This window comes from Platalea leucorodia (assembly GCF_965183815.1).
Source record: "Platalea leucorodia genome assembly, chromosome: 17".
Classification (NCBI taxonomy): domain Eukaryota; kingdom Metazoa; phylum Chordata; class Aves; order Pelecaniformes; family Threskiornithidae; genus Platalea; species Platalea leucorodia.
Genome location: NC_138839.1, coordinates 9,309,586 through 9,596,573, shown reverse-complemented (window position 1 = coordinate 9,596,573; position 286,988 = coordinate 9,309,586). Strand labels below are relative to the sequence as shown.

General features: G+C 51.7%; 4 protein-coding genes across 6 annotated transcripts; all 4 read right to left on the bottom strand.

Moving 5' to 3' along the window:
* Positions 1-69,392: 69,392 nt before the first annotated feature.
* On the bottom strand, positions 69,393-200,860 carry EPHB2 (EPH receptor B2; the record flags this gene model as incomplete). 3 transcript variants are annotated; one of them, XM_082328833.1, is made up of 16 exons in its annotated part: positions 69,393-69,526; positions 72,562-72,717; positions 73,414-73,607; positions 77,530-77,679; positions 80,647-80,862; positions 81,559-81,806; positions 82,228-82,350; positions 84,801-84,916; positions 85,088-85,196; positions 85,859-86,021; positions 93,825-93,949; positions 115,827-116,162; positions 116,759-116,914; positions 157,756-158,440; positions 162,515-162,579; positions 200,776-200,860. In XM_082328833.1, the coding sequence occupies 16 exons, from the start codon at positions 200,858-200,860 to the stop codon at positions 69,418-69,420; spliced, it is 3,036 nt and encodes a 1,011-aa protein (XP_082184959.1). In that variant the 3' UTR covers positions 69,393-69,417. The 3 variants fall into 3 exon arrangements, with proteins under 3 accessions (XP_082184959.1, XP_082184960.1, XP_082184961.1); XM_082328834.1 differs by having other exon boundaries at positions 84,849-84,916; XM_082328835.1 differs by lacking the exon at positions 200,776-200,860 and having other exon boundaries at positions 84,849-84,961; positions 162,515-162,574.
* Positions 200,861-227,914: 27,054 nt separating this feature from the next.
* On the bottom strand, positions 227,915-229,731 carry C1QB (complement C1q B chain; the record flags this gene model as incomplete). The annotated part of the gene is made up of 2 exons (XM_082328837.1): positions 227,915-228,489; positions 229,572-229,731. The coding sequence occupies 2 exons, from the start codon at positions 229,729-229,731 to the stop codon at positions 227,915-227,917; spliced, it is 735 nt and encodes a 244-aa protein (XP_082184963.1).
* Positions 229,732-232,595: 2,864 nt separating this feature from the next.
* On the bottom strand, positions 232,596-234,042 carry C1QC (complement C1q C chain; the record flags this gene model as incomplete). Its single annotated transcript, XM_082328839.1, has 3 exons — positions 233,987-234,042; positions 233,388-233,575; positions 232,596-233,152 (listed from the first exon to the last, which is right to left on the bottom strand). Exons 1-3 carry the CDS (start codon positions 234,025-234,027, stop codon positions 232,596-232,598), a joined length of 786 nt encoding a protein of 261 aa, XP_082184965.1. The 5' UTR covers positions 234,028-234,042.
* A 1,985-nt stretch (positions 234,043-236,027) lies between these two features.
* On the bottom strand, positions 236,028-237,798 carry C1QA (complement C1q A chain; the record flags this gene model as incomplete). The annotated part of the gene is made up of 3 exons (XM_082328838.1): positions 237,700-237,798; positions 236,734-236,905; positions 236,028-236,596 (listed from the first exon to the last, which is right to left on the bottom strand). Exons 2-3 carry the CDS (start codon positions 236,894-236,896, stop codon positions 236,028-236,030), a joined length of 732 nt encoding a protein of 243 aa, XP_082184964.1. The 5' UTR covers positions 236,897-236,905; positions 237,700-237,798.
* Positions 237,799-286,988: the final 49,190 nt, after the last annotated feature.

Sequence of the window (286,988 nt, the reverse complement as noted above, 5' to 3'; positions counted from 1 at the left end):
GTGGAGGTCTATAACGGTGAAGTGCCAGTTTAGCCTGGAGATCAAAATCTCTCCATTTCTGGAGGTAAACAGAGAACAATGCTGGTCTTCATGTGTCACTGGGTGCCAGTGGACTTTCATCATGGCAGAGAGCAAGTGGAGTCACAGCAAAGGGCATGGCTTGAGCATCAGGGTATGGACACTGTGGGGGCAGCAGGACACCAGGGGAAGCAGGGGTAGGGATTGACTGTTGGACAAAATTAGGTCTGATGGTGGGTGAACACGAGGGCAGGGACACCTCACTGGGGAAAAAGAGCAAGATAAGGGCTGAGAATGAGCCCAGAGCTGGAGCAGTCTTGTAGTGTCAGGTGCTCAGTGAGCTGCATGGAGCATAAACAGAGTAAATCATGACCATGTGAATCAAAGAGGACAGACTTGTCTTTTTTCCCTGTGTTCTGATGTTAAATCTGCAGTCTTATTTTCAGCCTCCAGCAGACCTCTAGGAAAAGCAGGGCTGACATCCCACCTGAGATGAGACAGCCCTGAACAGCACTGCTGGGAAGCATCTCCATTTGGCTGTGGTCTTGGCTGTGGTCAATTCTGCTCCTACAGGAGCTAATACTCCAGTGGTAACTCTTTCCTTTGCTTTCCCAATAGACCAGGTGATGGTGACGGCTGAGAAGAATGGGGTCAAAGGGGAAGACCCCATGTAGTTTCTTCCAGATACCTGCACCTAGTTGTTTCCACATGACCTCATCACCCAAAACTCCTTTAGCAGCTAGCAGAGATCAAATAAGCAAATCCAGGGGAGCCCAGGGCACCATTTCCATGTTTTAAGGCAGACATCTGAGTGGTACCCTATGACTGGCCGTAGTACTTAATGGGATGGTCTCAAACTTAAAAATCTGTCTTAGCTGGTCCCAAGAAGAAAAGGAAGAGGGGCCTGTGGTTCTGCATGTCCCACAGTGCCTACCAGGAAGGGTGGCAAGTACCCCTGAGGACAGCAGTGGCAATGCCTTGAACTGTCAACTCCAGTTTTCACCTTTGGATTTGCCAGTCAAAAGCAACATAAGTGAAATTCCCAAAGAGGGGCTCCAACCTCTCATACTGCCCACTGTAGAGCACTGTTGAGGCTGGGATTCATGCAACTCTCATGCATTTCTCTGTTTTAGGAGTGGACTGGCCTGCAAAAGTCTGAACATTGAATGCTTGGCCTCAGCAAGCGCAGTCAATAAATCCTGAAAACACACGCTCTTCAGTGAACATGTAGGATTTCCAGCACAGGCAGCAACACAAGGAACCCTGGTTTAGCAGGTGTGGCAAAGAGGCAGGAGAGAGTCTCTGAGATGGGCAGATCTGGAGAGGACAGTTACGGCATCCAAAAAATTGAGTTCATCATGTCAGAAGCTGTCCCGGGCGAGGTACTAGGAGACCCAGTGCAGCTATTCTTGCACATGCGTGGCCACAGGAGGCTGAGCTGACTGAAAGGTGACCAAATAGCACTGTTGTTGGTGAAGGTAAAGCCAAACTAGTTGGCATGCAGAAGTGACCCTGTGGGAGAAGTGTTCTGTTCTGGACAGGCCAGAATCAGATGGTTTGGCCTGGAGACACTGGGAATGACAATGTCTGGGGCAGCAACTGGCAGTTAGAAGGGTTAACTGACATTTTTGTCACCCTCCAACATGCAGTGCTGAATTGCTCCTCTCATTGGGTTGAGGACCCCCCTTTACTTCTCCAGAGAAGTGTGGGAGCACCTTCAGCCATGATAGTTTATTTGAGACTGGAAGATATAAAACTGGGGTTGCCCAGGTGCATCTTGGTCTTTGAGTGTGCACAGAGGCATGACCTTGTGCCCAGGGAATTTGCTCTGGATCCCACCTTGTACATTGGTTCTCTGAGTACTACCATGGCATGTTTTCACCACAGGAGTTAGCTTCTGGCTACCCTGAGACACAACCTTCCTGCCTTGTTCAATTCGCTGGTCTCAGAAGAGGCATCTGCATTTTAATCTTTGTGGTTGAGAATAAATAAAGTCTGTAGCGACTGTGCGGGGCTAGTGTAGGGCAGCCCACCTCGGACTGGAAACAGGAGCAGGCTGCCAGGGGCAGAGGAATGACAGTGCCTTCAGCCGAGGTGGCCCCAATGCCAGATCAGACCATAAGAGCAGCTGTGCTGGGATAGTCCACCAGCTGTTTCTGAAATTGGGGCACTCCCAGATACCAACAGTTAGGCCAGGGGGCAGAGACAAAAGAGGCTGTAACAGGGACAATTTGAGTGGCTCCTGCCACTGAAAAAGAGAGGTCTCCTCTCCTCTTGCTCCTCTTCCTGCCTCCCCCACTCTTTCCTGACCCCAGTCCTTTTCCCCTCCCTTGCAGTAGCTCATGTGCTTGTCAACCTTTCTGCAAGGGGATTCAACTCACAAACCTACTCTAGGAGAGCCCAGCACCACTGACCTGTCTGCTGAGCACCTCTGGAGGAGTGGAAGGTAAAGCAAGACCTCCCCCTTGTGCTGAGCTGTCACATCACTGCATCTTTTAAAAATGCAGCCTTGGACAAACACTATAGATGTGAAATTATTAACAGAATAATCTTGCAGAATCTAGAGAAGAAAATTTCTTTTGCTTCAACAGGTAGGACAAACTTAGCCAGGTCCTGTAACAGCACGACAGAGACACTATGCCTCTTCTCCTGAGCAATGATTGGGTTTTCCCTGTTTTTTTCGTAGGATGAGAAGGTCACAGAGCCCTTCAAGCTGGAAGGGACCTTAGGAAGTCCAACCTACTACTAAATCCAGGGTCAGCTCTGAGGTCACACCAGGTTACTTATGGCTTTTTCCTGTGAGGTCTTGGAAACCCCCAAAGTCTTCTGGTCTTCTGACAACTGGTTTTGTATCAATATGGCTCTTCTGAGGTCTCCTTAAGTAAGATTAATTGCTGAAAGACCATCCTCCATTCCAGGATGGTCAAGCAGCATGACTGAGACCCTGAGATATCTCCCACAGCTCCCACAAAAACACGGGCAGGGAATTACTGCCACTTATGAACCAGCCTTGGCTACATTTGAGCTAGCCCCTAGGCTCCAGAGTAACCTTTTCTATTAATGAGATTATCCTGGTATTAGGCAAGTATGGTCTTTTCCATTTTGTTTATCATTTCCCTTGCCATTAGGCCATGGTATATGGGAAGGAAACAAGCCATGAACTTAGGAAGGCTGGAGGTGAAAGGGTTGTCAGTGAAGGAGAGCTTGGAATACCTTTAGAGCTTAAGCAGTTAAAAGCTGCCATTCCTGTCAGTGGGGCTAGACCTGTTTGCAGTATGCCTGTAGACTAGGTTCACAACCACTTCCTGATCTGTGCTCCTCTTCCACAGCCATAGGGGTTTGTTCCCAGGACCAACCAGCTCCACATGATGCATTCTGCATGTTAACCTTGTGCTGCTGTTGTGGAAGTCCTGCCTCATGCCAGCATCTCATGCAGCTCTGACATATGCCCAGGACAGCAATCTGGCTGTAGCTGTGGGCTTTGGCTGGGTGAATGTTTCTGCTCCATTGTGCATGCCACCCCGAAGGCCCAGGAGACAGGTCTTTGTTCCACCCAGCAAGCAGCCACTTCTGCCTTGGGGGAAGAGCAGATGCTGCAGACTGTTGCCCAGGGGTCATGGGTGGCACTTTCTGCAAAAGCAAATACATCATGACAAGGCAATCTATCTGCACTCTTTATTTATTTGGACTTCACTGCCCCATTCACTTCAAGTCCATGAGTTCCCACTGCTACCCTGCAGTCTGTCTTCAGATACCTACTTAGGAGACAAAAATATAGGGAAATACACTGTGCAGGACCTAGGTTAGTTTGTCCTTCATGTTGCATGTTGAAGCCAAAGAACATTTTCTTCTTTGGGTAATGCAAGAAAATGCAAGAAAATTTCTCTAATACTTAACACAGCTTCTGGCAGAGGCTTTACATTGGGCAGGTGGAAGTGTGAGACATTTAAAAAAAAATAATTTCTAAGGTCACAGTGCAGTGCTGTGCTCCTGTGCAGCCTGTCAGAAGGTCCCACTGACCAGGCTGGGCTGTCCTTGCACCTGCGACCTTTGTAGGGCTGTCTCCCCTCTACCAAGACAGTCATGGTGTTGATACCACATCCAAACCTACAGAAACAGCCTATGGAGTGTTAAGTTTAGCCTTAGTGTGACTCCTACTAATTTCTTGTGCTTCACCTGTCTAACAGCGAAAATGTGTTAACTTAAAACTGACCACACTAAGCTGTTTATTATTTGCATATGATAAAAATACTAATCACCAAGCAAACTGGGTACTGAGGAAATAGGAGCCCAGCCATGGGCTCAATGTGTATCGCAAAATGGCTTTAGCTCTTCCTCAGCAATGGTGGACAAGTCTTCACAGGTTTTCTGACAGCTTGGTACAAAGCTTAGAGCTGGGACTTACTACAAGGTCTGGCCTGGGATCACTGAGCCATAGAATGGTTTGAGTTGGGAGGCACCTTTAAAGATCTTCTAGTCCAACCCCCTTGCTGTGGACAGGGACATCTTTCACTAGATCAGGTTGCTCAAAGCCCCATCCAACCTGACCTTGAATACTTCCAGGATTTGGGCATTAACAGCTTCTCTGGGAAACTTGCTCCAGTGTCTCATACGTCATTTCCAGACTCGCTTGGCAGGATCAATATAGTTAACTGAGAACTTTGTCTCGGATCAGAGAGATATTCAGTCAGCAGGTTATAAAATGAAAGGAGCAGAGAATAAACTCAGAAGGTGAGCTGAGTTCCCTCAGATTAAGGAGGGGGGAAAAAAGGTGGGGGAAAAAAGGAAATAACATCTCAGAATATACTGGAGGAAAAAAGTCGAACAAAGGGTCTAAATGAAAGCTATGCAATTCTGAACAAAACCAAAACGAAGGTGAGGTGAAAGAATGGAATCATAGAATCATAGAATCATAGAATGTCCTGAGTTGGAAGGTATCCACAAGGACCATCGAGTCCAACTCCTGTCCCTGCATAGGACAACCCCAAAATTCACACCATATATCTGAGGGCGTTGTCCAAATGCTTCTTAAATGTTGTCAGGCTTGGTGCCGTGACTACCTCCCAGGGGAGCCTGTTCCAGTGCTCCACCACCCTCTGGGTGAAGAACCTTTTCCTAATGTCCCACCTAACCCTCCCCTGGCAGATCTTCCTGCCATTCCCTTGGGTTCTAGCATTGGTTGCCAGGGAGAAGAGATCAGCGCCTGCCCCTCCTCCTCCCTCGTGAGGAAGCTGTAGATGGTGATGAGGTCTCCCCTCAGTCTCCTCTCCTCCAGGCTGAACAGACCAAGTGACTTCAGCTGCTCCTCATATGGCTTCCCCTCTAAATCCTTCACCATCTTCGTGGTTCTTCTCTGGACACTCTCTAGTAGCTTCGTGTCTTTTTTGTACTGTGAGGCCCAGAACTGCACACAATACTCAAGATAGGACCCTTTGAAATTAAATAGAACATAGCTGATACAATAGGAACCCTCTTTCATCTAAAAATAGCTTTACCTGGATCATATATATGCAGTGGAATTGGATCTGGACTCAGCTTCCACTACGTGCCTTCTAGGCACATGTAAGGCATACGTAGATATTCAGGGCAAGAGAAGCAAGGCTTGTGGCTCTTGATTTGGACACTCACATGCATCTCTAAAGATGGGGCAGATTTAAAAATCATTTGGTCAAAGCCATGTGTGTGCCACTAGGAGAACTTGGCTGACGCCTTCTCTTCACATTCTTGCCTATGTGAGCTGGTGAGCAGCATCATGTGTCTGGTGACACAAGACTGTGCTTCATGCTGGTGCTACCGAATGCAGACATACACATACATGTTCCCATTGAAGCACAAAGCCTCTGCAGAACCTGGGTTTTTACCGTTCATTGTCCTGGTCCTACTAAGATTTGAGAGTGATTGGGCTTTTTGGGTCCATTGGGATTTTTGAAAATGATTGTCCATTAACTTGTGGCACAGGAATGTTATTGTGCTAAAGCTTTGAGACTTGGGAAATACAATCTTCAAAACAGACATTGCCATATGCCGAAAGTACAGTTTGCCTGTGGAAATATTCCCATTTGCAAATTCATAGGATAATTTGGGTTGGAAGGGACCTCAGGAGGTCTCTGCTCCACCCTCCTGCTCAAAGCAGGATCAACTATGAGGTCAGACAGGGCTTCTCAGGGCTTTTTCCAGTCAGGTCTCGAAAACCTCCAAGGACACCTCTTTCAATACTTGACTGCACACATAAAAACAGATGCACATTATTCCTTTATCTGTGGAGCTTTTAAATGCATGCCAATCTATTTAATAAAAAAATAGCCCTAAAAATGTGCTTACTATTTTATAGGCAACTATAAATACTAGTTTCTGACCTGTGCTACTTCCAGTCCCTTCTCCTACCCTAATATACAAAAATCTACAGGTGAGCATCACAAGAGGTAAGGAGAGGATGGTGAAAGGAATCAGGAAGATGTTCAGATGGCTGCTCAGTCTTCAAAGCTGGGTGTTGGTACTGACATACACTTTCCAAGCAGATGCGTCCTGGTGCAGTTATCAGTGTCTTCAGATGAGTTGCTTTACCCATTTTAGTACTTTGGTCTCCCAGAACAATTCATACAAAGCTGTTTCAACAAATCAGAAGGAACAAAAAACAAAACAAAACCCCACAATAAATTGCTATACTCCATTACAAGAAGGGGAGGGAATTTACTCCTACTGTTTGGATGTCACATGCAAGGACCACTGGTCTCAGGACATAAGGATGAAGCCCATAGTGATGAACACTCATAAATGTTTCATTCTGAGAGAATATTTAAAAGTAAGTGATCTGGAAAGAAAAGCAAAGAATAAACAACTATTAGCATTTCTTTATGTGGGTGTAAGGAATGATATTGACAAAGAGAAGAATTGAATCCTTAAATAGAGAGAGAGTCTAAAATACAGGAGAAACATGCATGTGAGGGTACAAACACAAACACTTCTGAACAGGTTTTGGAGAAGCCAAAATATAGAACATTTCTGTTCACACAGTGGTAAAATTATTGGAAGAAGGAGTTGTAACGACCAGCAAATTTAACTGTATGTGTTAATCTCCTGACTTGTTCCTCTGCCCTGTGTACCTGCCTTTCCCATGCTGTCAGTGGACAAAGCAAGGATATGCTGTTAATTCTGGAGTGAGAAAAGGGCAGCAGAAATATAACCTCAGCCTTTTCTGTGTAAATGCAGTCTATCAACCCCTGTCCCAGAGCTGTGGATCCTTGCTGTAATGTACTGCAACATTTATATTGTTGCTCACTTTTAACCTCCTTAGTCATATACAGTCACTAAGGCACAGAGACATTGGGTAACTTGCCAAGAGACTGATGGTATGTGCTGATTTTCATATAAATTTACATGAATTTGCATACATCTCCATCTCAGTTTGCATTCATCCCCTGTGATGCCATTAAGAACAAGTACAATATTGTCTAGTCTGAATGAGTCAAACTAGTTCTACTTCTCTCACATTTTCTCTTTTGCTGACTCATTTTTCAGCTACTAGTTGATTTATTTTTCTTCCTTTTCTATTGCATTTTTCACCTCCCTTCCACCCTTAGCTGCCATAGTGATCCATTCTTTTTTTACATTGTATGAATATTTTTATCAAAAATTATTCTATCAGTTGTTCACAAAGTAGGTAGTATCCCAAACTGTGGCATTGACTATCCAATTTACACAGCGCTGATTGTTCACAGACTAATTTTAATATGCTGCTTCATTTTTCATTTCCTTTCTGTATAAACAGGTTTCAAGTACGTGTCTGAAATTTGCTTGGTGAAAAGTTTCAGATAAGTAGAATTCCACACCAAAAAAAAAAAAAATCAAAGAAAAATGATCCTAATAGGTATTTGCTGTGCAAGTGAGAGAGCCGTATGCAAGACTGTAGACTGGGAATGTGCGTTCTGCATGGAGCAGTGTGGGTCTGGGGAAAAGCAGATGTTTTGGGAAATGTCTTAGAGGTCACTGTGGTACCTGACAGAGCAAGAGCTAATGCTATGTTGACATTTTTTCCTAATATCCTGCCTAGGTCTTTGTTGTCTCTGTGGCCTTTGTTTTATTGTTCAGTATCACCGAGAAGTGTTTAGCTTCATTCTCGTTGTAACTGCCCTTCAAGTATTTGCGGGCTGTGATTACCAGCGCCTCAGCATCCTCTTTGTCTGACAACACAAAACAGCTCCTTCTACCTATCCTCAGGCCATGTGTCTGAGACCTCTGACATCTCAGTCAACCTCTGCCAGACCTCCTCTGTCCTATCCTTCTTGTTCTGAGTGGAGGGAGGGGGCTTGGGGGATGGACAAACACAAAGTATTCAAGATGCAACACCAGAAGTGCCGAGTAGAGGAATATGAGAACTCCTCCCTGCTGGTCACAGTCCTAATGTCGCTCAGTTTGTGTTTTCCCTTATTTGCCATCAGAGTGCACTGTTGACTCATGTTCCATTTGTCCTCCTCCTGGGCCTTCTCAGCAGGGCCGATTGACTGCTTCCCAGCCTGCACTGATGCCCGGGGTTATCCTGCCCTGCGTACAGAGCTTGGCCTTCCTAGCTGCTGAACTTTGGGAGGTTCCTGTTGGCCCAGACCTGAAGTTGGGTAAGGTCCCTCTGGACTGAAGCTCTTCCATTCACCTGCCAGCTACTTCCTCATATTTAGTGTTGTCTACAAATTTGGTGAGGGTGCATGGAGTTCTCGTGCAGAAAGCATATGAAGATATTGAACTATATCAGTCCACTGCTTGACCCTGGGATACTTTGATTATTACTCGAAGTCAATCATACTTCAGGCTGATTGTACCCACTGATTACTGCCCTTTGATATGGGTGGCCCATTACTTCAGCCTTTAACTCAAGATTTATTTCATTATATTATCTCAGTGGTGTCCAGTCTTCCCTGAAATGAGTCTTCTGTTCTACCACCTTCATGCTACCTCCAGTGCCTCCCATCCCACTCACTCCACTTACCACCTCAGCTAACTCCTAAACTGTGGGATGCACCTCTTGGCTTGAGTCTGACTCTTCGCATTCTGGGATCACTGCCACATTGTTTGCAGCTCCGGGATTACTGCCTCTTCCCATGGTTTGTGATTGCTTGCCCTGGCAGGAGATGGGCTTGATAAGCATCCCCCATAGCCTTCCCTCCTATGACCCCCCAAGTACAGGCAGGCTTGGTGAGATGTGTGTTGCCCAGCCATTTTCTGGGGTGCATAGCTGAGGTTTGGGAAGTCTGAATGCATTCCCACGTGGATCTGTTTTCTCTGGCCAGGCATTTGCCATCTCAGCCCAGGGTAGCATGTGTCTTACACTGTGCCTGCACACTGATTCACATGCTTCAGGGAAAAGGCAGGAGCCTTTACAAAGATATCTGTGCATGGCCTATTTAGCTAATCATGATAAACAATAACAGGGAAAATCTACTTCAGTGACCAGGAAGGGACTATTTATAGTCAGTGGGACAGAGGTAAAGAGATGGTGATATTCTCAGACTTTCCCCTTTATGTAAGATTGTTGTCATGCTAAGAGACAGTCTTTCCCTGTTTTTAAGTCACAGGTGAAATACATGCTTATTTGTACATATACTCACTATTAGCTATAAAGCACAAATCTAATCAAGTACCTAAATTATATAATCGAACCCCGAAGAAAAACCTAAAGATTACTCCAAGCTTGGCATATAAATAGGTGCCAACAGAAAGAGGTGAGGCCCTCTAAGACAGGACTTCCTTCTGGTGCAGGGGACTTTGCACAGGGAGTTCTGCAAAAGGTGTCATTTGAGGAGCTCAGACTCCAGCAGAAGTCAAGTTATTCCATTGCCACAGAGGGAGGATGGATTGGAGATGATCCTGAAGGATGTAAAGCTGCAAGAGGATCTCTTTAGGCAACCTCCATGGAGGGGAGTGAGCAAGTGCATGTTGTCTGTGATTACAGAATGAGGAGGATATTCTTGAAGTTAAAATTCATTACTCTTACCCTCTTTCTTATGGGGTAAGCTCTAAACAAGGGGAACAGTGAGGTTTTACTGACAGTGCTAGCAAAGCACGTGTTACAGCCAGGACATGATGTTCAGGAAGCCCAGCATCAGCCACCTGTGTGATGAAGAAATTTCTCTGACTTTAATTAAACCAACCGAATTGAGAAAGAAAAGCAGAGAAATTTCTGTTAGCAGGTAAATACAGCTATACTTAACTATGCAAGCTTTAGCTGCAACCAATATTTAACAGATGTTTAGAGCTAGTTTTTCAAGCTATGTACCTTTTAATTACCAATTTGCTCAGCTGTTTTTAAAACTCTAGGAGGGCAAACTGTAAATGTGATCGCTATCTAAGAAAAAAACATTATTTATAGCCCTACTCACCCCTCGCAATCCATTCCTCCTCCTTGTTTGGAATCAGACTTTTTTTGGTTTAGGTCAGTTCACTGCCTTTTTACCTGTTTCGCCTGCAGAATTGCTAAGGTTATTCGGAATCTGGTGTCTTCCCTTGTGCTCACAGCAGGCAGTGTACCAAGAAGGGTCAAACAAGCCTGCAAGTGTGCAGGGAACGTGCCTAACTTTCATTACTGGTTATGGCACATAAGACAGAGAACCCAGCATGTCCTCTTTAAAGGAAAATTGTGTTCCCCTGCCTGCTTTAAGTGTGTCAGCAAACCGGTTGTGAAGGATGCAATTTACTTAGTCTTTCAAAAGCCTTTGTCAAAGTTCCTCACTAAAGCCACAGAGAACTGAAGACATCTCATGAAACTCAGTCATACGACAAACTCCAGCCAGCCAGGGGCTACAATCAGGGACTACCCTGACGTAGTGCTGCAGACTCACATGTGAACCTAGAAAATGAGAGCCTGCTCTTCAGATTGAGTGCTTTCTTCCAACTGCCACCATCCATGGTATCCATCCTGGCTTTGCTCACAGAATAATTGTACAAGTTGCCTTCAGGTAAGCGCAGGCTGATTAAAAGGACATGACTGTCAGCAGTAAAAGAGTGTTGCTTGCGCAAAGACCAACGGCTCAGGTGACGTCAGCAGAAAGCCTGTCCTCTGGCAGCTCTGGCAGCCATACACCACAATGTATGTGCTGTTTCTCCTCCTGTTATCCCAATAGACACCAGGTCCACAAGAGGCCCAAAACGAGGAAACACAGGCAATAGAAAGCAATCTTGCTTAAGTCTTACAGGGGGTGAAACAAGTGGAATACTAAAGCAAAAGATCACATTGCAATAAATGTTGACTCCTGGGTCAAAACTACTGTCCAAAAAACCCTTTTCCTCACCAGTCAAGAGCATCCAGGGAGGCATTGCAAGGACACAGTAGCTGACACACTTTGTCCTCCATGCTGCACACAAGTGATCTTGTTGAAACCACCTGGGCATACGCATGCTGGTGTTTGTAAATGTGCATGTGAGAATGCAGGTGGGCAGAATCAGCTTCCTTGGAAAGTTAAATTAAATCAAATCCTTTTCCTCTTCCTTACAATCTCTCACTGAGCTTTGGTACACTCACAACCTACAGTCAGTGTTGATCTCCTTCTTGGCTCTGCATTAGCTTGCAGGACAGAACCTTTCTTCTGCATTCCTGCAAAGCTATGATGCTCCTTGGGGCTAGTTTGCATGGCTGAATTGAGATATTTTCTCCATAAAGGGCTCTGTCCGTCTTCCCTGAATCACAGGGTGCTTGTTCCAGCTTGCATGCAAATCTCAAGAAAGATGTATTTCTGCAGATGTTTTCTGTGAAAAGCCAAGAGGTGAGCAGGCCCAGTGCCTCCCAAGGGGTTAGAAAAAGGCCAGACTGTCTAGTCTGAAGATAGCTGACAGCACAGGGCGAAGTACTATAGGGAAAAAATAAAGCCTCCTGCTTCCGAACTCCTGTTTGCCTTTCTGTGCCTGCAGACAGCAAGCAGCTGATGGGAAAGATGAGAGGCAAGGACTTGGAGAGCAGGGAGAGAGACAGAGGGCTTGGGCAGGGTTGGAGACCCTGCCAAAAATCTGTTTCTCCAGGCAGCAGGAAGGGAGCAGTTTAGGCCTGAGCAGGATGCATATTTTTCCATTATAAGGTGGCAGATTGTCAGAGGGCCAAACACCGTAAGTCACAGACCCAGTGGTATTTAATTGCATTTCCCAAAGTGCCTGCAGTGCTCATGTCCTCAGAGAGCTTGGTCTGCTTATCCCAAGTCACCTAGCACTTGGGGTTTACATGTGCCCTTACCACAAGCTGCACACACAGTGTCCATCACTGGAGAAGACCTGTTCTTGGGATTCAATGAGGGCTAACTGGGGTTGTAGGGATCCACACAACCACTCCATCTGCACCCTTGAACACATGTCTCTGGATACTGGGACTCTCATTCCTGCAAGATTCTGCATGTTCTGCCTTTGTTTTACTCATACAGAAAGGGCACGGGACCTGTTACCATGGTAAGAAAAGCCAGCAGAAGTGATATGGTTAAATTCCTGGTCAGACCCAGGTTTGGCTCCTGCTCTCCTCTACCTGCCTTCAGACCACCTCATGCTTCAAGGCCAGAGGGAACCAATGAGTCAATGTAGTTCAGCTTTGTACTAGTACAGACTACTGCATTTCACCCAAATGTCATGCCCAGAGGCTTCAGTTATGCCTCATCTTCTCCAGACAGCAAACTTCTGTGCACCACAGATGGTGAGGGGCAAAGACCAATGTGCAACCAACAGCCAGGCCTCATTACAGCAGAGCATAACTGAGAGACATTCCTGGCTGAACCCTGTGGCTGCATAGCAAGAGGTAGCCCATGAGGACATGGCAGGGAAAAGGCCTTCCTCAGATCAGCACTGATTACAAGGAAGTCCTTCCCTCCCTCCCTCGCTGTGGTAGCACTGGCTTATGGAGTAAGCCCAGAAGCCAGAACAAGGTACACGGTGCTCTGTGAATGAGAAGGAAGCTGCTGTCCAAAGCCCCAAACACACCCCTCACAGGGGATGGTAGTAGTTCAAGCAGCTGAGCCCCAGTTATCCCTTCAGACCTTCTGCCACTAAATCCTCCCATAGTTGTGTAAAGGATGCAGAGCACTGAGGAGGCTGGAGGAGATAATCAGAGACTGTCAGGCATTTTAGTTCTGGCTGCACCCCTGTGCAGTGAATGTTGCCGTGAATGTCTCCCCTCATGCTTCAGCACAAAGACACGCCTTTTCTCATTGCTGGGTAATGTTGTCTTTGGCATACAGCGATGGTTGACCATAGTTGGCCACCAGCTGCTGCCCCAGTTTACTGGGGAGCAAACAATGACATTTGTCTTCATGCTGAGCTTCACCACCGATGCAGGAAAGCGCCAGCTTTACCCTGTCATGTGGAGAACAGTGCTTTCATCTTGGCCTGAGGGAACTGGGAGCTGCATTTTCAGGACAGGTCAGAATACTCTGATAAAGGCCACTTCAGCCTTTCCCACTGACACAGATGCCCTTTAATGTGAAATACTTAACTCTTGCGTAACACTGCAGACCCAGCCAAGATGATCCTGCAAGAACCAGGGGAAGACAAAGAAAAAAAAAAGGGTGTAAATTAGTTTGTCTAAACAAGTTCCTATCACAAAATCCTGACCCTTCAATTCAGGACCAGTGAAAAAAATAAGATACGATTCCCTCCGGAGTAAAAACTGACATGGTAAGCTGCTGCAGCAGGGAGAACAAATCCCTTTAGGGTGGAAGGAGAATGGTCAATGATCAAAATTCAGCAGTTACCAAAGATGAGGAGACTCAGAACAATAACCTGCGATTCAGAACAGAGGCACATCTTATCACCCTGCCATCACTGCTGCCAGAGAGGGCTCGGCAGCAGAGAACAGAGGAGAAAAATCATTCCTACATACAACAATAAAGAGCTCTGTGCTGAGAAAGGAACTGCATTCATCCACACCATGGGCTTACCCCAAATGCTCCACTTGGACCAGCTGATTGCTCAGGTACAGGCTATTTGCTTCCTAACCAGCCCAGGGAAGGTGCTTGGAAACATTTGGACGTGTTCTCAATTACTTTTCAAGTAAGTCATTGAAGACCCTAGGTCAGCTCAAAACCTGTGTGAATTTTAACAGCACCACTAATGACATCAGTGGAGCTGCACTGATGTGCACCCGCAGAGCCTCCAGCGTTTGTTAGTGCCTCTGCTCCTCCTGACCCCTTTCGGGTTCATTGTAAAGCTATGTTGTCTTTCCGCAGGAATAGCTTTAGTTTGAGATACCCTTCCTCCTGTATAGGCCCTTTTTAACCTTTATTTAATCCTAAATACTCTTCCAGGCCTGACTCTGCTTCTTACATAGAGTCCATTTCACCCTGGTTGTATACCTGTCCTGCATGAACACTAATATTCATCACAGAGCTTAGAAGTGCCTTATGGCTTAATAAAATCTGTCTCAGTCAAGGGAAAAGATTTAGACAGCAGTCAGCTCACACGGCAGAGGAAACTGTTCCTCCAAAGCACCTAACAAACTCATCAAGTCATTTCCCATAGGAAACGAGTTCCAAATGCATGTTTGCAAGCAGTAGACTAAGACAAAAGTAGATCAATTTGTTGGATAAATTGCACACTGCAGACAGTAGGATGACATAATTCTGGGTTTTTTTCTTGTGACAGGCAAATTTAAGACCTAGGTTACCTTAGATCATATAAAATTATTTGTTAAGGAAATAAAGTTTTATCCTGGCTTACTGAGTCCTAAACAGCATGGAAAAGGGGAAGGATTCAGTATCAGATGTCTCAGAGCTGTAAGGAGTTAATATATTTAAAAGCACACTCTCTAAAAGGTACTCAGTAAGGATGTGTAAGGTACCTCACAAATAATTCAAAGTATATACAGAGCCTGAAGCTGCCCAACACATCCTTTTCCCCTGAGAAGCACTGGAGACAGTGAGGATGGAGGGGGTGGGGGAAGCGGTGGTCTCACAGGGAACATTATAGAGCTATGCTAGCTGAGAAGCAGAGATTTTGCCAGCACTAGACTTCAGCCCATATCCTTTGGTAGTTTGTAAAATGGTAATCAAAATTAGTGCTTACTGAAGCACCACTGCTTTCTGTGAGTGGAGAGACTGCTGAACCATCACACCACCCCGTGGTCCTTCTCATGGCACTCTATAAAGGTCCTGGCTCTGCTCGGCTGGTGCAGAGGCCAGTACTTCTCATAAATGATTTACTGTTCATTGATGAAGCTCAGGACCATACTGTATTTGTCACAGATTATTTCTTTGGTTTTACTTTTACAAGAAGTAAAAGGAATAGATTCACCTTGTTCACTCACAAAGGAGCACCAATGAATGGGGCTGGCACCTGAAATAAACAGTTAACAGCACAGTAACATGAACAGAAATGCAATAAATCCACAGAAGGTGAGTTTCATAAAACAGATTCCTTTTAATTGGTTCATGCAACTAATGCTCAATTTGATGAACCTGCCATTAACTCCTCAGTGTAACTGTGGTTGGCTGTGTTAACTCCTCGACTGGGACACACAATTCACCATGTGAGGGTAATAAGTCTCAGATCTGGTTCCCAAGTCATGTGCAAGAAATAAAGTCAAACTTCACAATAGCTTGTTTCCAGCCTTGCTGGCCCTCACATAATCAAAATGTAAGTTTAAGTCACTGCTAGAGGCATCACGAAAGGTCTGCATAAGTACTGCAAATCAGGCACTTAACAAATTTCCCTTGTGGATTCCTGCTCCTATTCTACCAGCGAAATCTTCTGTGTCTGCATTTCTCTGAGATACTTGCATGCGCAGCCCCTGCTACACACCCTTCCTCTAGAGGTATACTTGCAGGCCCGAGGGACTTTCAGGCCAAAATGCCTGAATAGGGGCATTTTACTGGAGAGATGTACCTTACAGCCTTCGCTGTCAGTGCCCCTGCTCGCTGCCCTGCTGCCAAGCCCGATTTCACAGTCACCAGCGCCAGCCCCCACTCAACGTGGCATTTTAGCAACTGAGTCACTAACAATGGCAGGGTCAGAAATGGTCACTGTAATTAACGTCTTTATTTTCCAACATGTTTCACTGTCAGGCATGCTCCTGAACTTTTGAACTTCCCTGTCATTGGACTGGGACTCCTGGGGATGCCTTTCTGCTACATTTTTATCCTGCTGTTAGTTCCACTTATCCCCATCACCTCGGTGCTAATGGATACCCAAAACCCACAGCTCGCAGCTTTGGGTGGTGAGATGGAAGCTCCGACCCTGATGTCACAGATTCCTGGAGCTGACTGTGATTGGATTGCTGTGCCTATGACTTCATATTACTGGGGCTACCCTCTGCTGTAGTACCTACAGATAAATGTTCAATCTAACACACTGTACTTCATCCATCAGTTCAAATAGCCCCATCACACAGATGGTAGAACTATCCCTGTGTACATCTGATGTTTCTAAACATGATTTTTCACTGCCAGGGACAAGGACTTCACACTTTTGACTGAACACTGGCACAGGTTGCCCAGAGAGGCTGTGGAGTCTCCATCCTTGGCGATATCCAAAAGTCATCTGGACCTGGTCCTGGGCAACAAGCGCTAGGTGGCCCTGCTTTAGCAGGGGGGGTTGGACCGAATGACCTCGAGATCCCTTCCAGCCTCAACCAGTCTGCGATTCTATGATTTTCTGATGGGTTCACTGAAGATTTGCCAGCCCAGCCCAATGTGCAGATGTGCTAGTTGAGACATCAGTAAGCCTGAATGGCCGACTGCAACATGTAATTAAACTGCAGAACTCATCATCACAGGGTGCCTTTGTTGCTGAAAGTTGTCATGCGTTCAAAAAACAATTAGATGGGTTAATAAAAGAAAAAATACCACTTCTGTTTTAAAAAAATCCGTAAGCTACAGATGCTGAGAGAGTACACTGAGGAAGTTTGAAGAATAGTTTTATTCTGTTCTTGCATCCACCCTAAGGCACCCACTACTAGTCTTGGTGGGAGTTGTGTCACCAGCTGGAGTGTTCCTGCAGGACAGCATGGTTGGAAGTCAAACTGAAGGGTATCTGCATATATCATTCATCTTAAAATTAAACTCCTCAGGAAAGGCTAGAAAGAAGAGATTACCTTCCAAGTCAAGACTTCAGCTCCAGCAGAGCAAGCTGAAAACTGCAGATTCTGTTGAGATAACCCAGCACTCCACTCCTTGCCTAGGGATCTTTTTTGGACACTTCTGTTCTTCGACCAGGTCTCATGCTTGGAGCACTGCTCAAGCAGGATGCTCTCAGTTCATCTCATCTGTGTTCTGGATCTTCCACCAACCCCTACTTTTTGAGGTTAGTTGCACAGAGTTGCATGCAAAAACACCCAGGAATTGAAGCCCTTACTGGAAAATTATATCTCTGCTGATTCAAGGTTTAAAGCAAGCATGAAGCAGTGCTTTCCCTTCATCCCACATCCAAAACAAGATAGGAAACACCAGAATTTGCATGATGGTTTAGAACAGTAAGAAATACATCCAGACAGTGGTCCAGAGGACGTGTCACCTGAATGGACAGTCAGACTATGGCCCCATCCAGGTCTGCATGGCATCTTGGGGTTCACCTATTTTGTATCAGGTGGAGTAACCTGCAGGTGACCTTCAGTCTAGCACTGAGGTGGAATCCAAGAGCCAGTGTCCCAGAAATGGCTTCAGCTGTCCCTGACCCATGACAGGAGAGGTGGTGGCCTTCCCCCATGTGGGAGCAGGACATCATGGGGGGTGTCACAGGTCATTGATTCCTGCAGTTTTCCCTATTCCTGGGATCACTCCCTTGCCACATAGCAGTGCAAGCTTCTGTGCTCACCTCCCTGTTCTTAGTCTACTGCATACTCTTCTGTTGCCCTCTATCCCTGCTTGTTTCACAGCTATGGCTGTGCCTGGAGACAGACCAGGATCAAGAGCTCTCCATGGGATCATCTGAGTTAAAAGCAGTGCCCAGCTTTGATGGTGGAGGTAGGGGGATGCCACTGTTTCCTGTTTGGCAGGTGCTGTCAGTATGGTTCGAAGAGTGAGGATGAACTTGTGGGGTCTGGGGGCCTGAGTCAGCAGTGGAAGGAAGAGGAGCAATGATGGGAGGTCATGAGGGTGAGTTGGTGCGAGGCACCAGGGTGTGCTGTATGGGAGTCAAGATCTGTCACTGTCTTCCAACCACTCCTGCCCTAGGGAGACTTTCCCTACCTCCACTCCTGTAAAGCACACGCTGCCACCCAAACTAATCCTCATAAGGCTCACAGATCCCTCATCTGCTGAAATAAACTGCCTCTAAGATTGCAATGAGATTAATCTGTGGCTGCCACAAGGCTCTCAGTTAATTTTGTATTAGGCTTGTGGAGACTGTCTTATCTATCTAACTGATACCTTCTCTCTGAGTGCTGGTTTCCTGCACTGTTAGCCTCTAGCAGAGTAAATGGTTAGTTTAGTCTTCAAAGATTCATAAGTGAGGACTCAAGCCAAGAAAAATGCTTTCCCAACTGGTCTTTGAGACATTTTGTCATGAACCCTTTGCTTGAAGGATTACATTTACTTTCTGGAAATGTTCCCACCTCTCATGTAGGTGAAGCTGTCACAAATTCCTGCTGTGATGTGTCAGAGCAAAGACTTCAGAGACTTTGTACATCTTCCCCAATTCTGTGCCCAGAGCTTATTGGAATAGTATGACCTAAAGCTGATGTATCATAATCACAGAATAACAGAATCACAGATCGGTTGAGGTTGGCAGGGACCTCTGGAGGTCATCTTGTCCAACCCCTCTGCTCAAGCAGGGCCACCTAGGGCTGGTTGCCCAGGACCATGTCCAGATGATTTTTGAATATCTCCAAGGAGGGAGACTCCACAACCTCTCTGGGCAACCTATTCCACTGCTCGGTAACCCTCACAGTGAAAAAATGTTTCCTGATGTTCAGACGGAGCCTCCTTGTTTCAGTTTTTGTCCATTGCCTCTTGTTCTGGCACTGGACATCACTGAGAAGAGCCTGGCTATGTCCTCTTTGCACCCTCCCTTCAGGGATTTATATACACTGATAAGTTTCCCCCAGAGGCCTTCTCTTCTCCAGGCTGAACAGTCCCAGCTTTCTCAGCCTTTCTTCACATGAGAGATGCTCTGGTTCCTTCATCATCTTCATGGCCCTTTATTATTTATTATTATCTCTCCAGCATGTCCACATCTCTTTTGGGTTTGTCTGTGAGTAGAGGGGCTGAGCTGATGTGAAGGATGGACAGTGCTCACCATGGGATATGAGAGTGACCTCTGTCATTCCTTCCACCTGCCACAGACCCCAGCCACGTGTTCCCTACCACAGCCGGCACTGGTTTCAAGGGACCTGGCCACCACCTTTCAGGGCCCCAGTGTTCACCCACAGTGGGTTTCTGCCATCTCACTGCATGCAATGCATCCTATTGAGCAATGCATCTTGCAAGCCTGCAGGGCTCTTTGATGAAACAGGAGCATTCTCAGCTGCTCCATTAGTGGCAGCTCCATCGTTAGCGGTGACAAGCAGCTTTTCCCTGGCTCTCGTGCACACCAGTAATCCCATCCTGCTTCCTGGACAGAAACTTATGGCATGAAGAGGGGAGCTGACTCCTGCAGCTCTCTGCTCCTCATGCACCTTGGTGTGCAGAGCAGCAGCTGCCATGCAGCAGCCTCTCCTCCAGCCCATCCTCCCCGCTTGCTCCAGGCCTCTGGCTGGATTGAAACACCTGGATTTCATGCAGCCAGTCTGACACTGAGTGTCAGCAAAACCATGTTTGGACCTGGCACCTTCATGTGATTTCAACAGTCAGAGACATAGCTTCAGTGTGACAAGTCCTGCTCTTCCCTTTCATCAGGACGTGCATGGGTCAGGACTGTTTCTCACTGCTCAGGTTTTTCAAAGGCTCTACATCAAAGCCAGCCCTTGGTTTCCTCTGTTTCTTTAATACATCCCACAATGGCCTTGTTAAATCACAGAAACCTTTTCAGCTTTTTTCCTTTCTTTTTCTTCTTTCTCCTCTTTTTTTATTTTTTTAATATTTTCATCTGGGGGGAATTTGATAAGGGAAATTAGTTGTTGGGGGAAGAAAATTTCTTCCATAACATTTCTTTAGTGTCTTGCTTATCAAAGCAATGGAAAAGAAGCACGAAGGAAAATGCAAGCAGATGGAAGAAATGCTTTCCTTTCCTTTTTTTTTTTCTTTTTTTTTTTTCTTTTTTTAATGCAGCTTTGGAGATGTACCTCTGATTTTCTCACTCTCCTGCTATTTGCTCCCACCTTCACTCTTCAAATCTGCAGCTGGGGAACTGGCCAGAATTGCCCCAGTCACCCATGGAATATCCCTTTCATTTTCCTTGCCTCAAACTCCCAGCTTACAGGCTCAGAGAAAACTGCTAAAACCAAAAATTTCCTGTATTTGTGCTAAGTTCCCTTGAGCCCACAAGAACCGGACACAGCTCTAAGAAGGCCAAGCTATCCTAGGGCTCACACTTCTGGTATGAAAAATATGAGTAATTTGGCCCAAACTGGGCATGTTGCGTTGCGTTAAGTCATCCGGGTGCCTGTCAATAAATCCTACCAGCTCCCACCCACCCATGGCAATCCAGCCGAGGACATCTTCTCCGGGGTACCACCTGCTTCCAGGCAGCTCTCTTCTGAATTTGCCATCCTTTTCCATTTGGCTTACCTCCTCTGAAGTGTCTTCCCTCCTGACATGAAACTGGAAGTTTTCTCCAGACTGCTACTACCACTGCACCTTATACCACCTTAAGTTTCCAGCCTAAACTTAGGTGGCCTGAGAATTCATTCCTATCTTTCCTTGAGCCACCATTATCCAATTACTTAAAACATCTCCTTCCCAGGTAGTCTGAGTCCCCCAGAATATTTCATGGAATCATAGAATTGTTTAGGTGGGAAAAGACCTTTAAGATCACCAAGTCCAACCGTTAACCCAGCACTGCCAAGTCCACCACTAAACCGTGTCCCTAAGCACCGCATCTACACGTCTTTTAAATACCTCCAGGGATGGGGACTCAACCACTTCCCTGGGCAGCCTGTGCCAGTGCTTGACAACTCTTTCGGTGAAGAAATTTTTCCTAATATCCAATCTAAACCTGCCCTGGCACAACTTGAGGCCCTTTCCTCTTGTCCTATCGCTCGTTACTTGGCAGAAGAGACTGACCCCCACCTCACTACAGCCTTCTTTCAGGTAGCTGTAGAGAGCAATAAGGTCTCCCCTCAGCCTCCTCTTCTCCAGGCTAAACAACCCCAGCTCCCTCAGCTGCTCCTCATAAGACTTGTGCTCCAGACCCTTCACCAGCTTTGTTGCCCTTCTCTGGACACGCTCCAGCACCTCCATGTCTGTCTTGTAGCGAGGGGCCCAAACCTGAACACAGTATTCGAGGTGCGGCCTCACCAGTGCCGAGTACAGGGGGATAATTGCTTCCCTAGTCCTGCTGACCACGTTATTTCTGATACAAGCCAGGATGCCATTGGCCTTCTTGGCCACCTGAGCACACTACTGGCTCAGATTCAGCTGGCTGTCGACAGATAGTGGTCCTATCTCCTCTAGACTGTCATTTTGCTTCTGAGCGAAGCATGTCTTCTAGTCTGCCTTCCTAACAGTCAGTCCTTCTCCTGTGATAGCCCTCCTAAAGGCATGTATCTTGGGTGGGACATGCAGTAGGTCTGCTGATGCACTGGATAGGTGTCCTCACCACACACCAATGTAGATCAAAAAAATAGATGGACATGCACCAAAGCTAACTCTTCCCCCTGTTCCCCAAATAGCAGCACATCCCCAGCCCAGACAGGGCTCTATTAGCAAGAGAACAGCTGGAGGGATGGGAGACATGCATTATTACCATCTCCTCAGCACTCCTGGTGCTGCATCTGGGGAACTGTGGACAGTTTGGGGGCAGTCCAGCACAAGGGGGATGTCAAGAAAGCCTGCAGAGTCCAGTGGAGGGTCACTAAAATACCCAAGGGTATTGAGTGTGTGGTGTATGAGGGAACTGGGTCTGTTTGGCCTGGCTGGGGAAGGATCTATAGCAAAGGTGTGGACAAAAATCTCGGGTCTTGGAGATTTTCAAAACTTGACTGGACAAGGCCATGAGCAATATGGTTTGACTTTGAAGTTAGCCCTGGGGAGGGATCAGGAGGATAGGTTGGAGGCCCCCAGAGGGCTTTTCCACCTTTCTGTGACACCATGAAGTTAAAATCCAAGGTGTAGGGCAGACTCCACTCATTAGCCCATGCAGATGCCATCTTCACAGCTCTTCTTCATAGCTGTTTCAGCTACATTCATCACCCAGATCATGCCTGACTGGAGGCGTAACACAATACTGCTTGAAATGTTTCTAGTTCATTACATGTATATGTCCCTGAGCTGGTAGGAAATGCTTTCTGTTACACGTTGTAAGGATTACACCAGTCTTTCATGGTCATTCCTCATACAAGTTCAGCCAAATGAAAGCACCAGGTGATCATCCTCTAGGAGCATGATTCCCATATTTCCTACAGGATGTGCAGTTTGTATTCCTCTCCTGAACAGCACCCAGCTGTTCCTGCCAAGGATGCCAATGCTGTACCAGCAGGAACTGCCATATCATGCAGGGACCACCCTTAGTTCTGCCTACACACCTTATCTCTGCCAGGGGCTCTGCCTGACCCTGTTTTCCTACCTGATAGAGGAGGCCATGCTGGGAAGTGCATCCATTTCTTCCTCTGGTAAAGGCAAGCCTTTATAGAAATGGAGTCCTAGAGAAGGAGCAGATGGAGCGAAGAGCGAAAGGTGTAAGGTGAGATGACAGGAATTCGCTGTCTTTCTGTGCCACATCAACATTAGAGAACTGTTTGTCATATCAGGTTTGGGTCTGCATGCATGAAGACAGCTACTGGGAGTTTAGGTCTGTGGAGTTATCGCGATGAATGGGGTCAAGGGGATCCTCAGCATAGTCTGTGTGAAGGGGCTGGGTTTAAATTCAGGAATATCTCTCCAAAGCAGTGAGACATTGCTGGATGTAGAGTGATTAGAGCAGAACAGTGTCCAGAAGCTTGCAGAGGATGGGGAGCGTGTTATTGCCTTTTCTGATCGTCCTGCCATCACAAACTGCCTCCAGCATGCAGGTGTTCTCATCTTCAGATACACAGCCTCTGGCTCTCCAAGTCCAGCCCCAGAGACTGGCCCGAATCCAGAATGGCTCTGTTTGCTCAAACATGCCCTTAAGCAATTGCTCAAAACTTGTCTTGGACTGGGATCAAGCACTGTGACAGTACATCCTAACCTTACATCTTATCACAGGTTAAACCGGTCCGGGCAGGAAAGATATCTTAGCATTAACAATCTGCTTCCCTTCCCCATTCAACCCCTACCATAAAATCTGACTTCTCTTGATAATCTTTTGGTATCAGAGAAGATCAAATGTTCTTAAATGTACACAAAGTATTTCAAAAGTGAGAATCTACTAGAGGAGGGTTCAGCAGGAATTCCCCAGCCCACCCAGACCTTCCCTTCTCCAGGTGAGAAATAAAGCACTGCTTCCCCAGTCCTGCCTTCGGCTGTTGTGGTCCCATATTTGTTGCCATTTCAAGGTACACTTATCCTATGTGTGCAGCTTGCAGTGTCCATGCAATTGTCAGCAAAGTGTTTCCGTAGCTTAGGCTGAGCCCTGCAGGTGCTGAGGCTGCCATGCACAGCATGGAACAAGGACAGGCACTTTCCCACCCAGCACCTCAGAGAAAGCCAGTTGTGTGGGGTAGGATTCACAGTAGCCACATGGTGAGTGTAGGGGTGGCACAGCCAGCCAGTTGTAAGCACAGACGTGTCTGAAATTTTTGCTTGCCTGGATTTATGACATCTCTCTGAAGCTAGGGCTCACAGATGCCAGGTTCTTCTGGGGTCAGCTCTGTGGCTCATTAAAGTTTAGCTGGAGATGGGGACAGCATCAGTGTCTTGTAGAAAAGCCTAATGGGCAGAACATGCTCCTGTGAAAAGCCACCAAAAAGGCTGCTTGTGATCCCCAAATCCAGAGCTACTCTTCCTCCAGACAGTGCCCCAGCTACTAGGAGGGTGCTCTGATGGCTGGGGGGGATGTAGCCAACCACTCTGCTGTGAAGGTGGCCACAGCATTCCCAGGAATGTAAATGACAAGTACAAAAGGAGAAGAGGAAAGATGTGGCCGGACTGTATAACCTTGACTTTAGGGATTCCAGCTAGGAACTAGGGGAAACTGAGGTTTCTTTGCTGCCCACTGGTTGTCAGGTGTCAAGTAAATACTGAGCAGAGTTAGAGACACAGGGACCAGAAGTCAGAACTAATCATGGGTCTGGCCAGCAGAGCTCCCTTGTAACTACTTTGTGGGCAGGCTGGGGAATTTGCAGTCCCACTATGCAGGATGAGCCATCACTGATACAGGGATGGGTGAAATATGGGTAAAAGCCAGCATGGCATGAAACCTTTCAGAAGCGGAAAGAAGAGGAAAGAGCAGTGGGCTGGCATCAGGATGGGAGGGTGGAGAGCCTGCCTAAGAGTGAAGCTCATGTATAATTCCCTTCTCCAAAGCTGGAAAACAGGCTTCAGCCTTGTCTCTCCCCTGCTGGTTAAGCAGACACAACCAGAGAGCAGAGGAGGCTCTCCTGCCCTCAGACATCTTCCTGGTGAGAGCGGTATCAAAAGCATGAGATTTTTGTAGGGCTCAAATAGCCTTTCCTATCAAAAAGGTTTCTGTGATTCTTTCCCAGCTAACTGAAAAGCCTTGCAGTAGCCCAAACATCACAGGAGGAGACAGAGGGAATGGCTGTGAGGACAGCACAGGGCAGCCCCATCTCTGAGATGCTTGGCTTAAATTGTTCCTCTCCCAGCACCAGTCTTCTTGCTAGCCGAAGCTACCGCTGCGGCTGAGCATGGGCCAGAGCATGTGTGCTCTGTGGCAGCCATATCAAGCACTTGCAAATTATCAAACATCTTCTGTGCTCCACCCGTCGTTCCCCATCAGATCCAGTTCCTCCTGCTGCCACAGGCAATGTGGACAACACATGCAGTGTGGGCAATACAGCAATATTTTATGCTATTGTTATGGTCACAGTGCCTCAGTTTCCCAATTTTTTGCATGCTGAGAAATAAATGGAGTAACATCCTTCTGCTCCAGAAGATAAAAATAAGTCATTGCTTGGCACACAGGACCCAAAGTCTCTTAACAAGGCATAATCAAAAATGGTGTTTGGCATTGGTACTGTGCTCCAAACCAGGGAACATAAATTCTCCCCTGCCTTTCTGTCACCTGCTATAGGTTCTGTGCAGTTTACATCCTTTCTATGGAGGCCTCCCATCTAAGCAAATATCAAATGAAGAGCAAACAGGAAATCTGATGAGATCTTTCCAGGCATGTTGGAGAAAAGAAGACATTTCTAACAGCACAAACTCTTCCTCCTTCCAGAATATCGCTGCCTTCCAGCGTGACTGCGTAAATCTCTGCCACTCACTCACTCTGTGACTGGCTTTTGAAACAGACCTCTGGAAATCTCCAGTGGGGAGATTTCATCATCATCATTAGGCAAACCAGAATTAGCCATAGGTAGGAGTGCTGGAGAGACATCTGACATGCTGGGATAGAGCAGAAGAACCCATAGTGCTGTCATTAATAGCTATTGTGAAAGGCTGGGGAATGGCTGGAAACAAATTTATTCACTGTTATCACTTACCATATCTCCTGAAAATTTGCCTGGCTAGGCATCTTGCCTGCTATTAAAACTCATTCTTTAGCCTTATGATGCCCTGTGATGCTTCTGTTGCGTGTAAGGAGCCAGGGACAGAACCTGGTAGTTGTGTACAAAAATGCCAGTCCCATAACCTGGCAGGAATTAGAGAACTGGGACAGTGTGGGCAATGGATCAGCCAGTGATGAAACAGACACCTACGAGCAGAGCAAAAGAATCCGTAAGGCAAAGTCCCTAGGAAGAAATCCCTGGGAAGGAAGGCAAATCAGGAGATTGAGCTAGAAAACTTAATGGCCTGGCCCAGAAAACAAGGGAAAAAAAGGAATAATTGGACATAAAAGAAGGAAGGCTCAAAGTAAGGAAAGCTAGCCACGTGCAGGGGATCAGAAATCCAGAGAAATCATGTTAGCTAGGGTCAGTATTTCACATACTCTCCTAATCACATCTGCCTAGATCTTTCAGCAGGAGCCCAGGCCAGAGCACTGAGAATTCAGCATTTCTGAGTATAGAGGACCCCAGGCTCTTGCCCAGGTTTGGCTTTGCAGCTCATTAGCTGTGCAGGGAGAGAAGGAAGTGGAGGATGGACAGGAGTCAGGGAGGTGAGAGCCCCTCTCTTGGAGATGATATGATGTGCACATCCATGTGGGGAGGAATTACCTTGGCCCAATAAGTGCAAGGTGTTTTCACACTTAATGCGTTTCCCCAAGGTCTCCAGCAAAGGTGTCAAGGTGAATATCAAGCAGACCTGAGAAGCCCCAGGAATTGGGCTAAGGAGGCAGTTGCCATGGTAACAGAGTGGCTTATGGTAGACGATATTAAATGATATGTCACATTCATAAACTCACTGCGCTGAGGCAGCGTCTCGGAGGAGCCATTAAAGCAAACCTAAGACGGAGCAGAGACTGAGCTGGGGCTGGGGCTGACCTCCTGCTGCCAGGCAGTGCCAGGTGTGCACACAGACACATGTGTTGCATCAGGGCACTCTGCAGAGCATGCACAGATTTCCTGCATGTGGGCATGGTTGTGCTTGTGGGTGTGCTTGCAGCCAGGAGGGACGCAGAGGGCTGGGCTGTTGCTGTTCCTGGGGTTTGGTTCCCTCTGGATGCACATGACAGCTGGTGTGCTAGAAAGCGCGTGCCCTGATATTTTGTACTTTGGCAGGGGAGTGCGATTCTCACACATAAACACAAGTGATGCCCTGAGCTGCAACCAGAGCTCTGCCACCAAATCACACTGTGCCTCGGGCAGGTCGCAGCATGAGCTAGCCTTTCGCATTTGGTGCATTCAAAACAGTACAAAAACTGTGATGAAGTCACCGAAGCATAATGATCTAATTTTAGCAGGCCGTGATTTCCTTCATATTGGGGCAGAGACAGACCCCTTATGCTCATTTTGTGAATGGCACCCAAATCTCAGGGATCAGAGTGATGGAGGATGTGGACTTCTAATAATTCCCATGGACCTTGTCCTTCCACTGTGGGAGACTGTCTATATACGATGCAAGGTCCCGTTGAAGGACCCTGCAGATGGCAAGGACCTAGTCTGTTTGACCTGGCTTCAGATATCATGGATAGGTCCGCATTCCAGCCAGAGCCTGGCCGTGTCTGGAGCAGAGCAGCATACATAGATGCACCAGGTTTGGATAAGGGTGCTGGTTTGAAGATGGTTGAACTCTTGCACAGGGGGAGCTTGTATAAGAATGACAAGGTCCTCTGTGCTTCTGGCTCTCATCATCTTTCTGTAAGTACAGAGTAGGCTCAGGGTTGGCCTTCATTTCCAAAAGCAAATGCCTCCAGCCCCATAAGACCTCACCTACTTGCAGGATTCAAGCAACTCTGCCCAGCCTCAGTTATCTCCCTCCCATGCACTCAATGGAAGCCAGTTTGAGCAAAACACATTTTTTTTAAAATCTGTTTATTAAAGACAAATTAAAGAGATTGCAGTTTCCCCCTAACTTTCTGTGTATGCAAGGCAAAAACCATGGAATTATTTTGCCTCAGCACTGTTTTCTGACCAGATTTGTTAAGTCAGCTAGCAGAGGGTTTCACTCTTGTTCATTCACTAGCTTAGTACAACACCAGTTTCCAGTGGCGATGGAGCAAATCCCTCACCTGTCTGAAGGGACTTGACCCACACAGCTTTAACACTGTGGACTACTCATGATTTTGTGGTGAGGGATTTCTCAAATTGAAGCTGTTCCCTTTAGGGCATGGTGACAATGTGAGAAGAACCCTGTATCTCACCAACTGAGGCATTGTATGCCAACAGTAAATGGAAAGAGCAAGAGAAACGTTCTCTCTGCCCCTGGTAGCAGACAGCCTGTGGTGGGATATTGGTTCAGAGGCTCAGGCAGAAGATGGATATGAACCGAAGCTTCCCACAGTCTGCACCACTGCTGCCTGAGCAGGGTTTTGGATGGCTTCTCTTTTCTTTCCTGGTTGGACAGTGTCTAAGTCTGATGGGAAAGAACCAACTGAGGGAGCAGGGAATGGTGCTGCTGACTGCGATGGTGCTTATTTCTGGGCAGAGGTGGCAACAGAGCTTCTGCAGAGATGAGAAAATTGTCTCATTACACCTGAAAGTTCACATTCGCCATTTTTATTTCATGTGGTATGGGGAGAGGTAGGGAAGTTCAAAAGCCAACAGATGGATCCAAACCACAACGTTATATTTTAAATTCATGTCATGACCTAGCTCAAGATTAACCTTTAGGATAAGACTTACTAAAGATAGCTGAGCAGTGGCATTTCTTTCTGTTAGCAGAAGGTGATACCTTAATGTACTTACAATGTTTACGTTTCTCCTTCTCTCCCAGAGGGATCAGGTGTTGAGCTCCCTGAAGCCAACACCCTGGTATTGTTGCTGGACACAGCCAGTGATCTAGGGTCACTCTGTACTTCAGCAGCAGCCCGGCACTGAACAAGTAAGCAGCCACACAACAGAGACATACATAGAGATCTTATGGCATATATTCAAATCCCAGCTTCCCTAGGCCTAAACTGGGAAGCTGGTGCTGCTGGGCTCAGGTCTGGACTATGCACAACATGTCTTGCTGTCACCCTATGGCATGGAACTGAGCCAAGATCATCCCAGAGATATGCTGCCCAGTCCCTGCTCTTTGGACTTTTTTTTTTTTTTTCCTTATCCAATAAATGTCAAATGTAAAATGCCTAAGCAATCAGAGCAAAAAAATCAGAGCACAGTTTTTCCAGCAGGTGCCACACAAGAGACTCCCTACCTGCTGGTTCCACACACCTGTGGGTTTTATGCTCCTTTTCCAGTTTCAAAATAGACACAGTGAGTGAGGGTGGTGGTGGGAGGTACTTCTGTTCTCCCTTCCACAAATAATTGCAGTTATACCTACAGATTTCAGTTGGGATGTAGGATGCAGTCTTTTGTTTCTATGGCAGGTGCTCTCATTGCGGGATACAACACAGCCGTAAGTGTTTTATAAGAAGAGAGAGGTCTAAGCGTCTAAACAGAGGAATAAGTTTCATGCTCCAAATCCCAATTTCACAAGTTACCTAAGTGCTGCTCTTGGATAGACACATGAACTCATGTGGAAGAAACTCCACACAACCTGTGTCATTGTTGTCTCCAATGTAGGGCCATGGACATTCCCGTGCTTAGCATCACCATTGTCACAAATCCTGGTCTCTGATCCTATTTTTTCAATATTCACTCTAGTGTATGCAGATCCCCCAAACTCAGCATTATAAATTCCATTCCTGGAACTGGACTATTACTCCTCATGTTTGGCAGTGCTGCACACCACAGACCTAGAGTCCATCAAGAATTTAGCCAGAAGAACATTGTCATGATGAGGGAGGAGTATGGAGTAAGAAGGTTGATGGATGGTTCTAGTACTAGAAAATCTAAACAGTTTTAGACTGGACTTGGGAAAAATTGTGAACTGGGCTAAACCCAGTGAACCTAACAGCACCTTTATGTTTCTTTGTGCCCACAAAACAGCATTGCAGAAGCATACAAAGGAACTTTTTTTCCCACTCCAATCCCAAGTCACTGTTTCGAAAGACATAATCTCTTTCAATAAGTGTCTGAACTGCTATTTGAGGCAAGGTTTTGGTGGCACAGGGGGATGCAGGGATGGACACTGTGGGAAAGGTCAGGGGCTGCCCTGTGCTGGACACAGCAACGGACCCACTGTAGGCCAAAGCTGAGCCAATAAGATAAGTGTGTGGTGCCTCTGTGAAAACATATTTAAGAAAGGGCAGAAAATGTTGGATGGAGAGAGTAGGAGAACAAAAATTGTGAGAAACAACAGAGGGAACATTAGGATCAGAGGAGGAGGTGCTCCATGGCAGAGCAGGTGTTCCCTGCAGCCTCTGGAGGACCTGCACTGGAGCAGATGGATGTTCCTGTCAGGAACTACAGGCTGTGGAGGACCCACACTGGAGAAGAGGAAAAGAATGAGAAGAAAGGAGCCACTATGTACTGACTGCAACCCCATCCTGCGCTGCCTGTTTTGCTAATGAAGGGGTTGGGTGTAACCTTTGGTGGGGGGCGGACAGGTGCTTGGAGTGAAGTCAGCCCTGGGACTACCGGATATGTAAGTTTGCCTATATCAAAAAATGCTTTGGTAAAAGCCAAACGTTATATCCTCCTTTCTGCTAGTGTCTGCTCATCATTACATCATTACCACTCCAACCTGTGTTTCACCCAGCTGTAATGCCAGACTTGGCTTCAGATCTCTGGTCCTAGAGCTGAGCCACATATACGTCCAGCAGAAACTCTTACACATTCTTCATTGGAGAATTAAACTTTGAAATGTCAACTAGGTTTAAATCTAATGTTATTTAGATTTTAGTAATATCACATGCTGTAGATTTTTCTACTACCTAGGATATCCATTCAAAATCAGTTCTGTATTAGATACACACAATTCTCTTTACCAACAAAAAAGTAATCTCATATACAATACAGTGTTCATTAACCTGTTTTCCCCAAATATGCAACAAAACATAGACACATGCACACTTACTTCTTGCATCATTATTTCTCAGTGAAGCAATACCCATCTCATATTGGATCTCTGTCATTATTAGAATTTTTGTTTCTAATGTACTTGAAAAACTTCTTAACTCTATCGGTTGGAACTGTGGATTTTTCTCTGCTGATCTTAACTCCCTTTAGCAATTTTCTGTTCTCTTAAACGTCTGCTTTTCAGAGATTGTTAGGTATCCTGCCTTTCCTACTGTTATTTACAGCTTTTCCTTTTTCAATAGTTCAGCCCTAGTCAACTGGGAGGTGGGGAGTCAAGCAGCAGGAGCTACTGTTGCTGAAAAGAAAAGATGGGCCCCGAGGAAAGAGGAATGTGGGACAGACAGATGGGTCAAGATGAAGGGGGGGGGGGTTGGCTAGGATACCTTGAGGGTCTGGGAAGAGAAGAAATGGATGGGTGCCTAAGAGATGAGATTGCTCTAGGCAGCATCACAGCCTACGTACTGAAGAACTGCGACAAGCAGTTTAGAAACGTGAGTGATTGGTGGTCTCCCATTGGTCTGCAGCTGTGCTCCATAGCTCTTCTGGCCACGTCAGAATCTCAGCAGTTTACGATGTAAAAGTGACATGTTGCCACTTCACTGATCAAGGCAACACTGTCCAGCCGTAGGGAAGGGAGGCAAGACACAGGGAAGAACCAGAGGGAATGGAGAAAGCTGCTCAGTCCTGTATACACACAAGGAGCAATAAAATCTGCACTGAACACAAAGAGAGAAGACAGGAAGAAAGAAAGCACTCATCAAAATGAGAAATATCGAACGGTTAAAGAACATAAAGTGAAGGACAAGTGTCATGATGTGGTATGACAGGGTCTAGGAGAAAGCACAGGTCCTGCAATGGTGTCCTTCCCACTCCCCAAAACTAATTCAAATCGAGAAGAATGAATGCTTCCAGCTGATGAAAGAATGAGGTGGGGGACTGCTGTACAACCCCCTTGTCCCCACTGTGTTTCTGGAGCACATTTCCTTTCTCTGCCTGACAGAGGAATCTTCTTTGGAGCCCACGGCAGAACATGAAAAGCCAGAGCAGCCATGTGCATAACTTTATGCAAAATGTAGAAGACATCCCTGTAGTTCCTAGAGCTCCAATCCACCATGTTCCCCCAGTGAAAGATATTTTTTATGCTCTAAGGCCACTGGCTGTCTTCTCCCCTAATGTCCTCCTTGTTCAGCTCCTCCTCCTGCATAGCTCCCCTTCCTTGGTGGACCTGGCTGATCTCTTTGGTGATGTTGTACCCATAATGTGATATAAAGGCAATATGCCCCTTACCTTTTTCCACCACTGGCTGCTACCACAGTCTGCAATTTTCCCTACAAGAGATTATGAGAGGAAGACTGACATCCATGCCTGGCAGAGGGAGTGGTGAGCCCCTGATCTAGCAAAGCAGCCTGTCGTAGACAGACATCTCTGGCCAGGAAATCCTGCTTGGAAAGTGCTACATGTGAAACCGAGCCAGAAACTGCAATTTGCAACCAAAAGCTGTGGGTTGGAAGTTGTTTTAGCTGAACATGCTGACCGTTGTGCTAGGTCTGGCACAGCTCCACACACAGCGAGTTATGCAAATAATACCTTAAGCTACTTTTTTCATGTTTGCAGACTGTTTGTACATAGCTATAAGCATAAAAATATTTGAATGCAAAGGCAAAAGTATAATTTTGTTCACATAAGGTCTGGGTGCTTCGCATATTGCTCCAATCTCCTTTCTTAAGTAGGGGAGGCATTATAAATTACAGAAGCCAGCAAATGCACAGGACAGGAATCCTTCCAGATGGGAAAACTGCACACAGAAAGCCACATCCCAAACACTGACTAGTTGGGTGATCCCAAACACTGACTAGCTGGGTGTACAGTGGGTTAGGTCTACCTGGGGTTTTTTTGGTAATTTAGTCCCACAAGCCCTGTGCATTTTCAAAAGTATAACTAGGAAGAGACATCTGCTAACAAAAGCTGCAGCTGGAGATAAAGAGGGGAAGAAGAACTTATAAAAGACAGTCACCCAGTCTACAGGAAGAATAATACAAAAAGTAATTGTACTTTGCAAGCAGAAGCCCGGGTTCTGTTTGTTTTTTTTTTTTTTGGGGTGGGGGGAGCTTTGTGTTGCTTGTTTTGTTGGTGTTTTGTTTTTTTTTTCAGAACACAAGATTATGGCCTTGAAAGAAATTGAAATCATTAAAAACAAAGCTATGCAGGTGTTAGAGGAGTTAGCTAACCAGGGCCAAAAGATATTTCTGCACAGGTTTTACAGGAGTTCCTGAGGCTGGTTTTTTAATGTCTTCAATGGACTTTCCATCAGTCCTTATATCTGTACTAACAGCAATTACCAAGAAGATTAGAAAGTTGCCCATTGGTGTCAGGAACACTAGTCCCTGAGAAACAGTCTAATTAAGAATCAAATAATACAGCATTTAGATAAACGCAGTGTAGCTTGATTGGGTCAAACCATCACAGCTTCTGAAGGGAAAAGTATGCCTTGTTAACCTGAAAAAGTTAATAAAATCGGAGAGCAAAGTGACCTAAGTGCATGTAATTTACTTGGATTTTTGAAACACTTTTTATAACCTTCCTCATAAAAGACTGTTAAGGAAAATAAATAGGTATAGGATAAAGGAAAATGATTCATTGGATTAATAACCGATTTCATTAAAAGATACAAAAAAAAGAAATGTAATAGAAGTTTTTTCCCTAGAGTAGCAGAGGTAAGAAAAGGGTTTTCTCAGGGAGACAGTGTTGTTTTTTATAGCCTTTAATTAAATATTAAAAAATATTTTAATTATGTTGTCAATGCAAAACATACATTTAAAATATAGGAAATACCAGACTTTCAGCTCTTTCTTGTGACAGGACTCTGAACTGTCCATAACTTTCAGATGGATTTTCTTGATCATCTTCCATAAATAGCCAAAGAAACTGCTTTTAAACACAAAAATCTGCCAGATCTTACCTGAAAAAAACTACAAGAACAAGGAGGACTTTTTTTTCCAGTCTGCCCTCCGGATCCAGCACCCTGCTGATATTCTGGGCTGCAATATCTCTGTTCAGTCACTATTTCATGGAATCATAGCATCATAGAATCATTTAGGTTGTAAAAGACCTCTACAATTATCAAGTCCAACTGTTAACATAACACTGCCAACTCCACCACTAAACCATGTCCCTAAGCACCACATCTACACATTTTTTAAATACCTTCAGGGATGGAGACTCAACCGCTTCCCTGGGCAGCCTGTGCCAATGTTTGACAACTCTTTCGGTGAAGAAATTTTTCTTAATATCCAATCTAAACCTCTCCTGGAGCAACTTGAGGCCATTTCCACTTCTTCTATTGCTTGCTACTCGGCAAAAGAGACCAACCCCCACCTCACTACAACGTCCTTTCAGGCAGTTGTAGAGAGCAATAAGGTCTCCCCTCAGCCTCCTTGTCTCCAGGCTGAACAACCCCAGCTCCCTCAGCCACTCCTCATAAGACTTGTGCTCCAGACCCTTCACCAGCTTTGTTGCCCTTCTCTGGACACGCTCCAGCACCTCCATGTCTGTCTTGTAGTGAGGGGCCCAAACCTGAACACAGGATTTGAGGTGCGGCCTCACCAGTGCCGAGTGCAGGGGGATGATCACTGCCCTAGTCCTGATGGCCACACTATTTCTGATACAAGCCAGGATGCCATTGGCCTTCTTGGCCACCTGGGAACACTGCCAGCTGGCTGTTGATCAACACCCCCAGGTCCTCTTCCACCAGGCAGCTCTTCAGTCACTCCTCCCCAAGCCTGTAGCGTTGCATGGGGTTGTTGTGCCCCAAGTGCAGGACCCAGCACTGAGCCTTGTTGAACCTCATACAGTTGGCCTTGGCCCATCGATCCAGCCTGTCCAGATCCCTCTGTAGGGCCTTCCTACCCTCCAGCAGATCGACACTCCTGCCCAATTTGGTGTCATCTGCAAACTTAGGGTGCACTCAATCACTTCATCCACATCATTGATATTAATTGATATTGACATTGATATTAAACAGACCTGGCCCCAGTACTGAGCCCTGGGGAACACCACTTGAGACTGGCCACCAGCTGGGTTTGACTCCATTCACCACAACTCTATGGACTCAGCCATCCAGCCAGTGTTTTACCCAGTGAAGAGTACGCCTGTCCAAGCCATGAGCAGCCAGTTTCTCCAGGAGAATGCTGTGGGAAACAGTGTCAAAGGCTTTACTAAAGTCCGGGTAGACAACATCCACAGCCTTTCCCTCATCCACTAAATGGGTCACCTTGTCATAAAAGGAGATCAGGTTAGTGAAGGAGGACCTCCCTTTCATAAGCCTGTGCTGACTGGGCCTGATCACCATGGTTGTCCTGTACGTGCTGCATGATGGCACTCAAGATGATGTGTTCCATAATCTTGCCCGGCACCAAGGTCAGACTGACAGGCCTGTAGTTCTCCAGATCCTCCTTCTGGCCCTTCTTGTAGATGGATGTCACATTTGCTAACTTCCAGTCAACTGGGACCTCCCCGGTTAGCCATGACTGCTGATAGATGATTGAAAGTGTCTTGGTGAGCTCTTCCACCAGCTCCCTCAGTGCCCTTGGGTGGATCCCATCTGGCCCCACAGACTTGTGTGTGTCTAAATGGTGTAGCAGTTCACTAACCATTTCCCTTTGGATTATGGGGGCTTTCTTCTGCTCCGGGTCCCTGTCTTCCAGCTCAGGGAGCTGGGTACCCCAAGAACAACTGGTCTGACTATTAAAGACCAAGGCAAAGAAGGCATTAAGTACCTCAGCGTTTTCCTCATCTGTTGTCACTATGTTTCTCCCCTATCCAATAAAGGATGGAGATTCTCCTTAGCCCTCCTTTTGTTGCCAATGTATTTATAGAAACATTTTTTATTATCTTTTACAGGAGTAGCTGTTATAAGTTCTAGCTGGGCTTTGGCCCTTCTAAGTTTGTCCCTGCATAACCTCACAACATCTTTGTAGTCCTCCTGAGTTGCCTGCCCCTTCTTCCAAAGGTCATAAACTCTCCTTTTTTTCCTGAGTTCCAGCCAAAGCTCTCTGTTCAGCCAGGCCAATCTTCTCCCCCGCCAGCTCATCTTCCGGCACATGGGCACAGCCTGCTCCTGCGCCTTTAAGATTTCCTTCTTCAAAAATGCCCAGCGTTCCTGGACTCCTCTGCCCTTCAGTACTGCCTCCCAAGGGACTCTGTCAACCAGTGTCCTAATCAGGCCAAAGTCTGCCCTCCAGAAGTCCAAGGCAGCAGCTCTGCTGACCCTGCTCCTTACTTCTCCAAGAATTGAAAACTCTACCATTTCATGATTTCTATGCCCAAGATGGCCTCCAGCCATCACGTCACCCACAAGTCCTTCTCTGTTTGCAAACAAGAAGTCCAGCGGGTGCCTTCCCTAGTTGGCTCCCTCACCAGCTCTGTCAGAAAGTTCTCTCTTCCACACACTCCAGGAACCTCCTAGACTGTTTCCTCTCTGCTTTGTTGTATTTCCAGCAGATATCTGCTAAGTTGAAGTCCCCCATGAGAACAAGGGCTAGTGATTGTGAGACTTCTTCCAGCTGCTTATAGAATATTTCGTCTGCCTCTTTATCCTGGTTGGGTGGTCTGTAACAGACTCCCACCATGATATTTGCCTTGTTGGCCTTCCCCCTGATTCTTACCCATAAACACTCAATGCTATTGTCACCATTGTCAAGTTCTAGACAATCAAAACATTCCCTAATATAATTTCTGATGTTTCCTTGCCTGCCACATGCCTTGTTCACATGCTTGCCACACTGACCATAGTCTCTTGTGATTCAGGCCAGTATCAATGCTGCCATATCATGTCTCTCCTCCTCAAAGCTCCAGGAGGACTTCACCAGTATACCAGCCTCTGAGATGTCCATAACCCCTCTGGAGGAAAGATGACTTGGAGGAGAAATGCTCCTTGGAGTCTGACATCTCAGACAGCTGGAAGGGAGGCTTATGAAGAAGTTAGTCATTGTGAGAGCATCCAAGGCTGAAGCGTGAGCTAAGGTCAGATGTGTTTGTTATATTGATTCTGAGGGTTTCACACAGGTATCGTGATGCATAGATGGTCACCACAGGCTGCAAAAATCTTCATGGCAGAGATTCAAGTGTACCACCAGTCGTTTTTTGGATGGTCAGTTAGGTCTTGCTACCCACTCTCAGCAAACCACCAACATTGGGCCTGTGACAGAAATCCCATGTGGTCCAGTTCTGGACCCAGAACTGATTTATGTGCGTGTATATGAGGCATTGCTCTATATACTCCCCAGAGCATTGAGAAACTGTCCCAACAGCTTGGAGCACCAACTGCCTGAGGCACGAAAGTGCCATTGGTGGTGGCAATGGTGCAATAGTGACCCAGGCCCTGAGGGAGGCAGCAACATTTGTGATATTTGCAGGAACAAATCCCCCTTCTGTCTATAGGAGGACACTTGTGCAAAGGGGCAGGAATAGGAGATACTTCACGCAGTCACATAATCTTCTGTTTTCTCAAAATCTATGTCATTTCAACCCACCAGGACCCACGGGGAAGCAAACTCTGGCCAGGCACCAACGTTTATCATATATGTTGCTTTTTTTTTTCCCAAGAATTCATTAAGTTGCACAATACCTGTCTGAATGGGGCACATGAAATAAATCAGTCACATTAGGCTCATCATTTGCCATAAAAGATGCCGTACTTCAACATGTCCCCATCTCTAGTGAAGGTAAAAGAAAACACTCATGTACAAGCTCCTCAGTGAATCCTGCTTTTCTTCATGAGTGTCTAGGCTGCAGATAATTACAAATGTCTTCTTTCCTCTGAATTTTCTGTTAGCTTAAGTGAACTGCATGAAATTGCAGTGCTGAGGACATTCGGTTTTTGTGTGTCGTACAGCTTTTTTAAAGCATGAAATCATGGACAGTCCTCATTCCCCAGAGCTACATGAAATGTGGTCACGTTGCTAAGTCATTCTCTTATGACATGGACTTTGTAATTGCCTGCTTGTGCTGTTTTCCTGTAGGAACCTTTGCCATGCTGAGCACACGATGAGCGATACTCAATTAAAAAATCTGAGTTGTCTCACCAGAGAGACTGTTGAGGGCCCCAGTTTTTTGCTTGAAATTAGCAAAGGATTGGAAAACAAGCTGCACAACTCATGGAGGCTACTCAGAAGATGTGAAATCCTTGCCCGTCTCTGACACTGCCCCAGGTGCGTCACCCTGGGCTATTTTATGCAGCTAAATCTAGCTCAGTGTTTTTACTTCAAGTCTCACATCTGAAATTCATCGGGGACTTCAGCCTGGCACACAGCATAACTGATACAAGATACATCACAATATTAGACAATAAAGAGGACAGACTAGCAACTTTCTGAGAAGCCCTCAGGAGAAGTAATACAATTGCAGAACCAAAAACATTCCAAATTAAGCTTAAATTGAGAGGAAACCCAAAGAACAGAGCAATCTGGAAACCAATAATCAGGGAATGCAGCCTCCTGAAGGTGGTAGATTTTCATGTTCTCCTTGTATTGGGCAGTTTGTGATCTGACCTTATTGTTGATCCAGACACAGCTTTGACATTGAGCATCTTGCTTTGCCACTGCATTTAGGCCCTGCTTTTCTCATGTATGGTAAATGTTCTGCTCTTGTGGGATGGACCTAGGAGACATATGCGTTGTGTCTCATGATGCTTGGATAGCAGCTAACTAGGCAGCATTATGGGGCTACAACCTGTGAAACGATGAAAGGTCTCAGAACTTTCTGCACAGGGCAATGGATGCCTGCCATCATGTTTCTAATGAAGAAACATGAAGGAGGGATTTTGCTAGACTGCTAGTGACAGTGAAGGAAGCCACAGCTGACATATCGGACTGATTAAAACGTTATTTTTCTCAGGGCATGGCTAATGGTGTAGAGCTAGAGTAGTTTGACTACTGTAATTATACTCACTATCATTGTTATTTGTTTGTAGGATGGTAACGCCTAGGGGTCCCGCTGGAGCCTGGAACCATGTTGTGCTGGATGCTGCATGGACACATATCAAAAGCAATTTGAGAGATAGCAATATAAATGGATGAGACAGAGAGTGGGAGGAGAAACAAAAGCACAGAGATAAGAAGAGTTTCCTGTAGATCGTTTAGGCTATCAGCCATGAGTTGAAGTCATCCAGGCCTCCAGTGGTCTGCCCACCCAGCTGGGTGAATGGAAAACATCCCAGCTTTGAAAAAATGGTGTTTCTCCTAATTCTTTGATCACAATTCTGACATTTTAGGGTTTACATCTTTTTTCCTAGTTATGACTGGAAAAGGTGAACATTTTTTTATATCCATTCTATATCAAAATATCATTTTCATTGTCACGTTTCTGTTTTTTCGACACCATTCACAATGACTTCTACCCTACACTGGAAGCAAAAATGTAACATACCATGAAATTGCAAAAATCACAGAAGACTTCAGAGCTTTTGTAGAAAACTAGGGAAAATCCACCCCTGTTCCAAGCAAGAAGAGTCATAAAAGACAAAAACTCTCTAATTTTATACTATGTTATAAAGCCAGACAATTGGGGTTTAGGATATGCAAGCTGCCTTTCAGGGATGATGGCTGCTTTCCAGAAAGGTAAATGGGCAGAACAATGCCCCATCACTTGAGACGATGACCAGCTATATGGACTGAGAAGATATTGGACTACCAGCACAAGAGACAAGGCCAAAAAGCTAAACCAATACCCAATGTCTATTAAAAGTGACAGAGACTCGACACTCGGTGACAATGTGAGAAAGACCAAACTGTCAAACAAACTTTGAGATGCTCGTGTACAGGACCCAAAACTGTTAGGGCATGTGGAAGGGTGAAACAGAGGCATGAAAGTCACACAGGTACTGAGAAACCTCAGGGATGCTGGAAACCAGTGCAGATGGATGGAATGAGGTGGTGCTTTGTACTAGCAAGAAGTAGAGGGTAGAGAAATGAAATGTTATGGCAGGAGCAGAAGAGTGTTTTGGTGCAAACCACTGCCAGGAGGGATGGCTGGAGAGAGAAGGAAAGTCTCACGAGCCTCCTCTGTGCCCCCAGCTCCAGCCTAATCATGATTAGTCTCTGTACAGTTATCAAATGCATAAGCATTAATGGGAATTATGGGAGACTTTAATATCTCAAAAATGGATTGAAAGATAATTACCGCTTATGTTGGCTCAGATATTTTAGGTGATGGATTTCTTCACAAAAGTAAGTATAAGACTCTTTTAGACCTAGCTCCTGTATGGGTTTAAATGTAGTAAAATTTGAATAAAGTGCGATCATGAGCTGACTTTTCTCACTTTGAATTTCAAAATGGACAAAAGTAGGTCTAGAATGAAGGTTTGGAAGCTTAGAAAGGCGAACTTTGAAATCTGAGGAAATGAATTATTGAGTCTGACTAAGCAGCTCTGGGGTCTGTGTGCAGAGACGGCATAGGTACTTAAAATTCAAAATTCAAAAGGGAGTGAGAGCAATGAGAAGAGGTATGTTTGAGAGGTTACCAACTGCAAAAAGAAAGTAAGAATGACTGAAAACCTACCTCACATAGGAAATTAAAATTAATAATAGTAAATGGTACTTAAGCCACAGAAACCAAGGGGAACAAAGAGAAAATTAGGACAGTTGCACACTTGAGGCAAAAATAGATCGAAAGTTACTTATTGCTAAGACTGAAAATCTTATTGTTTCCTGCAGTTAACAGCAGCAACAATGTGATATCAAGGGCATTAAAAGGACTCCCAGTGTAAACGAGGGTAGGGCACTAGGCATGACATCACCTGAGGTGAAGCCACTATCTAGCCTGATTCAAGTGAAAAAAGAAAAGCTGATTTCTACCTAGACCATTAACAGCATTGGCACACCGAACGACAAATCAAATAGGGACGATGTATAACAATTATGCAAATCAGGGATAGTCCCCATAATGGGAAGGTAACAAATATAACACTTCTGTCCAGAAGAGGGTGAAGAATGATCCAGACAAGTGTAGGCCTGTTAGTTTGACATCAAAGTTTTGGAACAAGAATAGATAAAACCAGGGAAGCGGGGAGAAATATATAAATTACAAGATGGTTTACCAAAGCTAAATTGTTTCAGGATAATTTAGCAGCAATTCTTGGTAGGACCAGTGCTTTCTTACACAAGAGACATACATGAACTAAGTCCATCTCACTTTCTGTGAGCTTCTGATAAATTAGCCATGGATTTGGGCTCTGGAGCTGAAAGTGAATAAAGGGAGTCTGCAGCTGTTCACACTGAAGAGGTAATTACCAGAAAAGGAGACGTTACCTATGGTGATGCTCAGAAACAGTTCTGAAACCACTGCTGCGACAGAGGCATAGATTTGTGGAGAAATGCAGGCTGGAAGGGACCTCTGGAGGTCCAAGCTCCTCCTTAGAACAGAGCTGACTTCAAAGTTAGATCTGTTCAGTATGGGCATGGTGGCCAAAGACTAAAAATTAGGTATGAGCTTCACAATTTGCAGGTGACACAAAACTGGGAAGCACTACCAAGCCTGACAGAAGAATTGGATAATCTGTTGACTGAATGGTTCAGATGAGGAGATGTTTGATAACACAAAGCAGAGTCATGTCCTTAGAGATTCTCAACAAAGGTTGCCTTTCTTCATGCTTGCTATAAAACAGGGGTCCAGGAGTTCATAAATAAAAATGCATGAACTCTTAGGGTGAAGGGAGGGTGGAAACGTTTTACGTGCTTATAGGATGCATGCGGCTAGCTATTTTTTCCACTATGAATACAATGGATGGGCCAGCCCTGACACTCATTTGAGACACGTTGCACAGTTCTGCCACTTGTGTTCATAATTACTTGAGGACGAAACTTTCATGTGACAGAAGGAATGTATTTCATGTGTAAATATCAAGCACAAACAGGAACTGAGTAAGCTGGGAGATAGGTCTGTAATGATGGCTGAAGGTGGCTCATGAGCAAGTTTGAACTGGAAATTAGTAGAAACTTTCCATTTCAAGAGTAAAGTGCACCATGTGTACCAAGTCAGCATTCACCTAAAAACCAGTGGCCAACTCATTGCATCCCACACAGGCAAGCAGAGGACAAGTGATAACAGTGGCAAACATGTTGGGGTCGAGAGTCACAGAGAAGTGCCTAACTCTCCCAGCACCTGCAGGTGCTCTGGCAGACAAGACCAGAATAACATCCTGTTAGTCGAGTACATGGATGTTCTTGTACCAGAGTCTTCATTACTGTGGCTAAAACATCTTTATAAGTTCCTCTTTTAGGGAACCTGGCAGTAAACCTGAAATCAGTGTGTCTTGTGGAGTATAGATGGTTTGGTTGCCCCATCCACCTGCATCCTTCTGCCCCATCTGCATTGTGTGGAAAAATTAGCGGCTTTTTTATGTAGAAGAGTCCTGTGGCTAAGTAGTCATCTGTGATACACATGATGCAAAGTTTCAGCCAGGGAAGCAGAGCTATTGGTGTAGCTGCTGACAGAGATGGTATAAAAAATATTGGTATTGATACTAGAGCACTTCCTGAAGCTTTAAAAATCCACCATCCCAATAAAACTACTACTGGACCTGTTATGCTCAACCCATAGGCCTGCAGAAATGCATTCCCACCTTCAGTTACATTTAGTGTCACAAAGCAGGAGCAAAGGTTTGAGTGAAAATGCTCACAATAATAGACAGGTATTTTATCTACTAGAAAGAGGTAAAGTGTGTCATTATGAAGTCTTTAATGTAAAAAATGCTTTACATAGAGGTAAACTGGTAAAAATGGGACAATTATTTTTTAAAATACTAAGATTATGAAATGCTTTCCATTTCCTGGATCCAACAAATGTTCCTTGTTCTACACAATCTATCAGATTGTAAGGAAGATTTCTTCTAAAGCTAATAAAACCATTTTTGAAATATTCACTCTTTGCTCATTTGCATTTGCTTACAGAAAATTGTGTCTACTGTAAAGACAGCAAAGTGGTAATTATTTAAATTAGTTTGATAGATGTTTAGTAATGCTTTGATTAAAATATCAATTTTAGATACCAGTAAGTTTGTGAAAAGTAGAGTGTTTAAATGATAATGATTTTTTTTCAAGAAGAAGTTTCATTTTGCACAAATGATTTTGAATGAAAAGCCCTTTTCATGTAAAAATTTCAGATGCTCACTCAAACAATGGAGCCCGTGCAGAACTGAGGTCAATATGGTGACCCAAATGCATCAGTATAAGATAGAAAAGGGGCACATCTCTATCAGATGAAATATGGATGAATCCACCTCCACAAGAGAACAGTTTTATTATGTGGGTGATGCCCAAGTAGCTCCAACTTGCCTGGAAAATTGTCCTGTAGGACTGACAAAACTGTGGTCAGGAATGAAGCTGAAGGTCATTGGCAAAAGGCAATGCCAACGTAACAAATCCATATGAACAACCAAGCTCAAAGCCAGCCCCGGGGTTCCTCATTTCAGTCTACAAGGTAGCAATCAGTCCCGGAATCATAGGAAAGGAATTTGTAGGGTTCCCTAGTCCATTGCTCCACTTCTACACATGAGAAATTACACATTTATCACTCCTGATAAAAATTCGTCTAATCTGTACTTCAGAATATTTCATGGTCTCCCTGGTGACTCTGACCTAAATCTTGTAATGAAAATTAAAGCCAGTAGTTTCTAGCCTATTCGTAATGGATACGGAAGCAAGGCTATTCCTCATTCTTTTCATATGTCCCCTAAATCAGCTCTTCCTCCGGACAAGCATCTCAAAATGTAGTTCTCTAAACTGGCAACAGTACTACTCAAAATCTTCTTTCTCAAAATGTAGTTCTCTAAACTGGCAACAGTACTGCCACTATGACCCTGCCTGTTCTGAGTACAATAAAATGATTACTGCACATGCTTAAAGAATGGCAAATATATATATAAATATGCATTTTTTTTCTTCTATTTTCTCTTTCAACAGCAATGTGTTATGCCTGACTCATGCTCACCTTGTGACCCATTATTGCCTCCCAGGTCCTTTTCTATAGTATTATTGCCAAGCTAGACTTTTCCTGCCCAACACTTGCTGGAATATTTATTCTTACCTGGAAGGAACAGCATGTTGCATTGGTGTGTATCAAACTCTACTGAATTTCTTCAGTGCATTTCTCCATATTGTCAGGATTATGCTGAATTTTAAGCTTTTGTCCTTATGACTGTCCACCCTCAAATGGAGTGGACAGAGGAAGAAGATACAGTGAAATTTGTCAGATAAAAATATCAGCAGCAGGAAATCCTTATTTGCAAGATGTGAGGCTTTGGTGGGAGTTGTGAACTGCAAATATTAAAATGGGCATCCAGAGGTAGATTTGGTCTTCAGGTCAAAATGATAAGATTTGTAGTTCAGGAATGTTGTGAATGACTAACCATGACTAACCCACTCCTTCTACCTAGCAATTACTTTAATGTAGGGAGGACATGAGATGCATTACCTATTTCAACATTAGCGGTCAACTTGGAAAATATATATTAGATGTGGGACTGGCCAGAAAAACAGGATTTCTATCTTTTCTCACTAAAACTGTGCTTCTGAGACAATAAATTTCTGTGAGATCAGCAACAGTAAAGGTGACGTAGGCATCTGCTTCACTAATGAGCAACATCCCAGGCTCTGTACCACCATCATGAACCCAGGCAGGAGTGCACCACATCTTCGCTGTAGATTTAGTGTATCAAGCCTCATATCCTTAAAAAAACAAAACAAAAATCCAAAATGAATATATTTTGAGCTCAGTAAAAGCATTTTTGCTAACAAGACTTCATTTAACTAGCAAAGCTGTGAGCAGGGCTGACCTGCTATGAGAAACTCCTGTTTGGCTCTCGCTGTGCCGATACTTGCTATTAGGTAGGAACACATGGGAAGTGAAGCAAACCCACAGCCAAGCCGCCATAATCGCTGGGAACTGTCTGAAAAATATTCTTTGCTGAATTTCATTTCCTCATCTTTTTCTCAGGAAATCACTCACACCAATTTTCAAGTGAGGGCTGAATAATTGTCCACTGTTTGATCCTCAGCAACCAGTACGTTCAGTATTTCTTTCATGGCACAACTGAAAGTAAACTTGTTGCATGCAGTTTGCACCAAATAATAATATAACTGGAGGAACACAGAGGAATAGATGGATGCCAAAATGAAAATAATTCAGCAAAGGCAGGAACAGCAGAGGCATGTCTTCTCAGCAAAGCCATTCACATTGTCACGAGCTCATCTCTAACCATTAGAAATTTCTCTGCCAGAGGCCTGTCCCAGCAGCTCATATCTACACGGGCCCAAATACAGCAGTGTGAAATGCCAGTGCTATACTCTCATTGCAAATGGCATCATGGAAAGCAATAAGAGAATAATCACTAGTGGGTGTCTTAGAGAACAATTGCCTCTGAGGATTTTTTTCTAGTGAACATTGCACACCCCAAAAAGATCTGCATAGATACTCATATGACTAAATGCATAGTCTTTTTTATTTTCGTTGTTGTTTGAAAGAGGCAAACAGGTTTTAATGGGCTCATTATCACAGCTAAGGAGAGGAAAGAAGGTACAGCTGCTAATGTTGGAACAGACAGCATATCTCATCTTGACCTTCAACCCCCTCGACCCCTCCACCCTCTGTCCCTGGAAAAATCCCGGCCCCATCGTGCCATGGTGTGAATCAGCACCTTTCTCTGGAGCTCTCCAATTAAGATTCAGCAGTGCTTGGAGAGCAGCAGTCGGCCCACACTGGACTAATTAATTTCTCCTGCCTGAGTAATTACAGTCCAGAGGTGACCATGAAAGCCAAGCAAATCAATTTGTGTTTTACTGAGATCCTCATCAGTCACGGAGCACTAACCAAGAAGAAAAAAAATGACCAGAGATAGAGCTGGCCCCTGAACAACAAGCAACAAAGGTTGCTCTAAAACTGCTAAATTTCTATGCTGGAGATAGCAAACACAGTTCACAATTTTATTTTTTTTTTGGCCCAATCAGTCAGTTGCCACAGTCACCTTCTTGAAAACTTAAACTTCATCTCCTTCACTGGCACTCACATCCCATGCAACTGATTCATATTCTAGCCAAAAACACTTCAAAGCTCAGTTTACAAAGATGAGCACGATCATTTTGCAAATGTCTCAGCAAGTGCTGGGAGTGACTTTCCCACTTTCCAAACAGAGTCAATCTGCTGCTCTGCTGAACCAGTGCATTGCTGTCAGCAGCTCAACCTATTTTCCAGGAAAAACTTTCCCAAATGTGCCAGGGATCCAAGCAGACAGCTGTCTCCACATACCACTTGTTGATACACTCATGAAATGTCTCTCTCAGCCTTAACAGAGAGCATCCCAGAGAAATATTGTCTCCTGAAATCCAAAGTTTTCTTCCTTCCCCATCTAATTTTTTCATGGAGTTCATGCAATCCTAGGTGAAGAAGCAAGAGCTTTTGGTTGGTGGTATGATGGAGAAGATCAAGTTTTTCCTACAGGGCAAACAACTGGGACATGTGCTTCCAAAGAAGTGGGTGCAAGGATTTGTGGAGAGGAGCTGTCTCACTTGGAAGGGGGGATGGATCTCACTGTGGAAGTGCTATGACATTGTGCCCAGCTAGAAGTGATTCTTCTGCCCAAGTCAAACCAGGCAGAGCAATCCAATGGGGTCCATGTGTCCCAGAGTCACTAATAAGCATGCATTCAATCTGAGTTTTGGTGGCTAATTGTGGTGAGGACAATCCTGCTAGCATCATGTGTTTGAGCTTTCCTGAAGTCTGTCTCAGCATGGAGTCAAGGAGGGACACCAGCTTAGGTAGGGTGAGTCACTGTAGAAGTCAGATGTTCCAGCTCTTCTCCAAGAGATGCAGCACCAGAAAACATAGAAGCAACATCCTACATACCACCTTTTTTATCCTGAAACACGTGGATACCAACAGCTGCAGACTGTCCACTGGACATTCTTCCAAAAAGATTCATATTAGGGGGAGCCATGAAGACTCCTGAGGAGCACAGGGTCTCTGACCTATCACACATGTGCCCATACTTCAGCCTACAACCTGTGCCAGAACCCAGTGCAACCCTAGAGTACAGAAAGGATTATGAGGGTAGTCTAAGGCACATCACAAAGAGCACAAATATAGAGGAGAGTGCAGGGAGCCACTCTTTGCACTGGAGAAGATGTGGGTCTACCGGGCTGCAGAGATGTTCTTTGTCTTTCCAGGAAGAACTGTGAGCTGAGAGGAACTGAGATGTAGCCCACACAGCATTCATGTTGCTGTGATGTTAGTGTCCCTGAATGAATGTTACTGTCACTGAATGAGGGTTTGTTTGCACATGCTACGACCTGGAAGTTCTTGTAGAAATTTAGAAACGTGTTGCCTCTAAGCAATCGCGCTGTCAGTTCATGTGCAGACAAGAATACTCACAGTAGGGAGAATGAGTTAAACTACCACAAGGAAGCTGTTGACTTCCCAGTCAGAACACCTGTGACAGAAAGATGTGGGTGACATTGTAGACAGCTGAATAAAAGTCACTATTTCCAGTGCAGCTGCTAAGGCATATTTACCCTGGGTCTGGAGTGTACTGCTAGTACGTTAAAGAAGATCTGATTGGAAAAATGGGTCACAGGCTGCAGAGACAGAAAGGTTAGAGAAACTACCAGGTCTGGATATCTGAGTAGGATTTCATCATCTGGGTAGTTAGAAAGAGGAGTGCAAAAGAGAAGATATGATGAAATGGTAAATTGGGCAAAAATGTGGCATTATTGAGTCTTCAGGGACAAAGAGGTGGTCAATAGAATAGGAGTCAAACTGTTAGAACTGAGTGGTAGGACAAGGAGATGCTTTGTCACACCAGCTCTTGGTATCCCTATCTGTGAGCAGTCAAGGGAAGCTTTTTATGGTCAAATAAAAGTCTTTGGCTGTCATAGGGGTAATGTGACTCCCCACCTGCAGTGCAATTAAATGAGCTGCCACAGAGCTGCACTTCTCTTGATGTCCAAACTGAATCACCTAATCAGCAATTTTTGTCTATTGCCCCTTGTTATATTGCGTAACACTCAGAATTTGGGCTCCATCCTCTTTGTAACTGCCTTCAAGTAGCTGCAGCTACTATTACATCCTCCTTCAAGTCCCTCTTCACCTAGATAACCCAACCCAACTCTCTTTATGCCTGCTTGTGGGCCTGGAACATGGGGTCTGACCGTTTTTGTCACCATCTGCTGGCCTTTCTCCTCTTTCTCCATATCCCTCTTGGAGCAGGAGAGAACGTCCCTGAAACTGGCCACAATAAGTCATGTTTATCCTCACCAGCACTGACCAGAGAGGAAACTACTTTCCCTTAATCTGCTTGCCACAATCCTCCTAATGTTTCCCAGGACATGATTTGCCTTACCTGCAATGAGAGAAAGCTCTTGGCAGACATTCAACCTCGCATCCACAATTTCCTCCAGCAGGACCTGCGACTTTTCAACAAGACTGGAAGCATCCAGTGCTGTCAGACAAGGGATCTGGGCTGATTCAGAATGACTCTGGGATTTTTCGGTGCATGGATAGACTGCACCTCACTAAACCCTTCGCTTTAAAATATATGTATATGCATATGAACACATGCATGTCTGTATACATACACATGAGCATGTGTGCACACGTCTGTGATGGTATGGGGATAAGTCTCACTCCCAGCTGCGTGCTGCAAGGGCAGATGGATGTCTCTATAAGTTAGTTCAAGGCTTTGCGACTCTTCAGAAGGATGCACTAGCCACATGTTTTATTTGAACAGGAAGCTGAGTGGCTTTGGCGCTCTTGTGCACCCAGCACAATGCAATTGCTGCCAAGAGCTTTCCAGGATGCTCCCTCCATGTACACAATCCTGCTGCCATCCATTTCAGTCAGGACTCATAAAAAGTCAGTGGCAGGGGCCTCAAAGCCAGGATCAGCCAGGAGGAGAACAGGATGGAGTGAGAAGAGCACTTCTGCCCCACCATTGACCTCCACATTTCCTTGTTCAACAGGTGCTCCACGCTGGGACAATGTTCCCCTGACAGATACCACTGGTTGAAAACACAGTGCTACACCCTGAACACGGACTGATTCATGGAGAAAATGCCATTCTCTGCTGAGGAGCCTGCTGAGGTTTGTTTGACGTTTCTGCCCCTGAGGTCCCATAACCGTGCTAAGGAAAGGCTGTGTGATGATCAAGGTGGCCATCAGTGGTTCTCTGCCCAGTAGCTGAGCAACCTGATGCTCCATTTAAGTCCATGGCCCATCATCCAGAGAAGCCATTTACTATAAAAAGCTGTTCTTATTAACTATAGTGAAGTTGGTGTTTGGGGTTTTTGGTTTTTTTTTTTTTTTCCTCCCATGCACGGAATCTGGTTAGGTTTTTCTTGGCCACCCAAAATGATGGCCCTTTTCCAGAATGGACTTTTCTTGCCAACACATTTATTTTTAGATTTAATTGCCTTTCACATTCCTCCAGATGAGCATGCATTGAAGAAACATTTCATTTGGAAAGGCCCGAGCCCTGAGTTCAGCAAGAATTTGTGGAGAGGGATGAAATTGTTGGGATTTTTTGCTTTGCTCTTTCACCATGTTTCCTTCCCATCATTCCCTTGCTGTCAAGTGAAAGACCTTGGGTTTTTGACTCTACCAACCTCAGCGAAGCGGAGACTGAAGGTACCCTGAGGCGCAATTACCGCAATGACTGGCACGCCAAGAGCTTTTTGTCCTTCAGTGTAAGCAGCTCACAGCATGGCAAACCCACTCCATTGGGTCGCAGAGGTTAATAAAAACACAACAAATAATTTATCAACATGGTGGTTTGAAAGCCAATGTTGGTGAGAATTACCAAATCTACATCCCAGAGTAATTATCTTTTACTACAAGATAAAACCCTCCCCAAAATTCTCCCGCCCCTCGCGCAATGGCGCCAAGAAGATGATTTCTCTTGACGCGCTGAACTTTTGAACCCAATGAAAAAATCTTTTTTTTAGTTACACAAGAGAGTCATCGAAAGTTCATTGCCCTTTCTCACATTTGCACCACCAAAGGGACATAAGGAAAAACATCAAGTGTAATATCCGTCAATGTTAGTGAGGCATTCAGAATACATCACCGATGCATAAATAACCCAAATGAAACTCTGGTGGCAGGAGGAGGTTCTGGAAGAACGGAGATACACAACAATATTTAATTATAAATTGCATCAAAATGATTGACTTTACTCATCAAAAGACTTCTCACAATCATTCCTTTAGTTACGATGTGAGTCTGAAATCCTGGGTGCCCCCATCCAAAAATTCTGGATTTTTCTTGGTTCACTGGCTACTTTTTCCTGCCAAAGCTCATAAAAATCCAGACACCAATTTACTTAACACGAGGGGTGTGAAATCCCCACTTAGGGAAGGCGAAGTTAATTGGAAAAGAAAAAAAATCATAAATCCAGGCCACTGAGCAGTTTGAATTGGCAATCTCTCCTGTGACCTAGATTTGTTGTGGTTTTATTTTCCTGAAATATTTTTCCCAACACAAGTTGGATGGAAAAATCTTTCCACTGGAATCACCAAGCATTGGCTTTTCCTATCCTTTAAACAGAGCAGCGGGTGGGTACGCTTTCTGTAAGGCAAATGCTGATGCAAAAAGCCTTCTGATAGGACTAGCAGAAGAAAGCAGGCATCCAGCTTGCACAGGTAGTCCGTCTCATGGGAACCCAGGGCTGCCGAGCAGCTGCCTTTACCAATGCTTATGCAAATAAAATCCTCTGGAGCACCTTTGTTTCTGTTAGCAGAAATTTCATCAGGGATCACCCACAATATGTGCTATGAAGAAGGTCTGGCTACACAGTCACAAAGTTGCTTTTTGGTGAGAGACTCTCTGAAGACTCTCAGACGAAAATGCTGTAGCGATATGGCCCATAAGGACATAGACACCCCAGCCTGGTAGAGATCCCAGTTACCAGAGGCAACGCCAGTGAGGCTGAAGAAAGCAGAGGGGGATGTAGACCATGAATTGGTCTTGCACTAAGGAAGAGATGATCCTGACAGCCTCAAGTCAAAATGGACGGTGAGAGATGTTAATTTGAAGAAAAATAAACTTTTCCTAGTCTGTAATCCCTAGAAAGGCTCTTATATTCCTTTCTAACATATGTCCATTAATTAATGAGAGTAAGGCACTGTCACATGAAACTCAAAGAAAGCTTAACTTACTGCATCCCCTCCTTTTTGTACCATTACTTTGACTGTTTGGTGAGCGATCCCTTCACTACTTCTATTTACTCACTGCATAATATTGCCAATCAATAGCTTCTACTCTTGCCGGTGAAGACGCACATTTCCTCTTTGTAATTCAACTTTCCTCACGTTAACCTGTGTGGAAATACAGGTGGAGAGGAAAGAGACTGTCACAGCTGGTGAAAGCACCCATTGGTGCTAACGTACACCTTGTTGTCAGACCCAACTCTAAGTGTTGTCAACTTAGGGGAATAGAAAAGACAACATGACTGTGGAAATCTTACCCACCAGGTACGAATGTTCCACTCTCGGTGAGTCACAAGCATTTCTGTGGCTTTCAGTGGGACAGTATCTGTAAAGGAGGAGGGGAATAGCTACTGGCATTATTGCCTGCAGGAGCATCAACGTGTTGATTTGAGGATGGGATCAGAAATAATGTTGGGTCATTGAGAGATTCTCTGTAGCCTGAGCATTGCGTCAGTAATCCTAGACCAGGCAGCTATTACAATAAGCTGCTGTGGGAGAAGGGCAAAGAGCATGTTCATGAAATCAGCCTGTGATACACAGCTGACATTCAGAGAATCGTAATAATAATAGATGATGAAAAAGAGGGAATTATAAGAGGATACAAATACAGGAGAAAGAAAACTGGGGCTCAGTGTGGAAAACTGTAAATTATTTGAGAATTATTTGACAGATATTCAACAAGCAAGGTAAGCAACTGGAGATGCTGTACTTAAAGAGTCTGAAATAGGGATATATGGCACATGAATAAACTTAATATTGGTGTATGGTATAAAGAGCAAGGGTGACAAAGATAGCTTAAAGCATTATGCCTGATCGAAAGTGGCAAAACAATTGAGCAGGAGATTTCCAAGAGAGGAAAGTCAGTTCCTTTCTGAGCGATACAGAATGAGACAGCTTTTTTTGGTGTTTTGCAAAGTTGCGGAGTTGAAGTCAGGGAGGAAACAAAGCCAGAGCAGTATCTCCTCCAGCCACTGATTCAGCAGGAAAGAAGAGGAGAAAATGTTTACAAATAATTATTTTCTATCTTCAGGTAGTTTAGACATCTTTTGTTTATTGAAAACCAAGTGCAAATGCAAACTTTCTTTCCATGTACCAGTGAAACGAATGAAGTTTACAACTTTCCAGTGAAAGAAATTAATTATTGATTAATCTTCCTTCTCTTCCCCCGCCCCCCGATAAATATTGAAAAAGAAATTTCAACCGGTACAAAAGGGTTTTTCAATCTTGCTTCATCCTCCCATTTTCACGCCACTAGGCTGTGCTGTCCATGTGTATTTATTGTCATGGTACAGCTCACTGAGACTTGCTGGTTGCTACCAGGGTTCTGAGCATGTTTTCTCTGTAATAATCCATTGCAATTTCCTAAAACATACCTGGATTTCTGATGTTTTCTCTATAAATTCACATTGCTTTTTTTCTAATTGCAATTTTATCCTTTGTATTCCTCCAATAGTCACTCACAATTGCAAGCTGTTGGGTGTACGTTTACTGAGTGCTAATCGCCAGTGGAACTGAACAACTATATATACACATACATGCACCAGCATACACATATACGTATATGTGTATATTCGTTGCTAATAACAAATGTGCAAAGAAGGAAGAGCTCAGGAAGGATGGAAATGAGTAAAAAATCATGTTGTGTTTGGCATATCTTTTCAAACAGAAAGAATGGGAATTTTTTTTTGACGTCCAAACATTTCTCCTTAGACCCTTGCATAGAGAATCATCTGCCTGAACAGTCAGACTGTTTACTTGTGACATTTTCAAAATGAAACAATCCTACCTTTGGTTCAGAATAACATCTGTAAATGTTTACCTTCATAAGACAAAAAGGAGAAACGACACTTGGAGAGTTTGTGAAACCAAAGAGGAAGCAAACCCTGTCATTTCCAGTCTCATGAAATTCCTCAGGGCTTATTTGTGTGTGTGTGTGGTTTTATTTAATGAAAACAACAAAACACAACAAAAATCATTTCCTTTTGATTTGAGCATACTGCTCTTTTTCCTTGGTTTGGTAAATTAACAATTGATTATTCAGCTTCCGCTGTAAGACTACTGACACTGCATTTATTTACCTCTCCGCAAATCTTCCCATTCAGAGCATTCACAGCTCCATAACTTCTCATGAATAATGTACTAACTAGCATAAATGTGACACTTTCATATATGTGTCCTGAGCTGATTAATCGAGACCCACAGCATCCTATGATCTATGTTATCTCATCCTGGCAGTTTATATATATTAGATAGACCTGAAATACACTTTTAATTGATTTTTATCAACATATCCAAAGAGCTGCAGTTTGATTTTTTACTGTGCTTGTAGTCAGCCTGGATCTTCACTTAAGTTACGCTGCATTTCGCACTTTGACGAATTTCTCCATTAAATCACAACAAAGAACCTAATGGATATATTAAAATGTTAAACAAAATATGGCATAAAGGAATAAGATCAAAATGCAAAACCACACTGCTTAAAGTCTTATTAAAATAGATGTATGTCAACAATGACAAGAAGAAGTTTGATACACCACAAAAAAAATTAATAATCCAGTACTCCGAACTGGCAAACAGCTTGGATATGAATTAAAAAAAAAATCCAAATTCACCACTAATTATCAGTGAAAGTTTGGAAAGAAGGTGAGTATAACACTATAATTCTTCATTTGAGTCTTGCTAAAGAAAGAAAGATATTTGTCTTCTTCTGAAGGCCTGTGACAAAGGAAGTTGAAACCTCAAAGGCTCTGGTTGGACGTTAGGAAAAGCTCCTTTCCCAGGAGGGTGGTGCAGCCCTGGCACAGACTGTCAGGGAGGTGGGGGATATCTGCCACTTGGGTTTCCAAAACTCATCTAGACAAAGCCACGGTTGCCCTGATCTAATGTGGGGACAGTTCTGCTGTGACTGGGAGGTTGGACCAGAGGTTCCTTCCACGATCCCCACTGAGATCTCTAAATAACAGGATGACTTGGAAGATGAGGGGACAGCAGAGCAAAGATCCACCTCACTTGCTGGATGGCTTTCCACTGAGGCTTCTTCTGCTTATCTGTCACCCCAGGCAGCCCAAGAACCTGCGCATGGCAAGACACATTTTCTGGCATAGTCTCATCATTGCTGTATGCACAGAAAGCACCACTTCAGGGTCCTTTTAGTATTCCCCCAGAAATACACTCAGGCAACCTTGGGCTGCTTGATAGCGTCCTTGATGGGGGAACTGCTCCTTTGAGTCCAGCATCAGCTCAGTCCTTGGTCCCCATTCCTATTCCAGTGTTTCTCAGGATACTGTGATGCCTGGGAACATATGGGAATCTGCATTGCAAATGTGCCTGGAAAGACCTGAAGAGTCAAAGCTTTCATCATGTTCTGCTACGAAAAGTGCATCGGAAAGGAGTTACAGATCCTAAAGCTGTTGCAGGACGTAAAATAGAAAACACAAGTGTGCACTAGATCCTGTTCTTGAGCAGATGAATGCAAAACCATAGCAGTGAAAAAGGGTGAGCTCTCAGTGGAACTGGCCCAAAAACGAGCTAGGCTGCTCATTGTATTTGGTTTGGCTACTAAATGTCCTGACAACAGTTATATAAAGGATAAAAAAGCCTTGATGAGAACAACCAAGGGCATCACTTATTTCTCTTGCTGGCAGAGGTATGAACAAAGCTGGTAAGCACAAGATAAACAAAGTGGGGCAGACCCAGAGGTAAGTGGTGAAAGCATAAAAATATGAGGCAAAAATGTGTCAAAACCATGAAAAGCAAATAAAGAAATATAGAAGAGGGGTGATAAATATGCAAAGGAGGAACAGTGCAGACAATAGATAAAATGCCTTAAGAAAAATGCCTCACAATGGGCTTGTATCTAATAATCATAGGAAGATCTGCAAGAGTCTGCAGACCAGAAAAAGCCAAGGAAAGAAAGCACGATACCTGGGATACAAGCAGTGGCTCAAAATATCAGATTTTATACATTTATGACACTAGCACATTCCAAAACGACAGAATTTTTTTTTAAAGCTCTGACTAGCACCAGATAAGGGGAAAACCTGGCAGAGGCACACAAACAAACAGGAAATTGAATGGGAAGTAGACATCAATGCTTCTGCGAATGAGCAAAGCTACAAAGACTTCCACGGCATTGTGCCAAGGGAGAAAGCAAACCCAGAGCTGAGCAAAGAGAAATGAAAATTTCATGCAGGCTCTAAGGCAGTGTAAGACACGAACATACTAGAAAGGATATTCATCGGCCAAAGAACACAGGAATCATTGCTTTCAGCAGTAAATTAAAGGAATCCTGACATGAAATCAGAGAGAATTAATCCATACAAAACCACAGGAGTGAAACGAGTAAGCAAACATAAAATATTCAGAGCAGACAGTATGATGCATCTACTAGCAAGAGAGAAATCCTTTCTGATAACCCGGTACAGCAGATATTATTGCAGCTTCAGAGCTAGCAGTTTCAACGTGTGCTGAGCTTGAGACACAACTGACCTCCTACGCGCTTTCTTTTGCACAGAGAAGACACAACTCTGAATGAGACTTGACCTGACAGAAATTGATATTGCAGAAAGCATCAACCACGTAAGTTGTGGCATGGATGTAAGGGGGTCCTGAGCAGCCCTCAAAGTACCATGTCTGTGGTCTTTTCAGAGAACCATGCCTCAGACTATCACAAATATGAACACACGCTGAGGGTTTGTTACTAGCATTCCAGATGAAAGCAGACAGATCACCAGATCCTGATGTCTGGGAAGAGAAACTCGGTTGGGACCACAGGGAAACCATTCTGAAGTTGATGACTGTCCTTCAAGGTGGACTTGATTAGGAAAGGTAAAACCAACTCCACAAATGGGTCCCTGGCCATCATGCTTCATACTTGGTGGAGAAGCTGCAAGCCTTCCTTCCAACTGAGTCTGGAGGGAATTTAAAGCTGTGCATCCCGTGACTCTGCTTTACCTCGTATGAAGGCATTTAGCATACGAATAGGTGGTGCTGTCATCCTGCTCCAGAAGCATGCAGACAAAGGGAGGTCAGGCAAGTAGACGGGGTTTGAGCTGTGCTGCAGCTCCTGTGCAGTCCAGCAAATCACAGAGATATCTGCATCTCCTAGGGCAGAATTGTAGGTGCTTAAATGATTATGCACAGTTTTAGAGATCGTGATTTAGCCATCTGGGGCCTGATCTCATGTGTGGGTCTCAACCAGATGGCATCTGCAGGGAGAGCTGAGACACAGAGATAGATCTCCCTCTAATGTCACTCTTTACGTCTCTGTACTTTTGGAAATTGCAACCCTACACACCCATGATAGATTCTGATTACACAGCAGTTTCCCATCAGTGTTTTTCCACTGATGCCCACTGAGTTATGCCTGACTTGCATCAGTGTGATGGGAGAGAAATCTAAACCACTCAGCAATCACTAGTGTGTCTCCATGGAGTGTAGCAGAGAAGCTTTCAGGGAGATTTTGGGCTGTTGTTTGCTTACCAGCTGGCTTTCAAAGCAGCAAGCAGACCAGTTATTTGGGGAATGGATGACAGAGGACAGAAACAGCATTATGCTGTAGACTTCCCTTCCTGGCTCAGGAAAGGAAAAGGTTGCAGCTTGGGAAGATCAAGTTTTTACATGAGACCTATACAGCTGAGATTCCTTCTTAATGGTTTGCTCTCAAAGCAAGGAAGCAAGCTGGAAGCAGTCCAGGTAAGACCAGTTTCATATTTGGACAGCAGCATCATTCCCCTCCCCAGTGTTCCCCTATAGTGTCGGATATTTTGCCTGTTGCTATATGAAAGACACATTGCTCTTATTTATTGCCAGCTTCAAGTACAAATGTTCCACCTCCCAGCATATTCTGCAAAATGGCACCTCTGTCATGTTTGTCAAGGGGTTATCGGCTCAGGAGCTTCCCTTAATTGTTTGCAGGTGCTTCATATGTGCAATGCAGATGGAAGAACCCAGGTGACCAGGGCCTCGCAGCATTGGACGTTACAAAGTTATTTTGGGAGAATGGGTGACCTGATGCAGAAAGTAGGGCTGGGAGGAGAAATGGAGTGCTGAGAGGGCTCATGGTACAAGAATCAGTCATGGGAGACCCAGGAGGAGAATGTCTGGCCCTGACTAATGCACCAACCTGGCACTAATATTGCTGAAAATGTGGCTTACTTGGGAAGAACTTCAGGTGTGCCCAAAGAGCTTCTTGGGAGCTGATGCTGGCCCCATCATTTGTTCATTTCCAACAGAGATCAGGTCTTGCCCCAGATGGAGACAACACTCTTCCCTAGTAAACTGAAGTGGCCAGTGGGGTGGGAGGTGAGCTTTCCATACAGCAAAGACAGTTAATGCCTTTGCTGCCTTGCCAAGACCCTCCTCTGTGCTCGTTCTGCATGTGGGCCGAGGGTCGGTGTTGGGGTGGACGAGCATCAGCTGCACCCGCTTCCCTATGGGTCAGAACTACTTGGTCCCTCTCAGGGATCATGTTTTTTTTCAGTCCTCCTTTTCCTGTGGCTTGTCCCCCTTGCTGCTCATCAGTCCCAGGCTCTTGGGAAGAGTTGTCACTGCAGGAAACAAGGCTCTCTTACCCAAGCAGCTTTAGGGGCTTTCCAGGACCCCATGAAACAGGGGCAAACTTATGCCTTGTTTGGCTACTTCCAGATTTGTAGTGCCAGAAGGAATGATGCTGATTAACAAGCCAAATAAAAGACTTGCTAGGTTCATCGTTTTCAGTCTGATGTTTTCCATCAGTATTTCTCGTTGACAGGACATTTCAGAACTGTCGTGCATTGATCATGTGCAGAGATTGGAGTTGTCAGGTTCAGGTTTCAACCCAAAGATTCAGATGTACATCCAGCTCCCACTTCCTAAATACAGAAGTGTCTTATGTCTACAGAAATATTTACCTCAGTAACAAACACGCAAACCTAAGCTTCTCCTGAAAAATGCATGCAGAAATTTCTTTTTGCTTTGGAAAGGAAGCAGGAGGGTGACAGAATCAGACATCATAGATCTGTGATTATGAACTAAATTATCGATGTTCTTATTATGAGTCAAACACTTTATTGCGGCTGAATGTTAGATTATGACAGCTAATGGTCTATACAGTCTATTTGCTATATTATTTATATCAATCATCCAAACTACACCTAGTTCTCTCAATGTGCATGACTTCAAGGGTTGAAAGATTACTGCAGAGAAGAATTTGTGGATAGTAATTAAAATAAAAGCATTGAGTTCATTTCCATAGAACTTGATCCTTTCACTGATTTACAATGATCATTTACATATGTGATTTTCCTTGGTTTTTTTGCATGCAGGGTTGTCAAGGGAGCAAGATTCTCATGAAAAGAGCTATGATTTACTTCCAACATGGGGTTCAAGCTGGGAGGTAGTTGCTTAGACACTGAATTGCCTTGAGTTTCCTCCTCCTGTTTACGACTGTTTGTCAAGGCATTGGGCAGTTGAAATGTCATAGGACTAAGAGATCCCCTCTTGCTCCATGAATAATGAAGACCAAGCAAAATCATCACTGAAGTCATAAGTTCAAATACTCAAACATGGGCACATATAAATTTGTAGCATCTTTTTAACTAAAGAACAAGGTAATGACAAACTAAGTGTTCTTCTGGATAATTTATAAGTGGAGCAAATGGCTACATTTGTCAATTAATTATTCAGACTAAATGGCTTAAGCAGGGTAACAGTGGTATCTGTTTATCTTGAAGTCATTTCTGAGGCACTAAACAAGTTCTGGGCATGTTTTCCTCTCTCTAAGAGATCAATATCCCTCCTGTTTTTCTACCATAGTATTTACACCTGAGCAGGATTATTGGGAAGGGCGAAAGTTGGACAAAGCACCTAGAAAAGAAAGCCACAAGCAAATGCTTCAAACTTTACAATTCACATTTATTTTGAAAAAATGTTTTGTTAAAAATACTCCTACAAAGGCATTGGAGCAGCGGGTTTCTGTTTCCTTTATAAATACATCTGATTTATTTCTTTCTTTATTTTTCTCAGTAACATCGAAAGACATCTGATGAAGCCAGGGGAAGCCCTGGTCTGAATGGAAGACACATCCCTGTGTAACAAGGACCTGCACACTATCTCCCCATTCACAATTAAAAAAATACAAATACTGTCATGAAAATTGTTGCATTGTCCACAGGGCCACGGCCAACATACAGGATGATGGAGAGTAGGGAACCAGGGTTGGGGACGCCCCTGGAGCCCAGCTGATGTGTCCTTGGACTAGTGTTAGGGGGATGACAAGATATAGCATTGACTAGACACACTTGTCTTTGGGCAGTTGAAGAATACACATAACTTCCCCATCCTATACTGCCAGCTCCTTCCAAAGCTGTGACAAGGAGGTCAGAGCCCAGCAAAATCTCCTCTCCCTACAAACCTTCCCTACGACATAGGCAGCTCCTCCACAAATCTTCCAGCGAAGGCTGACAGCTTCATACCTTGTCACGCTGGAGAAGCCATATGAGCAAACCACAGTAATCCCATGCCCTGACAGGGAAGTGGATTTGTTGCCACAGTGCTCAACCACCCTCTCCCCTGCTGCATTACTGCCACCTCCCCGTCACACCTTTCAGCCCTCAGTTTAAGGCTTCCTTCCCTCCAGGACCTTCTTGCTTTCTCCCTTGCCTTACTGACCTGGGCTTTAGTCTCTAAGCTGGGACAGATCCTCCCTGCAAGGACTCTTAAAATGGAAACACGGAGAGCTATGTTGGCTCCTCAGTTCCTCAGAAGCCCATTGATACGTGGCATCTGGGGGTGCAGAGGGCAGTTTGACTCTCTGTGCCCAGCTCACCCAGAACGGAGGTCTTTGAGCTCCTAGTTGCAACTCACCTGTGTCCTATTCCCCACCACCTCTCAGGCCATAGCTTGGCTGAGTGAGTGGGGATCACAGCTGTACTTGGGGCAGTGCTTCGAATCACCAGGCTCAGTCCTCCTGCAGGAACTGCTGCTGCTTGGCTCTGGCTTCAACCGCTTGAACACTCACAAAACTTAAATTGGGCCTCAGAGCACACCCTGGGTAGATTGACTTCACAGTCCATCCAAAACAGACTGCATGGCAGGGAGTGACACAAGGCTAGCAAAGCCTTTCCAAAGCAGACCTGGGAATAGAAATCATGTCCTCAGACTGATGGGCTCATTTACCTGTGGGTAAGAGGCAGGGTTGGACCCTTTTCCCTGAACTATTCCATGGGAACATTGACTAAGGATCCTGACACACCTGCCCAGGGCTCATACAACTTTCTACTTCTTTATCCAGGAAGATCTGGGATGCAAGGTGGCTGATGTTTCCAGGAAGGAAGACAGATAGGCAGAGAGGGGAATTTTTCATGGGAAGAAATGTAGATAAAAACAGGTTCCCTGCAGAGAGGTGCTGAGCCAGCTCCAAGGAAGGGAATCCTTGGCGATGGCCCAAACCTAAACAAACAATGCAGCTGTCGTATACTGAGGAAGGGACAGAGGGCAAAGAAACAATGTGGAGAAGAGACAGCTGATGATGGAGGGCAAGCAATAAAAAAGAAAAGGGTGCAAGGGTCACAGGCTGAAAAGTGGATGGAGAAGTCACTGGAGGAGGGCATCCAACAGGACACCCCCCGATGCAGGGGTCTATGCTTGGATCCACAAGTGAAGGAACAGATGCCAACTCCCAGTCCCTAATTTCTCCCCCTCCAGCTCCAGCAGGATGGCAAGAAGCATGCTGTGATGTGTGGTCTTGGTTCAGGAGGGCCATTATGAAGAGGGGAGAAGTGAAGCCAGGACCTCAGCAGGAGAATCTGGATAATCTAGAAGAAGGACCACAGCCTGGCACACTGGAGATGTGTGCACCAGGGATTGCTCTCCTTGCAGCAGGAGTACACGTGACGGCACCCATGAACTGCAGTTGTCTGAGATCCCAAGCTCATGTTTAGTCTCTTCAACTCCCTCACCCTCCAGGGAGTCTTTCCTTCTACGCCTGCTCAAGCCAGGTTTTTCGCTGCCCAGACCTTCTCACTGTTTGATGGGACAGAGGTGACCAAACGTTGTATCCCTTCCCTGCTCTCCTACAGCTTACAAGGGTCTGCAGGGGGCCAGGACTACTCAGGACCCCTTCTGCTCCAGAAAGGCCCTTCTCCCACATTCCTGGGCTGCTCTGCAGAGGGAAATGAGTCACTGCCCGTGTCAAATAGCTTTTCACTTATGCCATCAAGGTAGCCTAAGCAACAGAAGGGTTTTTTTGTCTGGATCTAAGTTGTCCCCAGGACATAAAGAACAAATGCAGCTTCAGAGCTGGGCCAGCACTCACAACTGAACCTTGCACCTAATATCTGTCCGTATCTTGTTCTGGAGCCCCCAACACTCAATGCGTGCTCCGGGGTGCCTCTGGGATTTCACTGCACGCACCCAGCCCAGCCCTGAATCACCCCATTGCACCGATACCTCTTTGCCCATTTTAGAAGCTTGTCCCAGTCTCCTTTCCTGCATTTTCATCCTTGAGGCAGCTCTTATGGGTCCATTTGGACTCACGGTTAGATACCCAAGCAACCAGCAGTGACTGCTCACACAGGCTGAGCCAACCTCCAGTGCAGAGGGGCAACAGTCTCACTGTCAGAAACCAAACCATAGCAGAGGAAGGAAAGAAGGAAAGGGACCTCTCCTTACCCCAGCAGCCCCCTCTGCGCACAAGGTTCTCCGAATGACAAAAGAAGGTTTGAGGCAAGGATGCTTCCATAAAGAGCTTCCACATTCACAGCATGGTGGGCCAAGACAGTCTCCCTTTTTGTGCCGTTGCTGCTGTCTGAGGCATGGATGACACGTGCAGCTCTGAGCCCCAGGGATGCCTTGTGTTACACAAGGAACTGGGAGGAGGCAGCAAGTGGTTTCCTCTGACACGGGAAGCCCTCTGGCTCCACACAGAAACCCTTCACCAGAAAGAGTGATGAATGGAAAATCAATGATGCTCGATAGAGTGTTTGGGCTTTTAAGAGATTTAAAATGTGTCAGTCCCAAGAATACAACAGTATAAAAGAAGTGCTGTAAGAACGCTGTTATACACCCCATGCCCTCAGGCATCCGTGACCCAGAAAAACTGGAAGAGGTATTTTTGTGTTGAGGAGACTATTCTTTCACAAATTTGTCCAGTCATCTTTTGAATTCATCTAGTGCCTGGTATCACTGTCCTCCAGCAATGAGTTCCACCCTTTAATCATTGTGCTTTGTGCCAAAGAATATTCTGCTTCACCTGCCCTAGTGCTTTTATTGTGCGTATTCATCTTAATCACACCTTTCCTGATTTAATGGCATGATTTTTTTTTTGTCATCATGGTTTACCTCTGCCAGACCAAGAATCAAAATCTATTTATCTTTTATACCTCCCAAAGACTTCTGGCTGTTCCTGAGGCCCATATCTATATATTTCCTAGTTTCTGCATATCCCTTTTGAGTTGAGGAAAACAAAAGTATCGCCAGCATTTGAGAAGCCAGCACATCAGAGATTTACTGGCTCACAACAACATTCTCGTGTGAAGGCTACTGAGTGCTAATATTTGTTAGCAATCAGAGACTTCACATTTATTCTCCACTAGCAAAGGACAAGCAAGGGTGTGGATTTGCCAGACCATCTGTCTCAGGCTGGTGTCCACAACGCCTGTGAGGCACTGTTCAGTTGGGGTCTGGTGCTTTTGTCAGCCTCCATCTCCCAGACTCACGAACCAGCTCACTCACCACAAACTGGAGTCAGTGAGCTGGAAGGGCAGAAGAAAGGCAATGTGGCAGAAAAAGGTGATTTGACTGTCAGCTTAAACCTCAGGTTAGAATAACATGCTTCCCCCAGTCCTCCTTGAACTCCTTCCATTAGTTTTTGCTAACATAGCTGTTTGGCTATTAAAGACTCGACAAAGTTGAATCCTTTCCTCCTAGACTTAGTAGGAATCATCAAAGGATATAGCATGACATCTGTGCAGGAACTGAAGGCTGACCTTAGAGGTAGACGTAGAAGCTACAGTTGAGACAACTGAAAAATTCCTGAAATTTACTGGAACGAAAGAACTGGAAAAGGATCAACCAAACATTTGTTATTCTTTCTTCATGAAGGCAAAATGGAGTTCCTGAAAAAAATGAGGCACGCAAGGTCAAGTCTTGTGGCTTGTTTGCAGGAATGGCAATCAGGGGCACTATGAATATCTACGTTTGTGGTCGGAGTGAGCAAGTCAGTGATCAGACGGTGCTACAGAAGTGGGACTGCTGCTGCACTCCTACAAAGCACAGGACTGCAGAGAAATTTCTTATAGAATTGAAAAAAAATAGTGGAGAGGAACTGCTGAATTAATTTTAAGACAGCTGAGAATGCAGATTAAGACAAAGATTTGTAGGGAGAGACGACTTCTTGCTTCCAGTCCCAAATTTCTACAAATAACATGTGTCAGTGGAGTTGGCAGCAATAACAGAGGGAGAGCAATAAGGTAAATTCCAGGAAATACTTGCACAGTGCAGGAAGTTTTCTAGGAGAACTATGGAAGATTGCAACACATATGGAAGCACAGACCAAGTTGCGTTCTGTCTTTGGGAAGGGCTCAATAGTTACAAGAAGCAAAGTCATCCTGGAGAATTCTAAAGACTAGGCCAAAATGTGACTGAAGATAAAAAAAATTGTATATTCTGCATAGTAGGAGGACTCTAGCAGCTCTCAGCAGTGACAAGATGAAACCACAAATACAGAAAGAGAATTTTTGGGTGGGAATTGCTCATGAGACAGCCAGCGGCAGAACTGCTCTGAATTGTGAACATGGTGGAACCAACACCATGAGCAGATGGGACCAGCGCTCAAGTCACAAACTACAGCTCCAGGACAGAATGTGGTTGTGTTGACTGCAAGCAGGTACAGCTCAGATCACGCAACTCTGAGGACATGTCATGTGGCTTAATCGATTGATATAAAGGACTATTGACCCTAGAGCTGAAAGCATGTCAAACACCAGCTCACTAAGATTATAGTGTAAAAGGAGGGGAACACAGCAAAGAAGATAATTTTTAGAGTGCCTTTAATGGCATGGGATAACTGCCAGCAGAAGATAAAATTGAAGTTGGTACTACATTAGTTGTTCATATCACTTTGAAGGAGGAAATGCTGAATTCTATATGTGAAGAACTTGTAAGTATGTACAATTTCTGAAGATGGAAAAAGACCTATATTAAATCAGCCTCAAGTTAGACACACAGAAAGGAAGATGAAATACATTAAAAAAATAGACTCCACTAAAACAAACCAGACAACAGTGACACTTCCAGACACTTTGGATTCATACATCCAAGGCAGCCACAGATTTATTATATTATCAGAGGATACAACTGTCAATGATGCAGCAGAGTTCAAGCCCTGACTCCAGGTTTCGTATAAATCAGCCTGGAAAATATAACAAGTTTTCTCAACTGCTCAAACCCACCAAGAGGTTTTCTCTACAGGCCACTGCTAATCTGCAGCCTGTGTGATGATTACTGGGAAAGAACTTTTCCTTTAACACCAATTCAAAGAACAACTTCAAGGGGTGAAAAAAGCATTATTAGTATAGCCAGCACCTATCAAACATCCTCTCTCCTTAGCTCATGAAATGCCAGACCAGGAGGCAAGTCTGCACTGGGTGGTGCTTAAGCAGCCAGTGAAGAGAGCAGGATCCTGCTGTCGTGGCTGGCCATCAGTCCCTTTAAGGCAGATCTTCCAAGCCAGAGCCACATGAAGATGTAGTGCTGCTTTCTCCCAAGCCTTGCACGGGGTACCATTTTATACGCTTCCCTGCACATGGTTCTCTTCTTGCTAACACTGGTGCATACTGGTCCAATGATGCTAACAAGATAACTCTGCTATATAATGACTGGCATGGAGTTGTGGAATAAAACTCTACATTTGAATTATAAATTTGAATTAATACTGCATAACCGGTAAACCCTCTGACAGCCACATTTATCTGGATCACATGGAAGCCCTGTGCATGGATTACTGCCATTGAAAGCTGCTGCTCGGCAGTGAGGATACTGAGGAGAGGAGAAGCCAGACTGTAGCAAGCAGCTTCTCAGCTGCTGAACACTACAGATCTCCATTAAGTTTATGAAAGGTAGGTCTGAGATTTTACTGGGGAGGGGGGAAGATAATTTGGGGAGGAGGGTGCAGTTCACAGTGCCCTGTTTCTGTGTCCCCAGAGGTGACAAGGGCAAGTGATTCCTCATGGCAGTGCTGTATCTTACAAGTTTGTTTTTCCTTTTGCCTGGCACATCCCTTTGCTGTTAAATTTCAGGTAAAGGGCTGGCAGCAACTGCTGAAAATGACCCCCTAAATATGGAGACTCTTTTAACTTTTTACTACCCACATATGCTTTGCTTTCTCCACTCTGCCCCATGATGCTCTGCATGATTTGAACTTCTCACTGGCCAACCAGCTTAGTATTTTCAACCTTGCATCCTGCTCAGCTCCCCTGCTGGCTGCCATCGCCAGATAGGAGTGACCCTCCGCAGCAGATGGCAGTGGGAAACAGAGGAGGAGAAGGGTAGGTCAGGGAGGTAGCTTGAAAGGTGGAGGGGAAATGTCAAAATTGCAACAAACTGCTTGAAAATCTCATTGTGATATTTTTTCTTAAGTATTCACACATGCACACATGCACATGCACAACAGTATTTCAGAGTGTCAGTGTTAGCAAGTGCCTTTTTTTCCCCTTGTTACATGTTCTCTCCGTGAAGCTGAATTTTGCCATTAGACTCTTATTTTGTAGCAGTACATTTGATACCCATGAAATAAATATGTTAAAGTCACTTCAGTGACTCTGCCCTCCACTGCAGCATGCGCCAGAGGCATTTACAACCAAAGTACTTCACAGGAACTTGGTTCCTCGTGCTCCCAGGAGAGCTGGAGGGATGCAGAAAATTGCAGTGGTTTATGGATCATTTCTATTTTAGGTCCAGTTCTCCATTAGTCCTACACAGTCAAACACAGACAGATGTCACAGCGATGCCTGGTTTAAACAGATGGGAATGTGTTACTTTTAGTACCAACACCATGTGATTTTTGGTCAGAAGAAGAGACAACGATGTGCTTTCTCTGTCCTGTGGACAGCTGCCACGGCTTTGGTGAGTTGCGACACTGAGCTCGGTATGGTCCCATGCTTCACAGTGGGTCGGGTCTGGTAGGTAGATGCGTATAATGCTAGCCAGCGAGGAGATTCAGTGCATTAAGACAAAATGTCTCCAAATGAAGAAGACCTGAAGTGCCCTTCCAAGCCCTGTCTAATACTGACTGGCTCTGAAGGGATGCTGCCTGGCCATTGCTCCTCCTTAGTGTCTGCAGGAATGGAAGGGATGGCAGAGAACAGTCAAGAATTGTCTGGGAAGGACAACTGAAGGGCATCATGTGCTCCTTCCACATGGCTGCCCCGCAGGAATGTGCTGGTGAGTTTTCTAGACAGACAGCTCTCCTTGCAAAGCCCCCTTGTACATAAAGCAGCCGGTTGGCTGTGGCTAGACAACTTGGCACAGCACCATGCTTCCCTCACCCTGGACTGCCACCAAACAGCTTCAGACACGCCTTTGGGAAAAACTGACAACTGTTCCTTGTTAAAATACAGCAGCTACAACGCGAGACGGATACACACCACGTGAGCAGTTCTCACTGCTGCTCCGCGCTTCTACAGGACAGGGTGCACGGAGAAGCTTCTTGTTTCTGTGTGTGCCCTCTGCAAGCACTTCGTGTGGTTTAGTTGACACCATTGATTTTTGCATGCTGCAAAATGTTGAGTCCATTGCCATGAGCATTTTTAAATGCAAGGCCATTAAAAGCATCCCTTTGCAAGATACACGGGTTAAAACGGGCTGGATTAACAGACGGCTGATTATGTCCAGGCACCACCTGCGTACAGCATGCCTATAGTCCACTCACCCCTCACTCTCTCTACATCATATTCTGCCATCTGAAAGGGATGTAGGGCAATGGCATTGCTGTCAGAGGGCGTGCACTGTGCACACTGAGAACAGAACATGTCCCTGGGTACCCAGCACACACCTGCTACGGATGGATTTGCACTTGCACTTCCATTTGCACTTGCACTTTTGGATGCAAGAACAGGGACGTACTGTATACAGATGAAAATACAGTCCTGCACTAGAGATTTCAGATTAATAGGGGCTGGAGGGAAAACTCCTCCAGTTAAGGCCCCTGCTGCTGAAGCTGTGCACCAAACGCTGGGACGGTGAAGCTAAGCTAAGCAGAGAAGTAACTCTCCTTTGTAGGGAATGGTCTGCTGCCACTCATAAGTGCTTCGTTGTCAGATCTGGTCTGAAAGCAGAAAATGCTAAGTATTTTATAAATGGCCTCATATTTTACAAGCAGTCTAGGGAGATGTCTGGCCACAGAGGTCTAGACAGCTTGGGATTTTCACACACACTTCCTCTTGGATTCAGCTCCTGGAAAATACAGCAAACCAGCTCCCAGTGAACATGCCTTCAACACCCCGCGCTGCTGAAAACGAGAGGAGGACCCTACGAATGACATGGCAATGGCAGAGAAGGGCTTGTAAACACAAGTTATGCTGGCCATGGCCAGGAGCTGTGTGGAAATATGCCACACATGGCCAGAGGTGGGTGTTGGTAGGCATGTTTAAAAGGATATGAGGTGGTGCTGAACAGGGATAATAAGCCTGATTCTCATCTGTATCGTCCCTGCGCTTGGTTGGTGGTATTTACACATACCAAAGACCTGGTCAGTAACTAAAGTATTTATTTCTGTTATTTATAAATCCACTGATTCAGCTTCAACCACAGCATTTTGCCTCCAGAGATCCGGGCTACTAGATCAGAGTTTTTGCCTTTGCTGTCCCAGGCTCTCCTCGAGGTGACTGCCTGAGCCTCAGAGCCCTGATGCATCGTCTAACGAAGGGACTGGGTCCCCAAAGGGCGCAGAGCACATCCGCAGAGTTTGGTTACGGTAGTGAACCATCCACAACCTGACAGCTAACGCAATTCAGACTCGAGAAACCACGTGCCGCGAGCTCCTCTTAGAGGACCAGGCTTACTCTGCCTTTCTGTGGTACGTGCACCGATCTGACACCTTTCTAAGCAGTCAGACATTTCCAAAGGGCTCCGGCAGCCAGCCGTGGAGTTGTCATTCCCTCCCCACAACCCATCCGCCCTCCCCGTCTTTCCCTCCCCCCTGCAAAGCCCCCTCCCCAACCCCTCTGCGACGCTGCTCACCCCTGCACCGGCAACCCTGAATCGAGCAGGTGGTCATTTCATCTTGGCGAACAACTGGAAACCCAACAGTTAGAAACACCTGTCAGGCCATGACAAATTGCAAAATAACAAACAAGCAAACTGGAGGAAATGTGCATGTAAAAAAATTTTTCTCCTGGCATATTGTCAATAAGCTGCAATTTTTCCTTCCACAGGGAAGGGATTTAAGTTCTTGAATGATATGGTGCTCGGAGATGTCATTTCTTTTTCATTAAAAAAAACCCCAATCAACCAAAAATTTCCAACCCCAAACTCACAAACTGGTATTAACAAAACAAGGTAAAAGGACAAATCTCCCAACAATGACAACCGAAAAATAAAGGTACACGTCAGCATTTGTAATCAAAAACTACTACATACTGTACTTGGGAAGTCTTCTGGGAAAAGATCATTGGCATCTAGTGAGGACATCACTAAAAGTCTTGTGCATATGATATGTATGAGACAATGATGCCATCGGAGGGTGGATGGACGGACCCTTAGGAAACTGTCACTCACAAAACTGTTCCATGACAAGAGAAAATAAGAGATGTAAAAAGGATTGGTTTTCCCCATCCCCACCCCCCAAGCGTTACAGATTCCTTCTCATTTGTTGGAAACAGCCTCTTCTAGTCTCAGTTTATTTGTTTTAAAAAAAAAAAGTCTTCAGCTTTTGAAGAAGTCCATCAGTTTCTGAGATGCACTTGGTTCCACAGCACCAAAGAGCTTCAGCTCTCTCTCCCCTTTGATTTGCTAAGAGGGGCTTTTGGGAAGGACTGCTGGCTGCAGGACATTCCCAGAGCCGGTGTCCCACGTGAGAAAGAGAAGTGCTTCTCATCACCTTTCTTTGCATTCATCTTCTTGAAAAAGTCTCATTGCTCCAGAGGTGTCTGGACCCAGCTGCAGCAGCCTTGTGCAAGAGGAAATAGATGAAGCTGCTCTTTTCTCTTCCTTTGGAGACTCCCATTGGTCTTGGAGCCCTTTTCAAGAATGCAATTGCTTTATTATTATTTAAAAATATTTCATAGGGTTTTTTTTTTTCAAAATAGTTGTCTTTTTTGTTCCCTTTTTCCATTGCTTAAATTCTAGAAGCTCTTGGTGACTTCTCATTATTGATGACAGGGCATTTCTTCCTGTTGCCATGATCCTCAGAGCAGCTGCCTGTCTCTGGTCCATGCAGAACACTCAAGAACTGGAGCTTGGACATACAGGGGCAAAGGGGAGCAGGGCCTCAAGGAAGAGGAGTAGGAGGACACGTAGCTATCAAACCTCCACAGACTGAATTTGGTTCATCTGTGCTCTCATCACCTGGATACTGTTCAGAATTTTCTTCTGGTGTCCTGCTAAAGTGACCCCAACTCGTAGAATGTCCCTTTGGGAGGAAAAGAAACAAACACCACATAAATATCAGAAGCCATTTTCTCACAGCAGAACAATCCCGTATATGAGCACGGTGTGTAGGGAGCTGAAGTCTCCACAGATTTATTCTATAAATGCAACAAATGCATGCAAACCTGGTGAAACCTTCACTCTTTCTCTTTGACTCTTCCTGACTTATCCAACCAATCGTTGCATTTGCCACCTACCTGCAGCACCCCCAGAGTACTGGAAGCCTCAACAGAGAGTATGAAACCAAATACCACAGGCTCTGCCCGCTGCTTGTACGTGAATTTGCCTTAGGTTTTCTACCCCTGCATCATTTTGTCTCTTTCTTTGTGTGTTTGGATTCTTTCTGTCATTTTGTGACACAGTAACCCATTTTTTCCAGCCTTGGAGACACACGAACAGGATGTGCTACGCCCTCACCAGTGTGAATCTCACTCCACCTGTGCAGATGATGGCTGTTATTGCTACTTTTGCTTTGATCTGATGAGGCCATGAAGTGATAAACTTTTGCTAGTTATCTTCTTTGCTAAATCACGGCCATCTAATTTTTGCATTGCCTCTATTTTTTATAGATATTAGGCATCTGGGAAAAATAAAAGTCATGCCAAGAGCATCAGTGTGACTCTGCGTTGGTCCTATCTCTGATCACTCCAGCTGAGTTTGCTACTCTTCTCCCTCCTGGTGGATAAATCTCAGTCATGAATTCTTCTGATCAGGGAACCGATGGCATTCATAAGACATGACCCATACCTCATTCTAAGGATTTTCAGTTGCCTTTTCTCCTTCCTTGAGTGTTAGGAACAGACGTTTAAGAGGAACTATGGCAAAACCATTGGCTGTTTTAGAGTGGAAGTCAATGGGCAAAGAAGGGTAAACAGGAGCTCCAAGGAAAGGTGGAAAAAAATCCTCTAGCACGAATGGCACATGAGCCTGTATGTGTGCTTTAGTGCTTGCTTTAGACCTTGTCTCTTTGGTCAAACAAAAGGAGCATGAAGAAGGAAAGCTCGGCATGGGGCTACGCCACAGCTTTACAAATTCTGGCTGGTGCTAGCTGATGGGAGAACACCACTGGAGCATGCTTCAGCCCATGCCCTCTGAGATCGATGTGAGAGTGAACATCCAAGCCACACCTTTGCTGCCACCCAGACTCCTCCTCAGCAAAGCAACTGGAAACCTGCTAGCACACTACACAGCTCTGGCACCCAGGACGGTGTCCTTTGCAGTGACTGTTTTTCTGACTGCAAGGGCTTTCCATTCCCTCCTCTGCCCCAGCCAGATGTGCTGAGCTAGGGAACTTTCCTCCTTGGATGAGTTTGGCACTTTGACTTTTGCTTTTGTTCTGATTGGAAACAAAGCCCAGAGTCTTCACTCATGTCTGTAAACCAGAATTAGACCGTGGCTCTGCACAGCCCTGTGCTTCCTAAGCTTTCTGCCCTGGGCATAGACCCTTTGCTGGCCCAGGTGTCCCAGCCTGCAGACAAACCAGTGAGAAACCTTTCAAGTAGGTCAGTGTTGAAACCATGTGGATTTGGTGAACTGAAGCAGTCGTCAGTAAACATTTACACTTTGTTGGCTATTCAGATTTGAAGAAAACAGTGTCTCATGGCAATTCAGCTCCACTTACATGATTATTACTGCTGCAAAGACCAATGAACATTAGAAGGTGGTTTCAAGTAATGTTGCAGCATGATTTCCCAAGGAAAAAGGACTTGGAGTGTCCTTCCCTCTATTATTATGTCCAGCCAAGCAGGTGAGAAATGTGGAAGGGAAGTTTGTCAATCTGGTGGGGACATGAGCTGAGGATACCCTTGTGATTGTCATGAAGGCACTCGGAGAGGACTTGGAAGATATTGTGAGGGACATGGTAAGGAACTGGAAGAAGTGGCATTTAAGGGACACTGAGCATGTCCGTGAAAAAACAGACTTCATTAGCTGGACTGCCTGCAGAACTGTTTGCTATGACATATATTGCAAATAGCACAACCTAGGCAGGGTTGGGTTGTGGTGCGGGTGTGATGTCCCAGTTTGGTCAAAGTTCTTCCCTGTCCTTCAGATTTTATGGACCTTCCTTCTGTTGTATGAACACAGCCTATAGTGTGCCAAAATCATCCCCAGGGCCTTGGGGTTGTACCACAGATGTACTGAAACAGTCAGAATTGCCACGTCAATTTCCTGGCAGCAAATAAGAACAAAAAGCCAGAAAAGGTCAGTAGGGCTGTTTGTGTGAACGGATTCTGATTCACTAGTAGATCTAAAGTGTGGAATTAGGCACCAAATCCAAAAACCTTCCTGGTTACCAGGCACAGAGACATTGGAGCACTTACAGGTGGCTTTAATGCTTGGTGCTTTTTTAGGCAGGGTTTCTAAAGCTAACTGCAACCAACCACAAATCTTTCACCAGAGGCATCAAAGCCCCAGCTAGCCCCAAGGGATTTCAAAAACCACCATGAATGGATTTCAGCTGCCTGCTTCCTCTGAAGAACTTGCTAAGATTTTGCCACTGAGGGATGTTTTTAGTGGATGCAGGACAGTTCAGAACAAACTTGAAACCATCTGGACTTTCAGAGGCCTTTCTTAGGCAGAAATTTGTTTGCAGTGTGCTTGTCTCCATCGCCAATAAGCCATACATACAAGAGGACTGTGAAGTCTAAAAGTGCTTGCGAGTGGCTGGAGAATTGCCTGATGCCAGCCTGAAATCTCCATTTGTTCCATGTTGGGGTTTTGGAGACCCTTGTGGGGGTTTTCGTTTTCACAGTGGGGCCATGCAGTGCGATAGTGTGGTAATGAATTCTGCAAATATGGAGCGACAGACAGACACACAGTCTGGAGACAAGACAGAGCCTGCAGAATGGAGTAGTTCTGCAGAAACTGAATAGACTAAAAGTGGACCCACACAGCAACAAATTCTATAAAAGTAAAACCACATCATGTGAAAATAAATACTAATTCAATAATGACCAACTGCTGGTACGCTACTGAGACTTTTCCTCGTGCTTTGGGAGTAGAAGCCTGGGCACTTACTCTACAGTCATCTGAGATACTACATCAAAGGTGGTGAAGCCAGCACTGGCAAAGCTCTCCTTGTACTGGCTCATCTTGATGGCATCCAGCCATTCATCCACAGTGTTGAAGCTGGTATAATCCGGGATTGTGCGGTCAAGTAGGGGGAGGTTCATCCTGAAACACAGAAATGGGGAATGAGCAGAACAAACAGCAGCAAGCATGTGTATTTCTGCACCCTCCATCAGCTGGCGGGGCCTGGACCAGCATCGTTCACAGTGCCTGCCCTGTACCGTATTGAGAAGTACCACCCCAAGACACTCTGTTCAACTGAGGGAAGGATTGTGTAGAGCATCAGAGATGTCTTTCTGGATCTGTTTGTACAGGAGAGGTAGGAGCCTTCAAAGATGATGGGATGAAGCTCTAAAATCCTGGCTGCACACGGGGAGACAGTACATCCTCATAAAGGGGCCAGTGCTTACCACAAGTTGGTGTATCCCCACCCAGTTCAGGGAAACATCATACTGCCTGATGAGGCTTAATTTGCCTCCACTGCGTGTGCGATTGGACTACCACAGCAGCCACACCCACCCATCACATGTACATGAAACCAAGATGCTCCTCTAACTGTGCCGAGTACACTGTCCAACTCAATGAGCTGTCTGTGTTCACCAGATCCAACCTGTCCAAGAAGAAGGACCAGAGCGACCTTGATGTCTTTTAATGCCCTTCCTATAAAGGACTGAAGAACACAGGCCAAGCGGCCTCTAAAAGAGCTAGCCTAGAGAGATGCAAGGATGGTGCCCACCAGGACACTAAGGACAGCAGATCTGCAAATACAAGCCAAAAGACAAGAGGAAGACAGATACATACCCAGAGGAAAGAGGTGCCATGGCTTTCAGGCTGTTAGGATTTCGGATCATTTTATCTAAAGTGTTGACAATTTGCCCAAATTTGGGTCTGTGGTTTCGATCCTTCTGCCAACAGTCAAGCATTAGCTGGTGCAGGGCATTTGGACAATCCATAGGTGGTGGCAGCCGATAGTCCTGCTCGATAGCATTTATCACCTGCGAGAGGAGAAAAAGAGTTCAATACAGAGGCAATAAAACTTATTTAATTCATAAAGTTCCTTGTCTTGGATCCTGAGGGTGACTGGCATGGCCAACCATACTGCAGCGGGGCTGCTCTGCCTATGCTTACTGCTGCCTGTCATCTCAGCCACTGATCCTTGTAGCAATGCACTACTGTGTAACTCCCAGCCCTCTGCACGTCATGTTGTCCTGTGAGGTGATGCCAGCCTTGCTCAGCCGACAGGCAGCCTTGCTCACTACTTGTGATGAGCCATGCCCATCAGTCTCCTAATCTGGGGGAAGAGCGCATCCCCGCCACCCTGACTAGGATGTGTGAGCCTGCAGCTCCAGGCATGAGAACGCTCAGTCAGAGAGAAAGGTTCGTGTTTCCAGACAGGTACACAGCACAGCATAACAGCTCACTGCGAGGAGGAGATCCCCATCCAGGAAGGGTCTGCTCGTGAGTTACAGACAGGGGAAGCTGCTCCTGTGTTTTCCTTCCTTCAGTGGTGCTTTCTACTCCTTTTCTACTCCTGCACTGAGCCGGCAGTACGATCTGGATCTCCCCACAGTCCTGGGTACATGCAAACTGAAGCACACAGTGAGGAGGATGAAGACCTTGGTCAGCAGAGCCAGACACTGGAGAACTTTGCTACAGCATGCAGAGAAGGGTTGCAGCCCTCTCTGTTGCCTAAGCCACGCTGCAGCTCTGTGGGCCAACGCAAGAAGGCTTTGGCTGCTGCCTGTTTGGTCTCTCCTTCCTGCACCACATGACCTGGGAACACGCCTGGCCTGGCAGCGTTCAGTGGAAACAGCACATGCACAAGGGCTAGAGGATCTTCTTCAAGGGGAACCCCATCTCCCTGTCACTCTGCTCCTGTAGCCCTCTGTCCTCTCCTGGGTAATCACGGATCATGGAGCTGCACAGCTTCTTCCAGGGGCATACGTTCCTCTGACAGAGGCATGTGACAGGCAGGCTTCTCCTGCCTCCTTGGCCTTCTGCATCCTACACACAGCACAGACGATGAAAGGTGAGCAGAAGGAGACATGGACACTAGAACCAGGATTGTGCATGGCACCAAAAGCCAGATACTGCAGTAACTGAAATCAGGGGCAGCACTTTGAAATGACCAACTCTCCACAGAGATGATAAAAAAGGGGAGGGAGATTGGCAGAGCCTCCTTCAGGGATCCAGAGGAAGGACCTCGATGTCTCTGGTTATTCTCACCATGTGGTCAAGGCTGCCACGGCTTTGTCCAGCCGTGTCTTGCATACTTCCAAGGACAGAAATCTGTCTGGTAGGCTACCCCAGGGCTCTACCACCCTCTGGGGAAGGACTAGCCATACCCATACAGCAGCATGATGAATACCTTGTTGAGCAGGAAGGCTGCACAGAGAAAACTGAGGATACTGCAGTTGGGATTGGGAGAGCATCAGGGAAGAGTTGGTAGAGAGGTGACACTGGAGGTGCTGTGGCAGTAGAAGGCTGTTGCTCCAAGGGAGGGTAGGTGGCAGATCCATGACAAGCAGTTCAGGGTGTGAGGTGGAGCATCTGGCAAGGTTTAAGATGAACTGTGGCTTCAGGCAGAGAACGGATTGGGAGGGTGCTCCAGACATTGATGTGTGTGGCCAAGGTGCTGGTCAGGCTGACCCGAGACAGATGGGGGCTGGCACCGCTGCTGCCAAAATGTGCCAGTTGGAAGGAGTCCTCCCTGCCCTCTGCCCCCCTGGCTGGACATGATGGTGCTCCACTGGGCCTGCGATGGTCCAACGTGAGGCATTGCTGGTGTGCTTTGTGCAGCTCTTGGCTCCCATTCAGGGATTCTCCCGAGAGGTGTGAGCTGTCCCCTCTCCCCGCTCTCTGGATGGCAGATCTATCTGAGACAGAGGGGAGGGGAAGCACAGGGGGAGCAGGGCTGGGGAGGGTCATCACGCAATCATCAAGTGCTCGTCTCCAGTATGGACTGAACGGTTTCCCGACAAGCCGTGCGCCTTGCTGCCAGCAGATGCATCCAGTGAAGGGGCACAGGCTGCACTCCCTGCTTCCTCTCCCCCCGCCAGCCCCTTCAGGCGCTCACACCCTGGGGTCAGGAGGCTAATCTGCAGCGAATATCTGCCATGTGCTCATTCGCAGGACGACCAGCTGCAATTAAGTGGTGACAGCTTCTGGGGCACAATGTCCTGCAGCAGAAGAAGGAAAGGAGATGCTGGGGACGGGCACTACGCAGCAGGCTGTGCCGAGGAGACGGGCACAGGCTCTGCCATCCCTGCTGGCTGAATTGGTGCTGCCACAGCATGGGGGTTGTGGCAGGAGAAACCATTGAGAGAAGAGGTCCAGGGGAGGAGGACAAGGGAGGGCTACACGTACAGAGGGATGCCGAGGCAGGGAGAAGGGCAGCGACACCTCTCTGCAGGAAATGCTTGAAACTGCAGGTGATAATGAAGCCTTAACGGGAAGGGAATGGTCCTTTTTGAGAAGGGCATACTGGTAACTGCCTTCCCTTTGCCTCAAATAATAGATGCAAAGACTTTTCTGCTGTGCCAAGGGCTGGGGCAAGGCCATGAACAGCCAAAGGTGCTAAGATATCATGTATCTGACCCGGGCATTGGGGACTCACTTGAATAAATTCCCCACCAGGCACTAGGGAGGAAATTGTCCCACTCCAGAGAAACCTGACGTGGCATGGATGGAGTTATATTGACTTGAAAAAGGTCTGATTTGCCATCGGGGCGGGAGGAGTTGCAGGAGTCAGGTGGGAGCTTGGCTCTCACTGTCTCCCTGTAAGGCAAGTTTTTTTCAGGAGCCCACAGGATGATGGAGATGGAGGTGGCAGTCTGAAGGCTTCAAATGGACTGCCCAGAGGCAGCTCTGAAACAAGCTGGAAGCCAGGCAGATGCTGTAACATGCAGGTTTGCAAGACCCAGGCTTGCAGCAGAGCGGGAGGACAAGCCGCCTGTCCACCAAGGGTCTACCCAGGACCTTGGTGTTAGACCCTGAGGGTTCACAAGGCGAAGATCGCATGAAGAAGGGCAGCTCTCCAGAGAGACAACGTTACAAGAGACCTGGGAGCCCCACACCAAAGGGGTCTTCTGGATGGGGTCACTCTGCATGGCACTCATTGCCACTGGACGAATGGGCTTTGACCACCCAGGTATCAGATCAAGAGAAACAGGGAGAATGGCATTGCTACGGTGAAGGTGTGGACTGCAGCCACAGGTCATCCTTGCGTGGAGGCAAGGACTCATGGAAACTGCCTGGGTCCCAGGCAGCAAGGATTGCACGTAACAGTTCCACCTGAATTAGAGAAGAGTCATAAAGTATTTAAAATTAAGCGTGTTCTGAAATACCTTGTGGTTTCAGCTTCTAGCTACGTACAAGTTGCTTGGCTTCTTGCACATCATAGTCCAAGCTTGCCATGGGAGATTTAATGACCATCTAGTGGAAGATGTCCTTGTCCATGGCAGGGGGCTTGGACTAGATGTTCTTTAAAGGTCCCTTCCAACCCAAACCATTCTATGACTCTAACAGACTTTCACCAAAAGCCTGTGGTCTCCTGCAGATGAAGATCTGCCTGCTGCTCCAGGAGCTCTCTGGTCATTGGCAGCATTTTGTTTTCCACCTGCCTGCTCCCTTTCCTCCTGGGCATCTGTCTACCACCGCTGAGGGTGCTGACATTAACCCTGTCCTACTGCAGTGCGTGTTGTACGGTCCCTAATCTCTGCCACAGCAGCACAATGGGACCAGAACAAAAGCCAAAGTTATCCCCATTACTTCTTCCAAAGGCGTTGACCTTGGACACATCTCCCACGACAGAGAAAGCTCCAGACCTGCCAGAGGCTGGGTCTAGCTGCAGCCATGCTTTGGCCTTGCAATGCTCCCAATTTCAGTGTTTCTGCTCCTTGTTTCTTAACAACTCACATCTTGATTGGTCATATCCCAGTAAGGCCGCTCGCCATACGACATCACCTCCCACATGACTATTCCGTAGCTCCACACATCACTGGCCGATGTGAATTTTCGGTACTGAATTGCCTCAGGTGCTGTCCACCGTATTGGGATCTTCCCGCCCTGCAGGAAAAAAACAGAGAGGATGGTAACAGAAAGAGCAAGAGTAACTAAAAAGACGAGTGTCCAAAATATTTGCCTGCAATATGCTGGTAAAATCCTAGAAGGAAGGGACCACAGGACTATCCCTAACACTAGATCAGGATGGCTGTGGCTTGTCTAGCCAAGTCCAGGAAGCCTTCAAGGATGATGATTCCCCCTGTTTGTCTGGTGACCTGTCCCAGGGCTGCACCACCCTCTTGGAGAAGATTTCCCCGTTACTCACCTTGAACCTCCCAAGCCACAGTTTTGTCTGTTGCTCCCCTTATTACATCACCTGGTACCACTGCAAAGAGTTTGGCTCTTTCTTCTTCGTAACTGCCCTTTAAGTACTGCAGGTCACTTGTAGGTGTCCCCTTAGCCTCCTCCTCATCATATTAAACAAGCCCAGCTCCTTCCACCTGCCTAGTGCTATAGCAATCTTCGGCATGACCAAATGCCCATTGTGCTAGTAGGGTCTTTTGTAGAAAAATGAATGGTTATGAATGTAGAAAAATCCAAACTGATCCCCTTTGAATCTCCCTCCATCCTTTTGCTGTCACCTAGCTATTTCCAGAGCAGAATAAAAGGAATTAGAACACCATCCCTTTCAGCTTCCTACGTCTGTAGACTCTTTGAAGTCAGTGATATATCATCCGCTTGAGCTGAAGTCCTCGTGTGTCAGTCTGTTTGTTCATATATACACGATCCACCAGTTTTTGACCCTTCCTGCTTCTGGAGACAGAGGTGGAGTGAGCATCTTCTTTAGAATGGCATGCTTGGTCACTGGTGGGAAATGGGATGGACTGGGTGGGCACTGGGGTCTTCTGTGATCCTGCTGGGCAAGAGCAGCTCTGGATAAATCAGAAGGACTCCAACTCCCATGGAGGAGTTATGCACAGAAGTGCACAAGAGTGGCGTACACAGCATGGGGCCACAGGGATTGCAATGCTCTGCTTAAGCCCTTGCAGCCTCCTGATTTTCCACCAGGGTCTTTGGACTTGAGCCATTCACAACTCAAGGGACCTTCTGAAGGGAAAATCTTCCCCTATGCTGGAAAATAAGCAAAATTGTCTGAGTTTTGTGGCTGTGAGAAGATTAAGGAACATTATATTTTGTCACTGAATAACTGCCATGTCTTATGAAGGGCCTCCTAGGACTTAATAGGACTCAGACCCTATACATGCTACATAATGAAAGAACCATAATGTTCCTTAATCTTCTCACAGCCACAAACCTCAGACCTCACAAACAAAATATTTGGTTTTCCACAAGAGGGAGAGACCAAGCATTCCCTACCAAACATGATGTCCTCTCCATCAGGCATGCTCTTAACAGAGCTCTTGACAAGCAGTGGATTTAAAAATTGGCTAAAAAAGAAGTCCTAAAGTAAAAATTAGAGACTGGGTATATTTGGAGGATCCTCATGGGAACTTACTTCAGAGAGACCTCCCACCTCTCTGGTGATCTGACCCACAACTTCACCACCCTCTTGGAGAAGGAGATTTTCCTAAGGTCCAGCATGAACATCCCAAGCCACAGCTTGTGGCTGTTGCCCATCCATGGACACAAGGTCTCTGGGATAATTATAATAAAAAACACTCATGCATCATGGGATGCTTGAGGATGGTGTATTTTGAAGAGGAAGATACTATTACTTCTGGTACTCACAGTGGGTGCACAAATTCCATCATTATAGATAATATATGTCCTGCTACAGTGCCCACAGTTCAAGAAGAATAAATCAGAGATGACAGAGAGAAAAGCTACAGGCACAATAACAGGAATAGAAAACAGTAGTAAACACCAGAAGCTCCCATGTATTTAGCTTAACAAAGGGAAAGGTAATTGGATGTAAAGATCATGTTGTGAAAAATAAATGTTGCTAGCGTTTCTAAAAGCCATAGGATGACCGTGTAAGATGGAATGGTTGATGTTTGAAGCTACGCAAGTTCAGATGCACACATTTTTAGGTGTTTGTTAGGTATTCAACTACTGTTACAATTCACTAAGACCTATGCCAGACATCTCATCACCGGCAGCTTCAAAAGATCTGAGAGATGATTTCCTACAGATCATGCCCCAGCTCTGTCAACACTTATTTCCAAGAAGTCCTGTCATAGGCATTGTAGGTAGGCATTGATCCTGTAGATCATCATTGTAGAGCGATGCTGTGTGCCTTCACAAACAATGGTACTTATGAGAACTCCTGGCTGCAATCTTACTGACCAACAACAAAGTCTCCAAATTATCCTTTGGTCCCTCTGTGCACATTCTGCAGCCTGAGATAGGCCATGAGTCCTCGGTGGCACTTATGTCACTGGCACCGTGGCGTTCTGGGGAAGCTGTTATGTGATCATGAAGCCATTTCTGGGAATGTTTCTCTGTCTAATTCAGAAAGACTCTCTGGAAGATCAGTATCCAGTACTGCAGGGCTTCACACAGCACACATCCACACTTCAGTCTGTCATTCCTGGGGCTGAGTCAGTGACATGACACGAAAAAGGCTCACGGCGTCCCGGCCAGCAGGACAGCACGATAGAACAGCAATGGTAAAAAAAAACCCAGACTTGCTGCTCTGGCAACAAATCCATCAGGGCAGCATCTCCAAAGACCCCCAGCTGGTCCATGCTGGATGGATGTAATGCATCATCCCAACTAAGGGCTTTATCAGGGACATGTGTATGTTTGCAGACGTGTTTGAAGAGGCTCAGTTACCCACAGGAATGACTACAGGGCCCATCAACAGCCACTGGACAATGGGACAGGACCTTGCAAGAGAAAACCTTCCTTCTTTCATTTCATTGGACTTTCCCATCTGGCACCTAATTTCCATTGTTGGCACCCTGAAAAAGCGCTCCCCACGTCAAGGGGGGATCTCCCCCTTTCCCTCTCTCTCCCTGACTCCTTCCTTCACCACCCATCCCTCCCCCTCTGGAAGAGCAGCGTTACCAGTGCACTGGTGTAGGTGGGATCAGAGGTGTCGTCCTCCAGAAAACGGGAGAGGCCGAAGTCGGACACTTTGCAGACCAGGTTGCTGTTCACCAGGATGTTGCGGGCAGCCAGGTCCCGGTGCACGTAGTTCATATCAGCCAGGTACTTCATGCCTGCCGCAATGCCCCGCAGCATGCCCACCAGCTGGATCACTGTGAACTGCCCGTCGTTTTGCTTAGGGGAAGAGAGGGAAAGAGTCCACATGAGAGGAGCGAATTCACAGCCCGCCATGGTCTGGCAAACAGCCAGTAGCCTCTGCCTACACTGCACGTCAAGACACAGCTATGCCACGAGTACGTAAGTTCCTCTCAAAACAAGAGGGTGGAGAGCGGAGAGCTCACGGGGGCTGGAAGTCGCCCTCATGCACCCTATGGGCATCACTACCAATGGCTGCTGTCATCTAAAGGTGGCAGATCTGCCACACCTTGCACAGGAGGGTTGAGAAGGGGCAATCTATTCCTATTAAGCAGGTTATCAGCCTTCAACACAGTGAATTATCCATTTCAAACTCAGACCTATAAATATTTAGACAGAGCAGCTGGAGGTGAAGTCCTGCGGTGTTAAAGCTATGTCAGACTGTTCCTCTGTCTCCACAGAGGCAGTTTGTAAATGTGGGCATGCGTACAAGGAGGCACAGCCTTTTGCTGTGTATGAGTGGACAAACACATGTAACAGATGACAGCCTTGGTACCACCTCCACCTCCGTTCCGGAGACACAGACCTCTGGGCTATGCAGCAGCTGCCCCAGTGGCAGGGAATGCTGTGCACTGAAGGGCACTGTTATACTGTCAGAGGGGAGGGAACCTTCCCCTCCAGTCCTCCTCTGGCCCAACACAATCTCTGGGGCTGCATGCTCCTGGGATCTCATACCCGCAAGAAGGAGTCCAGTGAGCCATTCTCCATGAACTCAGTAATGATCATGACTGGTGAACTCTTGGTCACCACGCCCTCCAGGTGGATGACGTTGGGGTGGTCAAACTGTCCCATGATGCTGGCTTCACTCAAGAAGTCCCGTCTCTGCTTCTCTGTGTAACCAGACTTCAGGGTCTTGATGGCCACAAAGATCTCTCTTTTGCCAGGAAGCTTTAGATGCCCACTGCACACCTCACCAAACTCCCCTGTGAAGAGAGGGAAACAGGCAGGGCTTGTCAGCCTCCCAGACCTTTCTCTGCCTTTCTCCCCGAGGGACCCCACTCCCAGGGGGCTCCAGCCGTGCCTGCCCTGCACACCCCTGTGCCGACCACCCACCATCTGCTCTGTGCTTCCTCCCTCTCCCCACACTAGAGACCTCCCTTCAGGTGGACTCATCACTGGTGAGAAGCACTGGACACTATATGCACATGCGAACTCCTTGTCTCCAGCACTGGATGCCCTTGCTCCTCCAGCACTGGACCACCTTGCTTCTGCTAGTCCAGGCTGGGGCTAAGTGTAAGACCTTACTGACACTAGTCTTCCGTAAGGCTAAATCCTCACCAAAGCCTGAGACCACAAAGGTGACTGTGCTGCTGAGGGCCAGCCAGCCATTCACAATTCACCTACCTGCCCCAATCACCTGCTCGATCTTGACACAAGAGATATCGATTTCTTTTGCAAATTCCCTGACAGCCTCATTGGGATCTTCGTAGGTGAATGGATCAATATAAATCTTCATCCCTGGAGTCACTGCATAAAGGTGAGGGTGAAAGTCAGACAGACAGATGCAAATGGAACGACTGATGGCTGGCATCAAGGAAAAGAGAAACCTATTTGTGTGAGGGTCTTTTTTACTTCAGCAAGTTGCATAATCAAGGGCATGAAGCAGACACAGCAAAGCAGTTTGAGACAAAACATGCAGAGCCATGTTTGCACAGGACTATTAAAGCTGGATTCTAGTGACTATTGGCCCATAAGTCACCCCTGGGGCAGTGGAGGGCTGCATAGTTAGCTAGGACTGCAAACTGTGACCACCGAAAACCACACATCCTCTGCAGCAGGATTCAGCTTTAGCAGATCCAGAGGAAAAGCAAGAGAAGCATTTGCTCTCAGGAGATGGTGCATAGGCACACCAACATCACACCACGCTCATCATGCTGCAACACTGCAAGAGGACCATTTGTAGAGACCGCAGCTCTGCCCCATGGCCTCCTCTGCATGCTACTTCCACCTCAGCACACCGTCCCATCGGAAGCACGGGAAAGTGGAGGAGGAGACCTGGGCTCAGCACTCAAGACAGGAGATGATGAAGGTCTGCCTTGGGATGTAAACTGAGGCACAGGCTGCTCTTGGTTCTCTACACGGAGATCTATAGGGGAGGCAGCTCTAGGTGCTTGCTATTACTGACACAACCACCAAGCCAGATTGACTCCTCCACAGGGGTGTCTGTGACCCTTCCAGGGGCAGTGCAAGCAGGACAGACAGTCTAGTCTGCCCCCTGTTCTCCTGACAGGTAGCCCTGCCTGAGCCTGGGTTCCCTCTTCGTAGCCTCAACACAGCCAAGACAAGCTGTAGGGGACACTGGGGAAATTGCAAAAGCCAAGCTCTTCCTGCTAGGCAGACAAGAAGACACAGCGATATGCTTGTGTGAAAGGCAATGGCCATGGGACCTGGTAAGGTTGGACTGCTGATGCCATGTTGCACGCTACCTGCGCTGTGGAACAGCTCTGACCTGCAGGCCTGCAGTTCTCCCTTTCCTATACTCATTTTGCTGGCCTCTGGCTTGCTCCAAAATTGGGGGTATTTGGACAGCAGAGCTCACGGCTCACTAAATAAGCCAACACAGAACCAGAAGCACGACTCCCAGCTCCGCATGTAGGGTGCTGGTAGGATTCAGAGGAGTTGCTGCAATGCTTACAGGCTCCCTGCACCTTGGCAATTTGCTAACCATAAGCTGCAGCCTCTCCACAGCAATCACTGAGCAGGGACTGTGCCTCGGACTGGTGTCCTGAGTGGCAATGTGGCTAAAAGGCACCCCAGGCCCGTTATCAGTTCATCTGCATCCGGTGGCATCGAGCCCGTTCCAACAGTCGTGAAGGCACAGCTATTAATGCCATCCCAGCCTGAAGCTGTCACGTTACGCACCAGACCCAGGGAGAAAGTGTGAATGTATGTTTGCACATGCGGCAGGGACTGACAAACAACTGAGAGCTGCATTTACATAATCTTTCTCGAAGAGTGTCATTTTTCCTGGGAAGTTAAAGCAATGCAGCCAGCAGGCTGCTGCCCTGGCACAGAGCTGCCGTCCGGTGCCCTGCCTTTTGGGAAACGTTTCCCAGGTAAATGCAGAAGCAACAGTCCTGTGCTGAAACACTACTGATGTTTTCCATTTTCTGTACAAGGCCGAGGTCTGTACAGGAACAAGGTATAAAAAGGACAGAAATCCTGAAGCTGCAAGTATAACACGAGGTAAATAACAACTGAGATTTGAACAAAGCAGGATTATAGCGACAGGTCTCTAGCCAGGGAGGAGAAAGGTGTTTCGGAGGGCATGCACCCAGGAGTTAAGGAGGGGAAGGCGGATGCACTGGGGTGAGGCCGGGCGCGCAGCGAGGTCCCCAGCAGGAGCGCGGGATGTGAGGGAGTGCCTTGCAGCACACAGGGATGTTGGAAGAGAGAGGCTGCAAGAGAGGGCATGTTACGTATTGTATTATATACCTATATGTGTAGATAGACCTGATCTACTGGGCTTCTGGGAGCACTGGGATGGGCTCTGGCAAAGGCAGCACGAGGTATGTGGGTTCGTGCAGAAGGACAGCACTCTGCAGGACGTGGGTAGGTTGACAAGGGGTCTCACTGCTGCCCACAAGCTGGGCAAAGCTCAGGAGCTGGAGCAGCAAGACAAGGTGTGGTGGCAGGGGCTGCACCACAGAAGAGGGTGCAGGGGCACGCGGAGGGGTGTGTGCTGGATGTCACAGGGGTTTGTAGGGCACGCACAGGTGCTCACTGCACGGCTGCTTGCACACAGGTCTGGAGAGCACGGAGTGTACGAGGCAGGGCAGGGACCTAGGCCATAAGGGACTGGTGGGGAATCTGGACGGCACGGAGGTCCTCCTGCCTACACATGCACACGCCTGCCCGGCTAGGTGGCCTGAGCCCTCCCCGCACGCCGCAAGGAATGAGTGAACAGGAACACAAACCGAAGAGAGAGCGGACCCCCAGGCCTGGCGGGGGGCCGCGGTACGTACTGTGGCCACTGGTATAGTGCTGCAGCTTGTCGGTGTACTCAGAGTCAGCACGCTCAAAGCCCCGTCTTCTGGAAAGAAAGGGAGTCCTGAGCACCAGCAAGGGTCCATCGGGGCTGAGAAACACACCGTGGGGGCATCTCTTTCCCCCTTCACCCCCCTGTCTCCATCCTCCCCTACCCCTGCCGTCGCCACCCCCTTGCACAGTCCCAGCCCCGGGTCGTGCGCTCAGACTGACCTACCTGTTGCACACAATAATGATGACGACTACAGCAATGAGGAACACCAGTCCTGCCGCGGAGGAGCCGATGATAAGCGGCAGCTTCTCCTGGACACTGGTCTGGTACTCGGCTGGCACGCAAGGAAGAGGGAACGGGTTAATGTGGCCCAGGATGGGTCTACACAAACAAATTCATGGAGGTCAGAGCAGGCCCTGAGCACTGCCCACACTTGCATGGCTATTGCTAATGGGCTTCCCGGCCTGGTTTTGGTCCGGGACAGCTAGCGCTGTCCCAGGCATGGCTCAGGTTGGCTATGCCAGGGGATGTGCCCCAGTAGGAAGGCTGGACGGAGGTATCTCTTTTGGGTGGGAAAGTTTAGTCCCACGGATGCATGCATGCTGTGCCTTGCTCCTTGGCCTCAGGGACAGAAAACTGGCTTGGCCTGTTTTATTTAGTAGCGCAAATTTAGAAAATAGAGCCCCAGGTCTGCATTTGTCATCAACAGCTGTGCACATGAAAATCATGAATTTTGTTTCCTCTAAATCCAACTGAGTGAACGCATCCCCATGCCAGAAAAGCTGGGCAGAAATTGGCCTAGATTATGTGACTCCCTGCATGGGCCACCAAGTGCCATGCCTCTCTCCCGGTGTTGCCAGGTTGAATTGGCATCTGACTTGCCAATGAACCCTTGAAGGGACTAACAGCAAGACCAGCACTGCTGCCAGATCTCCACCTTGTTCAAGTCTTTCTAGACCCTGTGACACCTTTATGCAGAGGCAGCTGAAGACTCACCTTCAGTCATGGTCTGGAAATACATCTTGCCACTATACCGGCCATACCCGGCCACAGTACGCGCCCGCACCTGGAAGACGTAGATGGTGCCAGCTTTGAGGTTTTGCACTGCCACAGTGTTGGTGGGGCTCTTCACTGTTGTCGAATTTAACTCGCTCAGATCCTGCCAAGAAAATACAAATCTGTCATTAGGAAAATGAGTCCAGAATCAGGCACTGCATTTCCAAAAGGAGGAAGCACAGGAGACCAGGGTAGCACGGGTGGAGAGATCACCGTGGGGGGACCATGGGCCTGAACAAACAGGTCATTCCTCCAAGTCTGACTCCTAGCAGGGAGACACAGAAGCAGGAATGGGAGTACGGATATCCCTGGGCTACCCACCACCTCTCAGGAAAGGCTCTGATGAAGGTGTTAGCTAGAAACCTCAGGCCACTTCTCCAAGCCTTGAGCTCAATGGGGATGGGAACTGCTTCTCTCTTATGTGCCCACTTTCTCTCAGCACTGTCCTGCTTCCTCACCCCCTCCTCCTGTGCCTGATCCAGCCTCAGCACCCTCTCCATTTGCTCTTTCCCATCTCCCTTTGCCTGTGCTGGAGGTGAAGGCCGCCTGAACACAGGGGTTTGGACCTCAGGAGACGTACTGCTACCATCCCCCTGCCCAGGGCCTGCTTCACCAGGGACCATGGCTAGGTTTTCAAAGGTGGGGAACCGAAGAGCATATTCAAAGGTGCCAATGAGACCACTTCCAAATTTCTGTCACACCCCTTGTGTGCGGTTTTTCTAGCTGAGGACCTGAGCAGTCATATCATAATGGTATAGATGGTATTGCACTTATGTAGGTGAGGGAGCCGTCACTGCCCTTAGTAATTATGCCCTTAGCTGAGCATCCAGAAGCACTAGTGGATGGGCCCTGTGCTAGCCACTGTACAAGAGAACAGACAGTCCCTGTCCTCCCCAGGGACATGGAGAAACAGGTCAACAGAGGAGGATGAAAAATGGTACTGAATGTGGTGCTTCCTACGATTAGGGCAAGGTGGCCAGGTGCCTGGCAGCCATGAAGTCCTGAAAGTCAGCGCAAAGCAGCAATATATGCGAACAGCACGATGTTTCTGGAAAACAGAAAAATCTGAGGAAAGCCAAGCTGTGAGTATGAGCCCCCATAAAAGCAGACACAGGCAGTGATATTTGAATCAAATTTCTGTAGCTATGTTGAAAGTGCTCATCCTTTCTGGTAACACCTCCGATCTGGCAGGTCAGGCTGCTTTGGCAGGATCACTGGTTGGAACAGATCAGCTGCTGACAGCTCAAAATCTGAGCTGGCAAGTTTACAAGTGAGTCCCTGAGATCTGCTAACTGCAGTCACTGGAAAGGGCTCAGCAAGCCCAAGAACTCCCACCCTGCACAGACTCACCAGAGAGGTGAGATAACCTCATGAGAAGGAGGCAGGGACTGGCAGAAAGAAGTCAGACACATAGTTTGTGCAATCCCATCAAGCAGGACTGAGGGTGTGATCAAGGGACTGGGCTTTTGTCTCAGCTGTGAAACTCCACCGGGGGGGCACAGAAGGATAGCTTCTTGTACTGTGCTACCATGAGATCAGAGTGAAACTCCTAGCAAGGAGCAAAGCATCCACTCCTCCTCACCAGCTTCTTCTGTAGTGGACTCCTGAAGGACAGAGGGTGTCAAAGAGGCAATCAGGCAGAAGGTCCCATCTTGTGATGAACTAAGGTTTCCTCACACAAAGGTGCAAGTTGTGCAGGTTGTTGCTATCCTGTGCTGCTTTGGCTGCCTGCAGGCAACAGTGAAGCAGAAGTCAATGGAGAATCGTGCACCCAACTTTGCACACCCTTTGCCTAGAGGGGGCTGTGCCCTCAGCCTCCTCAGCTGCTGGACCACAGGATGAATCAGAGGTTGTCTTGCCCAGCAATAAATGATGGAGTTTGCCTTTGGGGGCTGCTGGTTTCCTTTCTTTTCCACTCTCCACATTGCTAGCCATCTGGTGACTTTGCTTGCACGTTCATTCACTTCTGAGAACAGTACTGGTGCCTTCACTCAGAGGATCTTCTGCACGGCCAGAAGCTGTGGTACCAGCAACATTAGAAGCCCACAAAGAACAGTCATTCACTATGGGGTTCCATACAGCAGACCATGTTGAACCAATGTTCTCCTCATGTTCCTGGGAAAGCCTGGTGCTTTCTCAATTAGTCATCGTGCTGGAGCAGAATTGCAAGTGCACTGGCATTTGCAAGATGGATTATACTCATGACCGGGTTTGTGCAGACTATTTCCCTCACAGCTGCAAAGCAGCTGAAAGACAACATTCGCGGCATTAATTTCTTCTTGTATTAAGCTTTTGATTGAGCAGTGCTCTGGTGTAGATGGCTGGTAAGAGAGCGGTCTGGCAGGAATGGGTTTCTCCAAGTGTGCAAACTCGTAGGCTTGGAAATGCCGACGGCACATCATTCTGCAGGGTAATGCAGAGCAGCTCTGCAAATGCCTGGGAGACCTCTGCTATTAACAGTGTTCAGGAACAGTTTTCTCCTCTAAGAATGACATCAGTTTTATCCATCTGGACCTGGTACCAAAGGTGCCTGGGTATCACCGGGATGTTTGGGAATTCGATTAATGACAATGAAAAGCTCTAGTACAGATACACAGACAAGAAACATCAAGAAAAGATGAGCACACAGAAAACGGATTGCCTTGTTTGTCTGATCAGGCCTCAGCACTCCTTTGGACCTTTCCCAGGCAGGCTAGGAGAGAAATAGGTCAGGACATGTTTACAGTCTTAGCGCTCAAGGGCTTGGATGAATCCTCCCAGGCCCTTGGATGGCAGTAACGCCATAGTTGCTTTAAAATCATTTGTCCAACTGTTTGAGGGAACCTCATCCCTGCTCCTGGAGGACTTTAAATTGAATACAATGGTCATGCTTACAAGAGGGTTTATAGCCTGGGAAATTGATGTCTGTCTATCTCAGAAAGGTGTGCTCATGCTGGTGCCCTCCTTTAATCCCAGACCACAAGGAAAGAGCACTTACACCTGTCCACCCTCCCCTATCAGACCTATTCTTTCCCCCGGCATATTGCTCAGCCATCACCTCTCCAGCAATTCACTTCAAACACTTCTCCCCTTTCACCCCTCTGGGCTTCTCCAGCAGGTCCAGGGCATCCCCGGTGGTTTAAAAAGTCCAAATCCCTTTGCTGTTTCTCCCAGCTTGTTTTTTGCAGAGGTTTAGTGGTTGGGTTTTTCCCCCCACTGCTGATTTTAGTTTGAGTTTGGAAATCTTAATTCAAAATAACACACTTCTTATTTCCTCATAGGTTTGATTTTGAGTCCTCATCTGATTCCCCTTCCCCTGAGCCAAATTTAAGCTGAAAACAAAGTCTGATCAACAAAGAAAGAGTTTCTTGAAACACGGATAGTCTGTGAAATGCTCGAAGGATTTGCAAAAATTGTTTCTAAAAAGTCATGTTTTATCAGCCAAAAAAAAAAACCAGTCAAAGCAAAATGTTCAACCAACTTAATTTGGCAGACAGCTCCTCTGTGCGTCTGCACAGCGGCAATCTGCTGTGGTTGCTGAAGCAAACAGGGCCACACGTACAAAGCCAGTCCAAGGCTGTGTGTCGAATCATCACACACAACTGAATTTTGGCCCCCATGGGACTGAGGATGTTAGGAGGGATGCTCAGATGTGGTACCAGGGTCCTGGCAGCCACTCTGGGGGTGGATCCATGGGGTCCACAGCTCCCAGACTCTCATGGGGAGCACCCCTTGTGGGAAGACCTCAAGAGCATTCGCCCTCCAAGCCAGGTATGTGGTCAAGTGCGTTGTGGTAAGAGTGTCTGGATGCCTCTCACAAGAAAACTGAGCCCTGGATAGAAGTAGCATCGACCCTGGGAAGGGACCAGGACCACTGAAAAGCTATCACAGGGCTCCCTGGCAAGGTTTCCTCTTAATCTGCTTGATCTCACAGTTTTCCCCAGACAAAGCCCCTTCCAAGGGTCTGGGCAGCACGGGGGGAAGGGACATCCCAGCTCTTGCTCCATCCTGGGGACAGGTGGGAAACACCAGGCAGCAGCTTTGGCCCCAGGCTCGGGGATGCTGGTGTCCAGGGAAGTCCTCTGAGCCAGCCCAGGAGCAGTGCTTTCAGCCGACCTTGGCACGAGCCCTGGTGACACCCAGTTCTGGGGATGCTGGGCTCCTGCCAGAAGCTCCTGGGCACTACGAAGGCTACAGCCAGCTCTACTCCCACCTCCACCTCCACCATCAGCTGCCACAGGTTGCCTCTCCCCCACTCTTCAGCCCCCCAGCCAACCCATGCCCTTTCCCCAGCATTGGCTGGAGACATCAAAGGGCTCCTGTGCCTCCTAAAACATTTGCATTGGTGACTGAACCAGGCACGAGGGATGGGCTGAATGTCTTCAAACAGTTACAAAATGGGTAACTTACAGCATACCCTAAGCCCAATCATTTTGCATAACAAGGAGAGCTAATTATTCTTTGCAGTGCTTGACACTGCAGTGGGTCTCCAGTTCCCACACTCTGGGATGAATTTGGCAACTTTAGACAAAAACTACTACGCCCTTTCTAAATGAAGACAACACTCACTTTTTTAATAAGAAAAACATTGCCAGGTGCCTTTTGGAGGTAAGAAAAAAATACATTAAGGAGAGGACCATAGAGAGCAGACACGTCATTCAGTGTTTGCGTAACAATCTGCACTGATTTGCTCTAACGACATGTGAAAGAAAATCATCACGTTGCCTCTGTACAGACATTTTTAATAGCATCTAATAATAGCAACGTTATAAATAATCTGTGAAATGGAAACAAAAATACACCTTTGTTTCAGGTATTGTGAACAGCTCTTTTCTGTTAACGCTAAAACGTTCCTTTTTTTTATTTAATTTATGTCTTTATATAGAAGAGAATCAATTCAAAATGAAGAGCCAAAACACTTTTTACAAAAGATGCATATGCTGCTATTCTTACATTTGAACTGTTTTCATGCTAATAAAATATAATTTTCTACTGGGGAAAAAAAATTCCACTAGAAACAACTTAACTAGCTCCAGAGATATTTTCTGAGCATTCAGAAGCACATGGGACAGTTTGCAATGAAACGTTTTGGAAGAAAATCACCTCTGTACAGACTGGCAGTGGAGTGAGGACACACCTGGGATGTGTCACACACCCCATCCAAATTGCAGTATTGATGGGAAGCAGGGGAAGAGCACGGCGTATCCAAAGCTATGCATTTTGGGACTGTTCCCAGGGATCAAGTAAATGGCTTTCAATTGCAAAACTCAGCACTGCAGTGGCTAGACCAACACGAGATTCAGCTCTGCCAAGCAGGCAGAGAAGGATATACATTGCCTTGTTGAAAATGCAGAGGGTTCTTGACTGACCAGCTGAAGCATTGGCTTGACTACTGATGGATCAGACCTTGAGTGCGCAACTGGGACTTCGGAGTAAAGGCTCACGCACACGGAGGAGTTTGCGGACAGACAAATCCACTGCCATTGGCCAGGCCCTGCCTCTAGCTCTTGGTTACTCCACTTCTTTTTTAACCTGTTTCCAAATCCTCTGAGGTTTGCTTGCTGTGGGACTAAGCTTTGACCCAATGATCCCTTTCTGAGAACGACGTACGACTTGGTGGAGGAGGAAATAAAGACATGCCTTTCTTCTTCAACCAAAGCACCAGCAAAAAACATACCAAGAGGTTCAAATGATTCTGCCCCTCTGCTCCGCTCTGGTGAGACCCCACCCGGAGCCCTGCGTCCAGCTCTGGGGCCCCCAGCATGGGAAGGACATGGACCTGTTGGAGCGGGGCCAGAGGAGGCCACGAAAATGATCAGAGGGCTGGAACAGCTCTGCTGTGAGGAAAGGAGAGTTGGGGTTGTTCAGCCTGGAGAAGAGAAGGTTGCGGGGAGACCTTATTGCGGCCTTTCAGTACTTAAAGGGGGCTTATAAGAAAGATGGGGACAGACTTTTTAGCAGGGCCTGTAGTAATAGGACCAGGGGTAATGGTTTTAAATTAAAGGAGGGTAGATTTAGACTAGATAAAAGGAACAAATTTTTTTACGATGAGGGTGGTGAAACACTGGCACAGGTTGCCCAGAGAGGTGGTAGATGCCCCATCCCTGGAAACATTCAAGGTCAAGTTGGATGGGGCTCTGAGAAACCTGCTCTAGTTGAAGATGTCCTTGTTCATGGCAGGAGCGTTGGACTAGATGACCTTTAAAGGTCCCTTCCAATCCAAACTATTCTGTGACTCTACGGTTCTATGATCCCTTTCTGAGAATGATATACATCTTGGTTGAGGAGGAGATAAAGATTTGCCTTTCTTCTTCAACCAAAGCACCAGCAAAATTATACCAAGAGTTTCAAATACCAGGACAGAGAGCGCCTCAGCACCAGCACGTGGGGCTGCTTGCGTTGTCCTCTCTGCCAGGGCCAGTGCTCCACCTGAGAGCCTGCTGCCATGAAAAGCATTGCTTGAGTGTGGCTTGGGCCACTTGTCCCCATGATCAGGGACATGCTGTGCCCTAAGCTCTGATGATGGGGCAAGCAGATGCTCACCTTGTGGCTGGCTGCGAAGACCAGCCACAAACAGCAGCTTCCCCTTTAGACAAAAATTCCCTTTATTTACAACCTCCCCCAGAAAACAAAGGGGAGGGGAAGAAAGAAAGAGGGGGAGAAATTAAGAGACAGTAAGAGGAGGAGAATGAAATCCCTGAGATCTTCTGTCTCTACTTCAAGGGTCCCCAGGGAAAGGACCCCTCTTGTTTCCCAGATCTGTCTTGTTACCTACTCATCCATCTTGCCACATATTTTGGGATCATTTCCAAGGGTCAAATAAATGGCTGTGATTTATGCAATATAGGTCAGGACCTATTTAACAGCTTACAAAGAAGCTCCCCCCCCTCCCCGTTCTCCCTCTGGCTCTTGGTGATGAGAAAATAGGTCACAGGCAGGCAGTGGGGGGGATTAATCATTTCTTCCGGCAACTGCTGGGAAAAATATTTTCAGTTCCATTTAATCATAAAGCTTTTTAATTAGTTAGTTTGCAATTTTTAATGTATAGTTTATAAGCCTTTGTGTAAGGGGGCAGATTCCTGGAAGGAGAAATCTCCGGCTCCCCACCTCCCCCGGGTAGCACAGATGAAGTTCACCAGCCAGGCAGAGCTTGGCAGGTCCTGGGGCCAATATCAACATGGTCTTCAGGTCTCTCAGCAGCCACACAACTCCTGCCCCATGGGATGGACACCCTAGCAGAGCCCTGGCTTGCAGTCCCTCTGCTTGCCTGGGCAGCGGGGAGGTGGAAGGGGCATGTTCCTCAGGGATGAAAGAGCCGGAGCTGCGGGATGCCTTCACATCAGCCTCCCCCACCTCCACAGTGCAGTGTGTACCCTCCATGGGAGTATGGGAGAGCTTCTCCCTGGTTCAGCTCCCAGTTAAAGGGGTTCAGGCTGCTGCACACAGATGCCAAACTCACCTTTGATGTAAATGCACTGACGGACAGCATTACACAAAATCTCAAAGACTGGACACTCAGCTAGTGTGGGCCAGCCTGGGACTGGATGCTCTGTGACATCCCTACTATCCCCATTCCCCACTAATGCCCCAGCAGGGGAAAAGGAAAAATTAGACCCTGGACCCTGGCTACCCAGCTCTCCCTGCAATGGGTCCACCTGCCACTCGTGCTGGAGAGGTGAAGGCAGCAGAAGCTCCTCCTGAAAGACCAGCAGATTTTCCATGCTTGCGGTGTCTATGCAGGGTCACTGGAACCACCACTGGCTCCAAAGGGTTGACAGCCACTGCCACCCACGTGGCCAACCGCAGCAAGAGAAGTAACCTATTGATCAACCAACTGCTGTAGCCCGTCTTATGCCCTTACGTGAAGCTTTGCACCACCTCCTCTCCCAAAAACCTGTGGCTGAACCCTGCCAAGGTCCCGCAGTACCTTCTCATAATATTGCAGCTCATAATCCAGGATGACTCCGTTGGGTTGGTCAGGCTGAGACCATGAGAGGGTAATGCTGTCCACGGTGCGGCTGACCTGGTGCATGATGGACACAGCTGAAGGAGCTGGAAGAGAGAGCGAGAGAGAGGCCTCAGTCAGATGCCTGCAGGGGCAGGACCCGCATCCCCTGGCTGGAGGCAGGCAGGCGTAGTATTGCTATTTGGAGCTACTGCATTCGCTTCCAGCAGTGGCAGGGCTGTCCAGGGGTCAGGAAATCCTGGCTTTAGCTGTTGGTAGAGAGCAGTTAGGGGAGAACAAAATGTCTCCACTGCTCACTAAGAGTTTGTAATTAGAAAACATGTAGGGCAGTGTCTTGGGCAGGAAAACAGATCATTCCCAGGCAAAATGAGCCCAGGGTTGGAGCAAACACAGCCTCATTCCCCTGGAAAAAGAACCACCAGCCCAGCAACATGCAATCCTCCCTGCTTGCCATGGAGAAATAGGGGGTTTTGTACTTTGACATTTGCATAGAGAAGCTTTATAAGGCACAGGCAGACGCAGGAAGCAAGCAGCTCCTCTCCGCCTCGGTGTGCTGGGTCTGCAAGTTGCACATGCCAATCAAGGGAGGTGCATACAGCAGCCTGAGCATGCAACGCAAACCTGACCTGACATGCTGACAATGGTGAGTCGCCCGCCGCGTCAGAGTGCCCTGGAAATAGCACACCCACAGACGCCACTTGTCCCACTGAGCACAATGGGACCTTCCAGCAGCTCCTCAGACAGCCCAGCCGGCTGTCCACCCCTTGCACTGCCCTGCGTTGCCTACGTGGCTTGACACATGGCCAGGTAGGAACAGTGCAGTCTCGGCTGGTGCCATGCCGTGGGAAAACTGTCCTCCAGGGACCTGTGCTAACAAGTCCACAGGGCAGGGACCACGGTGCGGAGCTGCCATCTACCTGGGAAACTCTGACCGGCTCTGATCCTGCTTGCTGTGGACCGGGGCAGGTGAGCAAGCAGTCTGGACTGCTTTTAATCTGGCTGGCTCAGGTATTGATAGCAGAGATGCCACAGCACTGCAGGTATCAGCCTACAGCCCCCTACCTTTGCTGGAGGGGCTGACACACACGGATGCCCGTGCTGCCTCCTCTTCACCACGGCTGAGCCCGGTGAGCTGAGCACGTGTCCTTGCCCACCCTGCGCCCAGCCTGCTGACGGCACTGCCAACGCAGCCTCCACGGACGTCTGTCCGGAGGCCATCTCAGACCTCACCCAGCACCAGAGTGCTAACCCCAGCACAGCGTTAGCCCTGGCACGCCTGCCAGCACAGACTCACTGCTTCAGCAGCTTCAGGGCAGAGGGGAAGCCTCAGGGGTGGGAGAGAACTGGAAAGTGGTAGCGAGAAAGCTTCCCCATCACTTGCATGCCAGGCCTGGTTACAAATGGATGAAGAGAGGCTCGCACTCAGAAGGGCTTTTACCAGGTCCAACCCTTTCAATATTTCATGGAAGAACAACTCATTTGACAGCTCTGAGAAACAGCTTGGAGGAGTGGCACACAAAGCAAAGCACCTCTCACCCATCTCCAGTCTGGTTTTCCTTGGCATCACGAGCAGCGCCAGAAACCGTGCCAGCTGAGGATTGCAGACATGGCAGTGGTAGGACTGTGCTACTTGGACCAGCGTGGCTGCAGCATGTTCTTGCACATCACTGTAATGAATTACAGCTGAGCAACTCCTCTCAAAGTATACCAACAAAAGCCATTTTTCTGATCCACCATCTTTGCCTCTTCACTTCATTACCGGTTTTCCGGACTCAGAGCACTGGAACTCCCAGGATGCTCAACGCCTGTGTGCCAAGGGGAGCAGGGGCTGGGTATGGGTAAAGCAAAATCTACCACCACACTGCTGTACCATTTCCCTTCATCTCCCTGGGTTTCCCCACTCTTGAAGGAAGGTGCAATGTGAGTCAGCCTCAGCAAAGTGCTGGTGATCTCTGACTTTGTCCAGCACTTACTAAAATTGAATGAAGGCAGAGAACTTCCATCATTGGAATTGTCCAAGGTCAGGCGGGACGGGGCTTTGAGCAACCCATCTAGTGAAAGATGTCCCTGTGCCCGGCAGAGGGGTTGGACTGGATGATCTTTAATGGTCCCTTCTGACTCAAACCATTCTGTGATTCTAACAGATCCTGAGACCAAAGCCTCAGCTCCTCCCGAACACCAACCCCTCCATCCATTTCTGGTTAAGCAAAGGCCCATTACCCACCAGTCTGAAACTCTCTGTATCATCTCAGACCTTCCCTTGCTCTGTAGCATACAGCACTTCTTTCCTCCCACCTTAATGTCCCAGTCCCACCGTTTCAGAGCCCACATTTACAAACTCCTGGGATCAGTTTCTCATGCTGGTGTTAAGATAAAACACAGGTAACATTTCTGGAGCCTGTCAGCTCTTGCCAGAGCTTGCTGCTTCCTCGTCAACACAGATTTCATAGGACATCTGCAATTTCCAAGACAAACATTTCTCTCTCTGTGGAGAAAGGCCATGGAAGGAAGATGTGTCCAAGCTACAGATGGCCCTGCAGCCTGGATTGGGACTGGACTGAGATGAGTACGCAGCCCATGGTCTCTCTGGCACATCTGAGCTGCTCACACTCTGGGAACCGATCCCACATTCACACAGGCTATTCCAGGTCAGGGGCTGCATATACCCAAACCAATCCCACCACAAAACTGGGATGTGGCAACATCCCATAATTTAGACACAGGTTCAGCGGCTGACCTTGCAGCTGAAAGAAGCTCCTCAGCTCCAGGTCCCTCCATGTAAGAGTGAGGTCCCTGGGATGCTCTTCTCCCACTTCCATGCATGTGTGAATCATTTGTGACCAGCCATGGCCCAGGCAGCTGTGTACTTGGTGAACCTGTCCTTGTCTGGCTCAGAAAAAAGAACCAAATGGATGAGGTAGGGCTCATCTAATGAGATTTAATGAGGCAAATACGCTGCATGTTGGGGAGGAGGCAGGTGAGATGAATGACTACAGCAACTTCAGCGCTTTTCCTACACCCGGGGCAAAGGAGTGTCCCTGGATAGGCAGGAACCTCCACCATTGCGTCTTCTCAGTAACTGCTCTTGTTATCACAGACATCAGGGAAATGCACAATAATAAAATCACAGAAAGCTTTAGGTCAGAAGTGACCTCTGGAGGTTTCTAGTCCAACTGGCTCACACAGTAATTTCAAAGTCAGATCACTTTGATCAGGACCGCGTCCAGCTGAGATCTGAGTATGTTCAGGGATGGGGATCCCACAGGCCCTCGGAGCACCAGTACCCAGCTGCCTCGCTCTTGTGGGGAAGAAGCTTTTCCTTGTATCCCATTGGAACTTCCCTCATTGCACCTTGTGGCCATTACTACTGTACTCTCACCGTGCACCTCTGAGAAGAGTCTGTGGAAGACTGTAGATGCCCCTCAGCCTCCTCCACTCCAGGCTGGCCAAACCCAGCTCTCTCAGCTGTCCTCCTGTGTCTGGTGCTCCAGCCCCTGGCCCATCCTAGTGATCCTCCTGTTGGACCTGCTCCAGTTTGTTCATGTCTCTGTAGTACTGAGGAGCCCCAGAGTGGACACAGTACCCCAGATGTGGCCACGTGAGTGCCGAGCAGATGGGAACAATCACTCTCCTCAGTTTTTTGCCTGTGCTCTTGCTAATAGAGCACAGCATGCTGCAATGCTACAAAACATGGTCCTCATCACACATCTTCACTACAGGTGAGGGCAACAGCTTGTGCAGAGAGAGGCTCCCAACTCTGTGAAGAAGGGATGGACTGGGACTGGATGTCTGAGTTCGAAAGCAGTTTAGTGGAGTCAGCCAGACCTCAGAGTGACTTTCTGAAGTCTAGGCAGAAGGAAAACCTTCTAGCTGGCTAGCGACACAAATGCTCAGGCAGCTGGTATCTGGCAGCTCTTGTCCCCTGGAGCAAGCAGTTCCTTCACAGTCAGCTGCAAAGCTAGTGAAGACCCATGAGTTTCTGACTCTTCATCACTTCCAAGGCTGGAAGGTCCTGGTTGCAGTTCTCTGCTCTGCCCCTAAGTCTACATGGGAGACCTTGTACAAATCCAGATTATCCCTCGGCACTGCTGTCTTCTACCTGGAAAATGAGGCTAGCCATCCTGTCTCATTTTCACTCCCTGCCTGTCTTGTCTAATTTTACTGAGCGCTTTCAGAGGCAGAGACTGTGCTTAGGAGCTTGGTCCCCCAGCAGTATTTAATGCATGTAATATAATAGCTAAAAAGGAAGGAGATGAAAACAGTTAAAGCGAACACAAAGAGCATCCAGTCTGGGATAGTGCTACCTGGTGATACTCTCATCACAAGGTGTGCTCCAGCTCTGACAGAAGCACCAAGCACTTTGTGACCAGCCTGAACTACGTTGTAGAAAGAGCTTTTCTGCCACGGGACGTGGTGAAGTGACAAACACAACAGAAAAGACTGTGAGAGATATACACTTTCTGACACGGGATGAACTCAGCTGAGCAAAGATGGGAAAAGTCTCAAAATATCTAAGCTGAGTTTCCTGAACTGTTGTTTCTGAACAAACTATACATAGGTTCCCTCCATTGGGTTTCTGAGTATTTCAAAGCAAAGATTTAACAGACTGTAAAAAGGACTAAAATAAAAAAAAAAAAAGGCTTTGTTCTTCCAGCCTGCTTTGTGCCAAGCCCTTTCCAGGACCAGCCGGAGTACAGCTGGGCTGCTAACACCAAAGATTCGCTGGCAGCATTTAACCTGGCCCTGTGGGATCGGTCACCTAGTTCCACGAACCGTGACTCCTCTTTGTTCCCTTGTGACAAAAGAAACAGAGCTTTAGGGACTGTTTCCACGTTGGAAAAATGGTCTTTTTTTCATTTCCAGGTTGGATATGGTCACTAAATTGGTGACAATTGCCCAATGGCACAAATTGCCCAGTGCCAAAGACATTCCCTCAGCTGTTGGCTCGCCTGCTTGTCCCTTACTCATGGAAGGCGTCTGAATTACTGTGCATGGGGAAAATGGATGCTGGAAAAGGGACCTGCCCTGTGACACATAAAGGAGATCAGATTTGGAGCATCCCAGCTCTCAGAGCCACTGTCACTTTGAGATATCACCCCCATGAATGTGTAAGCAGAGGCAGATTTATCCTGATGGTGTCTCCAGGTGTGTGTGTGCAGTAACAATGCAAAAAATAAAACAGAGCTTAATTTCCACAGTGGACAGAAACTTACTTTTCATGACTGAAACCCTTGAGCCCCACATCACTTGGAGGCAAAACGAATCATTCGAGTCCTTGAAAGGCACTTTTCTACATCCTCTTTATCTGGGACGGCCTCAGATTCTTTGGATTCCTCTTAGTGGAGCCCTGTGGCTTCTCCAAATTGCTGGAGAAATAAACCAAGCCAAAACCACGACTGGAGTGTAAAACAAGCTTAATGAAAATCCACTGATGTAAAAAGGCAGATGACCTGTCCCCTGCTGCAACAAAATCTGCAGCGCACGGGGAGGGGAGGCAGCCGACGTTTCTCACGTGATGACCCGTCTGGGGCAGAAGCACCCGGGGTATGCGAGGGATGCTTCCACGGTCATCACCCCAAGCCTCCGCATGGCCACACAACACTGAGCACAGCCAGACCCTTGTCTAGGCTGGCACCTGGGCCTTCAGAAGTTTACCTTAATCCACGCAGAGCTGAGCAGACTTCCCTGGCTCGGGGGCAGCTCTGCAGGGTAAATCTCTGCGGGTGTCGACAGCTCTTCTTGTCTGGCTTTTCTGTAGCCCACACAGGGTGCAAGAAGCTGCCTGAGCTCAGCTACTGGAGACACATGGGAAGGATGGGGCTCAAGATGTACCCCATCCTCAGGTCAGCAGAGCCCCATCCCCATAACCTCCCCAACGGACACACGGGTATAACCACTGAGTTTTGCCAAGGCTGTAATGACACCTAGAACAGCAGTGTCCTCACAGACCATGCTGGCTCAGTGCCACAAGGTGGACATGTCCAGGCAAGAAGGTCTCAAAACCCACCGCACAGCATGTTCAGGTGACTTCACGGAAAGACTGGGATCTTCTGTCCTGCTTGACTGACTGTCTCCCAGCACAACTCAAACATCTACTGTGCCAGAAACATAAAGTCACAATGGGGTTTGGCAAGAGAATCACCGGAGCCACAAGGCTTTTCAGCCCGTTGAGTATTTAACCTTCCCAAAAGCAGTGCAGCAGCTTCAACAGCACAGAGGACAATCCTTCACGCGTACCTCGAGGTTGGTCTTGCCAGCGTCAAGGTGGGTCTGATAGACATCCTGAATGAAGGCTCCCATCTAGCAGAAGGGTTACAGGCAAGGAAAGCGGGGCAAGGAAAGGCATCTTGTCCTCTTTTTGTCTGTGCTTTGTACCAGAGGCATGTTGTGGGCTAAGTCTACCATACAGACATAACCTAAGCACCATGGTGCTCCAGCCTCCAGTCAGTTTTTCTGGCCTAGGTAATCAGCTTAGGCACCTTATTCATGTCTAGCTAAAGCTCAATAGTGGGGAAAGGGATGAACCAAGAGGCTCAGGTGCCTCCAGACCAAGCACAGAGAGGAGCCAGGAAGGCTGACGGGGGAGACGTTCACCTGCTGATTGAGACCTCTTCTGCCACTGTACACTTCAGTTCCCAACAGCACCAAACCCCAGAAGTGCTGGTGGGATGGGACCCCTGGAGTCGCTGTTCCAACCCATCTGCCACACGATGATCCCCAACACCAGATCACGGGAGGTGGAGCTTTGTTATCTGAATCTTTAAACCTCCAAGGATGGGGCTTCCCTAGTTGTAAGTTTCTTTGTATTAGTACTCTTTAGTCTTTTCTGATTAGCTCCAGAAATAAAATGAGAATTTTTGGTCATAAAGCACAATCTTTCTCTGCCACATTACTGTAAAGGAGCCCCACCATGTCCTGCCTCCCAGTCTCTCTAGCTGAGGCATGTTCAGCATTTTAAAAAGCATATTTTCTAAAGAAAAAAAAACGCAAAACCAAGAAGAGACCAAAACTTTTGGTCTGGGCCCTGATTATGAAACTGAAGTTACTCCAGCTTTTGCCAACGACCCCTAACAGGCACACCAGCAAAGCCTCCGTTTTACAGAACAGCATCTGGAGCACGTGACGGTGCTTTGGCTCTGCTTCCCGACCTGCAGTTACTGCTGACAGATGTGTGAACCGGGAAAAAATCTCCGTGCCAGGCCCCGAGGACGGCGAATGGGGCAGAGCCTCTCCCGCAGCTCTGCACCAAGCGTGCAGCCGGGCGGATGGAGGCAGGGCAGCTACTCCCGAGGACAAGAGGCGGCAGCTTCTCATAGCTCAGCATATACTGCCAGATAATTAAGAAATAATGATTTGTTCGGGAAAGGGATTCTATTTTAACCTACTTCTGACTGTGAATCTCTCTTTACAGGCTTACATCCTTGCCCAAAAGCACACCTGGGTTTCCCTCTGACGGAGTCGCTCCGTGAGGACGCTGTGACACGCAGGCTAATACCTCGGCGGGCAAGGAACCAGAGAGCTCCATGCCCACCAGCCTCAAGGGCTACTTAAGCAGTCTCTGCTAAGAGAAACTGAAACCCCAGGTGGCACAGATCCATCACAGCAGAGGCAGTTTAACCATTGCTGATCCCTCCACAAGAGGCTTTGCATCCTTTAACTAAAGATTTGCCTGGTCTCAGGTATGGACAAAGGGGCACGTTGGCAGCATGGCTAAGCCTCAGGCTTGCTATAGCCAGTATTTTACTTCCATACCAAATAGTTACTTCTTTTTGGCATGTCTGCTGAAAATGATACAAAAGATTAAGGGAAAGAAGGAAAGAGAAGAAGACAAGAAGGAAAGAAATCTGAGTTTTCCGGGAGAAACAGGCACTTTCTCATCACAGCAATACCTGAAAGAAGGTCACACCGACCGCAAAACCCAGGGCAGCTTGATGAGACAGTGCAAGAACATGTCGATTTTGCAGAAAATTGGGTAAAGCTACTGTAACAACCAGGTCTGAACATCTGCACGAGACTGGCAACAGAGCCCAGGCAGTGAGTTAAATATAGCTGAAACGCTTGTGGTTGACCCTGTGCATATGTTATAGACAGACATCCAGTTTTCTTTGAGGACTGCAAATTATGACGAGCCCACCGGGCCTCTTGGGAGGCTTTCTTCATGGTTACTTGCTCTGTTTTAAAATGCACGTATTATTTTCAGGTTGAAATTTATGGACTTCAGCTTCCAACTGCTGGAGCTTTTCTGCTTTTGCTAGCTAAATTAAGGAGGAGTCTAGAAACAGAATTTTGTCCTCATGGAAGAACTGAAAGATCACGAAAATATTTTCATCTTCTTTTCTATTATCTAAGTAGACTGAGTTTCTTGAGCGCTTCGCAGATTTATCAGCCCGCATATCAATCTGATGACTCTCTTTTGAACCTTTTCCACTTTTTTGTTAACCTCCTTTTCAAATATAAACCTCAAAAGTCATCTCAGTAGCCAGTAACCGTCTCTCTTAACTACAGAGACAGCATCCACCTCCTCGCTCGGGTCTGATATTCCTCCGAGTGTATCCAACGTGACACTTCTGTGACTCAGCCCAGTCCTCCGGCAGCTTGTGCAGAGCTGCGCTTCCCTCTCCGTCGTGCACCTTCACTGGTTTTTTAAACCACGCTCCCCAGCTCAGGGAAGGGGGGAGATAACTGCTGCTGCCTTCACGCCTGGCACCCCCCTGCTGATGCAGGGCGGACCAAGCGCCTCGGGACCCCGGCTGATTCTGCATTTCCTATAACCCCGTGTCCTGCTGGGAGCGGGGTGAGAGATCCTAGACGCAGCTGAAATGAGTGTAATTGGTGAATCTGCTATGTAAAGCTTAGGGCAATTCATTACGATAAAACTGACAAAAAGCAGCAGGGGGGCATCACACAATGAAGAATTGTATTGGGTGAATGAGAAATAAATAGGCCCATTTTCCTCATTGGTTTTACATCTCTTGAGTTGCCTCTCTGTTGTAGAGGTGTTCTTAGGAAGCTCATGTGTCTACCTCCCCAACCTATCTCCACAACACCAGGTTTTCTCAATCTGGCCGAATAAGACCAGGACTCCTCAGGCCATCTGCTGGGGCACCTTCCTCTTTTATTCAGACAGCAAGAGCTTCCACCTGGGAGCTGTTACCTTTCCCCCAGCCCTGCTTTTTCAATATCCTAAGGTGACCTCCTTCCTATCCCACCTCTACCTTTTCAGTACCAAGAATAAAGACACAAGAGTGTATCAGGACTCACTTGACAGGAGAACAAGCAGGCATCTTCCTTGCAAACACCGAGCAACACAACCTGACACCCTGTGACACCGTCTGGTCCCTCGTGTGCTGGTTCATCCCAAGGGACCCATCAGGGCTACAAGCATCCTATTTCTATTAGGCTTTGATAGCAGAGGCCAATTTTCTGTGTCAGGTCCTGACTCTTGGGCCACCACAACTGCCAGGGTCTGACTCCAAGCCCACCTCCAGCTACACACCAGATAATGTCCACAGCACTTCAGGGCCACTTCAGAGCCTCTAGAGCCATGGTGCTGCTGTGAAGCCGTGGAAGGTCACACCACGCAGGTTGGGAAGCTGGACTGCTGCTGTAAATGGAATAAAATCAGACAAGACACTCCCACCAGCCAGAGCAACACGATAAGGAGCAGCCCATGGTCTCGGACTCCCCAGGCAGCATCTTCTGCATCGCTCCCTGGCCGTTTGATGGGAGTGTTTGGTAGGACTGTGTGGCTCCAGCCTTTGGACCACCTGCCAGGGGACACCAGGATCTTTTTGCAGCTTCTGTTTCATGATCTTTATACCCATTTGAAATGCTACCAGTTGCAATCTGCCCCCCATTTTGCAGCTAGCCCCCCGCCTCCTTCACCTGCCAGTCCTGCAAGGCTCAGCCTTTCACTCCTTGCCTGCCAGTGGGTCAGCGCTATTGAGAGCTGGGTATAATCAAAGCGTCTCCATTCCTCTGCTGGCTTAGCTGGAAGAGTCAGGTTACAGGCAGCAAAACCCCTATCTCTGATCACTTTAATACCACTAACCCATGTCATGTCAGACAGAGTCAACATTTGCTCTGGAAAACACTCACAACAGAGAGAGCAAAGCCAACCCAGCCCCTGGCCTCTCCCCAGCAACACTTTGAAATTACCCAGGGGAAAAAAAAAACGAGGTGAACAGCTGGGAGTTTTCCAGCATCTCCTCGGAGCCCTCCTGACAGATCTGGGTCCCTGGCGTGTCAAGTTACGGACGGGGGGAACTGCTTTTATTATAGGAGGGTCAGCAGGGAATTCTGGCATTTTCAATTACCCGCATGCAGAAGCGGCTGTGATCCGGGGTCAGGATTAACTGTGTGACCCCAGGCTGAAGACAGAGTGGCAGGGAAATGCACCATGATGCTGCAAGGCACCAGCTAGTCCAGAGGCCACGGGACAGGGCAGTAAATGGGGAGATATCGGGGAGAAAGTTGCTGACAGAGCAACTGGCAGTGGGTGCCTGCGACTGCCCTGCAAAGAGAGAGACCTGGAAAACCTTGGGGTAAGTGGGCAAGCTTCTCTCCCACTGCCTTTACCCAGGGACTCAGCCCCACTGGATGACCCAGGTAGCTCCAACACGTGGGAACGATGTGGGGAACAGGATCCCCCGTGGGACTAGAGCAGGGCTTTCCTCAGTACAGGGCTCCCAGGGGGTCCCAGAGCTCCTTCTGCACTTCAAGCCCTGCACAACACCAGCAGCTCGCTCCAGCAGGACTAAAGGGTGATGCCGTGCAGCGGCGAGGACGGTGCTGTGATCAGTCATGGAGCAAGGGCTTCCCTGACCTTGAAGCCACAGGGCCTGGAGACATCTAGGCTGGGATCCAGGCTCCAGCAGTGCCCAAAGAACAGTGTTTGAAATGGCAGGAGCACACAGGGCCTCCGTGCAAGGCTGCAGGCAGGTGAAATAGGCACACGGGGCTTAGGTGACCTCTGTTTCCCAAGCATGGGCAGAGTGGAAAGCTTAGGACAACTCACGCTGCACTGCCCCACAGACCTGGATGTCTTGCGCCAGTATCTCACCCAAGGGACACCTAATCCACATCAGCCCTCCCTCCTTGACCCAAGGCATCCCAGTCCCGCACAGTCCCCAGCAGGTGACTGTCACTGTGCAATGGTCCAGCTGTCCCCACTCCAGGTCCCATCACTGACCTCGAGGCCCTAGTTCTTCGTGCTCTTACTCAGCTCAGAGTCCCAACGCATCCAGGTATCCAACTGAAAATTGACTTCTTTGGTTAAAACCTTCTCCATTTTTCGCTTCTCCAGGTAAAGCTCTCTCCTGCCATTTAAGCATCACAGGCTTTCACGCCACAGGCCATCTGAAGAATGGATTTGAGCTTGGGATGCCTTCCTCCAATGTGAGCACTGAAAGCACCACAATAAGGAACACCTGGATGAAGAAGGGAGGAAGGGAAGCTTTTCCTGACCTGCTCTCAGTGGCGATCCTGGTGACCCTGCTCTGCATGGGAGGTTGGGCTGGAGACCTCCAGAAGCCCCTCCACCAGCACTTCTGCGTGTGTGACTCTCTCCTGCTAAAATGGTTCACTATTGCTTGGACTATTAAAACATTTGCCCACCCAATTTCTTTCCCAGTGTCCTCCCCTGTGATGGCATGTTCAGGAGCCACATACTTTTGAAATGAATTACCTCCAGCAGAAGCTGAGGAAAGCAACACAACGTCACAGGGATGACAGCACTAAGGCTCTTTAATAAAAAACATTTGCCCTCAAAGCAGCAAAAGCCTCAGGTCTAGGATGTTCACCAGACTTGCTGGAGCTCTAGAAGACTGGTACTTCACAGCCTGTGAGGTTTTTGTTTCCGAGGTTCCTGGCAAGGTGGCCCCATCAGGCTGGTACCCATGCTGCTTGGGTGTGTTGAGTGTCTGGAAAAGTTCCCAGCAGACCCAGCCTCCAGCCCCTTGAGTTTGTAACTACAAACGCTGGAAAATCTTAAAAACACGGCAAAGCGATCCAAAGCTGATCCTGGCTCCAGCCCCATTTGAATCAACAAAGGCTTTGGTGTAGATTACAGCCTTTAAAGCAGTTCCTAATGCCACAAGCCCAGTGGCTTGGCCCAGGCAGATGAAGGCTTTTGGCTGTCTTTGTGCTCTTTGTTTAATTGAGTTTGCAGCCTTCATTTGCATGCTGCCATCCTGCCTGCGGAGGAGGGCAGGACTTTGTTCTCAGCACTGAGAGGAGGTGCTCCAGAGGATCCCGGCATCGCGTCACGCAGCCCGCTGGAGCGGGTTTGGGGTCACTCGGCACCAAGGTTGTCCCCACCTCCTGGCTCCGTCTCCACGTGGAAACCTCATCTGCTCCAGATCAAGGCGATGTCATCAGCAAAAGGCTGGCGGAAAGCAGGAACGCTGGCAGGAGCAAGCCCTCCGTCCCTCCAACTTGCGCCCCAGATTTTCAATAAAACGGTACTTTCCCAGAAAGTGCTAATTAATTGCAACCAAGACTGTTCTTAGGAACACACTGATTTTGAAATTTCAAACACAGAAAACTTAGACCAGAGAAGTATTTCTTGAAAGAATGATGCCTGCTGCAGGGCGTCCCCTTGGACCCACTGGGTCTTGCTAATTTGAGACTGAACTTGTTCCCTTGCTCTCTTCCATGGCAGACTCCACCAGGCTGGCCTCCCTCTGTATGGGGGGAAATTTTGGAAATAGCAGGTTTTTTTCTTGGAAAGAGCATTTTCTGCCCAGCCCCACCAATGCAGCAGCCTCCTGCACACTGGCCAGTGGCAGGTATGAACGTGGACCGGGCTGCAGCCAGACAGGCACAGTAAGGATCCTCCTGCCTGAACCAAGTCAGAAACTTATCATTTTATACACAGATAGAGGGGATCACTAAATCACAGGGACTCTGAGATGGACCAAGGGACAACTGGCCAGCCAGCTGCATTAACCCAATTCGCTACAACCATCTATTATGGTCCACATAAGTGCACCAGTGAGCAGCACCACCCCCGCAGTGTCTGCTCAGCTGCTCAAGCACTGTGACCCTGAAACCGGTCTCCCATGTGCCCGCAGCCTTGCCTACCTGCCTCCAGCATCTCCAACTGCCCGCGTGCTGGCACTCAGCGCCTCGTGCGCAGGCAAGGCAATTAGCACTGCAGGCTGTGTTTGCCAAGTGCAGCAGTAAAGATAAATCACCTCTCCTGAACACATGAGCAAAAGGTGAGCTCCTGAGCCACTCCATCAGCTCCCAGCACCGGCACGCAGCAGGGACGGCGGCACATTGTGCAGTGAGGGGGAGGCGCTGGTTCACCAGAAGGGACTTTCCACCCCATCCATCACGGATGGGCTTTTGTTTTCTGCCCAAAGTCCGCTCCAGATGCTTTGGAACAGGTTTCTGAAGCCCCAGGCAGGTGTGGGAAAAAATGATCCTCAAACTCATGGAGTAATTTATGCAACAGGGAAGCCTGGGAGTCAGCAGGTGGAGGAGCCCACAGAGCTGGTAGTGGGCGGAGAAGAGCATCTGCTAGGAAAGCTCTAGCAGTGCAGCCCATACCCTGCTCTGCCAACATCCCCCCAGCTGCCCACCGCAGGAGCAGGAAGAGGAGTCCTGAAGAGCCAGCAGCTGGCAGAGCTCCTACCATCTGGGAGCCCTGGCTGCTGATGGTCTCCAGTGGGCAGAGGAGAAGGCACTTGGGCATGGCAGGGTCCCTCCTGGGCATTCACCACCAGCTGCTTGCAAGTGGGAGAGATGCAGCAAAGGCTACAGGCTGGGCCACCAGGTGAGAGGAGGAGGGCAGCAAATGTCAAGCCACATCAGGTTTTGGTGGCATCGGCCCTGTGTACGTGGCAGCCAGGGTGAAGGTGGGAGCTGGGGTTGAAAGAAAGAGAAGAAGGGAGAGAAGAAGGGCTGCAGAGCCAGGATGGTTACGTGATTAATACAGACGGTTATGTGGGGCCGTGTGGAGGGTAAGGTCTGGCTGTTAATGCTGGGTAAGAGAAGCAGCCATGGGGATGCCAAGGTTTCAGGAGGTTTTGGAGCCTGGGAGCAGGTGAAATTGTCATAGAAACACATCCAGTGAAGTCCCCAAAAGAAGAAACCTGGGATTTAAGGGACCTCAGGAATAGTCCTACAGTAGCTCAGCAGACGTGCTCCTGCTTGCTCTGTCACACAGGCAAACAGGCTTTGCCCCAGCTCCTCCACGTGGGAGATGGCTCCACAGCTGAGAAAATTTCTGCTTTTCCACCTAAATGCTGTCACCAGCCACTCTGTACCATCTGCTCTTGTCCTTCTGCTTTAATAACTCCTCTCCCTTTGTGGTGCCCCTCCAGCCCAGCACGTCACTACAGGCAGCAAATAAATCCCCTTCACCAGGGCCGAACACACAGCACGTTTTTGGTCTCCTGTCTGTAACATGGGCTCTCCTGTGTTCTGCTCACCTTACCAGCCTTTCTCTCTACCTGCTACCACCACAGTTCAGCTCTCTCGAACGCAGGTAACCAGGTGTGCACGCAATGGCTGTACAAAGCTCCACCCAAGCTTTGTGCAATAGTAGTGAGACTTTGCTACAGCTGGTGAACATACTTCGCTTGATACAGTGCAGTCTTGCACGTGTTGTTTTTCCACAAGGTTTTATACTGGAGAGTTGTCCCCTTCCCATGGTGGGCCACCAGGCCCTCCTCAGCTGCCTTCCGTTGCTGAATTTCGCCTTGATTCTGTTATTCCACCTCTCAGTGTCTTCCTGGAGGCATCAAACTTCTCCTCTGTCCTAACAATGTTTGTGTCAGTTTTCTGCACAAGAAATACCCTTTTTTTTGAAACATCAAGAAGTATGAGACTACTTCTCATGGACCTCAGTTACTCACCCCAGTTCAGCCTCCTGTTTCCTCATTTGAGTGGTAGTGGTCTCCCATTTAGGCAGTTCCTGGACATACTTCCAGCTTTACTAGTAGTTTTCCAAATCAAATGTTTTACTGGTGTCCAGACAGGAAAGGTCTACTGCATTTCCTTAGAAAACCAGTGATCTCATTGGAAAAAAAAGCAAGAACAAGCTACACAGACTCGTGTACAAGGGCTTCATGGGCCCTCTGTCTCTTGATGTCTCAAGTCAAGACTGGTTGCCTTTCTGAAAGATGCTTTAGCCAAAGACAGGACTGAGTGTGAGGATAATTGATATGCAGGCTGATCTAAAACATCTCTTGGCTTGAACCTTTGAAACGTAGTATAACAAAGAGCAATGGCCATAAATCGTAGCTAAGGAGGTTCAGGTCGGACATCGGGAAAAGTTCCCTCACCGGGGGGTGGTGCAGCTCTGGGACAAGAGACCAGAACCGTGGGGAGATCTCTGCCTTTGGAGATTACCAATAGCTGTCTACCCAAAGCCATGGCTGCTCTGATGTAGTGCTGGCAGCAGTCCTGCCATAGGTGGGAGGTCGGATGAGAGATCCGAGATGCTGGGATGCTACAATATCCTGCCTTTTACTATTATATTGGAAGGCAACAAGAAACAGACATTCATAGCTTTTAAGGTCTGGAAAGCTCATTCCACCTCTTGGAGGTGATTTCTGCATACGCTTTCCCAGGCTGTTGTTTCACAAACAAGTAATTCCTGACTGTAGCCAGGTCAGGGCAAGGTTGAGAGCAGCACGAGAGAGAACAGGACATGCCAGGACTCCCTGCTTGTGTCCAGAGGAGTGCAGGCCACTGCTGAGCATCATCCGGAGGCTTCAAAATGAAAGTGAGAAGATAAAAGCAAGAGTCCATGTGCCCCAGGCAATATAGTTCTCCTCTCTCTGTCTAGCCTGCAGCATAACTAATGTGACAAGCAAACAGCAACCTGGATGGCTGGTGAGAAGTGTGAGCCCCTATCAACCTTATACCTTCACCTTGTCTGGCACCCTAGCTCCACTCCTCCTCGGACCCCTCCATGCTGCAAAACTCATGGACCATGGCTGCAAGGGATTTTTTTTGGTCGAAGTTGAGGGAAAAATCCTCACTTCTGGTGCTCTGCACTTCCCAGGATTTGTCTTGCCCGTGCTTCATCACTCACGGCTGAACGCCTCAGCCTTTGCATAAGGACCAGACTGGACTCAGTCCAGTCACAGGACATTCCCAGCAGAGCAGAGCCATGGCCCCCGTGCTTGCTTTGGACCATCGAAAGATTCAGCTGTCCTTGAGCTCACAGGCACCTCTGAGTCTTGTCAGGACAGCCCTGTCCAAAAGGCACCGCCTGGCTGGGATGCAAGCACCTGGGCTGCGATAGCCCCCACGAAGCAAAAATTCAAGCGCTAATGACGTCTGGCATGAACGTGGTGCACAGGTGTGAGCTGCACATCTCCCCAGCCAAAGGACTCATGTCGCGACATACTGCTGTAAAACGCCACCCAGAATAATAATGCAAATAATCCTAACAAGTCATCTGGATCCATAGGGAGGGAGAAATTGTGCCAGTAAACTCCACTGCTGCAGACGCTGCTCCCGATGGGTTTACCAGGAAAGCCTATCGGTTTCCTCTGCCACACGCTAGCTGGTATTCACACTGTATTAGCTGTTTATGGCTCTTTTTGGCTCTGTTTGCAGCCAAGAGCCTCTGACATCAACGTTAATCCTCCCTTCCATCCCGTGCGACACAAGAGTCGCTCACAAAAGGGGTACATTCCCAAAAAATCTGGATCTTTCCTTTCCCCATCACTGGGAGGTCTTGAATTTTTCTCTGGATACTCGGGAGCCCAGGGCTTTCTCTTCCCTTCTCAGATCACAGCAGCCACAGTCTGCTATCAAGAGGTGCCCCTCCCACGTGCTATTTAAGCCATCGATGCCCAAGGAGCCCTTTCCCTCGGCGACTTTCCCAGGGCACTCAGCCTGCCCGCGGTGCGGATGGAGCCTGCAAATCCTCGCAGCACCAGGACTCCCCACCCTCCCCGATCCTCCCCAGAGAATGGCCACAAATTATCAAGCAGCGGCTGCATGTTGTCACCAGCAAGAGGGTTGATGCCTGGCATGGCTTTCAATTAGTGAAGTGTCATTATCCTGAGCCCTGGGCCACACTCAGCTCCTTGACCCCTGGCTTCCCTCCTGTGCCTTCCCTCTTGGTATGCTGGCACAGCTCTCAACCACCCTCTTGGCACAGATCTTTTGTTCTGGCATGGCTGAGAAAAGGCTTTTGGTGGCACCCAGTCTCTGCACGATGGGCTTGTTTTCTTTGGCCACATCACAGTCCTTTAGGACTGGCTGTGTCAGATGGCAAGTCCTGGATCTCCCTCCTTGGAGAGATGCTGAGCTTGGAGGGAGAGATGCCACTCAGCTGCAGGGTGCGATAGGCAGGCAAGGTGAGCTGGGAGGCAGGGTGAGTTGGGAGACGTACGGCATGGAGCTGGGCGTCAAGAAGAAGCGTACTGAGAAGAGCAGAGAGAAAACACAACCTGGCCTCAGAGGTGACAGAAGATATTTCCTATGAAGGTGGTGGGGATCATGCAGAGTTTGCTGGAAGGGGTGAAGTCGAGTTGGCTGAAGACCAACCAGAGAGCAAGGAGGTGGTGGGAAGGGGCTGTTTATTCCAAGCGTATTTTATTTCTGTTTTGCTGGTGCTGGTCCTTTCTAATTTTCTCTACTTTGAAAAGGGAAGCATCACGCCTCCTGTCCTAACAAAACCTGCCCCTCTGGAGGTTAAACACCTCTGCTCTTTTTAGGACACTCACTGCAAGAGAAAGGTCCAGGACACTGCCTCTAAGCACCGTCTGGCGCTGGCTGCTCTCTTTGGACCAACCTTCTCCTAAGATAAGAGGTGGCCTGTCCCTCGGGGCTCCTCTCTGCACTATGGTGTCTGGACTGCTGATTGCTTTGTTGGTGGGACTGAAAAGATGACAACGTTACAGTGAAATGCAAAGGGTAAACGTGGGTAGTCTAAGGTCACCATCAACCTGGGTAGTCTAAGGACAACATCAACTTGGCCAATGCAGAACACAAGGCCATGGGTCCAGGAGGAACTGAAGAGGATCCAGCCAAGGGTGACCAATCCAGCCTGGGGCGCAGAGCTTATGAGACACGGAGAGAGCTGGGCTGGCTGAGCCTGCTAATGAAGTCATTAAGACAAATATAATCACAGCTACAACTGCTCGGAGCTCCGTTAAAAGACGGTGGAAGCTCACTCTTCCCAGAGGGGGCAGGTGATGCAACAAGGGGCACAAGCCACAAATCAGGCTGGAAATTATGAAAAGCATCTTTCCCAGGAGGGTGACGTAGTCCTGGGACAGGTTAGCAGAGAGGTGGAGTTTTCCAAGACTCAGCTAGAAAAAGCCACAGCAGATCTACTCTTGGTGATAGTCCCGCTGCAAACAAGAGGGTGAATCAGAGACACCAGATGTCCCTTCCACAAACCCTGATGGGATCCTATGGCCCAAATCAGGCACGGCAGTACGACTTTGTGGAAGCAGCTCTTGTCAAACTGTCTTGATTTTTTTCCTGAACTCAGGAGTTTAGCAGCATGGACAGACTTAAAGTGCGTGAGATGCTGAGCTCAGCATCAGCATCATCTGCAACACATGAAATGAGTTTTAAACAAGGTTGGCACTCAGTGGGGCCTCACACTGTGTCCAGCACAGTCGAGGCAGCACCTCTGCTCAAAATTACTAGAGATCTGGGAGATGATATAAAAACATTGCTGGCAAATCATTCATAAAGTGTTCAAAAGGGCAGCGCTGGGAATGACAACTTCTGTGCAGAGCAGTGACCATGGCTTGATGGCTGAGCCCATGAAAATGATTACAAGGTTGCGCTGGGGTCTGGAAACCAAAATGCAGGTCCTGCTTGCAAAATGGGAGACTTCATTAAGGGAAGCAGCATCTGAAGGGTAAAAACCTCTTCACTGAGAGAGCGGTCAAGCATTGGAACAGGCTGCCCAGGGAAGTGGTTGCGTCTCCATCCCTGGAGGTATTTAAAGAACAGATAGATACGGTGCTCGAGGACATGGTATAGATGGACTTGGCAGTGATAGGTTAACGGTTGAACTCGATGATCTTAAGGGTCTTTTCCAACCTTGACGATTCTATGATTCTAAGACAGAAGCCACCAGGGAGGTAAGAGCTGACCACGTGGCTGAGTGAGGCAGCACTTTACACTTGGATGTGTAAAGGGAACAGCGAGACCAGCAAGGAAAGTAGTTTATCTGCTACTGGGTACAATACCTAGTTCAAAAAATTACGATGAAGAACATAGAAGTGTCCACAAAGAGCTATGGGAAGACCCACATTCTGGAAAGCCACCTCATAGCAACAAGTGTGGTTCAGCTTGGTCTAATTACCTCTTATTTTTCCTTGAGAGAAGCTACCTGCCGCCTGTGTCTACATGAGGAGAAATGTCCTATTGCCACAACACAACAGCAAAAGAAGTTATGTTGATGTAAAGGCAAATGTTAGTGAAATCCAGACCTCGTTGGAGGGCGGTACAATTTTAATGACCGCAGCCATCTTTCTCTAGGAGAACAGGAGGGTGAATGGTGTGGCACCTTCTTTGATCTCGTTTCCCTTTGGGATGACGATCACCATACCATCACACCCCTCAGTGCCCTCCTCCAGCCACACTCGGTACCTGCCCTCTGGCTGCCCTACGGTGATCGTTTTCTTGCTCTCTCACAGCAGCTTTTTCCTGGGATGCTGAAGAATTCGTAATACCTGGAGGTTAAAGATGCTGCTGGTGCCATGGTGTCTCTCCTCAGTCCTGAAAGCACCGAGCACAGGTGGTCCCCCAACAGTGGTCCATTTGTCCCTGGGGGAACCAGGGTGATTTTGCCTTGCTTTCTTCAGGGCTGGGAGGTCCCCAAAGGCCAGCATAGCGGGTGCTCTGCAGGGAGGCCATCGCCCAGCTGTGGCTGGAGCACAACCCCATCATGTATTCAGTCCTCTGCTCTGCCTGAGACGGAGCCCCAGCTGGCGGCTCGACCCAGAGCAAAGGCAGAGGGAGGCTGTAATCGCGCTTCCCCAGGCTCATCCCTCCCTCTGCATGCTCTCCTCTCCCTACAGCACCCTCCATTCTCCTGTCCCAGCTCTGCCTTTGTGTCTGCAGCTTCTGTTACCAACTGCTAATGATCTACATCAAGGCTGCCAGGCAGTGCCGAGTGTAAGCAGAAGAATTCAGAGCCTCAAATTACAGAGGAATTAGCAAGCAGACAGTTACTGTTTAGTGCTAATGAATAGATACATTAAGAGAGACATCACACAGGCTGAGAAGTGTGAGCCCTGATAATAAAGGAGTGTCAAACAAGGAAAACACAAGGAGGAGGATCCAGGGGACTGAAAAGGATTTGCCTGCAACTCAGCTCTCTGGTTTTGCAAAGGTGGAAGTAGCCACAGGCAGTATATGAAGGTAAAAAGCACACCATATAACTGCAAAGTGCAAAATCTGAGCGTTAAATAACTTGTCTATAGCGCGGAACCATGCTGGGGGTGTGCAGAGCCCCTTCCCAGCCCCAGGTAGCATCGCACCGACCCCGTCTCCATCAGCCTCCTCTGTAAAGGAGGCTGCAACAGGTCACCGTCCCAGACCAGTTCCTCTCTCCTCATCATGTGCGGACGTGTTCCTGCTCACCGTCAAACCACGGTTCAGTGCTACACCAAATCTGCCTTCAGGGCTTCTGATACAGTATTGAAAACACGGTGACCCCCAGCTCCCAAGCTAACTTAAGATCAGAGGTCACTCTGCTGGTTCATGTGCAGGTTACCTCTTGTCTCGGCGCTCAGCATGCCCAACCAAGTGATGCTCATCTACCCCAGCCCAAACACCTCCTGTCCCCCGCAGCCAGCACACACCACGGTCTCCATGCAATTCAGTGGAAATGCAATCACCCCCAACTGACAAATTCAGTCTTGAAGGTCATGTAGTGTCCAAGGCAGCCTGGGGCACGTTCGCACAACCCCACACATTTGCTGCAGCGCTCAGAGGGACCACAGAAACTCACTTGCTCCCACGCATGCTTGTACCTTATTGGCATGCTTCCACCGTGCAATTGGATTAAGCAAAGCCCCAGCCCCACTGTGTGTTCCAGCTCCAGATGGCTTCCAGGTGGGCTGGGGAAAGCAGCCCCTGGCCAGCAGCTCTGCAGGCCGTCCTGCCACCAGCACAGCTGCTGCCTGGGGGCTGCTGGCGAAGCTCCCCGGAGCAGCACTACCAGCCACCCTGACACATTCTTTCCCCCAGCAAAACCACCCTGCACGGGGGGAGCGTAGCAACCCCCCCAGGCCAGCACGGTGCTGGAGACCCTGAATGAAACCCTTCCAGCTCTGCTGCTTGGTCTTCTTCACCAAGGTGACTCTGCAGCAGCGCAGGACCTGGAGCAGCTTTCCAGATGGTCATCCCATATACCCATCTCCCAGCCCCTCATCCGTGCAGCTTTCCTCTCCTTTCACAGCCTGTCCTGGCTCGCTCCGCAGTCGGATCAGAGATTGCAGCTTCTGTCAAAATGCTGGAGCTAATCTTAGCTTCCCTCCTCAGGAACCAGGAGCAGCAGCAGGGGCTGCAGCAAGGCTGCCAGCAGCGGTGAGCACTGCTGCTCTGTCTGCAAGGCATCAATACCGCGTGCAACTGATGCTCCGAGGCAACAGCCTCAGGAACAGTCACACGCCCAGCGCCGGAGAGCGATGCTGAGACACCAGGGGACAGTGACAAGAGCTGTTCTGCTGCGGTGACAGGGAGGGCAGCTCTGCCTTGGGGCACACTCCAGCTTTTCACTGAAATAAGGGATGTTTTTCACCCCCAAGGCTTGGGATTCATCCAGGAATTGCCAGGCCCGTTCACTTTGGCGATCACCAGCATTAGGGAGCAACACCATGGCACATCTCACCCCACTCCTTTTCCCCTTCAAGCCCTGTTCACCCCACAGGGTTTCACCCAGCACCTCTTGACCAGGACATCTCTGCCCACCACCTCCCCTTCCTGGAGAGGTCAGCTGGGAGACGCGGCTCCGCATCTTACCAGCCTGGTTGGTGGTGATGTTCACCGATGCAAACTGCGGGGAGAAGGGGCTCTGGTCAGTGACACCGTTCACCGCCTGTATCTCGAAGGTGTACTGGGTGTGGGCCAGCAGGTCGCTGATGTAGATGCGGGGCTCCGTCAGGCCCAGCTGGCGGGGGGTGAACTGCACGTTGTCCCCACAGCGCGTGCATGCCCCGCGGCCGGAGCCGCAGCTCTTGCAGATGATGTTGTACACCAGGTCCTCCCGGCCCCCCGAGTCCCGCGGCGGCGTCCACTCCAGCATCAGGGAGGTCTCATTCACGCTGGAGATGACGGCCTGGGGGGCAGACGGGATGGCTGTACAGGGAATAGACAGAAAGGTGTAAGAGCCAGAGCCCTGCTCATGCCTACAGGACGAGCCGCACCCCATCCTTTTCCCTGTCCCCAGACAGGACTCTGCAGCAGGCACACACGGAGCCGGGTGCTTGGTGTCAGGGATGTGCGGAGCAAGCTGGAGAGCCAAAGGCAGGAGCAGGAGCAAAGCCTGTCCCCTTAACCCAGCCTCATTTGATTACGTGGCATCCCTGGCAAAATTCACCAGTTATTTTTTTGTACCATTTCTGATCCCTGGCCTTTGCACTAATCTGCCATGTGCCAACACGCAGGTCTTCTCATCCGGGTGCAGCCTCAGAGTGAAGCCACCCCACTGCCTAGAACAGCACAGAGCAACCCGAATTTCTGTCCTCTCTGCACATGCAATGCTTGCAAGCGCAGACTGGCCCAGGGTAAGAAAGACCCACACCTGCAAGGACGAGGTACTCTGAGCCCCCAGCTGCCTCCAAAACCCCACTGAGACAGATGCCTTTGTCAAGCATCCCTCGGTGCTTGGACTGATGTGTGTCTCCTTTCTCAGCCCCACGCAGTCCCTCCCCAGTTGCCCAGAGCCCACATACTGGTGCACGGCATGTCGACAGGATCGGCGTCTGCCCGGTAATATCCATTTCGGCACACGCAGTTAGTGGCCCCTTCTGAAGTCGTCCGGCTGTTAATCGGGCAGTGCACGCATCCTTCATCCCCTTGGCTGGCCTTGAACGTTCCCGATGGGCAGCCTGGAAGAGAACCAAGAGCAGTGGTAAGTGGGGAGGACAGGGGCTGGCAGGGATGCCCGGAGCCTGGCAGCGCTGCCAGAAAACACCCTTTGCAGAGTCAGAAGCCAAAACCTGACAATTTGAAGTAAACAAAGTGGAGAAGGAGCAGCCAGTTTGATGGTGCTGAGGAGGCAGGTGCTGCTGCTCATGCTGCCGGTAGAGATGGGGTCCCCATGCAGACGTCTTTCCCCCCTAGTCCCCAACCACGAGCGTGGAACAGGGTCCACACAGGGAATGTTACAAATGCAAAGGGGATTTTTAGCCGCCATCACATAAGAAGATGTGAGCAGCGGTACCAAGCCAGACCAAAGGTCCACATGGTCACCAGAATCCTCTCCCCAACAGCAGCCACCCAAGGAGCTGGGCACACACATTGCCCACAACACCTTCCCACCCTCCAACAATTTATAGCTCAGGGACTTTCTAAGAGGCAGGCTCTTTGCATTTAACAGTCTTTCTGGGGTGTTTCTTCCACTAAGTTACCCAGTCATTTTTTTATTCCATGCAAACATTTTACACCCATTTTATCCTGCAGCACAGAGCCCCACGGTGTAATTGCACGCTGCATGAAGAAACTGCTGCCCTCTGCTTTGAAGCTGCCAGCTGCCATCTCATTTGATGCAATCCCACACTTGCATTGGCAAAGAACACTCAAGCGCCTTCCACCTTCTCCATGACCCCTAGGGTTGCACAAAGCTCTCTCATGCCCCAAGCAAGTTGCATAACGACATTCACTATTTTATTCTCTACTCTTTTCCCATAATTAGCAATGTCCAAATTATTTTTTAACCACCAATGTACCAACTGGACTACCTATTATAGCCCCAAGGTCTCATTCCTGAGAGACATCGGGCCAACTCACAGCCTATCTCTGTGCACGTGTGTGTGAAGCTGGGGTTGTTTTCTCCCATTTGCATCACCTCAAGTCTATTGAATTCCAATTGCCTTCTCATTCCCCGGTGACGCCGTCTCAGCAGGTCCTTTTGCAACTCATAGAATCATAGAATCGTTAAGGCTGGAAAAGACCCTTAAGATCATTGAGTCCAACCGTTAACCCAGCACTGCCAAGTCCACCACTAAACCATGTCCTCAAGCACCACATCTCCCCGGCTTTTAAATACCCCCAGGGATGGGGACTCCACCACTGCCCTGGGCAGCCTGGGCCAGGGCCTGGCAGCCCTTTGGGGGAAGAAGTTTTTCCTAATACCCAACCCAAACCTGCCCTGGCGCACCTTGAGGCCGTTCCCTCTCGTCCCATCGCTTGTTCCTGGGGAGCAGAGACCGACCCCCCCGGCTCCAGCCTCCTTTCAGGCCGTTGCAGAGAGCGATGAGGGCTCCCCTCAGCCTCCTCTTCTCCAGGCTGAGCCCCCCCAGCTCCCCCAGCCGCTCCTCCCCAGCCTTGTGCTCCAGCCCCTGCCCCAGCCTCGCTGCCCTGCTCTGGCCACGCTCCAGCCCCTCCATGGCCGCCTTGGGGTGCGGGGCCCCGCGCTGAGCACAGCATTCGAGGGGCGGCCTCACCGGTGCCCAGCGCAGGGGCACCATCACCTCCCTGCTCCTGCTGGCCACACCATTCCTGACACAAGCCAGGATGCCATTGGCCCTCTTGGCCACCTGGGCACCCTGCTGGCTCATGTTCAGGCAGCTGTCGACCAACACCCCCAGGTCCTTTTCTGCCGGGCAGCTCCCAGCTGCTCCTCCCCACGCCTGCAGCGGTGCCTGGGGTTGTTGTGACTGAACTCTCCACAGCCAGTCCTTGCCTTCACTACTCAGTACCATAAGCAAATTGTCATTTCTGCCACAACCAGCAGCAGCGTGCTGGGGTCTACCTCCACTGGGGCTCAGACCCCTGAGCCGCTCACAGATGAAGAAGGTGCTCCATCAGCAACAGCCGCTCCACAAAATGCGTGTTCAGGCAGGCAGGGTGGGCGAGGGCGGCACGGGTGGCGCACGGTGCCTACAGCAGATGGGGGGCGAAGGCTGGACCACAGTGTGAAATACAGCATTAACAGATAGGGCACAGGTGGCTAAAAATATCAAGGCAAAGCTTTAAACACCAGAAAGTCCCTTCCAAGTCAGGGGATCGCCAACGCCAAAGCAAAAGCTCATCTCTAAGCATTTATCGGCACGGCTCTCAGTGATTACTCTTGGTTGCGACTTTGCGCCACCGTTAATTTCTTGTGCAGCACGAAGAGCCTGGGGGGTGGCAGGTGGTTTCTGCGCTGAAACGAGTTAAACAAACTTCTACTTCAGTTCGCTGCCAAGGCTTTCAGGAATGAGGCAGATTAGAAAAACAGCCTGGGAAAAACATACGCTCGAGGTTGCTGTAAGCAAGAGCTATTACTGAGAAGTATCTATTTTTTTCTTTAAAAAAAAAGAGGGTTTTTTTTCAGTTTTCATCTCCCTTCCTTAAAAATTATCGAGTTTCGAATGAAAAAAGCTCTACAGAAAAATACCATCAGCCCTCCTGCTTGCAAAGTCCCTCCTGCCTCCTACAGTCAAAGGATCTGTTGAAAATCTGGCTTCTCCTCATGTTCCCAGATCTTTCCACCCTCGCTGTCCCTATCCCCGACGCGTTTGACTCCATTTCTGACCCTATTCCCAGCACGTCCCTTGGTACAAACCCACCTCAGAGGGTGTTAAGCTGTTGGGAGAGGTGATGGCTGCGTAGTTCTCCGTTACAGAGAAGTGATGGTGGCTCAGTAGCTGAAATGGTAACAGGGTCCCCGTACTAATACCAATTTTTGAAACACGATAAGACCAACACACAAAATTGCTCTAGTCTGACATCCAGGGTGAAATATAGGGTCATTTGATCAAAGATGTTTTGAGACACGGGCCTCTCTCACCTTCCCGAGGCTTATTTTAAAAATAACAACTTTCCTATAAGGCTGCTTCTGCATCAAGATAGAGATACATCAAAAAAATGCCTCTGCTGCCGAGATTTAGCAACTGGCCCCGAGAGACAAAAAACATTCCCCAGGTTTGGCTGGGCAGAGGCTGACGGCTGCAATTAATACTGCGTGCACTGCTCTTAGAGAGGGGCAAAAATTGGGGGCTGAATCATTGTTCACCAAAAATACCAAGCTTGCTAAAACTCTTTGCACATGCCATCCAAACATGGCCAGGAGTTTGGGCAACTTTCTTCCTCCCCAGGAGGTCCCGCACACTGACATGGGATAAAATAATCCTGGAAAATCAGAACTTCTCCACAGATAAATGTTCTGAAATCATGCTGAAAGGCAGGAAAATTGCTGAAATATGATGCAAAGTCCTTTTTTTATTTTTTTTTCCTCACGTAATGACAACCTCCAGAAGTAAAATAAATGAACATTGTGTTCAAAACTCTTTTGTTCCCTCCAGGTCTTCCTCTGGGTGAGAAAACAGCTTTTAATTTGGAATCCACCCAATTTCTTGTTTCCAGAGTAAACAGCAAATCAGAACTGAAATCTTCACACAGGGGCTAAACCCCCTCCTGTTCGACCAGCGTGGATGCTCCCACCACTTGCTGGAAGACACGAGGAGGCCCCAGTTTTCTGCCCCGGGTGGTGACAGCAGCTTTGGGACATGCTGCTTCCCCTTAGGCTTCCAACGAGGGCAGGGGCTGAGCATCCCTAGAAACTCCTGCTTAGAAAGAGGGAATTGAAACTGGGAAAGACCAGAAATTTCTCCTTTATCAGAGCATCCTTCATCCCAGGAGGGTGATTACCCTGACAGCGGCTCTGGCCCCATCACTGAAGAAGAGGCGGTGTGCAGCTTCCCACGTGGTGGGTTCCCACATCTCCAGCACCAATCAGAGGATGCTAATAAGGGTTCACGGGAAACATATGGACCTTTAATTGCCTCACTGCTGCACGTAGGCATGGATGGCTGCCTTGCAAGGGTACGACTCAGAGACAGCAGCGGGTTTGCTAAGAGTACCAGCTGTAGCTCTCTCAAACAAGATTGGGAATGCCTGAGCAACACTGGGTGTCCTCGTTTCCCATCCACCCATTCCTAGGGCACAGAAAGGTGGTTGTGCCTGGGAAGGCACATGTTTTGGGAAGGGAACACCATAGAGAAGGACCCATGAGGGGTCCTGCCCTCCCCTGCAGGAGGACCATGCCAGGGATCTGGGAGGGAAGGCCACTTCTGCAGCATCTGCTGCTGGAGGCAGTGCTGGCGCAAGGCTTCCAGCCCTCCTTCCCCGTAGTGCTGCCTGCCCCGGGGCAGCTCGGCGGAGAAAGGCATCCCGTGGCTCAGCCTGAAGGAAAAGCCTTTGGCCAAACGTGCAGGAGGGGCCGCAGAGGGGTTCCCTGTTTGCTGGCCCCATGTCCCACTGCTTCTCTCTAAACAACTTTTTAATTAATCCAGTGTGAGCTGAGCAGGCTCCAAACAGGCTCCTCTGCACCAAAAACTGCCCTGGCCTTCAGGGCCCCCCCAGACCACCTCTGCAAACAGGTCAGAGCGAACAGCTTTCTCTTGCAATAGAAGTTTCCAAAATGGCACCTTCAGTCCGTGCTAACGGCTCTGAGGAAGGGTCCTCCTTGGCTCCCTTTGCCTGCCTTTGTTTCTGCTGGCAGCAAGGCTCCTTCCACTCGAGCAAGGCGTTTTTAACGGCTGATGGAAAACAGGCAGCCCTGGCTCTGTCAGTTAGGAGCTGCCAAGAGTATTAAATCCCCAGCCTTATCTCCCAGCTGCCTCTCTTCTCCCCCCCGGGTCGGAGGCAGGGGGCAGGCAGGCTGGCTCTGCAGCCCGACATCGTCAGCAGCCCCGGTGCTGGTCGCCTCGGCCGCATCCTGCCTCTCACCCTCCCCTACGCTTTTGGGAGCCCTCGCCCATGGCCCTCCCTGCTCCTGCTGGCATCCTACTCACCCCGCAAACCCTACACAAGCCTCTGGCTCCCTTGGCTGTGCACCACAGGACTGCCCCCACATCAACCCCACGTCGGTGCCAGCAATTTGCTCTTATGGAGAATAAAGAAAACAATGTCCTGGGCCATGCCAGGAGGAGCGTGGCCAGCACATCGAGGGAGGCGTTTCCCCCTGCTAGGCACTGGGGATGCTGCCATGGCTAGTTTGGAGTTGCCCAGTTCAAGGGTAATATGGAGGAACAGGAGAGTCCAGTGGAAGGTCACCAAGGTGGCCAGCCCTGGGGCACAGGGCATACGAGGAGAGGTGGAAAGAGCTGGGATGGAGTAAATGGGGTAGGGGAGTGGGGAATCTAACTGCAGCTGCAGCTATTTGGGCGCAGATGCAAAGAAGACAGACCCAAACACTTCTCAGGGTGCCAGACTCTGTAACAAGGGACAAGGACCACAAGTTCAGACTGGTCATTAGAAAAAGCTCCTTCTCCAAAGGATGGTGCAGCCCTGGGACAGGTCACAGAGGGGTGGTGGATCTCCTTCCCTGGGGAGATTCAGCTGCCTGCCATGGCTGCCCTGAGCTAATGCTGGTGGCAGCCCCGCTACAAGCGGGGGGCTGGACCCCAGACCCCAGAGCCTCCTCCACCAGCACTTCTGGGTCTCTGCTGCTCATGCTATGTGTGGGTGTATTGTGATGTCCTGTGCAGAAGACTATTATGTCCAACCAGCTCTGCATTTACCCCTTTTTCCTTTCATCAACCGTTGCAAGATGAGGTGGGTGCTGTAATGACATTGTCACTTCTCCCATATTCCCCATTCTGCCCCTGTGCCTTGACCTTTGTTTTCAGTTCTGCATGCAAATGGGTCTCACTTTGTCTCACCTACAAAAGTTGCCCATTCTCTGCTTGTTACTGTCCCCAGGCCCGCACACAATGGTGTTCGTCACCTTAGCGAAAGGCTGGCCTCTGGACAACCCAAAGGAGCGATGCTGCCTTCGGATCTGCTTACACTCCTGCCGTGGCCTCTCCAGCCTGGACATTTGAGTGCTGGAGGGAAGAGGGCTCAGTCCTGCCTTGCAGGGCTGCAGTGCAGGAGGCAGGTGGTAACACCCAAGCCCCTTGGACTTGGCATTGGAGTTGGCTTCTAGCTCTGAAAGAGAGAGGATCTTGGACCTCGAGGTGCCAGCTCTCTGCACTCATCCTTCCTGGGGCCGCACAGGTCCTCCAGTTTCCCTCCTGATAAATTTAATTAGCAGCCTACACTGCTACCTCATACTTGAGATAAGCAATTAATGCCATTGCCAGGTGCTGTCACTGCCAACAACTCTGACAGCATTTGGAGAGCAGAGGATAGAAATACAGAAGGGAAAACAGGGTTAAATGAGATTAACTGAAGGGGAACGTGGTGCTCAGCTGACTTCTGTGATGTGGATTAAAGGGCTGTCGGTAAAGGAAGACGTCACAATGCAAACGTTCCTGTTTAACCCCGTCATTCTCCACAGGACAGAAATAGAAGCAGACGGCACAGGCCTGCAGAAGCATCCTGCCGTCACTAGCAGCTTTTAGATAGGTCCCCGTGCCATTGATGGGACCAGCATCTCGCACCTCACCAGCAACTCAAGGAGATCAACTGGGTCACATCATCTCCCCAGCACATGGGCACCGCTGCTCCGGCCTCGCAGCTTAGGCAGGGAGCAGCCTCATCCAAACCCTCGCAGCTCTCGCCCAGTGCCCGCGCACCGGCAGCAGGGCTGAGCCCTCGCCTGGGAGAGGCTTCATGCCGAGGGCTTGCCAGCAAATCCCTCCCGCAGCGGGGTTCGCAAGGTCACCTCCCCGCTAGCACCGCTCAGAAGTTCAAGCATCTGGCGGGACCGCCGCACCTGTGGGCACGCACACCTGCAAGCCCCCCCGCCGCCCTGCTCTGGGCGGCACATCCATCAGCGGTGACGGGATTCGACTGTCAGGGAGAAACGTCTGGAATTTCTTACCTGCCCAGTCAGCCTGGTTCAGCCTCCCCAACCCGTCACCGGGGTTCTTAAAGAGAAACGGAAAACTTTCTGTCCCTGCCTGAGCATGGGGGACCGGGCTGCGGCCAGCATCCCGGTGTATGGACGCCGAGGACCGTAATACAGCATTTCTCCTGCTAGAACCGTTCAGTGGATACCCGTGGAGAGAGGACTTCCCTATCCAAAGGAGATACAGAGCTGCATATTCATCACGCTACTGTAACCATGGGTGACTGCAGCCCCAAAGGCACAGTTCACCGTTCACTTCCAGAGGCCAGCGTCCCTGGGTGAAGCCAAAGCCAGATGGTGAGTTTACAGGTCAGGAGCACAGCTCTGGTCGCAGCAGATGCTTTGGACCTCCTTGCTCCTGCAGACTCCCGAAGAGCACTCTAGGATGTAGCTCCAAGACCAAGCTCAGCAGCCAGCGGTGCTCTCCTGAAGCATGACACCCACCACCCTGGGCATGGTGGGTGCTGCCGGTCGAGGAGCAATCCCAGTCCCAGCACACGGGGCGAGCAGGACGCTGCCAGCACCTGCGCAGTTTCAACCCCAAAACCTTGTCTCGGCGGCTTGGCACGCACATAAGGACCCTGAGCCTCAGGTGCTGGAAACCGGCATCGCCCCAGGAGTCCGGGGCGACTCGCGTGGAGCCGTGCCAGCCCGCGCCAGACGAGGTGCCGAGGCGTGAGGTTATTTCTGCGGAGTGAAGCGCTAGCAGCTACACCAAATGTCACTCTCGCGTTATTCACCCTCTCGTTTTCTTCTGGTGCAGAGGATGGACTGATGTGTTTTCCAGCCTCTGACTGCAAGACTGCAGGGTTTTTTTTTTGTTTTTGCTTTAGATTCCTTGCAATATAGTAATTTATTTTATTTTGATATCTTAAAAAATGCTTTTCAGGCAAGCAGCATGTACTTTTTCAAGAGATGTAAACACTGCAGCGCTACATACTACAAGAGCGGTTGTTTAAATGGTAAGCCAGCTTTCTCCAAGCAGTCTCCAGAAGAATTTAGGACTTTCACATTTTGTTACTTTGTTTGGTCTTGTTTAAATGTTTCCCAAAGCTTCTGCCTGGGAGAGCCATGCCTCCGGAGGGTGGTGTGTTAACCATTACGGGAACAGCTCCCAACCTTTTAACGCAGGGAAAGAAGCAAACCAAGCAAGCGAGTGGTGACATCAAAGTTGCACTGATGGAAAACCCCTAATCCTATAAACCCTTCCTGCTTTAATTGGTGTTAAAACAAAGATAATCTTATCTCAGCCCTATAAAAGAAGGGATAGGATGTACTCTCTAAAAGCCTCTCTAAAAGCCCTCATAAACATGACAAACATTCCATGTTTTGAGCCCGAGAAGAATGGCTTTAATCCTAAAGGAAACATGAAAGTAAAAAGGCAGCTTTTCCTGGACGAGAGCCCTTCAAGTGGACTGCCTCCCCAGCCCTCTTGGTCCTGGTGCAAATCCAGAGTCACACCGCCAGCACCGCGGGGCTGCTGGGGACGGGCACGCATGTCCACCAAGATCAGACGCAGGGGACCAGAGCAGCCAGGGACCATCTGATGTCTGCCCATCTCCAGGTGCGTGCCCCCAGGATCAGGCCCCCGAGCGGACTCGTGCCTCCGTCTCCAGGACTCCAAGTGCATCTGTGGCTGCTCCATGTTTTTATCTGCAAATTGCCTGTCTCTACCCAACTCCCTTATCCCAGATGTTGGAGGAGCGGGTTTCAGGGTCAGGGGTGCAGAGTCTGAGATCGGGTCTCTGAAGGACATTCCTACCTGACCCAGAGGCCCCAGCCCCCACAGCCAGCATGCAGAAGTGTTGACAGCAGGACTCCCAAATTGCTCTGCCTTGATGCCCGCAGCACGAGGACCAGCACCCTCCCACCCCACGCTCTCCTCTCCATCTCCAGCGGGCCCTCTGCAGACCCCCTCTGGGTGCAGCTCCCAGGGGAGCCCTTCCAGGGCAGAAGCAACTTTTCCAGGTGGAGGTGGGGGTGGCCAAGAAAACTTGGAGTGGGCATGTTTAATCATTACATTTTAATGCTGCTTAGCACCCAGTTTAGACAAGTTTAAAACACGCCAGCTGGTTAAGTGCCAGCAGCCGCTTTCCAGATGACAACATTGTTCTTTGTCAGCACTAGGTGCTGAGCGGAGCTGGCATAAGGGCTGATTAAAAATGGTTAGTTATGGTGTTTTAAATCACTGGGGGTGTAGTTGCACGGTAACTTTCTTTCCCAGCCTGCAGTGAGCAGAGAAGCTGTAGGCAGGCAGCACCGCATGGGAAGGGAGGTCACACACTGCCCGGGGTGGTTGCACACTGTCCACCTCCACTTTCCAAAACACCCTGAAGTCTGCTTACGTGCTTACGGAGAGCGAAACCCAAGGAGAACCAGCCTTCCTCCAAAACAAGCTCCCGAGTGCTCTGGCACTTGGGAGATCCGCATGGAGCACCATGTCCAGTTTGGGGCTCTCCAGTGCAAGGAAGACACTGGAGCGACTCCAGGGGAGGCCACCGGGATGGCTGGGGGCTGGAGCACATGGTGGGGGAGGAGAGGCTGAGGGTCGGACGTGAGCCTAGAGAAGAGAAGGCAAAGGAGAGACCCTACTGCTGCCTTCAGCAACTCAACAGGAGGGTGTAAGGAAGATGGAGCCAGACCCTCGGAGGTAGGACAAGGCTCAAGGCGGCACATGGGAAATTCCAGCTTGACACAAGGAGAAGTTTTTCATCACAAGGGAGGTCAAGTACTGGGAGGAGGGCTCAGAGAGGTGCAGGGATCTACGTCCTCAGAGACAGTCAAAGCCTCTCCCAAGGGACTGGTGTGCATTCCGGTCACTCTAGCTGCCCATCACCAACAGAGCTTCCACTTCCCAAGGTTCCGGAGGCCCAGCCTGCCCCCTGCTCGATGGACTACTGCTTCCCGGCTGCAGGGGCACAAGCACAGCGAACGGGGTTACGCAAAAGCACTGCTGGCCTGAAGGCAGAAAAGAGCCACTTACACCAGGAGTGCAGAGGTCAAGCAGTTGTTTGTAGGAGCAGCCTGGGGAAAAAGCCTCATTTTTTCACTTTGCTTAAATTCACCCACTTTGCTAAATCAATCACACTTGAAAGCGACAGTCCCCTTCCCCAAAGCAGAGTCCCGCGGTGCTGTCACCACGCACGCTGCACGGACCACGGCGCCAGCCTGCGACTCCAGCTCCATTTTGGAAGTCCATCTGTCCCTGCCACCTCTGATTCACTCACGTCCGAACAGGCACACTTCTGGCCTTTGAATGTCTTCAAGGCTTCCCGAACGACCTGAGCTGAAGCAGCTTCATTTGGCAGCGAGCTGCAGCAGCAACGTGGTGCAATGGACTTTGAACCACCAGGTTCTGAGCCCGCAAAGGGAACTGCAAGACGAAACCAAAATCACTGTGCCTCCAGGCAGCTGATCTGCCGAAAAGCTGGGGCTGCTTTGAAACCCCTTGCCCCAGAGGAGAGGAGGACGTACAGATGCCCTCTGAGAAGGGGCACCATCAGCTTTAAGCCGGGGTTGGAGAAGGAGTGCTGGGACCGCAGGGCTGACCATGAGCCATGTCTCCTGTCCTAGAGAGGGCATTGCTGGAGCACTGCTGCCTGTCACCGCACCCGGCCTCATTTAGGTGGTCTGTCTGTCTGTAGCGTTATTTAGGAGCAGCCGGCTTGCTATCTCAGCACTGCTGATGAAATGAAACACATGAAGTATTGTAACTGGAAGGATTTGCGATGGGGAGAGAAGGTTTTTTTTTAAGCATGCTGGCCTGAGTGCTAGAAATGTTGGAAACTGCAGCAATAAAGCCATCTGAGCACCCCCTTCCCCACTCCCCAGGCGTGTGTGTGTGTGTGTGTGTGTGTGTGTGCATGATCATGGCATTTGCAGTATGCAGCCAGGTGCCGCTTCCCCCCGCAGAGGACAGACAGGACCTGGGAGCAGGCTGGCCTCTGCAGGAACAGGCAGCTGGGTGCACAGGGGCTACCACCGAGCGCGCCATCGGCAGGAGAGGGGGCAGCGGGAAGAAAGATAAAAGCGAGGCAAATTAAACCTCTCAAAGAGTTTGTCTTGCCCCGTATTTGATAGGCTTTTTGGAAAACGCGGACGGCTGTGTGGTATGGTCATCCCTTGCTGGCATTGCCACTGCGTTCAGGGTCCCTGGATGCCCAGGACCTGATTTGGACATCCAGGCTGCTGCGCATTCACAGCCTCATCTGAGGCCAACCTGTCCCGTGGCATCACCGGTCCAGGGGACAGTGAGATCTTAATCTGACTCTGCTATGGCTTCACACCAGACGTGTTCAACCTTTCTTTCTACTGACACGAACCAGGCACTTGGAGGCTGGGCAGAGAGCACAGAAGTCCAAGGAAGGAAGCCTCGCCTCTGTAATCGACACGGGTATTTTTGGGAAATGTGCTGCGGGGCTACACGATGAACTCTGAGTACAGAAAACTACCAAAACCCCCAACTCCTTCCAAACAGGTCTGACCACCCTGCACGCTGAGAGAAAGCAGCATGGCCATGCCAAGATCACCACATGCCAGGGATGTGCATGTACGGAAGGTTAAAGTAGGGATTTTACAGATGATTTTCTAGGAAATCTTTTATAAAGCCTCCCTGTTTTGCACAACTGCAATGACTTCTGCAGTTCGTGGCTGAATCAATACCCAGGAGCAATTCCCACCGTCGGCATTCCCTCTGCACTCAATGCATCAATTTGGTAGGGGTGTTTGTGTGGTATCAAGGGTTGTGAGGGCTCAACATCAGAAGGAGAAGGTTGAACCCTAGGTCCCCTGGTTCTCATTTCACTGATAACTTTCTCCGAAAGGATGCTCTGCTGAGGGAAAAGCAGCAGCAAATAATTATCTCTCTATATCCATCAGGAGCAGTGTCGTACGGCAGGACCTCAGAGCCAAGCAGGCACTGTCAGAAAACACAGATGGGAAGAGGCAATTTTCAACAGCTCGTAATTCCCCTTTTTTAGGGGGGGGGTTTCCTGCATCCATCAAAATGCACCTTCCACACCTGAAAGCTTTCTTCCACCAGATTTCATACTTCCATAGTCCCAGATTTTCATACTCCCACTGGAAAGTAGAGAGGCCTTGGAACGGCATCGCAAGCAACTTGAGATGGAAAAAATGTGAGGTTGCTCAAAGCCAAGGTTGGGAGTACGCTGGCTGCTTTCAGCTGCATGAAAGTTGAACTCAGTTCCTGCCTCTGTGCATTTAAAAGTAACTCTCAGTAAATCAGGGGTATTCCCCAGCTTCCCAGATTGCCGGGGCTCTCCCGCCGCGCTCGAGGGCTTACTGCCAGCGCCGGGCAGGCGGCCTGAGCGCTGAACAGGTTCCCAGAGATGCCAGCAAAGGCACCAAGGACAGAAAGTACAAATAAACCACCGTGAATAATAATAACTAAAAATCGCCTCAGAAAATGTTGTTGTTGCCCCCAGGAAAATGCAATTCATATTTTTCAGTAAAAATTCATTCTGGCCAAGGAATTACAGTGAAGGAGTAAAAATGCATCTTAAAAAGTCATGAACTGGCAGCAGTGACTTTCAATTAGTAAGCACAAAATACAGGCAGTTGATAAGAGCAGCTGAACTGGGCAGTGGAAAAAACAGGGCCCATAAGATTAACAGCAAAAAGATGGAAATCAAGAATGCAAGAAAAATGAAGCCATAGCAAAGATATGGAGCGCTGTGTCCAGCTCTGGGGTCCTCAGCACGGGAAGGACATGGACCTGTTGGAGAGGGTCCAGAGGAGGCCACAAAAATGATCAGAGGGATGGAGCACCTCTGCTATGAGGAAAGGCTGAAAGAGCTGGGGTTGTTCAGCCTGGAGAAGAGAAGGCTGCGGGGAGACCTTATTGCAGCCTTTCAACACTTAAAGGGGGCTTATAAGAAAGATGAGGACAGACTTTTTAGCAGGGCCAATAGCGACAGGACACGGGGGAATGGTTTTAAACTAAAAGAGGGTAGATTCAGACTAGATATAAGGAAGACATTTTTCACGCTGAGGGTGGTGAAACACTGGAAGGGGTTGCCCAGAGAGGTGGTAGATGCCCCATCCTTGCAAACATTCAAGGCCAGGCTGGATGGGGCTGTGAGCAACCTGATCTGGTTGTAGATGTCCCTGCCCATTGCTGGGGGGATGAACTGGGTGACCTTTAAAGGTCCCCTCCATCCCAATGCATTCTGTGATTCTATGACATGTGCCTGAGCCCAAAATAGGCAAAATTGTCCATTGTGACACAGAAAGAAAGGGATATATAATAACATAGCATATGCATAGAGAAGGATTGTTTCATAGCCAACACTTCCTTAAAATTTTCCATTTCCCCCTGAAAGTAGGAAGAATATTGGCACTCGGCTCCCAGCACCAGGCAGTATTAGATAAGTTGTACCCAAGAGCTTTAAGAGTCAGCCAAGGAAAACTCTGGGATGTGAGTGCTGGTGTTTATGAAATCAGCTGCTGTGAGACCATTTCAGGGGACCAGACACACGGACAACACTGCAGCGAATTATTTTCAAGGGTAAAAGATCATAGAATCATAGAATTGTTAAGGTTGGAAAAGACCCTTAAGATCATTGAGTCCAACCGTTAACCTATCACTGCCAAGCCCAGCACTAAACCATGTCCTCAAGCACCATGTCTACCCATCTTTTAAATACCTCCAGGGATGGAGACTCAACCACTTCCCTGGGCAGCCTGTTCCAATGCTTGACCACCCTTTCGGTGAAGAAGTTTTTCCTAATATCCAACCTAAACCTCCCGTGGTGCAGCTTGAGGCCATTTCCTCTCGTTCTATCACTTGTTACTGGGGAGAAGAGACCTACTGCCCCCAGCTCCAGCCTCCTTTCAGGCAGTTGAAGAGAGCGATGAGGGCTCCCCTCAGCCTCCTCTTCTCCAGGCTAAACAACCCCAGCTCCCTCAGCCACTCCTCATAAGCCTTGTGCTCCAGACCCTTCACCAACTTCGTTGCCCTTCTCTGGCCACGCTCCAGCACCTTGATGTCCTTCTCGTAGTGAGGGGCCCAGAACTGAACACAGTACTCGAGGTGCGGCCTCACCAATGCCCAGCACAGGGGCACTATCACCTCCCTGGTCCTGCTGGCCACACCGTTCCTGACACAAGCCAGGATGCCATTGGCCCTCTTGGCCACCTGGGCACACTGCTGGCTCATGTTCAGGCAGCTGTCAACCAACACCCCCAGGTCCTTTTCTGACAGACAGCTCTCCAGCCACTCCTCCCCCAGCCTGTAGCATTGCATGGGGTTGTTGTGACCCAAGTGCAGGACCCGGCACTGAGCCTTGTTGACCCTCACACATTTGGCCTGGGCCCATTGGTCCAGCCTGTCCAGGTCCCTCTGCAGGGCCTTCCTATCCTCCAGCAGATCGACACTTCCACCCAACTTGGTGTTGTCTGCAAACTTACTGAGGGTGCGCTCGATCCCCTCATCCAGATCATCAATGAAGATGCTTAGCTCTCTTGGCCAAGATGATGGCACCGCTGCCAGGCATAAAGAGTGGAACAAGTGACATCAAATAAAGTCCCCTGATATGTATTTTCTGTTGTGAGGTTTCATTGGTTTACTGGTCACTGAGTGGGTGCGCTGGTGAGGCTGAGCATCCTCCCAGCCCCATTCTGCAACACGTGGTCCTCAGCACCACATGCCAAATAGAAGAAAACAGGGTTAAAAAGAGAGAGGTTGCTGCAGAGTCATGCTGAGCATGACAGCCTGGCATGACGCTGCAGGAACAGATCAGCGAGATCCTCAGATGGAGAAGGCAAAAAGTGCCCAACACACTGAGTTGGACGTGATGTGAGAACTACACACAGGCAGCGTGGTACACCCAACAATTTCCTGCTCCCTCAGCAGCCATATAAAAATATAGATAGATTTGGGCTTCTTAATCCACAGACTGCCCAACCACCGAGCTCATTTGGCTGCAAGGGGTCCCAAAAGCCCTTATCCAGGGACCTTCACTGCACTTCCCCAAGGTTAGCTGCTCCCGAAGCCCACAGCACGGCTGCCGCTGACACAAGGATTTCCTCTGCCTGCAGAGGAGACGGGGAAAGCAACCACGCTTGCCTAGGTGGGAAGCAGCTGGGTTATTCGGAGCAGGGGCCGCGGTCGGAGAAGGGTTTTCTTCAAAGCGCGAGGCGCCTGGAGCGGTTCCAGCCAGGACTGGGAGCAGGACAGATGGCAGAGCCCTGTTAATCCAGACGGGCAAGCCAAGCCCAGGACTGCGCAGCTCCCTGGGACGCTGCCAAGCATGAACTCCCACTTTAAAGGCCCCACTTGCTCTTACAGATTAACACAGCCCCCCGAGCAGGTCCCGCGGGGAGATGCTGGTGTTTGAGGAGATTTGTGCCCTGCCTGATGAAGGACGCCGTATTGGAGCAGGAAGGGAAAAGCAGAACCGGGCTGGACCACAGGGCCCACGTCCCAGCCCGCTCCTGCTGCAGCCCTCACTAATGGAGTGCAAAACCCCAAACTTTCCTCCCTGACACATCTGCATCCCTCATCCTAGCAGGGCGCACGCTGCAGCGTAGGAATGGTAAAAAGGAATTGCCTTATTATTAGGGCCGCATGAGCAAAACTCAAGCTGCCATGCTCATCAAGGTGAGGTCTGTGTCTTCTCCTCTCTCCTGCTCCTTTTGACTCCATCTGCAATACAGAGCCTGCCTGGTTTTCCATGGAAAAGCAATGTCGAGGGCAAGGGCATGCAGACTGACTGTGGTCGGCTTGCAGGGCAGAGCTCTGTTTGGCAGGGCAAGGACCAGTAGGCCCTGATGTGCAAACAGCAACTCTGTCAGGACTAAACACAAGCTCCTCACAGCATCTCTAGGTCGCTAAGGCTCCTCCTGCCTGCTGACTTCTCCTCCTCCTCTCTCTCTGGGGTACCTCTCCCCACTGCTTTTGTTCCTGTGATTCCATCTGCTCTCATGGGAAACCATCGTTAAGTGTCTCCCCAGCTTGTTCTCTGCCCATCCTCCCACACAAGGACCTCGGCAACCCTCACGTTCATCACAGCAGGACGTGGAGCCCACTCTCCTCTCGTCCTGGCCCCCAGTGCTCTCCTGCTGGCCCTGCTGCCCAGATCTTGGGTCTCTGGCTGGTCTAACACAAGGTGCAGGGGATGTCCCCCACAGAAAGCAGGTACCAAAAAAGTGAAGAGGAGGAAAGCGTTCAGTGGCTGCTCTGCACTGGGAGCTCTTGGTACAGAAATGCCTGAAGCCAAATGAAGAGGTACTCAGTAGCATGAGGGCCATGGGCCCTCCAAACCTGCTGGCCAAGCAAGGAGCAGTGGCCAGCTTCTTGTGTCCTTGTCTCAAGGAGACCTTGCACAAGGCAGCACATCCCTGGTCATGGACTCCTCCAGGCAATGAATAGTACACCCGAGCAGGCACAGACACCACGGGCACAGCCACACTCTTCCCCTGCACCAAAACAGGGAAGGGATGGCAGCTCGCTGTGTCATAAAACAGGGTTGATGCAGGCAAAGCAGCAGCATGAAAGAGCATGGGGGCAGCTAATGACGTGATCCTCAGCTCATCTGTGGTCCCCTGTCCAGCCAACACAGCCTGTTTTGGAGGTGGCCACATGTCTGGGGACCGGTAGGGCTGCGGTCTTGCAGTGGTGGTTAATCATCCTTGGGAAAGCACAAGCAGACGGTGCACAGCAGCCTGGCTTCTCCCCTGTGCCAGGATGCCCAGCTGGCCACCACTGCCCCACCAGTCCATCCCAGTACAGACAGTGCCATGGTACTGGAACCCAGATGCTCACAGGACTGCTCTCTCTGGTCTAGAGCTGAAAATTAAATTAAAACCGCGACAGGGACAGTTAATTAAAGCAGATTAGTGCGAGACTAATTAGGGACGCTGACACTGCAACCATCAAGCCCTGCGATGTTAATTAGCTGTTCATTAATGTCAGCTCCCTGTTCAGTACAGAAATATGAACTGCCTGTCTCCTGGGTTTCATGCACAGCAGAGCACACAGCACCACTCGGTCACCTCCTCCGAGGGCACACACAGCCTCCCATCACCTCCCAGCAGAGACACCATCACCACCAACAGCAAGATCCTCACCACCACCAACAGCGAGATCTTCACCACCACCCAGCACAGAGGCACGGCCACCACTGGCAGCAAAATGCTGTCACCGTCCTGAACCACTACAACCACTGAGAGCCAGGAGGTCCCCATCCCCACCCAGCAGCAAGACCATGCCATCATGACCAGCATGACACCCCTGCACCACCTGTGAGCAACTTCCATGTCCCTCATTACTGGACACTATCCCCTGTGCCACCATCTGAAAGCTGAGTGTTGTCCAGGACTCACCCCTAGGACTCCCTAAAACTGGCACCCGCTGTCTTCCACATCCATAGCGCACCAGGGGACGGGCAGGACCACGCTTGTTTCCTCTCACTCTTGGCCTTGAAAAGGGACTAGGATGGTGCTGCCCCATCCCACCATCATGCCCATAGTTGGGGCACAAAAAAGAAAGCTGGAGGACTCTGGAGAGACAAACGCAAAAGAAAGGAAATCCACCAAGCTCCCTGGTGTGACTTTCCATCACCACAAGGACCTCTTTCCTGCCTGGTCTGGGAAAGGCAAAGAACGAACAAACAGCTGTTTCCCAGGAGGAGAAGAGCACACACGGGTGTGTAGAGAGCACACAGCGATTGTAGGAAGCACACAGGGCTGTAGGGAGCACAAGTGGGCTGTAGGGAGCGTACACGGGGATGCAAGGAGCATGGATGGGCTATAGGGAGCTCAAGGGGGCTGTTGGGAGCACACACCAGCTGTGGGGAGCACGCAGCAGCTGTAGGGACCACACATGGGGTTGTAAGCATCATACATGGTGCTCTAGGGAGCAAACACAGGCCGCAGGGAGCATGGATGGGCTATAGGGAGCTGACGGGGGCTGCACGGGAGGGAGCACACTGTAGGGAGCACACACAGACTGTAGGGAGCTAACACAGGTATAGGGAGCTGACGGGGGCACACATAGGCTGTAGGGAACATGCACAGTGGCTATTGGGAGAACACACAGGCTGTAGGGAGCACACAAGGGCTGTAGGGAGAAACACACAGGTGGTGGAAGCAGACCCAGGGTTATATGAAGCACACGCAGAGCTACACGGAGCACGAACAGAGGTTGTAGGGAGCACAAACAGAGGTTGTAGGGAGCACACACGGGGGCTGCAGGGAGCACACAGGCGTTGTAGAGAGCACACACTGGCTGTAGGAAGCCCACATGTGGTTGTAGGGAGCCCAAAGAGCAACTTGTAGGGAGCACACACGGAGGTATATGGGGCAGGTTGCAGGGAGCACAGACAGGCTGTAGGGAGAACACCCAGGGGTTGCAGGGTGCACACACCAGTTTAGGGAGCACACAGAGGGACATCAGGGTGTAGAGACGGGGCTGTAGAGGGAACAAAAGGGGTTGTAGGGAGCACACACTGGGCGGCTGGGAGAACACACAGGTTGTAGAGAGCACACAGGGGCTGTAGGGAGCACAAATGGGCTGTAGGGTGCACACACAGACTGTAGGGAGCACACAGGGTGTTAGGAAGCACATGAAGCTGAAGGGAGCATACAGGGACTGTAGGGAGCACACACAGGGATGTAGGGAGCACGCAGGGCTGTACGGATAACATGCTGGCTGTAGGGAGAACACCCAGGCCTGTAGGGAGCACAGATTAACTGTATGGAGACAAACGGGCTGTAGGGAGCACACACACGCTCTCTGAGGACACATGGGTTGTAGGGAGCACACAGAGGCTGCAGGGACTACACGGGGGCTGCAGAATGAACACACGGGGCTGTAGTCAACACGCACAGGCTGAAGGGAGCACACACGGGGCTGTGGGGAGCACGGACAGGCTGTAGGGAACACACACGGGGTGTAGGGAGCACACACCAGCTGTATGGTCCACACGGGGCTGTAGGGAGCACGGACAGGCTGTAGGGAACACACACGGGGCTGTAGGGAGCATGGACAGGCTGTAGGAAACACACACGGGGCTGTGGGGAGCACGGACAGGCTGTAGGGAACACACACGGGGTGTAGGGAGCATGGACAGGCTGTAGGGAACACACACGGGGCTGTGGGGAGCACGGACAGGCTGTAGGGAACACACACGGGGCTGTAGGGAGCACGGACAGGCTGTAGGGAACACACACGGGGCTGTGGGGAGCACGGACAGGCTGTAGGGAACACACACGGGGCTGTGGGGTGCACGGACAGGCTGTAGGGAACACACACGGGGTGTAGGGTGCACGGACAGGCTGTAGGGAACACACACGGGGCTGTGGGGAGCACGGACAGGCTGTAGGGAACACGGGGCTGTAGGGAGCACACACCAGCTGTATGGTCCACACATGGGGCTGTAGGGAGCATGGACAGGCTGTAGGGAACACACACGGGGCTGTAGGGAGCACGGACAGGCTGTAGGGAACACACACGGGGCTGTGGGGAGCACAGACAGGCTGTAGGGAACACACATGGGGCTGTGGGGAGCACACATGGAGCTGTAGGGTGCATACATGGACCCTAGGGAGTAAACACAGGCTGTAGGGAGTACAGGCAGTCTATAAGGAGCACACACTGGCTGTAGGGAGCACACAGCAGCTGTATGGACCATACATGGGTTGTAGGCAGCACACATAGTGTTGTAGGGAGCACATAGACAGGCTGCAGGGAAGATATGCGTGGCTGCAGGGAAGATATGCGTGGCTGTAGGGAGCAGACACGGGCTGTGCGGAGCACACACACAGGGGCCGTAAGGAGCACACATGGGCTGTATAAACCACACATGGGGCTGTAGGGAGCACACACGGGACTGAAGGGAGCAGACATGGGCTGTATGGAGCACACACACTGGCTGTATGGAGCATACACACCGGGTGCAGGGAGCACATATGTGGCTGTAGCGAGCACAGAGGGGGTTGCCGGCAGTGCACACAGAGACTGTAGGGAGCACATACAGGGCCGTGGGGAGCAGACATGGGGTATATGGAGCACACACTAGGGTACAGGGTAAACAAACGAGCTGTAGGGTGAACATGGCCTGTAGGGACTACACACAGGTGGTAGGAACCACACTCAGGGGCTGTAGGGAGAACACGGAGGGGCAGGGCACACACAGGGCTTATGGAGAACACAGGGGGCTGCAGAGCGCACACATGGGCTGTAGGGCGCACACACAGGGCTGTAAGGCATACACATATGGGGCTGTAGGGAGCACACACAGGCGTAGGGAGCAGACATGTGGCTGTAGGGAGCACACACGGACTGTATACAGTAAATACAAGCTGTAGGGAGTAAATACAAGCTGTAGGGAGTAAATACAGGTTGTAGGGAGCACACATAGGGGTGCAGAGAGCACAGATGGGCTGTACAGAGTACACACACGGGGGCCGTAGGGACCACAGATGGGGGCTGTAGGAAGCCCATTAGTGGCTCTCAGGCTGGTCCCATTCAGTAGCATGGCATGAGCCACTGGTACCGTGCACAGGGCCTCACCTTGACCCTCAGACAACGCTCGCCCCAGCTCCCACACAGTCCATCTGTGAGCCCTACAGATGCCTGGCTTCAGCCCAACCCCAGGACCTTCCTGCCCCACACATCCCCCAGCGGGGTCTTGGGGACATGACAGTCCTCCTGTGTTTGGTGACGGTCACGGCACTGAGTTTCTTCACCCAGAGGAAACACTCCTGCAATGGAGCATCTCCCAAATGCATCGCAGCTGCTAGGCTGAACGAGCCCAGAAAACCATGCCTGCTCTTCAAACACGGCCACGCTTTCCGCCACGCAAGCCTGCCCTGATGCCCTCCAGAACCAAGCTGCGTTTTCACATCCCGCCCTGGAAAACCAGCGAGGATGCTCACACCTTCTCCTCTAACCTGCATCCTGCTCCAGCACTGCAAAAGCCTCTTTGTGTGATGCATCCGCCACCTTTAGCCAGCTCTGAAGAAAAAAAAGCGTCTCATGTGGCTGGTGCAAACTGGTGATGGGGTGGGAGCTAAGTGAGGATGTCCTAATGGGAAGCAATCAGACTCCACTGCTTCTCCTCCCCCAGAGCATATTTAGAGCTTTCAGAAGGAAACAAAACTTGTTTATCTTAACGCTAATCAATTTATAGCAATCAAAATAAAACCCATTAGGAGCCATTCCCCATTTGAGTTTCAAAGAGGCTTCTGACCCCAGGAGGCTCTGAGCTGATTGATTAGAAATTTCTGACACTAATGTGTGTCTTCGAAGGGTCCAGTGTGGCTTTAATTCCTCTCTCCTGAGACACTGATCGTGTGTTAACATCTGTCAGCCCCTTCCTGCACTTAGGGGAGGGGAAATTCATGAGCACACTAAGTTGCATGTCACAGCTGGGGAGAAGGCAGCGTTTGCTGGCTTAAACAGCTTCCAGAAATCCCTTGGGGCAAATCATTTGCATGATCCTTTTCTCCTTGGGCAAAAAGCTGGAGTGCACCAAGAAATAAAAAGCACTGATGCAGAGCCGAGGCAGCAGGTGGGGCGGTTAGAGCTCAGCGCTGGGCTTTTGGCTTTTGCATCCCAACTTTGTCCCTGACTCCTTGTGTCCCTGGGCAAGCGCACTCCCCTCCACGTAAGGGTAACAGCGGAGCGCAGATGGCAAAGAAACATATAGGAAAGATTATTTTTATGTGCTTGGAGACAGATAGAGGGAGGAGCCTTCATCCTTCAAGATGGAGCACTCTTGGTCCATCAGTGTTTTGTATCGTGGTGAAGACTACGTCTGTCTCCAGTCGAGGACAGAGTTAAAGCACAGAAACCACTGGTCCTGGCACGGGGTCCTGCGCGGCTGGGGGAGAGGAGCTGTGTCTGCAGGCACAGGCGATGCCCTGCCGAGACACGCTGCCTTGCGGGCATCACCTCTGGTGACCACAGACCCATTTGCTGGAGCTGGACAAGTGCAGCCAGGCAAGAAAATGCATTTTTTTGGCAGGGAGGTTGAAACTATCGACGGAGGGATTCTACCCATTTGCTGCCACATTTCTTTGTCCAATGCAAAAAAACTGAGGGTGGCCATACGTGTATGCAAATGCATTTAGGCTAAGGGCATACATATGGTCACGTGCACCGGCACGGGGGCGATCGATGAGGGGACAGCACGGGAACAGCGTAATCCCTCCCCTGCTCTTCCATCCGTACAAAGAAAAGGGGTGGAGAAGGGGTGGGAGGAGAGGGGGGTAAATCTGTCCATGCAAAAGGGACGCAGTGAAGACCGGCTGGCAGCGGGCTCCCTGCTGCCTCCACCTCCCCCCTGCAGCTTGTCCTCCCCAGTAACAACCCCCTCTGCAGCATTCCCAAGTGGGACCAACTGCCTCTCACTTTCAGCAGATTAAAGCAACTAATCTAGTTAATGAAAGCAAATCAGCCCAAACGAGCCGCTCTCCCCTGCAGCAGGGCAGGGGGTCACTGGGAGCAAAGCTCTCCACCCCTGCCCGGTGCCTGGAGCTCCTGGTGAGGATGCTGAGCCGCTGTTGCTGCAGCAACCCGGCATGCGAGGCCGGGCCTTTGGCCTCCCCGGTGGGCGTGCAAGGCAAGCAGGCGTGCGAGAGGGCACCTGGGACTCAGTGGGAGCCTTCGGCCTCTGCCCTCACTTCACCCGGGATGCAATCAGCCAGGTTCATCACGCCGGCCCCGGGTGCAGGATGCTGAACGTGCGGGACATGGAAAATTGGTCTGGGGACGGCAGGGCCAGCTGGTGCGAAGGTCCCGGGAGGGAGTGGGGTGCAGAGGTGGGGCTCGGTGGGGGCAGCGATGGGTGTCTTGGGGTGCTCCGGTGGATGCTGTGGGCTCGGCTTGGGGCAACCCATTACAGACAGCACATCCAAAGGATGCTGCGATGGAGACCTGCTACCCTTCAGGCCCTTCTGCAAGCCAGGAGGCAGGGGAAGAGGAGTCTCTCCGCTGCTGACACCGGAGGGAAGAACCTGCCAGCCAAGCTGCTGCACTCAGCCATTGCACGAGTTTCACACCCCTTTGAACACCTCCCTCCTTCTCTACCGGTATCTCCAGCTGGGCAGCCCAGTGGCTGCAGGTCTGGCATCCAATGCCCGCAATGCTGGCAAGGGATGGGAGGCACGGGAAGGGCTGTTGGCAACACCTGCACGACGGTCCCCTCGATGGGTGCTGCCTGCGGGGACCGGGGTCCCGCTGCCGAGCTGACACCGTCCACCGCTCTCACAGGCATGGCTGGGCCTCCTCAGCCCCCTGGGCTGGCTGGTCCCTCCACAGCCTTGCACAGATTTGGGTGCTCTGGACCCCAGGGTCCCGTGCTTCATCCAGGTGCCCTTTGATGAACCTGATGGCTGGTCCTCAGCTAAAGCCCAGCGCCCAGCAACGAACCATCTTGTTTTACATACTCCAGAACGTGAAGTCCCTCTTTTCTCATTAGCTTGCTCTAGTGGTTACTCACTCAGAAACACATGCCTAATTTTTTTAATTTGTCTAGCTTCAGCTTAACCCTACCGGTTCTTGTTATCCCTTTCTTTGCCAGATTAAAAAGCCCTTTAGAGGCTGGTGTTTCCTCTTGGTAATCATCTCACCTCTTAATCTTCTTTTTAAGAAGCTATTGAGCTCTTTCAGTCCCTCGTGGAAGGGCATTTTCCGTGGCTCTTGGGACCATGTTTGTGTTTCTCTGCAGCACCCTCCAGGTTTACTTTTCACATCCCTCTTGAACCGTGGAAAGCAGGGAGGTCTTCTCACGTGGAGGCATTTTTCTGACCTCAGTCTACAGGACAATCAAATCTTGCATTTAACTTCTCCGTATAAGATGCGGCGTAGCAGGACTTCGCAGACCTCCTCACTGGCTGCTCATGGTTTCACAGGTTCCCTCAGAAGAGATTTGCCACTCCCTGCTAGATGCAGTTACAGCAGGTCTGGCTCTGAGTGCTGCTGACCCATGGTGGTGGCTCCTGTCCCCCCTGCCATGCTACCACCTGAGGAACCTATTTAGACCCCAAGCTGGCTTCAGCACCGAGCCAAGGTTTCTCTGTCCATCTCCAGTGCAGAGGTGGTGCTCGGGTCAAGCTGGCTCCACAGTCCTGGCACATGATTTTTCATGGCATCTCAGCAGTGCCGGTGGGAAGAGACCTCTGGGGTCTCCAGGCCAGTCTCCAGCTCATAGAAGGGTGAGTCCAGCCCAGTCCAACGACTGAGTCCAGCTGTAAATCAGGGCAGCTGCGGCTGCGTGTAGCCAAACCTTGGAAATCCCTGAGGACGGTGATGCTCGACATCTCTCGGGAACGGTCTCAGCTTTTCCAAAGCCCATCTTGAGCTTCTCAGGCTGCAGCTGGTGGCTGCTGTCCCTTCCTGTACGATCTGGCACCACTGATGGGGGCTTGGCTCCATTCTCTTTAAATTGCCCCACATAGAGCTGTAGCTGTGCTTAGATCCCTTCTCGGGTTCTTCTTCACTGGGTTCCCTCCACCTCGCTGAAATCTCCTTGTGCCAAGCTCCAGCCAAGGGCGGAGCAGCCCAGCTCGTCAAAGCTGCATCCCTCCACCGTTCTGCACAGCATGTGCTGCAATCCTCCTCTGACACCGGGAAAGAGCCTCCTGAGACAAGAGAGAAAGCGGCTCTGCTAGCCTAAGAGCGGTTGAAGAAACTGCAGTGACATCTGGAACAGAGCTCTACATGTCCAAAAAAACACCATGCAGACAGAAAATCCTGGCAATGTGACGCATTCCCCAGTGGCATCCAGAGTTCAGGCCCACCAAGGGTGACCAGCCGCTGCATAACGCATGAATAACATCCCTGCGAACGCACGTATTCATGCAGATGCTGAGGATGCCGATCATCCTGGTGCCAGAACGAGGAGCCACCCTGCGCAGGCCGGAGCAGGGGGTGACGAGTGACACAGCGTAGCCTCCCGACGTCCCCAACTTAGCCAGGTTTACCAGAGCTAAAGCCACTCGCAAAGAGTGCCAGCAAGATCTCAGGGTGCTGAGTGACTGGGCAATAACACGGCAAATGAAATTCAGTGGTGACAAAAGGAAACTAATGCACTTGGGGGAAAAGAGCCCTAATTATACAAACACAATGATGGGCACTAAATTAGCTATTAACATGCAGGGAGGAGATCTCGGCAGCACTAGAGATAATTCTCTGAAAACATCAGTTCAAAGCTCATCTATCATCAAAAAAAATGAGAAAATATACGGAATTATTAAGAAAGGAACCCCGTGCAAAACAGGAATGTTATTAAGCCATTGCACGGAGCCACGTTTTGAACAGTGTTTGCAGTGGTGGTCACCCTTAGACAAGGTCATGAGGCAGATGATAAAAATGATTAGGGGGACAGAGCAGCTTCCATATGGAGAGTCAATCAACTCAGGACCTTCCATTTAAAAAGAGACCACTCAGGGAGGTATATAAAGCCATCAGGAATATAGGAGACATGAATGGGAATAGATTGCTTGCAATTTCTTACAGTATGCAAGGACATATCTTTTAACACAGTGCATAATTAAATTGCATAACTTGCTGCACCGTGGGCACCAAAAATATGAACAGCATGCCAGAAGACAGGAGGAATCAGCACTCTATCCACTCTTATGTCTCCTGCTATCTAGCCAGTACAGACATCTGCAAACCAATAAACAACAAGGTGTTTCTGGAAAGGTCATTTTTTTCCATCGCGCACGCAGTCGTGCTCAACATGTGGGAAACTCGCTCCTGGACACCTCCTGGATGTGTTTCTGGGTCTGCCCGGACCAACTGGTCAGCATCCATGGGACCTCCAGCTACCAAGAGCTGCAGCCAACAGTTTCCCAGGGGACATAACCTGGAGGATGTCCACTTCTAAAGCACACTCCAGCCCCAAATACATACCTTTTGGTGAGCCACAGTAACAATGCCAACACCTGGAACAGAAGCTGGAGGAGCTGCCAAACGAAGGCACCTTGCTCTGCTGAGCAGAGTGCCCCAGTCTAAGGACAGTCATGGTCTCCCATGAGAGCAGCAGGACCTGCAGCACAATGTCGCACTAAGGACCGTGGACTGTGTCCCCACAGCCCCAGCACCCCATGATGTTGCACTAAGGACCATGGACTGTGTACCCAGCACCCCACAGACATGAACACTGCAGCAACAGGGTCTCTGAAGCCCTGGTCTTTGCCCTTGCAAGGGGTGTCCGACCCTGCCCATCTGCCGCCTGTCCTAAATCCACAGCACGGCCCCCGCGCGTGCATTTAAACCTGTTCTAGGAGGCTGCTCCAGCTCTTCTGCTGGCCTCCAAGAGCCTCCTGTGGAATAAGAAACCGCCCCAAAACAGATCAAAGATGTCCATAGAGAGGCTGTTTAAGGGGAAAGAGCTTCTGGGCTTCCCATTTGAGGGGTATGTTTCCCTTCATGCTCAGCCCAGTGATTAGTGCTCGCCAGGGAATCAGAGCTGCAAAATGAATTTGAGAAGACAGAGCAGTGTCAGGCTGTTAGTAGCTCAAAAAGGATCTCGGCTCCCCTGAGCCTGAAGGCTGAGCACTTACCATTCAGGCCCCCGCGATAGATTTAACAACCAAACGCTTCCAAGGCAGGCGGTGGCCTGCCTGCTAGCCTCTCCTGCCCTGACTCCTCCCCGAGGAGACCATTAGCACCTGAAAACGGAGAAGCCACGGCCTTGGCTGCAGCATCTGGGGTTGGACACGGCGCTGCAGAGTCAGGCTGGATCCATACGAGAGCCAGGGCTATGAGACAGCTTCATGCGCTGCTGCTGCGCTGGGGCTCGTATTTTTGGAAAGAGCATCCCAGAGGGCTGCAGTGGATGCTGCTTGTTCTCGCGCCAGCCCTGACTGTTTTGGAAAGTTTGGTTAAGCTCCATTTGGCTGCCTCCGAGTTATTCAAGCACAGAAAGGGGGTTATTGGTTACAGGATGTTTCAGATTTTTTTTCTGAGCACGGTTCGGTTGAGAAAGCACAAATTTGGCCTGCCCGGTGCAGCTCCTGCAGCGAGGCGAAGCAGCCTCTTTACACAAGCATGCAAAGTCACGGCTAGCTCAGCAGAGTGTTCTTTAAAAGGACACATTCAGAGCTCGCAGCCCCTGTCTGCTCAGCCCTGTCTCTGCAGCCAGGGCCAGAGCCGCCTCCTCTGCAGCCCAAATGCCTCCATTACCATTCACTCCCCTTCCTTTCCCTTCACGCCACTAGCAAAAGCCTCTCTCCCCGAGCAGCGCGGCACCGGGCGTTGCTTCACCGCGCAGAAGGTTTCGCAGGAAAGGCTGGACGCAAGCAGGCAGGGTTGCTCCAGGCTGCCCTGCGGAGCCAGCGCTGCACCTCAAGACGCCCCGGGAGGCCGGTACACCCCCTCCTCCTCCTCAGCTGCTCGCTAGCCGTAATGCTGATAATAAAGAAACCTCTGTGTGTCTCCAGGGAAGCGGGACTCGGAGAGGGGCACAAAGACTCCCGCAGCTGTGTGTTTGCAAACAACCCAGCTGAGCTGTGAAGAGGGGCTGAAAGCAGTAATTGTCTTTAATTAAAGGAGGTTGGAGGCATCTCAAGCTTTGACAAAAGACATTTCCAGTCTGCTAGCAGCTCCAGCACTCATCGCTGCTGCAGCCGCAACCTGGCCCGCAGGTTCGACGGCGGAGTGCGGCAGCGGGGACGGGGGCATGCCAGCCCAAGGGCGCAGATGCACCGGTGCCAGGGCACTGCCACGCACCCGCAGGGCACGAGAGATGTGCACACCCGCGCTCCAAGGAGCATCCAGCAAGTCAGCTCAAAGCAGGACAAAATACCTGGGAGCCCTGCAAGCCTCGCGCTTTGCACCAGACCTGAGCCAGATGTGCCTGTGTCCGGACCCAGCAGCTGTCTGAAGGCGTCCCACCCTCCTGCTTGACCCAGCTGCACATGTCTCTGTCCAGGGGTGTCACCTCCACCCCGGCTGGTGTCTCACCCCTGTCCTGATCTGCCCTCGTCACCCTCCTGCAGTGGCACCCGCACCCCGCGGTGCCTCGCCCGGGAAACTGCAATGCACACAGAGGTGATGCACACAGGCAGAGGCTACAGACCAAACGTCAAGAGCGCTGTTGCTGCAGCTCTTCCTGGGCTAATTAATTAATCCTGCTCGTTAGCGAGCTACCTGGGCTGGTGTGGAGCTCCGCCATGATGCTGCGTCCTTGCAAGCTCATGTTGGGTTAAGCAGACCTTGCCACAGCAGGAGCACAGGCCGTGCTGGACACCCACATGTATGGATGCTGCCCCCCCAGACCCCCCCCAGGGCTGGCCCTGGCTCCCAGCCACACTCTGAGCTGCAGGGCGACGATAAGCAAGCTCAGGGTACCGAAATGTCCTCCCTCCCTCCTCTCCTCTGCGCTCAGGGATGAAGGTCCCCCAGGGAGGGCGTACTGCCCACCACACGCTGCTTCCTTCCTCCCACCCGCGCTTGCTTTTGGCCTTCCAGCACATCAGCGTGCAGCAAATCATGGCTCTGGTTTCCATGGAAACCCCATCTCGGGGGGCCCCCCCCAAACATACGCAACACGGTTGGGCTGGCGCGGCAGCGGTGGTCCCACAGGTCCTGCTACCCCACCCCCGGATCAGGAACCTTCTCCTGGTTTCCACCAAGGCCTTTCCGACCCATCCTCATGGCAGCAGCCAAGGCAGCGCTGGTGTCAGGCACCAGTCTGGAGAGAGGACTCCTGCTGCCAGAGAAACGTGTCGCGCTAGCCTCTCTTCTTTAGGCAGGACTGAGCAGCAAAACCTCACTTGCCTCCAGCCTGAACTCTCTGCTCAGCTTTACACGTTAGGCTTTTGCTGCTTTCCCATGCGTAACCCCTCTTCCCAGACTCCGCGCGCTATCTGCCTTACAGCTGGAAGCGCCAGAAAATCAGCCCATGCACACGGGCAAATCCCCGCCACAGCCCCCGCAGAGGTGCAGAGAGCCAAATGCACCCAAAATCATTAACGATGTCAAGCATGCACAGGCTGCGTGTGCACGTGCATTGGGCTGGACGTGTCCTAGAGGAACCACCGTGCCCACTGGGCAGGTCCCCATGTGCATATTTTTGCCTGGGAAATCCTGGAAAGAGCAGCCGCGCTCTAATTCAAGAGAAACAAAAACAAACTGGGATCGCTTCCATCTGAGCCAGACAGCAAAAACCTTTCCAGAAGCAAAAAAAAGACCAGTTCTAATTATAGGGTATCCTGAAGATACACACGCTTAGATTTGTCACTCTATTTGCAAATTAACCGTACTCATGGTGGCAATGCGAGTAAGCAGTGGGCACGATAAAGTTCCTCTTCTGGCTCCTTAATCCTCTTCAGAAAGCAGAACTACCAGCATAAGCAGTAACCGGGGGCGAACCGGTGCGCTCTGCCATTTCCAGCGCCGCAGACCTTTTGCTAGGATTTGCACAGCCGCAGCTGGAAGACTGAGCTTGAGAAAGCCTGGCGATCATTTTCCCTACAACAGCTACCCCAGCTCTTATTCCTCAGTCAGTGCCACAGGTCCACTCCCAGGGTGTAAATTGAGAGTAAAACACCAACATTATTGCCTGGATCAATGTCCCAGCTGACGCAGGTGACGGTAACGGCATAACCACTGTACTTGTGAAGGTGACTGAAAATTACAGCATCACTCGCCTCCTCCAAACGAGAGGAAGGCTGGCGAGGCACCACGCGCCAGGAAGCGCGCTGTGGGCTCTTAGTAGCAATGCAATGGCAAACATGGGCAATTTTTAATCCATCATTGGGGTGCACAGCAGGTAAAGCGAACAAGAAGCTTCTCTGGGTGTGAGTCATTCCCCGAATGTTTCTCCTAATCTTGTTTTCCCCGTTTTTAGTCTTTCTCTTTTATTAACGAGGGCTGTGCGTATACACGGAAAGGCTCAGAATTAATTTTGCTCGCCGTTTTGCAAGGAACGGCCTGCAGTAGTAGCATTTCCACTGCTGTAAACCCTCCTAAGCTTCATGCCTTCAGCTACGGGAATCCTCTGGGTGATGGCTGGCATGAGAGAGCAGCTCCAGCATCTGCTGCCTGGGCAGCCCAAGGCAGCGCCTCCTCCTCCTCACGGCTCCCTGCAAGCCAAAGACGGTGCTGTAGGGTCCTGAGCCACTCAGGTGGGGATGAATGGGGAAGTTAGCTGCCAAAATAATGCTTTTGATCATTGTTACAGCAATACAGACATCTGGAGAATTGTTACCAGCATATGAGACTGGAGGGGTAGGAAAACTTAACTGGTGAGGCCGCACCTCGACTGGTGAGGCCACACCTCGAGTACTGTGTTCAGTTCTGGGCCCCTCACTACAAGAAGGACATCGAGGTGCTGGAGCGTGGCCAGAGGAGGGCAATGAAGTTGGTGAAGGGTCTGGAGCACAAGTCTTATGAGGAGTGGCTGAGGGAGCTGGGGTTGTTTAGCCTGGAGAAGAGGAGGCTGAGGGGAGCCCTCATCGCTCTCTGCAACGGCCTGAAAGGAGGCTGGAGCCGGGGGGGTCGGTCTCTGCTCCCCAGGAACAAGCGATGGGACGAGAGGGAACGGCCTCAAGCTGCGCCAGGGCAGGTTTAGGTTGGATATTAGGAAAAACTTCTTCCCCGAAAGGGTGGTCAAGCATTGGCACAGGCTGCCCAGGGAAGTGGTTGAGTCTCCATCCCTGGAGGTATTTAAAAGCCGGGTAGACATGGTGCTCAAGGACATGGTTTAGTGCTGGGCTTGGCAGTGATAGGTTAACGGTTGGACTTGATGATCTTAAGGGTCTTTTCCAACCTTAACGATTCTATGATTCTATAAAAAGGGGAGGAGGGAAAGGGGCAGAGGAAGGCTCATGAAAAAACAGTTCGTTTCCACTGAAATGCCTCAAGAGAGATCGCACCTTAGAAACCCCTGGCTAAGGGTCTGATGCCCAGCAATGTCCCGCATCCCGTCTGTCCCTTGATGCTCCATGTGTGTTGGCGCTTTGGGCCGCTGCATGGGGCACCAGCCCGCATCCCTCTGCGCTGCACAGCCCGGGAGGATGCCGACACCGTGCTCAAGAAGGGCTCTCCTGAAAGGCGGGGAGAAAGGTGGACTGGCGTGATGGAAACCACCCGCTGATGTCTGAGAGCAAACATGCCCCTGATGCTGCACAGACCCTTCCCGCGTCTCTGCAGAAAGCCTCCTGGAGAGCCGATGCCATAAAAAGGCAGATATCATGCATTTAATGGTGTGTGCTGCTTGACAAATATTATCTGTTACTACAGGCGCTTCAGAAGTCACTACGATCTTTTGAAAAGCCATCCAGGCTGGGAGAAATGCCATTTGGAGCAAAGCATCCGCGTTACTCTACTTTATGGGCTCCACTTCAGGCTGCACTTTAATTCTTACTAATCTTGAGGGTTTGGGCATTTTGATAGTTTGAAAGGAATAAAGCCTTTATCACGTGCCCGTTCATTGTTCACTCTGCTCCTGTCTCCTGTCACCGCTGCAGGTGTAACAACCGTGGTACTCCTGGGATCATAATGTTTTGAAAGGAAATTGCTAGCTTTGGTTTCAGACTTAAAAATTGTCTTCTTGAACACAGGGTCTCCATGAGCTCTGAATGTGACAATAGTCTAAAAGTGCAAAAAGACTTTGCAAGTAGGAGCTTGTCGTCCTTGAAAATTGTCAGCACCCAAATACTGAAGAACCAGATATTCCCTCAAAATGCATTTTGAATTTGCCCCATTAGCCATAGGAGTTATTTCAAGCCATCACCCAGCAAACCTGTGGACCTCCAACGGGACCCTCACCTCGTGGCCATGCCCGTCACCTCCCCGGCTGCTGTTGCGGCATCACTGCGGTACCCACAGCCCACCGCGGAGGGGTGAGCCAGCCCAAGCGCTTGGGATATGTTTGAGCACAGCATCGTACACTCAAGTATCAAGAGCCCCGTTGGCCAACTGAAACCATGAGAGAGGTTTTTGCAAGGGTCTCTCTAGTTTCTGACACAAAGAGCAAAGCCAATATCCCCAGTTTACCTCCAAGGACTCCATGAAGATGCCAACACCTTGGCAGGTGTCATTTTAACCCGCCGAAGTGAAGAAGAGCTCTCTTGTCTTTGAAGACCTTGCTTCAGAGACCTGGAAAGGCTCCACAGGAGTCACCTACCTGCAGAACACATTGTGTTCGCACAGCCTCCCTTTCAGCTGCCTCTCAAAGAAAAGGATGTGGGAGGAGCAATGCACTGAGTTGGTAGCTCCGGGTCTCAGGAGGACTTTTTTCTGTCTCCCCTTAACAGGGTGCTTTCCAAGATCCAGTGGCTTACAGCTTCCTGCTCACACTACACCTTGTTCCCCATTTGCCAGCCTGTAAGACCTGCCATTCTGCAAATTACTAGTTTCTCATGTACTACAACCAGTTTCCCCACTTCTTGGGCAGATGCTGGACTCCAGCAAAGACATCCAAGCCAGGCAGGCATGGGGCTGCCGCTCACTCGGAAGGAGACTCCTGCTGAAGCTCGCTGGTAGGGAGGAAGGCAAGGATGCTGGTTCAGAGCCTCTTCTGCTTGTAAATGTGTTTCCAGTGTGCCCACAGCCCACCCAAAGCCCAGGAACACTCTGCAGCCCTTCCTTAAACCAGCTGCTGGCCACGTCCCACAGCCTGCTGGGCTGCGCCCCTTCTTTCACATCTCTTCTCTTTTTAATACATAGCAACATTTTTTGGGTTCGTTTTTTTTTTTTTAATTTTCTTTCCTTAGACACCACTCCCCAAATGCCAGAAAATAAAGGCAACAAGAGGATGCCTCAGACTCACCAGAGGGTGCTCACCGCACTTCTGCCCGGTTTTGCTCCGCATCCTTCCTGCAACTCGTTCCTTATGGTGTTGCAGTTAGAACACCCACCCACGCAAGGACCGGGTATCGCGGATCAGTGTCACCTAACTTAAAGTCTCCTTCAAAATGTGAAAATGTTGTGTATTTTGCTTGGCCAAACCTAATTTAACGTCGTTTGAAGTTTGGGCTATGTAAACACAGCCATCGTGTGAGCTATGAACACTTTGATTCCATTTCCTAACCTTTATGGGGACTTTTATGTACACTTTCCAGTGATATACTATGTTTCTAAGGCATATGGGGAACAATAAAGAGTTTCCCTGGAGCTAATTAAGCTAATCATGGCTTCTAGATTAAATTTTCTGTACGAATTTTACCTTGTATTGCTAAAATGAAATAACTGTGCTCTTACGAGTGATCATCTGACATCGGAGTAACTTTAAATCAGCGCAGAGAATGTCTGAGGGTATTTCCTAAAATTAAATGTTCAAAATAATCTCTTGGCTTTGGCCCGACACACAGAAAAATCTCAAATGAAAAAAAAAATCCTCAAAAGCAGCATTTTCTCCAGTTTTCCTCAAGTTACATACGATGAAGAATATTCTCCTCTTGCCCCATAAAGATTCAGCACTCTGATGAATTCAGGGAAAAACCCTCCTTGCCTCCCAGATCTCTGAGCACTTTGATTCAAAGGAAAAACTAATGGTAAAAAACACGTTCCCTTCATTTTATGGCAATAATGACTTAAAATCCTGGAAGGCTGGGCCTGGATCCCAGCTATTAATTCCAGTTCCTATTAATGTTTACCACTTTTCTCAGAAAAAAAAAAAGAAAAAAGAAAAAAAAAACCAAAACAGGGAGGCCTATGAAGGAGAGAGAGGAAAAGCAGGAATAAATGCTGCTCTCCTGCCGGTGTCGGCACGGGATGCTGCCAGGGCTGCTATTCCCCCCTCACACGGGCGGAGCAAGACCAGGAATGTGGTATTTGATCCAAAATGCTGCTTCACCTGCAAAAATAAGTCAGGGGGGATTTTCTTATCAGTACAGATGTCAGCTCCATGAAAGCACCCGTGTTACAACGGGGCTCCTGTCCCTGCACCCAGGGCACAGTCAGCACACGTGGAGGGGCAGAGGGGACAGCGCTCTTTCTCCGGTGCAGACTCTCCGGCTCTGCTCTCACCCACCTCCTCCCATCTTCTCGCTGATCCCAGCACAACAAAACGCCTGGCGGGGAGCAACTGTGCCAAAGCGGGAAGGGGAGCAGAGACCTTCCCTGCAGCTCTGTGGGACCTTCAGCAGAGAGAAGAAAGGGCTCATGCAAAGGGACTGGGAAGCACCAGCTATGGCAGATAGTGGCAATGCAAAACACCACCATGTCTCCCTGAGAAATCCTGGGGATGGCCATCATTTCCCTCAGGAAACTCCCAATGGGTTTTGCTGGACCTGAGATCTCCATCCCTTCCTCCAACCCAAGGGACTCATGACCTGCTCATACCAATAAATGAGGATATGCTGTTCCCCTCCAAGCTTCCAGCGGGTTGCTCTCAGGTTGTCTTCTGCAGCCTGCTGGGGTCTTTCTTACACCTTCACAACAAGGCTGGGAGTGCTCTGCAACAGTCCTGCTGTTCAAAAACCACACTCACGACCTGGAAAACCTCATCTCCTCCCTTTCTCTAGAGAGAAAAGACTTGTGTGGAAGGACTTAGCCCATCCCTTGTCTTGAAACCAAAATGAGAAAGCAGTTCTCACTTCCTTTGCCTCCGTTTGGCCACGAAGGTCTAGTCCCTCAGAAGCAGCATTTCCTATTCTGAGGGGACTCATCCATTTCCCTCCTTCAGCAGCAGATATCTTGCCCCATTCCTGGACCCCCTGTGACACCTCCTTGCGAGGTCGGCATCTCTTGGGGCTTCGGACCGCCAGAAAACAAATGCCTCAACCCATCCCCATCTGACAGCCCCTTGCTCTGCTAGGCTCCCCCTGGTCCTACTCCAACCTTCAGAAGCCCAAACACCACCCAGCAACATGCAGAGGACAAGCTGGCACCTCCTCCGGCTCCAGGGTGCACTGAGAAGGCTTGGAGTGGGTAACACCGAGCAGCTGCAATCCCCACCACAGCCCTAATTGGATTCACAACATGGAGAGGTCAGCAAGAAGCAGGAGGGAGAAGAATTAAAGCAATGGAAAGAAAGACACTGCATTCTTGCTTCCCAGATGGAGAGGGAGGAGAGGGAGAAGCCCAAAGAGCAGCATCCACAATGACAGCGAGGCACGGCCGGTTGGGAGCATTCAAATTGTCAACAACCCTGTAGAAAAGGCAGACAAATTCCTGTTTTGTACTTGGGAAGAAGCCAGGTGATGTAATCATCTTATAGGATGATGGTGAAATACTTTCCATTCCAGCAGTAACTCAAGATGTTAAATAGCAGCTACTAAAGTTAAACATTGTTAAATCAGTATGTCAGGATAGCATCTACCTACGAGTTTTTAAAGAGATGGCTGATGAACCAGTGGACAGCTAATGTTCACTTTCCACATGCCGTGAAGTAGTAAGATGTTTCAGAAATGTAGGAAAAAGCTATTTGTTAAATGAGGCAGTCTTGGCTATTTTAGGACGGCCACTGCAACATCAGTACCAGTCAAATAAGGATGTGCCAGCTACAGGATTCGGTCAGTGAGGGATTAAAGGAAGGCAGTAATAGTAGTGCCAACCTACGTACATTTATGGAAAACAGATTAGCAAATTAGCCTCATATGGTTTTTTGATGCAATTACAAGACTGGCTGGGAGAGGTAACGGCGTTAATGCAATGCACCCAAACTTCTGCAGAGCATTTCCCTTGGTAACACATGATATTTTGATTCAGAAATTAGAGGGTCCACCGACACTGTGGGACATGTTCAATGCATTAAAACTTGGCGAGCTGATACTGCTATGGTCTGAGATCTAAGCAGGGAATGCGCGGAGAGCAGGCCTGTTTCTACTAGAGCCAACAAATTTAGTTCGTGCCTCTGGGCTATTTAACATTTTTATCAATGACCCAGGAGAAAGCCCAAAGCATTCCCAATAAAGTTAGCTGCTGACATGAAAGTTGTAGTGTGGTAAATACTGGAGGTGATGGGTTCCTGACACACAGCAATCCAGATGCCTCGGTGAGCTGGGCACAAGCAAGGAATGTGCATTTCAGTACAAACCCATGTCAAGTCACACCTCCGGGGACAAGGATGCAGGCCCCAGCGGTTATCTGCTCCCAGTCCCACCAGGAAGGACAAGGGTCCTTCAAAAGCACCCAGAGAAATGCCATTGCCAAAATAGTTAAAGCAAAGGGGGGCTATAGGAAGAGGGAAATCTCAGCATCCCCTCTGGCACTCAGCTGATCACTACAAGCATCCTGTATGTGGGACGGTGGATCTGCCAACAGAAAGGCTAAAGCAGTGCCAAGGGCCGGGAAGAGCCAAAAAAACTGGCTGAAAACCTTACCAGAGGACCAGGGGCCAAGGATTACTCTTAAACAGGCACAGGGAAAGCAGAGGTGTGGTGATGGACAAAGTTCACCAAGGTCCAAGTGCCAGGCGCAGCCATGGGTAAGAAGGCAGGAGCAACTGCTGGAAGCATTTAACGGGCAATTCTCCATCTCTGGAAGCATTTACATCACGATTGGCTGTATCTGCTCCAGCTCAACTCGGAATGCTTCCTGTAAGAACTTAATTACCCCTAGGGCCTTACAATTTATTGGCTGAGTCCAACATTATCAGTGGAGGCCCAGGCCCGAAACAGGCTTGGAGCCATAAATAGCCTCTTATCTTTAAAACATCACGTACTTATGGGACGTGACTGTATAACAGCTAGGACATACCCTTCTCCAGCACATCAGAAAGCTGCTCGCCCCTCCAAGCCCTTAGCACATGCTTGCCTCTCTCCAAAACCCGAGCACAGTACAACTGGGACAGACCCCGACTGCCTCCCACACCTCTGCGATGGAGGAATAGCTCTGGGTCCTCGACACGTGTACGTGCACATCACTGCCTCTGCACCCGCATCCCCAGCACATGGTGGGGTGGTGGCAGATCTGCTGTGTTGGACCTCAAAAGAGCATGTAAGCATAGGCAGGGAAGCCCACCACAGAGCCCACCTGTAGGACACGCGTCTGCAAGGGCACAGCCCTACCAAAGCCTACCAGCCAGCCCTACGCAGCCCCAGACTGGGACACCCCATCGACCAGCCCACTACAGCAATAACCCCTTCTCCCTTTAGAGCTGGAATTGGGCTGAGTCAGTGCTGGAGCTGACCTGGGAGTATCCAGCTGGGTGGGTGGTGGAACCGGGCTGTGGTGTTGGCAGGGCTGGACGGGACCGGCACCAGGCTGGGTGCAGGAGCTGGGTCAGGACCCCCACATCCTCCCTCCTGGCTCTGCCCCCCAGGGAAGGAGCAGGAGAAAAGCAGTGCAGGCTCCAAAGGGGACACACTGTTAAGCCCACAGGCTCCCCACAGGGGTGGCCTGGCTCCACCTTGAGCTGGAGAAGACAGGTGGCAGCCTGGATCTTCTACAGACCACCTAGGTGACCAGGTTTCTCCTCCTCCCGGCACATCACCAGCTCCTCTCCTCCTCAGAAACGCCTGTGACCCCAAGGGATGACGCTACATGTCTCTGATAGCAAGAGAGTGTCACCACCAGCTTCTGCAGGGCAAAACCACCCCTTGTTACCATGGCAAGACCAGGACTCCCTGCGCTCGGCGCTGTATGAGTGCAACAAAGAAGAGGCTGCCTGTTGCAAATGCAGTAATCAGACACATGGGCAGATGTCCTCCAAAGCCGGAGAGGAGCCGGAGATGGGCGCAGGGTTCAATAGCTTGGACCAGCAGCCAGCAGCTGCCATCCCTGAGCGGGCAGAGACCCTTGCAGGCAGCATTCGTCTACTGTCCAGTCCAAACAGAGAGAGCAGGCAGCACAATAGCTCTGCCTCTGCCGTTGCAGAGGGGAGCCAATGAATAAGGGAGGCAGAGAGAGAAATGCGCTTAATATGCTGCATGGGAGGGACAGGCGGGGGAGAAGGGGGGAGGCAGCAGACAAAGAACAGGGAGATGGAGAAAAAAGACGCAGGCAGGGAGCAGGAGAAGGTGAAGCGGGGAGGACGGGGCTGGGCGTACCGGGATGGGGGAGGCGGTGCGGGGAGGCGCGCGCACGGAGCCCCTCGCCAGCGCGGCGGAAAGGAGCCGGGGAGCGAGCGGAGGAGCGGAGCGAAGAGGAGCGGGCAGCCAGCCCCTCACAGGGCCCTGCGGGATTGGCGAGCAAGGCCCAGCAAAATGAAAATCTCTTAACCACACAGAATTGTTAACTGCCCCCAAATCCTTTTGTGCTGGGGCTGCAAGCTTAGAAGAGCTTAAGCTGTTAGATGCATGAACTTCCTCCATAAATATCCCTTGTGTACACTGCCGTGAGCAGGCTTGCGCTGTACTAGCCAGATGAAAAGCCCAGCGGAGAAAATGAGCAACTCCTTCTAGCACCTTGCAGCTGCACCGAGGGGCCGTCCATTGCTCGGGATGCCCTTTTCCACTGGGAGCCCTTGGCGGGGCAGGACCAGTGAGCCATGTCCCCCACACTCCCTGCCACGTCCCGTTTGGGCGACCGAGCCGTGTGAGAGCACTTCACCCTGAAAGCCAGCTCAGATTTGCTTTTGTTTTACTTTTGGAAAGGGGCCCAGATTCCCTCCCACCCCTCAAAACACGAGAAAACCTGCCGGCCACATGTACAAGTGAGTCCCCCAGTTTGGGCGGCTTGTACGCTGCCTCTGCAGGGACCTGGGGCAAGGACACGACAGGAGGTGGGCAGGGATGCAGCACTGCAGCCCGCAGGTCCTTCCTGAGCTGAGCTGGGGAGGAGAGCCCTTTCTCTGCCCGACCGAGCCAGGGTGACCAGCCCCTTCCCCAGTCCTCTGTGGGGCTCACTGGGGGTGCTGGGAGAGGATGGGGATGCTACAGCTGTCCTGCCAACTCCATGGCTGGCTCTCCTCCTGCTCCCCACACTTCTTCTCTGGGGGCTGCTGGGGGAAAATGGAGGATGTGTCCCAGTCTGGCACAGCCCTGGGGTCCCATCCAGCCCGATCATGCAGCCCCACATGGGAAGGGGAAGGGGAAGGGGAAGGGGAAGGGGAAGGGGAAGGAGAGGGGAAAGGAAAGGGGAAGGAGAAGGGGAAGGGGAAGGCAGCCCAGAGCCAGCTGCCCCACGGAGACGGCAGGCTGCCGGCCACCGCGTGATTAATGACGGTGGGGAGCGCAGGGCCGGGCGCACGCCAGCACCGGCTGGAGAAACAGCTGCTGAGGTACCGGACCTCCCAAAATCCTGCTGCTGCGCAGACAAAGAGGAGACTCGGTCTCTCCCTCCTGCTCGCTCCCTCCACCTTGGCCCCCGGCTCCTGCTTGCTCAGCCGCCCCTCCCAGCCCCGCCGGGCCAGGCTGCAGGACAGGGCTCTGCGTAAGGAGGTTGTGGGAGCCCTGCAGCATGCGAAGGGACCGACCCTTGGCTGGGCTGGCAGCGGGACCAGGGAGCCCTGAGAAACTGTAGCTGCATCAGAGCAAAGCACTGTGCAGGGCTGGGTCTGCTCAGGCGAACAAAAAAAAAAGGCTGAGATGGAAAAGCTGACATGAATCATTTTGACTTTCTGGTATTGCTACAAATGCTTCACTTGGGTGTCATAAAACACCCGTCTTCCCTTCGAGGCTGGGATTAGCCAGGCTCCCTTTCCATACTGCGTTGCACCAGTACTTCTTTGGTGTCCCCATCCCCAGCACCGTCCCTGCTACAGCTGGAGGACACTTGATCACCCCGAGCTCAGTGGGAAGAGATGTTCAGTGGCTCGGTGAGGAGTAGCTCAAAGCATGGATATTAAGTAACACCCCCAGCACATCAGGATGCTTGATGTGTGAGCAGCCCAGCCACCAGCAGAAGATGCGGTGCCCTCTCCAAGGGGACTATCCGACCTGCAGTCCCAACCAAGCATGGCCAGAGACTGTCCGTCCCCCTCTCCAGTGTCTCCGTCTCCCCACTCACCAGCACCTTCCCCATGCTCGCTCGGTGCTACCCGGCCACCCTTTCCCGCAACAAGAAAAGAGGAAACACAGCTCCTTCCTCGCACTCTTCAATGCCCACCGACATGTCTATAATTGATCTCAGAGAAGCTCCAGCTCTTCTCAGAGTGTGCCAAGGCTATCGAAAGCCTTAGGGGATTTTGATGTTCAGTGGGGACGCAGGGGAGAAGAGTCCATTTGCCAAACGTCACGGTTTGCTCTGTGCATGCAGCCACAGGTGCCCATTAAACATGCAGCTCTCAGGTCCCCACCTCTCTCTTGACAAGCCCAGCAGCTCCTACCATCCCCAAGCCCACGTGTGACTGCAGAGGAGCACGGAGATGGGTTTGGGCACGGTGCTTTCAGGGAGGGTAGTGCAGAGCCTCTCCCTTGCCCAGGACTACACTGGCTCCATCGTGCTTAGCTGAGCTGAGCAGGTGCTCCCAGAGTCTGCATTGAACATCCACAGGGCAGGAGAACATCTACAGGGCAGGAGACCTCTGGGAGCTTGGGGGCCAGGCTCAGAGGTGCCCAGGCTGGAGAGGTGAGCCTGGCCCTGAACAGCCCGTAACCATGTCCCACCCTGGGCCATTTGCACCTCACCAGGAAAATGCTGCAGACAACTTGCTCCCTCCCACCACATCATCTTTGGGTGCCTGCACTCCCACTCCCCTCAGCCTAGAAGCATTTCAGCCCACGCCAAGGCACAAGGTCCAAACCAAAGTGAAAACAGCCCCATTATTTTGGGAGGTGATTGCAGATCGGTGGCACGCACCATAGCTACCCATGTGTCCCTCCAAGACCTGGAGAGCACGGAGGGAACCAGCACAGGCCAGCACCCCTGGATCCAGTGGCTCTGAGGACCCAGAGGTAATGCAGAGCCTCTGTAATGGATGGATGAGCCCGGGGCAGGCATCGAGGAGCTGGGAAAGGAGCCAGTGTCCACACGCATGCTCCTCTCCCATGTCCCCGCGTGCTCCTCTCCCACCCCTGCCGAAGGAGGTCGCTCCCAGGCAGCTCATGCAGATCCCAGCTGCAAATCCCGACTGCCACCATCGGCACAGCCCACTGGCAGCAAGGCAAGTACACAGAGCGAGGCCGAAGGCAAGCGGTTACCTCTGCAGACGGTCCCGTTTTCCACTGACTCATAGCCTGCCCGGCACATGCAGCGGCCGATGGGCACCAGCCACTCGCCGTCCCCGTTGCAGTACAGCTTGATCGGCACGTCCACCTCCTCTGCGTTGGTGATGCACGTCCCCCGGGCTGCCACCAGCGAGGTGCTCTCCGCTCCTGAGAGGGTTTCTTGGAAGACAGCCCCGTTCTGGATCACACGGGGACACTTGCGGTAGAAGACACGGACGGCAATCAAGGACATGCAGCCTCCGTAGTCCTGGAAGGCCAGGTAGAAACCATTCTTGGAGACAGGCCCAAAACTGCGCACCTCGGTGTTAATCTTCATCACCCGTCCACCTAAGTCCACCTGCGAGAAGCTCTCATCGGCAGCAATCGTGTCCACCTTCATCCAAGGATTCTCCATCCAGTTAGGAAAAGTCTTGGTGGCCGAGTCAAAGTCCGACTCAAAATAGTAGAGGTTAAAAGTCTCCTTACAGGAGCCTGGGACATTAGGGATGCTGCTGCAGTCCCGGACAGAAAACTTCATCTCCACGTGGATGCGGTGTGCTCCTCGCCTCCGGATGTACTTGGTCCGGAGCCAGTTGTTTTGGCTGGATTCAAAGACGTTGCACACCTGGTAGGTGCGAATCGTGTTCATGTTCTCGTCGTACCCGCTCACCTCTTCCCACTGCGGAGAGGACACAGAGAGTCAAGGGGCTGCCCCAAACTGATGTTCCCCACCCGCCTCGCCTCTTCGCAGCCCCCCGTGTGCCAAGAGGGCCAGCACCAGCTACACCACACCGTGCCCACCCCACCCGCAGGCAGTCCCATCAGTGCCCAGCACCTCGCTCCGGTACAGCACCAGCACCACCCTGCAAGCACCCCGTACCTACGCGCGTCCGTCCTGTTCCAGCAGGATTTGACCCGCACTGCACGCCAGGCAGGCTCCACGCCATGGGGACAAGGTGGCCCAAGCCCTCAGCAGAGCTTGGGGCCGTCTCGCTGCCAGCAGCACCGTGCTGCATGCCTGGATTTATGGTAAAGCATCTCTGCCAGGTGGCAGGGCACAGTGGGGCCATGCACCGCCTCTGCCGGCAGTAATGTCTTTAGCAGGGGCTCTCGCCCGTGGGCTGTACTGTACGGCAGAGCCTCCCAGCAAAGTAACACGATGCCTTTAGCAGATGTGTTCCCACCGGTGCCGCTATGGTTACAGACGTGGCAGACGGGACCCGCTTTCTCAGGAGTGCATAACGCAGCCATAAAACCTCCCCGCCGGCTGCAGCCCGAGCACCGGTGCGGGCGGCCGGCTGCACGACGGGCCAGTAGCCAGCAGCCTCTCCCCAGGGGCAGGAGGCCGGGTTTATGGGAGCCTGGCTGACCCTGCTGCGGACCCAGAAAGGGAGATGCTGGGCTAGATCCCGCTGGTAGCCCTCATCCCTGCCCCTTCAAGGGCCTACATGCTTTGGTGTGCATAGGACCCAGCCCCAGCTCTCCTAAACTGGACCTATGGGATGTCCTACGAGCCATGGCATGACAGTAACATCCTTCCTGTCAAGACAGCTCAGAGCTGACATATTTCCCCATGGGAAGCTCAGCCGAGCTCCCCCCAGCTGACTACCAGCTGACTCTGCCAGCTCCAGAGGAGTCTTCACAGAGCTCAGGGCTGCTGTGACATCTCCTGGCCCTGTCCAGCTCCCTGCCCTTTCCCCAGGCTGTTTTCTTCCAAATCATTCAGTGCTCATTGTTGTCTCCATCCTTTGTAGGATGGGGAGACTTCAGGGCAGCTGATACACCAGGCAAGGGCAGAGCTGCAGCCTGCAACCGGCGACCACTCCTCTGCGTTGTGCGAAGATGGGAAAGGGTCTTTGTGGGAGGAGAACCTTTCACTTGGCTCACCAGAGCATCTCCCGCAGCCCAGACCTTGCCAGGGGGCAGAGCATCTCCCCACGCTGCGCCCTCCCCACTCGCAGCACCCTCGTGATGCTGGCAGTAGGGACCAGGGTCCAGCTAGCGTGTGACACAGTCCCAGCCAGCTGGAACGGCTTCTCATGAACTTGTTCATAAACCTGCTCATGTGGAAGCCGAGCTGTTTCCCACGGACGTAAAACCCCGAGCACAGCCCTGCCCTGGATGCGGGATCGTGACACCCAGGGCACAGCGGCAGCACAGCCAGCGCTTCCAGCCCAGATTCAGCACCAGTGCCGGGACCGAGCCCCGCAGGGAAAACCCTGCAGGAGCAGAGCACCTCCAGCCCCTCGGCCTGCAAACGGCCTCACAAGGGCATCCAGGACTGCAGGGGGAGGCTCACAAGATGGGAGACAGATTGCTCCTCGCACATCAAGGCTAACAGCCCAACAGAAGGCTGTCAGGGAAGATCCCCAAACAGCTCCAACCACTTCTGATTGGCAGTGGCTGCAAATCTGCTGCCGTTGTTGGGGGAGGAGGAGAGCATCCTCGCGAAACGCAAGGGGAGCATTTGCTTTATTTTCCAGAAATAAATTTGGTGTGGTAGTGGAAAATTGCAGGATCTCCCCGTTTTGTAGGGCACCGGTTGGGAGGGGGGTGAAGGAATCAAGGACAAGGCACAGGGAAGCAATTCCTTTCCTTGCCCTGCCGCTGCTGTCGCTCTCCCTCGCCTGGACCACTCCTGACACCCACTCTGGCGTGTCAGCCACCAAGACCCAGGCGTGCCCAGTACCTGCCCCGTCCCCACGCACACCTGCACAGCCCCCAGGGAGGGCTCAGGACACGAGCCTGAAGAGCTCGGCCTGGCCAGGCAGGAGCAGCACGCGGGGGGTGAACAGCGGACGGTGGAGGCAGGGCATGGGGACACCTACGAGTGGCACAGGAGCTCCACAGCCAGGAAAAAAGCAACTGTTTGGGCTTTCAGCTCATTAATAATCACCAAAGAGACAATAAACAGGAGAAGCACCCAGCAGCTTTTGTCTTCCAGGTGATGCTGGCTGCACCCAACCTTGCCGAAGCCAAGCCACCCATGGGTAAGATGCCCTGCCTTGTCCTGGCAGTGGGCACGAGGCCGCACTGGGAGAAGCCATGAAGGCACCGCAGCATCAGCACCCGTGACATGCAGAGTGCAGGGCACGACGCGTGCCCCATCCCCCCAGGGACCTGCCCAGAGGTGGGGATGGGAGGCGATTCCCACCAGCAACACCAGGGCTGCACCAGACTTTCCAGACGGGCATCTCCATCCCGCTGGGGACAGGGAACCTGGGAGCACCCCGGGGACCAGGCTGCCTGCTCAGGACCCCCAGCATCCTCCCGCATCCCTGCAGCAGCGAGCGGGGGGCTCCCGAGCTCCCTTTTCTCAGCTGGGAGAGAAAGTCACCCCCATGCACCAGCCCCTGCGCTTCCTCGATGCTTAGTTAGAAGCCTCTCCCTTTCTCCTTGCTCTCTAATTAACATGCCGGGAGCTCAAAAGAAGGCGGCAGCACAATAATACGGGGAGACGGCTTCCAGCAGGCCCAGGCCTCATTACCGCAGGGCTGGGGAGCCGGGAGCAAGGCATGCTTTACATATGGAAACACCGCAAACAAGAAAGGCTGGGCAAGGAGAGAAAAAGACTTGACCTTTGGTCCCACCTATTGTGCACCCATCATCCCCCTTCGGCGGCCAGGCCGGCGCTGGCGGGGCAGCCAGGCTCGCGGGCGGGCGTGGGGCTTTATCATGGTGATGGGGGACCGGTGCCGTGAGCACCCGCGCCCCAGCGCAGTTGGGCAGCCAGGCTACTCAGGAGCTGGGTTTAATCTCCCCGACGGAGGCTTTTCTTGGCTGTTTCTTTTCTTCTGCCAAGTCAGCTCGGGGAGGGGGCTTGCTGTCAGCCCCGGGGTGAGGTCCACAGAAATGTCTTCATCCAGCCCCCACAGAGGGTGGATGGAGCCTGAGCTACCACCTCCGCACATGGGGATGGGAAGCATCTCCAGGCTTTGGCCAGGCTGGATTGGGCCACTTGAGCCCAAGGAAGCAGGTCAGGGGTATCGGGCACTGGGGCTCCACGCTGCTGCCGGCCACCACAGCCAGAGCAAGGCGAGATGCTCTGAAGCACCTCGATGCCCCATGCAAACCCTGTGGGACATGGAGGTGGCTGGGGCCGCTCCGGTTTTGTGTCGTGAGCAGAAGGGTGCAGAGATGCACTGCCTTGTCTAAGCTCTTCTTTAAAGGAGCCTGTTCTGGGTGGTTTTGGGATGTGGCTCAGGGGACTCTTGGCACCAGTAAAGCTGAGGGACAGTTGCTGCTGAGCCAGCAAATGTCCCTCCATGAGATGCCAGGGATGCTGGACGGTCATTTCAGGGCTCAATCAAATGGCTACTGTGGGTGCAACCTCACAGGCCAATGCCCTCATCCTTTTCTGCTACAAGTGACAGGCAAGGGGATAACAAGTGAGCTACTGGGGACAGACAACGGTGGCCTTGGCATTTCATTTCTCCTTCTCCATGATTTTTAACTGGCTGCAGGCCAGCTTTACGGATAGTATGATTCCTCCAACATCATGTTGGCCTGATGCTGTAGGGTAAGGATTACACTCCCCCAGCACCAGGGTAGTTTTTGGAAGTGTCACCTCCTAGAAAACTACTGGAAACCTCAACTGTCATCCTCTCTTGTGCTCTTCCCACTAGACCTTTTCACGTGGCCAAGGCACTCTGCTTCAGTGGATGACTTTTGTTGAGCCATCCCACCTACGTCCACATGCAGCAGGAGACCCCAGACCGGGCTCTGGCCCCCATAAAGCGACAGGATAACTCACCCCCGAGGGAGGATGCACCGTCCAGCCCAGCTCTGCCGTTGCCGTTGTGGAGTCCATCAGCGTCTCTGCAGGAAGAAGGTGAAACAAGGAGTCAGTGGCCGTCCGGTGAATGGCCTGAGGCTGGCGAAGGGGAAAGAAGTAGAGAGGAGCCAGCCCAGGACTGCAGCCATCAAGCCCAGCCTGCGCTGAGCCCTCTGGCCAGCTCTCAGCCGGGAAGGAGCCTGGCATCGGTCTCTCCACCAGATTTGCTTCCTCATCCATTGCCTATTGCTACCTGGCCCCCTTGTCTCCTGCAATGCACGGGGGGATGTGCTCTTCCACCCACCAGCCCAGCTGGACTTTCCTCCTCAAAATCCAGGATCAGGGTACCATGGCCCCAGAGCAGCTCTGCTGCTGCAGACAAGGAGCCCAGCCTGAGTTGGTTTCCTCCATCACCTTCCAGTTTCTTTTGCAAAAGCGGGATATTTTTTTCTCAGCCTTTTGCATGGTAGGCAGAATCCTTGGAGATGCGGTAGCACAGGGAAAGGAACAGCACTTTTAGGGCTTAAAAGTACTAAAAAATTAAACCAACATTAAATCTGGTTTTCCAGGCGATTTGGGCTGAAGTAGGTCAGGTGATGCTACCGCCGACCAGCACAGAGCAGGGAAAGTCTCCCTAAGCCATGCGGCAGTGAAGTCTCCTTGTCCTTTCTACAGCTCATTACGCGTCCAGCACTGAAGTCTTTTTCCACCCCAAATAGTTACGGGTTGGCCTAACCACCCCACACGAATGGCATGAGAAGGGATGCTCAGGTTATGGTCCCCAATCCTTGGGCTAATGTGTGTAGGTGTTCCCCATCCAGCATGGGAATAGGCCGGCCGCCCCATCAGAAACACATTGGACAGATACTTCCACGAGTGGTTTCCACAGTCTGACTATTTGTCCTTCCTCCAGGCCTGCTGTCGCACCCTCTGTTGCAACACGAGGACTTTTCTGCACCTTGCCCAGTGCTGATGTTTTGAAAAAACAGGACAATATTCAAGCATTTAGGAAATGGGGTTTAGAAATCATCCCCAAAGGCTTCCACACACCAAGGCTGCACACGGGAAAAGCATGATGCTTGTGGGACAGACTGTGCAGGCCAGCACACAGTGATTCCATGGCCAAGACCACGGTGATGCCCACAGAAGAAATTACGTGCCTCCGCACCGCAGAGAGAATGTGCATCTGCCCCTGATCCCAGCACACGCACTCAGGACGCCAACCACATTTGCAGGGATGCTGGAAAGCATCCATCGCACGCACACACGAGACACAAACCCAAAATCCAGCTTGCAGCTTCACTTTCCCTGCCCTCCCAGTTACTGCAGGACCGGCAGGGAAAGAGGCCAGTTTTAGGGCTCTGCAGCTCTCAAGAAAAAGCACCTTATGCACAAGATGTACACCCGCTCCGCGTCAGCACTGAGAGCACTCAACCAGGAGAACCCCGACGCAATTGAGATCTCCAGCCACCATCCTATAACCCAACCGATGGTGCCAGTTCCCATGGCCACAACAGGGATGGCCAGTTACTGGCTGTAACTGCGTCCTGTTGCTGCTCCTCACCAAGCGTCCTGCCCCGAATCCCCCAAAGCATCTCCACCTTCTCCACTTCCACTACGCTGAACAAAAATGAAGGAAGAAAAGCTCAGCCTCGAGCAGACCCATCATCTCAGAGACAAGCCTGGATGCAGAAATGACCGCTCTTCAGCCTCCCAGCAGCGCACGTGAACTCCCCTTTTCCCGTCGGCAAGCCAAAAAGTGCCTCGGCGCAAATACGCTCCTTGCACCTACTTCTGGCAGCAAATCATTTTCAGACTGTGGGTTGTTCGTTACTCCTGGTTAGAGCCAGCGGTTTCCAGTTCACAGGAAACCAGGATTTCAAAATTTGGTTTTATTCCAAGAGTAAAAAGCAAAATTAGTTCTTTTCAAATTTTCCCACTAGGAAGAGTTCTGGAAAACAGCTAGTCCTGAAATGTTGTCATTCAGATTTATGAAATTTCTTTTTAAACTGAATATTTGTTTACATAGTTCAATAATAGTGTTTATTTTATCAGAGGATCTGGCTTTTTCATTAAAACACCAGTGGCACTTTGATCTGAAAGAAAAACAACATTTTTCACCCAGTGCTAGCTAGAAGCTGCATTACTTTAAAAAAAAACCTTAAATTTGTTACTTTATCTTAACTATCAATGACAGTGGTGCATAGTAAGTATATTAATAGCAGTGACTATAATGTAAACGAAGATACACTCTTAAACGGTAGAAACAATTCCCCAAATAAAAAGAACATTTTGAAGCATTTTGCATTTTTAAAAGCCTTTTATTTAATGAAAACTCAGCGCAAAGGCAACGTTGTGCTCGGTGCGTTACTGGGGAGCGCGCGGCCCACGGCCCTCGCCGCTGCCCCTTCTCCTCGGCTGAAGAACTGCGCCTCTCCTTGGAACTACACCTCCACCCCAGCTGGCCCAAGGACAGGCTGTTTTGACACGAGACAAGGAGGAGTAGAAATTTGCAGGTTTTAAGCAGGTTTTTCCAATGGTCAATTATCTCCTCATAAAAAAAATCTTCCATTAATTTTAGTCTGAATTTACAGTGCTCGGCTGCCAGCTATCAGATTCCCTTTTACTTGCACAAAGACTCTGCTATCCTAAACCTCTTTCCCTCTCGTGGTGCTTAAGGGTGGCAAATGAATCACCTCCACGATAACTGAATTAGCTGAGCTTCCTTATTCTTCCACCCTAAAATGGGTTCCTTTCTTTGAGACTCTTGTTTCTCAACCGTCTTTGTGTAGGGTGGACCCCAAGACCGTGGTCCCCATTGCACACAGCTGTAACATCCCAATGCTCCCCTTTTTGCACAGCTTTTCTACCAAACTGCTGCCCTGTCTGAAGGGCATTTGGAGATGGGTTGGCATGTCAACACTTGGCAGTAGTTGCCTGAATTACAGAAAATTGTGAATAACTGGTCCGCATGAGTCACAGTGAACCTGGTTAGCCGCACTGACTGCAAAAGGGGATGCGAAGCCAGGATGGGTTTCAATGGTGGTGGTGGCTTTGCTCCATCATCCATTGATGGCTGACTTCAAAATACCTTATTGCCCAAATTACAGCCTGCCCCAGAGGTGTCTTGCCCAGGTGGCCAGGAGCACCCCTCACCCTCTACCTGAGGTCGAGGAGACCACGTGGTCCTCCAGGGAAGACCACTGTCTCATCCCTGAGAAGTGTCTTATTTCCAGACAAAAGAAGTGCATTAATTCATTTCTCCAGCAAACAAAATCAGGAGTGATGTCCAACATATCCCTCATCTGCAGGGACTTCTCTCTGCCTCTCTCCCAGGCTCAGACCTGCTCAGATCTCCACAGCAAGAGGGCAGACTGCGGTGGGAGGAAGGCCTCATGAAGATGCAGCCGAGCCCTGCTCTGACATCCCATTCTGAAAGTGCTGGCACGGAGTCCGAACGAGCAACCAATAAACCAGGAAGGTTTAAGAAAGCAAGACAAGGCCTTACCACCCACCTCAGCCGTGCAAGAGAGGCGGAGGTTCCCCTGGGGTCTATTCCTCCTTCAGCAGGATGGTTTTTTATTGCTGCAGGGGGACTGCAGAAGCTCATCAAAGAGGAGTTTGCAAGATGATTGATTGTGGTCTGCAAGGATCTACACCGGGAGAAAGTAGCAGCAACCAGAGCTCCTTAGCCTGTGAGGGAAACTGCAGCTACAGCTTTGCCTGGGAGCTGAAACCAGCAAGACACGTGGAGAACAAGATTCAATTTTCCCAGGGAAGGTAATTGCCCCTGAAGAGTAGTTGCCAAGAGGAGCAGATCTTGCACTGTTTGCATCCTTCCCCATCCCAGGTGAGCTGGAGAAGCACGCGTTGCAGGAGCATGCACTGGGCAGGAGGTCGCCTTGGTTCCTTCTAGCCATCAAGGTATGATAACCAAGGAGATACCCACAGACACCTCTGAGGGCATGGGTGACTCCAGGCACCAAGACATGTCGTACAGAGTTCTGCTACGGGTGCAAGCCCCACATGAGGTGTGATAAGCTCCAAGGAATGGGAACCCACCATACTCCGAGGCAGCTCCTCCACCCGCAGCAGTCCCAACGGGACTCAGCCCCTTGCAACTTCTGCGCCCACGGTGACCCGTGGTGGGCTGCCATGGCCATATCTCACCCAGCAGCTGTCCTGATCCTACCTACGGGCTGCCCCATGCTCATACCCTGCTCCAGGCACCCAACAAGACCAACTCCTGGGCTGGGGACAACAAAGACAGACCAATTTCTGGATAGGCAACCCTAAGACCAACTGTTAGCACCCTGCCAACCATGGAGAGGAGAAGGTGCCTGCTTCAACCAGCAAACTCGGCAGCTTCACTCGCTGTCACAGCCAATGCTTTCACAGTGCCAAATAACAGGGTGAGGGGCTGGTGCCTCGGCAGCCCCATAAAGACCCCCCCCCGGCATCCAGGACAGAGCAACCCCCGGCAATGACAGTGACGCCATGGAGCAAAGCCACGTGGGAGCAGCAGGGGTGGGTGTCTGGCCCCCGGCCCATCTCTGGTGGCTGGCGATAGCTGCAGCTCAGTGAAATGCTCTCTCCAGAGCAGCATTTTCTCAATATTGTTGTTTGTGTTCTTCCCTCCCGCGTGTTTATCTGCAGATTCACATGCTACCCACAGCATTATAAATAAATCTGCAGCTGCTCGAAACCAGCAGACGCAACTCTGGCCTGCTTCCCACCAGAAACCGTGCTGCTCCCCACGGGACAGTTAGGAGATAAGTGCCTGTCCTTTTCACTTTGAAGATGCTTTCAATAAGCAACTTTCTGCCAGCGCTGGGGTCCATTCCTGGCACTGCTGCTTGCTACGAGGGCATGCCAGGTCTCCGGCTTGAGCACTTGGCATCTCAAGATGTGTCATCACCACCATACCACCACCTCCAGATGCTGAACAGCGACGCTAAGATGCCGTCAAGCTGATGATCTGCTATGCCAATGACCTGGGTGGGGACTCCTACACTTCTGCATGGTCTTCACCAGGACTGAGACTGGTGGGCAGGTCTGGGAGGGGAGGACAAGACTGGGATCATTCTGGGTGCTGGCAGGGGGATGGCCAGGACTGGGGATGGAGAGTGACAGGACCAAGGGACAATGGCAGAGGCTGGAGGCGCAAGGGATTAACAGAGGAGCTGTGCACGTTGCAGACACACTTCTCTCTGTCCGGAAAAATAACTTCCATGGAGTTTTGCCAATTTAGACCAATTTAGAGCATCTGGCCCTGAGTTTCTCAGAAGTCCTGGCAAATCCTTCACATTCACAGGCTCAAAACTCATCCAGATAAAGAAACAGCTGGACAAATAAATAGCCCCACAGATAGCTGGAGCCTCCACCCTCATTCTTCCACCCACAACTTTTTCCCTTCCCCTTTCACTTCTCACGCCAGCTCCTCCCTCAGGGTAGGAAACTTGCCAGCATTTTAATCCTGGTACAATATTATTAACACAGGGAGCGAGCTTCTGACCCAGGATTGCATCAGCTCTGGACAGTGCTGGACGTGCAAAGCAAGCAAGAAGTTGCCCAGACCTCTCCGATGGGCTGGAAGCAAAGTCATCCCAAGGCAGACACGGTGGGAAGACCGTGCCTCGTCTCCATCTCCCAGACGTGACCTGGAAGCCCACCTAATGCACCTCCTCAGATCAGTCCAGGCTGGAGGGATACTGCAGACCGGGCTCGGTGCCGGAGCCCAGCTGGGTGGAGCAAGAGCAGGATACAGGCCAGAGACGCTGCAGCTTGGGACAAACTCCTCCGCGCAGGCACATGTGCTCCTGAAACTGTGTTTCCAGCCTGGCCTCAGGCACAGCCACTGCATCCCCATGCAGGGGGGGCGGCTAATGAGAAACCCGTCTGTCCCCCGCCCCGAGGAGCCCTTGCCGCAGATCTATTTACCCTTCCAGAAGTTGAAAGGCCCCTCTCTGCCTCCTGCGCTTTACTGGAGCCTTATTATAATATTTTTGCCAGCGAGAGCTGAGAGGGGCTGAGCAAACCCAGTGGCCCTTCTCTGCAGCCCCGAGCTTTGCTTTGCCTGGCCGATGGCCAGCGGAACAAACTGAAACCCAATCCCCCCCCGGCCGACCCGCTGGCGCAGGAACAGCACGCTGCATTGTGAGCCGGTGGCTACAGGATATTTTGGATACTTCACTCAGGGATCCACTTAAACTCCAAGAGGGAGAGTGATTGATAGGGAGCGAGAAGAGGCAGTTGACTGAGCTGGGACAGTGACCACCAGCATCCCACCCCACGCCCAGAGCCCCAAAGGCCACCCCAAGGGCAGCCATATCAGGTCATGCCAGTGGTCCCAGTGCTGCGGACCCAGCAGAGAGATACCTGGTCATTCAACACCCTTCCCTAAAAAATTAGGTCCAGACAGACTCAGAGACCTAAGAAAAAGAATGATGTCCACCATCTCCATCATCCAGAGCACCTCTGACCTGCCAGCCAGCCCCCCAGTCCTGGGGGCTAGCAAGGCACAGAGCAGGGAGGCCTGAGCCCAGAGATAGCACGCAGTGCTGGCAAGGGAAAGATGTCACCACTTTTGGGGAGCCATGGAGCCTTCCTGGCCCTTCAGTTCACCAGGACGTCAGTGAAGCCCACGTGCAAGCCCTGTGAAACAGGAGTCAGCCCCAGCGCCAGCAGTGGAGCAGGGAATGGTGCTGGAAGCTGGTAGGGCTCAGCAGTGCCCACTGGGATGCCTTCACCCATCTACTGGGTGATGCTCAGCTGCTTGTGATGCTCGGATACAGGCCTGGTGTCAAACAAAGGGACGTCCCCAAGACACCCTGCCCTTAGCACAGCAGTTCAGCAGCCCCACTGGAAATTCCCCCTGCGTTTTTCCGCACTTTACCAGGGGAGCTGCCACGAGCTGGGCTATGCTCTCCCCATCCCCACCTAGAGCCCTCCCTTCCCCTGATCCCCCACACCCCGTCTGACCGTATGCATCACCGGACCCATCCTCAGGGGACCAAACCCAGGGCTGATGCTGCTGTGCAGAGAGGGGGGGGCACTGAGGCCCTCGGCTCCCAACCCTTGCTAGACTGGGAAATAAGGAAAGCAGGGCTTGGAGCAGAGCTGCACCCGGCCATCAGGCATGCAGCGTGCCAATGGGTGAGCCAGGAGCCAGGGCCGAGCGCGGCCACGACCCAAAGCCAGCACGCTGGGAGGAGCAGCTTCACAGCAAATCTTCCCAGCCCCTCTTCTCCCTCTTCCGAAGCCATCGGCCATTTCAGGCATTGCCCAGCACGGTGCTGGCTGCTCCACTGCTGGAAAGCTCAAAACCAAAGGGAAAGCCCAACCTGACAGCCCCAGGGGGCCTGCAAGTCATCCAAGCACATGTCCTGCTTTCTAAGCACCCAACTGACCATCAGCCCATCCAGACACCGCCACTGCCAGGCAGACAAGTGCTAAGGATTGCCCCTCTCATCTGCCCACCCATCAGGGACACAGCCCAGCTCTGGCTCTCAGCTGAGAGGGGCTGGGAATTCAAATTGCATGATCTTTCAGCCGGGGGCCTCTGCTGAAGAAGCAGGTTAGGCTGGGTGCGAGGGAGCACCACGCTCCGTCCGGCTGCCACACTGCCCCCAGTCATCGTGGCAGATGCATCCTCTCTGGCCCCAGTTTCCCGACACCGTCTGCCCCAGAGGTCAGCAGAAACCTGATAACCCCACCAGAGACCCCAGAAAGCTGCTCCAGCAGCATCGAGGACCCACGGTCCTTGCTGGCAGCATCTGTCCCAAAAGGAGCCGGGACTTGTAGGTGGTCCGAGTTCAGCCGAGGGCAGGCTGCCAGGAAGAGACAATGCAGATGCTAAATGCCAGCGAGCAGGGGCCCTCCTGCTGCTGCCGGGAATGCGGTAGCCACACAGAGGAGACACAGATGCAGACGTTTAACAGCCATTGCTACTGTCAGCGCTAATGACTCGGTCCCTGCAGTGGCACCGACCCCACCGTCTGCAAGACACCTTGCAGGAGGGAATCCCAGGGTTACACAAGCGTTTTTCCTCACCCACATCCAGCCTCGTCCACCCCATCAGGACAGCCCAGCAAAGACTAACTTCCCCACCGAGGAAGTTCCCCATCTAACTTCCCCATCTCCCAGGAACATGGAGTGGGACCATGTCCCTCCCGACAGACTCCAGGTCCCTTTTCCTCTCCAGGGGCAGGAGGGACATTCTGGGAGGTTGGAGACCCCATGCTCACAAGCTCTTTCTGCAGGTGCTCCAGCCCTGAAGGAGCCAGCAGCCCCAGTCCAGCTGTTAGCACGGCATAGCCACCATAAGGGGCTGACCCCGTAGCATGGATGGACACATGGCCATCACTGCTGGAGCCCAAACACAGAGCCACTACCAATGGTGTGCAGCAGCGGACGCAACATACGGGTCCTGACTGCAGCATCTGGGGGAAAGAGTCGCTTTATAACATAATAACCTGCTCCCACCACCGTGGTTGGGGCCAACTGGTACAAGGTGCAATGCCCAGGATGCAGGGCCACACCACCTAGTCCCCTTGATACCCCAGACCGACTCTCCTGTATCCCAGCTAGAGCATCCTGTATCCCCAGACCCACTCTCCTGTATCTCAGCTAGAGCATCCTCTATCCCCAGACCTACTCTCCTCTATCCCCGGGCACAGGGGCAAGGTGACCTCAGGAGATTTGGGATGCAGCAGGAAGCCTGGAGGCTGCAGAGCATCACCAGGGAAAAAGCACGTGCTCGGCTCTCACATGACCTCCATCCCTTTTCCCCACTAACCCCTGCCCATCATTTGATGTGATGAGCGTTGAGGGGACCAGGAGGTCCAGGGGAAAGGATGAGGGGACCAGGAGGTCCGGGGAGGGGACATGAGCCCAGGGCATGGCTTTCCGGCCAGCTCTGCCTCCCCTTCCCCCTGTGGCCAGTGCCACCAGCCACCCCCACCCAGAGCAGGGACAGCATGCGCAGCGAGCCCCCGTCCCACCTCCCAGCACCACTGGCACTAAATGAGGTTTTGTCACCCCGCATGGTGGCGTGGGCTGCAAGCAACTTGTTCCCAGCAGGCTCCGGAGCCCTGCTCAGCATCCCAATTGAGCTATCCTTAATGGGCTTCAATTTTAATTTGCTTTTATTGGAAAACACAGATGGTGACCCCCCCTCTCCCCCCTGCCCGAACATACACAGGGTAATAACATTTACGGGGGAAAGATATTATCTCCAAACGCAGCCAAAGCTCTAGCAAAAGCCCCACCGCCACGCAGCGACGCGCAGCTGCGCCGCACAGCCCTGCGCCTGGCTTGTAAAGGCAGGGCCACACAGAGCCGCTGGCACGGCAGGGACGAGGGGAGGCAGGCCCTGGGTCCAGCGAAGGAGAATTAAAGACCAGGACTAGCCCTGGCGCAGCCAAGTAAGTCTGGCAGATTAACCTGGTTAACTTCTTCCATGACCGGGTCTTTGCAAAGCAACGTGGGGAGCTGCCCGAAGCAGAGGGGTGCCCAGAGCTGCTGTCCAGGGCTGGAGGACTGCGCTGGTGTGCCCATCCCACCGGACCCAGCCCCTGCCTGCAGCCCAGACGGCTGCTCTGAGCACCCCTGGCTCCAGCCAGTCCCCTGCAACAAGTTCATGTCAGAGCTCAGGGCGGTTGCAGGGAGGCGACAGCAGCGCAGGGACAGGCAGGGACAGGCAGGCGCTGCTGCACAGGCAGCCAGGCTACACCAGTCCCCCACCAAAGAACAAGCATCAAGCAGCCCTTGACTTGCGCCGCATGCATCCAGGCACCCAAACACCGGTGCCCGCGGATGCTCCCGCTCCTCCGGCACTGCTGGTGCTGCCATGCAGAGCCCTAGATCCCCTTTCACACACCCCCCGCCACCGAGCGCTCAGAGCACGTGGCTGAGCGGGGATGCCCTCCACCGCACACGTCTGGCTCCGTGCATATACCTGACAGCCAAGTATTCCTGCTTTTCACTGTTTTTACTGACAGGCTGTAAATGTGCTTCTGGTTGGCAGCTCCAAGTGGGAACGGCTTGGGAGGAACCGCAGGGCCAGCTGCAGGCTTGTTTTTGCCAACCGCAGAGGGATGCCCCATGCCCTGGGCTGGCCGTGGCAGCGGGGGGCTTCGGATCAGGCCCCCGGCCACGGGAAGCCTCTCCCCGGGAGAGACGCAGGAAATCCCAAAATCCCTACAAGGAGCTTGGCTTCCTTCTTAGACCCTCCAGAGGCCAGAGCATCTCTCCGCCTCCATCCCTTTGGTATCATCTCCAGGGGTTTGCTCGTAGCCACGCCAGGAACGCAAACCCTGCGTCCCCTCCAGGCCCCCCCGCTGCAGATAAAGCCAGAGCGGAGCTGGTAGCTGCAGGCAGTGGGTATTTTTAGTGAGCTGCAAATGCTTCCTTCCTTGGGAAAACCCCATCTTCAATACCTCACCACAGAGAGGGCTTCCTCTTTCACGCCCAGCTAATTCATTACACACTAATACAACCTCCCCAGGCAGCAGAGTGAACCAAGGGGATGCTCCACCGGTGGATGCCGCAAGGCTCCTGCTCACTGGTGGCCCTGCCCAAGTGAGGGACGTGCTCCATCCATCCATCACAGCGCTGCCCATCCGGCAGGAGCTGGCCAGCTGCCCTCCGTCGGGAAAGAGCATCCCCGAAGCCGGCAGGAGATGGGCTGTGGGACTGCAAGGAGAGAGAAGCCCCTCTGGGGCTGAAATCTCAGGCGTGACTTGCATCTGCACCGTAGCAGAGCTGCCATCACCCACAAGGGCTGCATCGAGGAGCCAGGGGACCAAGGACTGGCACGGGAGTGGGGAACGTCCACGCCAGGACGTATCTGCAGGTCTGCAGACCAGCCTGGAGAAGGTGGCAGCAGCTTATGAACCAGCTCTGCTGCTCACGGGGCTGGGGGAGAGCACACGCCAGGATCCAGGCTGCCACTGGGATGGGATCCTGGAGACCCCAATGCTTGTGGAGACTCGTTTCCATCACAAAACTAATACAACCGATGTGGGTAATCGCAGAGCAAACCTCATTTTGAGAGCTGAAGACAAGGGCATCAATAAAACGAGGATGAGCAGTTGCATAGGTAGAGACAACCGTAATCCGCTTACACGTATGTGGGAAGAGATTTTTGCACTCACCAAAAAGACAAGACACCCGGAGGTGAAAAGGGGCAATTTCCAAAAGTTAAAAGGGATGATTAGCAAAAATTGATTAGGGGGGAAATGTAAACAAAAACAATGAAGAGTAATTACAGCTAGCTTAAGAAGGCTTTGCCAAAATCTCATAAATCTGCGATCATAAAAGAAGGCGTCTTTAGCTAAAAATTATCTTGGCTTTGAATAAAAGAAAAAAATTGCAGTAAAAATAAACATATTGTATAAATTAAAACCAGGGGAAGCTGGCAGCAGTAAATTAGCAGTTATAAGATGCAGACAGTTGCGAAAGGATGTATCAATGAAAAAATCAACTGCCAGCAAACATAAAGGAGAGAAAAGGAGGAATTTTTAAATACACCAAAAGCAAACACAACCAGAGCTGTGGAAAGGCAAGTCCACGGGGAGGCTCAAGTGTGAATTCAGGCAGCAAAGGCAGATGCCCCAGTGCACCGGGCAAAACCAAGGGCAAGGCCAGGAGGGACGAGCGGACGTGGCAGCTCCAGGCTGAGGACCAGCGGTGACCGGGGACGCTGAGAGCCACGGACGCGCCTGCGTCCCCTCTTGCTGGCAGCACCGCGCCGCACCGGGCGGCTGCTCGCCCTGTCCCATCCAGGAGCAGGGGAAGCGCAGTGTCGGGGCCGCATTAGCAACTTTAGAGTTGTTTCCTGATAGCAGCATCATCCCCAAGACAATTCCCAACTGCTCTCAAGCAGCTCCTTCGTGTGGTCAGCGGAGCCCCTACAGACCTGCGGGGCAAGGACAGCCCCAGGACCATCAGCTCTCCTCTCCCCTTCCAACACTTTTTGCCATGCCCCAAGCAGGGATGGTGCAGTCTGAGGATGGGGAATGACTTCGCAGCATCCCACAGGGCTGGTGGAAAGGAGCTCGGGGGTCTCAGTCCAGCCCCATCCCCGCCACGAGACCAGGGCAGCCGGGGCTTTGCCTAGCTGAGCTTGGGAGAGCTCCATGGATGGAGATGCCCCAGTGCCCCACTGCAAAGTGATGCAGACATTTCCAGCTGCTCAGCAAACCCTTCCCGGGCCGGGAGGGTGCCTAAAGCACGTGGTCCAGGTGCCGCCTGCAGAGCGGCCACAGTGGCTCCACAAGTACCGCTGCAGGATCTGTCCCGGCTCCCCGGGCATGCTTGCCAGACCCTGGGAGAAGAAACAAACTGTCGGCTCTGCAAAAGCCGCAGCAGTCACCTAGATAACTCAGCCAATGTCTTGGCAGGAGTCAAACCAAAGAGATGCCCAGGGCGTTAGCAGAGCAGCCGGGCTGTAGGACAACACAGCAAGCATCGGTGAGGGCGGATCCAGTGCCGAGAGCTCTCCAGGCCAAAAACCAGGCAGTTCAGCCCCATGCTGCGCTCTTACCTCCTTGCTTTGCACCTCAGATGTCTTGTCAAGGAGGCGCAGCAATGGGGACATCCCCCAGGCAAGCTTTGAGGATATAAGCAGCAGAGGTACCAGCATGGATGTTGGCCAGATGTAGCCCAGGGTTCGTGGCTCCTCTGCATCCCACTGCAGGGCTGGTGCCACCTCCAGCCAGGACAGACAAGCACAAGCCATCAGGAGTGCCCTGCGGGCAACAGTCGAGGTGGTAAAGGACAGACCGCTGCCACCATGCTTCTGCAGTGGGGAAGGCCGCTGTTTCACTCTTTTCTCACTGTGGGTAAAAGCCCCTTGCACGGATCACAGCAATGCCCAGCTCTTCCAGAGCATGCCTGTGCAAGGAGGAGGTATCGCTCTTCCCCACTGGCTGGGAGGGAAACTGAGGCAGGGAGGACTCCCCACTGCCTGCCCCAGGATGCTCCAAGGCTGGGGAAATCACTCAGCATGAAGCACCTTGTCCCCTCGCAATGCGTGGTTTTGGCCTGGCACTGATCAGCACCCCGGTCCCTTCCAGCACATGACACTGAAGTGACACCACGGCGGTCAGCACTGCCCATGCAAACCCAGAGACACACACGCAGCAGCAAACTCCCCCACAGGCACCTGTGGACCCTGCAGGGAAGATGTGACCTCGGGACAGGCTGTGTCTGCACCCTCTCCCCTGCACCCCAGACCTCCAGTGCTCTTTGCATGGGTGCCCAATGGGGACTCCAGAAGGATCCACCCGTGGCACCCTTGCTCCCTCCCCACGTGCAAAACCACCCTGCCAAGAAGAGGGCAGCCCTGCAGCCTCCGAGCACCAAAGGGTGCACAGACAAACACCTACAGCTTTGCAGGCTTTAGGGCTTGCTGCCTGAGCCTCACAAAAGTACCACGCTTCCAAAATCTAGTGTACAGGGTGACCAAGGCGTTACCTGACGACCTCCTCAGCCTTGACATGGGAAATCAGGCGAAAAGTCTTGTGCAGGGAATGCACCATCCCCCAAATTCCCTACTCAGCATGAAGCAGCCTTTGTAAATCAATGTCTGCAGGAGGAAAACACGTGAGGGAGCAGCAAGTTCATCCTCCCCTTGCTGCTGCACTCCCAATGATCCCTGAATCACACATGTGTGATGGGAAGGGATCTCTGGAAGACTCAAGTCCTATCCCGTGCTCAGGAAGGACTCTGATATATGGGATGTGCTTGAGCCCCCAGGGATGCGCCCAAGCCCCCAGGAGCACTAAAAGAGGACACTGCTCTTCTCCCATTCCCCAACACTGCGCTCGGTCCACTGCCATCACAGCACCCCTCTCCTCGCCCATGCTTTCAGGAGATGGAGCCCCCTGAGAGCATCCCAGCAGGTCTTGCTGCCGCCATAGAAAAGCCTGGGCCGGCCAGCAGCCACGATGGCCGAGCCATGGGAAACCACCAGCACCCTGCACTGCTGTCAGTGACGCTGGAGCAGATGGGCTGCTGGCTCTGGGATGCACAGGGAGTTTATGGCAGGCAACACATGTAGCCTGGGCTGAGGGTGGCCACATAGATGTCCTCAAGACCAGACTTGCCTGCCAGGCAGAGCGCCAGCTTGCACGCACAGCTTCGTGCATGGTCATCGCGTCTCCACCAGAGTAGCTGGGACCACAGCATGCTCTAGAACGCTTGACGAGTTACCGGTGTCACGGAGAGCCTGGAGGCTGAGATGCTACCGCGGCCCAGACGTGACTCTGTCCCCGATGTGGGCTGCTTTCAAGCAGAGGGTGAGCACAGCCCAGGGCTCGGCAGCGGCACCGCTCCTCTGAATGAATGGGGATGCCAGACTGAGCCCAGCTGATTTGATCTCAGCGGGTGCCGCCGCGGGCACCGGGGCTGCCAGTCCCATGGGAGACGGGCTGCTGCCACAGGCAGCCTCGCAGGGCACCAGGGCTCTTCCCATCCCACTGGAAACCCTCCCCTCCAAACACCGCTGGCTGCTGCTGGCTTCAGTAAGTGCCTCTTGCCATAACACATACCTGGCTGCTCACCGAGAACACCTGGCGCATGAAGGCTGCCTTCCGAGCTGCTTACCCGAAATGCACAGGGCAAGTCTCCCCAAAAACCACATCCCGGCGGGCAGCGAAGAGGGGGACCAGCCGGTCCCAGCCCTGCCAAGAGCATGTCCGCACCCCATCACACCCCAGCAGCCCAGGGAGTGGAAAACATCGCCTCGGGGTGAAAAATACCTCCTCGATTCCCGGGAGGTACCTCTCCCGCCCGCGGAGGATGCAGCACTCCTCCGTGTCTCCTGATTTATCCTGCCCGGAGAGCAGAGGCGCCGGGGCTGGCTGCCTCGGCACAGCCGCCCCCGGCAGAGACGCCGGTGGGATGCACAGGGCTGCTGGCCCCATCTATCCACTCACGCTGCCGGGGATTTATAGATGAATAAAACCCTGTTGGCTGAGCCTTTGTTTACTCCTCTCAGAGAAAATAATTAACTCTTGACGCAGTTCTGACTCACGGGACGTGGATTTAAAGAACTTGGTAAAAACATCCTTAAAGCTGTCCCGCTCCAAGCACAGGCAAAAGCAAACTGTAATATTCCCTGTATCATGCCAGGGCAGCGCCAAGCCTGGCCTCACCGGCTCCACGCACCCTCTGGTCCCTGCACCATGATGTCCCCAGGCCGGGACTGATCCCCAGGGAGAGTCTGCAAGGAGCAAAGGAAGACTGGGAAAGAAGGCACAGAGGGATGGGACAGGTGGGGGACAGGTGGGGCACCCCTGCAGGGACACATCGTGCCCGCCGGGGAGGCGACGGCTGCTGACACCCAGCTGGTTTCCATCGCAGAGGAGTTGGGCAAGTGTGAAACGACGATCGGACCTTCAGTGTCTTTTATTTCTGGTAACTTTTCTTCCTTCAGACACCGCGGATTTGCCTGATGGGGTCACTCACGTGAAAAAGCCCCCAAAAGCAAAACGTTGCATTGCAGAGGCACAGGTGACAGGATGGGGCACCCGAATGGCTCGGCCACCACCAACCATGTGGCCCCCCTGCAGTGGCACCTGGGATGGGGCAGAGCACGCGGTGACGCTGGGAGCAGGGCCCTGATGGTGTTCGCTACAGGGATGGCAGAAGGCTTGCAAACTCTCATTCAGCGCTTGGGGGCAGTGCCTGCTTTGGCTGCCCCCCTAAGAAAAAGGGGGGTTCTGCTCCCCACAGAGCAGAGAAACAAACACAAAACACAACACGGAGCACCCAAAAACTAAATGCATGAACAAAACGGCTTCGACCCCTTTTTGCTGCAGGGGAGGAAGCAGTGAAGCAGCCCGGGCACTGACACCCCCGCCAGCCCGGGGGCAGAGGGGACCCCCACCCGAGCCCTGCGGCCGGTGGCTGTCTGCAGCGGGGCCGGTTGTCACAGACGTGGCAGCGGGTGTCCAACCGCAGGGACAGGCGAACAAAGGACAGTTCACGGCTCTATCGATCGGGAGGTCAGACGGGTGAAGCGCGAACATCTGGTCCGACACTCTGCCCAGCGCCGGCCGAAGGACTTCCCCGGGTTTATTTAGACAAGGGTGAGTCTTTCAGAAGGAAGCATCCAATGTTGCTGTTAAATTTCCCAGGATGGAAAGCCCTCCCCACCCCCGGTTTGTGCCCATGGGGAGGGACGCCGAGCAGCACGGGGTGAGTGCCAGCCAACGCCGCAGCAGCCGTGATGCATGCAGCTGGAAGATGCCCATGTGCAGCAGGGTAACCCTGATCAGCAGCTTGTGCCCAGGCATCTTTGCGTTTATTCACATATTCCGTGAAACTGAAGCTTCAGCAAGATGTGTGTTATCAGGGAGATGTTTGCTCCGTGGCACCCGCAGAGGACGGGGCAAGCAGAGCCAGCCCAGCTCCTGCAGCGGGAGCGGGGCTTTGGCACCAGGCACTGGCAGCCGCTGCAGCTGAACACGGGCTCGCACATTTGTAAGCCAGCAAACAGCCCGGCCAGCATGCCTGCCCATCCCTCCGGCCCAGCACGTGCCCGAGGATGGCTGGAGACAGAGGGGTATTAGCTGGAGGGAAGAGCCCCAGGGGTCAAAACCAGTTTATGAGAAATCAGTCACCTTTGATCTACAGATTACGAGCAATAGCGAATCGACTACATCCCTGGGTGAGCTGCTGCACAGTTAATTAGACACGTTATTAAAAACATGCTCCTCTACCAGTCTGAATTAGTCCAGCTTCCAAGCCACAGAGTCCTGCCCTGCTAAATTAAACAGACCTTCACGATTAACAACCCTTCCTCCAGGCCGGTACCAGCAGACGAGGCAGAACGCACTCCTTCATCTGCTGGATAAAGCAAACGACAGGCAGGTTTTCCACACCTTGAGCCATGACCATAGCTGGTTGGTTTTTTTTTTTATTTTGATTCTCCTTTGGCTGCGGACACCAGAAATCGACCCGGCATCACAAGGGACCCATCATCACAAGGGAAGGATAAACTGGTATGTCCTGGCTCACCAAGCAAGGACCTGATTAGCTCTTTCAGTCCAGGAAAATGCATTTCAAAGGTGTTTTCAGGGCCAGAGATTTCCCAGTGAGCACCTCCTGTCCCATAGCTGTGGACTACGCTTTCTGCTCCCAGATACACCGTGGCTATACTCAGACCCACTTTTGTTCCCCTGCTGCACCGAATTGCCTCAGGTACAACCAACCCATCCTCTCCCATCTTTATTACCCTCCCAACACCGGTACTTGCTGCAGGCAAGGATCTCATTAGCAACACTGCCCCAAAAGTGGTGATGACCCACTTGGAGTTTTTTCCTGTGAGCAGCCAATTTTAAGCCCCTTCAGTACATGCCCGTAAAGCCATTTCTTGCTGGAGCACCGTGGGAACACCCCCATGCTCCTAACGCTGCTGAATTGCACATAAATGGCTTGAAACACCTGGTTATTGCTGCAACCACTCTTAGGGTGACTCATCCGTCCCCCAGTTTGGAAGCACCAAGTGCTGCACACGTGCTTTTCTGCATGCTAAAGCACTGTGTAGCGCACATCTCCGTGATCTGCCCATTGCTATGGCCAGCCTGAGCAAGATTTGTGTCCCATGATAATGCAAAGCAAGTCCTGCTGCTGCCCTTTCCCCTGAACCCCACATCTTCACCCCACCTCTCCCCCCACAGAGCAGAGAACAGACAACCCCCCTTGAAGAGCATCACTGAGAGCTTGGCTTTTTTCCTTGGTGTGCATCCTCCATGGGGTTTTGTAGCTGGCTGTTTCGTCTTAAGAGAGCCACCCCAGCTGCCCGTGAGCTTCATGGGGACCACGAACACCAGCTGCGGGATCCAACCCTCCCCAGCATCCCAACACCCCGTCAGCCGGCGAGCCTCCACCTCACTCCCGGAGACTTTTATTAGAAACACACAGTCACGAAACATTGCAAGTGGAATCCATTACACAGCATTTAGTACGTATCATTTGTATTTCACAGCCAGCCAACTTTCTGATTTCACAAGCAAACGGCTATTAAAAATCCCGCTGCGGCCAATGGGAAGGGACCGGTGAGCGAGGTGGGAGCGCGGATGGAGGGAGCATTTCCACATCCAGGATGGACCTGCTCCCACGTCTGGACATCTTTCACAGCCACAGCCTCTCCTGCCGCTTCCTCCACTTGTGAGATGCTGTTGGCGTGCGGGAGAAGGCAGCTCTGCTGCCTGCAAATAATTCACCCCTATCTGACTCAGGTGTTTTTTGAAGCTGGGATAGGATTGCAAATTATTACTGCAAGGAAAAAGAAACTCTGAAGCACTCCAGCGTTCAGTTTAGCATCACTCCTGCGAGGTACTCTGGATGTCTGCAGACATTTCTAGTTTGTGCACAGCAGAAATGTTGTGAGCCATGCCTTAGAGACAAATCAACTCATGGATTAGCTCCTCTCCCACCTTCTCCTAGGCGCTTCGTTCCCCAGGACAGGATCTCTGGGGCAGGGGGGATCCATGGTCAAATGGGATCGCCACCATCGGGGCAATGCTATTCATGTACCACCACCATTTGGGGCAGAGTAAGAAGAGAACAAAAAACAAAGACATGGTTTAAACCCTGAACCTGGCCATTCCTAGAAAGATGCAATTTCCTAAAGAAAAGGCTGAAAGTAATGAAGGGAAGACACAGCTTTCACTCATGCCCAGCTAAGTAGAAGGCATCTTATCCCATAAAACAAGAACAGTGAATCAACTCATCCCATAAAACGAGAATAGCAAGTGACTCCAGGATGGGCATCTTGACCCAGGAGAGACCTTTTCAAAATACAAATTGTGACTTGGGATGTTCAAGTTGGATATTAAAATATTATTGAGGATATTGTCTCCTCAGGAGGGCCGTACAGCCCTGAGGCAGGCCACCAGAAAGGTGGGGCATCTCCTGCACTGGAGGTTTCCAGGACTTGACTGGCCAAACCCACAGCTACCCTGATCACTGCTACAACTGGGGCAGGGGGACCTTAGGGACAGGGACACCAGAGCTGGACATTGACTCTGATCAAAGATGGAGATGCGTTGTTTTACTGATGGAGCTGAAAAATCTTGGTTCTCCTAGAAGGTGAGCAGACATAGCAGGACCCAAATCACTTCCCCAGTACAACTTCTCCTATATAATGATGCAAGCCACTATCTCATCCAGACCCCTGTTTGTCACCCCGGTGTTCCCTTCTTCTGGCAAGTGGAGCTAAAACACACAGCTCTAAATTTTGCCCAGAGGAAGGCTGGCTGGAAACACAGGCTGGGAAACACCCTCATACATTACCCAGACCCATCTCCACATTCACCACCCAAGGAAATAGGAGCCATCTCATCCCACTGACAACACAACGCCTTATGCTTGCTCTGGGATGCCCATCTGTTTAGTATTATAACTTACTTGGTGGGGGAAAAAAATATCTCTTTATTGTGTTTTGGAGCAAAAATCCAGCAGATGCACAAAGACAGCACGGCACAAGCAAGGCAGGGTCTCCCTGGTCATCACCAGGCTCATCGATATGAGCGAGTCTGTGTCTTGGCACTCATCCTGCAAATTCAGAGGCTCTCCCACCCTTCAGTGGATGCCAAAAGGCCTCTTCTTCCTTAACCAGCGGCAATGCATCAAGTCAGCTGAACGTGCACAGTCCAAAACCAATAGAGATACCAGCAAATGTCTAGCAGGAGCCACCTTCTCAGGTGAAAGCTGGTTTTGCCAGGGCAGCAGGTCCTTCTCCATCAGCAAAGCAGGGCACGTGTCCTGCTCACAAAGTCATTGCCCGTCCTCTCAAATCCAGCCATCAGTGGTCTTTCTTCAGCCCTAAAACATCCCGCTCAATTCACCTGACACTGTGCCTAACCCAAGGCCGAGGCAGTCTTGGACTCCCCTCTCTGTTTCAGCAGGAAACCTGGCCAGGGCTCCTGAGGAGGACGATAGCGAGAGCAGGGTGACCAGCATGCCTGAACCGAGCTGCCACAGCAGACTCTGCTGTCACCTCCCCAAACCATGTCTCCTCCAGCTCCTGGTCTGTCTACACAGGACGGGGTCCAACCAAGCCATCATTGGCATGTCAATCCATCAGAGCTGGGACTAGGACTAGTCTACACTGTAAACTCATCACAGAGCAGTTAAGCTGAAGAGGATGCTGGAGAAGACATCTCAGTTTGCATCCGTTCAGCTGAGCCACCGTTCCACCAATATAAATCAGAAATATGCTCAGGATATGAAATGGTGCAACAACACGCGTGATGGAAAGCCAACACATGATGGACTCAGAGCCAGCGACCCAGCTCTCAACACCAGGTTTCTGCTCCTCGCACTGCCTGGAAACACTGGTGCCTCGTACCTGTCAATATCTGTCATCGTTACGCTATATCATACCCTGTGATCGGTGAGGACAGGCTCGTTACATAATTTTAATGCACAAAGTGCAATAAAGACCCCGAGGTCTACAATTTCTGACTTCATAATGACACGGAAAGAGGGCTGAATCACTGGACTGGAAGCACGTAAGTGCCCCAGCACTGATGATCACAGCCTGTGTTGGCCAAAGGGAGGACAGGCCAAACCTGAAATGGCTTTGCCCATTGCTCCAAATGTATTAATTTCCCAAATCCCAGAAAATCAGCAAGCAGAGTCAACCAGGAAACAGGAGCAAAAAGTACAAATGAAAATCAGAGGGGTTTTGGACTGGATGATCTTTGGAGGTCCCTTCCAGCCCAAACCATTCTATGATTCTGTGATTGTTATGACTCAAAGAAAAGTTTAAACAACTTATCTTTTTTTTTTTTTTTTTTTTTTTTAAAGCTACAATTTGACAAGCTAGGAAGACAACATCTTCAAACAAAACCAACCTCAGAGTAACAAAGTGCTGGTGACAACCACACATGCAAAGGCAATACATGAGAAATGGAAGGAGAGTAAGCAGGCAACTCATATTTCATTGTGACTGGCATGAAGTGAAGCAAGTGAACAAGGGAAACCTATGGAAAAGCCATCTCTGGCATGGCTGAAGACAAGAAGTTATGGTGGTGGTGTTCTTTTAAGCATGTAGACAAAATGCTAAGTAAAGATGTTAAAATTCATAGAAACAGAAAAGCATTGAAAATGCACAGGACTGGAGAAACGGAGATTCTGTCACCTTTCCAGGCCCTGCTTCACCTCCGCACCATTTTCAGGGCAAATTTTTTTTTATTATTATTTTTTTTGCCCTACATGCAATCAGAGCTTCCCTTGCTGCAGTTCTTTTTAAGAGTTTGCGAAGGATGGCCACGGTCAGCCCGTCTGTGTCTTTATTAGGAAAGTAGGATGTTATTTCCATAGCCCTCAGGAGAACAGGGCTGCTTCCTCCCGTTAGTAACGCAGGATTCCTTAGCTCATACATAACTAACGACCCAGGGACCGGCTGACTGTAATTCTCTTAAAAATCACACACGCTGTTTGCAAGCGTCTAGAAAATAACTACGACTTCGGCCACAGCTGGAACAGATGCATCAAGACCACGCAGTGACCAAACAGCTCAGCTCTTTTCTACACAGACAACGGCCTCATGGAGGTGGGAGAAGCCACAGCCATCGTTTATCTTCATTTTTGGGCTTTTCAGTTATGACACTTTCATAAACAAGCCCAGGGAACCATGACTACATGAAATTCCTGTACAACACCTCCACAATAGGTTGAAAAATCAAATCCCAGGACTAGCCATTAACATCAGATTGGAAGAAAACCACAAGAAAGCTCCATAGCCTGGTTCCAGTACCAATCAATGTCTGCATGAGTAACTGGGCAGTGGAGCAAACCTACGGAGCTCTTTCCAGCACTGTGTTTCCAGAGACCATCCCCATCCCCTTTGCCAAGGGGCGGGGGGGGGCGAGATGAGGCCAGAAGCACTTTGGAAGGCAGGAGGAGACTTCAAAAAGATCTTTATCGCTTGCAACAGCAGCCTGAGGAAAAGACGGTGCAGATCCATGAGCCCCACCAGCCAGCAGAGAGCACAAGGCAGGGGACAACTTCTGACTGAGAAGTATCAGAGCTCATAATACTTCAGGGACTGGGACAGGGAGAGGGAGAACTAGGAAAATCAAACACATTTCACAGTAACAGACTCAACAGACTTCAAGAATTAGCAAGCAAGAGCCCATGAGGGGACGCCTGGGAGAAGAAGAAAGCTGGTAAGTCCTTGAAGACACTAATGCAGAAGCATCTCAGTGCAGAAGGATCACGTTTAGTAGATGCACTAGGATTATAAAGTGATGAAATGGTAGGCATTCAAGGTCTCGCTCAGCCTGAAATTGCTTCTGGGAAAGTAATGAAAATGCTGATGTAATTCAAATCATAAAGAATTAAAGAACAGGAGTATAATTAGCACCAGTCAACATACTTCTACAGGAAACAGGTCTTGTCAAACAAATCTGATTTCATTCTTCACTGAGATTACAAGTTTGATTGGTGAGAGTAACCGTGTACAAGGCAGGAGGCTTTCTGACTACCGAAACCAGGAGGCGTGACGGCAGCACGGGGGAGCAGAGCCAGCCGTGCCAGCGACAGCCGAGCCGTTGCCTGGGCGTACAGCTCCGTATCACCGAAAACATGCTAAAGGGATTAAGAGCTGATTAGCTGGCAGGTTTCAAGTAATAATTCCCACCATTGGACCTCAGTGGGCTCCGCAGGAACCAGCCCCAGGTTCGTTTTTGTCTTACAGTCAGCATGATGGAGAGGGATGAAGGAAACCGATGCTGAAGTATCTAATGCTCTTCAAGGCTCGCGGAGCATCCTCAGGCAAAGGATGTGGGATTCACCTCCCTTGGCGGTTGCCATATGAAAAAACAATGCTTCCACTTTAATGCAGTTGTTAATTTTCTACAGATAGTAATGACAGGAGAAAAGGGCCTCCGAGGACAAGCCAGATGATCTAAAACAGCCATCCCAGGCAGGTGGACCGAACTGACCTGTGCAGGATACGAAGGGAGGGGGCCGTGCTAACTGCTTACATTAGAAACCCCACTTTTGTGCTGGTGATTAAATTGACCAAATCATCTTCAAAGGAAAGTTGGGGGGGCACAATCCTTAAAATAATTTCAGCTCTGTTGGGAAAAGCACTGGAAAGCCTCATCTCCTCCAGCAAACGCCCCTGGAGCTGGTGTGGCCCAGCAGATGTAAGCACCAGCCAGGAAAAACTCCAGATGGTCCCAGTGACACAGTGGCACTGGTCAGGGACAGCCCCCTGCGCCCGGCTCTGGCACCGCAGCACAGATGCTGTTCCCAACCGACAGACGTTCGCTGTGTGCGAAACAACGGGATGGCCTCGGTCCTCTTCCAAGCGGGCAGGTGTCACCGACAGGACTGCCGTCACAGGCGGGGACCTCCTTGGGAGCCAGGGGGATTAGGGCTAAGTCTGGGTGTGCAAACAAGTGCCAACTTTGCTCTTCCTTCCCCTCCCTTGCTAGGAGAGCAGGAGCATAACCATGGTTTTAAGGTTTCCAGGAGGGAGAAGATGACTGTCCCAGGCAGGAGCATCTACGAGGTCCCATAGATGAGCTGCCCCAAGACACAGCCAAGGTGTGCGCAGACCTGCCTCAAGGCTGCAGCGGCCAGGACAGGGAGCACCCTCAGCACCACCCCCATCCATCTGTTCCCTGCCCCGTGGCTCCCCAAAGGCTGAATGACAAAACTCAAAGCACCCCAAGAAAGTGCCACAGATGGGGCTCTTCCACAGCAGGCATCGCATGTGAAGGTGAAGGTGGTGAAGGTGAAGGAAGGTGAAGGTGAAGGTGGGAGTGCACCCACGGCTAGAAAGAGACCACTTGGTGCCCAGCCCGAGCTTTAGGATTTGCAACAGCTTTTGGGAACTTTCTCAAGCTGCAGCAGAGACAAGACAGGTCTGAGGTGTGCTGGGAGATGGGAGAGGGAGATTCCCAGGTCTTTGCCCACCCCAAGGTTAGGGAAAACTCTCCAGCACCCTGGCAACCAGCAAATCCACACAGAAAAAGCCCTCAGCAATAGGGAGGGAGCAGCTGCTGTTGTCAGTGCCTTCTGGGCTTGTCACGGCTGCCTCTTACCCCCTGCCTCCCCAGCCAGATCCTCTGACATCCAACACCGCCTCTGCCAAGCCAGCCCAGTTGGGTTCCCCCACTAATGCAAGCAGAAAAGCCATCCTTTGGGGGCTCCTCTAAAGCAGTTCCCCCCCCCCCCAAAAGACTTAGTCAAAGCAAATGCCAGACCCATTAAGAGCAAAGGACCTCACAGTCAACAGAGGAATGCCTGGGCTTGATGGACTGTTTATAGAGTCTTTTATAGGAAGGATGGGTAACCTAATCCCAACTACAACATTTTTTTATGCTGCTCTATGAGGGTTCAGCTGTGATTAAACTGTTGGCACAGTCCCATGGCACATAAAACCATGGAGACCAGCAAGTCTCATCCCTGCCGGAGCCCTGCAAATGCAAATGGCAAAACTATTCCAAGCATTAAAGGCCGGCGAGCCCTGCCGCGGGCCATCCCCGCTCGCACCTCCAACAGGCCTCGCTATCTTAAGAGACCAAAATAAAAGCGACTTGGCAGTCATTGCGCTGATCTCTAGTGAATATTCACCCCTGCTGCAGTCCAGAGCAGGGCAAAGGATAAGCAGCGCTCCGGGGCTTGTTTGGGTCCCAGAAGCTGGGTGCGGGAGATGCAACTGCTCTTGCAAAACCATGCTCTCAGCAGTGGGCTTCAACATCCTTTTCTCCTAGAAGCAGTCCCAGGACCAGCACGGGGCCCTCCACCATCCCCCTAAGACACCGGATAAATCCCATAGCCACATTTTCTGAGCAGCTAACACACTTGATTTGGAGCCAGCCTCACTAAACTGAGATGATCAGAGTTGTGTGTCCGAACTGTCTCTACCAGGCTGCTGCTCCATGGCTGGAGCAGAGACCCTGGCCCCCAGCATGGGCAAAGTCCTCCCAGGAGCCAGCCTCCAAGGAGAGGACATCTAAACACCTCCACTCGTCTCAGGCAGACGTTGACCCAAGAAACCATGCCCTCCCGGGACAAACCACCCCCAGGGTGCTCTAATTTGACTGTCTGAGAAGGAAATAAAGATTTGGAGGGGGAGAGATTGGAAGAGTGGTTACGTCCAAGCCCAGGCTTGGCACAGGGTCACACCAAACTCACGCTGGAGGACAGGCTTGTGCAGTGAAGGAAAGCCCCCCCCGAGCCTCAGCTTGGCTGGAACAGGGAAAAGGGGGGGGGGGGGGGGGAGGCTGGGGCAGGAACCCCCTCTGCTGCCGTGCATTGACGGGGACCGTACATGGGATGTGCATCCTCAGGGAGTGGGACCGCTCGACGTCAGACCGGCAGGGTCTCCCTTGGCATGGCTGGCGGGTGGGATTTCTTCAGGCAATTGGAACATGATGTTTCTTTCATTTTATTGTTACAGAATTGGAACAGAACCAAGGCTTTTCTTTTTTTTTTTTTTTTTTTTTTTTTTCTGGCTTTGTTGACTCATCCATCAATTTGTCTGGCCGCCCTCATGATACTCCTTGGCATGATGGGGCCACCACACACCCATTCCAGGTGGGCTCCCAACGCTTGCGTTAGCCCACGGCCACGCGAGGTGGCCTCTCAGAGTTAAAGCTCTGGAGCACGCCAAGCACAAGAGGCTACCATTGATTTCAAACCCTTCTTCTGCATCAAACAAAAGACACCACCACCAGAAACCCTGCACTGAGCATCCTCAGCCACAGCGCCCAGGAGAGACGTGTCCCTCAGCCAGGCTCTTTATATGGGATGGGACTTTGCCAGCAGTTCTATTTTAGCCCTGTGCAAGAGTACAGCACATTCCTGCCACCAAAGGGAAGAAGATCCCGCAGCGCTTTTGGAGGCTATCACCTGAGCCTGTGCACCCATGGGGTTTCTCCTTCCAGCACACGTAGCGCAGAGCCTGATGCACCATGCGCAGGGCGATGGGCGCCGTGATGGAAACACGACGGGGTGGGCACGCCGCCATGGCTCGATGAGCTGCCGGCACCCCCGGGAGACCCACAGCAGGGGCCAAGCCCTTCTCCACCCCTCTGGCCACCGAGCAATTCGAGGCTGGACGACACACCCAGCGCTGACCTCGCAAATCCCATTTTTCTTCCCTTTTCCCACCGTAGCCCACACACCGAGGACCTCCCAGCCGTGCGGTAAAACGCCAGGTCAGCTTTCCAAGGGCTCAGCACCCACAAGCGGGAGCTCAGGTCATATTTAGGCCACCCAAATTACAGGGCAAGACTTCTCCTCGAGGGTGACCTGCTTCGCTTCTCCTGGCACGAGGCCACATGGGCAGCCCCTGCCACCCCGTCTGGCACGCCACGGGGACGCGCGGGCTCCACTGATCCCTCCCGTTGGTCCCCAAACGTGCCACTCCCAAACCTACCGCAGCCCCTGGCAGTGTCCCCTGCACATCCCTTACTTTCCAGTCCAAAATTCAAGCCCCCCCATGCAGCCCCACCTTTTGTTACACAGAGACATATGGAAACAGGGAGCAGCAAAGCAGCAACCGGGAGAGGTTGTACTTCACCCTCAGCCCCGCAGATAAGCAGGGATGGGCTTCTGCAATGCCGAGGGATGGAAGCAAATGCCGGGGACGAGCTGGCTCGCTCAGCTTTTGGCACGTGCCCACTTGCCCCCCACGTGCACACCCACCATGTCCCACCAGGATGGGGACAGCCACTTGCTCAGCCCCAGTGCTTGGCCCAGAGGGACCAGCCTGGATGTGCTCCCCAGCAAAGCCTTACTTGCACATGTCTGCACCTCCTGCCTGTCTCATGGCTCGCCATAAACCACTGGAGCCCAGGAGACCTCCCCAGCCACCGCTCAACCCAAGGAGAAGCATCAGCAACCTCCCAGAACGGTGCAAGATTTAGCCAAACCCGGGAACAGAGACCAGACGACAAATGGGAGCAGCTGCCAGTAAATTCAGCGTTTCCAGAGGATCTGTGTTTATCAAAAGCTGTCGCTCTGCAGCCAGAACAGGTGTCAGTCACAGCAAAATCTCATGGCAGCTATTCAATCTGAAGGCACTAGAGTTTAACATCAGACCAAAAAAAGAAAAAAAAAAAAAAAAAAGGCATCGTTAGCAACTTCCCTGCTCTCCATCTCGCCTACAGCCTTGGAAAAAGAAAGGTGAAGAGCCAAAAGGAGGAGAAAACCAGGTGTACCAGGCACTGGCTCTGCAGCAGCAGCGCAGCCCCACGAAGCAGGCATCTCCGCATCACCAGGTGATGCTCAGAGTGGATCTGCCCCCCCATGACAGAGCCACACCACCAGCCATCACCCAGCTGCCACGGGTGGACTCAAAGCAGCACCCACCTCCCCCAGGACGGCTCCATCACGCACCGGAGCTGGCCTCATCCCACCCGCAGACTCGCTAGCTGCCTGCTGCCTGGAGATTGACACCGAGCACGACACAGAGCAGACCCTGCCCTGCCTGTTCAACACTTCCCACTACCCAGACACCAACCCCTACTAATGCTGCCAACATCCTAATTAGCACCTTTCCCGTGCCTGCCCTGCTCCCGACTGCTCTGCATCTGTCCGAGGACTCTCTCTGAGGTTCCCCAGTGGTAGAGCAGATGAATGGGGACAAGTCCCGGATGCGCTCGGCACCCCTTCACCTCCAGAGCAGCTGGCACAGCCTGCTCCTCCAGCCCACGCCAGCGCCCCGCTGCTCTGCTATGTGTCTGCTGTCAAGGGATTTCCACATGGCATCAGGCACACTTCTGCGTTTATCCTTTCCGAGCCTCCAGCGCGGTGCTAACATGCAGCGAGGATGGCAGAAGCCCAGGAGGGTCCCTGTCACACCAGGACTATCCAGCCCACCATGAGGTGGGTAAGAGGAGCAAGGCTTTGTCCCAGTTTCGGCATGGACAGGGTGCCTCCAGGCTCTGCCCAGGAAATGCATTTGCCCAACCTGGCTGGAAACTGTCCCTGGTGGGGCCGCGCTGCTCTGCCTGCCTCGATCCACCCCTCGCTGCCGCAGCATCGCACCCCGCGCCAGGCAGGAGCAAGCTCAGAGGGGCAGACGTCTCCATCCCACCACCCGGCACGCTCCAGCACTGGGCAATTAACACCCTGCCACCGGCCCTTCCCCACATCCAGGCACCAGCCGCTCTCTGCTCCCCAGGGAAAGGGAAAAAAACCATCACCGCCTTGCTTTCCCTCCCAGAGCTGTGCCCGTTTCTACGCCAGAGCAGCAAGGAAGCCACGTGCCTGCTCGCGTTTAACACGCAGGTGCTCTCTCGGCGCGCACGCAGGCAGCTTGCATGCCGAGGCGTGCATACAAAGGCTGGGGACGAGCACACAAACCCAGCGCTCAGCCACCTGCAAGGGCGCTCCGCAAGCAACATCGGAGGTGGCGGGGATCCTGCAGGAGCGATCCGCAGGAAACGCTTTCCCCAAAGCTGCCATGCCACAATTAACTCTCTGCAGCCTGGCCAGCCCCCCCTCCCTGCAGGCAACGCGCTCCAGCCAGCCCCTACACCTTGTTTTATTTCATCCGCGCTGCCCCCAGTTCATGCATTTCTCCTGCTCGCTTTGTCCCCTGATACCAGACAGGCTTAAAAGTAAAACAAGGCAAAGATTTATTAAGTGAGGCTCACCGTAAAGGTTTCCGAGTTGCAGTTGTGGAGCCTGGAAACAGGATTACAAGCAAAGCAAATCATGAAACACGACCGTAACCTCTGCACGGCGAGACGTGACCCCTCACGTGCTCCAGCCCATCTCACACCCAAGCATGTGGCGTGCACCGGCTGGGGCGGCTGCCCGGCCAGCTCGCAGCCGCTCGCCACTGCACGAACCTCTCCATGATGGCCCAGGGCTTCTGCAACCTCCCTTCTGCTGCACCCAGCTCGTTGAGCTGGCCCAATCCTGATCAGCACACTTTCTACCATACCTTGCTTCAAACCAGCTGCACATGTATTTGTTAGTTCAGAGCACTCCTAGCTCTTATTCAAGACCACAAACAGCTTCTTCAGACACATCCTCAGAAGAGGTGGTAGATACAGGATAAAGGCGTCATCCCCATGCATGTACTGGGACCAAGCCTTCCTCCTTGGTCAGACTGATGAGTCCCATCACCCCCACCCAACAGCTCAAATGCTGGCCATACAAAAAGCTGAGCTTCTTGCAAGAAAGAGATGCATCTCATGAGAGAAAGGCTTGAAGCCAAACTCCAGGAGGCAGCACCTTGTCCATACCCGGAGAGAATGAGCTGCAGAGTCACGGGAGCCAGCGGCAGGGAAGGATGCTGCCAGCTCCCTCCAGGAGTACCAGCCATGGCCATCGGCCCGTGCCCGGAGGGAGTGGAGAACAGCGGATGCAGGCAGATACGGGTCCTGGTAGGACACACACCCCAATCTCTTGGTTGAAAGCAACCACACACCTGAAGGCATCTCAACAGCCTGTTCCTGCCCAGTTTGTCCTCAGACACATCATACCCAACACTCTAGCCTCAGCAAGCAACCCAAGCCAAAGCACTTGGGGTCAGTGGCCACCCCACATGAACGAGTGGCCTCCTGGGAGGCAGAAAAGCACGACCTCCTCTGGAGACTGAAGAACCTCCAAGGACTCCCTGTCGCCTGCTCCAAGACGGAGTGCTCCAATCAGTCCTCCCTTGCCCCAAGAGACTCTGGGAGAGGAAGAATCTGCACTGCCACACCACGGTGCATGTGATGCTTCGCATCCACAGCCTCCCACGACCCCTGTGCACCAGGGCTGTGGAGGATGGAGATGCCTTCTCTCTCCTGCCATCCCTCTGCTGAAGTTGCCCAGGCTCACAGAGGGTCTGGACAGGGAGTCCAGAGGGTCCAGCCCCCGCTCGACCCTCCTCGCCCTCCCTGGCTCTCGCCCTCCTCTGCCTCGCAGCAGCAGAGCAGCGCTGCACCAGCCACCCGACAAGGGTCCCTGCAAGCCACGGCGAGGACGTGCAGCCAGAGCTCACCGGGCTCCAGCAGCACCCCCTGCACTCTGGGGACGTGTTTTGGGAGCTGGGGCGGCAGTTCCCATGGAGGAGGCCTCGTTTCAGCCCATTGCCGGCCAGACAGACCCCAGACAAACCTGGCCCAGCTGGGTGCAGGCAGTGAGCTGCTCAGCGTGGGATAACCCTCACCTGGGACACAGTTTGGCCTTGAGTGTGGGGACCAGGCATCCCCGTGACCCCCAAAGCCTAGGTGGGAGCGGAGGGGAACCGAGCTCTTCGCAGCCAGCCCGACCGCCTCCCCCTCCTCTCCATGCCGGGGGCTCGGCAGCCAGCCGCAGGCTGCCCAGGAGCCCGGCCGCGGAGCCCATTGTTCCCTTTGTCTGGCCTTTTGAGCACGAGCCCGCGCGGCTCAAGGCGTCCCCTCCGCCGCTGGGACGTTCACACGCTTGGTCGCCCTCGCCACCCCCCGACCCGCTCAGCCGGTGGGCGAGGGGCCGAGCACCTCCCCTAAACCCAGCCTTCACCCCCCCAGATGAACCCCGGGCTGAGGGTATCTCCTCTCCTCCCCCAGCTCCAGCCAGATGCTCGCGCCCTCCGAAACACCGAGGAGGGCAAAGACGAGTGACAACAGGCATTTTCCGGGGGACCTTACCATTGCCCGGCCACCCTGCCAAAATCAAGAGCCTGCGTAAGGCTGGAAGGTGCTCCCGCACCCGGAGGGCCCACCACCACAGCCAAGGCGATGAGCACCCGGAGCAACGTGGACCCCCAGCACTTTGCCTTGGAAGCTGCAGATGGTCTTGAAAGCCAAGCTGGGAGCTGGGGGGCAACGGGACCCCCACCCAGCATGGGAGCCTGGAGAGGACACCTTCCCCCTTGGGACAGACCTCAAATACCGCATCCACCACGGGAGGCTGAGCCAAAGGGATTCCCGGCTTCCCTCGCACCTCCAGCAGTGCAACGGGGGGATGCTCAGGGAGGAGGTGCAGAGAGCACCCCACTTTCTGCAGCCCAGTGTCAAGGGCTTCCTGATGCCCCTGGTACCCAGGAGGGGCAGGGGTGGGCTTCACCCTGCCCAGCACACTCCTGCCTCCACCCTCCATTGCTCCTGGTTTTAAACCTGCTGCTCGAGAACTCAAAAGCGAGTGAAAAAATATAAAATAATGAACGGTCACCCCTTCCTCACCCTCTTCGTCACCCCGCCCGGGGTCTGACGCACCTCTGTGCCCCCCCAAGCTCCATCTTTCCTGCAGCCCCCCACCCGCATACCTCTCCTGTACAAGCATCTTCGCCCTCCTTTCCCAGCCTTTCCCAGTTCTGAGTTGATGCTTTCAAAGAGCCATCCACAATGACTTTAAGATCTCTTTCTTAAAATGCTAATAAGTAATTTAAAGACTGCCACTGTGCATGCATGGGTTTAGGGTAATTTTTTCCATGTGAATCCCTTTTCATTCATCACTGACTACATTTAATCTGCCACTTTATAGCCTGGTTATCCAGTGTCATGAGATCCTTTTACAATATTTTAAAGACAACTGTTGTTTTTATCGTCCTGAATAATTTTGTATAATCTGCAAACTTTCTCGCCTTCGAGTTCCCACCCCTTTCTAGCGCGTTTATAAATATGTCGCACAGCACAAGCCTCACGCTGACCCCCGTCCAGTGGGAAAACCGACTCTTTGTTTCCCCCTCTTTAAGCAGATTTTAATCCATAAGAGAGCCCTTCCTCTAAAATTACTGCTCTGGAGTCTCCTGGATCACCCAGGGAGCTCTTCTTAAAGGATGCTCGTCGCATTTGCTCCGGGCCCAATATTGGTTTTACCAATTTATTCTAAAACATAAGCTCTTCTGCCATCACTTCAGGGCAGTCTCAGCCCTGCCCTGGGAAGGAAAGCTCCTTGGCAGGAGTCCCCTTGGCCTCGGCCATCTGGGGGGACACGGAAGCTGCTCCTCATCTCCCCAAGTGCTCCATCCCGGTCGGGTTTAACCTCCCGATTCTCGTTATCTGGGGGGATAATTCATTCCTTCTCACAAGCTGTTTTTCAAGCTCCTCTCAGCCTGCCATGTATGGGTTTGCGTTCACCACGCCACAGTTTCCCATTTTTTTCTGGTTTTTTCCCCTTTTAGACACCACTTCCAATTTTACCTCCGGTGACCTCCTTCAATTTGCCATTTAATCAAGATTTATTTTCTTTTTTAAAACTCATACGATAAATGGCTGCGTGCATTTATCCTGAGCTTTAATATCATTTGCCACATCATGTGCCACGATTTTGCTATTTTAGCTGCTCCCCGCGGCTCGCTCCTTCATTTTGCCTGACTTACAAAACGTTACCGCGTAGTGCTGGTCATTTTACAGATGCGATGATCTGCCTCTAAGAGCGGTAAGGTGGAAAGAACATCATTTATTAGACCAACTGATAAAGCTTCACCAACTTTTGGAGCTCACCAGCCCCTTCTCGTACCCACCGGGAGACTGAACGTGCTCCCCCGGAGCTGGCCCCACGCCTTGCACTGCATCACGCGTGATGCTCGGGTCTAAATCAAGAGATCCTCCTCTCGTGGGCTCTCCAAAGAGCCGCGATTATTCACAGTCACTAAAACTATAATTTCTGAATAACGCCCCTATGTGACATTTACAGAGGCACGGACCATCCACAATTATAGTTGTGTCTTCTGCCCTCGTGGCCCATTTCATCTCCCTTAACGTTTGGCAATCAGTGCCATGAGTCGGGTCAGAGGGCTAGCAGAGCCCTCATGCTGCTCCCTTCATCCCCAAGCATGGAAATTCAGAGAGGGGCGGACGGCACGGCGTGATCCTCACTTACTCCTTTGCCTCCATCCTGCTTAGCTCCGGGGGGACCGGCACGCTCCACGCAGCCACCCCTGTGCTGCAACCTGGCACAAACTGCCATCCATCCGTCCAGCACATTCCCGAGACACCCGGTATCGATATGGTCTGTATCGATATACCCTGCACAGCCCCCTGCAGCACCTCTCCTTCCTCGCACCCTCCTCACTGCCTCCTTCCAGCCCCTGAGGGGTCCCCGCCCGCCTCCAGCATCCCCGGCGATACCCCCTCGTGCTCCCCGCATCCCCGAGTACCAGCCAGGGCAGAGCCCCCTCCCGAACCCCCCCCAGGGTGCTGCCTCTCCCTCCCGCCCACGTCAGTGCCTTATCGCGGGAGGCCCCGTCGTTACCCCCTTATCTAACAGCTGAACTTTTGCCTCCGAGGATCTCCCCGCTACCCCCATCCCGAAGCGATCCAGCGGGCAGCCACGCTTCGCTCCGGTGTCTCTGCAAACCAGAAACCAGCTTTGGGAGGGATTGCAAACCAGGATGGGAGCCGACGGGGATCTTTCTCGGTAAAAAAGGACTTTCTGCAGGATGGGAACCCCTCACCCACTCCCAGACAGACCCACACACAAGCACCCATCTCAGCAGGGTCGGTCTGTCAGGAGCGGGCGCATGTTGGGGCAGGAGCAGTGGGCTCAGGCTCTCGTTTATCACAGCTCCGGCTGCACTCGCACAAAAGCACTCAGGCCTCGGGAGGTATCTCAGCATCCAGTATTTACCCAGCTCCTCAGGCAGGTTTTGCAGCCCCACTGGTGCCCACCCCTCTTTACAGCCAGCTCAGGTATGTGTACACAAACGGGCGCTGACTAGTGCGGGCAGATCCTTAGCCCGTCTGCAAAGGGGACCGCTGCCCCCATCCTCGGGGGACAAACCCCCAAACCCCCTAGCAGCATCCCCACGGCACAGCCACGTCCCCTCCGCACCCCCGGATCCCTCTGTAGGGTGTCCCAAGGAGCTGGGGGACAGCAGTGGCCACGCCAACCCCAAGCCTCATCCCTACAGCCACAGATCCTTTTGGCATCTCCCCCCAGCATCTGCTCCCTTGGCTTTTATCACCCAGGGAAGCTGGAAATACAGCAGGGATCGGGAGTAACTGCTGCTCCCACCTGGGAGAAGCAGAGGAGCAGAGCTGCAAGAGCAGCTACACGGCTGTTTAAATTGGGAACCCATTTGGTCTCCAAAAGGAGTTTTCTCCCTCGGTCACTGGCCCGGCAATGCAAAGGGCAGGCGGGTGCAAGGAATGCACCTTGTCAAAAATTAACCCAGGAAACAGGGAGAGGGAAGGGAGGCAGCGGCAAGGAGACGGGCAGCACAGGGCTGACCCGAAACCACGGTCTCTGCTCCACGCCTCAGCCCCATCTGTCAAAAAATTTGTCTCCAGTGTGGACTCAGCACAGCGTTTGCAGATCTGGAATTCAAACACGCGGGACGGATCGGCTTCTTGACAGATCCTGTGTTTTTCACTGGACCTGCTGCTCTGCCGCATCCCTCCAGAGCGTGCTGGGCTCACCGGGATGCTCCTGCAGCTCCTATGGTCCTGGCACACCCTGGGCACACGCCACCTCCCTGGAGCACCAAATGCAAAGCAAGTGCCCTGGTGTGACCCGCAACCTCGGTGAGATGGCTAAAGTCTTCCTCCACTGAGAGGGCGAAGCCCGAACTCGACGAGGCGCAGACCAAGCCCTGTGTTCGCTGGCATCCCCCCACACCGCCCTGGGCCTGGAGGAGGCTGTGGAGGTGCTCAGCAGCGTCACGATCACACGTACCAGAGGTGACCATATTTTAACAATAAAATATGTTACGGCATACATAAAATACTGTATATTATGTACATGTATGCAACATAATAAATGCATAACGTATATTGTGTACGTTACAATACATTATTAACTACGTAGGACCGCAAAGGTCTCCAGCTTGCTCGGAGGATGGGCACGGGAATTCATGTCCAGCCCCTCAGCCACGGCGTGCCCCGGGGATGCCCACCCCAGGAGAGGATCCAGCCCTCCCGCCCCAGCATCCCTCCCCAAGCCCAGCGCCAGGCTCAGGACCACGACCGCCTGGCGCAGAAGGATGCTCAGCATCGAGCCCCCTCGCCCACCCGTGTCGCCACTTCCCAGCCAAGCTCACGCCGGGCGATCCTCCCTCGCCCATCAGAGCCCGCCGCTGCCTCCGCGCCGCCCACTCCCGGGCCGCCCGCACCCTCGCAGATATTAGGGCCATCTCGTTTCTCCTTTCGCATTTTTTGGCACACGGCTGGCTTTCCTCCAGCCCTCGGGAAACTTGCCAGCGCTGCAAGGTTTACAAAAAGTTAACTCCAACGGGGTGAAGAGCGCCTTCAGGGGTTTTTTCCCCGCCTCGCACACGAGTTAGCCAGGCTGCTGATTTTGAAATACCTAAATGCCCTTCCCAGCTCCCCCCAAAAATACCTGGGAAGCACCAGTACTCCCGATAGAGTGCGGCGCACGCCAGCAGGAATACAAAGAGGAGCCGTTAGTGATAGCGGCACTGTGACCAACCGGTGTGGGATCCAGACCCTTCCAAGACTCCTTTGTTCTTGACTTTCTGGTTTTGTTTTTTTTTTTAAAAAAAAAAAAACCAAAACACAAAAAAACTTTCCTTTTATAAGCCTGAACTTTCTCGGCTGCAGATACATTACCTTGCAACCGCCTTAACAACTGTACGCAAGTCTTAACCTCTGCTTTATGTACGTTGTCATCCACCTCCCTGTTTTCCATATTGATTTATGTTTTACGTTCTTTTCACATTTCCTTTTAACAGAGCCGGTTTTAACCAAACAGCCTTTCCTCCCGAGCCCGAGACACGCATTCTGCTGGCCAGTGAGTAATCAACTTCCAATTTTCATGCACACTCCTGTTTATATTTCCTTCCCTATCGGCTTTGTTTCTAATTAAGGTTTGTTAAATGCAAGTGAATATATGTCGTACAGAGAAATATAAAGCATGTAGATAAATAAACACCCCACACACGGGCGCACTGACTAAGGCTGCGCTTTCAACCACGGATCCCAAAGCACTTTGTCATGTTCATTAACAAAACCTCGCGGCTCCCTTGGGAAAGACGCTTGTATTATTTTACGCCTTGTAATTAGGAAAACTGAGGCACAGAGGAGACAAGTGAAATTACCAGCACTACAGAAAAGCTCTGTAGCAGAGCTGAAAACAGGACTCAAGAGGCAGGATCCCCGGGCAAATAACCAGAACACGGTTTTCCCCCGAACGAGCCTTTTTTTTTCCCCCATTTTGGCCCCGGGAATTTGCCGGAGCTGGTGACGGCAGCGCAGAGGGCATCGCCACCACAGAGATGCCCTGCGGCCGGGGGGATGTGGTGGGGTCCAGCCACCGTCTCCTTGACCAGCGGCCACCGTTGGGTCGCTCTGCCCACACCGACGGGGCCCAGAGCGTCTGGAGACGCAGATGGACACCGCATCCAAGCATCCCAGGGAGCCCCGGGAAGAGGCAGCTCCCAAAGAGGAGGAAGGAGCAGAGGCGTGCCCGGGGAGCTGCGTCCCGCGCGCTTGCGCCTCGCCAGCTCTCCAGAGGCCTTCGCAAGGAGGGAAAGGCTGGGACGCGGTAGCTGGTTGCCCCACGCTGCGAGCCACCATCGCAGCCCCGCGACACACAGGCACACAAGGCAGGAGGCAACAGCGGGGGCATGGGGGGACCCCACCAAACCCAAATCAACACCTTCAGCCCCAGATGGGGACGGTCCCTGGAAGCACGGTGCATGGCTCCCGTTGACCATCTCCCCAGAAGCATCCTCATCCAGGGAGAAGCACACCTTACAGCGATCACCTCAGGTGGGTGAAACCCCCCAGCAGCACTGGCCGCCCCCTTGTCCCCAGATACATATTCCCCATCCCTTGGGATGAGCCCAGGCGCTCATGCATCCAGGCCCCGCTGATCCTGCCACGACGGCGGGAAGGTCACCCATGTCTCCAAGCAAGCACGCATGCAGGAGCCCTGGGAGCTGGTCACTGGCCCCCCAGCGCCACCCGGCAGCTCCTCTCAGCACGCAGAAAGGGCAGGGCGGGGTGGGGGTGGCACCCCAAGGCGCCTGGCTCCCTCCCCTGCCGTAGTCAGCAGCGGCGGCTCCGCACGGCCAAGCCCGCTCGGGCCCCACTGGCCAAGCACAAACCCTGTTGTCGGTGTCAGCGCCGCCGGCCCATCGGGCCAGACGTCCCACATGGACACGTATGCTCCCACAAACACGCTCATCACCCCAACCCCCCCCCCCATAATTAAAAACATACTGGGCTCATTTGAATAGCATAGCTGGCTAGCGCTCTCCACTGCAACGTAAATAGTCCTATTTATGCCAAGCTCCCATATTGTAAATATCACGATGTATAGCTGGCCAACCCATGAGTCATCTCCCAAAACTCCAACTTAATAAATGGTGCCTCATCCATGTTTCCAGACAAACATTGTCCGTGCAGCTCCCACCGCCCGGCGTCTCCACGCCCAAGGCCAGTGGTAGCCACCCAGCCTGCCCACCAGCCCGGCGAAGCCGGGGGTACAGCAGAGCCACCCGGTCCCTCGCTGGCTCAGACACAGCCCTCCCGCGATGGGCAGATACCCGTTGACCGTGCTGCGTCGGGATGAGCCAGTTTTCGACCTGACACCTTGCTCTCGCCCCTGCCCAGCCCGGTTGTCCGGCGCTTCCCGGGGTGCCCATGCAGCGGGCAGGCTGGGGGCATGCAGCCCTGGCTGAGCCGGGCTCGGAAGCAGGCGGACGAGTCCCCCCTTGCCTAGAGCCCACCGCCGGGCTCCCACCCAGCGCCTTCCTCGCGCACCCAGCCCGCAGGAGCTCCCCACCTGCCGCCTGGCTCTGCTTTGTCTGAGCACCGGGGGAACTCAGCGGGGAGCCCGGCTCCTCCCGGGGACGTCGGGAAAGCCACGCCGCCAACGGGGAGCCGGCCATGAGCTCCAGGATGCCGGCAAGGCCTTGTCGAGGTGCGCCCCACAGCCTCTCCCAGCCCCCAGCAGCGGGCACGGCGCGGCCAAGCCCGGGCATCCCTCGCAGAGAGGCTCGGCGGCACCCACCCGGCACCCGCGGACCTGCTGCGGGGGTGCCGGGGCGCCGGCGAGGGATGCCCACCTTGGCGAAGGGATGGCGGCGAGAAGGGCAACGGCGGCCATCGGGAGGGTCGGGGGACGGGGGAAGGGGGGGCTGGCGACGACACACGAGGGGCCCCCGGCTCCGCACCAGGCTTCGGCGGCAACACCTCCAGCGGGGCAGCACTTCCCCAAAACTTCGCCTCCCTCCAGCGCTGCGGAGGGGGTGCGGCGAGGGGGGAGGGGGACCAAGTGCCGCCCCCCCCCCCAAAAGAGGGAGAAAGCCCCCGCAGGGGGGCTCGCCCTGCCCCCGAAGGGCCCCCGCCCCCGCGGCCCCCCCTTACCTTCCACGGCGGCGAGCAGGGGCAGGAGGGCGAGGGGCAGGCAGCAGAGCCACAGCGGCCCCATGGTGCGCGCCGGGCCGGGCATCAGAGGCGGCGCGGCCGGCGCTCCATGGAGGCGGCGGGGGAGCGGCGGCGGCGGAGCGCAGAGCCGAGCCCCCTCGCTGGGGCCGCCGCCGGCGCGGGCACGGCCGCGGGCACGGAGCGCACCGCCGGCCCCGCCGCCGCGGCCGGGCCGAGCCACCGCCGCCGCCGTGCGGGGGAGCGCCCCGCGCCGCCCGCCCCGCCCCGGGGCGCCGCGCTGCCGGCGGGGGCGGCGGGCGGCGGGCGGCGGCGGCGGGCGGGCGGCGGCGGGGCGGGGGGCGGCGGGGGGCCGGCGGCGCGGCGGGGGGCGGCGGGCGGGCGGCGGGCGGCGGCTCCCCCCGCCCGCCGATGGTTTCTCCCGGAGCTGTCGATCATCCAGAGAAAGCCGTGATTTCAGCCCAAATCGTCCTCGCCGGGGCTGACTGCGCGCCGCAAAAACCGGGGAGGGGGGTTCCCGGAGGGATGCCCCCGCCTCCGCCCTTCCCACCGCCCGCAGCCCCGCTCCGGCCCGGCGGCCCCCGGGCTCCGCATCCCTCCCTCCCTCCCGCCAGGCCCGCGCCCCGCGCCGCTGCCCACCGGGGCGGGCGGGGGGGCCCGCGGCGGGGGGCGAAGGTGGCGGGGAGCGCTGCGGGCAGGGCCCGGCAGCAGAAAGGGACGTGGCCAGCGGGGCAAAAAAAAAAAAAGAAAGGAGTTGGCAGCATCCGTGGCTTGTTGCTGGCAGGCTCCGGGCAGCCCTGACCCCCCAGACGCCGGGGGGCGGGAGCGGAGTCCCCGCATTTCCCGGGGCGGGGGGGGCAGTTACAAGCCCCGCTGCCACCGGGTGGGGTCAAGCAGGGCTTTCCCAGAAGGTGCAAGCGGAGACCCAGCTCCACCGCTCCTGCGCATCGCCCAACGGCCCCGCTTCCCCGCGTGCCGGGGAGCCACCTCTGCCCTTTGGGCACTTCATGAGCCAAACCCTCCTCAGGACCTGTGTGCCTGTAACCGGGACCATTTGCCCTGGGAGGTCCCCTCTGCCACCACCCTGACATCCCCTCCTCACCCCTTCCAGCCTGCTAGCGTCCACTTTGTACCCAGCAGTGCCCCTCTGCTCACCTGCTGCAGCTGTGCTCCCGATCCTTCTGGCCAGGAGGGGGGTCAATGCATCCCACAGAAAGCATGCATGTGTCCTGGAGCATCTTCTCAGGGAAGGTCACACCCTGCACGTGGAGCTCTATATGAGCTGTGCAAGGTTCGTAACCCAAGAGCTGAAGAGCCACTGGACTGCCAGGCTGGATCCCTGCCCCTCAACTCACTAAAGCGTCTAAGACACTGAAAAAACAAGCTTGGCTTACTGCGCTGTTCCTTGGCCCTCTGCTGCCCCAGCAGCTTGAACATGTTGGGTTCCCTGCTTTGACCCATGGCAAGGGACTCATTTCTTGCCGACCACAGGTGTGTTTGGAGGAGGTCAAGGCTCCCTGATGGTGTTGGCCACATGTGTGAGCCAAAGGGTCTTCCCCACCTCAGTGTGGCCAACTGCAGGCTCTGATCCCCTTTGGGAGCTCTTATCACTGCAGATCTTACTGGTCATAGAGGTTGGCCCCACATTCAATGCAGTGGCTTCCAGAGAATCCTGTGGCCCAGCTCCATAGTGTGTGGAGAAGCTTTCATCCTTAGTGCCTCCCTAGGGTTCACTCTTGCATGGAGAGTGCTCAGTTCATTACAAAAGGAGGCAGAAGAAGCAGGGACAGCCAGTGCTCTTGCCACTCCTGCCTCCAGACACGTTCCTCTGCAAGGCAAGGAGCCCAAGCGTCCCTGCAGTTACCCGCCATCCCAGCGCACTCCCAGGGCTGCCCCATTTCCCAAGCTCTGTAATGGTCCCCTCACTCCTTGCTGCTCTGGAACGTCCAGCATTTCTCATCAGATGTTAGAAAGCACTCACCATTTCCAAACTCCTCAAACTGTCATTTCAATCCTTCCAGATCCCAGGGCCATTTTTGTGTCCCGCAATGCCCTAGACAGGTATGTCCCAGAGGATCCACCCAGGTCTCCAAAGTGAGAGCCTAGACTCCAAGAGCAAGCAGCAGCCCTGTCTGTTTGCCAGAGTCCACCCAGACCCTCTGGATTTTCTTGCAGCTCTCCAGAGCTACACTGCCAGAGGCAGTAGGGATTTTGTCCCAAGGAAACTGTCACTGGAGACCTTCCCTCTTCTTCAACTCCTTTGAGCATCCCCTTAGGCTGTTGCTGCTGGAGATGGGACCTTGGACTACACAGACTTACTGTCTGACTGCCTCAGTGACTTTGAAGATCTTATGTACTCCTTGGAGCTCAGGTTGTCCCCTGAAGATGCTCTTCAGAGTCAGTCATGAACTGTGAGCATTGGTCCCACCTCATGCCTTTACTCTGCTCCCAGGAAGGGCTTTCTATGACTGTCACATCCCTTCGGTGTCCACAGGAAGGCCTGCCCAGGCCCCACAACTACCCTCACAAGCTTGCTGTTGTCAGTGTAGGGGGTGCGACCAGCCTTCACCCTCTGTCCTGCAGCCCACAAGCTCCTCTGGTCCCCAAGCCAGCAGCTCCCAGCAGACCAGCAAGCGCCACGAAGCACCACGCCATGGCGAGTGATGCCAGACCTCCTCCAATGTCCTTTTCTGTACCTTCCTCTCATTCTGCAGCAGAGTCAGTGGCCTCAGTGGAGGATGGTGGTGGACCGTACATCCTCACTGCTGTCCTCAGCCAACCAGGACAATGTGAGTTCTCCTTGCTGCCATCTGGTGACAAGTGACCGCAGCACTATGCCACATGGACCTGACCACCATCAGGCAGCTGGTCCCACCTTGGGAGGCAAGGTATATTGGTTACACCGGTAGTTGCTGCCCACATCTAACCCTTGGGCAGCACCGTTGGAGGACGACGCTTGAACCCTGCTGCAAAGAGCATTAGATAAAGCCTTGTCTGGGAAAAGTAGCAGCACTGGGGTTACAAAAATGGGACAGCCACCACCTCAGTTGCACCTACACGTTTATATCAAAAGATGGTTCCCAGGCAGACAGAGCCAAGAGAGATGACATCTAGGGGACATTAAAACGGGTTTGATGGTGACGCATTTAATGTAGCATTTTCAGTTCCTGGTGCAGGAAGAACAGGTTTCATTTGCACATGAAGCCCTTGGCTCATCACACCTGGAGGAGGTGGCTTCCTCTCACTCTCTGCAAGGTTAAAGACGTGCAGTGGGCGACAGCCAGGAGTCAAGGGAGACACAAAGGGAAGCAGCATGAATGATGCAGCATCCGTGCAATTGGGGATACAGAGCTGTCATGCGCAGACTCAAGGCTCAGTGCAGCCATCCCAGGACCAGGAGTGAGAGGGAGCATCACCCCAGGACCCCCAGCTACCAGAAGGGTCCAGGAGGGGCTGCTGCTTCTTTGCGTCCAGGGAAGCTCCATCCCCTGGAGCTACTTGATCAAGCTCAATCCCCCAGTCGAGGGAGAGGGCAGTTAATTTTGGATGGGAGGGATGGGGAGTAAGTCCCTTGGTGGCACCTAGAGCAGCAAATCTGCTTGTAAAGACACACCGAGAGCAGGCAGACGGCTGGTCGGGGCTGCGGAAAGACGCCCTCTGGGAAACCAGCACCCTTGCTCACGTCCCTGCATGCGAAAGGAAAGCTTTTCAGCTCCTGGCTGAATCCCTCGGGCTCTGAGGAGCCTCGAGCTTCCAGGGGCAGGTTGGGAGGAGGTAAACATGAGCATATTTTTACAGAAATCGGAGTCTCCCTGCAGCAGCAAATCCCGTAAAAGCAAAACCCAAGTGAAAAGCAGCTTCAGCTGTTCTGGCTCTGGCTGTGACGGGCTTGGCCCCAGGCCAGTGAGTTAATTCTGCCTATTAACTAATAGTATAGTATTGTCGGCAAAGATTCATTGCTAAACTTATGTTTTTAAGATATCACTTATCATTTAAACACTTAACTCTTGATCCTCGAACATGTACAGGCACCATGTAGCCCTGCAGCCATGCTGCAGATAACCAAAGCCACCGCTGGTTGGGGAGGCCGGGCAGCGTTTAACCCTTTTTCCCCTCTTTGTCTGAATGATAAATTGTCTTGAGCAGCACTTTCCAAAGGAGAGCAGGCCCTCCTGCTCAGGGACTGCTTATTATCACCTACTTAATGTTCCCGAGCTCAGCAGGGATGGAGGAACTGTTCCCAATAGCGGGTTTTTCCAACCTCTGTGAAGGGTGTGTGAACAGCAAGAGACCCCGTAGATATATGTGATTGCAACCTGTCACCGAGAACGGCCTCCCTCTGTCCTTCCTTGCCTTTCCCTGTCACCCCAAATGCTCTGCAGTCTGGTGGAGAAGCAGGTCTGGTCCTTCAGGGGGAAGGGTGGGAGCAGCAGGGGCTCCCCACCCTCCAGGGCTGCTCCAGCACCCCTGGGTGCTGCCCAGCACCTCTCAGCTCAAGATCCCCAGTCCCTGATCTGTACAGTAAAGAGACATTTTTCGGGGACCTTAGACATCTCCCGCCATCCCACTCCCCTTCCCAGAGCGGACGAGCATCTTTACCAGTTGTACTGGTCTCCAGCCACCATCCAAGCAGGTGTTGGCTGCAACCCACTGCCCTCCCCACCCCACTGGGGATGTTGTGGGGAGGTTTCTCTGTGCAGAGTTAAATCAAGATAAAGCTTTTACATCCCTTTACGCTTTGTGAGGGTACCTGGCCCAGGATGGCTTGTGCTGAAATGTGACACTGGAGAGCCGTCCTCACTCAACCTGTTTAGCTTGTTGCAGGGTCCTGCCGGGAGGGAGCTAACGGAGGAACCAGCAGCTCCCTCTCCCCTTCAGCTCTTTCCTCTGGCATTTCTGAGCTCGTCTCCTGCAAAGTGAAAGATTCATGCATGTTATGAACTCTGATGCTACCTGGTACCAGAAGCGGGGATGAGACAGAGAGGAAAGGAGGAAGGTGAGAGGATGGCACAGGTCAACCAAGCATCGTCCTGTGCTGGGACCCCCAGGAACACAGCAGAGCCCCAGGAAAGCTTCAGGTGAGGATTTAATCTCTTTGGGGAGACAAGGGCGGCTGCAGAGAGGAGTGAGGAGTAGAAGGTAGCCGTATTTCTGTTGCTATTGCATTGTCTGAAGTCTTAGGTTTTAGAGCCTTCAGCTAAATTAGGAAGCAAAAGTCAACTGGTAGATTGCATGTAAGATCTGGAGAGTATGGCACTCCTAAAATGAATGAAACTTTTGAATGGTATCCATGGGAACAAATTAAAGAGAATAGGCACTTTTGAAGCATTTTAAATAGATTTAGAACTGTAGAATTAGGCAGAAAGTTCTTGATATTTTGTTTAACAGCTAATTTGAACCCAGCTTCTGATGACAGAGCTGAATGCAGGCAGGTAAACCTCAGCTGAGACAGGTAAACCTTATATTAGACACTGCAGAAATTATCCAATCGTGGCTGTATGTTAACTGACTGTAGAGTTAAAAGAAAATTTGGAAAAGTAAAGTTTATAAAAGTATCTATCTCCTTCGGGACTACAAACATGTCAGGTCTTCATGAAAAAGTTGATATCATAAATAAGCAGGACTTTACGGAGAGAGAAAGAAAAAAACGTAGATAAAAAGAAGGCAAATTTAAATAAAAGCGTATACATAACAAGGAACTCCCAGTTTCCCAGAAAGTAAAGAAATGCAATAATCAAGAATATAAGTTATTACTCTATGTTTTAAAAAATGCATAAAGAAAAAAAAGGTACTTAGATATACAGCAAAGAATAGGTGGAACGATCACCAGAATATCATGTTATGCGTGTAAATCTAATCCAGAAGACTTTACAGCCATAAGGCATGACTGGCAGAAGGTGGTTTTTGTATTCTGGAAAATATTTTCATTTTAGTCCTTGATTATTTTACAATTAGCCAGAAATAGCAATGTTTGTTAGTGAATAACACTGCCCAGTAGGTAACCTCTGATGAAAAACTGCCAGGCATTAAATACTGACAGAGGTAATGACATAAAAGGATGCACGATTTAATTGCTGTCATTTTTAAAGATTTGTAAAAGGAAAGGATGTAACCCAAGCTATTTTGTGGCAGGGCATCCACAGTCTTCTGGAAAATAGTTTTAAAGTTGTTCAAAGGAAGCTAGAAAAGCTGAAAAGTCAAACTCAGGTCTCTGTTTAATACTATAAAATTACAGGGTGGCATCCTTGAAATTGAGAATGCTGAAATGGCATTTAATAGGAAACTGGGGAGAAAACTACCTGTTTTTTGTCATCGCTGGTGTTAAAAATAGGAGTTTTGCAAATGCTTATGAACACTATGAAAAAATGCAACATTACGTGTTATGTTCAAGGCACTCATGAGCAAAATCCTCCAGTGCCCTGAGACGGCGTAGGTTTACAAGAAGGCAAATATAGGATCAAAGGCAATGGCATGTTGTGAAATTGCTCTTTTCTCCTAAGAGGTTATTACTATAAAAAGGCAGACCTGAAGGAGGCAACCACATCTCCTTCCACAGCAGAAGGATGGAAAAGAGACAGATTGTCTGGGTCTTTCCAAAGAGGAGCAAGCTAAGGGAGATGCAGTGGCATGGAGAAAGCGGAGTGCTGTGCAGACAAAAGCCCTCCAAGGTCTGGAGATAAAAGGTCAGGAGTCAGCGGGAACGGTGCCACGTGCTGTATGATAGCCATTTCACATTTTCTCTTTGGGTGTGGGAATATCCACTCCGTTAAGTTTTTGGCTAAAATGTGACTGAGCTGGAACAAGTCCTGCAAAGTGAGAGAGCCGCTGGACGCTGGCAAAGGCATGCGCAAGCTCTTCATGCTAATATTTACTTACTTACCTTTTTCTTTTATTGAAGACTCATGAGAGTAATAAGCTCTAGCACCAAGTTATCCTCTCCTGCCCGGAGACAGCTGGGGGATGAACATGAGGTGTGTGCAGGGAGAAGCGCACAGCATGCGGAGGCAGGAGAGCAGCGGGATGGGACAGGACAGCACTGATGATGCGCAAGCACCGTGGAGGTCGTGGGCAGAGAGAGCACAGCTTCGAGGAAGGAGAGGCAGGGGTTCACACTGAAAATGTGAGCAGGAACTGGGGGGTCAGTTTGGGGCTGGGCAGAGGGAGAGGAGGCATCCCTGCAGGGCTCGAGGAGTGTGGGCTGTGGCACAAGAGACCTGCTCCATGTTTGTCTGCCGGCAGGAGACGAGTCTGGCAGGCCATGGGAGGAAACTCTGCCCGGTTAGCCAAGATGGATGGAGCATGGCTGCCCCTGGAACAGCCTGTCCATCTGCTCTTTGGGTTGCTGCCCTGGCGACATGAGGGACCTGCCAGCAAAAAAGCGCTCAGGTGACTCCCGTCCCCTTGACACGCTGCCACGGCACTGCTGAGATGAAGTAGAGCTGGTAGAGAGGCTGTTGCACAGGTTCCTGCCATGCACACCAAGCACAGGGCGCTGCAATGGTCAGGAAGGTCATGGCTTCATCCTTTCATGGAGCCCTTCAGCATTGACGATGAGGAGGCTCTTTGCATTTTTCCATGCAAGACTAGGTCCTTGCAGCTACTGGGACCCCTTCGTCCCATTGGCATCAGCATCCTGGCTGGTATCTGAGAAACTTCTCCTTCTCGAGTGCTCCTTCAGGGGACTTTTGTGAGCACCTGGGGCTGCTGTCTCCTGCTGAGCCCACGGGACGTGTCCATGATCCTGCACTGCCACAGCATGAGGGCTAAGCCCCTCGCCACCCTTTCCTGGCACCAGGAGGGGACTGGGTGTCTTGAGGGGTGCTGTCGTGGCCAACATGACACCAGCCTGTATGGAAAGTCCCAGGAAGACACAGGGAACTACAGAGCTGAAGGCAGAGGGTGTGGAGTTAAAGACACCAAGACACCTCTGTCTTGGATAGAGTTAAAGACACCTGGGTAAGTGCTATCTGCTAGGGGAAAGTCCGTGGGGCTTCTGCAAGGGGAAGTCCTGCTCCACAAACCCTTGGAGCCCTTCAGAGCAGCCAAATACATGCAGATCAGTGCAATCTGTTCATGTCATCGGCTGGGGTTTCCAAAGGCTTTCCATTAAGTCCCTTGCCAAAAGTTTTTAAGGAAAGCACGCAGCCAGGGGGTACAAGGGGAGTTCCTTGTCTGTTTAATTGCTTAAGAGATGGAAGCAGAGAGCAGTAAGCAGCAGGCACTGTAAGGAGAGGGAGGTCACCAGTCAGTCCCGCAGAGTCTGAGCTGGGACCCATCCTCTTCAACAGATCCAGAAGTGGCAGGAATAGGGATGAGCAAGGAGGTGACAGAGGATAAACAATGCACATGGGGAGAACAACCATAACCTCATTGCACAGTGACAAGCTGTCCGCTCTCTGTCTTTTCCCATAAGTGAACCAAGGCCGTCAAATGAAACTTGTGTGAGGTTCGGGGCCAGGATTGAAAAGACTGGGGTTCAGGAGTAAAGGAGGTGATTCTTCACATGGATGGGAGATGAACGGTGGAGCTCCTCAGCAGAGCTGTGGATACACAAAACTCACAGAGATTCAAGTGGAGACTGTACAAGTTCTTGGAAGAGAGATCCAGGAATATATAACACACAGGGAAACCCATGGAAATGAAAATACTTGGGAAGTCTTCAATACAGATCTTTCTGGGCTCAGGCAGCCCCCCAGCCTTTCTCCTTTCCGCCATTAAAACCCTTCCTGGGCCCATGGGAGCTGTTGTGGATGGTGGAGGTTTGCCCCACGGGCTACACCAGCCTTTGGACTGCGCCACTCCCTGGCATCAACATGGCACCGGCGCAGGGATGGGGACCTCCCGCACATCCTTGCTGACCAGCTGCCAGCCCCATTCACACCAAGCTCAGCTCCTGAGACAAAGGCTGCCGTATCCCCTTACTCATCTCCAGGCTGCTATCAGAGAGGTCTTTAATTTGGTCTTACTTAAAACAACTCTTTGCTCTTTTCTTTCTTGAGATGGTTGGGGCTGATGGATGTTTTGAGCAACCTGGTCTAGTGGAAGGTGTCTCTGCTCATGGCAGGGGGATTGGAACCAGATGATCTTAAAGGTCCCTACCAACCCAAACCATTCTGTGATTCTATGGTTGCCATTCTATCTGGAGAGTTGGGATTGCCAAGAGCCAGAGTTGCTGTGTCAGTGCTGGCTGGGGACTTCAGCAGGAGAGTGAGTGCAGGGCACTGAAGCAAGGGAGCAGAAGGAGGGGAGCAGCAGGCAGCTTTAAGGGGACCATGGCTGCTCCATCCCCTGGAGGCACAGCAATCACGGAGGCCTCCAACCTTGGGATACGGAGGCAGGGATGTGTCAGGCTGGCCCTGTGCTAAATACATTGCTCAGCAGGCGTACTAGAGAGGAAATAAATCAGCCCCTGATTTACCTGGGAGGACAGATACTTCTTCTCAACTGGTTTTTAATTTGGAGTCAATTTGCAGGACTGACTGTTCAGATGTCTCTAAGTGATCTGTGCTGCTCTTGAATCAAACAGGATTTTCCTTCTTTTCAGATCAACAAAACTGTGCTCTGTAAGCGGATGTTCCAGCTAATGAGGTGTTAAGTGTAGAGAGAATAATAAGGACTTGAGGGCAGATCCAGCTGCTAGTAAAACCAACAACCAACACCAAGATTGTCCTCAACTTTGAAGAACAACTTCAGACAAAGAAACTGTCTTAGGAGCAGGATCAATAAAAAATTAGGAAATACAACCACAAAAATATGGCCGTATGTTGTGCTACAGCTGCATTGTGTGGCTACATATGTTCCCTTTCCTCAGGCCATCAGAGGAGTCTGATGAGAAGGGGCATGCTTGGAACAGACACAACCAGTGGCTTTTAGTGCAGAGCACAACAAGGGACCTACTGGGAACAGCCTCCAGAGCCCTGAAACACCACAGCTTGCTGAAGAAATGGCCACAGAAGATGTAGTGGATTATATCAGGGAGGTTTAGCACAGTTATCTGCTCCTCAGGGAGAAGAGACGTTGTTTGGGCTTGAGCTACACATCTTGCTTTGTCGTCAACCAGGATTCCTTAGCAGTGTCTGTAATGCTGCAGAGGAATAGCTTCAGGGCTAGCCTTGAAGCCAAATTTATCATCTGCCCACTTTGTTTGCCTTTGGAGCAACCCAAAAGCCCAGCTGCACCCATGCTCAATAGCACTGTACTCTGTCCCTCAACAGGGGAGGGCCCAGCCGTCTCCATCTGTCCTCTCCACGCCGCAGCAGCGCTGCCTGTTTGCCTCTGTGCAGAACAGGCAGCCCAGGAACAGCTGGGCCTGACCCCACCTGGCACGAGGACGGAGGGATGCACAGGCAAGGGCAGTGCAAATGCAACACGCTGGACTTTGCAGTGTCCTGGTCTTCAGGACACTTCCACATCACAGAATCAAAAAATCACAAGGGTGTTTTCTGAAAGTGACCTCCCTTGGTCTTACACCATGGACACAGGCTCAGCTGGCACATCAGCTGGTCATCAAGGTTAGGGAGAAAGCCCACAAGGAGGCTGAAGAAGACCAGGTGGGGCAGAGCAGTGTGAATGTCCTACAAATGCAATGTCAGGACACAGGGATGTCTTAGCATGAGACCCAAGCATGGTGGATGGAGGATCAGAAACATTTGGGAGAAACACAGCATGTTCCCTCAAAACAACCACCTTTGGCAGATATCCTGCTGGCTGGACATCGCCAAGTGATGCTGGGAGGTCCACAGTACCCTCGGGGCAGATGGTAGGACACGATCAGGTCCAAGACTCACTCAAGGGCTGCAGCAATGTAGGGAAACCTGGGGCTGTAGGAAATCCCCTGGAGGGTTTCCAGGACCTGGCCAGACACAGCCACATCCACCCTGATCTTGTGTTGATGACAGTCCTGCTGCAAGTGGGAGGCTGGACCAGAGCCCCCTGAATAGGTTCCCACCACCACCTCTAGGATATATGTGTATCTCGTGAACTGACCCTCTCTGCGACTCAGATGTTGGGTTTGCAGCAGGAAAGGGAACAGCTATTCTTGCGGCACCTGAATCTATTGCTGTCCCACTGCTGCAGGAGGATAAAGGCATTTCCCCCGAGCAGGGCAGCCCCCCTGGGGCAGCAGGGATACAAGACCTGGGAAAAAGGCTCCAGCAGTGGGACCCTTCACTGCCATCGCAGCACGGGAGAGCACTTGGCATCGTTTGAGAGAGGTCACCAGTGGATGGAGCCCTGGAAATAACACAAAACTGGCAGAAAGCCAGCGTCTCTTGCAGCACTGGGGTTTATCTTTAAAAATAACAAGGACAGCAGCCCCATTTTGCTGGAAAATACCTGCTGGGATCCTGCATCCTTAGGTGCCTAACTGACAGAACTGGGTATCCTTCGGGAGTTGAGCTGTGTTATCTGACGAAGGGGGATTATGCTGTGAAAAGTGCTCGTTGGGGATTGTATATTAACAGGATATGCTCGGCTAGTTGACAGGAAGCAATAAAGTAATTTGAAGGAGACTGGGAGAGAGTGTGTGAGTTCCTGCGTCTGTGTTAAATCACGGCACTAGATAAGCAAACAGCGCAGCCCCGGAGCGGGGAGGAGAGCTGCCAAGAGGGAGTTGGCCGGTGCCAGAAATCTCCAGGAGCTGCCGCGAGTCCGGCTCGAACGCGGCGTGGAAACCAACAGGATTGCAATCGCAACCCTCCCAGCCCCTGCTTAGGGCTCCGGTCTTGCAGAGGGAAGGTTGGTGGGTCCTGTCGCTTGTCACCCTATCTCTGCATGCATGCATGAGTGGAAAGAGAGCATCACTCAGCAGCCGAGAGACCCTGGTGCTTGCTTGCAGGAGCCCAGCCCACCGGCCTTTCAGGGGCTCTGGGAAGGAGCTGCTCCTCCCAGCATATCCAGGCCTGGAGGAGGAAGGGGAGGAGAGCCAGGATGAGAAATACATGCAACTGCAAGAAATGAGGCTGCGAGAGCTGCTGAGTGAAGGGCGAGCCAGAGACTGCCTGCAACAACAAGGGGAGAAAGGGGGGGGCTGTCGAAAAACATCAGGCACTTTGCGTTCAGCAACTGGCGCAGATTTAAGCGCCCTGCTCGGATCCTGCCTGGGGGAAGCGGTGCCTGCCGTGTGTGTGCCAGCAAGCACAGCACCTGGCACGCCATGCCTCGCTCAGCCTCCCACGTCCTGCTGGAATCAAACACAGCAAAAAATCAGCAGCGTTTTTCACTCTCATAGAGCCTTTGCTGGCCTCCAGGAGGGGACGTTTGCAGGCCTCCTGCTGCAATCTCTGATCCGTTTTGTCAGGTATATACTTTCACACCCTATGTGATTGCCCGGGGAGCTTGCTGCCACGGGATACGAGAACTGCAAGATCTACAGAAGTGTGTCTGTGTTTGGTGGAGGCCGAAAACCCTCAAAGTGCTCTCTTCAGAATAACAAAAGTAAAAAAAAACACATATGCTGCCTTCCACCACAGGCAAAAAAACCCCGACCTTGACTCTCTATGAGCGTTGAACCTTTTTTCCCATGTGTCAAGGGCTTCTACCTAGGCTGATCGGCAGAACACTTCCCTTGGCAATGGATTATGCCAAAAATTGTATCTTACTCTGAAGCACCCAATGCTGCCCCTCTCAGAGAGGGCCTCCTAGTGCACAGAGCACCGGTCCAGCGTGCATTAGGACCTCCTGTATCTGACCAACATGTTCGCCAGGGGATGAGCACCAGCGAAGTACTCATGGTTCTGCAACTCTGCTATGAGGAGGCTTCCCTGGAAGCTGAGAGCATGATGCAGGTAGACATCTACATGGATTGGAAAATAAATCCCTGTTGGTGCTGTTCATGAGAATGTTGATGGCATTTCATGGGGCATCACAAGTCTTCCCTGTTGAGGAGGCGGTGGTGAAGGGGACAATGGTGGTAGATCAGTGGAAGCAGAAATGGTCAGACAGACACAGTGAGGTAGGGCCAAATCCACACGTTTCATCATTCCTTCCCTGATCAATGCTTGCTGATCTGGTCCAGCAGACAGTCAGCACCTTCACATGAACCTGGCCCTGGGCAGTGGTCACAAGTGTTGGCATTTGTGAGCCCCCGGGATGGTGCAGCCCCTGCCTGTGGACGTGGCTTCCTCATTTTGAGCCTAAGTCTTGAGGAAACATAAATTTTCCCTTGTGTTCAGTGACCTCCAGCAGCTCTGGTCCTCAAAGGAGAGCTCCCCCCCAAGAGCTGCTAAGCACCGCACAGACCAGCAAGTCAAGGTGGTCTGCCTAAATGTTCTTGAATTTAGGGCAAGTGCAGGCTCAGCAGGTGGGGTTGAGAAAGTCTCTCTGGTACTGGCCAGGGGATCAGGAGAAGCAGTTGTAAATGCAGAGCGAAGCCCAGGAGCTGGATGGCAGCCGTGGGGCAGGAGGGGTTGCGGAGAGCTGTGGGGTGGCCAGTGCTGACCTGTCTTGAACTCATGAACTCTCTGTCTGATCGTCAAGGGCACTAGCGCAGCCCAACAGTTCGTTAACATCAGAGCCGGGTGCTGTGGTGTGTGCACATGGAGGGCTCCAAAGCCACTTGCTGGCACTTAAACAGCAGCTGCCTGATATCCAGAGCTCAGTCCTCCTCAGTCCCTCAGCACAGGTCTCCACGCACATGAGCTGCCTGAGCTTCAGCAGAGCGATGGGCGTGCAAAAGACTCAGAGGGCAGCAGAGGTGGTGGAGTCTTTCCCTCCCAGCTCATCCCCCAGGACTCCTGGTTCAATGGACATTTATCTGCTAGGTCTCTCTCATCTTCGGTGAGAGCTGGAAAAGAGAAAACACTTCCTTTCTCTGTCTGCAGCTCTTAGTGACCTTGTTATGGTTGAACACATCGGTCATAGCACACCCCTGTCTCCACACGTCTCCATGGGAGAGAGCAGAATGGGGCGTGTGCATGGCAGGGGGAGAAAAGTAGCCAAGCCAGCTCTTAGAGAGGAGATGCTTTGCTGCGTGGTTGGGGAAGCACTCTTCCACTGCCTGCAGACAGGCACCTCTGCAGGAGGAATGAAATGCATGGGAAGTTGTGAGCTGAGCTGAAGTGAAACAGCTTGTGTGTTTCGCAGCTTTAGGGGCTTTTGGACCACCTGTAGGGAGCAAGGAGGTCTGGGACTATAGGTGGGAATGTACGGCCTTTGCTGGCTTATTTACCCTAGCAAAGTGCAGATTTAGCTGGGGCAAGAGGAACTGCCTTGGGCCAAGTCAGTTCCTTTCTCTGAGAGCACTGGCAGGGGAGCAAGGGGAAGCGGGTGCCCACGGGGGTCTAACCTCTCCCTTCAGATGTAAGGTGTTGCCATGCACTCAGACAGCATCCGCAGCCCTGAAGTGGAAAGCGGGGCTGACACCTCCTCCTGTGATGGGTCCTGGCATACGTTAGCCCTCAGGGTTGATAGACTGCAACGAGATAGGTGGACACCTTCCATAGGTGATGCTAGTGCGTGGGGAGGAGGCAATGTGCACAAGCTGAGGGCTTTGCTCTCTGACTTCACTCATGTCACTTCACTGGTCCCATTGCACTGACGCTGGATCCCCAGTAGAAAGAGTCACCAACAATGTTCTTGCACCCCTCCTTCCTCCCACGCATCTCACACAATGTTCGGAATAGCCAGGCATGACAAATGCAACTTGCTCTCCCGCCTGTGGAAGAACTGCTCCAGCTGGCTCTTCCAAAGGCATTCAGGCCAGCCACAGCTCAAAGTTATCTGATGGTCATGTTCAGCAGCTGAACTGAGCCTACCTGTGAGTCCTTCTCATAGACCTTTCCTTCCACAATTTGAATAGACCGGGCTGTGCTGGTGAACCAGCTGGCTAGCTGGATGGATACCTAGGTAGTCCCCATGATCTGAGAGATTACACTACAAGCTCAGGTTATGCGTTGTGCAGCCCTTTGCATCGGCATCACTCATCAGACTGGTGTGGGTGGCATGTGATGCCCTCCAGAGAGGCTGTTTATCCTTCATCTTCCTTATCTCCTTCAGTCCATCACTGTTTGTGTCTCGCACTGTCTCACCCTGGAGAGCCACGCACAGACTGTCTGACCTTCATCACCAGCTTGGCACCAGGACTTACCCGACCTGCTCATGAGTCATTTCTGCATGCAGTAGAGAACAGCATCCTGCAGATAATGGACATATCCGTTGCTATCTACCTCTGATCACAGGGCTTTGGAGCTCCCCAGGTGGGAAGTAGCTGCCATGCTTTCCTCAGCCACATGCTTGAAAGCCTCAGCGACCCTGATGGGACTGCCCAAAGCAGCCACATCCCAATCTCAGCCCCACTCCTGCTCACATCTCTCTGCTCCACTGCCTCCCGAAGAGACCTAACACAGCCTGGGGCACCCTGATCCTCTTTGCTTCTCCAGCACTTTGTCCTCCTTCCCTGACATCCCCACCCAGCTGCAGGAAAGAGATGTTCTCCCAGTGCATGACCCAACCACATCACAGCAGAATTGGAAGGGCTCCTGGAGCACTGGCTCCAGGCCACCAGAGAGGAAGGACCACTCCCTGGACTGGACAGGCGCCAGGCTAGAAAGAGACGCAAGCTGCCTTAGCTGCAGTAATTAAATCCTCAGCCCGTATGAGAGAGAACATCACGTCTTCCCCACTCTCTCCATACTGCTGCAGTATGTGCAAGTCACTGGCGTCACTAGACAAGCATATCAGTCCTCCCCATGAGAGGCAGAAGACCCAGGCTGGGCTTAGGTTGCCTGGGCTTTGTTCCCTGCTGTACTTTCCAAAAGCATCCACGTTGGCCTAACCTTCATGATCTGCTCACCCATGTCCGAGCACCGCAGAGTGGCTGCCCTGAGCCTGGGGAAGCAGAGAGCAAATCCCTGGTGTAGACCGACTCAGTTTAGACACATTCTTGTACTCACCAAAGCACAACACAAAGAAAGTTGAGGCTGCAGGACAGGCAGGAAAAAGAAGAGGTCCAATGAGTGCAAACCCGTGGGAGACAGCACCTGGAAGTGGGTATCAATGTGTGTTATTTACTGAGTCACCTTCATCATCTGCTTCTAGGGAGGGACAGATGGTTTCTCCAGACCAGACTAAAAGTATCCCTGGATTTCCCCTGTCTTGAGAAGAAACTCAAGTCCTGTTAGCTTTGCTTGGTCTCCGTAGGAGCTGGAAGCCCCAGTACACTAAAATGCTGCCTTAACAGGCACGGGGATTTCCTTGCCCTGTTCTGGAAGCTGCTGCCCACCTTCTGCTGCGGCCTCACACACGGTTCCTCCAATCCTGACAACTGCTGGCTTGAAAGAAGCATCAGGCAGCTGCTCGCACTCTGACAGTAGGATTGCAGACAGGATCCCATCCTTCCAACCTCATCCACATGAAACGTGCCGTTACTCTGGCTTCTGAGGGCTGTGTGATGCTGGACGCTCGTGAGCCTGCCCAGAGCCCCACAAGGCTGCCTGATCCCCCAGGAGCTGTGCAGCAGGGCTACGATGCCCCAGCATGGCTCTGTTCATGATTCGATGATTCTATGACTGAGCACCATCATGAGCACATAGGCCTCCCAGGGGGCCAGGTCACCTCCACCCTACTGCAGTCCCACCAGTTCCCACCAGGTCCCAACCAGTCAAGGCACCATTAAACCTATGGAGGGTGTTCTCTGCCCAGGGTGCCAGCATTGCTCTTCTGCCCAGAGGCACCAGGCTCTCGCCCTACCCTGGGAAGGCTCCCCCCGCTCCCGTCTCATCCCTAGGGGCCAGGGGGGGGCCAGCACTCGTACAGCCTCTGCCAAAGCTGCCTCCCCCTCCCCCCATAACCAAGACCCCCTCCCTGCAGCGTCGGCAGAGCTGCATTTACCGCCGGGCTCTGCACCGGCGTGGCACGGCCTTTCTTCCTTTTCATCCCTTTCTCACTCCCTGAATGCGCTTTGCTTGCTTTGGCGGCGTGGGGCAGGGAGAGCCCCTCTCCCCGCCCCCGCTCCCGGGGATCCCCCCCGGCAGATGGGGCCGGGATATGAATGTGCACACAGCGAAGCCCCTAAGAGGATTTGTTGGCGCCCCTTTCATTGCGAGCCTTTGTGTGCTGCTCCACTGCTGTGGGACGCCCCTGAGTTCTCCCCCGGCTTCTCTCCCTTCCACTCCAGAAGAAAAGAAAGTGCCTATAAAGGCCTTGTTTGTCCAACTTGTTTGAGGGGACCATATTGCTGTAGGTGCCGCAGGTCCCGGCGTGACAGCGTCGCCCCTTTGAGAAAGGGTGACGTGCAGCTCCCTCCTGGGAGGGTCCGAGCGGGCGGCTTAGCCAGGCGCTGGGAAAAAAGGTTTCAGTTGCATTTCAATGTCCATTGAACCCTGAATCCCCGGCAATAGTTTTTCCAGGGGCTCTGCAGACAGACAAAGCCTGCAAGGGCCACCGAGGCGGAGGCTGGGAAGATGCTGCGTGTCCGGCGGTGGGAGGAGGACCTGCTAGCCCCCCAAAAATCCCATCTGGGAAAGCCGAACAGGGCCGGCAATGTTGCTTTTCCTATGACATCTAGTGGTAAAGCCAGGGAAGGAGGAAAATGTCGGCTGGGTTTTCCTGGCTCGAGCACGGCCGTCTCCTGCTGCGGCATTTTGCCCTTTGTATTGCAGCAGACAGTCCCCAGTTAAGGGGGAAGCAAAAAACAAGCTGCACAATAGCCTCAGCAGCTCAGAGGTGTCAAACAGTCCACCCCGAAACATGCGCTTGCCCCTGTGCCTTGTCTCGGATTTTCAGGGCATACAACAGGGCCCTGAAGCATATACCTGGGCTGGAAATGGAAGTACACACAAGCATACCTATCGCCCTTCTCACTCCGGACTGTGCTCCAACATGTCCCCTTGTTGGCTTGCCAGCTGCTCAAAGGCAGTTGTATGACATAAATGTCAGGCCCGGGAAAATTTCCAGTGCAAGTGTAGTGCATGCACAGTGTCTGGCACAGCAGCGCAACGTTTGCAGCAGCCAGAGGCGAAGTGACAGTGCACCACGAAACGTGGCTCTAGGGATGCTTGCAGGGCATCTCGCCCCAGCTCAGGTGGCCTCCGAGCTTGCATGGTCCTGGCAGGGCGGTGGTGGGCTGGCTGAGACTGAATATTCCAGGAGACTGAGAATACTATGATTCTATGATTAACAGCCTGGGCTACTCACTGTTTAACCAAGCTGTGTAAAGGTGTCGGCAAGAGCTTCAATACCTTACCAGACACCGCAAAATCCAGTCCAGAGAGCACACACTGAAGAGGTTCATAGAATCATAGAATCGTTTATGTTGGAAAAGACCTTTAAGGTCATCAAGTCCAATTGTTAACCTAGCACTGCCAAGTCCACCACTAAACCACGTCCCTATGCAAGGCTAATCATTAACTCCTCCACTACAGGTTTTCTGTGCCATTTCTGACTACTTACTACACACCAGAGGACCCACATTGCTGAACCATGAGCTGCTGCTGCTGGATGTTGTCCCAGGCCAAAAGGGACCTCTGAGCCTAAATCCTCTTTCTATCTCCTGCAGCAGATCACCTTGACTTGGCAAACAGGCAATGTGAGAAGGATGCGCCTGCAGATGCATCAGGGCATGAGGGCTTCAGGACCACACTGACAGTGGGACTAAGAGACCAGAAGTAAGGAAGGTGCTTTGGTGGTCCTGCACAGAGGCAGAGCAGCTGTAACCTCCACTGAAGCTCGCAGGCTGTGCCGAGAAGCTGTGCCAAGTAGTTGTGCCACACTGCGAGCAGCCAGACATGCAGCTGAACCCAGCTCATTGGGCTGGAGGTTGATCCTCCACAGCTGAAAATTGCCAGAGGAAACTTGGGAGTGCACTGCCTGTCTCCTGTGACATTTACTTCAGTCCCTCTGAGCACTCCTAGATGCAAGCGATGCTGCAGCAAAACTATGGTCAAGGAAAAAACCTGGACACTTAATAAGAAATTCAACTTGGGGAAATAGTGGTTATTTGACAGCACCCACATTTTAATGCTGGCAGGAAAAAAAGGAGCAAAACCCAGAACAACACAAGCTGCCTTTAAAAATTAAATACATTGAATCCAGAATCAGAAACCATAATGCGTTAATAATAAATGGGTGATGCTTCTGTCCGCCTGGACTCAGGGTGCTTGGGTGCTCTAGTAGAGGTCTTTGGTGTCATGAATGCACAATATTCAGACACGTCCGATGTTCCTGTAATGCATTTACTAGGGGAAAAAGAAAACAAGGTAAAAGGCTGAAAACACAGCATGAACCACACAAAACCCTGATGGGAGCCATAGGACGATGAGGAAGCCTGCCTGAAGGAGGAGGACAAGCCTCAGCCCACCTTCTCACTCATGCTCTGCATCGTCCCCTGAGGTTCCAGCCTGGCGAATGACAGGAGCATTGGTCTCCGTTGCCTTTTGGGAGAATTGGTGGTGGCTGCATGTTGGGGCTGTGAAGGCAGAATGGTGCTACACGATTTCACAAACTCCCCTGGCATTTGTTTCTCCTTCAAAAAGGCTTTTCTTTCCCCTCTTTCTCTGCTCAGTGAGGACACAGGTCCTGCTCTGAATCAAAGCAAAATAGATATGAAATGCTGTATAGCAAAACACTCTTTGGCCTACAGCTTTAGCTGTTAGGACTTGCTTTTCAGCAAGCCTGAGGGACAAGCGTGATGGAGATGGAGACCAAAGGACCGAAGAACTGCCAGGACTCATCCTGAGCCTGGAGACAGAGTCGGAGCAGTTGTGGTGGATCCACATGCATGTTAGAAAGAGAGAAGACCACCTACTCCTGGCCACCTAGCCTGTCCCAGGAGGCCATCTGGCACTGGGAAGGGCCAGCTGATCCATTCCTTTCTCCAAGGAGCTCTTCTATGTGCAGGGCCAGCACTCAGGGTGGGGAGGAGGCACCCAGCACTGCACCCAGAGTAGCCCATGCTCCCCCCCTGCATCCCAAGGGACCCTGCTCCACTGCAGGCAGCCGGTGGCACTGGCAGGACCACCCTAGCCACCCTGTGTACAGCCAGGGGGGTCTCCAGGAGCCAAAACTCTGCACAAAACCCTTATGTTTCCAGAGCCTGACTCTCAGCCCAGCCCTCGTGGGCATCCCCAGGCCGCAGGGATGGATCCATGACACAGGGTCACCTTGCACAGCAGAGGACAACAAGGCCGTGCAGTCCACGGTGGGCGTGCAGCTCCAGCCCAGCACTGCTGGCCGGAGCCGCTCGCTCGGGGATGCGCAGGGCTGTCCAGGGCTGTCCAGCTCCTGTCCGGCTCCCTCCCGGCTTGTCTGGAAGTGCTGCTGATGACCCGCCGCTGTTCCCGTCTCCTTGGTGACTGCACATGCCAGCATCCCCAGACAAAAGCGCTCCTGGCACATAATGGGAACAGAAGGGAGCACTGGGCAGCGGCATTCAGCAATTGGGGGCTGCTTTCTGAGCCCTCACCCTAGGGCTCCAGCCCCTGCTCTTTCTGAGTCAGCCAGGACTGCAGGCTCACAGATAATCCCCGTTCAGAAACCAGATGGGTATTTCAGGTATGTGTCCGTGCTGCTGCACGCATTTCCCCGGGGACCCTTTTGCGGTGCAGCAGCCCTCACGAGGCTGCACATGGCTGTGTCTCGCTGTGCTGTGGGCTCCTAGCTGTCTTGCTTGCTTTTTTTTTTTTCCTCTCTGCATGAAAATGCAAGATTTAGGGCAGCGGGAGGCTGTCGAGAGCAATCCTGGACTCTTCCACCCTGGTAGTGATTGCCCAGCCTGCTCGCGCATTGCTCTCGCACTGCATGCTGAAAGTGTGTTGTGCTTTGCATGGTGTTTGTGTGGTTTGCATTTGGTGCGTATGCCTGCTACGTGCCCTGCATATTAATTCACGTGAGCCTCTGACTCACGTCATGTGAGGCACATGGCTACCTATGTGACAAGGATGGGGCTTGGGGCTTGTCTCACAGCCCCACATAGGTTGAGATCACAGCTCGTCTTCCCGGCGTGTACTGCAAAACGAGGGCTGAAACCCACATACCTCTCCAGCGGGGCTGGTAGGACAGGGTCTGCAACATAGCAGGGTTTGTTCCTCGCTGTGGGGAAACTGAGGCATTCAGGGGGGTCACTGACTTGTCCCCAGTCACTCTCAGGAGACAGTAGTGGAAGAATAAAAAGGTCTGCCTTTCCTTTTTCTTGCAAAACACAGAAAACCTCTGGAGGGGCGAGCAGGGCTATGTGGGGCTCTCCCAGACCCACGTTATCACATCTCCAGCGCTAGTTTTGGGCCAACAGCCCGGTCCCACATCACGGCAGAGAGGATCCCCAGCACGGCACCCAGTCTCACCACTCCAGGACCACAGGGGAGCCTGCATGCACGGGGTGGGGGGGACAAACCCGAGCTTATTGAAATGCATCCCCCAAGGGGTTAAGGACATGCACTGGGACAGGCAGGACCAAGCCATGCTCCCATCAGGCTCTCCTGCATCCCCTTCTGCTGCTGCTCCACGCAAAGGCGGAGGCCGGGGGAGATGCTGCTTGGCTGCCGGCAGGCGCCGGGCGGCAGGAGGGCGGGAGGCAGCGGGAAGCGGAGCGGAAGGAGCCGAGCCCGACGTCGAGGCGAGCTGTGCCTGGAGCTGAACACAGGCCAGGCTTCCCATCCCCGCACATCCCCATGGAAACCTCGGCCCCGCCACCCCGCCTCGCACCCGCACCGGATTGTAGGTCACCGATGGCCGCGCTGGCCCAAGCGGCCTCCCACGGGGGAAGCAGCTCTCCACCACCCAGGCCCATGGGCCAGGGCTGCAAAAGCTGCAAAGGGGCGAGGGATTGAGCCCTCCCCACCCCCCCGTCCTCATGCACCCCACACCACAGGGTTAGGGATGCCTGAGCATCCTCTCCCGGGCAGCATCCCTGCCTCCGTGGTCCAGCCCCGGGGCTGCGTGGGGTGCCCACCATGGGGTGCTGCAGCAGCAGGGTCACAGCACCCCACAGCCCGGCTCTGCTGGTCCTTCCCCTCCTGTGCTCCCTTCCCAGCACGAGTCCCCTGAATGCTCCATTTGAAGCTAATTCTGGCTGAAATCTGGTTTGCTTTCCAACGTTGCTGCTTTAAATTGGAGAGATTGACCTTGTAGCAGGAGGTGACATGCAGATGCACATCAGCAGCCCGTCAGAGCGGGCGGCGGGGGCTGGGGGGGTTGCGGAGCCGCCTCGGGGACAGGCCAACTATTTTATGAGTAATTTAATATCTGGAACACAGACTTTTCATTCCCAGAGATCTGCTGGGGAAAGAAAGAGCCTTTCTGCAGCCCCGCAAAGGCTGTTCCTCATAAGGAGGCAGAGCAGAAAAATAAGGGCTGGGACTTAACCCCTTGCTGGCCAGCCCAGAGCAGAGCCTTCGCAGCTCCCAGGCCTTGCAGAGGGGCCAGGAAAAGCAGGAATTCCCTGTGCAGCTCAAAGTGGGAGACAAGCCAGTCTGTGTTGCTCCAGGCAAAAGAAGAAATTGCTCCTTCCCATTCAAATTCAAATCCAAGCCTGAGTGAGGATGGGGGAAATAAACAGAAGCCCTGAGGTTAGATTTGGGATAGGAGGTGCTGTCTGAACTCTCTTCCCTGCCTCAGAGTGGTTTCTGCTGTATCAAACTCCACGTGTCCCACTGAGGTTGCAACCCATCCCATCCTCCGGTGGAGCCAGTGCACCCAGGGGATCCATGCGGGGAGCTCCTGCCCTGCTGGCAATGAAGCAACCGTGTGTGGCCTGAGTCTCCACCTAACCTGAGCGGGTCCTGCTGTGTCCCATTGGTGTCTGCAACTCCCACAGCAAGCACAGTCCGGTGCACTGCCCCAGTGACACCTCTGCCCGAGCACAGCAGCATCATGGCACAGCACTGAACCCACGCAGGGTTTCCCATACGCCTCCTGCTTGATATTATGGTTTGGGGAAGGGGAGGGAAGGAAGAAGACCAAAAAAATGCAACGTCTCACCACACAGCCCTGGCCCAAGGGCAGAGGAGAAGATGGAGAGCAGCTACCAGCTTGGCAGCAGTGACTGTGCCTTGGTGCTGGGAGGCTGAAGGGAAGGAAACACTCATGGGCTGTTCAGGAGGGAGCTGCTGGCAGGGAAAAAGCATCCCTGTGTCTAGGAGCAATGTCATGAGCTACATGGGATAAGGGCTGTAAGGCAGGGCTTGCATAGGAGGCTGCACTACGTGGCCTCCAGAAGACCCTGCCAGGCGGCACAGCTGTGGCTATATGATGTTGCCAGCAAGGACCGACGTCAACCAAGGATGGCTGAGGAAGGGCTCTTCCTTCGGTAGCAGGTGCTGGGGACTGACCGGGCTCAGCACAAACGGATCGACACCTTTGCAAGTGCCATGGTGTTTGCTAGGACTGGATCTTTGGCAAAGAGAAAACCCCCAAAACCCCAGCTAGACAACGCAGGGGAAACCACCATGTGATATTCTTGCTGATCCCTATTGCTTTGTGCCTTGAAATAAGAAGATTTATTTTAAAATCCTGACAGCTCTCTACCAGTGTCTCTGTATATCAGCGGGTTTGCTCCAGTTGAGCTTTGGACCAAATCAGTGCCTGGTTGCAGGGAGTCCCCAGTGTCACTGGACACCTTCATCTGGTACATGATGGGGCAGGAGGACTGGGTGACACGGCTGTGGTCCTGGTTATCTCTCTGTCCCGCTCAGCTCACCGAGTCCATGCGACCTCCAGCACTGGGAGACCAAAGCGCCCCATGGCTGCTTAGCTGCAGCTTGGCAAAACACTTACAACCCTCAAACTCCTGCTCTGAATTCACCTCAAAACACCACCCGCCTCAACTTCTACCAGAGCATCTGCTGAGCATCTGGTGGCCTCTGTCTGGGCACATCCCAGACCTTGGTGGAGGCCTGACTCCACAGCCGAGGGTCACAGCACCACCTGGTGAAGCTCTACAGCTTAGCTCCGGCTTGACCACGAGGAAGTACTGCTGCTCCAGTTTCACCCGTGATGCCATTAAAACAAAAAGAAAAATCAAAAGGGAGAGAACAGGAGCAGAACACGCGTGTCAGGGCAGACCCGCAGAGAGCCTGCACAGAGCGGAGCGAGAGCGCGCAGAGCAGGGTGAGTGTGCACACCTGCCCCGTGCGAGCACACGTGCACAGAGCAGGGTGAGCGCGCACGGGCGCACGGTGCAAGGTTGCACAGACTGGTGTGAGCGAGCACAAAGATGGCACACGCAGAGAGCACACACAGAGCGCTGGGACAGCTCTGTCGGGTCCCCGGTGAGAACAAAACCTCCAAATCTATTCAATGGGTGCAGACGTGGCCGGGTTAAAGTTTGGTGGGTGACAGGCTCTCATGGGTAAGATGTAAAAAATTAATTAAAGATGCAAATGGGTCCTTTCCCTGAGAACCAGTGAATGTGGAGCTTCCCCTGTCCGGAGTCCTCACCACCAGGCACCTGACCCTGCAACAGGTTTCTCTCCAACTCTCCTGTTAATGGTTGTGTTGTTCCAAGATTGCTTTCTTTTGCATGGAATAATTAATTAGGTAGCGGAGTGCAGGGCAGGGGAGGTTTGAGAGCAGGGCTGCTTTTCCTGGGTAACATCAAGCAGGCAACATGTGACCGGCAGCACAGCACGCAGCTACCCAGATCGGTTTTAATTTTTCTTGCTGTGGTCCTGAGCACCACTGAGGAGCTTGCAGAGGGATTGCTGCCACAGGGCAGCCATCCAGGCTCCTGCTGTGGATGGTCCCGTGGGAGGGGGCATCTGCATTTTGGCTCTGGCTTCGGTGAGTGCTGTAGTAGCTTGAGAGGAGGGGGCCCTCTCCAGCCCCCTGGGGTGGAGGCCTGGGGTGGAGGCCTGGGGCTTTAGGGCTTCCTGCAGGGTCAGAAACACACTGCCCGCACTGAGCGGCCCTGCAAGGACTGAACAGTGATGTTACATGGACCACCACCCGCCCCAGCCGCTCATGGCCCCCTTATCCATTTTGGATACCTGAGGGGCATTACGGGGTGCTGGCTGGGACCCACGGGAGGAAACAATGCCCTGTGCACCTCTGTTTTCTGGCTGGGTAAGCACAAGGAGCTGCACTTTAGAAACAGTTGGTACCTGCACTGCCCTCTGACTCTCCCCAGGTACAGCCAAGACCCTAGAAACCCTTTGGCTTGTGCTGGTGTTAGGTCAGACATGAGTTTCAAAAATAAAATCAGCTCCACTCCAGAGGGGTCCTGACAAAGACCTTTTCAAAAGTCAAAAATTATTATATCAATTACTCAGAAAGTCAGAAAGCTTCAACTTGCTGTCCACCAGCATCCCAGATCCCTTCCTGCAAAGCTTCCTCCTGCCCCTGCCTGTCCTATTGCGCGGGGTTATCCCATGCCAGAGGAAGGACTTTGCATTTGTCTCCATTAAATGTCAGTAGGCTCCTGCCAGCTCGTTTCTCCAGCCTGTCAAGGCTCTTTGAATGGCGGCCCTGTCCTCCAGTGTATCGACTGCTCCTTGGTTTGGTGTCTCCTGCAGACCTGCTGAGGGTTCAGGAGACTTAGCTGGTGTGCACTGCCCAGCCTCTGTTCTGGGGGTCAAAACTCTTTTCCTCCACCTGCCCTGCTGACCCGATTTTATTTGGGATGCCGCGTCTCCAGCTGCAAAATCGCAGGAGTGTTGCAGCTGCCTTTTAAAAGCAGCCCAGTGCTCCTGCACAGGCAGAGCTTTGGGATGCAACACCAAACATCTCTGCCCTGACTTTCTGATAGGAGGCAGAGGTCTGGGGACACGGGGTGGCTGCGCCCCAGGGGACAGAAGCCACAGATTTTGCTGGGGGAAGGACCAAGGGGCGAGGTGGCAAGGACAAAGCATTAACCCAGGGCTGCCAGAGGCCCCTGCTCGCTGCCTCCTCCCAGGCCCTATGGGGCCTGCCCGGCCCCTGCAAGTTCTGCCCTCCCAGCCTGGGGGACCAAGGATGCTCCCGCTGGCGAGGTGAGGGCTGATCCAGTCTCCAGTGCCACCTGCCGGCAAATCCTCCCGGACAGATGCTGGAGCCTTCACCCCGGCCGACCCACTGCCCGGCAAGGATGCAAGGCACCTGCAAGGAGACCTGTGCAGCCCAGAACTGTGGGGCTCTGGACCCATAAGCAGGCCCCGAGAGCTCAGTAACGATGCTTCCTAAAAGCCAGCCCATACCTCACCCCCCCGGCTCAAGACCCTTTGTCATCATCGCCTTCAGCCAGCCCCTTTCAAATCCCAGATCCCCACGAAAACACTCCTACATCCTGAGCATCCCGTGTACACCCTCATGGCTTCACACCCCACAACCCTTGGTACCACCTGCCACGGCTGGGCTGGGGGCTGTAGGCAAACCCCACCCAGGTACAATGCTGGATTGTCACCTGTCCCAGGGACAGGGACATCCTTGGGGTCCTCAGCTCTTATTCATCTGGAGGTCCTTAGGTCCTTGGATCTCCAGGGAGGCTTGGCTCTGCTGTAGGACTTGCACGTGTCAGTCCTCTGCTGGGGTTGTGGGGCTGCTCTGGGCCCTGCCCAGCTGCCCCGGGGGACAGCCGTGTGCCCCACACCTCTGCCACCGCAGCATCAAGCTCTGGCTTCCCCACATACACCTGGCTCATCTTGTCACAAGCGTTGACAAGCTTCTGTGGGTATTATTATCACCACCACCCCAAAAAAAAAGTCTAAGAGAGGTTGGTGTCCCCAGATCCTACCAGCCTCAGGGCTCTCCAGTACAGCGCCATCTCCAGCATCTCCCTGTCTACCACCAGTACCCAGTGGCCCCAATTTTCCCACTATGATGTCGTGTGTCCTGCCCCCTGCTAGAAACCAGGCTTCCTCTCCGTGTTTTCCTAACCCTGGGCTGGGACTTTCTCTGGGTGGCTCTGGAAGGAGATTCTCAGCATGGGCTGCAGCAGGAACTGCATGAATGTAATGAGATACTAATGAGCCCAGGCTGCACCCAGGGGTGTGAGAGGCAATGCCCTGGGTATGTGAGTGTTATTTGGGGCAACAGAGGCAAATCCTAGGCAGGAAGGAACCAACGGCACAAGGAGCTGACATTTAATGTGCAAGACTGGCAGCAATGGGCTTAGGGCACCAAATCTGGACCAAAGACTCATTTCCAGGGGAGTTCTCAGCACTGCAGGGGCCAGCCAACAACAGGGGAAGGGCTGCAGAGAGACGCTGTTGGCGGGCTAAGCCTCAGGGAAGATCAGGAAGCCAGAGAAGATGCTGTCGGACCCTTCGATCCCCACCAGGGAGTTCTTCTCTGTTGGCTCCAGCCAGACAGACTCGTCCACTGCCATCTTGAGGACCACGCCACCCGTGGTGACCTGGTAGCTGCTTTGCACATAGTCGCAGAAGGTCACCACCTTCTCACCCCTGCTACCACCCCGGCCCTTCTTCATATTGAGGCACAAGTTGCCCCTGGAGGTGACGTGGTAGGTGAAGTAGTAGATGCCCGGGACCTGACAGGTGAAGCGACCATACCGGTTCTCATAGTGACCCTTCTCATTGATGATGATGCGGTCGAAGCGGATGGGCTGCTCCCGGCGTGGGTAGGAGCTGACGGTCCTGGCAGCGGAGAAGGCAGACTTGACGGTGGCCTTGTAGTCACCGGAGTCTCCCGGAGGACCGGGGGGTCCCCTGGGACCTGGTAATCCCTTTGAACCTGGGGGACCCCTGGGGCCAATCTTCCCAGGGTACCCCTGCAATCCTGGGTCTCCCCTCTCCCCCCTGTCTCCTTCGTGCTCCACCCGGCCAGGGGGACCTAGAAAGAAGGAGGAAGAGTCATTGCAGTTGCAGGCGAGCCCCATGGGTCTGCAGAGGGGGCACTGGGAAGGAAACCGCCGGTACCTGTGCTGGGGTGCCGGTCAGTGGAGACCCATGCCCATATGGTGGGCATGACACCCCTTGCTCTCGTGCACCCTCCCTCCCCAGGTTCCTCGGGGTGCTCCGGTCTGTCCAGCCCCTTCTGTCCCCAAGCATCACCCCCACAGGACTGGTGGAAAATGGATTGCTTTCCCAGCACCATGCACCTGGCACTGCCTGGTCCTGCACCTGGGTCGAGGTAATCCCCAGTATCAGCACAGGCTGGGGGATGAAGGGATTGAGTGCAGCCCTGCTGAGAAGGACTTGGGGGTACTGATGGGTGAAAAGCTGGCCATGAACCAGCAATGTGCTCTCGCAGCCCAGAAAACCAGTCATATCCTGGGCTGCATCAAAAGCAGCATGGCCAGCCAGTCGAGGGAGGTGGTTCTGCCCCTCTGCTCCGCTCTGGGGAGACCCCCCTGGAGCCCTGCGTCCAGCTCTGGGGTCCACAGCACAGGAAAGACATGGACCTGTTGGAACGGGGCCAGAGGAGACCACAAAAATGATCAGAACACCTCTGCTATGAGGAAAGGCTGAAAGAGCTGGGGTTGTTCAGCCTGGAGAAGAGAAGGCTGCGGGGAGACCTTATTGCAGCCTTTCAACACTTAAAGGGGGCTTATAAGAAAGATGAGGACAGACTTTTTAGCAGGGCCAATAGCGACAGGACACGGCTTAATGGTATTAAACTAAAAGAGGGTAGATTCAGACTAGATATAAGGAAGAAATTTTTTACAATGAGGGTGGTGAAACACTGGAAGGGGTTGCCCAGAGAGGTGGGAGATGCCCCAGCCCTGCAAACATTCAAGGCCAGGCTGGATGGGGCTCTGAGCAACCTGATCTGGTTGTAGATGTCCCTGCCCATTGCAGGGGGGATGGACTAGATGACACTTAAAGGTCCCTTCCAACCCAAACTATTCTATGATTTTCCTACTCTCAGTATTCACAAGATGACGTTTTCCCCATTTGCAGCCTCCTCCTTACCTTGCTCGCCCTTTTGGCCATTCACACCGTCTCTGCCGTTTCTGCCAGGCTGTCCTGGTGACCCTGGGATGCCTGGGATGGTGCCATAGGTCTTGCAGAGTGTGGCACTGGCAAGCTGCCCTCCAGCCAGGCAGATCAGCATTGCCCACACGGTCTGCATCTGCTGGAGCACAGAAGGATATCGAGGGGCTTGCCATGGGCAGCGGGAGGGATGGGGAAGGCGCTCTGTGCTGCTCTGGAGGATGATGACGAGAAGGGCTTCTGGGTAATACCATCAGGGAGGGAAAACATCCTGCTGCAGAGCCAAATCTGCTCGCCTGATGGCCTTGAAGGGACCAGCCCCTTTGGGCACGGAAGGGCTTGTCAGTCTCTTCCCACTCTTAAATTACCAGTTTACAAGTGGCCAGAGTTTCAGGCACATGAATATGTGGGGACAGGTTAGTCTGTCCCAGAGGTCTGATGTCCAGCCTGGCCATGCTGCTGCCCTGGACATGTGCTGCAGGTCCCACTGCTCCCTCAGAGGAGAAATTCTCCATCCTGTCTTAGGACCACAATTGTAGGGTAAAATCCTTCCCCAGGCCAGAGCAGTTTCATCATCTGCAAGGCAATAGCTCTTGCTTTCCACCAGCATATCTGAGGGTCAGCTTTAGTCCTTGCAGATGTCAAAGAAATCCCCAAACCTGCCCTCCCAACTCCTGTGGGTTCCCATTGTGTCCTGTCTCATGCCTGCTTCGTCTCAGGAGCATTTCTGTATCTAACGAGCCTTACTGGGACAGTCATCTGAGCTTCCAGTCACTGGGGTCCCATCTTCATTCTGCCCTCCCTGCATCCCACAGCTCAGCTCCTTCCCCCAGCTGCTGGTGCAGGTGCATGTGGGGTAAGCACTGGGCATTTGGGGACTGTATCTGGACATCACATCACCCCAGCCACACTCTCTGGCCGCAGATGGATTTTCCCAGCACTGAAACTCTGGTGTCAGCGGGAAAAGAGGCCGGTGAGTCGGATCCTCCAGCCGCAGCAGCTCTGATTCAGATGTGGCAGGTGCAAGGACCAATCCGCAGGCTCCCAGTCCAGGCCCAGGCAGATGACAAAAGCATCTCAGGGCAGGAGAGCACCCCCAGGGCACCCTTCAGACTGATGCTCAGTCCCTGATCACCCCCCTGGACCTTTGCCATCTCTCCTTTCCATCTGCCCCCTCCCCCCAGGTGGGGCAGGAGGGGTTGGGGTCCCACCAGGGTTCCCCATCTCCCCCAGCCCAGCAGCCCCCTTTCTCTTCTGCCAGTGATGCAAGGGGTGACTGTCACCCTGGTGCTGCCGGGATCCCCGTGTGCTCCTGCCCGCAGCAGGGAGCTGGGGCTCAGCCTTGCCAATGGCTTGCTCTTACCTTGAACGTCTTGTTGCACGGACCCGGGAGATGGAGCAGGACACAACAGCGTCCTGCTTGGAAATGACCACAGGAGGAAGCAGAATTTTGCTGCAAGGGCTGTTCTGAAAGGATCTGGGCCACATCCCTTTTTTATATTTAGCTCCTGCCCTTTCTTCAGTAGCACTTTCATATCCTCCACGGATGCTGTCTGTCAGCTCAGCAGGACGTGCCGTCCCCAAATGGCACTCTGGGGTTCCTCAGGCATACAGCTCTGGCCCCGGGGAGCAGAGGGATGTCCGCTCTGCCCTGCATGGTCCCTGGGTCCTGCTTAGGTGTGCTTGCTATGGGGAACACTGCCATGAGCTCCAGACAAGTTTGGGGTAACCCCTCAGGACTGCAGAAATGTGCATGCACTTAGCTAGCATCCCTCAGGCTTCTCCGTACATACCCAGCTCTGCTGGGAGGTACCAGCAGGCCCAGAGGATGCCACAGGGTCTCAGCATCCATCACCTTGGATCTGTCCCCCAGACTCTCCTAAATGTTATGGATGGGAAGTGATTTCACCCTGTGGTAAAAACATTTCCAGAGCTGCTTTCTGCTGATGCCTTGCGGAGGTGAAGCACAGGATGTTCAGGGGACATGACCTCTTTTTCCACTGTAAAATGTGTGCCACCAGGAGGAACCTCCATTGGGTTTTGGTGGCCTCTGTAGCCTCCACAGCCATGAGCTCCTTCAGTCTGGCTCTGGGAAGCCAGTGCTTCCCCTGCCTTGTCCCTGGTGAGGCTGGGACCCTGGGGATGTCCCAGCCACTGGGGGCATGGCTATGAGGTTTGCTGTGTGGTCTGTGGCTCTCTGCAACTGAATTGCATCCATTTGGAGGGGAAGGGGAGTATCAGGGCCCCTGCTTGGAGGAGTCTTGGTCCCCCCCCAGGTGGGGGCTGTATGCATGGGCACAGGAACCATCCCATTCCTGCAGTCAGTGCAGCTGGGGGTCCTGCCCCACCGAGCAAAGCCAGGGTTGTGAATGGTGTGTGATGCTCACTGATGCTGAGCACAGCTGAGCCAGTGAGGGCTCGGGGATGTTCTATTGCCACACAGACGTCCAGATGTCACACACACACGCACATGCACGCATGCATACCACATCCATGTGGTCACATGTGGGCTCCACCTGCAGAAAGGCACATCATGGAGGAAAAAACACGCTAGGCCAGGCACACTGCGGAAGGTTTTATTGAAACTTTCTACAGCTGGGTCATGGCAAAGGTGCTGCTGCAAGCCTGCTCCAGGACACCTGGCTGTCCCTGGTGCAACCCAGGTGGGAAGGGGAGAGATGCAGAGAAACCTCTGGCTCCGGCAGCAGAAGGTAACGTGGGGTTATGAAGGCGAATGCATGTGGCAGAGCCAGCAGGACCCTGGGGGCTTGGCACCATCACTCTGGGTGCAGATGCATCCAGACGTGCCTGTTCCCCCTGTTCAGCTGCTGCCTGTGCTCAGTCCCCAGGCCAAGGGGTTGTCTCTGGCGGCTGGGGCTGACCCCCTCGCTGGGTCTTCCCACCCTTCCCACCTGGAGCATCAACAACAGCCTGGCGGTGAGCAGCAGTGTTTGCAGGGTAGGGCGAAGAGGTCAGCGTGCTGAGGAAGGCTCTGGTGTTCCTCTAGTCTGGGAAGAGCAGGAACCCCGAGAAGACACTGTCGGAGTTGCCGATGCCCACCATGCCATTGTAGTCGTTCACTGCCAGCCAGACCTGGTTCCCAGCACCCAGTTGGAGGAGGATCCCACCAGAGCTGACCTGCATGGTGTTGGTCTTGTGGTCACAGAAGCTGGCCATCTTTCTCCCGTTCTTGTACAGAATGACACAGAGGTTGGCTGTCTGCGAGGTGTGGAAGACAAAGTAGTAGAGGCCAGGGAGCTTGCAGGTGAACATGCCCGTGGTGGTGTTGTAGTCACCATTGGTGTTGGTGATGACGTGATTGAACACCACGGGGACGTTCTTCAAGGGGTACTCGCTGGTCTGCCTCATCACTGAGAATGCTGACTGGTGCTTCTGCTTGTAGCTGCCTGGCATACCCGGCTCTCCAGGCGTGCCCATCATCCCACTGTCTCCAGGGGGACCAGGGAGACCGATGGGGCCAGTCTTGCCTGGGATGCCAGGAGCGCCCGGTTCCCCTTTTATGCCCTTGGGCCCTCGTGTTGCTTGAGTGGCTGGGATGCCTGTGGAGTAGTGGGGAGTGGAAGAGAGTCAGTGTCAATGGCAGGATGTGGGGAGGGGCTCCTCCAGCCCCTTCCCTCGGGCAGGAGAGGGCAGTTGCCACTCTCCAGCCTCCTCTCCTCCTGCCCTGTCCACAGCACATGCTCTCCACGGCCTGCAAACCAAGGCAGACTGGCCATGGGGGGCTCAATGGCCCCCCTTCAACAGCCTGCATGGTTCCCCTCCTTGCTCACTCACCTGGCTCGCCTTTGGCTCCCTTCAGCCCATCCCGGCCGTCCTTGCCTGGCACACCCGGCATGCCTGGCAGGCCTGGAACCCCATAGCAGCTGTGAGAGGTATCTCCAGTCACAGCAGACCCCAGAATCAGGAGTAGGAGGGTGAGGGCCAGATGGAGCTGCTCCCAGAAGCTCTTCCCCATTTTGGTGCTCTGGAGCATAGAAAGGGAAAGAAAGTGCTGGGGTGAGGGGCCACAGCAGGGTGGCTTCCAGGCCATGGGGCAAAGGATGTACTGTGCTATGAGGCTGACTGCACCAGGAGCACCTGGCTGCAATGGCTGTGCCCTCAGTGTCCCTGCCATACCAATTGCCAGGCTGTGGGGAGGCAAATATGTGGAGATGTACCCTGGTCTCACTACCACCCCCAGAGCAGCCCCTGATGGCACAAGGCAGGGTTGGACTTCAGTCTGGATGGAGCCATGAGGTCTTGCAGTACCCATGGCCAGCCCCAAGCTCTCCTGGTCCAGTGTCCCAAACCCCTTGCAGATGCATACATCGCTGCAGACCATTGCACCATGCCGGTGCATGAAGCCGGAGCTCCCTGGACCCAGCTGATCTCACCCCTCCTCCGGCAGCAGCCTGACTTCCCTGGCTCTGTCCATCAGGATCAAGCCACCCATCAGCTAGGGATCTCCCAGGACAGTGCCTGGCCCAGGGGACTGGGTCTTCCCTCAGCAAGGACAAGCGTGCGTCCCCCATGACATGTGTGCAGCCTGGCAGTGCCTCTATCTCCTTCTCCTCCTCCTCTCACATAGCCCAGCGCTGTTCCATGCTGCTGGACCCCCACTCCCCATGCAGCCCACCCCAAAGAGATGGACCCTGCAGCACCTCTTACCTCTGCTGGGGGGAGCAGGGTACGGGATCCTGCGCTGCTGAGCCCTCTGGCTGCTGTGGGCGCTGCCTGCCAGCACAGCACAGTGTGGGTGACTCTCTGTGACACCCTCCTGGAGGAAGTCACGGAGTTAGGAAAGGGCCCTTGGGGACCCAGAACCCCCAGCTGGCCCCCAGCCAAGTTTCACGTCCTCCTGCCTGATCGTTTCCTCTGAGCAAGCACTTTCCTTGCTGTCCAGCAAGACCTGCGCTCGTGCCACTGCAGCAGCAGGGGCTGGAAGGACAGAAGTGGGATGAGCCGCTGGCAAGAGATGTGCCACAGACCCTCCATCCACCACAGAGAGTATCGCTCTGCAAATCACCTGCCTTTCTCCCTTCCTTAACTTATTTCTGAGTAGAAGGGCAGCAAGCAGATGGGCAGCAGACCTTCGCAACCAGCTTTGTGGAGGCAGAGCCATCTGTGCAACGATGGCCTGGTGCAAGGTCATGGCCTGGCTCTGAAGGGAGATGCTGCACCCTTAGGCAATGGGACTGAAGGACATTTCTCCTTGAGGGTTTCTGACCTGCAGGATGGTTGTCCTCTCTGCACCCTGCCCTGTGCTCCACCAGCTCTGCTGGGTGCTGAATGCACTGCGGCCCCACCATCCCCCGTCAGGGTGTTGCTCCTCGCAGGTGACCTGGCCTCCTCCTCACTGCTCCAGAAATGGAGACGTTTGGCTGCCCAGCATGTGTGGAGCAGCTCTCCCGAGCAGCAGTCCCAGGGTATGGCACCTGCATGGCTTCCCTGATGCTATCTGGCTGCCTGATACGTGCCCAGCCTGTCCTACTTCCCACTAGTCTCACCCAAAGCCGAAGAGAGGGGACCATCGCGCCACAACCCCACCACCATCACCCCACAGCCCCAGCGGTCACCCTGATGTCCCCGTCCTTCCTTGCTGAAAGGAAGGACCCCTGATCTCCCCCTCCTGGGAGATTTTGGGTACCAAGAGAGGACCATGTGGGTGAGGTGCGTGATCTGCTGCCTGTGTTTACCCTTGTACAGAACAGCTGGATTGGACTCATCAGGAAAAGGACACACATAGGCTGGTCCCAGAGATTTCCCCATTCCTGTAGGTGACAGCTCTGCTTGTACACTCAGTTCCTTCCTGTCCTGCATTTGCAGTTGGGGTCTGTGCTTGGCCAGGAGCAAATGGAGATCACTTCTCTCCCTGGGCAGCTTGGGAAGGGGCCCAGGACATTGATGGTTTGGGGAAGACGCATGAATAGGAAAGAAAACCCAAGTGGCTGTCTTGGAAGAAGTATTTATTTATACTGATGGGGAGGATGTGAGAGGCAGTACTGGCCCAGGGCCAGAAAGGTGTTTGCAATGGTTAGTGTAGCAGAAGCAGTGGTAGGCAGTGATTTCCCACTCAGGAATAAAGACCCACAGGTGGTGAACAGCCCCAGTGACAACTGGTCCTCTCTGGTGTGGGGTCTGAGCACCCAAGAGCACAAAGTGTTGCTGGCACCAGGAGTCCTCTGCCTCCAGGATGGAGTAGGCAGGCTCAGCATGGAGGTAACTGCTAGCAGGGGTCTCACTGCTGCAGTGGTAACCCACAGCCTGCCCACTTTCTGACATTGGTGGAAGCACAGGACCTGTCTGATGGCTCAATCTGGGGCTGTCCTGGTTTGCCCTGATACTAAACCATCCCATGCACTCACAGGGGGAAAATGCATGCAGACACGCACATTGCAATGCTCTGGTGCTAAGCAGGTCCGGACTGGCAGTCCATCAGCCCGTCTGCGGGAAGAGCATGAAGCCACTGAAGACACTGTCTGCCTCGGAGCCATGGTAAATCATGCTGCCCTTGCCAGGGCTGGTGCTCACGGAGACCCGGTCGCCCACAGCCAGGCTGAGCACACTGCTGCCCGAGTTCACCTGCAGGAGCTCACGGCTGTTGTAGTCGCAGAAGCTGACCACCTTCTCCTTGTTCTTGGTGATGCTCAGGCAGAGGTCCCCGCTGGAGACCACCTGGTAGGCGAAATAGTAGAGCCCAGGGACACTGCAGGTGAACTCCCCTGTCAGGGGACTGTAGGAGTTCTCCTGGTTGGTGATGATGTTGTCAAACACTACCGTCTTGCCCATGGACGGTGGGGACTTCCGTGAGGCGGAGAAGGCAGGACGCGGCTGCTCCAGGATATTCCCAGCTTTCCCCTTGTACCCCTTCGGCCCTGGCTGCCCTGGGAGCCCGGGGGGGCCATACGGGCCGCGGTAGCCTTGGATCCCTGGGATGCCAGGATGCCCTGGCTCGCCTACATCCCCTTTTTGTCCCTGGATGCCCGTCCTCTGTGTTGATTTCCCTGGGGAGAAGTGGTGAAGAGGAGCACTTCATGCATGTCTGGCATCTCCTGAGCTGCTCCCACAGCCCATGATGCTCCTCCCAAGAGGCCTGAGGCTTCCAGACCACCCGCACCACACATACCTGACTCCCCCTTACCTGGCTCTCCCACGTCACCCTTCTGCCCTGGCCTCCCATCAAGGCCAGGGACTCCTGGGAAGCCGTCGTTGCCATTCGGTGCCTGACACACACCATCCTGCAGCAGGGCCGTGCCCAGCACGGCTGCCAGAGTGCTGATTGCCAGCCAAAGCCTGGGTTGCATCCTGCCTCCCTACAAGCACAGGGGTGGGGGAATTGGGGATGAAGGCAAGCACACAGCAAACACACGGATGCACCTTGGACACAGGCATGCAAGTGCTCTCATCAGATGCATGCACAGATCTACCACGCCACCCATGTGTTGTCCAATACAGAGAGCCGGACACCACATGCAATGGTGAAAATAACTTCACGGAAGGATTTTGAGGCTGTTTCATTGCATAAGCTGAAATCATTGATGTTACTGAAAATCTCTGACATGTGCCCATGGCAGGGCTGTGGGATTGGAGAGCCCGGGACATGGAGCATGGCATAAACCCTTTGGTGCATGTCCTGGGGATGGGTGGTCATGCATCAGGTGCATGCAGAGGATGCTTCTTCCAGTGTTGGAGGAGCAAGCACTGATGTACAGGGCAGTGGTCCCATGGGATGGAAAGCACAAGTGAGGAAGGGGTGCAAAGAGACACAACAGAGGAGGGATAAACAGGAAAGGGATAAGCATGCAAAAGGGATACAGATCTCCAACACACAGAGCTAGGAGAGAGGAGGGAGGTCCTGAGCACACAGACCTACCCCAAAACCTGGGGTACTCAGCCTGGGACAAGCCTGAAGAGCCCCGTGATGTCCACAACCACATGGAGCAAGGACAGATTCCTGCAGCCTCCCCCCGCCCCATCATCTTCTCCCCCTTTTCCTACTTTAAACCCTTGTGGAGGAGGGAAGTGAAGAAAGGAGGGGGACAGGGAACAAGGACTGGAGAGTGGGGGCAGAGGAGGCATGTGTCCCCAGCTATTTGGGGTGACTTACCTCCTTGCTGGGGGGTGAAGACAGAACAATCTGAGCAGCACCTCTGCTGGAAGCCCTTCCTTGGGAGCAGGGAAGAGGAGGAGCAGGGTGGGGGGGAAGTACTTGTGTGCGGGGTGATTTGCCTGGTTGGGGAAGAGAAGTGGCAACTTTCACTTTCTGTGCCAAGAAACTTGTTCCCTTTTCCACGCTTGACCCTAGCTGTGCTGGTCACAGTCAGGGAACAGCTTGGTCAGCAAAAGTGCAGGACTGTAGAGTTCCCAGCCTGGCCCAGCAGCGCAGTCTCCACAGCAGGGACTGGTAGTGACTGGGCACAAAGCAACACAAAGTTGGAGGGTGCCCAGAGGCATGCCACAGCTCTGTCACTGCAGGAGGGGACAGGGGATGTGAGCACTAGGTGGCACGGCCATCCAAGGGATGCTCGGCAGGGCCCCGGGATCACTCTTGACGGCTCCTGGACTGAGTGATGGGCAGAGCGTGGCCATCCCTAGTACCCAGCCTTGTCATCACTTCTGCTGGGAGCTGACCCCTCCAGATGCCCACCTTGGTGCGGCACCCTGACGGAGCAGGGCTCCAGCAAAGGGACCGTTAGCATCTGTGTGGCTCAGCAGGGCCTCGCGCATTCTTGATGAGACATCTCCTTCCCACTGCCCTCACTTCAGTGGCTTGGGGACCTTGTCTCTGTAGCAGAGCGGGAGAAGATGGAGGTCTCTGGCACCTAGGCTATTCCTAGTCCTATTTGAGTGGCTGTGCCTTGCACCAGCCACATCTGGGCAACCCCAGGAGCTGTGCGTGGCCTGACCCAAACCTGCAAAATGAAAAAGCCAATGCCTCACACCACCAAGCCCAGGGAAGGTGCCCAAAGATGCACATTCAGCTCTGCCACAAAAGAGCCCAAAAATGCCACCAGTACCGAAGCCCCACTACAGCAGGGAGAAGATGGATGAGATGTGCAGCAATGACCCCAGCAGGTGAACATCCTTGGGACCCTGGGCACCAGCCAGGCCACCCCATGGCAGAACGCGGTAGGCAGCTAGGAGGGGATTGCTGGTCCATATCCACCTGGAGTCTCCTTTCAGGAGTCCTGTGGCAGCTGCACTGACCTTCACCATAAGGCAGCGTTGGGGTCCCCAAAGCAAACGCAGCAGCAGCTGGAGCTCAGGGGCCGGTGTTCAAGGAAAGAGGACGGTGTGCAGGCCTGGGATCAGGGTGGTCCCAAGGCCAGGGGAGCTGGCAAACCCTCCATTCCCCGCACCCACTGCCTCCAGCGCTCCCAGGGAAGCTGTTGCATTGTTCCCAAAACAGCTGAAAATGGGAACAACTAGTGTGAAACCAGAAGTCAGCCCCAGAGACCTTTGCCCGACAAAACTTCGCTCATCAGTGCATCTCCATTAATAATTACCTTTGGAGATCTGTCACTGAGCTGGTCTTTAATTCATTGAATATATGCCCTCTTAATGCAATATAATACACATTTTTAATCGAAATGTCACCCCATAATAAATCTGATGCCCAGAAGGAATGCAATTTTATTCTATCAGCAGAGTTCCTCTATCAACCAGACCTGTAATCGTGTCAAGAAAAGATGACAGGTGAGTTTGAAAAGACCTACCTTCCACAAAACGGTGTTTATGGACAGTAATTGTATTTCTGCCCTATTGCCCTCTCTTAATATACAGCCAAAATGAGACCACTCCATCATTTCATCCAGGATTGATCGATGGCTCTGTCCTGGTGCTCCCGTGTCCTTTGTCCCTGACTGTCCCCTTAACCCCATTTAAATGCTGAATTACAGGGGGCTGGCTATGGGTTTCCAGCACCTCCTGGAAGCTGGTGTTGGTCCAGGCAGCACCTCCTCCAGGCCCTTGAGACTCCTGACCAATGCTTAGCCCCACTCACCTGACTCTCAGTGTTGGGGCATTCAAACCAAGCCTTCCTCTCCCATCCCCGGAGCATCTCCTCCTCCTCCTGATCTGCAGCTGGGACATCTGCAGCTGCAGAGGATGGCTGGCTGCAGGGAGCTATGGATGAGCATTGCACAGGTTCATCCCAGAGGCTTCTGCAGACCACATCTGCCAGCACAAAAATACCTCCATCCTGGCACTCTCCTCCTTCCCCTTCTCATCAGGGTGTCTCTGGGAGCGGGTGGTGGCCAAAGGACACGGGGAGGCCGCCGTGCCCGGCGTGGCACAGGCAGCGAGGTGACACACCACGAGGTGGCAGCGCTGCCTCAGCGATGCTTGGTGTCACCTCCCCAGCAGGGCCCCTCTTCCTCCTCCAAAAGCAGGGGCGGGGGGGACCCCCTGGGCATCCCCGTGTCCCCAGAGGCCGCACCGCAGGATGCCCCCCTGCAGAGCAAGCACACGGGCATCTCTGCATCGGCACCTAGCGAGTACACATCAGGAGCCAGAAGAACCCAGCTCCCTCCTGCAACACAGTCCCAGTGAGGCCACAAACGCCCTTCTCCCAAGCTGGGAGTAGTCTGGCACCCCCTGAGACTAGGGGAGAAGTGATCTTTCCTTGGCAAGGACAACGGAGGGGACCCCCAGATGACATGAAACGGGGCCAGGCCCAAGCCAGAGGGGAAACTGGCTGTATGCTGAAGTAGCCAGAGGATGTACGTGCTCTGCAGAGCACCAGACGGCACTGAAACCAGCCCCAAAAAGGACAGCCCTGGGTCTGGCAGAACCCGACCACTCTGGTGAGCATACACATCACTTAGGGCACCTGTCATGGCCTCCTGGCTCTGCTGCAGACCCAGGACCAGCCTTGCTCCAAATGGACTTTACCCTGAGCAACCCTCCTCATTTCAAGATGGGCCATGGGGCAGCTCCTTCACCTCCTTGCTGCCCTCCTACCTGGTGGTGCCAGATGAGACAGGTCAGCGCCACCCCAGCCTTGCAGCCCTTCATGGAAGAAAAGTGACCCCCGCAAAGCCTCCTCCCTGCGTCCGCAGTGCCTGCAGGCACACACGAGCTGCCTGACAGCAGACAACAGGGAGAGATGCTCCTCCGCTGCCTTCCCTGCTGGGGATCCCCTGGGGTTCTGAGCAGTGACAGGCAGGAGCTGCCAGAGGAGGATAAATCAGGGAGCTAGCACCTATCTGTCACTGTACAGGAGACAGCGACAAAGGCAGGTGGTGGGAGATCAGCAGTACTGGCAGGTACTGCACTCACCTCTGCTGCCAGTCACCAGCATCCCAGTCTGCCACCCGCCCCCACCAGGAGGTCAGGACCGCTGTGCTTCTGCAGTCACTCGTGGTTTAATGGTGCCCAAATAACCACACATACTGATTTTGAAGCTGTTGAGCTGGCCTGTCCCAAAATGCTCAGCCCATGCTGCTGACCACCAGATAAACTTCCTGCGCAATGCAACGGTGTTTGCATGAATTCTGAAGTCTCCCATGCTTCTATCAATGTAACCAGAATCTGGGATGGTTCAGGTGCCCTGGAAGGATTTCCTGAAATGTCAGCTGAAAAACAGGCTGCAAGGCCACTTCCCACGTGATGTCTAAAATGTTTTAATTGTTGTCTCAGGGGATGTGTTATTCCTATGACAGATGCTTACACAGAGCAGGTGTGAGGAGCAAAACCAGGTATGGGGCTTAAAAGCCAGGATTTCACACTCCAGCCTTTGCTCGCTGTCTCCTGGCATTGATGCACAACATCCCTGTTGGCTCATGGGATGAGAGGAGATAGATGAGTGCTGAGCAGCCCTGGGCAATGCTGGGAAAGCTTGTCCCATCCCTCCTCCTCTTGTTCTCTGTTAAGAATGTCAGAGCTTGTCATTATTCAACATCTATTGGTTAATTTGGCTGATTGTTTCCCATTCTTTAATGTATCCGTTATTTATTTATTCGCTTGTGTAACAAGCATTTCCGGATTGATCACTTTGGCATGTAAATGAGCTGCTCTAGTGCTTGTCACTGAAATTTGTAGATTGGGAGAGTTTGCAATCAAACACAGCCGGAATCTAAATTACAACATTTCAGGCAATAATAGCAGGGAGAAGACAGGAAGGATGTGCCATAAATAAGATGGGATCAGAGCAGGGTGCCCAGAGCTATGCTGACAACACGCCAGGAGCCCCGAGGCATGCAACAGGAGTCCCTGCTTTGCAGTGCCAAGGTGTGCCTGGCAGGGCTGGGGTTGTTCTGCGGCTGGTTCCCCCAGGGGAGAAGGGCAAACAGAGGAAGCAAAAGACTTTTGGGGAATGGTAGGATCTGGCCCGTGGCCAAGGGCTGCTCGCATTGGTCTCTGAAGAGGGCTGGTTAGCCTAGCATGGTGAAAAGTATGACACAGGACTATGGGCTGCAAGGAGCATCTGGCCCATTGTATGGGATACGGATTTGCTTGCCACCTTGGCTCATGTTTGGCTTCTTCCCACCAATCAGGGCTCCATCAAAAGTCAATGGATGCATCCAGGATGCAATTTTGTCCATCTCAAGGTCAGTAAGAGAGATCACTCAAGATAAGTAAAAGAAATCAAAGTGCCATAAGCCTTCCTGCAGGCAACAGGCACTGCAGTGGGGCTGAGGAGCAGGGAGCCAACCAGGACCTCTGCAAAGCTAGGGGAGAAGTGCCTGTACCGCTCCGTGGCACGGGATCCCTGGACTGAAGTCCAGCCAGGAGAAAAGTGATGTTCAGCAGGCACAGAGCTATCAGTCCCAGCAGGGCTGGTGAAAGGACCTCTTGGATCTCTTGTCCAGCTGCTTGCTCATGGCAGGACTATTCCCAACACTAGATCAGGGTGGCTGTGGCTTTGCCTGCCTAAGTCTTGAACCTTCCAAGGACAGAGATCTCCCATCGCTCTGAGGACCTGTCTCAGAGCTGCACCACGCTCAGGTGAAGAGGCATTTCCTAATGTCCATCCCAAATCTTTGAAGGTCCACTGTGTGACCACTGTCCCTTGTTACATCGTTTGGCACTAGTGAGATGTGTTTGGTTCTATCTTCCTTGCAATTGCTCCCAAATAGCTGCAGCTATGATTAGATCCCACCTCACCCTCCTCTTCACCTGGCTAACCACAGCCCAGCAGGGTGCCCCCCCTGCTGATTGTAAGGGTGAATAATTTCCCTTGACCTTGGCCACAATCCCCCTAATGCAGCAGTTTATCTGTGGCTTGCTCACATTCAGCCTGGTGTCCACCACTCCCTGCCCCAACCCTTTTCCTACTCCAGCAGTGAGTCCCCAGCCTGTTCACCCCACGTGCAGAAGGTGGTGCTTCTTGTACGCCAAGAGGAGAGAGTCCATGCTATCTCCTAAACATCCTCAAGGGTTCAAAAAATGGCTTGGAAACTACAAGGCAACTGAAAAAAAGACAAATCCTGGTCCTTTCTTCCTTCACCTCTTGGCTTTATCGATGGGCTCAGGAGACAAGGCTCTGAGAGACACCCTGGACAGCGTGAGATTCCATTCCATATCCAAAGTGGCGGCCATACTGTGGGGGAGGCACAAGGGCCTCCTCCCTGGGCTTTGTGTTTTGACGCCTCAGTTCTGGGTATGGGAGGTTTGCACTCTTTGGTGCCATCAGGCCATGGCAAGACCATCACGAATCCCTTCGCCACACAGGGATGTGCTCATCCCAGTGGAGTGGGGACCGCCCTGCACTCATTTGTAGCAACGTTGTGCTTTCCACTGGGCTGAGATGACCAGCAAGGACCCTTCCTGTACCCTGTGCATGGCCAGACCTTGATGGCTGCCAGAGCATCGCATGTCCTTCTCAGGCTAATCTCCATGCCACGGTCTGGCTTCCCTGACATAACGCCTTGAAAATGGAGTGGAAGTTTCCTGCAGGCAAGTGTTAGTGTTAACTGGGTCAGCGGCAGCTGGAGGTCTGTTCTGGCTGGAGACTATTAAAACTGACTTCTATTACAACTCACTTTCCACAGTGGCTTCTCTGGGAACTCAGCTTCCCTCTAACTGACCTTGCCTGCCGGATCGATCCGAAGTTGCAAACTCACTTCTCACGTCTGCTCAATTTGGAGGGCGTCTGATTGCTGCTTCGGAGGCTCTGATTGCCTTTGCTTCTGGCTGGCAGGACCCTGGTGGGTGCCTTGCAGGCACCATTAGCCAACCTCCGGCTTAGCAGATTTGCCTAGGAATATCCCAGCCAAGCTGCAGCAAAGCTGTGCAGAGCCAGGCCTGACATTTTCAAGGTGGGGATGTATTCAGCCTGCAGTAAGCTGGAGGTCACAATGCCTCCTTGTCCCTCTGGCCCGTGCTTGAGCTCTTCAGCAGCAGAAGTAAGGCTTTGATTTTGGTAGCTCTCTGGGCTCTGGTTCCCCAGGCAGGCAGAGGGCAGCAGCACCCGTATCCTCAGCACTCGTGGTCCACACACATAGAACACCTTCTCAGGCACTTTCATTACCTCAACAGCTCATTACCTTCCATGGGCAGATCACAGCCTCTCTGCTTCTGCTGTGCTCCCTGTGAGTTCACCCTCCTCAACCACCTCCATCACTTTCCAACGAGGAGACAGCCCCTTCCCAGCTGGGGCGGACACTTTTCCACTCGCAGTGGCATTAACTGCTCAGGATCCCCTCCCGCAGGCGCTGCCTGATGCCCTCTCCCTCCTCTCCGCAGGCAGAGGTCAAACCCGTGTCCTTGCTGCCAACTCAAAAGCAAATCGATCAACATCTAGGAGGCAATTGCAGTCCTTGGCAAGTCTCTGTGTGGGGGGCAATCTCATGGCAGCCCCAGCACCGACTCCCTGGCCTGGAAGTTATTCTTCACTTGGACTCTTAATTTCAGAGCTGCACTGAGGGATGGGAAGACTCCCGGCTTCTAATTAGTTACTGAGTTCCCTGTAATTGATGCAATTTACTGCCAATGTATCTGTTTTATTGCACAGTGGAGAAGGTCATCCTGTAACGCTATTTTCTCAAACACCCTAGGGAGTGTCCATAAGCCATGCCCCGAAACTCATCTCCAAACTCCAGATCCAGGGTGAAGTTTGCACTGGGAGGCAGAAGATGACTGTGATGCTGTGCACTGTGCCTATCACTAGAGATGTTCACCCAGGAGGTCCCTGGGGAACCACACATGGCACTGGAGGAACACAGCATGGTGGAAGGTGGCTGCCTCTGGACAGTGGGTCCTGGTCCTCTGGATCTGGGTCTGGTGAACACAGATGTCTTAGCATGAGGACGAGCACAAGCTGACACATGCAGGACCGTACAGCTGGGCTTCATGCGGCATTTCACGTTACACAGACTAGGAATTTTTATTTCCAGTTCAGATTCATCCTGTAATGGGACATGTTTGTTTACATTAGTCTTCATGAGGAGGCTTCAGGAGCCTCGGCATGGGCAGATCAGGCAGTGGGATTTCTAGGGAGCTCTAATCCTTCCAGTAACCCCTGAGCTTTTCAAATTAATTTATTTGGGTAAGCCAAATGGAGCCTCTCATTTGCCACAATGGTACAAGAAGATTAGCAGGTTGTGTCTCCCATTCTCAGCCCTGAGCTGGACGGACCTCCCTAATCCCCTAAAAGCCCATATTGGTGGGACCGTGCATCTGTGTCTCTTCTCAAGTGTCACCTGTCCTGCTCTGGGACAGCATCCCCTGGGTAGGGTCATATCCTTCCACTTGGAGCCATGCTGATGTGCCTCGCTGGGGCTTAAGAGGGGATTTTACTGAGCCCTTCAAATTGTCTCACTCATTAATTAATGACCAGGTTTCAGTTTCGGAACATGCACTTAGATAAACTGCAAAAGCATATTTCATTAATCTTAATTAATGATTTAAATACTCAGAAGCCTCTGCCAAGGTCCTGTGATTGATGGCAGCTAGCTGGCTGTATCACCATGCTTTGGTCCCTTGGCATCCTTGACTGTACAGTGGGGATACAGGCACTGACCCTCCTTGCTTTCCCTTTGCCTGCTGCCTTCAGATCCTGGCTGGTCACCTTTCTGGAAGGTTTTAGCTAGGTGCTTGATCTGAAAGTGAATGAGTGACAATTCATACCTTGTGCTAGACAGGACGTCTTCCCTGAATTTAAACTCTGTGTGTCTCTGTGTGTGCAGCCACAGCAGCAGTGCATGCCAATAGGTAGGGCTGGTGGAAAATTGGCTTTGCCGACCACTGAAGGAAAGATCTGGGCAAACCAGGCAAGAAATTGTACTTCAGGCCCCTGCAAAGCACTATCCGCACCCCTGCAGGGCTTGGACAACCCATGGGGCACAAAGCATGTGGTGTGGTATGCTATGCTCCTGAACATGGCACCAAGAGCGTTTCCCAGTGCTGAGACGCTGAGGAAAGACCTTCCATTGGATGCACACATGCAGCTGTGAAATTGCTCATGGAAACATGAATTACGGGGGTGAAAGGACCCTCCTGCACTGCCAAAAACCTGCTGCTGAACCTGAACTTGGAGATGGCACCTGCCTGCACCCTGGACCTGCACCCTGCCTGCACTCTTGCCTGCTGGAAGGGTTCTGCCCAAGGTGGTCCCTCCCACACTCCTGGCTCCAGGAGGGGTGAAGATAGAGGTGTCTGTCACACAAGATGATAAAAGCTCATCTGCACACACACAAAGGAGCACGAAGAGACAATGGCAGGAAAGAGAGCCCAAACAATACCCTGGGGCTACTCCCAGACTCATCACAGGAGAGCCATCAACCCATCAAAGGCCAGTCTCCACAAGCCCAAAGGAGTACGGGGACACAATGCCAGGTGGCAACCAGATTACAGACTCCCGAGGAACAACCACCTTGTTGGGGCCCCTTCCAGGGCTGTCCCAGCAGAGACGTCAGCCCCAGGTGTGAAACCCATCACCACGAGTCACTGGAAGCAGCTCCCCAGGTCACCTTTTGGACCAAGAGGGTTGCTGCCTAGTGGTGTGAGACCCATCACAGGATGAAGGGGAAGAACAATTTTGGATTTATTATGGGGAAACTGGGTGTCTGAGCCCAGCAGCTGGAAGGATCCACATTGCACATAGGTGTGTGTATATATACGGACAATATATATATATATATATATTCTCACTAGTGGTCCTCCATCCTGCTTAGCCAGACAGGGGAGTAGGATGAGGCCGTTCGTGCTGTCGATGTTCATGTAGGTGCTCTCAATGTCTGTCTGTGACCGGTGTGGCTGGCCAGGTATATAGGGATATATGAAGTACATGTGTGCTTTGCATGTGTGTGCCTGGTGGGAACACACATCGTCAGCCTGGCTGCTGGTTGGACCTGGGGACAGGGAGTGCAGCAGCCTCACCTCTCTCAGCTGTTGGATCCAGCATGTTTCCCACTAACAATAAATACTGAAACCAACAATTTCACGATGAAGACTGGGAATCAGCATAGGAACCACCTGCACTTGCTTCTGCTGTGGTTACAGGGATCCGGCTGCAGACCCTGAATGCTGCATCCGCTGGATATACAGACAGGGAGAGAAAAATCCCCTTTTTGGAGAGAAGACCAAGAAACTCTGCCTGTGGTGTTGTTCTTCCAGGAGATGAGCATCCTCCTGCTCCTCCGGGATCTCGCCAGCTCAGTGCGTGACACGCAAAGCCTCTCTTTCAGCATCCCAGTCACTTTGTGGTTTGGATCCAGAGGTGAGAGACTCTCATCTGCAGCCCTGCGGTGATATCTGCTTGACTTTTCTTTGCCACCTGGCTCCTCAACAGCAAAATCATTGTTCCCTCTCTGGCCATGCCCTTCTCGCAGCAGAGAAGCAAGAAGGGATACTCCCTTTCTTTCAGGTCCTCTGATAAAGATGCATTTTTAAAGCCCCACTTCCTTGAGTCATGAGATTAAGCATAAAACTCACTTTCTGCCTAAAACAAGTACATTTTTGCCCATCTGGTGAAGGAAGAGCCCAAAAACGTTATCAAAAGGCTGCTGTCAGTTTAGACATCAAAAGCTGAGGATGCGAATCCAAAATCAATAATGGTTTTTAAGCCAGGCCTGATTTGGAGGTCTGGAATAGGTTTGGGGCAGAGCAGGGGGCTCACCAGCACCCCCAGGGTGACACTGAGGAGCACTTCTAAACTTCTGGGACACTTAGGGACATAGAATATAGATGTCACTTCGGGTGGCAGCATTTCCCCTGGGCCTCTGAGGTCCAGACACGTGCTGAGCGGCAGCTATGACCTTCTGTATGCCCTGCGTGCCTGAGGCTGTGCCCGGGGATGGGAAGCCTTCCCTCATGCTATGCCTCAGGTCTCAGGGCTGCAGAGTTGACAGCCTGGGCCTTGGGCTGCGCTCCATCTCCTCACCCTGTATTAAATATCACACTTTGCTTTGGATGATGTTTAATTTCTAATTAAACCTGTTTGCCAATGGTCGTCCCCAAGCCCCCAGGGCTGTACTGCTGAGGTCTCCTGTGCTTCTGGCATCTCCAAGGCAGCATTTCTCCTGTGCCTTTCTGCCTCAGCAGTTCTCTCAGCAGAGCCAATCCTGCTGCTTTCTCATCCAAGTCTACAGAGTCTTTGCAGGAGAGGAAGAGGTGGGAACCACCTCTGGGTGGGATGGGACATCCACCTGATGGGACATCAATGCCAAGGGAAAGCAGGCAGGACTGCAAGCTGGAGAGAAGCACTCTGGGCCATCCATCTTAACCAGACATCTCCCTCTTCACAAGTGCTAGTGATAAATTTGTACCAGTGTACTTCACCGTGCCCTCTGATGGCTCAGTCCTGCTGTCTGGACAACGCCCGAGCCCTGCTGGGAGCCTGTGGTCTGCAACTAGTCCTAAATGGTCCTTCATGGGGTGACCCCTGTGAGTGCAAACTCTCACTCCAGTGTCCTAAAACCAGACTCGAAGGAGGAGCTGTTGCTGTCTGATTGTGCTTAGGGGGTGTTATTTGGATCAGACTGAAGACAGATAAATAATCTGCATGCAAAGTGCTTTCCTCATGCACAGCTGGCTCACATGACAGATACAGGAATCAGGGAGCCGGAGAAGGTTTATTATACCTGGGATTATAGAAGTGTCTGACAACTGCTTACTGTAAGCCGGTCAGAAGCAAATGATGCTCTGCATTTTGATGAGACCCCTGCGTGAGTGAGCAGCAGCAGCAGCTGGGGAAAGGCACTGCTGGGACTTGCTTTCCCTGTGTACCCCAAGACTTGACAGCATCAATGGGCCAGCCTGCAGCCTGTGCTGAGCAGCCAGGGAAGAGCGTGGGAGGTCACTGGAGGATGGGGACGGTGCCTGCACACACCTCCCAGCCTGGACAGGCTGTGCTGGGGATGTCGTTTGGAGACACGGTTGACATGGCCATGTCTCCTGTGTGTGCCTGGTGCATGAACACTGAGGCACCTGGCTGCGGCCCCTTTTCTGGCTCTCCCAAACCTTCTCAGCAAGCTGCTCCCTGCCTTCCCTACTTCTCTGTGCAGTAACCCTCCTGCGACAGACGCAGATGCATCCTCTGCGATGACAACAGACAGGGAGGAGAGCCAGCTCCAGCTGGGTGGAGTAGCTGGAAATAGCCTTTTGTGAACCATTTTTAGCAGTTCATTTGGAGTTGTGTTTTCCCAGCAAAACTTCCTCACGCTGTTTATCTCTCTTAGCGGAAGGCTGTTATTATTGCAAAATGAAGCAGCAGGTATGCAGTTCCTCAGCAGTACAGAGCCGGTCATGCAGCAGGAGGGATGCAGGCAAGCACAGAGAGCGACTTCAGAGTGCCATTATTAATTCACGCTCACATTCATTGTAATAACACCTTGAACCATGGCAAATTTGACTAGTGTTAACCATTCAGTGTAAGCAAGGCGCTTTCCAGGAGAAGAGGCTTGTGCAAAGGCCTGCTCAGCAAAGCAAGGGTGGAGTAGTACCGGTTTGACTGGGTCCCTGGCAGTGATGGTGGCTTTGCTTGTCATCAGCAGGCTCTGCGTCCCACAGTTTCCAGTTAGTGGGCACAAAGGTGGAGACATTGCGATCCTGTAGACAAGGATGTCCTGTGGACGTGGATCTTCGCTGAACGTCTCAGACCATCTCTTCCAGCCTTTGAGCCTCCCCCAGCTCTCAGTTCAGGGATTGCACCAGAGGCATAGTTTTCTTTTTGGCAAGGAAGGGGTTATTTAACACACCAGTGCACTTTGCCCCATCCCCTCGTCCTGTGGAGGATGCATGGAGATTTGCACTCCCTAGGTAGGGCGATCCCTGCTCCCCAGGCAGCAGGGCAGCATGCTCAGCCCAGTAGTTTGTGGGGAAAGACGGATGGGTCCTGGTCCTGTGCTGACTCCAAACCCCTTCTGCCTTGACTAAAAGACACTGGCGATTTGAAAAGCAGGGGAAGCGGGAAAGCAGTGTTGTTTTTCAAGCTTTTAATAGACTTTTAAGCTTCACTCCCTACTTTGAGTCTGGTGGGAGGACTGGTCCTGACAGCCAGGAGAATGAGCATGGATTGCAGCGGTAAGAGCTGCCTGCAGAGCGCACGCACGTGCATTGCGCACACACGCGCAGGGTGCAGCAGGCTCTGTCACGTACGGCACACGGGCAGGGTGCACAGGCAGACGCAGAAGGAATCAAACACACCGCCCCGACGCGCGAGCGGTTGGTACACTCTGTGAACACGAGCGCTGTCACCCACACTTGTGCACGGGGCACTACTCACACACCCTTGGTGTAGGGCACGGCAGGGCTGCACGCGTGTGCGCTGTGTGTGGGCACGCGTGTGATGGAAACATGAATCGCGGCAGGAGCTGTGGCATGCAGACACACATGGATGCACAAACATGCTATATAAATACAGATACAGCAAGGTCAGTCACACACTCCTATACATACGTCCACCACGCACTTTTTCTCTGGACCTATTTCACTAAGGCTTATAACTCAAACTAGAGTATTTTTTTTAAAGAAGTGTTACATCAGGGGAAAACGCGCCCGTGACAGTGGGTGTGTTTGGCACAGGTATTTCTGCAGCGGACCCGCAGCTCATCTTCCTGCCTGATTTCTGGCTGCTCTGCCAACAGGACAGGCTGAGGAGAGCAAGTCTTGATGACTGCTGACAATTCTTGGAGAGGAAATTTAATGGCAGTCCCAGGAGCCGGGCTTCCTGGCACTGGGAGCGTTTCTTGCCTGCTGCTGGGGCAAGATTATGGACAGTAGCAGCAGGGTGTTCATGCCCACCCTCTCCAGGCCAGCCATGGAGGACATCTCCCATGCACATTTTGCTCTTTTTGCCTGGAGTATCACCCAGCAGCACTGGCGATGACCTGACCTGGTCTCCCATTGTCAGCAGCAACATTAGCATTGCAAATGGAAAGGGAGCAGTTTCTGGTAGGAGATTTTCCAAACTGGTGCCCAATAGGACCAGGATTGGCGATCTGACCATAGCTGTCACAGGGGAGGGACAGGATGCCCCAGCCAGGAGACGAGAGAAGCAGCTTAGGAAGAGGGGAGGAGAAGAAGGAGGGGGTGGGAAGCATCCTGCAGGCCCTGAGGAGTTAAACATTCAGCCCCAAGGACACAGCAGGTTGGGAGCATGCATGAGCCACATTAGGGGGTTTCAAAGGCTTGGGGTGGGGGGAGAAGCCGGACAGAGAATCCCTCAGAAAGGCTCAGATGTGAGGCTGCAGCGGAGCTGGGAGCAAGGAGATGCTCTGGACCCGGCACAGCCAGGAGGGGACGGTAAATCCTTCAGAAAGCACTGGCTGATCAGAATATTTGCATTGTTTTTCTGGCCTTTTCAGATGTACTAATGAAGTGCTCTGAGGCATAGCAGGAGCGAATGCGCTTCCTCAGCACAGCTACTCTGGGCGATGTCTTTTAAAGGAAGCCTGCTCTGCGTGCTTAGTTATTAAGATACATTATTTACAGGGAGACAGAGAGAAAGCAAGACGTGCGATCGGTAATGACGGTGTAATGCTGCATCCTGGCTAAGGTGGGCTCATTTCTGAAACATGCATTTTAACAAGGCCAGAGCCAAGGTCACACATCAAAGGCTGAGGAGGGTAGGTCACGCTTATCAGATGGGGGTTGCATCCTGGAAAGCAGTGCCCTTGAAAGAGGATTGCAGGTTGCAGCAGGCAAAGACACTGTTGGCTGTGGCTAATGGGGCAAATGCGGGGCTTGTGTGAGCAAGGGATGCCATGGAGGGAGATGACATCCCTGTCCATGTGTCCAAGCCCTTGCAAAGATGTGATGTGGCCACTGGTTTTTGCAGCGTCAAGGAGAGGATGTTTATGGTGTGGGAGGGCAAAGGGGTGCCTATGTCTGGGTGCTGTATGCAGATGTGCTGGTGAAGGTCAGGCACGGCACACTTTGTCAAAGGAAGGCAAAGACAAACCCTCCGGACCCGGGCAGATGCCTTGCATTGCCTGAAATGTCACTTAGACACCAGGTCCACAGAGGTGTCATCTGAGACCCACTGCCCCTGCACAGTCCCATCATCACCATCACGTCATCCCACAGCACAACCGGAGCGTTTCTATGTAAGGCAAAGCAGATGCTCGTTGATCAAAGCTGTAGCAAAAGGCAGTCAGGGAGAGGCACGAGGACCAGGAACTAAAATGTGCCCAGGAGAACAAAACATGCAATGCAAATATGGATATACCTATCTTTAGCTACATTTGCTCATACAAACCACTGTGTGCTAGTCACCCACTGCCACAGGTGGACATGCTCTCCTTCTCCTGATCCCACCACTCCTGCTCCACGCACTGCCACCATAACAGCTCAGCCTCCTGCTCCAGGTCAAAGCCCAGGGTGGACAGGATGGGTGAGGGGAGGCCAAAGAGGCAGGAGCGAGGGCAGGGAATGAGGGCAGGGGACAGCATCACTTGATGCCCATGGCCAGAAAGATGGAGGGATGCAGAGCATGCAGGGAAGCTCCTTCCTAGTCCTTTCTCTTCCCTGTGCATGCGGAGGCCATGTGCTGTGCGGGGTGGAAAGGAAACCATCTATGTGGCCATTTGAGCATGGAGCCAGCATTGAGCATCAGGATGGCCACCTCAAGGGGGATGTGGGTGATGCTGATCAGTGACCGTGAAGCTCTGGCTTGGCCTGAGCATTGGCTTGAGGCATTGGGAGCTGCGAGTACCTGTTTGTATAGAGATGCTTCGCTGTGGTGGAGTCCTTCCTCTGACACCAAGGAGGTTCTGCATCCCTCCCCTCGTGCAGCATCCACGTGTAGGTCACTCCTCTCTCAGACCTCAGTTTCTCTCTGCGTGAACTCTGCAGAGGTCCAGGTCTTGCTGTACGGCAAGGTGGCAGAACTCCGTTGCTGCACAAGTGCTGGCTTTCATGGCGAGCTAATTCCGGAGTCACTAATTTAATGATGATTAATGACAGGTACACCACCCTTTCCTTCCTCCTTTTATCGATTGGGAAAAAAAAACCCAGAGCAGAGCCGGAGATTAATTAATTCTCTCAAGTGGAGGGGAAAGTAATCAGACTGAAATCAGATCAAATTTAGGACTCACTGGCGAGCGGGAGGATGTGCCGAATGACATGTAAATGAGAGATGCCCCAGCCTGTGTCGGGTCAGGAGGGACACAGCTGCTGAGCAGATTCCCCAGGAAGGGCTGGCAAAGGTGTTTGCAAATGTAGCAGGCAGGGTTGCAAGGGACATGGCATCCAGGCTGGACCTGCCTGCCTGGGGCATGCAGCCAGGCCCTGGCACCGGGCTGGAGTGGGGATCATAGAATCATAGAATCGTTTAGGTTAGAAAAGACCTTTAAGATCATCAAGCCCAACCATTAACCCAGCGCTGCCAAGTCCACCACTAAACCACGTCAGTAATTTGGTGCAAAGCCTGGCACTAGCTTAACCAGGGTGCTGAGGGCTTACCCTCTGCCCTGCCTCCCCCTTGACTCCAAAGTTGTGTTTCTCTTTGCTACAGACTGCATTGCAGCATCACCAGAACTGGTTAAGAACTGCCACAGAAAGTTGCATCCTGCAAATCTCTACAACTGGAGATTGTTTTCTTTGTGTTTTTCGTGTTTGCTTCACCTGAGAATCCCAGTGTAGGGCTAAACAAGACCGTGGGGGTTAATCTGCCAGGTATCTAACTGTATTAAAATTGCATATCCTCCAAGAACATCTATTTCACCTTGAGAAAATATCTCCTCTCTTCTTTTCCTGCAAATCAGTTCACTAGCAGGGCAGAATTGAGTCTTACAGCTCGCTGAGGCTTGGGGCTCCAGCAATCTCCCAAGTATTTAAGCATGACTAATTGGCTTGTGCCTACCATACCAGGGATTTAAAACCTGTATCCTATTCAAGTACTGGTCAGGCCCACAACTGCTTAATTTCTAATAGCATGCACACTCAGCCATCAGCAAGTGAGATATTCCAGAGTGCCTTTCCCCTTGCAGTTCAGTGCAGTGTCGCCTCTTATTAAGAATGGGACCATGAATCCTAAACCTGTGACCTCAGTGAAGCAGTCAGTGATACCGTGTCAAAATCTTTTGACATGATGCTTCAAAATCGAATCTTAAAGAAACCGAACTGTCTTAAATAAATGCAAGTAAACAGTCATTTTTCGTCATGAAGGGAGGTTACTGACTGGGTCCATGCTGAGATGTGAGCAATCAACCTGTTCATAAAGGGCCAGAGAAAGTTTTCTGGTGACACAGAAAACTCCAGTTTGGTCAAGGCTATGTGGGTCCGGTCAGGTCAGGTCAGCCTGAGCCAGCAATGCACCCTTCAGTGATGAAGGCTGTCCTCAGATGGGCTACATTAGAAAAAACACGCCCAGAACATCAAGGAAAGTCATCATTCCCTCTACGCAGCATTCAAGGAGCCACAATGGAGCCCTGTGCCCAGTTTTGGTCACCCAACTGCATGAGAGACACCAAAAGGCCACCAAGGTGGTCAGGAGCTGGAGCACAGGACATACAAAGAGACCAAGGAACTACACCTGTTTAGCCTGAAGCAGGGAGAGACGGGTGAGATCTAGCTGCATCTTTCATTGCCTTAAGTGGAGGTTTTAAAGGAGGCAGAGCCAGAGGTGTAGAGTGAAAGAGCAGAAGGACACAAGGACAGCATCCACCTCGATGGGACATAATGAAAAACTTCTTCCCTTTGGCAGTTGTGTAGCCCGAGGACAGGTGCTCAGGGAGCTTGTGGGATCTCTGTCCTTGGAGGTTTTCAAAACTTAAATGAACAAGACCCTCAGCAATATGATCTGACTTTGACGCTATCTGTCTGGGCAGCAATAACACCAACTGTACAGCCCCAATGATTCTTGGAGTTAGCTGTTAGCGGGATATAGGTGAGGTCTTATGGACAACCCCTGAACAACTCCAGCTCTGTGGGGGAGCACAAAGGCAAACACAGTCTTTGGAACTGTTGGAAAGAGAGGCAAGAGCAAACCAGCCACCTAATTACTGCTCCCGCACAATCAGCGGAGACTCGTTTACCCACACACTGCGTTGAATGCCCTGGAGACAAAGGTGTGGGAGTTCACTGGGAATCTGTGGGGAAACCTCGAGGGCAGGACAGGGAGGGGACAGCAGGCAGGTGGGAGCACTTTCACCAGCCAGGAGACAGGCATGAAGATGAGGAGAGAGGCACAGCTTTTTGTAGGTTGGTACAGCTGAAAACAGGTCCAAGCCAGATCCCTTATGTCACATCATTTGATCTGCCACCCTCAGAGAATTATGCAATATTTAACAAATCATTTTCTCCCGTGTTTTGTGGAAAGAGCAGAGAGAGCTCAGCCTCTGAGTCAGATGCTGCTCTCCAGTCCCCAGACTGCCTCTGGGGGATGCTCAGCGCCGTGTGCCACAGGGGCAGTGAGTGGCAGAGGATTGCCACAGCATCCCTGACCTGCTCACTGCTAGCCCACCGGCTGCCAGCACAGGAGCAGGAACCAGCTTTGCATTACCGTGCTCTCTGAGAAGCCTCGCCAAGGTTGTGCTGTCTGCTAGGTGACTTCAGCTGTCGCTGTGCAGAGGGTCTCTCGAGGGGATGCAGACTGGCATTTCCCGAGCTGGACTCGGGCCAGGACGTGCAGAGGAGGCAGCAGAGGGGAGGGTGGGATGAAGCTGGGCAGGTGGAGAGAAAGAAGGGAGGACCATCCCTGGTCCTTGCCTGACAATCAAGCCTCCTGTCAAGGTCAGTGGAGCCGTGGTGCCGAGGGGCAGAAGTACCAGCCCTCCTGGCTGCCTCCTGCAGCCCTGCCCTGATCAGAGGTAATGCATATCTTGGCGAGGCTAGCAGGAGTGATGTGTCCCTAAGGCTGCTTGAAACCCACCTCCAAGAGCTAGTCTAAACCCAGCCATGACCTGTGAAGCTCTGTGAACTGGCCAGTTCCTCCCCAACTAGCCTGCGCTGCTTCCTCTGCCCACAGCATCCGTGCCTGCACTGTGGGCAGGCAGGGCTGCCTTCCACCCAAGGCTCAGGACAGGAATAGCAATGAGTTGCCCCCGGCACCTGCAGAGCAGCTCCTGCCTGCAAGAGCTGCCATCCCAGTGGAGTGCAGGCAGGGCTGAGCACCAGCTCCCAGGCTCCCGTCAGGCAGCCCAGATGCTCTCCTCCGAGGGCTCAGTTTCCTGGGGCTTGGCAAGGGAGCCTTGGCCCTGCGCAGCAGGAGGATGAGTTTATCATTTATTATTGATTGTCAAGAGTGGGGAGTGCCCTGCGTGGCACGGAGGACGCAGGGAGGCACACTGTCTCTCCTAGTGCTTCTGCAGCAGTGCTGTTTTTGTGATAAAAGTTTAATAAATTGAAAGACACAGTTTCCATTCCATTGGTAATTAACTTCTGCTGCTGTGTTCCCTCCTAATTGTATCTATTACTCCAGATAAAACTGAGATCAATAGAAACCAAAGTCTGGAGGCTGGGAAAGTCACAATTAATTAATTATCTCTCTCTTGCGTGCATCCTCCATCTGCTGGTAATCAAACAAGACTGACTAGTCCTCATGCAGGTCCTGGGCCCTCCATGGCTGCTGGCCTCCTGTGGGGATTTTGCAGTGGGCTGAGCAGTGCGTCTTGGAGTGGAGAAGGCAAAGGGACAGCCCTTACTGCACCACTGCATCCCTCCCAAGTGCTTTGCCTCTCCAAGATGGTCCAGGCTGGATTCCACAACGGACCACTTCTCCCAGGGTGGTGGCTGCATGTCCATCCCTCAGGCACTGCAGTTTGTGCTGGACCACAAGCACTAGGAAACACCTGGAAGACAACAGTGCTGGCACATCTGCTGCCAAGGCCCACCACTGCCTCTGGGCTGTGACTGTGAACAAGGCTGAGAAGGGGAGACAGAGCCAGAGTCTCTCTGCATGTAGCTTCTGAGAGCCTCCACTGGTCTTTAGCGTGCTCCATGACACATGGACTAAAACCACCTTGCTGCCAGTCCCTGGAGTGAGCTGATCGCTGGATCCTCTTTAAAGTTTGGAGTATTTCTCCCACTCCTCCTAATCCTGCTGCATGCAGAAAGTGCTTCTCCTGGATGCAGCCACCCCCATGCAATTCATGTCCAATCAGCTCTCCCAGCCAAAGCTGTGTCTACTCAGAAGTGCCCTGCTATGAGCAAAGCCAGCAACCTGCACAGCACTGACCTGTTGGCCAGACTTCTCCTGTGTCCCATGTCTGTTGAAGCCCTCGAAGAAAGCAGCCTTGGAGACAGCCTGCCATTGAGAGTGGACACTTTGTAAGGATTTGTATTAATTTACACCAGTTTTCAGAGAAAATAATACCTTCCCCATAAAGAGGTGAACACAACAAACTTACAGAAGAGCCAAGCCATGGACACCATCCCTTGGCATACGGCTGGTCACAAACAGATGGTGGGTCTTCATGACTATCCCCACACCCCAGGTGATGGGTCCTGCTGCCCCACTGACATGCACTCCTTGAAGGCTGGAGTATTTCTTCCCCTTGTGCACTAGCAGCTACTGTCATGTTTGCAGACATCCAAGTGAACCCGAGCATCTTTCTCCATGCTTTGAATTGCCTGTGGTTCAGGATGTACAGGCAAGCTCTGTGGGAGGGGTGATGCATGGTTCCTTACCCCAGCATCTATATTCTCCTTGCAGAACTGCTCTCTGCAGTTTTGATATCATTTGCTAGGATGTGGGTGCTGCTAAATTGAGAATTTAAAAAGAAATGCTCAGGTGTGCTGGGCTGAATTTCAACACATCCCTCCCCTTCCGCCTTGTGCCAAGGACCTGCCTCAGCCCCCTCGCAGGACTTCTCCATCAGAGGCCTTTGCTGGATGTGGCTGGCACAAAGCTGCTTTAGATCAGTTCCACAGTGCCCCATGGGACCCTTCCCAGCACAGCAGCTCCATGCCTGGACCCTTGGTCCATGGGTGAGGAGAAAGGTTCAGGAGTTCCCTGGCTTCCAGCTATCTCCATGGGCACACTCTGTGGTCTTGTCCTGTGCTTGGTGCAGACCCTTTTAGACAAAGCGAGTCTTTGGATCACCCTAACCATATCTTTTTCCCTTGGCAAGGCTTCCCCAGCAGTATCAAGGTGACCCTTTCTAGTCTTGTGTGCTTATTTTTGTGTCTAATGAAGCCGTGGGATGCAGACAGAAGTTGGCTGGAGTTTCAGCATGCCCAGAAAATTCCTGCACTTTTCAAGCTTCTTCTATAGCAGCTTTCCTCTTCTTAAACACCTTAAACACCTCCAACATCTTGGACTGCAGAAACCATCCCGAAGAACAGTGGCTGCAGCTCCACCCTACACGATCTCTGGCTGGACTTGTCCCATCTTATTGTCCACCTATTCATCCCTGATTGCTTCATCCAGGTCCCCTAAAGTCATCCTTTGCCCTCAGAGGTTCCTACATCAAAAACTACCCTGCCAGAAGAAAACAATGTACCTGGACCAGGGGGTCAAGGAGAGACTGGACCAACTGAGTCAAATCCAGCTCCCCATAGTCATGGTAATCATGAATGTTGGCTCTGGAAGCACATTCCCTGCACATTCCCAAGACTTGTAAAATATTAAGGCAAAGACAGGATGTTTTTTGCAATGCTAGACAGGTATCAAGGAAGAGCACTGACAGCAGGCAATCTCTCTGGGGAAAATTCCAGCTAATCCTAGGAGAAAGTGGACAAAACCTATAGTACAGAGGGAAAATAACCAGCGTCTCTGCCTCTCTGGCTGGGGGAGCTTCCTTTCTGACCTCGGTTATGGCGACAGATGTGTCAGGCCTGGCTGGCCTTATCTTGTACATTATTACAGCTGTTTCAGTGCTCCTGCAGGGAAGAGAACCAAGAGACTGAGTTATGGGAAAAAAAAAATTATTAAGGAGAAAAATGGTTTCTGGCCCTGCAGGTGGTCAGCAGGACCTGACAAAGAGATGCTCGCAGGCAGTGATGGACCATCCTTTTCAGCCTCTCTGGGGGATGCTGTTATTCTGGCTGCATGAGTACTCGTGATGCAGACCTGCATTTCCAATGCGAGGCTCACTCCTGCCTTGACCCTTTGCTATGGTATTAATCCCAAACCTCTTTGTCCCCTTCTCCCTGCTTGGGAAACCATTCCCCTTTGTGTGTTTATGAATCTCTTAATTTTCCGTGTCAACGTGGTCACAGGCAGTTTATGCAGATTTTATGTGCTAACAGAATTGTCACTGAAATCGGATAATCCCTTTCCATATTTAAAAGATCGTGATCTCCTTTCTCGACCCCGGTTGCGTCAGGCCAAGGTCTCTGTGCTCCTCCATTCCCCAAATCCTCCCAGCACTGCTGGCAACTGCCGTAGCTGTAGATAATAACGTAAGTAAGATCTTAACACCGCCTTGTACGTCCCTGTCTCTGCTGCAAATGCTCTGTCTGGTGCATTGTGCGCCCGCATTAGCCACAGACTATTGGGAATCAAATTAGATTAGAGTAAAAAAGAGATATCAACTACCCTTGATCTCTGAGGTTTGAGACCAATTGTTTGTGACTAAGATCTTCACTAAGCCTGATTTGAGTGGCACATATAATTTTCCTGGAGTGAAACAAATTAATGGAAAAGCCTCTCAAATGAGGTAAATCCATTTTGGGGTCTTGGTCACGCTTGTTAGTCCATAACTGCCTCTGCTATCTTCCAATATGATAAACCACACTCTTAGGGCAGTACTAGGCTACTTTGCAAAAACGTAAAAATATAACTAGTGTTTAAAAATTTGTAAAACTTCTGCATTTCCATCAGCTGTATATTAAGCTGGAGAAATGCTTTTTTAAACACTGTACAACAGCGTTGCTAGGTTTTAAAAGACTACTATGGTTAAATTGCAAAGTGAACCAGTTTCTTAGAAACAAAAAGAAAGTAGCGTCCAAATGCAGAAAACAGAAATATGCCCAGACCCTGGTAAATTAAGTGCCAAACCATAATGAATCGGATTAAGCATTTTTTTAAGAGCAACTTGCTAGCAGCTTAAAAGCTAAGAATGCAACTTTTCCCACAGTTTAGGAGGCCAGATCATCAGGAGGCTGTCATCTCTCATAGATGACGTATTAAAAGAGGACAGGAGGAGCACATAGCTCCACAGAAAAAAGAAATTAAACCTTTGCAGTGGTGTTGTGCACACCTACGATCAAGGAGGTTCCCACACCTCAAGGACTTGTTCCAGGGGATAGACCTGAGAAATTGTCCCAAAGAGAGGTGTCAGAGGAGGTGTTGGAGCAAAGCAAGTGCCTAAAGAGTCGCAAATGGCCAGGACTATATGGGACTTGGACAAGACTTCCAGAAGAATCAGATCAGCTACAAACTTCAATGTGTAACCTCAAATCGGTGTGGAAGGTGACAGATGTGACACCAATCCATACAAAAATTTCTGTGGCCATCTGGACAGCATATGGCCAGCAGGTCTGAATGCCACACCAAGCAATTGGGGCAAACTACAATGAGGAACAGACTTAATAGACACCTGGATAAACATAATTTATTAAGCAAGTGGCCTGAGACTTTCTGTAATGGGGAGTCAGGTCTCTCAGACCTTGGAGAGACCTTTGAAGAGGTCAAAAAGGTCATGGAGAAGGACGATATGGTCAACATTGTGTACTTGGATCTCAAAAGCTGTGCCTCAGATCCCTCAGCAAAGGCCCTTATAGATGCTAAGGTGTCATGGTTCAGTCCTGTGGACTGATAACCAGCTTAAAGGAGAGAAAACAAAAGCTAGGAATAGATGTCCAGTTTTCATCGTGGAAGAGCTCATCGTCAGAGGCCCAGGGATTTAGGCAGAGTCCTACGCTTGTTAGCATGTTTGTAACACCCAGAAGAGATGGTGAAAGCTGAGGCAGCAATGCAAATCTATTCAAAATGTTCAGATCTGAAAGTGAACATGAAAAACTTCAAAAAAAGTCAAAATGATGACTGACTGAGAGATAAAATGGCACCCTGAGTCCATGCCAAAAGACACAAATTCATTCAGATAGAAAAGAAACGCAAGCTGTACATGGTAATGGGCTCCAAATTAGCAACAACCACACAGAAATGATCTTGCAGCCACATGGAGCTCCCTGATAGCACTTTGAAACTATGCCCAGCAGCAAAGAGAAAGGCAAATTTATTAAGAAAAGGATTGAGAACAACACAGAAACTTTGGTACATCTCTCGTAAGTTGAACAGCATGGGCACTTCTGGCCTTTGCACCCAAAAAACGACATCTTACAACCAGAAACAGGGCCAAAGGAGAGAGGTGGGTTGGTGGGAGAGACAGAACAGCTATATGAAGAGAGACTGAATAGATTAGGGCTGTTCAGCCCGGGAAGATGAGAGTGAGAGGGATGAGATGGAGATCTGTGCAGTCCTGCTGGGTGTGGGATGTTGAAGGGCTGGGAGTTGGAAACGCAAAGGGATGCATTTCTGGAGGACAGCCCTGTCAAAGGTGGTGGGCTGGCTCTAGGTGTCCTTGACCTGTGGATTGCCATGCTGCTGCGGGCTACCTGCAGTGTGCGCCACCAGTCCTCATGCCACGCAGAGCCCAGTTAGCTCCATGCTGGTCACTCTGCACCACTGCCTGGTGCAAGATGGTTTGGGCAGGCAGCTGTGGACTCTCAGATGTCCCAGCACGAGTGGGAAAGGGACCGGGACAAAGAGATGCCATGAGCAGGAGCAGTCCAGGACAAACCAGTGAGTTTGCTTGAAAATTTTTTCCCTGAACTACTCATTTGCTGCTGATAATGAAAATTAGAGAGGGGTTTGTAAATCACTTGCAAGCCAGGAGAGGTCTGATTTCTTCTGCGTCTGATTTGATGGAGGTTTCCAAATCCACACAGCCCAGGTCCACTCCCCTCTCGGTACCTTTGGGGGTGCATTAGCATCAACCTGGACTGGCAAATATTTTTGTAGGACTCCAGTGATCCAAACTGAATCACTGCTGGCACAGGACAACTTCTCGCAGGCTGGAAATAGGTCTCTCCAGAGCCTCCTTCAGCATGTGCATCCTGATCTCCCCTGTGGCCGGGGCCCGCCCCACTGAGACACAAGCACAGATCCCCCAGGCCAGGAGGACGCAGCAGGAGAAGGCACGTCCTGTCACTGCTGTGCCCCCAGACCCCGGGCTGCTCAGGGCAAGGTACTCCCACAGGACGTGCTCCCAAACTTGGGCAACTCCAATGGTTTCAGCACGGTCTGTACAAACCTGCCCTGGTCCTGCACCCATCTCTGGCTCTGTGCAGCCATGTGGACAGCAGCCCCAGCTAAAAAATGGAAATCACACATTTAAGACACAGTTGCCAGAGCTATTTTCTTTCCTAACTTGAAAGCTTGTATCTTGTGCTCATCATATCCATCACTTCTGCCAGCTGTACCCCATCACCACCCAGTCCCCCCTCTCTCCTGAATACAACACAGGTGATAGGGATGCTACTGTGGCTGGCTGCGCCTGTGACCCCTGGTTTGCATCATTTGGCACCCCATCTCATTCCCGCTGACTTTGCCAGGTACTGGCATTGCATGGCCCTCACCTCTGCTGCGGCTGCACCTTTCCAAGGAAGACAGTGCAGAAATTCACTGTCGCAGCCATTTGCAAGCCTGCTATACCATACCTGTGTCCTCCTTTGCTGGTCCTCTAGCTCTTCTATCCCTGCATTTGCACTAATCCCCTCCTGCTCGTCTGCTGCCAGACTCTGAATTCCTCCTTGTTCTCTGTTTCCTCTTCCCCTATGGACGCTCCCCTCCTTTTGTCTCACACCTGAATCACAAACCCCTAATTACTCCCACTGTGCTCCCCGCCTCTGATCTCTCTGTAAAACGCCGTACCCATGTCTTCTTCTCTTTCTTCCTAACACTTTCTCCTTCTCTTCTTATACCCTTCCTCTCCACTGCCCCTGACAAATATTCCCTTCAGACCCTGGAGGTTTTGAAGGCTTTGCTTGGCCTTGGGTCTCCCATCCTCTCCAGCTCCTGGCTGCGTGCATCTCTTTGGGGCCATCCTCCCTCCCAGCTGCTCTGTCAGTAATGGGACCGGTGCTTATTAAAGATGCAGAGTTACAGACCTTTCAAGAAATGCCATGTAAAGTACAGGCCAAATTCTAGGCAGCTGATCTGCCGGCAAATGCACACTGGATTTTGGAAACAGCAAAGCCCTTTGTTTTGTTTCAATGCCATAAATTGATTCCAGCCAGGGGCCTCCTGCGCTCTTCTCCCTTCTCCACCACCCAGCCAGCATCTCCCACAGTGCTTGTGGCACTGGTGCGTGGAGTCCTATAGAGTAACGTGGCCGCTGACCCGCATGGGGATGGCACAGCACCCCATGAGAACCCTAGCCCATTGGGCTTCGTGCTAGCTTAAAAAGAAGTGATTAATTTTCACAGCTGAAAACCCTCCACATTTCATCTCATTTTGCAAAAAAATGCTGATAAAGCCACAAATTCCATGAGGAAAAGGGTTATCTTGACAGTCAGCCTTATCCACTCTCTTCCCAAGCAAAAACCTCCCAGGTCTCTGGCAGGGCAGAGCTGCATCTCCCCTGGCACAAACCTTTTCAGCACAGAAGATGCTGAGGACATGTCGGTGGGAAGCAGGTGCCCGGTCCCACCGTGCCACTGACACCACGATGACATTTCCCCTCGGTGCTGGGCAAGGCTGGAGAACTGCAGCTGCACCCAGCCCAGCCCTCCTGTGCTGACAGGGAAGATGAAACCTCTGCAGCAAAACCAGGGTTGTTTGTTCACAAATACCCTAACAGCCTCCTATTTTGCAAAGGAGCTGAGCGGGGGGGTGAGGGTGGGAGTACTTGAAAAGCAAATGAACTTATGTTTTATGCTTTTTAAGACGCCTAACAGAGTACAAAAGTTCATCTTTAATAGGAGGGCAACACAGAGTGCTTAGAGCTGCGGTTTGACACAGATACAGAGCTCAAATGCCTTTGAAGTATCTTCTGATTCCTCATTCTGCCTGAAGTAACTTTAGATTTATGCAGCAGATGGGAAATAGTCCCTCGTTACGTGGCTCTCTACTCCAGTGCTGACTCCAAGATAAGGCAGCCTCAGTGCATCTGCACGCCTTAGAAGCGCTCTTAGACAGTGCTTTAGTCTTCAGGGGCCTGAGTCTGTAGTTTGCATATTTTTTTTCTGTTTTCCTCTAAAATTAGTCTTGATAAGTCCAACATGTTGTGAGCATCTTCAAAGGAGAAGGAGGGGGAGAAAAGTTTGTCTGTGGAGTAGAGGTGATTCATTTCAATTCGTTTGAAAACAGCTTTGTGTGTTTGGGGGAAGAGCTCACGGAGAAGTGACAGGGAATGGCCTTGCCGTGACCCCAGCCTCAAACATGCCGGCTTTGAAGAAGTCACTAAAAAAGCTTTCCTGCATCTCTCGCAACTGCAAACCACACCCTCAGCTGCGCTGAGGTCCCTCCAAGGAGCTGCAAGGTGGGGGACGCTCCCAGAGGGGGCTGCAGAGAGAGGCCAGCGTGTGCCGCACGTGCCGGCGCTGGGGATGGCTCAGGCAACCAGAGGAGATGGTGCTTTCAGCTTCGATTAGCCACGTGCCTGGCTGCCAGCAGGCAGAACCGCCCTGCCTGCACACCGGGGTTGCTCGCACGGTAGCGTGCACTCAGCAGTGCCAAAATCCATCTTTCTCCTCTCCAAGCACGGGTGGGGAGAAGCCGACATGCATCAACCTTGCGGACTTGATTCCTCCACCTGGACCTGACACCAGCCTTTCCTCCAGGGGCTTCAAACCTCCCAACCCTGCGTCCCTTCCCTGAAAGGTGAAATGATGCCCCTCACTCCCCACCGCACATTGCCCGGGCTTGTCTCACCTGTTTGAACCCAGCCCCTACAATATTTTCATGCACTGAAGCACTCCTTGTTTCATCCAGCATGGCCAGGACAAGGCTGACGAGTCCTAGGGGCTGGTCCATCCCCTGTCAATGGGTCCCAGCAAAGCACAAGCCAGCCTGACTCAGGGTGCCCCCCTGTAGGGTGCTCACCGCTCCCAGGAACAGTTTGGGCCACTTCTGTGCTTTCCCAGGGCTTGAATCAGATTGTTGCTGATGGGTGCTGTATGGGGCAGAGCGATGCTGCCATGCCAGTTGTCACCAGGAAACCTTGTATATTATATCGCAAATTAACTGAAGTAATTGAGGTTGTGCAAACACAATTTATCCTAGCAGGATTCACAGCTGTGACTGAATTGGCTTTGTTTTCAGCTTTGAAGTTTTCCCCACTGACCAGATGCTGAGGGTTGTGTTGTTTACCCTCCTGCAGAAAGGCACTGTTTTACAGACAGCTTGGCATTTCTCTTTCTTGCAAGTTTCCCTGGAATACACCACACTGGAGCATCTCTCTCCTCAGATCCTGCCCAACAACTTTTGAAGCCTCTTAGCCTCTGGCCCCTGCAGGCACCCATCCAGGCACATGAGTCTTGTTCCCTGAGATGGAGCTGCAGGAGCTGGTCAGCGTGGCCAGCTGAAGGTGCCGTGCAGCCTCCTGAGGCTCAATTACACTGCAGAAGGCAACTGGTGATGTTTGGGAGGAGGCTGCCTGGCCCTGCTCCTCTGGGGCATCCACTGGCTGACCCCTCTACCGGGATGCCCTGCAAAACCTCCAGTATATATGGCATGACATCGTGCTCAGCTGCATGCCCTGGGTTGCAGGATGGTCACTTTGCCTATTGATTGCTGCTCTGTTCCTGCCAGACTGTTCCTGCCTTCTGCCTTTGAGCCTCACGCTGGAGAGCTGCTAAGGCCAGGTACCCCACAGCTATCCCTGAAATTGCTTGTGTGAGTGGGGAGAGGATGGGGGGGCTCACATAATTGAAACAATCCTCCTCTCAATCCCTCTTCTGCGATGTTTATGCCTCATGCTTTGTCTCCGATGTTCAGAGCAAGCTGATAGTCACAGTATTAATAACTTGTTTGTACAATAATTGCTGCTTAAGATAAATGATTCATAAAGTCCTACCATAGTCTTGGAAATGGTGTAAACAGGGAAAGCAGCTGGAGGACAGCAGTGGGATACTAATGAGGGACCACCATGGGGCAGTAAATGTATGAAGACTGGGGAGGAGGGGGATTAATCCAGCCCCTGATGCTGGAGAGCATCCCAATTCCAGTGCTCACCTGCAGCACAGGGGCAGAGCCTGAGCTGTCCAGCCAAGCAGGGCATCAGTCCTGAAATGAGAGGTCTGCAAGTCACTATAAACCCCGAGGGGCAGGAAGGATACAAGTGCTAGAGCCAGGAGACAACATCAGCAGCTCTGAGATCTCAGGAATAAGGAAGGAGACAGAGGGGACAGGGCTGGACAGCCAGCCCTGGCTAGCAGGAGGCAAGCTGGCAGGTGGGACTTGCAACATCTGGCATGGGGGATCACCGACCTCCCGGCTCAGCTGAGACCCTGAAGCAGGTAAGGAGGTGGCCTGCTGCTGAACGGGAGCACACAGTCTGCTTCAGCAGCTCTGCATGCCTGTCACCAGTTTTACAGCTCTGAGTTGAACCCTCCACATTGACAGAATACAACAGATCGAGGTGGAGGTGCAAAAAGTAATAATAACCTGGCTTACAGGTGATCAGAAAAAATCTTTGGGAGTGGGAAATTTTTATTCCACATACCAGCATACATACTCCTAGTACGCCTACTAACGGCATGAGCCATGGTGGACGCTGGGTGAGAAGTGCTCTACTCCAGCCATGGGACCAATCTGAGGACACGTTACAGGAACAGGCTTCTGGGCTTGTGCTCATTTGGCAGGAGGCAAGACCGGCATGAGGACGGGCTTCTGACCTGCCTCTGCTTCACGGCTCACCTCTGAGTGCCCAGGGAGTGCGGGCACTCCCGGAGGGTGTCCAAGCACTTTCTTGTGAGCACCACTTGGATGAGACCAGCCTCAGGGCAGCACCTGAAGGCAGACACTGGAAACAGCTTTGCAGGACATTGGCATGTGCTGAACATCCCCCATGGCCCCCATCGCCTCCAACGCAGACAGCACTGTAGAGAGGCAAAGGGCTTCCTCTGCTCACTGCTCTCCAGGCACTTGTTTACTCATAAAGCAGAAGCTGCAGGGAAGAGCAAACCAAGATGTGGAAGTATTCAGCCTCTCACTGAAATTAAAAGAGCTGAAGCTGGTCATCCTCCGTCTCCCAGAAGAACATTAGCAGAAATACTGTCTTTTCCTTTACTTTCTACACAATGACTTAACAAGGGCTGAAGCAGCTAAGCACGGTCCTCTGCCAGCATCCATCGCTCAGCTGCTGAATGTTGATGGAAAGGCAATGCAATGTTAGTGTTGCAGTGGCTTTTTAAGGCAAATTGCTGTTGAATAGCAGAAGTTATCACTTGAGATCACCTGGGAAGAGCAGCGAGGAGGTGAGGCAGAAGGATGAAAATGTCGATGGGGGGGGGCACTGCCATGGTCTCTGACTCAGGCTCTGTGGGGTCCCTGTGGAAGGATCCCTGGGGGTGTGAGTAGGGTGCTGTACTCAAACACAACCAAAAACCCCCCTCAGTGCTCACCCCCCTCCAGGCTAGCCCAGTAGCTGGATAACTGAGGGTGCAAATCAAACACATGAAGGAAGCAGATTAACTACAAATAATAAGCTCCTTGGGACACCCAGATCAGTGACACAGGGTAGCAAAACTGTTCTTCTGCAGCAGAGGCCCTTTCCCACCTTGTGCTTCTGAAGTGGTGCTCCAAGAGCATGATTTCGGGTTACATCCCAACAGGAGACCACATGCACGTCCCTGCAGTACCATCCTCTAATTGCACTGCATCCAGGAAGCTTTCAGCCCCCAAAATCTTGGTGCTATGGCCCTTTGCAGAGCAGCTGGTATCACCTCCTTCCCAAAAAAGAAGGCCTTGAAAGCAGCTGCAAAGAGACACTGACAGAGCAAGCAGTGAGGGTGACACTGTGTGTTTAGCAGGAGGGCAGTCCTGGGCTGCTGCAGTCCACCAGCCTGGGTCAAGATGCAAGCAAGTTTGAGATTGCAAAGAAGATCTTGCAAACCTGACCAGGGGCCAGAGCCATTATGCATTGCAAGAACTGAAGTACCTTAAAGCCTTTTAGACTGATCCCATTTTTAAGGGCTCATGCTGTTGGGCAAGCATGTACGTGTGAGCTCCAATGCAGAGGAGAGGGGTGAAGCATGGGGTTGAGCTCCTGAACTGCGCTGGGACCTGAGCTGGGAGAGGCTGAGGCAAAGGCTTTTTGCTTTGGGGTGCTCTGCCCCATGCCCAGCTGCACATGCTGGCCTCTGAGAACACAACCGCTCGCTGCAGGCTGCATCCCCCTGCCAACAGCAGCCCTCCGTGCCACCAGATGTAGTATTAGGAGAGGACAAGAGGTGGCAGCAGCCCTCACCACTGCCAGCATCCCTGTGGAAAGGCCAGGCAGCAAGGTCCCAGAACCTCCCAGCCCCCTCCAGCCTAGGGTAACGGTGGGAGCCTGCTGGGGGGGACACACTGCTAGGGGATGCCTGATGCAGGCAGGCACCGAGTCAGCTTCATGTCACTTTGCCTAGCGCAGGGTCTCCTTTTGAAGGATGCTGAAGTAGAGGAGCATCCATCACCCTGAGGCAGCTCTGGCCTGCAAGTCCAGGACCTGGCTGAGCCTTCAGGGATCCAGAAAGCCAGGTGCCCAGACAGCCACCAGGATTTGGCCCAAGAAGAAGGGACTAAGCATCATGCCTAGTGCTGGCTCTGCTGAACCCCAGGAGCCTTGGGACAAATGAAGAAAATGACAGACTAGAGGGAAATTAATAGAGCAGAAAATTTGAAATGATGTGGAAATAATTCCCCCAGCTTAAGGAGAGCTCCTTGTATGCTTAATTTCAGAACGCAACTGTTTTCCTGTTGCTAAATTACAGTATCAAAGTGAGGGGCCCCGACTGGAGCTTACGGGACATGGGGACATTTCCATGCACATGGCAAGCTCTCCCATCTGGAGCAAGGTAAGGGCTGGGGTGACCTCTAGTTTGCCACAGGGTCGGGGGCATGGGGTGGTGGTGGCTGTCTTGGAAAAGCCAGTGTGCTGCTTGTCACCTTCATGAAGGTTTGTCCCATTACCCTTTCATCTCTAATTTGGGCCTGCCATGAGCAGCTGTGGGGGGAGGACAAGGGGATGGGGGGGTCTGTGAGGTGCCTGCTGGCCCTTTCCCCCCACTGCCAAACTCTGCTCCTCCCCTCTTCACAGAGGTTTCTGTCCCCTCTGTTGTGCCAAGCAAAGAGGCTGAGGCCAGGCTTGGGAGCGGGATGAGCTGGGAGGGATTGAAGGAGCAGCCATGATGGGAAGGGAGGAGAGGGACACTCCTGTTTCACGGAAACCTCCTGAATCCACCCGCTGTGAGGGATCTGGCCCCAGCTGCATGTTGCCGATGCCCTGACCTGGCCCTCTGCCTTGACGTTTCCTTGGCTGGCACCTGGGACACGTGAGGGCTGAGCTGTCCCTGCAAATATGTCCCACCGCTTGCAGCCATCTGAATGCAAATGCCTGATCCTGTGCGGCTGAGCTAAAGAAGGAGTGAGCACTGGAGACCTGACTCTGCCCCCGTGCCAGGACCTGTAGGACTGGGATGAAACTCTCTCCCTGGGCACGTTGCCCATCCAGGGAGCTGAGGCCTCTTGGACAGAGGCCACAGAGACTGAGACTGCAACCACCCTGGGGAAAAACCTGCATCCATGAAAATGGTGGCCCCTGTGCCCCAGCCCAGCCCGGGGATCCCCTGCCCAAGGCTTGGTAGCAACCCATGGGCACTCTCTGCCAGCAGGTGTCAGGGGAAGAGGGCATAGGGAAGATGCTCTCTCAGATGCTGGAAATCTGTTGGGAAGTCCCCAAGGAGCCCTGGGGAGAGAGAAATCAGCTCCTTTTCCGACAAAAGAAGTTTTCAAGGTGTCCTTTAGGCTTCACAGCGCATAGCGAGATTGATCTGTGCTCGGCCCCCCAGAGAAAATCACCAGTCTGTATTTTCTCTTTCCTCACACATAAATGGGCAGGAGCTGCCCACACGTCCCTGCCGGCAGAGCCGGGAGCAGGCAGCCCCAAGCAGCCTGGAGAAGGGAGGTAGGCAGGACCAGTACGGGTCCCGCGCAGCCCTGCGCCAGGCATCAGAGCCACATCCAGCCCCAAAGCAAGGGCGTGGTTTCCCCCTCTCTCTGCAGCAAACACAGCTGGATACAGACTCCTGACATGCAGGGTGTGAGGGGCATGGACAGGGAGAGACACAGCCCTGGGATGTGGGCAGAGGAGGAGAAGCGTCCCATCCAGAGACACGGCTCCCAACTACCCCGGGGAGAGCACTGGGGAGAGGGAAAGCTGCTTTTTGCTGCTAAAGCACTGCAGACCTGTCCTGTACATGCTCCCATGCAGCCTCTGCCATGCATGCACGACCACGCAGATCTGCATCCCTGATGGGACACTCCCAATTAGGAAATCAGGGCAGCAGCTCCTCTGCTCCATGACACTGGGCATCCAGGCAGCACATCCGCACAGAAAACTTTCACATATCACAGGGATGCTGCAAAAGCCCTGACTCACGTGAGCATTGCTGGAAGGACCAGCTGGAGTGGCCTCTGTCCTCTTTCAGCTGAGCCAGACCGCTCCTGGCGTCCTTGCTAATCAAGCTGAGTGGAAGTTTCAGCCTTCCTGGGAAATATCCAGGCTTCCCAAGGCTGCATCCACAGCCCAGTGCATCCCTGCCTGCCCTAGTTTCGTCCTGCTCACTGCTGAGCACCGGCAGTGCTGTGTATTCCCCCAGCACAGGCAGCTCGACACAAGCTGGGGAAATTTCACTTTTATTACAGCAGATGGAGTCCAAAGCCCGACGGCTGGGAGAAGAGAAGCGTGCCCAGCATCCTCTGCAGCCAAAGCCTGTGCGGGGCTCACCAGTCATCCTGCCAGACTGCGCCAGGGCATAGACCACCTCTGGGCAGGGGACCATCCTTCTGCACCCCGCCAGGGTCAATATCTCTGCTCTGATAGCCTCAACATGGGCAACCAGAGGTCCCCCCTAACCATCCTTATGCACATATCAGCTGTTTACACTTTGGTACACAAATCTCAGCAGCATGGGATGGTGCTTCCCCTTTGGTTAGGACATTCCCAGTTCCAAAAAGCCTGGATTTCCCATGTGGACTGGACCCTCTGGGCCACAGCACCATTGCCTCAACAGTGTATCCTTCCCGTCCATCGCTTGCAGCATCTAGTGATGGTCCACTGGCAGAGTCACTCATTTTGCCCCCGAGGGCCCCTGTCCCTCTTTCCTGCAGCTTTGAGCCCCAGATTAGGCTTGTTGGGAAGACCTGGCTGAGTGTGGTGCATGGCCAACACAGCTGCAGATGAACCGCACCGCAGACAAATGTATCTTCTGTGCACGTAAATGGCCCCAAAGCGAAGTGCAAGAGCTGGAGAAACAGATAACACCTGGAGGTGTTATCACCCACCCCCTGGTAGACACAGGGTCTGGTCACCCCTCAGGCTGGGTATAGCAGAACGGGTGAGGGACCAGGAGGAGCTACAGGGTAAGCGGAGACCTTCCAGGGCAGGACCACTGTAACCAGTGCAGGAAGGGCCTGGATTTGTACTGCTAAACTTGGCCCACGGGAGTACCAACCACTGTCATCTGGAGCTGGGAGAACACTGAGACAGACCATAAAGCCTGGCCACAAGAGCCAAGAATGATAAATTCATTTTGAAAAAAATATCTATTAACAATACGGGACTGGTGGAGTGGGGTGGCTAATTTCTTGGTATGGCTGGAATGGTCATCTTGCCCTGCATCTCCCACCAGTGATCCCAGTCCAGTGGATGTTGTAGGGGGAAAGCCATCCCCATCCCCATCAAGGCTTCACTGGTGGCCTGGGGCAGCCAGGCAGTGAGGAGTGGAGGGGCAGAGGGAGGCAGAGCAAAGGGAACAGAGACAGGGTGATGACCCTGCTCTGCCACTGTTCCCCCAGGCTCTGATGAGCACAGACCAGTCACACTGCCAGAGCAGCAGCCGGTGGCTTTGGTATGATGGCTGGGACAAGGACAAGCCCGGGGAGCTGCATGGGAGAGCATGTGTGTCAAAGAAACCCCTGGCCACTCGCTGTGTTGTGCCAGCAATAGCGTGTAAAGTGCTGTCTGTGTGAGAGGAATCGCGTGTCAAGTGCTCCCCGGGGCCGCGGGATCGCTGCTTGCCGCCGCCTGCCTCCATCCCTGCCCTCCCCACGCAGGAGGCAAAGGCAGAGTGGCGGAAAGCATCTGGAAGCAGAATCCCAGCAGGCAGCCCACCCACCGGGCAGGGAGGCAGCAGAGGCTGCTGCCGGGGAAGGGCTGCATTGATCGGCACAGACCAGGCTCTCCCGAACCGGTGATGTGCTCCCAAAAAGAGCTGCCCCAGGACAGGGGAGGCAGTGGGATTCGGGGGTAAGAACTGGGTCAGTCCTTCAGAGGCTGAAGTGCTGAAGTCAGTGCATTTAGGCTGCTTTCTGGCATCTCAGCTCTTGGCCTGTTGCTACTCCATTTATTTCAGCAGACTGGCTTATACCTGTCATGCGTTGGAGGTCGTTCCTGCTCCATCACGTTGCCTCCCCTCAGAGCATGGGCAGAACAGCATGGAAACCCCTGTGCCCTTGGCACAGGGGAGGCATGGAGAACTGGTGTATGCGATCCACCCACGTTAATGGTGCCACTACCATTTCTCAAACTGCACCCAAGAAGTCACACCACGTGTGGGCAGACAGAAAAATTAGCTCTGGAGCTAATTGCACTGTCTCCTGAATTGCACCTGCTGAAGGTCAATGAATCTCTGGGTGGGAACAGAGCTGGCGGTGCATGGCTGCGATTGAAATCCATGTGTAAGAAAGGACAGAGCTTTTCCCAGAGCAAAGCAACACCACAGAGGATGGATTGGATTGTTCCAGCAGGGAAAGAGCGAAAACACATAGCCCAGAGGGTCTGAGTTGGCAGGGCTGTCATGAAAAAAGGGTCAGCCAAAGATTTAGGTTGGAAGGTCTCTCTGGAGGTCCACAGTCCAGCACCCAGCTCCAAGGGCGGCTGACTTCAAAGACAGATCGGGTTGCCCTTGGCCAACTGAGAGCTGAAAATCTTCACAGATGGAGATTTTTCAGCCCCTACCAGTACTACCTGGCAAATTTTGCGCGTGCACATGATTAACAGCACAGATGCAATGCAGGGATGCAAAAGGCAGAGGGAAAGTTTTCAGCTGCAAAATTACCCAGTCCTTTCCAGATACTCAAGCATTTGTGCAAAGTTCTGGTGCCTTTGATGCCTCCTGCAGCCTCTCGTGTGCGAAGGAGACAACGGAGTTCCTCGTGAGTGTAAGCCATGTGCTTGTGAGTGTGGATGGAGCCAGGGAGGAATGGCTGTTCTTGCACAAAGAAAGCTGAGGCAAGTTGGGATGCACAAAGTTTTAAAGCCAATGGTACATATAGGCTTCAAGGTTACCTTCCAAAAACACAGGGACAGAGAGAAAGACAGATGCACTACAATCTTTGCTGTGTCCCCTTCTCCCTGCCCCACAGAGCAGCTCTGAGAAAGCCCGTTAGCACTCACGTTGTCCCAGATAACTGAAAAATTTGAACAGTAGGAATGTCCTTGCTAGGTACAATTAGCTGCCTGAAATAACCCAGCTGAATTCTCAGGAGCCAGGCTTATTCTGCAGGCCTGGTCATTAGGAAAATCATCAAGATCTTGCTGAAGAGAGAGAATTTATCAGCCTGTTTGGGAGCTGACCCTGCATCTGCAGAGCAGAAGCAGAAGCTGCACCCTTCGTGCAGGAGGTACCTGGTTGCACACCTTGACCCGTAGCCTCCGCACCGGCCAGGGTCCAACCACCTCTTCCCTTCGCAGTGCTGCCCCGTGTCTGGCCATACCCAGCCCCATCATATCGTGCAAACCACTCTGCCTTTGGCGTAGGAAGCACCATGGCAAATGCCAGCCTAGGAGGAGGGAGAAAGCCAGATGCTGGCAGCAGCAGCAGCAAGAGCAGGCTACAGGCTGCAGGCCTTGCTCCAGAGTGGCAGGAGGTGGCGGGGGGCAGCGACAGGCAGGGACAGGGACAGGAGGGAGGGAGTGGATGGCCGGCAGGCAGGCAGGAGCAGCAGGCAGGAGCAGTGGCAGGCAGCGGGTGATTAATCAGCCGTCTGCTTCCGTGACTGAGCTCGGCGTTTGCAGCAAAGAGCTACAGAGAGGAGAAAGCCTCTCGCTCATGAAAGAAACATCAGTGCTAATCGAATCAGGGTCCAGCCCAGCAGCACGCGACAGGCCACGGCGGCTCATTCATATTTCATGCTTTGCTCCACTTCAGCAAGATAAAGCCCAGTGCAAAAGGTGGGGGAGCCCTGCCCGGCACGGGTAGGACCCCAGGACCATGGGGGCAGGCCAGGAGAGAAGGAAAACAAGGGCTGAGCTGCACACGGGCTGGGGCAAGGGTGTGGGAGGGTGGCTGGGACTTGCCAGCAAGTCAGTGATGTCCCAGGTAAGCTCAAGTCAGCGCTCACCAGCTTTCAAGTTCTGGCCTCTGAAGGTCAGCAAAGCAAGTGGGTTGCATGGGGCTTTGCTCCATCTCTTCCATGGCTGCTGGACACTGTTTTTGGCCCCTGATTGTGGGGCAGTTGCTTCTCAGTGCTGCTAGTGGTGGGTGGGAGCCCAGGGAAGCCCAAGCTGGTCATGACCAGCAAGATGAGGAGAAGACAGTGCCCATGGCAGACAGTGACTAGGGTCTGGTTGCCCCCCAAAAACATCTCTTTAGGGGCTTTGCCCTTATCTGCAAGAGACTCCAAAGACACTGCTGCTGTGGGATGGGGGTGTGGGGCACAGATCCCATCAGCAAGCTGCACAGAGCTGCTGCTTGTGTAGGAGAGGCAGATTGCGGACAAGCTCCTCAGCCTATGGCAGGAGCTGAACCAAGATCTCTGCTGCAGCAGTGAGGGGATGTGAGCAGCTGTGTGGGGTACTTCTCTGCAAACCTCCCAGCAGGGATGGTGGAGGGAGGCGTACAGGGAAGGGAAGGCTGATGGAGCCCATGATCAAGGCAGGGAGAAAAACAGGATTACAGGACAGGCAAGCTGGGAGTTAGACAAATGGGTGGGCAGCCATCTCCACTCCTCTTGGAGCTCTGACAAGAGGGACAGAGGACCAAGACAGGAAACTCCCATTTTAGCTCCAGAGACTTGGCCCTTTACCGGTGCCCATCCCCAGCGTGCCCAGACCAGTACACCAGCTGGCAGCAGCTGGTGAGCCTGTCACTGGGGAGAGCCTGCTGCCTTTCCCTTCCCTGTGTCGGGTTTCTATCTCCCAATAACACTCTCCGCTTTGGCCTTTCATGTGGCTCAGGGCCCCAGCACAGAGAAATAACTGGTTTTGGTGGAGATATCACTGGTGCTGGCTCAGAGCAATCTATGGGTGTCTGCAGGACATTCCATCCATCCCACCACCCTTTCCTCCCTGCCTTGCTTCCACCCCTCCTCTGAGCCCAGCGGCTTTGTCAGGAGCACAAAAAATAGCAGTTCAGAGATTCACATACAGTTCAGTAGCAGCTGGTGGGTCCTGCCCTGCATGAAGCACGGCTTGGCCGCAAGCCAGTTGTCCTGACGCCCTAGGCTGCACTCCTGGAGGGCACGGGCTGCCTGCTGTGGCCAGACCAGTGTTGCAGGCTCCAGGAGAAGAGTGGAGGTAGATGTTAGTGAAAAATCTGGGGGCCCTGCACCCCTCTGCAGGCAGCAGACACTGCTGGCTCCCTAGGACTGCTTGCACTGCACCCTGCTTTCAGCCAGAAGCCATCTCCTGGACTCCCAAAACTTTCCATCTAAAACTGGTGACACTTCAGTATCAAATAAAGAGGTCTGGAGGCATTCCCGGGCAGCTCCCCCAGCACTGTGGTGCCAGGAGTGTCACTGGCAGGGAAGACACTTCCTCCCTAAAGCAGACCTGTCCTATCCCAGGAAGATGTGGATGCAGGAACATAGCTAATCCAGGCTCAGGGGTAACCAAGCTGTGCAGAAGCAGAGCAATGCCACCATGGAGGAAGAGTAAGGGAGGAACTGGGAGCAACAGTCGCTGAGGCTGGGGCTGGTCAGGGATTGCCACAAGGCTGTGGCACCCCTTGCCCTCCTCCCAAGGCTGCAGCACCCCTCACCCTCCTCCCAGGGCTACAGAGGATGCTAAAATATTCCGGGCTAATGACCAAAAGGGTGAGACACTGATTGAACCCTACAGGCTCCAAGTCTCCCGCAGGGCTGGAGGGTAAGGCAGCATCCTGCACTGCTCAGTCTGTGCAGCAGTGTGTGGGCAGCAGGTCCCACGGTGGGACTTGTGCACAAGCAGGGGTCTGGACCCCGGGGACCACACGTAGCCTATGGCAGCAAGGGAATCACTCGAGGGCAAACCTGCAGGTGACCCAAGGCAGGACGTACCTGTCTTGGCCCCCACAAGCTACAGGCTTGCATCACTGCCTCTGCCCAGAAGGGAGGATACTGAAACTGCAACAGGGAAAAGAAAGGTTTGGGACAAACAAACAAGCAAAATGCTAGCAATTTCCTGCACAGCACTTCCAGATGGAACCTTGCCTACCTCCTCTTACTGGCAAGTCTGTAAATTCACGACACGTCTGCCTGGATCTTCTCTCTTGTCCTACACTCTAGCTCCCCGCACCTAAACAAAAACACAGGCTCAGCGGGAGACAGCCACTTGACAGAAGCAAGAGCTGTGGGCAGTCATGACAAATGCCTCCCATGGACACTGAATATCCTTAAAAAACTGGGGAATCTCATCCCACCTATAATGCTGGCCCTTGAAAACCAGTCCCAGGTGCCAACCCTGTGTACCTCAAGTGGCATGTGCTGTTGAGTCCCTTTCATCAACTACTCTTAAATTCCCACCTTGCAGTGCACTGGGATTTTAGAGAGGCTTGAAAAGTAAATGTGAGTATAGGCATGGTAGTAGGCTTGGAAAATCGAGCAAGAACAAGACGATGACGGACACTGGAGGGATGCAGCTGGCATAGACCTACTCATCTTCCCAGGGGTGTTTCACCAGGCTGGTGGAGAACTGGGTGTGGACCAGGTGTGGCTCATCCTTGAGCTGCTTCATTTCATCACTAACAGCTTGCTCATCACCCCCAGCCCTTCTCCCACAGTTACAGCCTGAGAGAATAAAGTTTTTGCCAAGCTGCACTGGAACCCTGAGACGCAGCAGGACCAGCAGCTTGGGGATGCTCAATGAAACCAGGGTGGGTAAGGATGGCTCTGCCCCGAGGGCAGGACTGAGTCCCCGTGCCAAAGGAGTGGTGTTGGGGCCGTGGCTGCTAAAACGAGGATGTGTAAAAGCTGAGGATTTTTTCAGTGGTGGGAGCAGTCGTGGGAGAGGATCAAATTGAAGGCGCTGCTTTGCGAGGGCAGAGAGTCGCCGGCTGTGGCTGTCAGCACTGACGCCGGAGGGCATATCAAAGCACAGGGAGCTCTCCACAGCCCACCACAAGCATTGCTTAGCCCAGCCACGTCTATCTGTCCATCCTGTCCTCCCAGAGGTGGGTGTCTCTGACAGGCACCGTGCAGAGACAAAACAAAAAGTCAGGCTGCCCCCAGCTCAGTGCCCCTCCTGGCTCCCCAGGATGAATGTGCAGGGAATTTCAAAGAGGCTGCGACTGTGCTCTTCCCAGGAAGGAGCTCTCTGTTGCCACCCTCTTGCAGACAACACATTGTCCCTATCACAGCTGTCCTCCTTGGGCACTGCCTTGCTCAAAGGATGTAGGCAGGGAGGTGAAACCCGCTGTAACCCACAGTTATGAGCACCATGAGATCCCCTCACCACCAAGGATGCTTCACCACCCTGCCCATTGCCCTCAGCAGACTGGGAACAGCCTGGGGGGCCCGGGAGGAAGACGAAGGAGACGTGGTGGGATGCTTTCAGGGAGCAGCTGAAGACACGGTGTCAGGAGAGCAGGGGACAAGGGTAAAGTATGGAAAACCAGAGCACATGAGCTACAAGTAGTCTCGGGGACGCTTTGCTTCAGGATGGTGTCTCAAGGCTCATTGCAAGCTTGAAGCAAATCTTTGCCTACAGGGAGCTGTCACAGGTCCCTCTTTCATGCCTTCTCCTGGACATACATAGATGCAAGCTGAGGCTGCCACGGTCTTGTCTGTGGGGGCACTACTACATCGCATGCTTTTTCTCCGGCTGTCATCTATATCCATAAAGCCTGTAGAAACATGAGCTCCTCTGTGCTTGCTGTCCTCTGTCACATTTGGCTGAAACCCATCACTGCTCCAGGAGGGGGAGAGAGATGCAGGACAGGTACAGGCTGGGGGGAATGCTGCCTATGACTGCATCACCAAGCCCTTCCTGGAAAGAGGTGAAAAGCCTGGAAATGTCTTGGAAAACTGTATCATAACTGTATCATAGTGCTTTATGTACAGCATTTATTGATGCGATCTGCTGCTTAGAGATATTTCACTGCCTGGAAATTTCACAGGATCCAGCAGGGCTGGTGGAAGGGACCTCCAGGTTGTCCTGTCCAGCATCACATTCACGGTGGGTCTGTCACCTATCACAGATCAAGTTGTCCCATAGCACTATATCTTTCCTGTGCATGGCTGGGATCCTGCCAGCCTCTCCTGATCACAGGACCTTCTCCTGCCTCCTCCCCCCCTAGCACCAGCCAGCGGGGATCTCTGAACAGGTAATCCCAGGCCACTGCAAACGCAGATGTCTGGTTGCACCTGCACAGACATAGTGTGGGCAAAGGACCCGCAGGCTGGAGGGGTGAGAGCTGAGGTCCTGGCTCAGGCATGGGAGCAGGACTCTGAAAGGACAAGGGAGACTGAGGCAGGGAACAGCACTGGGGAGATTAACACTTCGCTTCAGGCTGGATGTCTCTTATCCCAGTAAAACCTGAGAGAGGTGGTGCTGGGAACCACAAGCCATGTCTGTGCCTATTCCCTTAAGTATCATAGAGTTGATCAAGAAGTTAACTGAAATCAAAGTGCCTGGAAAAGTGAGGATGCAGGGAGGAAGGTAGGGTATCGATAGGAACAAGGGATGGTTTTTTTCACACGGTGAGAACATGCACAGAGATATGCCCATGGCCAGAAAAGGGGCCACACACCAGCAAGTCCCATTCTGTTTTCATCTCTCCCAGCAGAGAAGGCAAAGCTGCAAATATTTTGCTCAAGATATTTTTTTTCTTTGCAAAGCTTATACTCAAGAAACCATTGCCTCTAGTTATGAAAAGCCCTTTTCCACACCAGGCATGGCTTGCCCAGGCCTCTTATGATGAAGATATTGAACAGCACCGGCCCCAGTATGGACCCCTGAGGGACACCACTCACCACTGTTCTCCATCTCGATGTCCAGGTGGAGAACAGTAATGAGTGGTGTCCCTCAGGGGTCCGTACTGGGGCCAGTGCTGTTCAATATCTTCATCAATGACATTGACAGCGGGATTGAGTGCACCCTCAGCAAGTTTGCAGATGACACACCTGAGGGACAGGATGCCGTCCAGAGGGACCTGGACAAGCTGGAGAAATGGGCCTGTGTGAACGTCATGAGGTTCAACAAGGCCAAGTGCAGGGTCCTGCACCTGGGTCGGGGCAATCCCCAGTATCAATACATGCTGGGGGATGAAGGGATTGAGTGCAGCCCTGCCGAGAAGGACTTGGGGGTACTGATAGATGAAAAGCTGGACAGGAGCCAGCAATGTGCTCTCGCAGCCCAGAAAGCCAACCGTACCCTGGGCTGCATCAAAAGAAGCGTGGCCAGCCAGTCGAGGGAGGTGATTCTGCCCCTCTACTCTGCTCTGATGAGACCCCACCTGGAGCACTGTGTCCAGCTCTGGGGTCCTCAGGACAAGAAGGACATGGACCTGTTGGAGACGGTCCAGAGGAGGCCACAAAAATGATCAGAGGGATGGAGCACCTCTGCTATGAGGAAAGGCTGAAAGAGCTGGGGTTGTTCAGCCTGGAGAAGGCTGCGGGGAGACCTTATTGCAGCCTTTCAATACTTAAAGGGGGCTTATAAGAAAGATGAGGACAGACTTTTTAGCAGGGCCAATAGCGACAGGACAAGGGGTAATGGTTTTAAGCTAAAAGAGGGTAGATTCAGACTAGATATAAGGAAGAAATTTTTTGCAATGAGGGTGGTGAAACGCTGGAAGGGATTGCCCAGAGAGGTGGTAGATGCCCCATCCTTGGAAACATTCAAGGCCAGGCTGGATGGGGCCCTGAGCAACCTGATCTGGTTGTAGATTCCCTGCCAATTGCAGGGAATGGACTAGATGACCCTTAAAGGTCCCTTCCAACCCAAAATATTCTATGATTCAGCTCCCACCCCACTCAGACCTACCTTGGCTCCCCTGTGGTCTCAGCTCATCCTACTTCCTCCTCCTACCTCAGATCTTCCAAAGTCTCTCAGCCACATCCTAATTCACCCAAATCTGTCCTAGTTGCGCTCCTTTTCCCACCACCCATCCCTCCCTTCTCTGTTGGAGAGCCCCATCTCTTGCACAAGATAACGCATCATGGCAGGGCTCAGCAATGGAGGAGCATCAATGGACCTGGCAGGACTCATCTCTCCTCTGGAGCATCTGGAGTCAAGGAGGCTGTTGCTCTGCTCCCTGAGACCCTGCAGAGCCCAGAGATTTCCAGCTCCCCAGGTTCACTCCTCCCCACACCCCAGCAGAGAGTCACATCAAAGAGCACAGCCTTTTGTTTAGGCCCTGTTTGAAGTTTGCTGCTAATTTTTGGTATGCATGCAGCGGTGTTTGGCTCGTGCTCGTTGCCAGAATAAATGCTCATTGCATTGCTCTTAAATGATTGGAGACCTCCAATTTTAATCTTTTATTCATAATCTTCTTCCAGCTCAGACACAGAAAAAAACATGTAAATTCAAAACCTGCGAGAATTGAAAATTTCATAAGTGCTGCTGACCCTTTGCTGGCAGCTCTGAATGTGAGAGAAATAAAGGAATTATAATGAGGAACCTCATCTTTTGACAACAGGTTTAGAGGAGTCCAGCACTAAAAGGGGTTTCATCCCCCCCTGCTGTGTGTCCATGTGGGATGGGGTCAGTCCCGCCAGGCAGGGAGGTGCAAGCCTGCCGCTCCTGCCTCTCCATCACCTCTCGCATCTCCATCTCCTCTCCTCTGCACTGAGAGGTGTAAGCTCACACAGTGCCTTTGGAGCATGCCCTGCCTGTGTTGCAGCACACATCGATCCCCAAGCTCATGCCCCATCAGTGCACCAAAGCACGTGCACCGAAACTGCCTCCGTCACCCCACGCTCCCTCAGCTCCTGTCCACCCATGAACAACACTGCTCACTGACTGCTCACTGTCCTCTGCAGTGCGTACCCTCACCTCTCCTCCTTGGTACACCCTGTTAATTTGCACCCTTCTCTGTGTTTGAGAAGGACACAGATTGCTCCCTGTTATCTGCTGAATGCCACCCCACCCACACTCTCCATCCCACTGCCTGCTCCCTACAAGGGCCACTTTTCAGGACAACTTTGTGAGGGGAAGATGGGAAGGCAGGGAGGAAATGAAACATATGATAAGTAATAAGAAATCTATATGAGTGAAAGACTCTGGGGTCAGGAAGACATCAGTGAGTGCCTGGGAACAATTTCACCTTTCAGCATCAGCAAAATGAAAATCTCTAACGTGCCGTGGATGGAAGTCTAGATCAACAGGTTTCAATGCCTTTACCCTTTTCACAAGTTTCCGATGTGGTGTGCAAGCCCTTAGTCTTTTTTAACTCAGTAAAAAATTCTTGCTTTTTTTTTTTTACTTCCAAGAATAAGCAGCACGGTGTGTAGGGGAAGTGTTGCCAGCTTTGCACGCAGATATCTTTCTGGCACCTGCAGGAGGTCTGCAATTCCCTTCCGGAAGGACCAGTGTAAGCAGGAGATGCAGCAACTATGCACTGGGATTTCCCAAGACACAACTGCCAGGAGTTTTCATCCAGGAAATTTGAAAGGCTCTGTTTTTTGTCTGGGTATTGTGGATATTTGACAGCCCGCTCAGAAGAGCAGGTGTAGTTGTGCCTGGGTTGCTGGATGAGTGCAGAGAGCCAAGGATCCTGCTCACGTGCTGCACAGCAAAACTGCACATCCCAGGCTATGTGGGTGGTGGTGGGGTGGGTCACAGGTCCCTGAGGAGTTGGGCTGTGTGTGTCTGGGGATCCCCTGGTGCTCCCCTCTGAGATGCTTTAGGTTGTATTCCATGGACCGGTGGGACAGCCCTGGGTGCAGAGGTGGGATACAAGTCATGTAACTGCCGTTAAGTCAGGCTGATCAGTCCAGGTTCCCTTTTACACTCAACAGAGAGCGGAATGCACCTTCACAAGGCAGGTGATGAAGTGCCATTCATTTCCTCCTTTTCCCACTCAGTGCAGCAGGCGATCTGAGAGACCCGTATTTCTGCTCTGAAGCCCATCCCATGTTCCCAGCCCCTGTGGCAGAAGTCAGGGTTGCTGCGGTCCTGACTGATCCCTCCCCGAGCCCGCCTCGTTCGAGGTGGGGAGACCCTGTCCTGATTGCCAAGCAGGAACCTTTGTCAACCTCTGTTCATCCTGGGATGAACTGTGCTGCTATCTCACTCCTCGATGGTGGTTTCCAAGACGTGACCTATGGGATGATTCAAAACCCATGCAGAACTTAACCCATAACCCTTCCAAGGGTTAAAATAGCAGCTGTGGATGATATTTCCACCTTACATCAGATTATCCTGAGTAATTTGCTTGGACATGATCCTAAACAACTGTGCTAAAAGCAGAGAGCAAAGGTGGTTTGGGAATACAGCCTTCCTTGGCAGACTAAGCTGGTATGTGATCAGACAGGAATCATACCAGTAAATACAAAGCAGAGTTCACCATCTGTTAACACCATCCATGGAGTGCATCTGACCCCTGCAAACCTGCATAAAGTTGGCACAAACTGAGCGTGGGTGCAGAGCTAAGATGGGTGGCTTCATGCAGGGCTCTGCAGGTGCTCTGCAAGTCCAGACTGCCACCTCCAGGCACACAAAGCTCGCAGAGCCTCACTTGCTACTGACACAGCCAAATTTGGCCTGGACAGCTGTAAATTAAATGCTTCGGAGATGACTTATTGGTAGCTTGGGGTAATATTGAGTGTGACTAGAAAAGGAAAGCTGTTTTACCAAGGAAAGACCAGCTCCCAACAGTGCAAGCTGGAATAAAAGTCTCTTGGGGGACATTTAAGAAGGTGTAAAAATCCTGATGGCTATTTTGATACACGAAGGGCTTTATTTGCTGTCATACATAAGCCAGAGTTTCCATTGCTTCTCCTCGAATGGAAGAGTTTGCTTCTTGAGCAGCTCCTTTCCCTGGACAAGTTCCCCAAGCCCTCTCCACAAGGTTTTCAATCCTGAGCTGGTTCCCAGGTTCCCTGGATGCCAGCCCTGTCCCCAGCTTGCCCAGACCAGACAGCCACTGCCTGTGGTTGGGCTCAGCCACGGGCACAAGGTCTAGAAATGTGGCTCTACATCCTGGAGAGGAGCCCCCAGTGACCAGCCCTTGCCAGGACTGCACTTTCATGGCAATTTCTTCCAGAAGGGGAAGAAATGACGTGTTAAAAATGACCAACCCTGTCTTATCTTCCTGGGGGTTGTGAGCGGGGTGATGCCCTGGGCATGGTCCTCACAGTCTTTCACAAGGTGGTGCTGTAGTAGCTGTGGAGCAGCTCTGAATGCGGGCCCTTACCCACGTGGAGAGATGCACAGCAGCCTAGCTGAGTACATCTGCCCCTGCCCACACCTGCGGGAAGGAGCTGGGCACCAGCATCATCCATCCTTCCACGGATCAAGCATTTGCTTTGGGACTGAGAAATGTAAGAAAACTTTGTGTATTTCGCATAGTGTGGATGCTGGCTTTATTCATAACTGAACTAAATTAGTGAAATGTGGGTCCTCAGTGAACACTGACATGTCCCAGCATTCCCAGGCTGTCCCACTGTGCCCAGTGTACCGTGAGCAAGGTGTGACATGGTTGCTGTCCCTGTCTGCACGATTGGGCGAGGGTCTGAGCAGAACCTGCACAGCTGTATGCACTGGACATGCATGCAGAAGGAGTGGGATGAAGTGACCTTCAGAAGTCCCTTCCAACCATATTTCTTGAAGTCTGTGGCAGATAAACACTCCAGCAAACTAGAAAAGTGGAATACGATGCCTAAGGATGTGTTTGGGAGGTGGTTGGGAAAGGAGGAGAGTCCAGGACAGCACAAGTCAGGAGCAACAGGCATCCTGCAGTCATGATATGGGTGGTAGTGATGGGAAAGGCAAATACCAAAACAGGGTACGTAAAGGGGGGTGCAGAGTGCAGGGCTTGTGAGCTCGGCCTTCAGTGCTGGGGAGGCTGCAGCTTGCCCAGCCTGGGGGCTAGTACTGGGTGCTGGAGAGAATGGTGAAAGGGGAGACTGGGAGGAAGGATGCTCTGGACAGGGCTGGCAGGATAACGATAGCACATAGACGGCTGGTGCAAGGAGGACTCGGGCACCTGGGCGGACAGGGCTGCACAGCCCTGTGGGGGAGCCAGGCTGGCCTTTCCCCACAGCGGGGATGCAGAGCGGGGCTGCACTGCCTGGGGACGGTCACCTCCATCCCTGAAGGACTGCAAAGGCTGGGGGCCTTGTGTGCAGGCAGTGACATAGACAGAGCTGATCCCACCCTGTGCTGTGGTGCTCTTTTGGTTTTATATGGCAAGAAAACTATGTTTCTTTCCTGCAAATGCTGGTGGTGTCTTTGTCCCTGCAACTCATATGCTGTCAAATCCTTCACTGGAGGACAACTGGAACCACAGCTAAATGCCTACAAGAAGGGTTTTACAAGCCCACCTGCAAGATACTTCAGCTCAGACTTCAGGGGATAAAGGTTGAGGTTATACTGGGGTTTTTTTTGCTTTTTTTTAACAATTCCTGAATTTCCAGGAGAGAGTAAGCCTGGATCTGGGAAAACCTGCAAGAGATCCCTGAGGTTCAGAGGATCCTCTGCACACAAGATCTCCCATGCTTGCATGATCTCCTGACCTAGGTACCAATGACTTGGTGTTTTGGGGGACGCTTTTCCTAGCCCACAGCACAGCGACCACCCCACAGGGAGTCTACGAACAATCAGCATCTTGGCCCTTCCCTTCACACATAGGCCCATCCCACAGACACTCCTGCTCCCCAGGGAATCATTCTTCACATCTAGGAGGCTTTCTGGAGCAGAGGAAGGAGGTGGCTAGCTGGCTATCCCATGCTGGCCCTTCTGTGCTTGTGAAGCAGCCATGGAGGCCCCCATGCTCTCTGCAGGTGAACAGCTTGCAGCACAGGGACAATAATAGGAGAGGAGATGGCCCATGGGAAGAAGGAGTTTTATTGTCCAGGAGGAGGTGCACACTCTGAACATAAAAGGCAAACCCTGCCCCGCCATCCTCGCAGCCAGGAGCAGCCCAATGACCCCCATGCTGCAGGATCTGACCCATGAACCACCTGGAAAGGGGCCATCTGGCAGCTCCCAACCTCAGATCCTGCAGCCCACGTTCCCAGGGTCGCCCAGCAAACCCCAAGGACACGGGTCTGTGGCACTGGCCTGACCTCTGCTCTCCCCAGTTTGTCCATGACAGACTCACCCTCTGGGGAGTCCCAAATGTTGGGAAGAGAAGACACAGCCAGCACCCACCTGTGCTGTAGGGCTTGGACTGACCTCCATCACGACGCTGATTGCAGGGCCGGTGTGTGACAAGTCTGAGTGCAGGACGCAGGGTGCAATAAAAATTAAACAACACATTGCATCAGTCCCCCATTACAAAGAGCTTCCATAGGAAGAAGTAAAGTGCCCGCCACAGTCAGAGAATCCATCAGGATGTAAGCGCCCTGGATGGAAAGCTAAGCCAGCCCAAGACAGGCCAGTTTAGCCAGGATTATTGCAGCTGAGAAATGGCTTTAACCCTCCCCCCACCCCCCCTTATGCCCAAACAGCACTGGGAGGAACAGACCTTGGGCCAGATCCTACCAGTACCTGCATTTGAGTGATGCTGGATTTACCGTGCCAGTGCTAAGAACAGGATGCTGTGGGCCAGGCTGGTCCCTAGCAGCCAGCGTGGCTCCCCTCCAGCACTTCTTCTCCAGCAGCCCCCCTCCCCAGCCACGCTCCCAGCAGAGTTTTTTGCAGAGTTCAGCCTCATGATTGAGGCTTCTGTGCTTTGAGACTATTTTTGTGTACTTAACATCATATTTCAGTAAAATAGTTCCCAAACCCATAGAAAATTGTATTTACAACCAAGAGAAGCCTTCCCAGCCCCCAGCCTGCCCCCCCTCCCTGGCACATCTGCATCTCTGCGGCCAGCTCAGCCTCTCAGACCAGCTCCACAAGTCTTTGGAGGCCACTGCTCCACACCAGGCAAGCTCGCCATAAGAGATGCTCTGGTGGAGGAGAGGAGAGCTGTGGAGGAAAGGCCAACCTCCCGGTCACCAGGCTCACCAGCTGGGTAGTGCTGAAGATCCTCTTTGCCCAGAACCCCTGTCCCCAGCCATAGGACTGTGTGATTGCAGCTGGAGATGTTGCTCAGGACCCGTCTTCTGCAGATGACACAGCAGCCCTGGGTGTAGGCAGGTAGTGTAGTAATAGGACAGCTCTTGGGTTTCTCTAGGGCAATATAACAAAAAAGAGTTTGGCAGAAGTCTCTCTGTCCCTCCATCACGTGAGATGGGAGCAAACACTCCCACTCTTCTCTGCTCTGGTACAGCTTCGGGGGAGGTCAGGATGGTTGTTCTGCTGGGGGAGAAACACAAGCTTGTGGCCCTAGAAAATGCGCCTGGGCTGCCCTGGGATGTCCATGCTGGCTCCGGAGAGGAGCAGTGCTGGTGGGTTCGAGAGGTGGAGAGTCTCCTGCGGCACCCTGGGGCTTCTTGAGGCTCCAGATAGATAGTAGACCCTGGCCACCTCTCCTCCATGCTGGGGAAGTCTCCTCTGCACATAGACCCAGCCATTCCTCGCACTGCTGGCTTGTATTCTGTCCCCTGCT